The sequence below is a fragment of the Asterias rubens genome, chromosome 9 (genome assembly GCF_902459465.1).
Source record: "Asterias rubens chromosome 9, eAstRub1.3, whole genome shotgun sequence".
Classification (NCBI taxonomy): domain Eukaryota; kingdom Metazoa; phylum Echinodermata; class Asteroidea; order Forcipulatida; family Asteriidae; genus Asterias; species Asterias rubens.
Genome location: NC_047070.1, coordinates 3,911,766 through 4,200,123, shown reverse-complemented (window position 1 = coordinate 4,200,123; position 288,358 = coordinate 3,911,766). Strand labels below are relative to the sequence as shown.

At 39.0% G+C, this 288,358-nt stretch overlaps 18 protein-coding genes and 8 non-coding genes across 37 annotated transcripts in view; 11 read left to right on the top strand and 15 right to left on the bottom strand.

The window, feature by feature from the left end:
* The window catches only part of LOC117294683, an 8,586-nt gene extending 5,211 nt beyond the window's left edge, over positions 1 to 3,375 (top strand). Inside the window, exons 2-5 of the mRNA XM_033777191.1 lie at positions 927 to 1,169; positions 1,990 to 2,160; positions 2,387 to 2,496; positions 2,677 to 3,375. Of these exons, the coding sequence (XP_033633082.1) occupies positions 927 to 1,169; positions 1,990 to 2,160; positions 2,387 to 2,496; positions 2,677 to 3,375 (1,223 nt within the window). The remainder of the gene's footprint in view (positions 1 to 926; positions 1,170 to 1,989; positions 2,161 to 2,386; positions 2,497 to 2,676) is intronic.
* Positions 3,376 to 6,686: 3,311 nt separating this feature from the next.
* Positions 6,687 to 13,701, top strand: LOC117294941. The gene is made up of 9 exons (XM_033777497.1): positions 6,687 to 6,991; positions 7,444 to 7,591; positions 8,263 to 8,406; positions 9,262 to 9,434; positions 9,954 to 10,129; positions 10,624 to 10,713; positions 11,178 to 11,266; positions 11,949 to 12,112; positions 12,532 to 13,701. Exons 2-9 carry the CDS (start codon positions 7,479 to 7,481, stop codon positions 12,657 to 12,659), a joined length of 1,077 nt encoding a protein of 358 aa, XP_033633388.1. The 5' UTR covers positions 6,687 to 6,991; positions 7,444 to 7,478; the 3' UTR covers positions 12,660 to 13,701.
* A 3,044-nt stretch (positions 13,702 to 16,745) lies between these two features.
* LOC117294942 lies at positions 16,746 to 27,627 on the bottom strand. 3 transcript variants are annotated; one of them, XM_033777500.1, is made up of 10 exons: positions 27,527 to 27,627; positions 26,218 to 26,537; positions 25,996 to 26,083; positions 24,732 to 24,772; positions 22,654 to 24,172; positions 21,653 to 21,749; positions 21,239 to 21,360; positions 20,622 to 20,680; positions 19,371 to 19,457; positions 16,746 to 19,064 (listed from the first exon to the last, which is right to left on the bottom strand). In XM_033777500.1, the coding sequence occupies exons 2-10, from the start codon at positions 26,489 to 26,491 to the stop codon at positions 18,937 to 18,939; spliced, it is 2,415 nt and encodes an 804-aa protein (XP_033633391.1). In that variant the 5' UTR covers positions 26,492 to 26,537; positions 27,527 to 27,627; the 3' UTR covers positions 16,746 to 18,936. The 3 variants fall into 3 exon arrangements, with proteins under 3 accessions (XP_033633391.1, XP_033633389.1, XP_033633390.1); XM_033777498.1 differs by having other exon boundaries at positions 21,653 to 21,752; positions 27,527 to 27,626; XM_033777499.1 differs by having other exon boundaries at positions 21,653 to 21,752; positions 26,218 to 26,530; positions 27,527 to 27,626.
* Positions 27,628 to 31,679: 4,052 nt separating this feature from the next.
* On the bottom strand, positions 31,680 to 50,431 carry LOC117294557 (clathrin interactor 1-like). The gene is made up of 11 exons (XM_033777015.1): positions 50,267 to 50,431; positions 48,126 to 48,327; positions 47,608 to 47,746; positions 47,123 to 47,254; positions 46,832 to 46,991; positions 46,166 to 46,373; positions 45,316 to 45,515; positions 41,584 to 42,112; positions 35,813 to 35,953; positions 34,920 to 35,049; positions 31,680 to 33,899 (listed from the first exon to the last, which is right to left on the bottom strand). Exons 1-11 carry the CDS (start codon positions 50,308 to 50,310, stop codon positions 33,658 to 33,660), a joined length of 2,127 nt encoding a protein of 708 aa, XP_033632906.1. The 5' UTR covers positions 50,311 to 50,431; the 3' UTR covers positions 31,680 to 33,657.
* Positions 50,432 to 53,857: 3,426 nt separating this feature from the next.
* On the bottom strand, positions 53,858 to 88,040 carry LOC117294773 (lymphocyte antigen 75-like). Its single transcript, XM_033777291.1, has 24 exons — positions 87,845 to 88,040; positions 85,636 to 85,812; positions 83,883 to 84,053; positions 82,783 to 82,955; positions 81,932 to 82,092; positions 81,089 to 81,267; positions 79,701 to 79,748; positions 79,131 to 79,323; positions 77,852 to 77,976; positions 76,929 to 77,039; positions 75,275 to 75,403; positions 73,236 to 73,393; positions 68,425 to 68,548; positions 66,039 to 66,227; positions 63,376 to 63,618; positions 62,849 to 62,875; positions 61,673 to 61,783; positions 59,506 to 59,622; positions 58,399 to 58,569; positions 57,706 to 57,957; positions 56,908 to 57,081; positions 56,447 to 56,565; positions 55,025 to 55,214; positions 53,858 to 54,219 (listed from the first exon to the last, which is right to left on the bottom strand). The coding sequence occupies exons 1-24, from the start codon at positions 88,038 to 88,040 to the stop codon at positions 53,948 to 53,950; spliced, it is 3,810 nt and encodes a 1,269-aa protein (XP_033633182.1). The 3' UTR covers positions 53,858 to 53,947.
* Positions 88,041 to 98,771: 10,731 nt separating this feature from the next.
* Positions 98,772 to 102,618, top strand: LOC117294380 (histamine H2 receptor-like). Its single transcript, XM_033776756.1, has one exon. The coding sequence runs from the start codon at positions 100,421 to 100,423 to the stop codon at positions 101,510 to 101,512; it is 1,092 nt and encodes a 363-aa protein (XP_033632647.1). The 5' UTR covers positions 98,772 to 100,420; the 3' UTR covers positions 101,513 to 102,618.
* A 14,661-nt stretch (positions 102,619 to 117,279) lies between these two features.
* LOC117294537 (M-phase inducer phosphatase 2-like) lies at positions 117,280 to 147,351 on the bottom strand. Its single transcript, XM_033776989.1, has 13 exons — positions 147,233 to 147,351; positions 145,918 to 146,229; positions 145,472 to 145,572; positions 144,373 to 144,421; positions 142,261 to 142,477; positions 141,744 to 141,854; positions 140,844 to 140,972; positions 140,069 to 140,386; positions 138,295 to 138,414; positions 137,651 to 137,809; positions 136,806 to 137,048; positions 135,829 to 135,970; positions 117,280 to 118,147 (listed from the first exon to the last, which is right to left on the bottom strand). Exons 2-12 carry the CDS (start codon positions 146,094 to 146,096, stop codon positions 135,833 to 135,835), a joined length of 1,764 nt encoding a protein of 587 aa, XP_033632880.1. The 5' UTR covers positions 146,097 to 146,229; positions 147,233 to 147,351; the 3' UTR covers positions 117,280 to 118,147; positions 135,829 to 135,832.
* LOC117294682 (5-hydroxytryptamine receptor 1A-like) lies at positions 121,148 to 122,653 on the bottom strand. Its single transcript, XM_033777190.1, has one exon. The coding sequence runs from the start codon at positions 122,651 to 122,653 to the stop codon at positions 121,409 to 121,411; it is 1,245 nt and encodes a 414-aa protein (XP_033633081.1). The 3' UTR covers positions 121,148 to 121,408.
* Positions 132,389 to 133,316, top strand: LOC117294681 (protein TonB-like). Its single transcript, XM_033777189.1, has 2 exons — positions 132,389 to 132,418; positions 132,915 to 133,316. Exons 1-2 carry the CDS (start codon positions 132,389 to 132,391, stop codon positions 133,314 to 133,316), a joined length of 432 nt encoding a protein of 143 aa, XP_033633080.1.
* A 606-nt stretch (positions 147,352 to 147,957) lies between the features above and the next one.
* Positions 147,958 to 154,533, top strand: LOC117294761 (histone RNA hairpin-binding protein-like). The gene is made up of 6 exons (XM_033777276.1): positions 147,958 to 148,348; positions 149,265 to 149,381; positions 150,034 to 150,219; positions 151,509 to 151,649; positions 152,080 to 152,229; positions 152,699 to 154,533. Exons 1-6 carry the CDS (start codon positions 148,119 to 148,121, stop codon positions 153,309 to 153,311), a joined length of 1,437 nt encoding a protein of 478 aa, XP_033633167.1. The 5' UTR covers positions 147,958 to 148,118; the 3' UTR covers positions 153,312 to 154,533.
* A 3,975-nt stretch (positions 154,534 to 158,508) lies between these two features.
* Positions 158,509 to 169,992, bottom strand: LOC117294454 (palmitoyltransferase ZDHHC16-like). The gene is made up of 9 exons (XM_033776861.1): positions 169,914 to 169,992; positions 168,862 to 169,109; positions 166,558 to 166,752; positions 165,171 to 165,288; positions 164,485 to 164,618; positions 162,098 to 162,163; positions 160,761 to 160,985; positions 159,206 to 159,276; positions 158,509 to 158,787 (listed from the first exon to the last, which is right to left on the bottom strand). The coding sequence occupies exons 2-9, from the start codon at positions 169,093 to 169,095 to the stop codon at positions 158,679 to 158,681; spliced, it is 1,152 nt and encodes a 383-aa protein (XP_033632752.1). The 5' UTR covers positions 169,096 to 169,109; positions 169,914 to 169,992; the 3' UTR covers positions 158,509 to 158,678.
* Positions 169,993 to 170,006: 14 nt separating this feature from the next.
* LOC117294455 (WD repeat-containing protein 54-like) lies at positions 170,007 to 174,943 on the top strand. The gene is made up of 8 exons (XM_033776862.1): positions 170,007 to 170,320; positions 170,919 to 170,981; positions 171,155 to 171,221; positions 171,543 to 171,596; positions 171,874 to 172,081; positions 172,895 to 173,057; positions 173,923 to 173,991; positions 174,420 to 174,943. The coding sequence occupies exons 1-8, from the start codon at positions 170,096 to 170,098 to the stop codon at positions 174,549 to 174,551; spliced, it is 981 nt and encodes a 326-aa protein (XP_033632753.1). The 5' UTR covers positions 170,007 to 170,095; the 3' UTR covers positions 174,552 to 174,943.
* Positions 174,944 to 177,894: 2,951 nt separating this feature from the next.
* Positions 177,895 to 225,493, bottom strand: LOC117294452 (U5 small nuclear ribonucleoprotein 200 kDa helicase-like). Its single transcript, XM_033776858.1, has 41 exons — positions 225,352 to 225,493; positions 223,092 to 223,255; positions 222,581 to 222,752; positions 221,753 to 221,945; positions 218,647 to 218,708; positions 218,236 to 218,337; positions 217,383 to 217,535; positions 216,578 to 216,677; positions 215,104 to 215,324; positions 213,708 to 213,881; positions 212,998 to 213,135; positions 212,046 to 212,201; positions 210,861 to 211,031; positions 209,455 to 209,513; positions 207,902 to 208,160; positions 206,612 to 206,761; positions 205,733 to 205,918; positions 204,837 to 204,998; positions 204,092 to 204,373; positions 203,344 to 203,496; positions 202,990 to 203,070; positions 202,366 to 202,449; positions 201,602 to 201,708; positions 200,552 to 200,843; positions 200,024 to 200,094; positions 198,436 to 198,536; positions 197,273 to 197,446; positions 195,828 to 195,988; positions 194,768 to 194,995; positions 194,104 to 194,295; positions 192,972 to 193,211; positions 192,113 to 192,315; positions 191,509 to 191,582; positions 189,231 to 189,310; positions 188,626 to 188,773; positions 187,350 to 187,636; positions 185,620 to 185,763; positions 184,715 to 184,891; positions 183,341 to 183,501; positions 180,884 to 180,965; positions 177,895 to 179,715 (listed from the first exon to the last, which is right to left on the bottom strand). Exons 1-41 carry the CDS (start codon positions 225,394 to 225,396, stop codon positions 179,452 to 179,454), a joined length of 6,453 nt encoding a protein of 2,150 aa, XP_033632749.1. The 5' UTR covers positions 225,397 to 225,493; the 3' UTR covers positions 177,895 to 179,451.
* LOC117295201 lies at positions 183,967 to 184,102 on the bottom strand. Its single transcript, XR_004519664.1, has one exon. It is a non-coding gene; the product is annotated as a small nucleolar RNA SNORA57 (small nucleolar RNA).
* LOC117295194 lies at positions 186,033 to 186,168 on the bottom strand. The gene has a single exon (XR_004519658.1). It is a non-coding gene; the product is annotated as a small nucleolar RNA SNORA57 (small nucleolar RNA).
* Positions 188,870 to 189,005, bottom strand: LOC117295200. The gene has a single exon (XR_004519663.1). It is a non-coding gene; the product is annotated as a small nucleolar RNA SNORA57 (small nucleolar RNA).
* LOC117295198 lies at positions 192,503 to 192,638 on the bottom strand. Its single transcript, XR_004519661.1, has one exon. It is a non-coding gene; the product is annotated as a small nucleolar RNA SNORA57 (small nucleolar RNA).
* On the bottom strand, positions 193,307 to 193,442 carry LOC117295197. The gene has a single exon (XR_004519660.1). It is a non-coding gene; the product is annotated as a small nucleolar RNA SNORA57 (small nucleolar RNA).
* LOC117295195 lies at positions 209,772 to 209,907 on the bottom strand. The gene has a single exon (XR_004519659.1). It is a non-coding gene; the product is annotated as a small nucleolar RNA SNORA57 (small nucleolar RNA).
* Positions 219,644 to 219,779, bottom strand: LOC117295202. The gene has a single exon (XR_004519665.1). It is a non-coding gene; the product is annotated as a small nucleolar RNA SNORA57 (small nucleolar RNA).
* LOC117295199 lies at positions 222,238 to 222,373 on the bottom strand. Its single transcript, XR_004519662.1, has one exon. It is a non-coding gene; the product is annotated as a small nucleolar RNA SNORA57 (small nucleolar RNA).
* On the top strand, positions 225,493 to 233,667 carry LOC117294453 (glutamine amidotransferase-like class 1 domain-containing protein 3A, mitochondrial). Of its 2 annotated transcripts, none has more exons than XM_033776859.1 (7): positions 225,493 to 225,750; positions 227,257 to 227,309; positions 228,121 to 228,234; positions 228,865 to 228,984; positions 229,871 to 229,963; positions 230,495 to 230,651; positions 232,446 to 233,667. In XM_033776859.1, the coding sequence occupies exons 1-7, from the start codon at positions 225,493 to 225,495 to the stop codon at positions 232,569 to 232,571; spliced, it is 921 nt and encodes a 306-aa protein (XP_033632750.1). In that variant the 3' UTR covers positions 232,572 to 233,667. The 2 variants fall into 2 exon arrangements, with proteins under 2 accessions (XP_033632750.1, XP_033632751.1); XM_033776860.1 differs by lacking the exon at positions 225,493 to 225,750 and adding an exon at positions 226,025 to 226,295.
* A 4,663-nt stretch (positions 233,668 to 238,330) lies between these two features.
* On the top strand, positions 238,331 to 245,488 carry LOC117294850 (ciliary-associated calcium-binding coiled-coil protein 1-like). Its single transcript, XM_033777390.1, has 8 exons — positions 238,331 to 238,447; positions 240,045 to 240,151; positions 241,323 to 241,492; positions 242,094 to 242,238; positions 242,847 to 242,919; positions 243,667 to 243,856; positions 244,181 to 244,293; positions 244,771 to 245,488. The coding sequence occupies exons 1-8, from the start codon at positions 238,337 to 238,339 to the stop codon at positions 244,852 to 244,854; spliced, it is 993 nt and encodes a 330-aa protein (XP_033633281.1). The 5' UTR covers positions 238,331 to 238,336; the 3' UTR covers positions 244,855 to 245,488.
* A 1,756-nt stretch (positions 245,489 to 247,244) lies between these two features.
* LOC117294485 (eukaryotic translation initiation factor 2-alpha kinase 3-like) lies at positions 247,245 to 264,073 on the top strand. Its single transcript, XM_033776912.1, has 16 exons — positions 247,245 to 247,413; positions 249,219 to 249,473; positions 250,114 to 250,243; positions 250,626 to 250,823; positions 251,504 to 251,637; positions 252,288 to 252,531; positions 253,042 to 253,189; positions 253,716 to 253,982; positions 254,804 to 254,960; positions 257,100 to 257,285; positions 259,887 to 260,009; positions 260,544 to 261,486; positions 262,441 to 262,620; positions 262,914 to 263,015; positions 263,289 to 263,351; positions 263,563 to 264,073. Exons 2-16 carry the CDS (start codon positions 249,259 to 249,261, stop codon positions 263,719 to 263,721), a joined length of 3,249 nt encoding a protein of 1,082 aa, XP_033632803.1. The 5' UTR covers positions 247,245 to 247,413; positions 249,219 to 249,258; the 3' UTR covers positions 263,722 to 264,073.
* A 13,806-nt stretch (positions 264,074 to 277,879) lies between these two features.
* On the top strand, positions 277,880 to 278,673 carry LOC117294411. Its single transcript, XM_033776794.1, has 2 exons — positions 277,880 to 277,958; positions 278,291 to 278,673. Exons 1-2 carry the CDS (start codon positions 277,934 to 277,936, stop codon positions 278,575 to 278,577), a joined length of 312 nt encoding a protein of 103 aa, XP_033632685.1. The 5' UTR covers positions 277,880 to 277,933; the 3' UTR covers positions 278,578 to 278,673.
* A 5,049-nt stretch (positions 278,674 to 283,722) lies between these two features.
* LOC117294544 (ubiquitin carboxyl-terminal hydrolase 37-like) overlaps positions 283,723 to 288,358 on the top strand; it is a 12,922-nt gene continuing 8,286 nt past the window's right edge. For 2 of the 9 annotated variants that reach the window (XM_033777000.1, XM_033777001.1), the window contains exons 1-3: positions 283,766 to 283,807; positions 286,120 to 286,246; positions 287,327 to 287,546. In XM_033777000.1, coding sequence (XP_033632891.1) covers positions 283,776 to 283,807; positions 286,120 to 286,246; positions 287,327 to 287,546 — 379 coding nt within the window. In that variant the 5' untranslated portion in view covers positions 283,766 to 283,775. The other 7 variants (XR_004519552.1, XR_004519546.1, XR_004519549.1 and 4 more) reach the window with 6 other exon arrangements.

Here is a 288,358-nt window from a genome sequence, read left to right as displayed (position 1 = left end):
AGTCCGCACTCGAACTTATTAACGCATTGTATTGGTTATTAATTCCATAACAAAACCATTGTTTACAGTGTGGCAACCGATTGGTTGAATTGCAATGGTACAATACAAACCAATTCTTAAAAAACACATATTAACTTAACAACTGACTTGGTAACGAGCATTGGAGAGCTGTTGCTAGTAAAACAAAATAAAAACATTGTGAGAACCGGTTCCCTCTGAGGTAGCATAGATTTTGAGACAGAGGTAAAGTAAAAGACTGCTAGCCAGAAGTTATAAACAAAAAACAAAACAAAAAAACAATCAACCAACACAATACCATACCATAGAGAATGTGACTTAGAAATATTTTATGTGCATCTGGGCACAAGAACAGTACAAGCTCACTACAAGGGAAGTCCAGCGGTCTAGGATAAGAGAGACCGACGGTTGCCGAGCGAATCAGACACAATCTGGCTTTTTTCTACATGCTCTAAATTCAATTTGGCAAATGTACTCACAACTTGGGAATTTATACCGGTATTTGGCAGAGAAAGTACCCCCCCAACCATGTTCCCCCCTATTGTTAAAGTACACGCCCCACCTAAAATCTTCTAAAGAATTCCTGAGGTTCCCAGGACACAATGAGGACACAGTAGGAGGTGAGGGTACACCATGCCACAAATCGAACACCAGATAATGTGAACTTTAAGTGTATTCACTTCTCTAAACTGACATGAGGGCGACTGACTGTTGTGCTGGTTAATGATCATTTTCAACCTGATTTCTCTATTCTCTCGAATGGCTTTTTTTACATAGTGGTTTTTTCTAAGTACTTTTAACAATTTTGATCATTATGTTAATTCATGATTTCGTACTGTTTCATCGAATGTTTAAAATAAACCATTTCCGTAACAAAAAAAATGTTTTTTATGATTTTTGTTTTCAAGACGCCCTCTCCAGCCGAGGTCGGAAGCGCCCTAATGCCGACCGTGTCCGGCGCCCCATGAACGCCTTCATGGTGTGGGCTCGCATCAACCGACCACTACTGGCAAAGAGCTTCCGGGGCAACAACAATGCCGACATCAGCATCCGGTTAGGTCAAGCTTGGAACGCTCTGACGCATGTGCAGAAGGACCCTTTCTACAGAGAAGCCGAGGAGCTGAAGAAACAACACAGGGAGGAACATCCGGGTAAGCCTGATTACGCCCTCTACAAAATTCCATAAATAGTCAAAAGTTTTCCAGATTTTAAAGGAACATTACATAATTTGTTTTTGCCAACAAAATGGTTGCTGCATGTCAGTGATGTAAGCACTTTCTGTAATCACCATACATAAACTGACACATCTGTAGAAGTTTGAGATCGATCGGCCATCTGGGTAACAAGAAAATAGTGAAAAAATAATGATGCATGACATCGATTAAAAAAAAGAGTAAAACGCTCACTGAGCGATAAATTCCAAACGGGTAATTGGTTTCATTTATTTCTCATCAAATATGACATTTTAGACAGAAATATTTCAAGGGCTGGTGTGTACTATCTTCATCATTAGACCGTCTGTGTAAGTTTCGATTGCACATTGCATCGATTTAAAAAAGAATGACTAAAACGCTCACTGAGCGATAAACTCCAAATGGGAAATTAGTTTCATTTATTTCTCGTCAAAATATGACATTTCAGACAGAAATATTTCAAGGGCTGTTGTGTACTATCTTCATCATTAGACCGTCTGTGTGTTGTTTCGATAACCATTTTGCATGGACATCGATTTAAAATAAAATTAATAAAACGCTCACTGAGCGATAAACTCCAAACGGGAAACATTTATTTCTAGGGGTTATTTTCTACTACCATCATCTTTAGACCGTGTAAGTTTTATGTATATATGTGATCTTGACGAATTTGTTTATACCAGTTCTGAACATTAGGCTATTATATACTACAAAAGAACCAAATGAAAGTGAAGTTGCAGTAATACCTCAAAATACTTGTTTGTTTATTCCCTCTTAGGTTGGGTTTATAGTCCTCGACCGCCAAAACAGAAAAACACAGGTTTCAGCATCGTACCCAGTGGTGACCACGCCAATAGTTTGCCCAACTGTAAACTCAATCCGAATTCAACCTCGTACTTCACGTTTTCGTCGAACCCCCGTTACGTCATATCACAGCATGGACCCTTCGGTAAGTTTGACATACACTTAATGTGTTCGATATTTATTTCTTAAAATGTTAAAAAATGTATTAAAAAAAAAATAAAAAAAAAAAAAAAAATTAAGTTAGTTTTATTTTATAAGATGAAACTCATCGTTTAACTGTTCAAAAAACTATTTTTCCTTGAAAGATACACGGAAAACAACTAAAAATAATCCAATGTGGAATGTGAATTATTGGTATTGTACTTTCACAGGTATCCAACCACCAATGACGCACCGTGATAATGCAGCAGGCGCTCAATCGCAGAGGCCGGGTACCAGCGGTGTAAGTGTGAATTCACAACACGCACCTCCCCAGGCTCAGGTAATTCAAGGAAACCTATAAAATGTTACCCAAATCTACGGGCATTTTTTCAAGAAGCTAAATTTACATGTTTATTAGAAAACCATGGTGTGATTTTCGAATTATTACCACAATATGATTATATCTCCAAGCCGGCCAATTTACTTATAATTACGATAAATTATGTACACCTTTTTTCAGCAATACGTGATAGAACCCGTGGGGCCACCTCGCCGACCAGATTCAGCACAAATACTACGTCATGCAGCAGCCGCAGGTCCAACAGCAGTCGGACAGCCTGCCATCCAGCCTGTACAAATCCTCATGAAAAATCCCTCCTCTCAAATTCCACAAAATAAAATGGTCTACCAGCAGGCAAACGGGGGCGCTGTCTTGCATCTCGTCAACGAAGGCCGTGCACAAACAGCAGTGAATTTAACACCAAACCAGAACGCAGTCAACATCCTTAAAGGCATGCAGGCAGCTCATGTTGCTGACTTCGGATATGGGGCGCCACCACAGGCAGAATCAGTCCATGCAACGTTCGGTTCATCCACGGGCGAGGAACGCAAGAATGGGAACTCGTCCAGCCCCGGCTCCAACTCGACGGCTTCGTCATCACGTCATCCGCGTCGGTGCGACGTGGACTTGGATGACGACGAGCGATCTCTGAATCTCCACATCCCTGATGGCGGCGTTGATGCGGCGGCGAGCGAGCTTCGTACGGTTGTCGCTCCCGACGTTCAGCTATTCCAACGATTCCTCTCGGATCTGTCTGGAACCGATCAGCAGACGAGAAGCGGTGAATGGTCGGAGACTGTGCAACCGGAGAAGTCCGAAGAAAAGGGTAATGACATCGCCGCTGATGACGATGACTCTATTATAAATGTAGTGACCTAAATATTAATCTTAAGTTTTCACCCCCAGAAAAACTTCCTCCGAAACTCTTTGCTCAAACTCATAGAGATGGTTTAAAGGTAGGCTGATACATTGGTGTGGCATGAAAAGAAATTGAGTAATTCTCATTCAAAAGCCTACCTGTCACAAATTAATTGTAAGCATCCTGACAACTTATTTTGTCTGAAGTGTTCCCGTTGATTAGACAATAAAAGTATGACATTGGGCTACGGAATTACACGGGAGGCAATGAATGTCATGGCCTCTGTTGCCCCTGTTCTTTGACTTGGTGCCCCTTCTAAAATGTCCCCATATACATTGATATTTTGTAATGGAAGTGCCCTATACAAAAGGAAAATGATCTTGCCCTCCAAAAAGAGGGTATTCTAGGCTTGAAATTGATTCCTGGGGACTTTGTTACAAAACGTGATCCCGTCTTTTAGGGGCAAGCTTAATTTTTGAACTGAAAGTTCACATATTAAAACCATTTTCAGATTAACATAATAATTTGTATTTTATTGACAGAAGAACTTAAAGGAACACGTTGCCTTGGATCGGTCGAGTTAGTCTTTGAAAAGCGTTAATTGTAACCGTTTGTTTTAGAATGCATATGATTAGAAAGATATTTTAAAAGTAAAATATAATGCTCCACACAAGTATCACTCGAAACTGCGTTGTTTTCCTTTTACCTCGTCGACAAACACGGTCGGCCATTTATGGGAGTCAAATTTTTGACTCCCATAAATGGCCGACCATGGTAGTTTGCAAAGTAAAAGGAAAACCACGTAATTTCAAGGCAAATGTGTGTGGATCATTGTATTCTACTTTTTCAACATCTTTCCAACAATATGCATTTTATAACAAACGGTTACAAACGCTTTTCAAAGACCAACTCGACCGATCCTAAGGCAACGTGTTCCTTTAAATTGATTACATTTTGTACATAGGTAAAACCACAATAAATATATTTGGTTAGTTTGTTTTTTTGTTAAATTTAGTTATGATTGTTGTAAATAAATATTTTTTTTTCATCTCGAGCTGATTTAAGCAGAAACAATTCTTAGCAATATGTTGCTAAGTAGAAATTAGCAGGATACCATTTACCAATTGTACATGATTGTGACATGTTGGTTTGGCTTGTAACCTAATTATTCTGGTAAGCATGACTTGTTGTGCTTAACAAGCTCTATAAAAACGCCCTCTAGCATTTGGGAAGAGCAATTAAAATGAAAATGACTGACATTAAAATTGTTTTTAAACAGTGTATTTTTCTTTCTCTTTGAAATTTTCTTAATGCTAAAAGAAATTCAATTTAAAGCTGATTTTATTTCGAAAAAGAAATAAAGATATTGATGCATTCTACACCCTGTCTTTCTATACGCACTGTTAAATTCTATGACTGTTCAATGAGTTTGAGTTAAACACTAACATTCCCTGTAAGACTGCCACTCTTATTACTCAATCATTATGTCAAATTCTACCCAACCGACCAGACAGCTTGACAGAATGTGATCGAGTACAACCAAAATGTTTGAAAATTCTAAGCTTTTTTTTCTCGAGTCAACATGGAGATAGGCCGTCATTTTTCAAGATTCGGAGTGTTCTGAAGCCGAGCAGACCGTTTGAAACGTCGAGACCACACGCGGCACTTTTCTACACTCCCGCCAAAAAAAACCCACATTTTTAAAGGCATTGGACACCTTTCGGTGATTGTGAAAGGGTCCAATTTCATGGCTCTGCTTACCGCCGAATTCTGCGCTTTATACGATCACGATTCCCAATGACGTGCAAGCGCCGAATTTCTGCGCTAGCCGTAAGCGTAGAATGTCTAGTAAACGGGGAGTACGCACGCGCAGAAGCCAAAATTCGCCGCTAACCCGTGAAATACGCTTGCCGTAAGCACATAATTCCATGCTTCCGTAAGCGCCGATTCTGTGCTTACGGTAAGCAGAGCCATGAAATTGGGCCCAGCATTATCACTAAGTGTATCCCAACATTTGCATTAAATGAATATATGTGAAAAGTTGAGCTCAATTTGATCATCGAAGTTATAAGTAAACAATGACCGAGAAAAAAACACTCTTGTTACACAGATTTGGGCACTCTCAGAAGCATAGAAAGGCTCCAGCTGAAGTCTTTTAATATTTAAGTGAAACATTTTCTCTTAGAACGAATACTCAAAACCTACCACCTTTTATACCCTCACAATGTTTTATACTACCAACCAACAGCTCTCCAAATGCTCGTTACCAAGTACGTTTTCATGCTTACAATTTATCTTGAGTATTGTACCAATAGTATCCAGTCCCTTTATACGTTGGATATGCCAGCAATTTTACTAGGAAGCGTAGCTTTTGTTACTTTTGTGTCATTCGTTGATCGTCGTTACTGAATAGGCAAACGTCGAATGGAAAGACGAACAATGTGTCAGAGTGATTTGTGGAATGCTACGTATGCAATGGGCGACGTGGCCACTGCGCGCCAGAGTCTGCATGTTGTTCATCAATGGGAAACCATCCAGCCACCACCTTTTTTTTTTCATTACAAACAAAAAGCAATAAAAATGGATATCTTATTTTTAGTACATTAGATTCACTATTTTTAGTTAACAACGAATGAGAAAACGTGGTGGCAGGATACGGAAACTCATCCAATTAAAGATGTTATTAACAACTGACTAGACATGAATTAACTAGCCTACTCACCATAATTTTCAGCCCTTTCTCCTGGGAGGATACAGTGGATTAATGTTGTTCAATGCAGCAGCTGCAGTTGGGTCGTCCTTTTTTGAGGTCTAACAGTTTGTTACAAATACCTAAATGGGGCGTGTCGGTGGCCTCGCTATAATATAGTATCTAACTGTGAGCTATGTGGATTAACATGTTCAATCCATCGAATTAATTCAATCAATCCATCGAAACAATTCAATCCACACTCAAGATTCTTCAAAGACTTGCCAAAATGGTACTTCTTGACTGTTCGATCAGTGTTTATCGTCTAGAGTACTTCTACCTCCATGTCTAGAGTAGAATGTTCAGTGTTTCTTTGTTGTGTCCCCTCCTATCTCCACGTGCTCCGTAAACGTCTTTACATTCTAAAACCAAACCGGTGGTGGCTGATGAGGAGCAACCCCTCTTGTCGCCAAACGCAAAAACCACGCACACCTCCCTCTACTCCATCCCATCAGAGATGGATGTCAAAAGGCTTAGGTGGTTCTAGTTTGGCTGAGGTGACTTCATTGGCTGCTGCTTACCGCTTCATGCACTGAAGAAGATTGGGACGTGTACGAAATAGCGGCTTTGGCTACACTAATTTATTTATGGCAGGTGATTTATGAAACATTTATTTGAGTGCATGAATAACATTAATGCTTTCATTGAAATAATATTTCAATAATTGTTTACTTTCTCATCCTATTCGATCATCAGTCAGTTATACCATCAAAACAAATTAGCCATCCACAAACTTGTATAAAAGTTCACATGTTTGAAACTCAGAAATAGAAAAGTGTATACTGCCCGCCACGTCCGGTAACGACCAATCAATCTCCAACTTCTGCAGGCTGTGAGTGCGGCGATCAATAACTTGTTGCCCCCAAATCTTAGAGCAGGAAATGAAGGTAAGTTTTATGAAACTTTTGTTCTAGGAGAATCGTGAAGAAGTGAGATCCAAATGAGGCTTCCAGATGCTATGTCACCCCCCCCCCCAACCCTCCCCTCTTCCCCAGCCAGTTAAACTTTCTGTGTAGGCCCACTGGTTTTCCCGAACCAGCAGTAGCCAGTGCTTTCTTTAAACTTGTGGGTGTTCTTTTTCCCCACACTTGAGGATCCTTGTGTATTTGTTTTTCTTTTGTGTAGCCTCTAGTAGCTTGTGATGATAAAGTTTTGTAAAAAAAAAAAAAAAACACCTCAAAACAAAGCTGCATTTTGGCTGATCTTTGATAATTGGGATAATTGATACAGGTGCCTTGGGTGGGGTTTTTTGGTGGGGTTTTGGGCTGGGCCCAAAACAGACATTCAGTTTCATAGGAAGCCATAGTAAAACGTAAACATTCACTGTTTGACCATACAGGCTCAACCTCCATTCTGAAAGATACCGAGGAAACTATGACGGAGACTGAAGATGCTCTGGAGACGATGGTTGAAAGGAGTGAGGACAAGACGTCCATAATGGCGTCATGTTTTCCCAAGATGTCATCGGTGACCTCGGAGGTCTACAGGTATTATATAATCCACCCCCAGATCCCCTTAATACTGAGGTAAATACCTGGAGCCTGGCTTTGTCTTGTGATTCAATATCTCCATCACTTAATAAAATCATCTTCATACTTCTGTTTTTATCTTCCTTTTGGCAATAGCTGGCATCATCTTTATTCTTGGGCTCATCAAGGTGTTCGGCTGCAAAGTCTGCCTCCCAATGGTCTCCAATTTATTTGCAAATCCGTCAATCCAACTGCCACTTTGTCGAAAGTCAACTTTCAAAGCAATAATCTTGAATTTTACTTGTTTTAAAATAATTGTTTTTTTTTAATGAGAGAAAGCCTTACACCACAAGGCCCACCTTCAAGTGACTTCAAGGTGAGGGCTAAATTTGACTGATTTTGGCTAACCAAACCAACTGCCACCAGGAGCACATTGCCACGTACTCCCGGGTTTCCCCCTTCGCACTCCATAAGGATGTAGGCATGGGTATCATCCACTAGGAGCCTGGTTGGTAGAGTAGAGTGCACTACCGTCCCAACTTATTACAAAGCAAATGGCTAAGATGGCATTTTGTTATTTATTAGTTTAATTTAAAAATTCAAACCATTTGACGACCCCTCGATCACCGCTCCAAAGGAATTGGCTAAGATGGCACTTTGTTATTTATTTATTTTTATTTTGAATTCAGATCATTTGACGACCCCTTGATCACTGCTCACCAAACCAATCCATTTCATCACAGCTTGGACGACACAGTTAGCCTTCAGAGCAGCGCCGATTCAAACCTCACTGATCGTCCTCTAAGTATGACATTGGATAGTGGTATTGCAAGGTAAAACAAAAACTCTCCGCAAAATCTCTCAGCAAAATTCAAGGCAGTGGACGCTATTGGTAATTACTCAAAACAGTTATTAGCATAAAAACTTTCTTGGTATAATATTGAATAATGGAGAGCTGTTGATAATATAAAACATTATGAGAAACGGCTTACTCTGAAGTAACATAGTTTTTGAGAAAGAAGTAATTTTCGACAAATTAGATTTTGAGACCTCAGACTTAGATTTTGAGGTCTCAAAATCAAGCATCTGAAAGCACACAACTTCGTTTGACAAGGGTATTTTTTCTTTTATTATTATCTCGCAACTTCGACTACCAATCAAACTCAAATTTTGACAGGTTTGTTATTTTATGAATGTTGAGATACACCAAGTGAGAAGACTTGTCTTTGAGAATTACCATTAGTGTCCAGTGTCTTTAAATCTTTGTCTGTGTTTACAGGGTGTCATATCATAGTCGAGTGGGTTAGAATTCAAGTTCTGGGGGTTAAGTCGTCTGAATGTGGGTTCGAATCCCTTTCATGACACTTGTGTTCTTGAGCAAGATGCTTTACTATAAATAAGCATATTGCTTCTCTTTACCAGGGGTATGTAAATGGGTACCTGTGAGGGTAGAGGTTGATATATTGTGTATGAAAATACCATTCGAGCGCCACCTAGCAGCCCTGGCTGTATTCTTCTTGGGGAGCTGAGAAAGATTACTGGCCCAAAAGACCAGGGCACTACAGTCCTGCTCTTAATCAGATTGATACAGCTATTGTAAAATGTGAAATGTGCAACCGGTATAGAAGAATTAGCTAGTATTACTATTACCTACAACATTCTTCTGATGCCATTTTCATTTAACACAGCCCAGCAACTTTTGGTATCGTTGGCAAAAGCGAGAGATACCGTCCTCTGCCGACGGACGATGCGAATCTTACGAGTGACTTGCTTAAACAGCTTCAACATTTGAAAATGTGCGTTGAGCAGAAGTTACACGATTCCATGGGTGGGATGGCACCTTGCACACTAGATAGCAAAGGTTAGTATTTAAAGACACTGGAAACATTTGGTAATTGTCAAAGACCAGTTTTCTACTTGGTGTATTTCAACATTTGCATAAAATAACAAACCTGTGACATTTTTTACTCAATTGGTCATCGAAGATGCAAGAGAATAATGAAAGAAAAAACACCCTTTTTGCACAAAATTTACAAATCAGATCCATAATAAAATGCTTCCGCTGTACAAAAAGGGACCACACGAGGAGTGGGAGGCTATTGTGTAGAGCACTTGCCTCCCACCACTTTGGCCATGGTTCGATTCCTGGCTTGGGCTGTATGTTAGGACAGGTGTGCATTGGTTCCCCTCTAGATAATTCAAACACCTAAAATCTCTGGCAATAATATTGGTTGATGGAGGTCAAATGCAAATGAGGCCATGTGTCAAAGGTCGAATACAACAGTTCAGTTTTATGGCGAATTCCACATTATTATTTTTCTTATGATGATTACATCGGTGATCATTTTATTATTTTATTTGGGTGATTACTTTTCAACAGCTACTGCACTCTCTGAAGAAATTGTGAAACATATCAACACGGTGGGCGACTACTATAAGGGTTCAGGCCCTGGAGCTAGTCTTCCTACCAGTCACTCTTCAGGGAATCTATCAGCTCAAGACCTATTTGTAGATAAAGCATTATCCAGTAGTCTCCTGGTGTACGAGAATACTAAAGTAAGAATTAGCAACGTCTTTATATTTTTTGAAATGGAATGGGCTTTTTCGAAAACCAACGCTTTGGGTTAGAGGTGTGGCGTGGCGTGGTCGAGCGAACTAGGAGGACCCAAGCTCTGGTGTTGTTAGCAGCAGAGTGTGGGTTCAATACCCGGTCATTACTCTTTTGCCTTTTAGCAAGGCATTCGACCGTAACTGCTTCGTAAAAAGGTTGGACTGTAGTGCATTCTGCTCATACCAGCCAGGTCCCTAGCGGTTGAGCCCACGCCATTATCCTTCTGGGCTGTGAAGGGGCAACCCTATTTCAGCCCCAGGAGTACAACAGTGGCAACGTGCCCCAGTGAAAGTTTATTTGGGTCAAAGGCCCAAAGCACTTACTACTATCTTCTGCGACAATGCATATGTATCCAATACAAGTTGTGTACAAATGTGAACATTCTCACCGCCCCAGATTTCAGCCAATACTAATAATCGATTAACATTTATTTGAACAGCTATCTGCTGAGGTTGCCTACCTACAGAAAAAGGTGGAGGTTCTGGAGCAGATCATTGGAACGCAAGGGTTCACTGCGGATACCCCTAAGGTATGCATTCAATACATCTTTGCCATGAAAAGGAAACTTCAACCATAATTGCTACACTATAGCTAGGAGTACAAATAAATACCTGAGGCTGGTACTACCTCTTAAGGCCGAGTCACACTGCAGCAATAACGAGAATGCATTCTATTGGTTGAATTGCTCCAAATACGCCCACGATTATTCAACCAATCGAGGGCGTGCATTTTTAACGTTCTCGTTATTGATTCTCGTTATCAAGGCCTGTGTGACCGGGCCTTTAGCCATGAAAGTTATACTGTCCAGTGTCCAGTGTTTGCTTGTCAGTTAAAGGTACCAGTGAGTTCTAAAAGGATGATGTAATTTCAGACTTAAAGCTGACTGGATAGTAAGTCGAGATACTTTAGAAGTTGTAGGGATTACGCTTTATGAGGAGTTGTTTGGTCTGGTATAAAACCCTGACTTGTCTCTCTGATTCTTTCCTGATTTAGCCAGCAATGGAAACCATCAGCATAGGGTCTCAGACTGACCTCAGATTCAACCAATCGATGTCAACGTTGGATGAATCTGATTATATGGGGTGAGTAGAGATTACTGGTATCTCAAATTGTCAGATGATCAACATACCTCGTTAATGGACACGTTTGGTACTTGTAAAAGACCAGTTTTCTCACTAAGTGTATCCCAACATTATGCATAAAATAACAAACCTGTAAAAAAGTTGGAAATAAATTTGAGAATAATGAAAGAAAAAACACCCTTGTGCATTACTTGTGTGCTTTCAGATGCATAATAAAAGGCTTCAACTGAAGTTTTTTATTGTTTGAGTGAGAAATTACCTCTTTCTCAAAAACTAAATTACTTCAGAGGAGCCGTTTCTCACAATGTTTTATACTATCAACAGCTCTCCTTTGCTTGTAATCAAGTACATGAAGTTTTTATGCCAACAATTATTTTGAGTAATAACCAAGTGTCCAGTGCCTTTTAAACAAAAACAGACACATGCTATAATTTTCTTAATCCTCTTACTATCTGCATACTCCCAAAAGTGGCTAAGCATAACAAAATTATGCTTAGCAGAATAAGGTAACCAACCGAAACACCACCTAACATGTTCAATCTGTGACTAGCACCAGCGTTTTTTGCTTGGGCGGCGCTTTTAGGGATGGCTGGCATTAAACATGCTTACTATCCGATGTGATTGTTTTTCACTATTTTACTTTAATAAAAGATTATTTTTTTGAATGATTTGATTCTTAAAGTCTTTCAGATGTTTCTGTGACAACACCCAATGAGACCAACTGTCTAATGGGAACCATTGTTGAGAATGAGGATCTCTGCTCACCATCTGGTATGTCAACACCTGGCGGGGTACCAACCAATCAGACACGACGGCGTAAGATCGAGGTACCGAGCCAACTCAAAGGTTAGACAGATAATATTATACATTAAACCATTTTATGATTTTATGATTTTCCGGTGGAGTTTTTTTCACAGAACTAAGGAATCTTTCTCAGCTCCCTGGGAGTGTACGGCCCAAATGGCACTCTACCCTCCATACCTCTACCCTCGTAGGTACCCATATATACCCCTAGGTGAAAAAAAGTGATCAATGTAAAGAATCTTGGCCAAAGAAAAAAAAAAGTATCATGACCAGGATTCGAACCCACAGCCTATTGAATTAACCACCAGAGCTCGAGTACAGTGCAGTCAACCACTTGGCCATGACATGCCACAAATAAGCTGCACATGTGAGCCTCAATTGGGTTTGAAGAAGCAGTCTGCTCTGTGTTTCTTTTTACTAGTTTATTTTCTAGTTTTGTTTTTTTATCTCTCATTGTTCAGCATCAACTTCCTACTTAAGTATCAACCCCTGGGCTGAAATGGACAAGCAGGAGAACGGATCCTCTTCAGGGTGCTGGAGGGGACTGTGTGCATGCTTTGATAGAAGTGCCTCTGCTAGAGTGAACTAGAGCTCCGCCCACCCCTCCCTATACAGCATACCATTAACTCAGCAGACTTTTTGTATGCAAATTAATTCTCAAAGTGTCAACATCAATTTGTACGTTACATTATTTGAAAGAAAGAAATTAAAATTCAGACAGAAAAAAATATATTCCAAAGTTCGAGTTGAACAAAATCAGTCAAGCGACCTATGCAAATATCATAAATAAAAGATTATATTATTTTAAATTGATAGCGAAAGTGGTTCATGTCTTGTCAGTAATTCTGTATATTTTGTAAGAATGTGCAAATCTTTTGATTTTGATCAAGCTGAAAGTAGCCAGAGTTTTATTTAAATGTTAGATTAGATTTTTATTTCATTTATTTATTTATTAATTTATTTAGGAAATGGGGGAGGGGGTTGGTGACAGTAATTCTTTCATTTGAGCTCCTCAATTCGGTTTCCCAAGATGCATAGAAGTATGTTTTTATTACATGCATTGTGATTTCTTCTCCTCACCAACTGTACCATGGCTCTAACGATGCATTTGTACAACATGTTCAAGATTTAATAAATATTGCAGAAATTTCATGCAAACCTTCAGTGTAATAATGTTGAGGAAAAAAATTTAAACAAGTAATAAATAAAAAACTAAAGTGTTATTATTTACTAATGATGTAAATATCGACAAACCAAAAATAAACAATAACAATTTTTGCAAGACATTCTTTACTTGTCATCAATTTAATTGCGTCATCTCTTGTAACTTTGATTAGGTATGGGCTAAGGAAAGAATATTCTGTGTGTAACTGATTCTACATGCAAAAAAAGTTGGAATCGTCAGATTCTCAATAAATTCAAACAATACTATTTGACCTGTTCTCTGTGTTATACAAGTAATCATGAGTTTTGGTTATTAATATCATCGGTAAGATCCAAAAAATAAATGTTCACAAATTCCACTCGACTCGTGGTAAAAAGTGGTATAAGACTTCTCTTTTAAAGCCAGTGGACACTATTGGTAAATGTCAAAGACCACTCTTCTCTCTTGGTGTATCTCAACATATGCATAAAATTAAAATCCTGTGAAAATTTGAGCTTGATTGGTCGTCGAGTTGCGAGATAACTATGAAAGAAAAAAACACCCTTGTCACACGAAGTTGTGTGCTTTCATATGCTTGATTTCGGGACCTCAAATTCTAAACTTGAGGTCTCGAAATCAAATTCGTGGAAAATTACTTCTTTCTCGAAAACTACTCCACTTCAGAGGGAGCTGTTTCTCACAATGTTTTATACTACCAACCTCTCCCCATTACTTGTTACCAAGTAAGGTTTTATGCTAATAATTATTTTTAGTAATTACCAATAATGTCCACTGCCTTTAAACATAATTCCACTTGAAATGCTACACTTGTCGTCTCAAGAAAATAAGTGGAACAATAAATTTTGTTCTTTCGAGTCCAACAACCAGAGGTTTGAAAACAGTGTAAACATACCAAGTTCTTTTAAACCATTTTCCCACAACTTCGTTGGCCAGTTGGTTTGTTACAGTATTTCATGTACAACATCGGGTAACACAAAGTGTGAGCACCTACAGGACCCAATTTCATAGTGCTGCTTAACAGTCTTAGGGCCATGACACCTGAGGCAATTTACGGGCAACCAGTTCCAGGCAATCTCCATGAAGAAAAGGCATTCACATTTCAATGTTCACCTATTTCTCTTGTGGATCGTAAGACAATGTTTAAAAATTGACCCGTGTGCTACCAAAGTGGTCTTGTAGTATGCACTGCAGTTTGTTGCCTCCAAGTTTGCCTGCAAAAGTTGCCTCGTGTGAAAAGGCCCTTAAAGCCATTGGACACTTTCGCTAAACAGTATTGTCCAAGTCCCACACTTCGTGTATCACAATTATATATAAAATAACAATCCTGTGGAAATTTAGGCTCAATCAGACATCGGAGTCGGGAGAAAATAACGGGAAAACCCACTCCTGTTTTCGCGCGTTTCGCCGTGTCATGACATGTGTTTATAACAAATCCGTAATTCTCGCTAACGAGAATTTATATTGTTTTACCGTTTTCTCAAAAAGTAAAGCATTTCATGGACTAATATTTCAAGAGAAGTCTTTCACCATTACCTTCTATAAACCCTGTAAATTATTTGTAAATCTGTGAACTTTTTTTTCTTCTTTCTGTACCGAAAGGGTCCAATGGCTTTAAGGTGCAAGCGTATTTCACAGGTTAGCAAGAAATTAGGCGGCCCGCGGCCATCTTGTGCATTCCCATGGATTTGTACTGTTACATCATTAATTTTTGTGCATCAAGCACTGGAAGGTTAGCATGCCTTTTAGTGTGCTTACAGTTGGCAGCGCATTAAAATGGAAATTATGCAGTAAGCACAAAATCGCCGCTAAGCAGCTTTATGGTTGTTGGCCCTGGTCTTTGACTATAGACCCTTCCTACAAGATATGCTACCACATGCACATGTGTATTATGTACTCTTGGTTGGCAAACGCTACAGAGTTGTGCATCACACATGCGCATCACGTCACTATCAGTCCAACACAAAAAAACGTGTTTCCTCATTTTGTCACAAACGCACAATTTATTTTTACATATTTCATGGAAAGTGGCTATTACCAATGCTGTCTGCACAGAATTTGAAAGTATAAATTTAAAATAAACAAATTCCATTTACTTTTTCTATGGTCAACTGCACCCCTGAAAATAAGCAAACAGATTCGGTCTTTTTCATTTATAGAAATACATGGTCTGATAAATTTATCAAAACAATCAATGCTTTTTGATACATGTACAACACTATTAACAAAATTTCTTCAATTCTAAATAAATGATTTAGTTAATCACCCAACAAAGACAAAATTAAGAAATTTTTGATTTATTCCTTCTTTCATTAGAATGTATGATTACAGTGCACTGTTTTTCAGCCAACCTTTGCGCCATAGATCCTCCTTTTTTTTCAATTCCACCCTAACAGGATTATGGAACAGCCAGAGTTATTTCACTTCATTTCATCTTATTTGTGATGCTGCGTGCCGAACCAGGCACTAGTTACTTGAACCAAAACCTTGATTTGCTTATCATAGACAAGTAGAAGAGCTTATTATGACCTCTAGTTATTGCTGAGGTATAAAGAGAGTCATTGCAGGCATTATGCCAGAAAACTTTGGGGTAAAACCAGGGTTGAGAGTCATTACTAACGAAAAAGTCTGAAACTTGGATACAAATTCAAAGGTATGTTGAAATGTTGGCATTTCTACTGTTTGGTAACCCCTGGGGTTATAGATTCCAAGGAGCTTTTGGAAACAGTATCCAAAGCCCCAGAAAAGTAGACAAATGAGCAGGATTTCTTTTTTTGTGAAAAAAAATATTGTCTGATTTTCTTTACCAGGCCGACATAAAAAGAGTGAATTCAGCCAAAAGACTGAACAATCTCATCCCTGTAAAATGTTGGAACATTTTATAGGGGCTGACCTACATGTATACATGGTGTATGCTTTAATTCAGGCTATTTAATCATAATCTTTCTGATTTTTCCACGTGCAAACTTATTGGAAATCAGACTAAAGTAGGAAGAACATCCAGCCTGTATCTGAGGTGTAGGCCTACATGTACATTGAAATAATAAGGGAATCAATGTGTGGTGAAGAGGTTTCCAACTAGTGGTTTAAACCCGCGCCAAGGCCTAGAATTCATAATTTTACCAAGACGAAGTCGAGGTAAATTATCAAGAACCAGGCCTCGGCGGGTTCAACCCACTAGTTGAAAACCGATTCAACACTTTGATTCCCATTCATAAATACCTTTCGGTCAAAAAACATAAAAACTTTTTGGTCAAAAGGTAAAATAAATGATAAACTATAATTGTTCAATGATTTCTTTCCACATAATACCCCTCCAGCTATGAAATGGTAAGGCCCTCGGGTAAACAACTCCTTATAAGGAGATGCTGTGCGCGATGCATCGCCAGTATCGCGTGATGTTGCACAACTGTTTCAGCCGTTGCTCTTGACCAATAGGAATGAAGACACTGTCTTATACGCACAGGTGCAAGCACGCGTGTCACGCCCATGTTTCAACACTTTGTACTGGTGTTATATCATCCGTTCAAACAACCCCTCGTGATGCCCTCTCGACCAACTATTTGTGTTAAATATATTTTACAGAGCTTTATGAACAGTATCCCTAGACGTCAGCACAAGAAAAGTAGATCAAAGAGCAACATTTCTTAACATCATCTGAAAAAATAATAAGCTACTCTTTCTAACAAGGCAGACAAACACATCTCAGATAATTTTGTTTTTAAATATTTCATATAAAATATGTCAAATTCATATCATGTCTGACGTTTGGGTTCTTTTCAATATTTTTGCTTCAGTTTATTGACCTAAAAGTCAATACAATTATTGCCATTTTACTATTTCTGGGGAGTGTCCAATATTGTAGCAGGGCATTCTTCCACCCTTTTTATATTTTCATTAACAAATTAAAACCAGCCTTCTTTGGCAAAAAGTAAAAAATTTAACACCACTGAAATTGCTTATTCAGTGTCAGAGATCATAATTTTCATTTAGATAATTTCTTAATTTTGAGTACAAAATATTTGTTAAAATCATGCTCCCTGTATACACGGTGACAGAAAAAAATTCATATTCTGGTTATTTAATAAAAAGGGGACCTGAACAGTTTGTCTACCAAGCATTTTTTTTTTTTTTACTCTCAAACAAATAAAAAATTACAAGATCGAGACTAAAATGCTGATGTAAGAGTTGCGACGAACTCAGGCTTTTCGTAAAGCACTGATCCTTATTAAGTAGGATTTAAAAGATTTGTTGACCATGTCATCTTCGTTTACAAAAAGAATGAACTTGCACCTATTCAAGGACCTTGCTGGCAGGCAAGATGCGACACGCGTCATATGTTAAATTTTACAATTTGTGTCAAAATAAGTTCAAGAGTTTAAAAAAATAATAACAACTGAACAAGTTTTAAGATGTGACCCCCTTCTTCATATCGCAAGTTGATGAAAATTAGACAGTGCAATCTCCATAAAATATCGGACTCTTATGTTATCTCCGCTTGAGATGTGTACGAATCGATTCTACAGGAAGCCCATGGTTTGTGGCTCTTTTGAGCAAACATGTGGTGTCAAAGGTCACATTGTTCGTATGTTTCTGAACAAAAAAATGTTTTGGCAATTACAAATATAGTGACACGATTTCGGATAAGCATATTTTGTAAGTTACCTAAATAAACAATGTTGAATAAATAAACAAATGATTAAAGATTTAATTCTAAACAACAAGTGTAACAAAAGTGAAAAATCTGAGTTCGTAATTCTGTAGTTTTTTAAGAATTAAAGGTACATGTAATACACAAGATTGGTTAAGCTGACAAAATAGTAACATAGTGTTCATATTGTGTGTGATCAACCGTACATGAAATGACCAGCCTGTGAAAATTTAGGCTGCATCAGTTATGCCAGTCAGGAGAAAGTAGTGACCATCCATTCACAAATTTCAGCATGTAAACACATCATCCTCAGTTTTGTTTGTGACAACCGAAATCAGCTGTTGCTTTTTTTCAGGTTTTCAAGTATAGTGTTCTCGAAAAAGTTTTCATTTCAGAGGAAAATATTTCACCGAAAAAGGATTCTGGCATGAGCCTAAGCTTTCAGACCAAGATTAAACAATGATATTTGATCCTGTATAATGCCTTATAAGGGATCTTAGTGAGACAAGTAAAGAGACCCCCCTGCTTGTGTTTCCAGTAGATGGGATCTAACTCTGTCTGGTTTATAGTGAAAGCCAGAGGGGTGTTTTTTTTGTTGTTGTGAAAACCCGTTTTGAATTTGAACACCCTGTTTGATCTGTCATTTACATACATATATATTGTAAGTAAACAATTTGCACCACCAGGTTTTAAATTTCAAGCCAATTTGGACACCCTTTTACCCACTCCAGAACCTTGCTTTGGTTTGTAAACAAATGTAACGCGAGGCACTGTGAACCTCTCACATGGTTTCTCCAACACCCATCAAACAAGGTGAAATAACGGCCGGTAAAAAACTTGTCTCGGACGGATCTTATCCGCTGGTTGTCCTGGACTAATTTTCACAAGGTCCCTAAGGTCATGTCTAGAACGGCAACTTCGGCTACACCTCTGGCAAGGTCGCGCACATCTGTCTGTTCTCCAACACTGGCAGACATGCTGTAGCTGTAGCCAAAGTCGCCGCTTGGGACACCACCTAAAATAATACAGTGGTCTTTAAATGGTGGTTTTACATCACCTCTTGGCTTTCCTCATTGCTTCTTGAAGGAGTTTATCAAAATCTGTCTCTGCTTTGCCGCTATTCGACGATGAGGACGGTTTATAGCCGTAGTCGAACGCATCCTCCTCCTGGGCCATTGAGTCTGCATAAAAGATAAAAGTTAAAGTGAAAATACTGCTCAACAATTTTCTGCTAAGCAGACATGAGCAGGATACCAGCCACAAATTGTACAGGTGATGTGGTAATTTGGCTGGTAACTGCATTCCGATAAGCATAATTACTTTAAAGGCACTGGACACATTTGGTCATTGTCAAAGAAGACCAGTAATCTCACTTGGTGTATCCCAACATGTGTCCAGTGCCTTCAAGTGAGCAAAAGGTACCATGGTTAACATCATCAAGAAATTGGGATCAGATGAGGTCAGTGACCTATGACCTAGCCACTTACCAAGGTCTTCATAGTTTGATTTGCAGAACTGTCTCCGCCCACCGAAGCATATATCATAAACAGGTTCATCGGGATCCTTATTCGCACCTGCAGAGAAAACCGCCAAAGTTTCAATATCAAAATCACATTTTATAAATAAATTTATTTACTAAGACAGATCCAATTATTTATAGTTTTTTACATTATTACAACTGCTTATCTCCAAGGGCCCTGTGTACAAACAGTACAATACTACAAATAATAAAAATAGTAAATTTATCAAAATAAAATATATAAATATATTTATTTATTTACTAAGACAAGATAAGATAGTCTTGTCATTATTACAACTGCTTATCTCTAAGGGCCCTGTGTGCAAACAGTAAAATAGTAAAAAATAGTAAAATTATCAAAATAACATTTATACATATATTTATTTATTAAGACAATTTGATTTAGTTTATTAAGACAGGATAGTCTTGTCATCATTACAACTGCTTATCCCCAAGGGCCCTGTGTACATCAGTAAAATACTACAAATAAATAGTAAAAATCATAAAACTACATGTAGTTAAATAGTAAAATACACAGCAAAATCAAAAAAATTTTTTTTACAAAGTCGTAAAAGTTAACAAAAAGTTTTAAAAAGTTAAAAAAAATGTAAAACACATCATAATAGCAGGTCACTTGATACTAAAATATGAACAAAACAATTAAAACCATGCATGCACAAAGGTTAACACCATTGCACTGCAGTTTGGCAACAAAAGAAAAGGCAAATAGCTAAGATAACTTTAAAACAAGATAGAATAAACAGAAGCCAGCAACCGTCGAAACTGCAAGACTCGCTTTTACCAATAATGCATTAAAATTTGAACTTAAACTCTTAAAAGTAGTCTTATTGGAATAAACGAGTAATAAAATAAAATATAATAATGAAGAAATGAAGATGTGTAACGCGCACAAACCCAACCTGCTCGATGTTCAATGAAGACAAAGTTATTTTGAACGCACTTTCGAAAGCACATCATAGGCAAGAGAAGTCCAAGAACACAAAATAGAATGAGGACAATAAGAGAATTGAAACATCAAAATCTTTTCTCTTCCCTTTTCACAAAGTAAATAAGGTAAAAAAAACAAATATAGACAAAAGGCATTTTGAATGCACTTGTTCCACACCTTCTTTTTCAAAAGAACATAAAAGACAAGATATCTTGAAAGAAACAGAATGGAATGAGAAGGACAATAAGAGATTACTCTTTGCGTACTTACCTTCAACAGCAGCATAGGCATCACACTTAAAGTTGTAGGTCACAAAAGCGTAGTTGTCCCTGCGAGAGAAAAGGTACAATGCAAGATTCAAAATATTTGTATAGCATGAAAGGGTCTTCCCTGTGTATATAAGGAGAATAAATACAGATAATGGTAAAAATAACAGCAAAAAACAACCAGTTTTTATATAGCACTTTTCACACCCAAAGGGCGTCTCACAGCGCTTCCAAACTTATCACCCCTGGTCACTGGTCGTTTTAAATCATTCTTTAAACCATCTCAGCTCCCTGGGGAGTATACAGCCTGTGCAACAAATATGCACTACTAAGCTAAATCAGTCACAAGAACCATCTCTGCCATCACAGGTACCCATTTACCCCTTGGTGGAGAGAAGCAATTATAGTGACGTGTCTTGCTCAGGGACAAAAGTGTCACGACCGGGATTCCAACTCACACTCTGCTGAACAGAAACACCAGAGCTTGAGTTCGGTGCTCTTATCCGCTTGGCCACTACACCCTACAGCAATGACAATTCACGAGCCTCAAAGTGTGACACCAGACCGTCGGGCTGTGGTGTTCCCCAACCCACTCAAAAGCAAACAGAACGTTGAACCTACCCTTCATCTCTGAAATGAAGTGTGATCCGCTCTATTTCACCAAACTTCTCAAAGCGCTTCCTGATGACCGTACGCGTTGTCCCGTACGGTATTCTTCCAATGTAAACAACTCGACGATCCTTCTGCATGGGGGAGGGAACGAAAATAGGTAAATAGTTTTGAAAGATCGAAATAAGGAAGAGCAATAAAATTCACTTTTTTAGTGAACCGCACAATCTATAGAAAGAATGAATGGGAAATTTCCTTGGGTTTTTGCCTTAAAGGGTTTTTATAAGTTTTTTTGCCGATGTGCTAGCTATGTACATGTTAGCGTAGAATGCCTATTAGTGTGACATACGCTTGACGTAAGCGCAGAATTCCTTGTTTCCTAAAAATTGTCACTTTTACATCTTAGAAACAGAATCACTTCCTCACCCATTGCTCCAGCTGCTCCTCAATACGCTGCTCTCTTCTTTCTTCAATCTGTTCGATGCTAGCACTTCGTCTGTCTCGTCTGTCTCTTCTGTCAGATCTGCTGTTAATTGGAGAGTGGGGATTAAAATAAATTTTCAATTCAATTCAATAATGGTTTATTAAAACATGTATTGCAGTTAAAAATTGAATTGCACATGCAAACATGTAAAAAAAAAAAAAAAACATCAAATAGACGTTAACAGGGCACCTAAACAATTGCTGTAGGTTATTTCGAGACGTGCATCTACTCTGGAATGGCAAAGATCGTGGGTTTGAATCCCACCTCAATATATCAGGTCTGATACTTCAAGGTGGCAACAAAGACGATTGCCTCCATGCCCCTGGCCAATCTTCCCATCCACATCCGTGCCGCCACTACACTGGACTCATTTAAAACCGCTCTAAAAACACACTTATTTAAATCCATCTAAGCTGTTCAGTTTCTGCTATTTCAACCCACTTTTAATTGTCATTTTTTTGTTATCATTCACTTCTTGTTCAGCGCTTAGAAACCTGGTATTAAGCGCTATATAAATGCATGTTATTATTATTTATTATTGTCTTAGTGCCTTTGAAAAGCTCCAGTAGAAATTTACAATTTCCTCATAGTGGTAACCCTTTACGAAGGAGAACATGCATTGGTGCTCTTGCCATACAAGCATACAGGCCTGGGGTCAATTTCACAAAGCAATAAAATCCATCGTAAGACAAATTGTCAGTATCACCATAGTGATTTGTATTGTGACATCCCACTTTACTAAGCAACTCTGTTTGATTTGCAGTTATGATCAATCTTATCTCTTTGTGAAATCGGCCCCAGGTATATGATTGTGGATTTGTTGTCACCTCACTCAGGGAAAGTACTGAGTATGCAGTGCTTTTACACACATGATGTATGGGTTAAAAACCAAAGTACATTCTTTATCCCTGATGCAAATTTAGCGTCGATTTGTTTTATTTACCTGTGCGTTCTTGGTCGACTCTCTCTGTGACTGGAACGTTGTCTTTGTCTCATTCTGGATTCACCAGAGTGTGACCTTGACCTGGACCTCGAAGGTGACCTTGAAAATGACCTTGAATGCGACCGAGGTCGCCAATGGCGTGACCTTGAGTGTGACCTTGAGCGTGACCTTGACATGGAGCTGGATGAGTGTGAAGCTGACGAGTAAGTAGAGTACCGCCTTCGGCGGCGTATGTAAGAGCGCGACCTCGAACGCGACCTTGATCTAGAATATGACCTCGATCTTGACCTTGAGATGTACGAGCGCCCTCGATGTCTGGACCGTGAGTATCTTGAGTCCAACGAGGAGGATGAATACGATCGGGATCTGACAGATGATCTTGAGCTTGAGCGCGAGTAAGACGAGTAAGAGCGAGAACGAGATCTCGGGAGACGTTCTGAATAACTGCTCCTTCTAGACTTTCTGACGTGCAGTTCCTGAGTCTGTTTATCACCACTTGTCTGTGAAGTTGAGGTCTGTTCTGTTTCATTGTCTAGTGGTTCGCATTTTATTTTGATTCCGTCGATCAGTTCACCACCGTTGCTTATCAATGCATCCCTGTCCTTGATATCAGTGTTTTTAACTTGGCTGTGGGTATGGACTTTGTGATGATGGTGATGATGATGATGATGATGATGTCTTGCTTTATGATGGTGAGGGTTAGAGTCTGGATGTGTAGCGGCGCCCTCATTGTCCTTTGATGGTTCTACGCTGGATTTCTTGTGGAGCGACTCTGTCTCAGCGGGCTTTTCTTTCAACTTGGTCATCTCTTCTTCCAAGGCTTGCTGCTTCTTGGCTTCCTCCTCCGCTTCCTTTACTTTACTGATCTCCTGGTACATATGTTTCCCGATAAAATAGTCTGGGATTTTGTCAAAGAATTCAGGTTTTTTCCCTTTGTGAGGGGCCTCTTTTTCCAGCAGTGGTTGAGGCATCGGCACAACACCTTGCTGTTTCTGTGTCCCCTCAGCATGCTTGACAGTATTGGCGGGCGACACTTCAGGCATTGGGTGTATGTAATCTGGAAGTTTATTTATAAAAGCTGGTTTGTCGATTCCACCGACCAACCCCTCGGCCAGGGAATTCTCGCTGTAGTGACCGCCGACAGTTCTTCCTTTTGTCTTTCCTTTCTTTCTGATTTTGTACTTCTGTTTATACAAAGCTTTCCTTTGCTCGGCGGCCAGCTGACTGGCTTTGTTCACAGGAACTGGCGGGTCCTGATTTGCGAGTTTCGGGTCCTGCACATTGCAATAATCGTGGTCCATTATGAGGTAGTCAAAGCCTTGGTCGGCGCTGCAGATAACCGACAACCCCTGTGGCTCGACGGTCAGTGGGCTTGTGGTTCGGCTGCCTGGTAGACTGACGGTCATTCGCTCTTCTGGGATCTTGTCCCGCAGACGTTTACTGGGCATGGCGATTGGCTCCATTAAAATGGTGGATTTACGCTTCACAGGGGCTATCTTCTTTGTTGGATTCTTTGGTCCTGAAAAGAAAAAATAAATAAATCAACAAATGATAAAAGTTTTGATAGAAAGGGGGAGGGTGTTGCAAACCTCAGACCCTAGCACAGGCCATAAGCAAGCAGGCCTGATACTTCACGGAGGCAACAAAGGCGATTGCCTCTCTTGGTGCCCATGAAATGATTCGATAGACAATTTCAATTTCCTAGTAGGACACCCTTTACCAAGAGGAAAATGCCTTGGTGCTCTTGCCCTTTTAAAAACAAAGCATACAGGCCTGAACAAGACATGAAAGCCTATTACAGAGAACACTACAGACGGCTCCATTTTATCAGATGGTTAGAGCTGGGTAGGTCTGTATGTCTACACAATTTTGTGCAAAAAGTAAACGAGTACAAATATTTGTCAGCCTTTTTTAAAAATACAAAAGTTCCTTCACAACTCTGGGATCTGATCCCTGGTTTTTTGTAATAATCCAGTTAAGGATACCAAGGATGTTGACTCCCGCACTCCTGCACTTTGGACAAAACGGTGAAATAAATAAAATGTGCCACGACTTAAGTTTCCTTTACTGTCACTTACCCGATAATTTCTTTTCGACTGAACTGGTTTGCTGGGGCTCACTATAACAAACATAAAACAAACAAAAATCATAAAGTTTAAAACAAGTTCTCTCTTCAGGTTCTTTTACCGATTTGATCAAACTTTGATGTATTTTAGTTAACGCTACAACAACAAAAATTGAAGTCTGTTTGGGAACTTTTAAAGGGGCATCAAGGTCAATACCAGGGCAACAGAGAACATTGCCTCTATGGCCTTCATGTCACTCCAGGACTTAATTACAGTGGACACTTTTGTAATTGACACAGACCAGTCTTCTCACTTGGTGTATCACAACATGAGGATACAACAACAAACCTGTGAAAATTTGAGCTCAATCGGTCATCGAAGTTGCGAGATAATAATGAAGAAAAAAAACTCACTTGTCAAAGAAAGTAGTGTGCTTTCAGATGCTCGATTTCGAGACCTCAAATTGTAAATCCGAGGTCTCAAAATCAAATTCGTGGAAAATTACTTCTTTCTCAAAAACTATTTCACTTCAGAGGGAGCCGTTTCTCACATAGTTTTATACCATCAACCTCTCCCCATTAATCGTTACCTTATTAAGGTTTTATGCTACTAATTATTTTGAGTAATTACCAATAGTGTCCACTGCCTTAAATACACAAACATTATATCAACAGATATAGGACAACCGATCTAAAATGTAATCAAGGCTGACCCTCAGCAAAACAGTTCACTTCTGAATTCTTTAGGGATAACAATATTTCCTGAACTTCACAAAGATGGTGAAAAGTTGACAAAGGGAATACTAACCGCCAAGGTTGATTTACAAAACACAAAAGTGCACTAAAGGCCTCTCACCCTTCTAACCCGTGGGACAAGCATAATGTTAACCAGAGAGGTGTCTGGGTGTCTTTTGGACACAACCTCTTTTATTTATCTGTCATTTACAAGGGAACAATTTGGACACCCAGTTTTTAAATTTCCAGCGAATTTCGACACCCTTTTACAAAATTCTGGCTAAAAACTTGGGGATTAGGCATCAGTAGCTACAGACTAGAGCCCCGAACCCATGGGTATCTGGGTGTCTTTGGATTGCTAACTTTTCAATAGAAATCTTGGCCACACTCGCCGAGGCCAAACAATGGAAACGTGCACGTTCACACAGCGCACAACTCTCAACCAATTATTTTTCATGGCTTGTGAAATCATAATGCTAGGCACCCTTGTATGCAGAGTTTGCTGAACACGGCATTTCACTCATCATTAGTGGCTATCATACCTGACTTTGATGGGGTCGGTTGTCGTCAGGGCTGCTTCCTTTTGTTCAAACTGCTGCAGCAGACTTCCCAAGTCAGCGGCTTCAATTCCTGGAACAAAGAACAATAACAGAAGAATGATTTTTTTTCCCCTTCATCTTATGCAGAGAATTTTCATGTACTTTTGAAACATTTTGTTTGAGCCTTATTCCTTCAATAGAGGGCGCTGTGCATTAAACCATTACCTAACTCCAGCACGTCTTCTTTTCGATATCTATCATCGTCCACCAGTAGAAACTTGTGCGCGTCGCTGACGTCATCGTAGCCGGACAGATGTTCTATTGTTAGATTCCCCAGATCTCCCATGTCCATGGACGTCGCCGGGCTCGCTGTTGCCGGCTCGTCCATGAGGGCCAGATGCTGTTCCAGTTCGTACTCCCTCTGGCGATGGCATGGCTCACGAGGGGGGAACATTATCTGGTAATTTAGGGAGGTCAGATCCTCTTGGTTGTCCTCCATGTTTTGTTGCTCCTTCTTGTTGTAATCAGCAAAAAAAACCTGTAAACTGAGAAGATTTAAAAGGCCACATAAGAATAAAAAAATGTGCCAAAAAGGTACTTTTTCTTTAGTCGCATGACAAGCATCTTCTTGCAGCAGCAGGTGTGTATTAGAGCACAAAAATTCAAGTTGTGGTGGCTAGTAATATTATTAATAAGGCATCACAATGTACGAGCAAGACTCGCCCAGGCCCCAGTTGCAGTTCAAAGACAAAATCGTATTTAGCGAACACGGGTACAGTCTAGTTGTGACAAGTTTGGGGTAAAAAACAATTTTTTTTTACAGTTAAAATTACAACTGGATAACTTTCCGTATGGCGCCACCACTTTTTCACTCATTTTTACAAAAAGGGATATATCAATCAGGTAAATAAGTTCCTATATTATTTTATATCAAATGAAAAAGTGGTGGCGCCATACGGAAACTTTTCCTTACAACTTTTTTCATTTTCAACAGATTGAAGGTAATAATTAATATTTTTATATTATTATTTAAACAAAAAAATGACTCTTCCACATTAATGATTTGATTATTTCCAAACTTTGTTTTAAAGTGCATTTAATAATTTGTTGTCGTCAGTTGTCGGCTTTTAAATGCGGAAAAGTTTCCGTATGGCGCCACCACTTTTTCATTCGATATGAAACAATATAGTATCTTATTTACCTTAATGAGATATCCCTTTTTGTAAAAATGAGTGAAAAAGTGGTGGCGCCATACGGAAAGTTATCCTTTAAATGCAACCGTGCAACACAACCAACAGTGCTGTGTGTACATGTGTAACTGGTAAGTAACTGTAGTGTAATTGCATAAAAACATGTGCATGACCCTGCTCTGTGTGCAATGAAACTGAATTCGTCCGAACATGGTCGGGACACAATATGGTTCGGGACAATGACAGTCTACATTCCTGCAATCTTAATTTAAAATTGTTTTCTCCTAAATCCTCACTTTCATATGGGTTATCGTTCAACTAAAAAAACAAGATATTCGACTTACATTTTCACACACTACACGAAAACGTGGCGGCGTGGCGGCGGTTCACATGCATTTCTCGATTTCTTGATAACATGTGTACTTTCTTTACTGGACTGGTAACCGGAACCGAGGTTATTGAAATCGTTGATAACACGAGCGGCGGGAACCACTCACATTCCTCACCTTTCTGTAAAAGTAGTCTGGTGCTCCCTCTATACACAAAAGAGCCCTGATTAAGTCTGGGCAACAACAACATGACCCCGTTAGTTGAGGAGGGGGCGGGGCGCTGGGCGTTTCATAAAGTCCTGCCTAAGCACAGGAGAATCTTGCTTAGCAAAAACAGGTTACCAGCCAACACTCCATAAAGTATACACTGTTCATTTTGTGATTAGCAGAGAAAATTGTTGAGCAATATTTTTTGCTTAAAGGCAGTGGACACTATTGGTAATTGTCAAAGACTAGCCTTCACAGTCATGACCATGACAGTTGGTGTATCTCAACATATGCATAACTAACATAGACCTGTGAAAGTTTGAGCTCAATCGGTCATCGAACTTGAGAGATAATAATGAAAGAAAAAAAACACCCTCGTCCGTTGTCACACGAAGTTGTGTGCGTTTAGATGGTTGATTTCGAGACCTCAAGTTCTAAATCTGAGGTCTCGAAATCAAATTCGTGGAAAATTACTTCTTTCTCGAAAACTATGGCACTTCAGAGGGAGCCGTTTCTCACGATGTTTTATACCATCAACCTCTCCCCATTACTCGTTACCAAGTAAGGTTTTATGCTAATAACTATTTTGAGTAATTACCAATAGTAACCACTGCCTTTAACAGCTTTATGAAATTGGGCCATGGTGTACACCCTCAAAAAGAAAGAAATTGTGAAACTGGCCAAGCAACAAAAGGATAAAAGTTCATCTAACTTTATTTGAGAATTTGCAGCTTTCTTCTCCAATTTATAATTGAAAAAAAAAAAATGAAGACATGGAAGTTTCCGTTTCAGTTTAAGCTGTGGGAGGAAAATGCTGGGAAAACCCAAGCAGTTAGGAAGGGATTGTATGGGTGCGTTCGTTTAGCTTCCCTGGGTCGACTCCGGTCTGCCCCCGGAGCGTTCGAATAGCTTTGAAGTCATTCCAGGGGCTCACCCAGGTCAGCCCCCGGTGCCCTGCTTGTGGAGTGGGTCACTTGGGGGCTGGCCCCAGGTGCATGACGTCAATACGAGAGGGGTGAGTGATCGTTCGTTTAGCTCAGGGGCTCACCCGCGTGAGCACCGCGGGGTAGACCCAGGGAAGCTAATCGAACGCACCCAGTATAGGCCCAATCCACATAGTGCCCCCGCAGGGATTCGAACCAGCGAGGAAAAAGCACAAAATTGAATTTGACATTTCCTTTGCTCTTCACCATAAAATAGGGCCAGTACAAATGAACACAATTAAAAACATGATTTTCTTCTTTCAAATTATTGTTTATTAGACCAGGGACAATTAAAACAATCAACTATTTGCAAATGATGTACTTATGGTGGAAATAAACTACATGCAAATGTTGTTACATAACACAAAATAATGTTTTTGTTTTTTTCACATAAGCAGCTTTTAAATAAAACAAAACAAAAATCATTCTATAATCACATTAAAAACATAACTCCAATGATGAAATAATTAAACTGTATTTCTAAAAGTGTTGATAAGTTGGAGGTTGTAAAAAGTTTTTTTTTAAGAAGTCAAGTGGAGGAGGTAACCTTTGAACAAAATCAGCATGAATTGTCAACTATACGATGTCATTATTTCTTATAACCATGAAACCATCAGGCCTCCATTGCCACTTGCCATTGCCTTGGTGCCCTTGAAATGCTCCAGTAGAAATTTACAATTTCCTGATAGGGTGCCCTTTGCCAAAGCGAAACGCCTTGGTGCCCTTGCCCTTTCAAAAACGAAGCATACAGGCCTGAATCATTGTTATTTCGGTTTTGAATGATAGATGCACTTTGCCACCCTGTAATATGTTATCATGTGGTGCATGCATATCCACACAGTACATAGTCAACCATCCCAGGCCTTGAATTGCATCTTAGAGAGGGCAAGGCCATTTTTGATCTGAAAATGGCACTTCCTTGGAGAATATCCAAAAGTCTGTGGGAAACTTTTGAAGGGGTACCAAGGCCCAGGCCTCTGTGTATTTCCAGGCCTGCCCTCCTACTGTCAGACAATTCAATTTCATCCACTGTGGTATTGAATGATAGACGCAATATGCCAGCCTGCAATATGTTATGGAATGCATCTACACAGTAAATAGTCAACCCTCCTACTATCCGACCATTCAATATCATCCACAATGGTTCTGAACAACGACAGGACACACAGCCAGCAATAGTATATTGTGCGATAAATGTGAATAGCATTACCTCAGGGTTACCCCATAACCTTTTAGTGACTAGCCATCATTTCACTAGTCTGTCAGTATTTTCACTAGTCTGTCAGTATTTTCACTAGTCTGTCAGTATTTTCACTAGTCTGTCAGTATTTTCACTAGTCTGTCAGTATTTTCACTAGTCTGTCAGTATTTTCACTAGTCTGTCAGTATTTTCACTAGTCTGTCAGTATTTTCACTAGTCTGTCAGTATTTTCACTAGTCTGTCAGTATTTTCACTAGTCTGTCAGTATTTTCACTAGTCTGTCAGTATTTTCACTAGTCCATACTTCAAATGAAACGGGAATGCTTTTTAACACTGAACTAGACAGCAGGACCACCTAAAGAGAACTTTAACTGGGCACAATTTCATAGTGCTGCCTAACGGTAAGCAAATTTGCGTGGTTACTGTAGCAGAACAATTTGTGTAAGCCTTAGCGTATTTCACAGGTTAGCTGAAAAATTGGGCGGCCTTATTGCATGTTACCGTGGATTTGCTTTTGACGTCATTTACTTTTGTGAGGTAAGCACCGGTAGGTTAGCACGCCTTTTCGTGTGCTTACGTTTAGCAGTGCTGTGAAATAGAAATCGCACAGTAAGCACAAAAACGGTCGTTAAGCAGCGCCATGAAATTGGACCCTGGGCCAAATTTCATAGAGCTGCTAAGCACAAAAATTTGCTTAGCATGAAATTTCTTCCTTGATAACAGGACTACCAACCAAACTTCCACGTGATATTCAGGATAAGCAACCAACAGCTGATTACCAGTATCAAGCAATATGCAACAAATAGACAATTTGTTGGTAATCCTGTTTTTATCAAGGAAATTTCATGCTAAGTAAATTTTCGTGCTTAGCAGCTCTGTGAAATTGGGCCCAGATGTTTTGGCATTTGGCCAGCAGACCACTGATGAGAATGCTACAGTACATAATAAAGTTCTTTGGAATCGCACCGTACACAACCCGTCCCATGCACTTGAATTATCGGACAATTTGCTGCCCCATTTCATAGAGCTGCTTAATGCACGCAAATAAAAGCTACTACACAAAACAAAATCATGCTAACCAGAATAAGGTTACCAATCAGCCATAAGACCATGTCACATGTACACTTTATGACTGGTATCCTGCTCCTTAACAGCAGAACATTCGTAACTAGTTATTCCAGCTTAAACAGCTCTTTGAAAGTGGGCCCTGATGTTTGTGGGACATAACATTTAGTGGGTCTCTTTACACGAATAGATACTTTTGTTTACGTGAAACAGTCAGATTTACAAAATAAAATCAACACAAAGATATAACATATGGGATAACATTGAAATAATATTCTTTTAAAATGAGTAATAAAATAAAATGTTACGTTGTGACTTTCTACCAAGAATTTTTGAATTTGTTGTTTAATACAAGCATTTGTTATCACAGACGGTCCCAATTTCTTGGCGCTGCTTAGCACAGATTTTTGTGCTTCAAGTTAGAGTAAAGAAAAGGAAAAGAGTACTATTGACAGCTTACTTGTTATAAAGATGGTAACAGAAGAAAGCGTCCTGTGAAATTATTGCGTCTGAAGCGCCCTCATTGGTTAGAAATCAACAAAGTCATTTAAATCTGAGAAATGATTCGTGCATGAAGGGTTGAATGGTTGGTGTCCATTTACAAATGCTGCCACCGCTGTCACCTTGCTAAACGTGGATGGATTCCACATTCATGTCAAAATGATTAGTTTTTTTATGTTTTCTCAGCAAGTAGACACTGTTTTCGCATGAAACTTTCACAGGTGACTTCTATTGTATCTTTCTTTATAATTTCGCCTCCAGATCAGCATGACAAAAACCAAAACATGACCCTACCTTATTGCTCAGAAAACAAATCCTAAGAATATAATTATTTCACACAGCAATAAGCGCAGAAAAATATGCTAATTAGCACCAAGAAATAAGGTCCAATGGTCCAAGCTATTTGACAGACTGTCTTGCTTGCTTGTGTTCTTTTCTTCTCTTTTTTTTTAATACAAAAATTGTCACATTATCTGAATATGATCCTATAAAAAGGTTATTTACATCATGGTTCATTTATACTAGTTTTTAATTTGTTTGTTTGGATAAGAACTGTACAAAAATTAATCTTCTATTAAATATATATATATAAATCAGCAAGCTGTACACTGTATGCTATGATAAACAGATGAAATCGCCACTCTCGCCAAATTTTTTTGATTAATTATTTTGTGCAAACAAGACTGGACACAAAGCCCATAAAATGAGCTAAATATGAAGACTGTGCAAGTCTTGTTAAGTACATGGGAACCCATTGAAGGATTCCCAAAGTATTTCAAATGTGCGCAAGACTCGCATGGACTATTCAGTGGACAATTTGGTGGAAAGTAAAGAAGACAGCAAAGCAAGGTGATACACTACAACTTTTCCAGGATAAATTGTGGGAAAGTTTATCCACAAAAGGTATATCATTGCGGACAAGTTGCGGGTAAAAGTTCTGCGCTTTCAATTAACATATAAGACGGGTTAGCAGAGCAGGGAATGTTTGCTTGTGCATGTGCAAACTCCACGTAGCTGGGCATTCTTCGCTTTAACACAGCTAGCGTAGATATTTGGCGCTTGTGCAGTAGGTGGAGTATGGTAAGCACAAATTTGACAGTAAGCAGAGCCATGAAATTTGGCCCTGGTAGTTTTCAGTGGACAAGAATCTCAAGGTCTGTGGTTTAGTCATCTTGCAAACAAATTGCCTGGTCCTCTTGTAAAACTTTCCCCTAAAACTTATTGGACTTCTTAGGGATACCTGTCGGGCTGGAAAATCAACTGTAAAAAAGTCTTCCTGCAAGTTATCCGCGAACAGTTTTGAAAAAAAGGAAAGATACAAGGTTTCTTTTCAGTAGAAATGCATTTCATACATACCGCTAAAAAAAAAAGGAGTTCGACGTTTGTTCACAAATAATGCCTAGATAATTTGAGTGTAAACAAAAAAAATTGCGTACAAAGTGATGGGTCAGAGTGTATACTAACCTCTCAGAGACCATAGCAACCGTGTTGGCTACTGATGGCAAATTTTTTTATGATCTAGTCCTAAAGAAAACTGACTATATCTTATGTTTCCCAAACGGATATGGGACACGTTTTTAAAAAAATTAAATAAATAAAAACAGCAAAACCAGTGAACTACTTGACAATGGGTGAAGACTATACTGAAAAAGCATGGTCTCTAACGGGTTAAAAAATGAAATGATAAAAATTCATGTACACCAGTGATTTGTTTTTCATGTGTAATCCTTTCTATAATCATTGTTTAGACATTTTCTGCAGAATTTTCAGAGGAACACTTCATAGCAGGACACGGAGCAAAATGAAGCAGTCAGCTCCGTGGAAAATTGACAATCCTTTATCATGTTGGAGATTATGCGGCCGTGTACGAAACGGCGACTTCGGCTAGAGCTATGCTAGATCAGCGCCTCTGCCTATACTTCAACACTGGCAGACGCGCTGATCAAGCTGTAGCTGTAGCCGTAGCCAAAGTCGCCGTTTCGGACAGGGCCTAACATTGTAATATTCAACTCTACAAACCCAAATAAAGGCTGGAAAGAAAAAAATAGCCTGGTACCTATAAAAATTACTGACCAATAGACATTTGATGTATATGAGGAACTTGACGAGGCTGCTCACAGAATGATGGAGGTCTGTATTGTTAGCAGAGAGTCTTTTGAAGTTATATAACACAGGCTTACACGAGTCAATCACTTTGCTCCGTAGGCACTATATTGTTGTGTTTGAGGTGTCATGCCCCCCTGAACGCCCATCATGCCCTGCGGTTGCATTCCCATCATGCCCTGGGCCGGCATACCCATCATGCCTTGCGGTTGCTGCTGTTGCATCATGGGACTACCCATCATGCTCTGCTGCGGATGTTGTTGTTGTTGAGCGAGGTTCATTTGGCCCATGCCTACCGCTATATTTCCCATTTGTGGCTGTCCAATACCTGCGGAGGAATAAAAGGAACAGTTTAAGCATGAACAGAATACCATAAAATTGATTCATCATTCTGCAGATTTTGTATTCTTTCTTTCAATCTAAACCTGTCAAGATTTGGAACTCCCCCGACTTACTCAGACGCCATGAAAACATGTGTAAGACAAAGACCACGCCAAAGACCAAAAGTTCTGAAAACAAGGCCCTCAGGTCTGTGACAAAAGCCATGTCCAAGACCTGAAGGTTTGACACAAAAGCCATGTCATGGCCAAGCGGTTAAGGGCACCAAATTTCTGATCAGCAGAGTGTGGGTTCGAGTCGCAGTCGCGACACTTTTGTCCTTGAGCGAGACACTTTACCATGATGCTTTGTCCTTAGGGTGGGACATAGAGCTGTTGGTCCTGTGTGTTGTCCAATGCATGTAAAATAACCCAGTGCACTTATCAAAAAAAGAAGGGGTTACCCCCCGTGTTCCTGGTTTGATTGGCTGCATATTGGTTCGAGACAAAAGACATGTCCAAGACCTAAAAACCTGAGGGTCTGACAGACCTTAAAGGCACTGGACACTATTGGTTGTTACTCAGGGTGTTGATAAGGATGTCCTATAGACGATGTGACCTGTGACATCCCATGTTTACAAAAGAGCCACAGAGCCTGGACTTCCTGCAGGCACGATTTGTACACAGCTCAACGGAAGAAAACATAAAATCTTATATGTTATGGAGATTGCACTGTCTAATTCTTATCAACTTTTTATATGATGAAAGGGGGCACATCTCAAAACTTGTCAAGCTTTTACTTTCATAACTCTTGAGTTTATGTGGAAATTATGACACAAAATGCCAACTTTCCCGTATAAACAGTGTAGTATCTTGCCTGCCGGAATACTCAAAGAATGTACAAGGTCACACTTATTGTAAACAGAGTTCACATGGTCTATACCTCAATGCACGATGACGCGGAAACTAGCAATAGCCCTAGCTGTACCTGCCAATGTGGACACAGCCTAAGAAATGACACTGTTACTCACTTGTGGGTAAGGGTTGCTTGTGTTGTTGGAGTTGATTCATTGAAGGCTGAGCTTGCTTCCTGTACTTATCCCCAGGACTGAGGTTGTCTAACTTGATGTCCACATTCACGTCTGACCATAGCGTTTTCTTCTGTGTAATTCAAGCACAAACACAAAGTCAGATCCTCCACAAAAACGATGACATAGGGCTTGATAGCTCAGTTGGTAGAGTGCCGGCATGTTAATCCAGAGGTCGCATGTCCAAGACTGGCACTGGTCACTCTTTCTTTGTTATACCCAAAATTACTTTGATACTCAACTGTTTCCTTTTCCACTGAAGTCTTGATTGATAAAAAAACACGTCTTGAATGCATCCCACAGTTAGCTCTGTGCACAACTGTTCCACCATGCACAACCCATTTAGTTTACAGTTTCAAAATGGTTGGTTTACTCACTTAGATTTTTAAACAAGACGTAGGAAGGACAAATTGTCCAACTGGAAGTGAACGTTTTTGGAAAAGTGAATTGCTGAATGACTGTTGGTTTTACCCATATACACCGATGTGTGTACTGTTACTGTTAGCACTGTATACTCTTACTCAGTACTTTCCTGAGCTCTGTGAAAAAATATCACACACTACTCGGGTGGGATTCAAGCCCACAACCTTTGCAATTCTAGAGCAGTTGGTAAGACACTGCTCTAGAATTGCAAAGGTCGTGGGTTCGAATCCCACCCAAGTATTATGACTGTGATTTTTTTTTTCCAGAGCTCGGGAAAATACCGAGTATACAGTGCTAACACACATCGGTCCCACATGGTTAACATTCTTTTTCCCCGATGCAAATTTCCATCTGTTAAATATTTGGTTATTGTTTCGGAAGAAAACTGTGTTGTAAATTTAAGAGTGACGTACCTGCGGTGTGGAGGATGTAGATACTGACACTGTTTTACTGGCCAAGACGCCATTCGATTGTTGATTCTGTTGACTGTACATCTGCTGCGACATCATTGGCTGCTGGTTAGGATACTGTTGCGATATGGGTTGACCCATTCCCTATATCAAGGTCAAAGGTTAGATAAGGTCAATGTTTGGATAAAGCTTTGATGACTGCTACATCATCTTATTTAATCAATAAGAAATTGGTTATACGTTGAATTAAACTGAATTTCTGTCAACAATTACCCCTGAAGGAAGTTTCAGGTTAAGATGTAAAAATATTTCCAAGAAAACAAACGCAGTCAGGTGAGGGGAAAACCCAATAACTTCCTACCTCCATCAAGGGAGGTACCACAGACTGCCAGAACATGGATATGCCAAACCTTCCAGGCTAGCATTGGGTGCACAGGTTTCCTGTTTCTACAGCTGGTATTATAGGGCCACTGATTTTCCGCGATCGCGGAAAACGGACGGAATTCGCGGAATCCGCCCTTAGAAACGGAAAACGGGATTTCAGAAAATTTGATTTATTTATTTTTATTTTTTTTCTTGACGCCAAAACAATTGAAATTACATTCTTTATTGATTCTTTTTGTTAAACTAAAAAAGCATCAGAAATAATCAGATCATTAAAAAGTACGAGATCGTAACCGTGGATCATTCTGTTCTACTTCACACCATCCTCCATGTTTACACACATGATGTACGCACGTTGTTAACATAGTTAAGCGAAGGGCATTATTGGCGGCACGTGTTAAACATTTTTTGTTCACCCAAATTGTATTTTCTCCCTCTCTTTTACCAACAATAATACACAAACTAGCTTACCTATGATCTATAAGAACACATACAATGTTTTTTCATCTCGGAAAGGTCTAAAATAAAACCGTAAACTGTCAACATTCTGTCGCCAAAGCGAAAACAAAATGGCTGACATTTTGTTTGTGGATGGAGAACGGTCACGTCCATAGACTTGTTCCCAAGTCTTTGATCATGCTGAAACAGCGCCCTCTTGTGGATTACACTCCTGTCATTAGCCTACAATGTGGCTGATGCAGAGAATCAACTGCAGTTTTAGACTTGGAATCAAGTATATCACATCATGTGCATTGATACTGCAGTCACAGTGCAACCTTTTTACCCTGACTACATGTTTTTGTTTCATCGAACAGCATTATACAAAATAATCCACAATTATAAAAAAAAAAAAAATTAAAGTATTTTTTTGAAATTTGTCAGTTCAAATGAACATTTTACGAAGTCAGCAGTGCAACTTATCTCAAATTGATTTGTATAAGTGTGTCCCTGGGTATTAAACAACCTTTTGTCTAATTAAAAAAACATGAAACGGAATTTTTTATGCCTGAAACGGAATTCATGTTTTTGCCAAACGGAATCTGCACTTTTCTGAAACGGAAAATCAGTGGCCCTAGTATTATGTGGAAACCCAACAGTTTGTGTGGACTTGGTATTCACAGTCTTTTGGTTTTGGGGGCAAAAGAGTGCAGTAATTACATAGGGGGAGGTACCACATGGTACCACTGTGGTGGTACAAAGTGCCAAACCTTCAAGGCTAAAAACATCTGGTGCACAGGTTTCTTCTGTTTGTAACAGCTGTTAATGTGGAAACCCTATGGCTCGAGTACTGCGGCATTTTGTGGAAAGAGCCTGTTGGGCAGGATACAGTATACCGGTTTTTAACAAAACAAAGATTGATTTGTAAACATTACAGCAAATGAGTCAGTTTAAAACTGACCCTGTAAAGAAACCAAAAAACATTTTCTTAGTTCGAACAATTCAAGTGGGACCTACCATCATTGATGCCATATGCGGCTACATTAAGACGAGGAAAATCAAATACATTAAATCTGGACTTAATAACAAATTGGACATTAAACAAGAACCATGAATGAATAAAAAATACCACAAGCAAACCAACAAATGTGCATGCATGGAATGAAATGAATCTGAAGCTTTAATCCCAATCTGTAAACAAAAAAGGCGCCTACTGTATGAACTATCTTACTAATCAACAGAAACAATAACCATCAGTTGAGAGACTGTTCTCATTTATAAGATGATCAGAGCATCGTTAACCACTGGTTTTTTGCAGAACCAACAATACTCAAAAGAGATATTCATGGTGTTATCGCAAACCTCTCTTTAAGAGACTGTTCTCATTTCTAAGACGATAAGAGCATACAGATCAAAAGGTTGAGTCGTTAACCACGGGTTCTGACACTACTCAAATAAGATATTCACATGGTGTTACCGCAAACCTCTCTTACTTAGCTATACTTCCAATATGCAAAGTTTCAAGTCCTATTTGTTCTCATTTCATTTGAAAATGTCAATCTTTTCTTCAAGAATTGTGGAAAAAAACAAGGGGAACAGAAGGGTTTGAAGGGCATCCAAATAAGCTTAAACAATTTTCACAACCACCACCTCTTAAACATGGCATACCATATGATTCAAATAATACCTATCGCAAACATGCAAAACCACTGATCCTTTTAGAGAATTGGCTGTATTGTTTCCGATCAATATATCAAATTGTATTACGTTGTCAGATAAATAATCAAAACCTCCACCAAGTGACGCCTCAAATATTGAAGGCTGTAACCAATGTTCCCACATGCAATTAAGGTAAGGATAATTAAAGACACTGGACACTATTGGTAATTGTCAAAGACCAGTCTTCTCACTTGGTGTATCTCAACATATACAAAAATAACAAACATGTGAAAAATTGAGCCCAATTGGTTGTCAAAGTTGCGAGATAACTATGAAAGAAAAAACACCCTTGTCGAACAAAGTGTGGGCTTTCAGATGTTTGATTTCGAGACCTCAAATTCTAAACTTGAGGTCTTGAAATCAAATTCGTGGAAAATTACTTCTTTCTCGAAAACTACATCACTTCAGAGGGAGCCGCTTCTCATAATGTTTTATACTATCAACCTCTCCCCATTACTCGATACCAAGTAAGGTTTTATGATGATAATTATTTTGAGTAATTACAATGTACCAATAGTGTCCACTGCCTTTAACCTGTAAAACCAACCCATAGGATATTGTCAGCTCAAGACTATATTAGGACATTAGGAGAGTTTGTATGATTCCGGTACAGAGTTTATACCTTATTGATGAAGCGTCGTCTCCAAATTGATTGGCCAAAAAGAAGCATTCCTTTTCGGAAGACAAATTTTTACCTATGGATTTTGATTTAATTCCTCAAATGTATGAACATTTTTCATTTAACCGTTTGATCATTACGAATATGAAATTGCAATGATTGACCTTACAGCACTGAGTCAACAAGATATTGCAGTTTGTTTGAAAAATGCACGGTTGTACTGAAAGAAAATTATAATTTTATAGAAACTGCCCTTCCGCTGACTCTTCCATGAAGGAAACTGCTTTGATGCCCTTGATCCTTGCCGAAGTGCCCCTTTAAAAGTTTTAGTAACAAAGCTGTCCTTTAGGGTGGTGCCCTTTACCAAGAAAAAAACCCTGCATTACCCTTACAAGAACAAAACGATCCAACCTGTCCATCCAATATCTAGTGTCTATTAAGAAGATCAATTGTTGCAACGCTCTCTCTAATCTACATGTAAATCTAAACCACAACTCTTACCCAGACCACAAATAACCCTCAGAACCCAACAACATACCATCATGTACAATGCCATTGGCTCTCCATGATATGTGGTCATGTTATCAGTGTACTCCGCTGGCATAAGCTACAGAAACCAGTCATCAAATATCGTTATTCTTAGGATACAACTCTTAACCCTCCTACTGTCTGACCAATTAATATTGTCACCAACTACATGTATGGTAATGAAAGAAAGATGAGCTATGACAGCCTCCAACGATTGATATATAGCTGGCCAGATTCTATAGCTGGCCAGATGCTTCACAGAGGCAATGCAGGCATTTGCTTCCATTGGACAGTTCCTGCCCAAGGTCATTGCCTTGGTGCCCCTTGAAATGTTCCAGTACAAACCCTTCTTTCCCCCATAGTGGTGCCCTTTGCTTATGAAAAGCTGCCTTGCCCTTGCAAGCACAAAGTATCAAGCCTGACACAGTTGATTGTGTGCACCGTTACGTAACTGTGCAGTTCCATGGTTTAAAATGGCTACACCCCCCACCCCTGGTATAAAAATTACTGACGGTGAAAAATGTTTGCACCTGTTATGGGAGGTTTAAAGTTCTATCAACCTTGCCCTTGTTTTTGAAGCTTTATAGGTCATGTCTGAATTGGCGGCTACAGCTATGGCTGGATCACGGCATCATCATGCATTGAAGTATAGGGCATCCTTAGCAACACCCTTAGCAACAGTCGTAGCCGTAGCCGACAATACAAAGACAGCCTTAATTTTATTATGTAGAAAATATGTAGCAATCAAAAGGTTTTTCTAGACAACAGTACTTAAATCTATTATTCCAAGGCATACAATTCCTACAAAGAAAGGTATGTATGTAAAAACCATTGAAGCAGGAAGTGGGATATCGGATGCGAAATCTAAGCTGTTAAACAACAACAAAAATACCCTTGGGCACTATTTCAGGCCATTAAAGGTATAAAAACAATAATTCTAGTCTGAAAGCTTACTGACTATGAAGTTCATTTCATTGAAATCTGTACAATATTTCCCTCTGAAATGAAGCCATATCCTAGAGAAAATTGGTTGCAAAAACCTTTACATGAGACAAAAATAGGCAAGCTGAAAAGAGGAAGCAAATTTGTTTCTTTTGTTCCAAGTAACAAGAGTGATTTTTCTATTCACTCACTACCTACCATGTTGCCAGTAAAAGACTGAACCGGCAGCTGGAACTACATTTGAGCAGAGACAACCAATTTAGGAGGCAGGAGAAGGAAAGAGAGATTTGAAACAGGAAACCAATAAATGAAAGGACAAAATAAGGACTACCTGGCAGATGGGGGATTGATTCTACGGTGGATTTAGCAAATTATATTCAAGTGTAGAATCTGGGAGACAGAAACTAGACAAGTGGCATGAAGAGTGTGAGACAGTTTAGGGTTAGCTCCTGGAGCACATATTTGTGTTTCTATCAATATCATAAGAACAGGGGCCAATTTCATAGAGCTGCTTAAGCAAAAAATTTGCTTAAGCACGAAAGTAGCTCGCTTATTTTACACATGTTACTGGCCAAAACTCCATGCCATATACATTGCTTGTGACTGGTATTTAGCTGTTGTTTGCTAAGCATAACAATTGAGCAGAGTCTTGGCCGGTAATCTGATTTAACTAAGCAAGGATTTTTTTGCTTAAGCAAAATTTTGTGCTTAACCAGCTCTATGAAATTGGGCCCAGTTCAGTCAAATCCATTCATAATCCTCTATTAGAAGCCTCCACAGAATAGTCATCTCTAACAGGGCCCAAATTCATGGAGCTACTTAAGCAGGCAAAATTGCTTAGCAATTGTCTGCTAAGCAGTAATGAGCACGGTACCAGTCCCAACTACAATTTCATAGAGCAATTTCATATTAAGCAGAAATTCCCTGCTTAGCAATAATGAGCAGGATACCAGTCACAAATTGTACATTTTGGCTGGTAATCTTATTATGGTAAGCATAAATTTGTTATGCTCAACTGTTTTTTTGTGCTTTAACAGCTCTATGAAATTTGGCCCCGGTCATCATGACCCTTTGAAACTGATTAAAATCAGCCAGACGATTTTGAAGTTTTACGGAAGGTTAGGAATATTGTTAAAACACCTACCTGCTGGGCTTGGTATGGGGTTGGCGCCTGCTGTGACTGCATGTGAAGTAGTGACTGCTGGTTGTACTGCATGGCTCCACCCTGGGGCATCATACCCCCACCCTGGGGCACCATACCCCCACCTTGGGGCATCAAACCCCCACCCTGGGGTTGCTGCTGCAGCATCACTCCTGCTCCGCCACCCATGATGGGCTGCTGCAAACCAACCCCACCGAGGGGCTGCTGTGGTGACATACCCATCTGCATTGCTGGTAGAGGCACATTGGGCGATTGCATGACGTTGTTAGTAGGCTGGGACTGCATGAGGTTCATCTGCTGGGGTTGGAGCGAAGCGGGCGCCGGGGCGAGTAGGGAAGCCGCATGGGGTTGGAGTACTGGGGCACTTTGGGGTTGTAGTAAAGGTGCATTGATGGGTTGCATAGGGGATTGAGGACTGGTTGTGTTGGCTTGTACTGATGTAAGAGTGCTGGTTTGCTGGGAAATTGAGGCCGAGAAGCTCTGGAAATCACCGAAGGATGCATCTTGCGCCCTACATAAGAAGACAAGAAAACAGATTGAGCAAGGTATTTTGAACATTAACCCTAATCCTCCAAAATCCTCTTCATTCAAATGGAGGACTAGATATGATCAAGGCGGTTAGACATAACTAACAATTGCTTATCACTAGACCAGGCATACCTATCTTCTTGAAGTCTAAATACTTTGGGTTTGGGCAACATACAGGGTGTCTCAAAAACAACTAAACACTTTTGAAACGGCTGCCGAATAAAAAATGTATGATTCTCGAGAAAGAAGTTTATATCAGGGGTGAGACTCATCACCAACGAAAAAGTCTGAAACTTGGATACAAATTCAAAAGGTATGTTGAAATGATGCCATTTCTACTGTTTGGTAACCCCTGTGGTTATAGATTTCAAGGAGCTTTTGGAAACAGTATCCAAAGCACTAGAGAAGTAGACCAACGAGCAGGATCTCTTTATTTGTGGGGAAAAATATTGTCTGATTTTCTTCACCAGGCTGACACAAAAAGTCTGAATTCAGCCAAAAGTCTGAACAATCTCATCCCTGTTATATGTATGGGTACCTTATGGACTAAACCTTCATTTGACACCGAAAATAGTTCTAGATTGGGTGAGCACTGCACACTTCCGAACGGGTATGAAAATTAGGTTGCACAGTAATTAGCCTTCCAATCTGTGAGAGTAAAATACTTTGGAGCTTACAAAATTCACTCCAAGATTTCGGCTACTTATTCTTCAGTGAGCAGTGCTCACCCAAGCATGAATTATTTTCAGACTTTTTTGTATCATAGTAAAGTTGAATCCATAAGCTATCCATCATGTCCATACATCAAAACCTTTTCCTCCCAAATCGTATATATTTTATTCAGCATTTGAAGAATTGTGGAGAATTATGGCGACCATGCAATTTCTCAAACAGCGTGGATTGTGTTTTCTCTAACCTTCCCTACTATATCAGAAACACTCACTATCTCAACACATTTCAAACTCACATTAAGAAACTTGTTCGCTGCAAGTTTTATTGACATTCATTTTTTTTTTTTTTTTTTTGAGGTATTTATACTTTTTAGTGTCTTTTCTGTAGCGCCTTCGAGTATTATTCTATAAGAAAGTGCGCATTATAAAGTTGTATAATTATTAGTAGTAGTTAAAGGGGTGGTTAATAAAGCCTGGTGTCCAGCCCTTTAAAAAATATTGCTGGTTTCACACATACTTTTGGAGGATCCTTAAGTAAACACACTGTCCTGGCATCCAACTGTGATAATCCCTCTAATCCCTTAAACAAACAACCTGCTCTGGACTGGCCTGACTGGATGATTTCTGGAACTACTTTTAAAAGCTACATGAAATGGCCATTGGCAATAACTGAGCAGTATGTGTTTTTTTAAACGTGTACTTTTTACGTAATTCTGTCAATAATGGGTAAATTAAGCTTATTAACATTGCTTCTAGATTTTGATCAGGCATTATACATTATATACATGTACAAAAGTTGTTTTTTTTGCTTTTCTTTTTTGGCAAAAGATATTGTAAGCAGTTCAAAGCCCAGTATGGAAGCTATAATTGCAGCTTTCTTTGCAAATTGTGACTACTTACAGTATTTAATAATCAAAGGGAAATGGCGCAAAACAACGTTACAAGACCCACGCTCTTGGCCAGCTTTTAAAAGCATTCGTAGTTTACCAGGGAACGATTTCGTCCAGTATTTCTGCGTAGCAAAACTGTTACGCAATTTTTTTTTGTATAGCAAAATCAAAATTTTGCATAGCAGTCCATAAATTTTGTATCTAATAGCAAATTTTTTTAAATTGGTTAAATTGCAGACACATAAATTTGCGAAGTCTTAGGGCAAACATAGTAGAGCCTATAGTAACTTTAGTTGTTTTTTTGCCTTTTTTGTGTGTAAAAATTTAGGCGACAAGGCAATATTCAAAAATTTCAAAGGGCATCAAGGCAATCATAAAAAAGTTGCGAAGGGCCCGACGAAAAAAAAATAAAAAATAGTTCTTCCAATTTGTCTATTTCAATTTTCAATCGATTGCCTCCTAACTATCGTATTTATACCCAACCAAAATAAACAAGATAAAGAACAAATCTTACAATACACAATGAAATAATATTTTTGTTCATACGGCTACTATTGGTCATGCTGGTTGTGTAGTTTATCGTAGAGACCCTAAAATTCCCACGCAACTGCTCCGTTTTGACACGATGTTGACAGAAAGATATATACATGTATCCATGTGCGCGACGACTATGCTGTAGTTGATGTACGTTATGTACATTATAATATGCATGCATCGTGGGGCAGACACGTCAAGTCGTTTTCTCAAGGCGTGTGTGTTTCTAGTTCGCGTAATTGTACCAATAGAGGGCGTTTAATCTCATGCTATCGCATAGTTCTGAAACGCCCTCTAGCGTTCAATGTTTCTTGTATTTTTGTGCCGCACGCAAAGATTAACAACTAGCGGGCTTGAAATCTGCTGTTGTGAGGAAATCTGGTGCTATTTCTATGCGTGTTTGCTGACGTTCGAGGGCCAGTGCAGCGGTTAAAAAGACAAGTTATTTGTCACTCATAGAATTTCTTCCCGATGTTTTATTTTATAAAATTAATTAAACGTTCGCATGCATGTTTGTCATGGACAGGGCCTAGCAGCACTACTTTATCTATAAACAGTATTAGTGCGCAAGCACGACGCAGCCGGCGGAACGAAAGTCGACACAAACATTAACCGTTCTTTGCTATTCATGGATGGATTTTTACCATTCAAAAAAGAAACCCAATTAACTTTTTACAATTTTAATCATTTTAAATATTGTAACAATCAATATCTTAGTCTTCAATTGAAATAAATCCACATGGATTCCTTCAGGCAGGATGGCTTTGTCAAACCTTATCGGATTAGTGGTGATAACAATCTTAATCCCCCCAACTCCCAGCTGATTTTTCTCACTTTAAAAACCTCCAAAAGTATGCGTCCCGACCCGACCAGATACAAGGTTTGGTCGGGTCGGTTTTTAGAGGGCCGGACACGAAATGGCGAATACACAGCAAATGTTGACGTCACATGGGTGTTTTCGCAGTTGAACACAGTTCAACTATTGCGACTTATTGGTTTCAAATTTGTAACATCAAAACTTATATCCCATTCGCTTTCGCTTTCGCAGGAAGTATGAACCGGGCTTACCACTAATCTTTGCTCCGACTTACTTTGGATTCTGTGGGGCACTCTGGAATGTAGCAAAGTCGGTGGAACTATTAGCGACTGGTGAAGTTGTACCCCTTGGATTGAAATCGCTGAAACTGTTATTTGCGGCGGCTGACGTGAAGTCCGCAAAGACGTCTTCGCTGCCGGCAGCCTTCGGGGAGGTATCAATGAGACTGTCAAATGCTGACATTGTAGTTGGAGTCTAATGGATATGAAAACAAAATATAAAAATTTAATTAAAAAAAAAGGATATTTCATTTATTCTGGTTGTGAATCTAAGGACTCTCAGAAAAAGCGAACATAGTCACTGTACTAGCCAAGAACCTCATGTTGAAGAGAGTTTCGGTTTTAGATGTAGGAGGAAAACCATTGAGAATTATTCCTGGGAAAACCCACGCAGTCAGCTAGGGACTGAAAACCAAATCCCCGAAGTGCCCCCCAGCGTGATTCAAACCAGGATCATAGAGGTGGAAGGTAAGGAAAGATACCTCAACACCAACGTGACCAACCATACAGCCCAACAGGAAATATGATTTCTTCATTTGTACAAGATTTCTCAAGGCATGCAAGGAGAAATCCATGATAATGCATGGAGAGTCAAACTCGCCCCGATGCTTCTTGCCTGTGGCTGCTGTATGCGCCGTAGCACCTTGTAAACCCTTAAGGTGCTACAGAATTGGGTCTCTGAAATCACCAGTGCAATAACCTATCTTTCTGAAAATATGTATATACTCAGCGCCTCGAGTACCTTTTTTGGTAGATACATGCGCTATATAAGACTTCAATATTATTATTATTATTAATCCCCATCCCACAAGTTAGCATCAGTACAACCTCTTGTCTCTGACTTACAGTATTAATGCTATTGTTGCTGTCTGATTTGGCGTCGTCTGCGTACGAACCAGCAGCGCCCAGGTCCACTTTCTTGCCCGACCTCTTCTTGATTCGTTTCGTCCGTCTCTCTGTTGTCGTTGTGTGTGTAAATGTTTCCTCATTCTCCTCATCCTTGAACTCAAATCGTTTCGGTTTAGCCTCATCCTCCTCTCCAAAGTCGTCATCCCTGCGTTCAAAAGGTCAACCAAAATTATCTCAGAAACAAATAGCTGTCATTGGTATTTAAAGATACAGGACACGTTTGGTAATTACTCAAAATAATTGTTAGCATAATAACTTACTTGGTAACGAGCAATGGAGAGCTGTTGATGGTATAAAACATTGTTAGAAACGGCTCCCTCTGAAGTAATGTAGTTTTTGAGAAAGAGGTAATTTCTCAGTCAAATAGTACAAGACTTCAGCTGAAGCCCTTTATTATGCATCTGAAAGGACACAAAATTGTGCAACAAGGGTGTTTTTTCTTTCATTATTCTCTTGCAACTTCAATGACCTATTGAGCCCAAATTTTCACAGGTTTGTTAATTTTTCGCATATGTTGAGAATACTTGTGTTCTTCAGCAAAATGGGTTGGGGGAGGGAGGGGGGTTGACAAACCACAGCAATCATTTTGGTTTTGCTACTTACTCTACTAGTTCCTGAGGGGACTCGTCGGAGTCATCTACTTTGTCTTTGGTGATTCTACCGATGTTGAATCTGGACTGTTTGCTCTTGTACGTGTCGATCTCATCATCGTATTCTTTCATCTTGTTCCGTGGCATCCTCGGTTCTGAATCGTAGCGATCACCTACAAGAAAAATATTAGAAAAAGGACATGTGGCTTAAAAGGACATGTGGCCTGAATTTGAACCCTAGCAAAGTCCATCTCCAAAGAAAGAAAAAACTACGAAATAAAAAAATTTTAAAAAAATGACTTACTGTATTTGTTGGGCTGGTTTTCCGAAGACAATCCAATATATTTATCCTTGGCTTTTCTGGCTTTCTTTCGCTCTATTCGTAGGCGTTCATCGTCTTGGATAAAATCAACTACGTCTTTCACTTTCTGTCTCACTGTTGAAAAAACGAAGAAGAATTATCAACTATTGTTTGTTTACCCTTTTTTCCTTTAGATCAAAAAAAAAATAAAAAATCATTTATACATGTAGATTACAACCATTTAGAATGCCCGAGATTTCACAGTAGGGCTTTTAAAACCAAAGATATACACCAAGTAAAAAAGTTCTGATGACTTTTTTCTCAATTCAGCGTACTTTGGCCAAACCTCAACATCTGTTGGTGGTATCCCTAATGTATAGCAGAATCAGTTAACCAACGACAGTCCCTCCCCTCCAACAGAGTCAAACAAAACATGCAGTTGGACTTTGATGGATTGAGGGATGGTTAGGATTAAAAAATAAACTTACCGTTTTGTCCTTGGTCTCTGTTAAACTCATCCATAAAGGAATAATTCTCAAGGGATCTGAGGTCATAAAGGTGCTCCCTAGCGCTGGTGACGACTCGCTCCGATCCGTTCAGTATGAGGTACGCCAAGAGTAATAGCGACTGAAAAAAAAATGTATAACAACTAAATTAGATCAATTGACCTTTTTTCCATGTTTTCGATGAAAGTGTCACAATAATTTTGCCAGCCAGTTTTAAATTTAAACCTTAGAATTACGTCGTTTCTGAAAGAGATGGTTACACTTGTGACCGACTGATTCAGGAATGGTCACCTTTCTTGTTTAATTTGGTTCAAATTAGTTTTTGCCAAGATGCCACTCTAATTCTACAAAACTGCCATGGTGCCCTTTTACACTTACAAAATTGCTACGATGCCCTTCAAATTCTAGAAAAAGCCTGGCAATTATTGCTGTGCCCTTTTGAACATGAAGTTCGAGGCCTGTGGAGGGTTAGAGAAAATATATAATTCTTTGGCACATACCTTATAGACTCTCCTCCAGTTCTTCTTGCTGTCATGCAGCATACGTTTCCATATCATGGCCATCACCTCAGGGAAGTGTTCGTATGTGTACGTCTCTTTGGCAATCTCGGCCATGAGGGAGCCGTGCGGACCCCACGTGTCATCGTTGGTGGCTTCCCGTACCTTTGCCTCTACGTCTGTGTAATTCATCACCATGTTGGTGCTGTGAAGAAAACAGAAAAACAATTGGGATGGGGAGAAACGAAGAAAGTTATGGCATAAACCTTCATCGAAACCTAAAGCCTAATTCATAGTTCCTGCAAATGTGAATGCGATGTGAATTCTGATGTCACAAGTTTGCAATGACAAGTTTTTGAATTTTTTTCCATCAGAACTTTCTCCATGACGTCAGCTTAAGTGTTCAAAATTGATTCATTACAAATTGGATATCAATTCTATGTCCTCAAAATGTGTGTCACGAGCTAGCGAACTGTTGCTCTCAACCACTGAATTGTGTTGTACTTGTCCGAACCATCAAGCTCTGCTGTTTTGAGTTAAAATTGGTCAGACGATCAATACTACAGTAGCCTACTAGTTAGTACTACCCTTCCTTGAGAAGAACAACTTTACTTTGTTACATTAGAGCCGACAGTAAAAACATTTTTTTGAAAGTTTGAATGGTTCTCACTACTCCTAGGACTATGAGGTTTGTTCTGCTATCATCTCCATGAACCGCATCATAAAGGGTGAATCTCAAAACACGAACGTTTCGTTTTGGCATTTCAATTTGCATTCAAACTTTTTTTTTTTTTTTACTTTTCAGTACACTGAAAAGGACAACAACCTTTCAAATTCAATAATGCAAATTTTACATTATTATATTATGACAGGACAGGGGATGTGACAATCCGAGCAACAACCGTCATGATTGTGAAAAATTCATTATTGTAAACAAAATAAAAATTGCCGGTCACACTAAATAGTACCGACAACAATTTTTAAATGCGATTTAACAGAACATTTGAACATGAGTCAACCATTAAATATATGCACAAGAGTCATACGCATCTAAATTACTTTCAAACTGTTGAAAAAATTGTATTTTTAAATGTAAAAAAAATGTGTTTCAATTGAGGGCCGAGTTGTATTTTTTTCTTTTTGAGTTTAGCTGCTTTTTTTTTCTTTCTTCTCTTTTAAGTAACTAAGCCGCCCCTCTGGAATTTGAAGTTACAAGGGGAGATTTAAATATAATATTTAGATGAGAGGCACATTAAATGATAAATAATCATCTTGCATATGATATTGTATCACCCCTGCGGTGTAAGGGAATCGTCGAAGTACATCGAAAGACAACAAAGCTGATATTTTCCGTTTGTTACTAACTAAATTCGGGGTAAAAAAAACCTTTTTTTTACAATTAAAAATACCATTTTTTCAACAGTTCGAAAGTGATTTAGGTGCATACTCTTGGCTTGTGCAAATATTTAACGGTTGACTTATGTTATGTTCAAATGTTTTGTTAAAGTGCATTTAAAAATTGTTGTCGTGAGTTGTCGTGAGTTATCACTGATCAGTATATACTTTTATAGTGCGACCCAAAATTGCAAGTTCAGTTGACGACAGGGAAATGCAGAGTTGAACAGTTGGATGAACATCATCGCATCGGATTTTGGGAAACGAGTTTTTAAATTAAATTAAATCCCCACTGTCAATAGAGCAAGTTTACCCAAGGAGGTAGAAACAGATCTATTTCTACCACCATGATTGACCATAGGGATTAATTCTGCGACGCTGGCCGTATGTGTTTACTTGTTTGTGTGTGTGTAAATGATGAGTAATGATCACAAGCAATAGCCCATGTATCGTTGACCGGGGGCTCATTCAGTGATTCACATTATACTTATAATACTATAGATTCGTTTCTTACGTTATTTTAAATTTAAACATAAATTAGACTGATGACATGGTTGACATTTAAAAACGAATGTTTTTGTTAAATCTACAACGTCCATCTTGGTGTTATTTTACTTCTACAACATGAACATCCCCAAAGCCTGTGTCAAAACAAAAATGAATACAATTTTTTTTTACGCTACGCCCACAGTTTGACCGCAGATTTTTAACCGGGAACTCTCCACGAAACTATGTCTTTATCTACTCACACTTTGTCCTGGATCTCACGAATCTTCCACATAGCCGACTGCATGGTGACTGCTGTTCACTCTCCTCCTTCACTTTCAAAATAAATGTTGTTTGATAGTGGAAATTATTGGATGAAAGGGGATTTAAAACCCGTGAAAAATCTGTCTTCGTTGCGTCAAAATGGCCGATCCGGCTGCGACGTCATCAACAGATGTGACCTATGACCGCTAATTTCTCACGCGCTATAGAAACGTAACTATTTTTAAACGTAGGATGGCAAGAGACCAATGCGTTTTAATATGACGGGATAGGGTGGTGGGCGTGGCAGGGGGGCACTTCATAGAAAGTTTGTAGGTTTACCTACATAAACTGACCCACAGAGGTAATTCGAAATTATTTTGTAATAACAATCATTCATGTTTGCATAGATGTCATTATTGCCATAGAACCATGAGCATGCCATTCAAACTTTCAATTAAGAATTCATGCCTAATAGATGATCACAAACAATTATCACAAACAAAACAGAGAGACAAAATGAGACTTATGTTGTTTTTAATGACATGGAATTTATTTTGGTATCATTATTTATGGCCCTCTGAAAATAATCATTGAAACTGTCACAGCTAGAAACACATAACACCTATTTCTTGTTTTCTATTTCATAAGATCATTCATTTTAATCTTTAAAATTAAGGGGAGCTAAGGTATGCCTTTTGTAATTACTCAAAACTGATTGACCATTGTAAACTTACTTAGTAAGATTCAGCAGCACTGCAGCTGTTGATGTATAACATTTTGAGAAAACCATTCCTTTCTAAGTAGAGAGGGCAAGAGAGAAACGACAGGATGTAAACAAATTAAAATCTGAGAAAAGTTTTATGCATAAACACTTCTCATCAGATTGTAAATTCAAATTACGGTAAACTCCTACATGGACTCCCCGATCCCTTAGCTGCTTAAGATTTTCGTTGATATCTCAAAATTAAATGCTACCACCCTTTTGAAATGAAATTGTCACAGGTTAGTGTTATTTTATATATCTACGCTTATATAAACTAAACCAATCAAATGGTTCCAAAAACAAAAGGTATACTCTGTCATTAATGAAAAGTAACATTTTATTGTTACTAAATAAAATCTGACAGTTATCTAACAAATTTACATCACAATATTGTTTTGCTGTTTTTATGTTTTGTTTTTTGTTTTGTTTTAATCTGCCAGTTGTTACTTTAATCGAAAAGTAGTCAACTTAAAGCCATTGAACACTTTCGGTACAGTATTTTTTTTTTACAGGGTTTACAGAAGGTAATGGTGAAAGACTTCTCTTGAAATATTATTCCATGGAATGCTTTACTTTTTGAGAAAACATTAAAACAATATCAATTCTCGATAGCGAGAATTACGGATTTATTTTAAACACATGCCATGACACGGCGAAACGTGCAGAAACCAAGGGTGGGTTTTCCCGTTATTTTCTCCCGACTCCGATGACCGATTGAGCCTAAATTTTCACAGGTTTGTTATTTTATATATAAGTTGTGATACACGAAGTGTGGGACTTGGACAATTTACTGTTTACCGAAAGTGTCCAATGGCTTTAAGAGACAAAATAGCGTCCAAAGCTATTTTTTAAATGAATTGGCGAAACCAAAATAAATTAATTATAATAAACAAGTCATAACCTCAGTTAAAGGTGGTTTAAAGGCACTGGACACATTTGGTAATTGTCAAAGATCAGTCTTTTCAACTGGTGTATCCCAACATATGCATAAAATAACCAACCTGTGAAAATTGAGCTCAATTGGTCATCCAATTTGCCAAAAATTAAAGAAAAACACACTTTGCATTTACTTTGTGTGCTTTCAGATGCATAATAAAAGGCTTCAGCTGAAGTCTTTTATTATTTGAGTGAAAAATTACCTCTTTCTAAAAAACTATGTAACTTCAGAGGGAGCCGTTTCTCACAATGTTTTATAATACCAACATCTCCACTTCTCGTTACCAAGTCAGTTTTTTATGCTAACAAACATTTTGAGTAATTAACAAGTGTCCAGTGCCTTTAAAAAGATACATTTTTGCAATTAATCATTCGAGACACACAAAAATGAACTTCCAGGGTACTACAAAAAACTTACTTAACTGAAAGTATGTAATTCCCAATTATCCAGTCAAATCGTTTCCCCAGGTGTTAGAACAAAATTCCCTTTTGCATCCTTCTGAAGCGATTGTCGGGCAACCATCTTTTAAAAATTAAAATCCCAAAAAGGTTTGTGATTTGGTAATTGAACAAGTTTTTGTTTACTAGAGTGGGATTTGAATCAACGACTCCTCCAGATTAACATGTGTCATTCTACCAACGAAAGTGATTGTTGGCCAACCATCTTTAAAAAAAAAATTGTAATCCCAAAAAGGTCTGTGATTTGGCATTCAAACAAAACTGTGTTTACTAGAGTGGGATTTGATCCAACGACCTCCAGATTAATGTGGTGCCATTCTACCAACGAAAGTGATTGTTGGCCAACCATCTTTTAATTTTTTTTTAAATCCCAAATAGGTCTGTGATTTGGCATTCAAACAAAACTGTGTTTACTAGAGTGGGATTTGATCCAACGACCTCCAGATTAATGTGGTGCCATTCTACCAACGAAAGTGATTGTTGGCCAACCATCTTTTAATTTTTTTTTAAATCCCAAATAGGCCTGTGATTTGGTAATCGAACAAAAATTGTTTACTAGAGTGGGACTTGAACCAACGACCTCCAGATTAATGTGGTGCCATTCTACCAATGCAAGTGATTGTTGGCCAACCATCTTTCAAAAATTTGCTTTAATCCCAAATAGGTCTGTGATTTGGTAATCAAACAAATTTTTTTTACTAGAGTGGGACTTGAACCAACGACCTCCAGATAAACGTGCCGCCATTCTACCAACTGAGCTATCGAGCCCTATGATGGTGGTCTCCCTATTAAATTTGTCAATATCTTTGTTCAATGGTGCCAGTCAGAAGCCATACATTGTCACCTATTTTGTCACAAAGAGCTGTCCGACTGACACTTGCTCTTGTATTTCTTGGCCGTCATGGACTGACAAATATAAACAGTAGGTTGGTGGAATGATAGTAAATCGAACCACACAAATACACCCTTTCTTGAAAAATTAAACTTAGCAATAATGTAATTTCTCCTCTGAACATTCCACAAAACCAATAACCTAAAAACATCCTTGTTTAATCCAATACTCTAAAATAGATCTATATCTTTTAATCTCACTTTAATATTTACAATTGTATTTAGCCATACAAGAACATTAAGACCCAACACAAAAAAACTCCTCTTTTTTTGCTGTAACCTAGTCTGGACAGAAAAAGAGTTAGTAGATAGGGGAAACCAAATATTTTTTCAACTGCTTTATCAAACTGGGCCTATCTAAGGGTGCGTTCGATTAGCTTCCTCGGGTCGACCCCGATCTGCCCCCAGTACGTTCGACTTTGACATCATTCCAGGGGCTCAACCGGGTCAGCCCCAAGTGGCCTGCTTGTGGAACGGGTCACCTGGGGCTGGCCCGACAGGCATGACGTCACCACGAGAGGGTGAGTGATCGCCGATTAGCTCTTGTCAGGGGCTCACCCGAATGAGCACTGTGGGGTCGACACAGGGAAGCTAATCCAACGCACCAAATGTAGTTCATAAAAATCTGCCTTTAGTAGCCCTCGACCGAAGCGTAGGTGTACTCGCGATCGTCCTCCATATCGCTAGCCATGCTCGTGTGGGTCTCATCGTTGATCTCGCACGTCTTCAGAGCGTCTCGAGACTTGGAATGGAAGTTGACCGACACGCAAGTCTCGAGCGACGTGCAGATGTTTGTGCACTGAGTGAGCGAGGCTATTTGAAATTCGGTCATGGCGTGCTGTCTGAGGCGCTGTCCTTTAATGATGATGTAAACTTTCAGACGGTCGGTATCCGTACGGATAACTGTAAACAAGAGTGAGAGAACAAGGGCTGGTAAAATGGCAGATGTGCAGTCATCCATTCATTCTTCATTTTAAATGTATTACGAAAAGGGAAGGTACAATATTGGTAATTGTCAAAGACTTGTGGCTTTACTTCCCATCCGAAGGACAAGCAATAATGGTTAAAAGGAAGGTACACGTTTGGTAATTACTAAAAACAAATATTAACTTAAAAACTGACTTGGTACTAGCATTTGAGAGCTGTTGATAGTATAAAACATTGTAAGAAACGGCTCCCTCTGAAGTAGCATAGATTTTGAAATAGAGGTAATTTCTCACTAAAATAATATTTTTTTCTAGCTAGAAGTCTTTTATTCCTATCTGAAAGCAAACAAATTTGTACAACAAGGGTGTTTTTTCTTTCATCATTTCTCCTAACTCCGATGACCAATTGAGCCAAAATTTTCACAGGTTTGTTATTTTATGCATGTGTTGAGATCCACCAAGTTAGAACACTGGTCTTTGACAATTACCAATATTGTACCTTCCCTTTAAGTGTCTTGCTTGAGGACACAAGCATCAAGACTCGTACCCACACTGATTAGGAACACCAGAGCTTGAGTTCAGTGCACTTGACCACTCAGCCACGACACACCCACAAAACTAGTAAATGTATGCAAAAAATTGCTTCAAAACTGATCAACAATGTCCAGCGTCTTGAGTGCAAGTCCAAACTGTGGGTACAACTCATTATGTCTAACACAATTTCAATTTAAAGAGCAAATGGCTCGGTGGAAAAAAAAAAGGTATAAAGAAAGTTGCTTAACCTGATGATTTTGTCGTAGCAAGGAGCGGCGGATCTGTAGTGGGCCCTTCTCCTTGGGAGCTGAATGCAGCAATCATGAACTCATACGTTGTACCGGGTGTTAGCGATGACAAGATGTATCGGTAAACGTCAGCGCCAAAATCCATATTGGCAATGGTGTTGTTCATGTCGTTTATCAACCAATAATAAAGCTGAAAGAAATGAAACACAATGAAAAAAGAATTTCATCAACTCAGAAAAATTAAAGATTAAATAAGTTCTTGAAATTTGATTTCACATTTGAGAGCTCAATGGTTTCATTACCCCCCAAAAATACGACAAAAATAACAACAACCGAGAGCTTTGTGACAAAGGGCTGCAATACCAGAAGAAAAACAAATGATTAAAAACAATGATAATCACCGTTTAAATTAATGGCAATAAAAACTTTGGGTCAGAAGCCTACAGCAGCTTTCAAATAGTATAAAGTATACTGGTATATCAAGAATTATTTCACTTCGAAGTAATGTGGTTGTATAAATCATTTTTTATGTCCCCAAACCTTGTATCTGAGAAGCAAAACTGTCAGTAACGCTTCTAAGATTGTTTAGTTTATAGTTTTGTTTATTTCTTTTTACACTCGTGGCCAACAGGCAAATTACAGTAAAAATTACAAAATTGTGTATTCCTTAAAGGAATTATTCTACCAGCATACACATATTCGCTCCAAATTCTTGTTGTTATCTCAAAAATGCGACCACCTTTTGAAATGAAATTTTCACAACTTAGTTTCATTGTTTATATATTGAAATAATAAACAGTCCAAAACATGACAAATTGCGTAGCATTGTGGCTGGTGCCCAGCTGACTAAAGCTTTAGTATACCATTGTGCTAAGACAGCTCTATCAATTTGAAAATGAAATCTTAAACAGAATTTAAGCCCGGTCACACAGGCCCCGATAACAAGAACAAAAAACGAGAATGATAAAAATGCATGCCCTCGATTGGTTGAATTGCTCCAGGCAGATTACGCCCATGCCATTCAACCAATCGAGGGCATGCATTTTTATTGTTCTCGTTTTCGTTCTCGTTATCAGGGCCTGGGTGACCGGGCCTTCAGTGTAGCATATTACGATTATTATCTTCAAGTACGTGCTAATCCTCCAATCAGATTGGCAGAATGGAGTGGTGATAAAAACCTATATTGCACGGCTAATATCACTACCTGCGTCTTGTGTGTTCTATGTCACGCGCCGAGTTTGCTTGAAGATAAATACATTATCACACGCGCGCTCGTGGAAATACAGAAAATATAGCGCGTGTGCGTCCCATATCCAACTCAACCTTTGGCCTCGCTGGATATGGGATGTAGAAGCGCTATACTTTTTCGTATTCCACTCGCGCTTGTGTGATAACTTATATTATATTCATTTGCACACTTACTCTGTATCCAGTCACATCTGTGTCCTGTCCATCAGAAAGAATACTTGGACTCCACACTACCTCAATTTGGCTGGTACTTTTTGTCTCGACTGCAAAGTTTGCTGGAACAGCTACAGGGTCTGTTTCAAAAAGTAATCGTGCAATCAATCATCAAATAATGACGTTACCATTCAAATAGCTGTTCAGCAACAACATGACGTCTGTGAGTGTATGTGTGCGTGTACTGTACCACAGAAACAAAACCAGGAATGCTACGTGTTTCATTGATGTGCGTGCATATACGCCCGGTCCTACTTTACTACTGTTATAGCAAGTAATGGGCTATTTGATACAATCTAAGATAGCTCAGATGGTAGAACACCAGCACATTAATCTAGTAATCTAGAGGTAGTAGGTTCAAGCCCAGCTTCTAGGCAATTTGTCTTTGTTCATCAACCCCCAAAAAAGAAAAATCAACTTACACAAATCGTTTTCGCAAATGTAGTAGAGTCCATCGGTGCATGTTTCATCATTTAGTTCCTGATACTCATTGAACTCCACACAGTCCTCGTTTGAGTCACCATCATCCGGACTACCACTCGCCCACTTCAGCGATGTAGACGAGAATGAGTCCTCGTTTATCCAGAGGAATTCACCTACAGACAAAAAATGATGTCCAATGTATCAACAAACCACTCCTGAGCAACAACATTCTTGCAATGTTTTTGGTTAGAAAGGAATCTGTCCCCTCACCCATCAGATTACATATTTCAACTGTTAAATTTTGTATAAAAAAAATTTGAGGCTAATTTTCACTTTTTAGATGGTCTCCTGTGGCTTGTATTAGGCTTACCTTTTGCTGTTTACGTAGAGTTTTTGGATTTACTGTTTGTATCTGTGAAGCATCTGCAAGCCCTCGCATAAAGGGGCTCTATAAATGTTGTTTTAATACTGCTATTGTTGGTGCGTTTTATCAGTTTTCCTGTGCCGACCCTGCGGTGCACCCCTGAGTGAGCTCCTGACAAGAGCTAATCCAAAGATCACTCACACTCCTGGGGCCAGCCCCCAAGTGACCCACTCCAGAAGCAGGGCACTTGGGGCTGACCCGGGTGAGCCCCTGGAATGACGTCAAAGCTATTTAAACAAACTGGGGGCAGACCGTGTCGAACCAGGGAAGCTAATCGAACGCACCCTATTATTGTTCAGGCCTGACTGAGCCTGCCACTAGCAGCCACTCTCTATAATCCACCTTCAAGAATAAACTTGTCCGTCAAACTCACCTTCGCTCGCCGAGTCGCTAGCTCCGATCCAGAAGCGCTGATTGGAGAAGTGATACCTCCGGTGATTCACCAGAAAGTCCCACTCCCTTCCCTTGGTGATCATGACCAGGTCCGCGTTGGAGGACTGACAAGACGCCCGGGCGTTATCCCAGTTGCTGGTACCCGTGGAGAAGTAGTAACAGCTGTGGTCATCGTGGAACCAGCCGGAGCTACAGAGGGAGTGGGTGGTCGGTGCGGCAATTGCGCTTGCACCTGAAAAAGTTGATAGCATAAAAAGGGATAAACGAATGTAAACATTCCTTCAGAATAGTATATACACCAATCAGGGCGCGCAAATGTTGGGCACAACACCCCACAGCTGTGGTGTACCTTTGCCTAGTTATGTGCACATAGACATGAGGAAATTATGTTCCTTTTCACTCTCTAAGGAAATTAAATGTTTTCCTCAATGCTTTACACAATTACGCCATGTAACTTCCACAAATAAGTCATTTGTCAACCCAGGTAATTTGAACTTTTATCTATACTTTAATACTGTTAAAAACCCCATGCTGATACCTTTGTTCAAAAAGTGTGAAAGTACAAACATCAAGAGACAAGAGATTATAAGACTTAGAAAAAGGGCTTTAAAGGCCATGACACGCCACAGATTGAAGAGTTTCTGTTCAACAGATTTCATAACTGGTCTCTTACCGATGTTCGTCTCACAGAAGAAATTGTACGTTGAATCCACCGTGTAATCCAGCCAGTCAAGGTTATCATACACAGACATGATGGCGCCATTTTCTATGTCGCCACCGTTAGGTTCGCCAGAACGCCATCTATTATAAGTAGCATTCGATTGGTCTACATTTACCCACGTTCCTGCAACAACAAAAAATGAAGGTTTAATATGGCTTAATGTACATATCCACGACATGTTCAGAGACTCCTTCGTTTTAAATGAACATTACAGAATTAGTGAGAAAAAAAACCTGTCTAAGGTCACAGATTTACAAAAAAATTACACGGTCTAATGTCATATTTGATGAGATAAATACAACTAATTTCTCGCTTGGGGTTTATCGCTCGGTGAGCGTTTTATTCATTTTTTTTTGTAAGGGAGACTTTTGGGACGCTTGGTGGCAGCAGACTTACCGGGTAAAATCCATTGTTCTCTGTAATGTGCGCATTAACAATGGACGTTTACCTTGTAAGTCTGCTGCCACCTAGTATCCCAAAGTCTCCCTTGCAAAAGGTGTTATCAGTTTTTCACTATTTCCCCGCTTCGCTTCGGGCATAGCCATGGTTTTGACATCACCGAGGGCCTATAACTTTAACTGTGCTCCTAATATTAAGCAGTCAGTATTTCTTTTATATACCAAATAATAAAGATTCTTTTAATCTAGTTATCTCAGTTTGACATGTACACAAACAAACCTGACCACGGTGAAAGGTCGGCTGTGAAGAATGGTCACAGTACGCACCCTGATACAAAGGACACGTACATACACGAGCGACCTTTTCAGCACGGCCACAGTCGATTGCTGTGCCCCTGGCACAGCTAATTATGACGACATCTTAGATAGAGAAAGGGGGCCCAGCTATTTCAATGACTCCATATTTAACAAATCAGATTAGAGGATTATTACGAGGAATATACGAAGCATCTTACTCAAGGACACGAGTACCATGACTGGGATTCAAACCCACACTCTGATAAATTAACCACCAGAACTTGAATTTGATGCTGTATAATCGCTCGACCACGACCCCTGGCTACAAACTATGAACAAAAATGAAACAATTATGTTGTCTTACCCTCATTTTGGATGTCATTTATTCCAATCCAGAACCATTCATCGGAAGGCATTGCCCAGCGTCCAATCCTAACCAGGAATTCATGTTCAGCTTCATCGTCCACAGTAACCAAGGAACCTTTTTGTAAGTAGTGAAAACAAAAACAATTGTGTTAATTTTTTGTTGTTTTCATGGTTTCAAATTATTTAATACAATGTCAATGTTTATATATAGCAATATATTGGATTTGAGGCATTGCATACACCTCTCTTAGAGACACCAGACACTATTGGTAATTGTCAAAGACCAGTCTTCTCACTTGGTGTATCTCAACGTATGCATAATATTACAAACTTGTAAAAATTTGAGCTCAATTGGTCGTCAAAGTTGCGAGATATTAATGAAAGAAAAAACACCGTTGTCACACGAAGTTGTGTGCTTTCAGATGCTTGATTTCCATACCTCTAAATCTAATTCTGTGGTCTTGAAATCAAATTCGTGGAAAATTACTTTTTTCTCAAAAACTACGTTACTTCAGAGAGAGCTGTTTCTCACAATGTTTTATACTACAGCTCTCCATTACTCGTTACCAAGGAAGTTTTTATGCTAACAATTATTTTGAGTAATTACCAATAGTGTCCACTGTCTTTAATGTTTTACCATTCTAACCCAAAACGAGGCCATTAGCGCAGGTCACGCCACCGCCAGTACCAGTCACTCAATCCTAGTTGCAGTGGCTGCGCCGATGACCTTGTTTTGGCTTACAATGGTGACCTTACTTCTATTATTACAATTATTTATTTGGCGTAAAAACACATAACAAACACAAACATCAACAATACAGAAAGCAAGAGATGTATACCTGGAATTAAACAAGTTTAACAAAAAAATGTAACCCGAAGGTCTTCAACTCCAATATATTCATGGCCGTCTTGAATGCATTTAACATGGATGCATGACGTCATGCATTAAGAGAGGCGTATTGTGAGGTACATGTATCTATGTAAATTGGACAATATATTTGCAGTTTTTTTTGCGCTTAAAGACATTGGAGACTATTGGTAATTGTCAAAGACCAGTTTTCTCACTTGGTGTGTCTCAACATATGCATAAAATAACAAACCTGCGAAAATTTTAGCTCAATAGGTCGTCATGGTTGCGAGAAAATAATTTAAGAAAAACACCCTTGTCCTGTTGTCACACAAAAGTTGTGTGATTTCACATGCTTGATTTCGAGACCTCAAATTCTAAATCTGAGGTCTTGAATCAAATTCCTGGAAAATTACTTCTTTCTCAAAAACTATGTTACTTCAGATGGAGCCGTTTCTCACAATGTTTTATACTATCAACAGCTCCCCGTTACTCGTTACCAAGTGAGGTTTTATGCTAATACATGTAATTAGAGTAGTTACCAATAGTGTCTACTGCCTGTAAGAGAGTAGTATGGTGATGTATCAATATGTATTGGACAATGTTTGCAGGATTTTTAAAGCCATTGGACACATCAAACAGTATTGTCCAAGTCCCACACTTCGTGTATCACAACTCGTCGTGTGCCCGGCAAAAGGGCGTAAGGCCTTACGCCCTTTTGCCGGGAACATAAAGTAGTTCGTCCCAGTAACAAAAGGACGTAAGCAACTAAATGGCTCCTGACATGAAAAATATGTCATTTTTGTTTGTTCGTTTGCTAGAATTACCCTGAAGACATGTTTCCCCATTCCCCATGCAGAATTTAACCTTTCTAGAATGACTTTTGCATGGCAACAAATTTACCAAACTTTCCCGCTCATAATTCTTGAAACACAAATTTTAACATAAATTGCTTACGTCCTTCTGCCGGGAACTTTCCCTTACGTCCTTTTGCCGGGCACACGACGAACTTATATATAAAAATAACAGGCTCAATCGGTCATCGGAGTCGGGAGAAAATAACGTGAAAACCCACTCTTGTTTCCGCTGTGTCATGACATGTGTTTAAAATAAATCCGTAATTCTCGCGAATTGATATTGTTTTAATGTTTTCTCAAAAAGTAAAGCATTTCATGGAACAATATTTCAAGAGAAGTCTTTTACCATTACCTTCTGTAAACCCTGTAAATTATTTGTAAATCTGTGATTTTTTTTTTGTCCGTACCGAAAGTGTTTAATGGCTTTAACAAAAAGGCCAAAAATGATTAATGATTTGTACCTCCTTGTGTTTCACAGTAGAGTTCAGCGTCGTACCAAGATTTCCTCGAAACTCCAGCGAAGTAACATTTTGAATTGTACTCTGCCCAGCCGCTAGCACAGTTGTTGCTCTCTGAACAACGACAAAAATAAATCACAATTCATAAACTCTTCTTTGCAGTTATTGTTTTTATAATTATATAATTTGTTTTGCGGTAGCACCATGTGTATATCTACTTGCCAGGTAGAATTTGCTCTTTAGTGAACTGTCTTGCTATTATATATTCTACTACTGCAGGATTTTTTTTTTATACTTCTCAGTTCTGAAAAGAACTATCCTGCTTTTTAACTACTACCTGGGCGGAAGGTAGAAAATCAGCCGGGCTGACTACTTTAGCTTTAATAGGTTGTTATTGACTACACTACTGCAGACAGTGAGTTCTTAATTAGTCTCTTTTTATTTTTATTAATATTATCACTTGCATGTACATATTGTATTTTTCGTAATTAGTGCTTGTCTTTTTACTGTTTATGTACTTCTACGCCTACGTATCTTTTTAGAATAATTAATTGTTAGTTTTTTTAGCCATTTGCCAGTGGAAATAGAATTTCTATATTTTAAAAAATGTGGACAATAAATTAAATCTTATCTCATCTAATCTAATCTAATCTAATCTGTTGTTATCGTTCATATCTTGAGGCCGAGCTATCCTGAATTTACAAAGAGGTAAAATTATGTAGAAGTTCCTTCAATAATGAATAAAAGAGAAAAGGGATGGGGCTGTCTTTAATTCTTTTGGTTCGGCACAGAGGAATCGCAAATCCCATTCTGCTCAATTTTGTATTGTTCACATACATAAAAATAATTATAATTCTCAAGTTGTTGTTTGTCTTAAAATGAACAGATATTAAATTTTGCATGGGGGTTAAAGAATATTCATTTTTGTTTTACCCATATACCTGTATACATGGTATACACAGATGTGTGTTAGCACTGTATAATTACCCGGTACTTTCCCCAAGTTCTGTGGAAAAAAATCATAGGCATTTGGTACTACCACTCACAACCTTTGCAATTCTAGAGCAGTGTCTTACCAACTAGACCACCGAGATTGCCCGGTAGCTAGAGGCAGTTCAAATCCAATGTTTAAGCAGCAGGTACTGCAAGCATTTAATATGCACATTTATTTAGACTTACCTCTATTGGGATTTTCCTGCCCTGGCACTGTGGTTAAAACAAAAGGGAAATCATTTGGGTGAAGATCAGTTAATTGTCTTTCATAGCCACTGTTTTGAGAAGACATCTCACAAAAACTTATAACTGAGAATTGAAAACAAAACTGCTCACCAAAAATTCTTATAATTGAGATAGAAAAAAAACAGATGCTTTTTAAGCTAAGCAAAACAATCATGTCATATCATGCACAATTTGTATCCTGCTCATTACTGCTAAGCAGGGATTTTTTAAGCAGTATTTTCTGCTTAAGCAGCTTGATGAAACAGTGTAGGTTTGCGGTAACATCATGTAATGAGAATCTCTAAATGAGATCCACATCATTAGTACTTAAGCAGCTTGCAGCACCACAGTCCAGCTTTCTCCAGAAAATGATCAGAGCATACTGAGCGAAACGTTGAATTGAAACCAACGGTTCTTTTCTTTTGCCGTATTTCCACCATGCAAAGTTTCAAAATCATACTCAGCTCTAGATCACAACCAAAACCTACATTTGCGCCTATAGAAAGAGAAATCACTGCTTGAAGACAGCGCCACAGTTTCATCCGTCTCAACACTAAGGTAACAGGTGGAGGAGCTTTTCGAGAAGTCAAACGAGCGACAGGTGTAGGAGGTGCGCCCTGCACATTCTGCCGCGCAATTCTCCACTGTCGTGCTTGATATGGTTTCTTCGTTCAAACCCGATATGTAGCCGTTGTCGGTCATGATGTAATCAGTTCGACCGGTAATGACATCTGGGAAGGGAAAGAGGGAAGTTTTTGTTTTTACAAGGCAACCACAGACTACAACAAAGTACCATACCTTCTAAGCTTGCATTGGGTGCATGAGCTTCTTCTGTTTGTTCAGCTGACATTGGTCATAATTGTACCAAAGACTGCAAAGTACCAAACCTTCTTGGCTTGCATTGGGTGCATGAGCTTCTTCTGTTTGTTCAGCTGACATTGGTCATAATTGTACCAAAGACTGCAAAGTACCAAACCTTCTTGGCTTGCATTGGGTGCATGAGCTTCTTCTGTCATGTCTGTTTGTTCAGCTGACATTGGTCATAATTGTACCAAAGACTGCAAAGTACCAAACCTTCTTGGCTTGCATTGGGTGCATGAGCTTCTTCTGTTTGTTCAGCTGACATTGGTCATAATTGTACCAAAGACTGCAAAGTACCAAACCTTCTTGGCTTGCATTGGGTGCATGAGCTTCTTCTGTTTGTTCAGCTGGCATTGGTCATAATTGTACCAAAGACTGCAAAGTACCAAACCTTCTTGGCTTGCATTGGGTTTGTTAGTTCAGTTAAAATTTGTAGCTAAGTTTATACAAGATCAATATATTTACATACACCATGCAACGGTTCTCAAAGTGCTTTGTATATTGTCTTTGATCAGGAAGAGGGGGTATGATCAGTGCAGTCGACTAAAGTCACCTACAAGTATAGTAAGGGAGCGGCTCAAAAGTCGGAGCGGTAGGAACGTTCATTTTGAATCAAAAGAGTGTCCCTCTAGTATACTTGGACCGGTCCTAAAAGAAAGTTCTGCAGGAGCTGGGCGACGTGTCCCAATTGCGAAAAATGAGCCCATGTTGTGCTGACACTAACTGCCCGCAAAGAGAAGAAAACTTGCAAGCTCGTCGTATTAATATAGTGTTTTAATCATTCTATCTCCATGGTTTACTTCACTATCAACGAAAAATTGTATGACAAATTTCACTTAAGTTTTGGCTGCTTTTCATAGAATTTATGTTTGTACCCAACGTTAACATATTTTTTATAGGTATCCAATAATTGTGCAATATGCGTTGATTTACTCCCTCTTTTTATTTTGATCTTAAAGTTTCCTCACACAAATAAACAAATGGACTGAAAATGAACACAAACAGAAACTAATGTGTTGATCGTGAAACGATCGACAAGCAGCCGGGGAGATAATCTGCTAAACCATGGAGGTAGAAATACCGACCAGCCTCTTTTCTTTGAAACAATAGTTATAATTACACTACTATTAAAATTTGCTAAGACCCCATTCCCCCTTTTGATGCAACTCCAATAAAACAAAAAACGAGTTACCTTTTCTTGTAACTTTCTTGATACTGAAGATATCCAAATGAGATAGCAGTATTTTTTATGGACGTTTCTAATACAACTACATAGCTTGTACCATTCACTAATGACCGACTAGTGTCCATACCACAGGACTGGTCTTTTGGAAAGTTTCGCTAATACTTTGTCCCGCGGAACGATCCCGCAATCTATTGGATCGTGAACTATGCCCACAGGAACGTTCTTTTGCGCTAGAAACGTGCCCGACTTTTAAGACGCTCCTAAGGAAGAGGAGGTATGAGTGTAGTTGACTAAAGTCACCTATGGTAAGAAAGAGGGGGTATGAGTGCAGTTGACTAAAGTCACCTATGGTAAGGAAGAGGGGGTTGAGTGCAGTGGACTAAAGTCACCTATGGTAAGGAAGAGGAGGTATGAGTGTAGTGGACTAAAGTCACCTATGGTAAGGAAGAGGGGGTATGAGTGCAGTGGACTAAAGTCACCCATGGTAAGAAAGAGGGGGTATGAGTGCAGTGGACTAAAGTCACCTATGGTAAGAAAGAGGGGGTATGAGTGCAGTTGACTCAAGTCACCTATGGTAAGGAAGAGGGGGATGAGTGCAGTGGACTAAAGTCACCTATGGTAAGGAAGAGGGGGTATGAGTGCAGTTGACTAAAGTCACCTATGGTAAGGAAGAGGGGGTTGAGTGCAGTGGACTAAAGTCACCTATGGTAAGAAAGAGGGGGTATGAGTGCAGTGGACTAAAGTCACCTATGGTAAGAAAGAGGGGGTATGTGTGCAGTGGACTAAAGTCACCTATGGTAAGAAAGAGGGGGTATGAGTGCAGTGGACTAAAGTCACCTATGGTAAGGAAGAGGGGGTATGAGTGCAGTTGACTAAAGTCACCTATGGTAAGGAAGAGGGGGTATGAGTGCAGTGGACTAAAGTCACCTATGGTAAGGAAGAGGGGGTATGAGTGCAGTTGACTAAAGTCACCTATGGTAAGGAAGAGGGGGGTATGAGTGCAGTGGACTAAAGTCACCTATGGTAAGGAAGAGGGGGTATCGCCTCATGGTAAGGTAATGAGTTAAAAGAGAACACTATTAATTAACTCCTATGCCTACATACATGACTCATCCGACTTGCAGTAGAGCGGGCCGACTGTGTGGTACGCTTGCTCGTCCCCGTTGCCCGTATCACCTATTTTTATTTGTGTAACAGGTAGATCATTCTTATCGCTCAGGTCTCCGACGTCAGAGCGCCAATTGTAGTCATTTACCTGACAATTGCATCGGGAATGCCCATTGTCACAATTACCTGAAAGGAACATTACAGAATTGTAAGAGATAATAACTTTGCATCGGGATAAAGAATATTAATTTAGATTTTTACCCATACACCGATGTGTGTTAGCACTGTATACTCTGTACTTGCTGCCAAAACATAGGATTTTAACTGCCTCTAGCTACCGGGCAATCTCGGTAGTCTAGTTGGTAAGACACTGCTCTAGAATTGCAAGGGTCGTGGGTTCGAATCCCACCCGAGTAACATGCCTGTGATATTTTTTCACCGGACTCGGGAAAGTACCGAGTATATAGTGCTAACACACATCGGTGTATGGGTAAAAATCAAAATTAATATTGCAGAATTGGTAACACAAAAACTCATCTAAGATCACACATAAACTTACATGGTCTAATGATGATGATAGTAGAATACATCCCTTAAAATATTTGTCTAAAATGTCATATTTGATGAGAAACAAATAAAACTAAATTTCCCATTTGGAGTTAATGGCTCAGTGAGCCTTTTATTCATTTGTTTTAATCGATGTCATGCAAAATGTGTAATCACTCCGTTTTTCACTATTTTTTCAAGACCCAGATGGCCGATCGATCTCAAACTTCTACAGGTTTGTCAGATTTGGTATATGGTGGATTACATTAAGTGCTTACACTGCCAGAAACTGTTTTGTTAGCAAAAACCAGTTCTGTAATGTTCCCTTAAAAGGGGAACAACAGAGCTGAGGCGGGTCAACATAACCATGTAGGGGTGGGAAGGACAAAGTTAAAAATCCAGAATATATATTGCTTCATCAGGTAGCAAGTTAATCCAAATTGGTCCCTCCCCAACCCTCTTGCAGCTGTAAATGGACCTCGGCCAGGCACCTAAAAGACATAACACGCATGAGCTAATGACAGCAGCTCTAGACAGGAAGGCTTGGACCACCAGGGGACGGCAGACGCCCCAGCGGACATAAAGGCAATGGACACTCTTGGTAATGACTCAAAATAGTTATTTAAAAACTTACTAGGTAACAAGCAATGGAGAGCTCTTGATAGTTAAAAACATTGTGAGAAACGGCTCCCTCTGAAGTAACATAGTGTTCGAGAAAGAAGTAATTATCACTGAAGTATTTGAATGTGATTTCCAGATCTCGGAATTAGATTTTGAGGTCCCAAAATCAAGCATCTGAAAGCACACAACTTTGTGTGACAAGGGTGTTTTCTTTTTCCATCATTATCTTGAAACTTCGACGACTAATTGAGTTCAAATTTTTGACTGGTTTGTTATTTTGTGCATATGTTGAGATACACCAAGTGAAAAGACTGGTCTTTGACAATTACCGATAGTGTCCAGTGTCTTTAAGAGGGAGTTAATTTCAATTTCAATTCACTTTATTATCCACGATGGGAAATTCATTTCGGCCTTTTATAAAACAAATTTACAAAATATACATAAAATTATTATCCACCATAAAACAGACAAAAAACACTACAAGCCACAAAAGTCTATAAAAATATATATATTACATGAAAAGCTGATTTATAAAAGATTAATTTTACAAAAATATTACAGAAAATCTAATATATAAAAAAATAAAACCCATGACAATCTCTGTATTATTGCACGAAAGAATGAACGTTCCAATTGTTCATTAAAAATCCTGACACCTGAGGGGACAAATGAGTTAGCACGCTTTGTATTAATTCTGAGCTGTAAAAGGCGGTTACTTCTAGTAGTTTGAACTGAACATTCAGGGGGTGGGTTTCATCTAACAGAATTGATTCAACTTTATTTAACAATAGAGATTTATAGAGCCCTTCAACCATTGATCCATCACTACCGGTTATTCTATTGGCTTGCTTAATGACCCTGTCCAACTTACCCCGATCATGTGCCCGCATATTCCCAAAGACACTAAGAGGACAATATGTACCGATACTTTGCAGGGCAGACTTATAAAACATTTGCAAAATGGTTCTGTCCACATGGAATGAATTAAGTTTCCTTAAAAAGAAAAGACGTCGCTGTAACTTATTGTATTTAGATTTAGCACATTTATCAATCTCAATTCCTAGGTACTTAAAATCAGTGACCCTTTCCAGAGATTCTCCTTTGATCACAGTGGCCGGAACGTGTGTTTTGTTCCTTCGAAAATCAAAGACCATATCCTTAGTTTTCTTTGTGTTGATCTCCAAGTGTTTTTTTTTTTTTTTATAGCTGGTCTTACCGTAGTAACCGCATGCGCAAACGCTAGTCGATGAGGGCGCTCCACCCCAGTAGTCAGCCATGTCTCCGTTACGAGTGAACCACGCAGTGTAACCGTACGATCCTGTGGACCCATAACACTCAAACTGCAATGTAAATGAATAAATTAAATTAATAAATGAATAAAAGAATAAATGAATAAATGAACAAATGAATAACTGAACATTTCAGTCTCAAGATAACAAAACGTACAACTTTAACTCTAAGAAAATGTGTGGGAACATCGCTCAATTCAGAAAGGGCAAAACCACTCTCCTTGTGCAAAGGCCACTTTTTAGTTGAAAATCTCAAAAACAGGATGAAACTTTTGAAAAGAAACCGTGGATGCAGTGATGGCACTGTTATTCTAGGCCAGTCATAATTTGCGCAAATCAGAACTTAAACCGGGTTCGAGTTCCGGTTCGTGATACTTGTGTCCCTGTGCAAGACACTTAACTATCATTTTTGCTCTCCAGCCGGGGGTAAAATGGGTACCTGTTAGGGCGGAGATGGCTCTTGTGATTGATTTAGGCGAGTAGCGCATATTTGCAGAACATGCTGTATTGACCCCTTGCACGCGCATCACACGAGGCGACTGGTGCCACGCTCACCATGTTGGTGGGCAAGTTAGGTTTACATGTATTAACGCTGCGTCGTCTAAAATGCGCACTTCACTGCATAACGCACAGCATACTCTATGCATAGAGTTATATATGAAAACGCACAGTGAAATTGCCCACCAGTATGACGCATTCAAGATTTTTCTGATGATGACGTCAGGTGAAATGGGTCAATACTCCCCAGGGAGCTGAAATGGTTCAATGGATGTATTCAATGGCCGAGGGCATGGGTAATGATGTTGGAGTGCTTTGAGAAGCCCTTCGAGTACGACATCACCGGCGGGACGACAGCCAAGAGGGCGGTAACTAAAGAAATTAATTTAATTAAGCAATGTATAGCCGAAGATGACACTGGTGGTATTGACGACGAAATTATCAAACTTAAAGAGTTGTTCAGAAAGTTTAAATCGGCCCACGATGCCTACCATGAGACATTCACTCAAGATGAAGATATAGATGAAAGTGAGGCTTATTTTTATGATGAACAGAAGGAGTATATCTCTTCACTCAATTCATTTAAAGTGTATTGTAAATCCACACAGGTTAAAACTGAAATTACTGCCGATGACTCAGATTTATCTCGTAATGAATTATTGCGTTTGCTTAATCTCCCTAGAGTAGAGTTAGAGAATTTTAGTGGTAATCCATTGCATTTCCATCAGTTCATTAGGGCATTTGATGTTAATGTAGACAAAATATGTCAAGACTCCGACCTTAAGTTGTCCCGGCTCATGCAATACACTTCAGGCCCCGCCACGGAGGCGATTAGAGGTTGCCAGTTAATAGGAGGCGAAACTGGGTATTATCAGGCTCGTTCAATATTAGATAGTCGTTTTGGTAACCCTCATCTGGTTACAGAGCGTCTTGTACGAGATTTGAAATCGGGTAGACCAGTTAGATCCCCCCAAGATATTCAACAACTTGCTGATAATATGAGTAATGCTTTTCTTGTTCTTAATCAGTTGGAGACTTTACAAGAAGTTAACACAGTCATATTAGAAATAATCAGTAGATTCCCGAATTACATTCAGTCGAGGTGGAGAAAGTTGGTGTTCAAATCTAAGCACAACAGTGGTAATTATCCTGTATTTAAAGAGCTTGTTCAATTCATAGACTTGGTTGCCACAGAAGTGAACGACCCAGTGTATGGCATTAGTCAACGCAAGCAGGCAGATAGCGCGAGAAGTCAGTACAAGGCTTCGTCCTCTAACTTTTCCACATCTTTATCTGTGTACAATCCGGGGATGGGTACACAGCCAAGTGACCAAGATGATCAAGTTAAGAATGTTGCTTATGCTAAACCTGAACAGCCATGTGTGTTATGTAGTCAGAGACATCGTTTGTGGAATTGTGGAAAGTTCAAACAGATGAATCCTAGAGATAGACTGCAGGTTGTAATTAATCATAAGTTATGTCATAATTGCCTCCTCCCATTTCACAATACTGATAATTGTGGTAAGCGATCTGTGTGTGGAGTTAGTGGGTGTGGTCAGAAACACACAATGTACATCCATCATGGTTATGACATGCCTAGTAGTACCAGTAATGTAAAGGTATCTAATGCCGGTGTATTTACTGATAAGGCAACTTACATGCCCATAGTTCAGGTTATTGCAGACAGACAGCGTAAAGTATTTGCCTTACTAGATAGTGGATCGAGTAGTACGTTTTGTTCCCGTGCCTTAGTAAGACAGCTAGGAATTACAGGTAAAACTCTGAACGTTGATCTTAGTACTTTAAATAAGTCCGGTATACAGCAGTGTGAGGTTGTTAGTTTGTGGGTTTCCTCAGAGGCAGGCGAGAGTCTAGACTTAGCCGTAGTGTATGTAGTTGATGAAATACCTGTCAGGAACGCAGGCATTGACGTTTCATCGCATGCCCATCTTCATGGGATTGATTTAAAGTCAGCTTATCAGTGCGGTAATGTGTCAGTTGATTTACTTATTGGTCAGGACAACGCAGAGGCGTTTGTTCCGTTAGATGTAAGACGAGGTAGGGCAGGACAGCCTTTCGCTGTGCGCACTTTGTTTGGTTGGTGTTTGAACGGACAGTCTCCAGTTACCTTACCTAGCCGTAAAGTTATTTGTAATTTTGTATCGAGTTCCTCGGTAGATGAGTATGTGTCTGGCCGGTCGAACGGTCCGCAGAAGCTGCATCAGTATAGGAGTGATTTGGGTTCACCCCATAGCAAACCAGCCATCTTGGTAGATACTAATTTAGAAGTGAAGAAAAGTCAATCTGTCACTGTGTGCGAAGCGGTCAGCAGCGAAGCTCCCCCAGTGAAGTCTAGAGATGATGATGTATTAGTTAATCCATTGTGCATTTTAATACAGCAGTACTCAGCATGGTGAAGAATAAAGAGGGTTTTGGCTTGGTGCTTGATGTTTAGTAGAGTCCTTAGAGCTTATAAACCTGCAAGTAGTTTGTCAGTACAAGAAGTCTGCAAAGTTGAGACTAGGCCTATACTTATTCGGAAGAGCCGACAGTTAACTTCTAGTTTAGAGTTGGAGGAGAGAGTAAATCAGGGCAAAGCCGTCAAAGCGTCCAGAATAATTAGAACGCCTAATCCATTTTTGGATCCTCACGGGTTCCTGTGCGTAAGCAGTAGGTTGAAGGAACGTGACGTCATAAGTAAATATCCCTGTATGATTTCTGGTAGTGTAATTGTATGGGTCGTATGGCTCCTGGGCGACATCAGCAAGCATTTCTGGGCAGTAAGGTCGAGTATGAAACACGTCATATTCAGATGTCTCTTTTCCCCTGCTGGTGATTAATTATCTTGTTAATAATCACAGTATTGATCAATCCCGTCTCCGGCTTTTGCTATAAACATTTCTTCTTATTGTTCTAGTTACGATTACTTTGAATTTTGCTATTTGGTTATCTGTTATGGAGTTTACGAGTATGGTATCGTGCCTTTAGCACTAATATTTATGGGTGTATTTGAAGTCGCACAAGCGGTCCTTCGATTATTATTATTTGATATTGATATTTAGAATGTAATTCATTAATTGGGGGGAGTGTTATCTCCGTCGATAAGTGTATTTGTTGTATTGTATTATCATTATTCCTTCATGGTATTATCCTAAGGTATTTCTATTATTGTCCCGCCCGCCTTCCCCTTTATTTTATTTCGGCCACTGCATTTCTGGTATTTACTTTGTATTTGCTTTGGAATGTCTAGTATGCCCCGGGTACCAACGAAGTGGTGTTGGCTGCTTGGTATATATTCTTGCAGCATACACCTTAGGCTCATTTCTGTTCCCGATTCCGTTGTGTTCAGTTCGAGTTTATTTTAGTTCTTCTCAGACATGTAATTTCCCGTAGCCATCTCCCGTAAGTAACCTTATTCTGTTTACAACTGTTATTTCTAGCATTTATTTCCCTTATGTATAAATATCTTTATTTTAACCTTCGCAGTCAACACTTCCCTTATGTAAACATTTTCCTGTTCGGCATATTCAGCAAGTTGCAGTTTTCTCATTTTCCTTATAGTTATTTATCGCCGTTTGAGCCAACTCAATCGGTCCCCCTTTTTACGGCTTATAGTCTCTGGAGTTAATTTGACGTGTAATTCATTTTCTTGCTGCTTATAAGTCCCCCGTTGTTTCCTGTATATTTATTGTCGGTTTATAAAACGTTTATATCAGAATACCTCAGAATGCCCCCGTTGTTTCCTGTATATTTATTGTCGGTTTATAAAACGTTTATATCAGAATACCTCAGAATGCCCCCGTTGTTTCCTGTATATTTATTGTCGGTTTATATAACGTTTATATCAGAATACCTCAGAATGCCCCCGTTGTTTCCTGTATATTTATTGTCGGTTTATAAAACGTTTATATCAGAATACCTCAGAATGCCCCCGTTGTTTCCTGTATATTTATTGTCGGTTTATAAAACGTTTATATCAGAATACCTCAGAATGGCCCCGTTGTTTCCTGTATATTTATTGTCGGTTTATATAACGTTTATATCAGAATACCTCAGAATGGCCCCGTTGTTTCCTGTATATTTATTGTTGGTTCATGTAATATTAACACCAGAATACCAGTGAACGCCCCAGAATACCGCAGAACATTTACCAAGTGCACGGACGTAGTTTCTGAGTTTCTCCCGGCAATGATGTAAGTGTATAAAAACCGTCTATCATTATTGTTATTATTATGCATACCGAAATATATTGAGTGCAGGATCCAGCTATATCTGCTAAAGCGGTTACTTGAGCTGTGGTGACGTCGTTGTATCTCAAGGTCCGTACGTACGATAACGGGCTCTCATAACCTTGCACATGTTGACGCATCTCTTGGTTATGGTTGAACACCGTGATGCCTTGTTAAGGTGGAATGGGGGGGGGGAGAGAAAAGGGTAGACGTTAAACAGAATTTGTTAATTTCATGGAACGTTACAGAAAAAGATAAAAAAACGTGAAGATCACAGTTTTACATAAATCTTACACGGTCTAATGATGATGATGTTAAAAAACATCCCTTAAAATATTTCTGTATGAAATTTCATATTTGATGAGAAATAAATAGTATATTTTCACGTATGGAGTTTATTCACTTTTGTTTCTGCATCAATGTCATGCAAAATGTGTAATCGGTTTTTCGCTACTTTCTCATGACCCACAGATGGCCGATCGATCTCAAACTTCTACAGGTTTGTCAGTTTATGTATATGGTGGACAACGTGTTAGCTAGCGAGCCGTGCACGCCTTGTTAGCACGGCCAGTTGGGCTGAAAACTCGGGCAAAAATTTGATGCACGGCTTGGGTGAAGCCCGTTGCAAATTCACAACGCAAGCGAGACACGCAGACTTCGTTTTAACAGACAGTCGTCGTCATCGGCAGGCAGCATGAACTCCATGCACGGTATGATAGAGGTACGTGGTATGATAGAGGCGAATTCACACGCGTTTGCGTTCAGATTATTTTAGGTACCAATCTCATCTCCACCATCCTACAAACTGTCGCGCTCCGGATTTTTCTACTATGACGTCAGTATCGGTAACTGAGTGATACGCGGTGCAGTACACCTTTTACCGCATACATTCTGCAGTTGCTTTCTGGATTGGTTCCGCAGTTTTTCCCAACTCGACGGCAGCAAACATGACGATCTTTTTTCCTTCTAGAAATTCAAGGGCACATCGTTTGTTCGTTGTAAAGTTTGTTTGAAACATCAAGCCTTTTTGAATTTCAATGTTTGCATCTCTTGGATGTTAATGCAGTTGAAAAAACGATGTTTATTTTCCGCTCGAAAGGTTCAAAAACTGGTTCATGTTTCTTTTCAAAAGTCGGTTTTGCTGTATAGACCTCCCAAATTTATTTTTCAATGCATGGTACGTTTTTTTGCCCAGTGGAACTGATTTGTTTAAAATAAATACAACAACTATTATCAGCTTCTTGACCTTAGGCCTATAGTTCTGAAATCAAATGGACAAGAATGGATAGAAAATTTACATTAGTAAATGATAACTCTTAATTTCTTCAATACATGTACCTCTCCATTTTTTTTTTTAGTCTTTAAGCAAAAATTTGTATCAAGAGTATAAACAAATGCCAAAAAATATTTTGTTGACAGCAAACTTGTACTGCATTATTTGATCGCTTTTGAATCATTTCAGGCTAAATGGGTCCAAGCACAGCTCCATGGTCCAAGTAACTGCTTTGAACTGGCCTAATATTGACCCAGAAACATTTTATAGAGTTTAATAATGTATAGTGGACGTCGATCACCTTTACAATATCTGTGCTTTAAAGCCTCTCATTTTCGAGTTGAAAACAAAACAAAAATTAAATCAAAATAGTTTACTTGTAACAGAAATAGGTACCAGAAATGCATCAGAAACCACCAGAGAGCACCTACAGTATCCAGAGCTTCCAGGGCCCTTAAGAGGGGGGGGGGGGTGAGACAGACTTGGCGCTGCGCGCTCTTGTTGTGTGCTACGCACACATTTCTATTTTTTGTAGTGATTTTAGGTTGCACTCCCACTTTTTCAGTTTGCACTCCCACTTTCCAAATTCCTGGCTACGACACTGATGGTGGATTACATAAATTGCTTACACTGCAAGCAACTGTTTTGTTAGCAAAACCAATTCTATAGTTCCAAAACAATATGGCTATTTCTTTCCTGGTAAAAAAACAAAAATATGGATTTTCATGCTAAGCTAAAAAGTTAAGCTTAAACAACATCATGAAAGCATCGTCTCACCTGTGCTTCCATCGGACGTCATATCACAGTAAATCCGATACGGATCGTTCCCTTGTCCTGGACCGTCGGGGTCGATGACGTAATACCCATTGCTGGTATATCCCTGGCGTTTCCACTCTGCACAAGATACTACAGAAAAATAACACAAACCCAAACTTAGAGACTGCAGGGATTTTTGAAATAAGAACTGTTAATGGTTAAAGACACTGGACGATACTGGTAACTGTCAAAGACCAATCTTCTCATTTTGTTCTACCTCAACATATGCATAAAATAACAAACCTGTGAAAGCTTGAGCTCAGTAAATTGGTCGTCGTAGTTGCAAGATAATAATGAAAAGAAGAAAAAAACCTTGTCACCGAAGTTGTGTGCTTTCAGATGCTTGATTTCGAGACCTCCAAATTCTAATTCTGAGGTCTCGAAATCAAATTCGTGGATAATTACTTCTTTCTCGAAAACTACCAACTATGTTTCTTAGAGGGAGCCGATGTCACAATGTTTTATACTATCAACAGCTCTCCATTGCTTGTTACCAAGTAAGGTTTTATGCTAACAATTATTTTGAGTAATTACCAATAATGTCCAGTGCCTTTAAAAGGGTTTCCACTCTGCACAAGAAACAAATAAATAAATAAAACACAAACCCAAACTTACAGGTAGCAAGGATTTTGGAAACAAGAGCCGTTAACGGGGTTTCCACATTGCACAAGATACTACAGAAAAATATAACACAAACCCAAACTTAGAGTTGGCAAGGATTTTTCAAACAAGAGCTGTTGAAGGGGGTCTAGTCAAAGTTATGTATTTCTATGACTGATGAGAGACACAGTTTTACTCGCTGAAAGGTACACAGTTTCTCGGGTGCACTAAAGACATGCCCCATGCCAATGCACTCTGCTGAGTGCTCAACGGTTTGACTGACTGATTAAATGTAGTATAAACAATCTTGCGGTTTTGGAGCGATCTGCAAGGTTAGGAGGTCAATGTTTTTTTATTAAGATGTGTAGTGTAGCTAGAGGAGTTTGTAAGCCAGGAAGAGACCAGATTGGCTTTTTTTCTAGTGGTCTAATTCTCTGCTGTTTGTGTACAAACGTGACCCGAGGCACTGTGAACTTCTGACATGGTTTCTCCGACGCTCAATTTCTTTGGTGGTGAATTAACGGCGGGTAACAAACTTTGCCCTGTGTCACTTATCCACTGGTTGTTCAGGGCCGAATTTCATGACTCTGCTTACAGTACTTCACCATACTAGGCATTCTACGCTTACACAGCTAGCACAGAAATTCAGCCACTTGCTGTGCAAGCGGAGGATCGTGATCGCAAGCGCATAATTCGTAGGTAAGCAGAGCCATGAATTTTTTTCTGGACTGATTTTTGCAAGGTGCCTCAAGTCTTCCAACAAACCACAGAGGAAACTACTTTTTGCAATAAGAACCACAACATACATGTAAGTTCTAAAGGCCTGGTCCCACTGCAGCGATAACGAGAACAATAACGACGCAAAGAGAACGCATTCCATTTGTTGAATGAGCGTGTGCGTATTCTGTGTGGAGCAATTCAACCAATATGCTGCATTCTCTCTGCGTCGTGATCGTTATCATTTTCTTCGTTATCGCTGCAGTGTGACTCGGCCTTTTCAGACGTCTGTACTTACTGACGTTCAACGGGTATTCACAGATGTAGTATTTGGAGCTGCCACAATCCAGGTCATACCATAAGCCTTCTTCTGAATACATCATCACTCCACAATGCTCTTTACTATTGGCTGCATTGTGAGGAGAATAAGGAACAACTTGTTAGAAATCAAAGGGTCGCCTGTAAACAAGAGTGACTAGCCGCAAAGTGTTGTTTGCTCATTGAATAGACCGTATTGAATAATCCCTTTGTTGCTATGCAAGTCACCATCTTGTAGGGCAAACCGTATGCGCGTCCAAACGCGTACATCAGTAAAGCACGCAGCACGCCGCATTCCTGGTTTGATTTATACGGCACATGCTCGCACACACCCATGCACACGAGCACATCACCATGTTGTATGGCAGATATTTGAATGGTGACGTCATATTCAATACAGTCTATACCATTGATTATCACACTATTAACCCTCCTACTGCCTGAACATTTAATTTCATCCACTGTGGGGTTGAAATGATAGATAAATACTATGCCAGCCTGCAATATACATGTAATATCACGTAGTAAATGAGTTCACAGTCAACCCTCCTACTGTCTGACTATTCCATATCGAATGCTACGGTTTTGAATGAAAGATGATTTTGCCCGCCTGCACTAAGCTGGTGAAAGTGTTTGCACAGTACACAGTCAACCCTCCTACTGTCTGACGATTCAATACTTATTCAGGCTTTAAAAACATCAAAAACACACAGCAACAAAATACTTGAAAAGTACGACAAATATAAAGAAAAAACAGAAGCCTAGGAATTGCCCAAAAAGCGAAACTAATCACTATCCGAAAGAGCAATCCCTTAAAAACGTGATAAGAAATGCAAACAAAACAACCAGCCAAGATAATCTGGCAGGCAAATTGTTGACCGTTATCTGATGGTATTCACTCACCATTGTTTGGTTCTCCGGGGTTCCAGGCAGTGTATGTACTGTAAGTATTATCACTCCATTCCCAGGTTCCCTCCTCGTTATTGTCACTAAAGCCAATCCAATACTCAGCTCCGATGAAAGTCCGCCTTCAAGAAAAATATTTGGGGAAAAAAAAAATATAAAACCAGAATTAGCTTAGGACCATTCTGTGCCTAATATAAGGCCCGGTTCATACCTCTAGTAAATGCAATGCAAGTTCTGATGTCACAGGTCTGTTTTTTGCTGTGAATGTTTTGCAGGACCTCAGTACATCTCATCAGAGAGCAACTTTCAACTCTTCTGAAATGTTCATGGAGAATTTGTGACGTCAAATTTTGAATCGCATTCGCATTCGTAGGAAGTATGAAAATGAAGAAACAAACTGTAGGGAATTAAAATCACATTCTGACCCAAATGAAAGGGATGTCAATCATTCTCCTAATATTTCAAAGAAGATAAAAAAACATTACAGGACAGCTTTGGGTTTGGCCACAAACACACAAAGTATACATCCTTTTCAACAAATTAAAAATACTCATTAAACCTAACGGATGAACAGTTTATCTGCCTGGGGCAATCAGCGGCACCACTGGTTCGAGCATGATCCAATTAAGTCCACTGTTTGGGAAAGGAATTACATGGAGATACCAGGTGTGAGTTGCCAGAAAAAAGGATGTTTTACTCTGGCCTCTCCCTTCAATGTAGCTTTCCTGAGATGGGAACCCTTTGATCCTGTGTGGGAGTGTACTTATCACGAATGCTTAAAGACACTGGACACCTTTGGTAATTGTCAAAGACCAGTCTTCTCACTTGGTGTATCTCAACATATGCATAAAATAACAAAGCAGTGAAAACTTGAACTCAATTGATCGTTGAAGTTGCAAGAGAATACTGGAAGAAAACACACCCTTGTCGCATAAATTGTGTGCTTTCAAATGAATTTGAGACCTCAGCTGAGGTCTCTAATTTAGTTCAAATATTTTAGTGAGAAATTATTTCTTTCTCAAACACTACGTTTCTTCAGAGGGGGAGCCTTTTCCAGAAATGTTTTACACCATTGGTATTGCTTGTTACCAAGTAGGTGCTTATGCTAACACTTATTTTGAGTAATTATAGTGTCAAGTGCCTTTAAAAATACAAGACCTCGTCGCCACTTTTTTTTCCCCCTCATAATATACGATTGTGAATCTTAATTTTTCACTATTTGAGGCAGATGCCCTAATCACTTTTCCAGTTGAAAGTAAATAATCTCTGAACCTACCGAGACACTGCAAGTACGGAGGCATGTTCGTCAGCAGACGCAACGCTAACAAGATCAGCATCGGACCGAAGGCTGCGACACGCGTCCAACGCGTCTGGCCAAGACACTGCAGACTCAACGACCCGGTAACATGACCTCGCGCTGTTACCAAGGTCCCAGCTATCATCACAGATGCCCTGATTGGTGGAAGTGTCTATGCAGAAAAATGAATTATTCATTCGGTTAGAATGATTCGTCCTGATTGGTTTGATGTAAGTAATGAATTATTCATCAGTTATATGCTACACCCTGATTGGTCGATGTGAGTAATGAATCATTCTAAAATCTAGTGTTTTATCCTGATTGGTCGAAACATCTCTAAAGTCAAGATATTAAAATACTGAAGACTTTCAACAAAGAAATAATTTGTACTTTTTTAAATTTACTTTCCTGTAGAGATAACAAAAGCAAAGGTAGAAACAATAAGATGAGTTTTGTCAGTTCAATTTGGTAAGCAAAGTCTTTGTTGGTGAAACAAAAGATTAAAATAATAAAAGGATTAAAATATTGAGAAAATTAAGCATTTCTTACCATAATACTTGTAAAAAATTGCCATGATTTCAGGAAAAGATCTGCTCCCTGGGAACATAAGATAACAGAATGATTTCAAACAATTTTGTGGATTTACACTGATTGGCACCACCAGAAGTTAAACAAATAATGGCTTGAGATGGGTACAATTTTGAGCTGGTCTCCTTTCTTCATATCAAAAATTGATAAACGACACACAGTGCACAAAAAAACAAGTCTGTGTAAATTCGAACTCAATTGGTCGTCGAAGTTGCGAGATAATTGTGGAAGAAAACATACCCTTGTCACACAAAGTTGTGTGCTTTCAGATGCTTGATTAAGGAACCGCAAAATCTAATTCTGAGGTCTCGAAATTAAACTCAAATATTTTAGTGGACAATTACTTCTTTCTTTAAAACTACGTTACTTCAGAGGGAGCCGTTTCTCACAAAGTTTTATACTGTCAACAGCTCTCCATTGCTTGTTACCAAGTAAGTTTTTATGCTAACAACTATTTTGAGTTATAAACAATAGCGTCCAGTGCCTTTAAGGAAGTAAGTCTCAAGACCAGGACTTGAACCCACACTCTGCTGATCAGAACACCAGTGCGCTTGACCGTTAACCCCCTTGACTGATCAGGGCAAGTCTATGTGAACACCCATGAAATAAGGGTGTTGTGGCCAAGCAGATAAGAGCACCGGACTCAAGCTTTAGCTGTTCATTGGGATGTGCGTTCGAATCCCGGTCGTGACACTTGTGTCCGTGAACAAGACACTTAACCTTTGCTTCTCTTCCACCCAGGGATAAAATGGGTACCTGTGAAGGCAGAGATGGTTTATGTGAATGATAAGCACAGCCTCACAGCACAGGCTATATACTCCCAAGAGAGCAGAGATGGTTTAAGGAATGATTTAAAGCCATTACACACTTTCGGAAGAGAAAAACAAATAAAAGTTCACGGATTTACAAATAACTTACAGTGTTTACAGAAGGTAATGGTAAAAGACTTCTCTTTAAATATTATTCCATAAAATGCTTCACTTTTTGTAATAACCTTATAACAATTATCAATTCTTGATAGCGAGAATTACGGATATATAGTAAACACAATGTCATGACACGGCAAAACGTGCGGAAAACAAGGGTGGGTTATTTTCTCCCGACTCTGATGACCGATTGAGCATAAATTTTCACAGGTTTTTTATTTTATATATAAGTTGTGATACACGAAGTGTGGGCCTTGGACAATACTTTTTACAGAAAGTGTCCACTGGCTTTAAGGCCCAGTGACCAGGGCTAATAATGTTGGAAGCACTTATTGACGCCCTTCAGGCTGTGATAAATCCTCATATAAAAATTGATTATTATTATTATTAAATCGCATACTGCAAAATAGAAAGGTGTCTCACCGGATTGGTAGGAAGTGTAAGTGCTAGCTGTACTGTACACAAAGAAGGGCTTGGTGTAGTATCCGTCCCATGAACAGGCCGTGCTGGAGCCAGTGTCTTTCACGCACGCCCAACCAGCATCGATGCTGCAGCCCCCGTAGTATGAGTTAATGAAGAATGCTCGCTGGAGCCCAGTATCCCTGCATAAAGAGAATCAGTTAAAGGCAGTGGACACTATTGGTAATTATTCAAAATATATATTAGCATAAAAACTTACTGGTAACGAGCAACGGAGAGCTGTTGATAGTATAGAACATTGTGAGAAACGACTCCCTCTGAAGTAACGTAGTTTTTGAGAAAGAGATAACTTCTCACTAAAATGATAAAAGATTCTGGCCAGGAAGCCTTTTATTCAAAAGCACACTATTTTTTACAACAAGGGTGTTTTTTCTTTCATCATTTTCTTGCAACTTCATGAGCAAGTTAGTCAAAATTTTCACAGGCTTGTGGTTTTATGCATATGTTTGGAAATACTGGTCTGAGAATACTGGTCTTTGACAATTACCAAACATGTTCAGTGCCTTTAAATGGTATGGGTACTTTTTGTAACACAAAACACATTGCCACAGAATTTACATTACTCACACAGTTTGAAGATAATGAAAGTAGAAAGCTTACCTGAAAATAATACTTGTTGAGGTGCTGTTTTTCTTTTTGAGAAATTAGTAAAACATTTTCACAAAAATATGTTTTACATGCTAAAATAATGTTAGTCTCCTGAAACGAAAAATATTTTCATGACTTGTTTTACCTCAGCAAGTAATATTAGGATTAACTTAGACTAAATCAGGGTCTCCGACTTACCCAGCCAACGAGAAATAGTTTTTGGACGCAGTGTAGATGTCTGTATATGGTGCGTACAGTAACTGACCCGATGAGAACCAACTAGTCTTGTCTGTATTTGCCGCATTAAAGGTCATTGACATGACCTCTGACCCACCGGAAGTATAGAAGGCAAACTTGACCTAAGCAATAGATAAATGATGGAAAGGAATTTTTTAAATGAAAAACAAAATTTGAAAAAACTGTACGAAAGTTGCCCGACTAATAATGACAGAAGACCATTCAAATCAGTGTTGTGGTGGCAAGTTTTCATAAACAATAATTTTCATCTGCTGCTGCAAAGTGTCCCCGAAAGTCAACTTTTTTTTGAGAAGCACAAATTCTTTTTGCCAACTTCAGGCCTGATTTTTCAGAGAGGAAACAAAGGTGAATGCCTCCATGCCCCCTGGTCATTGCCTTGGTGCCCTTGAAATGCTCCAGTAGAAATTTACAAATTCCTCATAGGGTGCCCTTTACTAATTAGACAAAGCCTCCATGCCCCTCGTCATTGCCTTGGTGCCCTTGAAATGCTCCAGTAGAAATTTACAAATTCCTCATAGGGTGCCCATTACTAATAAGACATTGCCTCCATGCCCCCTGGTCATTGCCTTGGTGCCCTTGAAATGCTCCAGTAGAAATTTACAATTTCCTCATAGGGTGCCCTTTACCAATTAGACGAAGCCCCCATGCCCCCTGGTCATTGCCTTGGTGCCCTTGACATGCTCCAGAAGAAGTTTACAATTTTCTCATAGGGTGCCCTGTACCAAGGAGAAAATGCCTCGGTGCCCTTGTCCTTCCAAAAACAAAAACAAAGATACAGGCCTGCGACTTACATATTCGATAGAGTTTGTGTCGTAGTTGTTAGCAGCACTGGACTTATAGTGATCCGCAGTTGACGTGACGATCTGAGCGGAAGCAGACCCATCGTTGTAGGTTCCACTCCCTGACCAAAGATCTACTAAGTTAATTCCAGAAGAGCGGGCGTGCTTAAAGACGAGTGTCCAGTCTGTGTAAAGAAAAGTAAGAACAATAATATTAATAAACTAGACATTTAGTGTTTTTAGAATTACAAACACAGGGGCCTATTTCACAAAGCAATAATATTCGTCGCAAGACACATTTTCAGTATCACCATAGTGGTTTGTATTGTGACATCACACTTTACTTAGCAACTACGACTGATTTGCAGTTACGATCAATCTTAGATCTTTGTGAAATCGGCCCCTGGATATAAAAAACGGCTTATTTCCATCGGGGTCCTTAAAAAACACAAGACATATAAGTAAGTACAACACTAACAATAACGGCACAGGAAATAGTGATCAACGGCAGTCATACAAATTGTTACAAAATAGATTGAGACGAGAGTGGTTGTTTAACTTCACGTTTGAATTGATAGGAATTGTTAGAACACTTGATATTATAAGGAAGTATGCTTCATTGGTGAATTCCAGTATACAAAAATGTCCTGCACTCTGTCCTTTTAAAGGCACTGGACAAATAGGTAATTACTCAAAACAATTGTGAGCATAAAAACTTACTTGTTGATAATATAAAACATTGTGAGAAACGGCTCCCTCTGAAGTAATGTAGTTTTCGGGAAAGTTACTTTTCCACTAAAATATTTCAATTTGAGACCTCATAATTAGATTTTAAGGGGCCAAAATAAAGCATCTGTTTTTTCTTTAATTATTATCTCACAACTTTGATGACTCACAACTTTGATTTTGCGCAGGTTTGTTATTTTGTGCATTTGTTGAGATGTATCACCAAGTGAGAAGAATGGTCTTTGACAATCGCCAAAGGTGTCCAGTGTCTTTAACTATTAGATACAAGTTCATAATTGTATACTTCTGATCAGAAACACCAGAGTTTGGGGTTGGTGGGGTTGGTGAGGTTGACTGCTCAGCAACGACTGAATGTAAACTCTTACCCTCAAGCGGTTCAGCTTCAGTTGTGGTACAGTCGCCGCCGCAGACCACGCATCGATCTGGGTAATCGGCTCCACAATTACATCCTCCGGTGTAGCAGCATGCGCAGTCATTACGCGTAGAGTCCCAGTAACAAGGGCATCCTGTGGTCGTGGCTGTATACTGGATAATTGCTAAAGTTGACCAAAGGTCAAATAAAATAATTATTGAGTTTATTGTTAAATATTAATAATAATTGTGGCTTCTTATATACCGGTAACGCACATTGTCCGTCACTCAGTGACGCTCCTGAGCTGTAACGACAGTATTTCCTGCAAGATGTGGGACTACGTTTTTAAATTATGAGACCAGCCGTCGATTTCATCAAACTCAATCATCCTAACTTAGGATTAATCTTAGGACTAAGGATGAGTTCAGTTCCCTATCTGACGACAGGACGCATTAAACCCATCCTAAGTTTGGACGGGTTACTCGTCCTAACTCGAGATATGATAAATCCTAGTGTTACGTGAAATTGGCCGCTGACCCTTAGATAGCACCGTGTAATGTTTTTGTGGCGCAATTTGCTGTTGATTGGACCAGGAACACCAGGGCGAACCCATTTCTCTTTTCTAATTACATGCGTTACACAACACATGGGACCAACGGCTCAACATCCAATCCGAACGCCGAAGAACGAAGCAATGGTGAAGTGTCTTGCTTAAGGATACAAGTGTCACGGCTGGGGATTCGAACCCCCAGTCTGCGATCAGAAACACCAGAGTTTGAATTCAGTGCTCGGCCACTGCACTTCCACATTCATTCATAGAATTATACTGTTAGTAAAGGAAGCGTTGCCTTGGATCGGATGAGTTGGTCTATAAAAAGCATTTGTAACCGCTTTTTTTTTTAAATGCATACAAAAAAATGGTTGGAAAGATGTTTTAAAAGTAGAATACAATGATCCACACAAGTTTGCCTCAAAATTGCGTGGTTTTCCTTTTACTGTTCGAACTAACACAGTCGGCCATTTATGGGAGTCAAAAATTTGAATCACATAAAAGGCCAACCGTGTTAGTCTACGAGGTAAAAGGAAAACCGTGCAATTTCGAGGCATGTTTGTGTGTGTATTCCACTTTTACATTATCTTTCTACCCAGATGCATTTTATAAAAAACGGTTACAAACGCTTTTCAAAGACCAACTCGACCGATCCAAGGCAACGTGTTCCTTTAAGCACAAGGGCAGGAAAGTGTGGAAAATATACTGCATATTGTGTACCATGTACTGTACCTTGCCAAAATTTCCCACTTGGTAAGGGGCAATTCTATGAGAAACTTGAAACTTTGCAAAAGACACCACAGTACAATAGCTGGAGAAATGCCAACTACTACAAGCTTTGTTCTTCTATCGTCTCCACACAATAGCGGAACAAACCTCATATAGTTCTCGGAGTAGAAAACGTCTTGAAGTGTTAATTTTAATTATTGATTTTTGGGGTTGAACAAAGAATAGACTAGAGTGGGATTCGTACCAACGACCGGTAGTATAAAAACGAAAAATTTGCAGCAGTCACGTCAAATTTGCGTCCCATTCGCATTCGCATGAAGTATGATTATGAACCAGGCTTTACATTTGATACCTACCTCTTCACAAACTCTCTTAAATATCTGATGATGAAACTCCTTGCGAATTTGTGACGTCAACATTCGTATCGCGTTCGCATTCGCAGGAAGTATGAATTGGGCTTAAAACAGGCTTGACATTCGATACCTACCTCTGCACACACTCTTAAATATGTGAGAACATCCGAAGTTATCCCAACCTCCAGAATATAACCCGACACAGTTCCTATTGTAACCTCCAGTTGGTTCACTGCTTCGCCAGTTAATGTACGTGACACTCGCTCCGTCATCCCAGGTGAATGTCCCTTCACTGTCAGCATCCTGGTAGCCTACAAACAAGAAGCGACGAAATATAAACGAAGAACAAAATAACAGTGCCCTGTTTTTTATATCGTCTGAGCTGTCTGAGCTCCACAAACTGACACTTTTTACCTTTCTAACACTAACAGTAACAGTGACATTATCGACGAAAGTTTTGACTGGTGATTCCCCCTCGTTTTTAAGTTGCGCCCTCTCTAGCTCAGTTGGGGTCATTCTAAAGCGCGCCCTCTGTAGTAACTTTGTATCATGGCTGAAGGCCGACACTTCGAGGCTTTATTACACTTTAGGGGTGCACCCCACCAAATAGGAGGAAACAGAGCGTCGAGCTCATTAATATTATTTTTGTAGGCCCATTCTATATTAGACAGATTTGAGAGCCCCCAGAAAGTGTTTCAGTGTAAAAATGTTCCCCAATGACCTGAGGGTTGTTGACTTTCAGTTTGAGGTATTTTGGATGACATAGGCCCTGAAATAAATGGTCTTATAACACCCCTTGCAAGTATTCTGCCTGCTCATTGGTTTAGAGCGCGTCACATGACATGTCTTAGTTTTGCTAGACGACGGCCGTGTGATAGTGCGTCGGTTTGCTTGCCATGCGCTAGTCCGAAGACTAGCACACGGCGCCGTGCGCTAGTCCGACAGACTAGCACACGGCGTGCAGTACCCAGACGTCCGTTGCGTGTACGAGGATGATTAATTAATAGTCTGTAACCATTTCGGACTGCACTACACTACATTGAACACAGTAAGTAAAAGTGTTTGCAATCTGTATTCGCGTCGTCCGTGGATTGTAGCATTCAGGTCTGTAACTTAATAATAATAGTACAGTATTTAGAAATGTTTGGGGTGTTATAATATACACATAATGAATGTTTATGAGTGCAATGGTGCGAATATGTTCTTGAGTTGGAAGATGGAATGTTCTATTCAACGAGGCGGAGCCGAGTTGAATGGAACATTCCAGCTTTCAACGAATGAACATATTCGCACCATTGCACGAATGAAAAACATTCATTATTTGTTTTATATAACATCCAAGTAGAACTTTGTCATTTTGATTGAAAGAAACAACTTTCAAAAAAAACAATTTCAACTGTAGAAGCCGAGTGCTAGTAATTTTACTATGCCTTCTTGCAGTAACACCTGCTGCGTTACCAAAGACACGCGCACGCAGTGATGTTTTTACTCAGCTTTTTCGTTCCATCCGAAAAGTACCATTGCACGCTGGCAGCGTGCCAGCGTGCAATGGTACTTTTCGGATGGAACGAAAAAGCACGGCGAGTGACTCAGCGTGCAATGGTACTTTTATTTGCTATCACGTGACGGACAATCCTCCAATCAAATGGCAAGGATCTGCTTGGGTGTTATATAAAACAAATTATTGACTGCTTTTACTCGTGCAATGGTTAAAAACTATGACTCCCTCGGTGATCCCCGGAGCGTTCTATTTTCCCTCGGCTTCGCCTTGGGAAAATAGAACGCTCCGGGGATCACCTCGGGAGTCATAGTTTTAACCATAGCACTCGAAGCAGTCAATATTTGTATACTATTTGCTGAGAGGAGTAGGGACATTTTTCAAGATTGATGCCCGGACGTTTTGACAAATTAGACCTGTGAAGGGATGTTTTTACTTGGAGGGAGAATAGCTCGACGGGCCCAGGGACTCCCCATACAAAATTGAGCAGAGAATAAAAGTTCAAGAGTCAATCAATAATTATCCCTTTCAAGTTAAAAGCTGTGAGACATTAAAGTATTGTTCGTGTATTTTTGAATATTTAGCATTTTGCACTGTGTGCCATGGGAGATTATTTGGTGGGGTGCACCTTGAGAGAGTGGCCTCCAGCCTGCCTGCGTCATTTTTGACGGTCACGTAGATGTACCGTAGATCTCGCATTCGTTTTGCAGTCAAATTCTACGTCGTTTACATTACAAAACATCATATATGCGGGTAAGGACAGGGGCCCGGTCTAAAATCAACTCTTTTTTTCCCTGAGCCCTTTTTTGAGGGGGGGGGGGGTTGTATTTCAATGAAATTCTTACCAATGTAGTATCTGTCTGAGCTCACCAGCAGTGAGCTCACGTGACTGTTGGTTCCACTGTCGGATATGCTGGCAATATTTGCCCCTCCTCCGAATGACTGACAGTGCGCCTTGGCGTCTCTGTACGACAGTGCATTTGTGTTGACGTAGAAGCACTGATTGCCGTACTGACTCCAATCCTTACGGCATTGAGACATCGCATCTGTAAAGAATACCATCAAAACAGGGATAATTAACAGTGTCTTATTAATATCATAACACAATCCACTTTAAAGGCACTGGACACTATTGGTATCTACTCAAAAAATTGTTAGCATGAAAACTTACTTGGTAATGGAGAGTTGTTGGTAGTATAAAACATTGTGAGAAACGGCTCCCTCTGAAGTATTGTAGTTTTCGAGAAAGAAGTAATTTTCAGCTAAAAAGATTTTAAATAAGTCGATTTCTAGACCTCAGAATTTGATATTGAGGTCTTGAAATCAATCATCTGAAAGCACACAACTTTATGTGACAAGGGTGTTTTTTCTTCCATTATTATCTCGCAACTTCGACCATGAGTTCAAATTTCCACAGGTTTGTTATTATGTGTATTATGTTAAGATACACAAAGTGAGAAGACTGATCTTTGACGTTTACAAAAGGTGTCAAGTACCTCTGGAGGAACATTTCAATGATATGCATGCTTTACTGATCTTTTGAGTGTCATTTGTTTGTTTTGAAAAATATCACCAATTCCCGTCAACTTCTTTTTGACTCGCCCTGTATAGCCTTGAGAAGCCGGTGCAAACGTTATTGTTTTTTGATAGTAAATAAAAACCTAGACTTACTCGTAGTTGAAAACCATCCTAGCAGCTGATAAGCACCTACAACCACAAAAAAGGAGAATGTGTCAATGAAAAAGAAATCTCTATCTACTTTTTTGTTAAGTTGTGGAATCTTAATTGTCTTACAATGCCAAGCTGGTATGATAAAGGGTTTTGTTTCGTCAGATGACAATTATACTTTATTTAATTGTTTTTGTTTTTTCTTTTTTTTAGTCAGCTATCAAACTCTCTAATTGCATAAAATGAAAGTGCACAAACTCCCTAAACGCAAAATAATAGCCACTTGCAGTTTTCTTTGTGTATTTCCTTTTTCCTTTTGAACAATTCTGTTTTCTTCTTTTCTTTCCTTTTCTACTTTTAGTAAATAAAAATCAAATGTGGTTTCAGTGTAACATCTTGTCGCGTAATGTATTTTTTTATTTATTTATTTATTTATAAGCCTACTTGGTCAAAATCAGCGTAGCATGAAAGCTGTTTTCCATCTATGCCCGGTCGAACCGCTGTTTTTTTTAAATCATTATTAGAAACAAAAACGAACATCAACGAGAGGCGAAGAAATTTGGACTTGAGAATTTCTCATAATTAAAGGGGGAAAGGATGCTCATTAGTGAGGGCAAAACACGGTTGCATTTCATCTTCCATACTCAATCAACTTTTATTTCCATATTGGTGGAAAAAAAGAATAACACGTAACAGTTTAAGTACAACTATTAGGTCAAAGACAGTCAAGAACAGGTCAAGAGAATAATTAATGAAATTTAAATTTACAAAATATAATGTAATGGATACGGAGCAAACCATGGGGGCATTTACAGAAGCCAGAAAGGCTTGTTTTGAAATGCCTGCGTTACAAAACGGAAGAATAATATTGACAGCAGAAACAAAAGCACAAAGAATCAAAATATTAACTACAGAGCTGCAATTGCTCATTTGTTTAAAGACCGTGGACACTATTGGTTATTTTCAAAGAGCAGTCTTCTCACTTGGTGCATCTAAATGTATGCATAAAATAACAAACCTGTGAGAATTTGAGCTTAATTGGTCGTCGAAGTTGCGGTAGAAAAACATCCTTGTCACACGAAGTTGTGTGCTTTCAGATGCTTGATTTCGAGAACTCAAATTCTAAACTTGGGGTCTCGAAATCAAATTCATTGAAAATTACTTCTTTCCAGAAAACTATACGGCACTTCAGAGAGAGCCGTTTCTCACGATGTTTTATACTATCAACCTCAGCTCTCCCCATTACTCGTTACCAAGTAAGGTTTTATGATTATTTTGAGATAATTACCAATTGTGTCCACTGCTAATTTGCATAAATGCAAATTAAATGATGTTAATACTGAAATCTATCTACCCTTTGGGCTATACTCGTGAGCATTCGCATCTGTTCATTTCCCACGAGAATGCTATAAAACAATAACTTTCTCGACTAATCAATGAGGGATCTCTGGCGCCAAGGAAGCAAACTGGTCAGAGTATGATAATCAGGAAGAAACCATTAATATATAAGTAGGATTTGAAACTTTACATGGTGGCAATACGATATGGAAAGGTTTGCAGTAACACTACGGTGTAATGACTATCTTTAATGAGTTGGGGCGGTCCTGAAAAATAAAATATAAAGGCCTAATATAAACTTGCGGGTAAACCATGAATCTCTTTTCTGAAACGTATAGATACAGGTTCACAGAGGGGCACACAAGACTTTGCTTTATTCGTAAATTAACAAAAAGAAATTCGGACACATCTAAAACGGAAACATAAGAATAGGATTTGAAACTTTACACGTTGGAACTATGTAATTAGATGAGTTATCGCGGTAACACCATGGTAATGTGGAAATCTCTTTGAGGTGTTTCCAAAAAGAGCGGGTGAAAATTTACATGGGTAGTTTTTGGTTCTGAAGGAACCCGTGGTTGACAACTCATTTCTGTACAGATGAAGGTCAGGACCAACCATACGCAAAGAGATGTTCACTGGTTCTTTTCACAACTAACACTTTATACTCAAGTATATTTTCACATGGTGTTCCCGAAAACCTCACCTAAAAACGGCACAGTTTTGCTATACAAACACACTGGATTCATACTTACCCAAAAGGAACAAAATCAGTCTATTTCCCATGTTACATTCCCACACAAAAATATAACTATCCAAGGCTAGAAAACTCGTCGCTACGGGAGCGAAAAGAACAAAATGGCTACCGAAATAATCTCTGTATATAGACCAACGTAGCGATATTATTGATTCTTACTAGTCGGTTTCTTTAAAAGGTTTGGAAATCAATTAAGCGGTGTCCTGGGTTGTATTTTGGAACTCTACTACGTGTTTATGGCTTTCAAATCGATAAACAAGGAGGTTTAAGGACGACGGGGTTTTGGTACCCTTACCCTATGGGTACCCTTTAGGAGTAAGGGGTCGATACCGTGAGTATGTTCGATGCTGTGGGCAAGGTGGAAATACCTTTTTCTGTCACAACAGGTGTGGCTCGGAGGGAGGGGCGCTTTGAAGGTTGTCGGAGTAGATTGCATCCACATCAGGACCCAATTTCATAAAGCTGTTCACCCAGCATTTCGGTAATGCAGACCAAAACACTAGTATGCATTAGGCGGACCATGCAAACCATGGCTAATTAACACACGTACACTAATGAACTACACAAACGGGGGGATTTAACGCTGCACTTAAAAAATGGACTCTGAGCATCCCCAAGCGAAAATTGAGTGACCGTCCATGCAGTTTCAACAATATAAACTTAATGTAATTTTGGCTGAATAAAATGTCTTTGCTAAGCAAAAATTGAGGTGGACACCATGCAGTCTGAACAATGTAAACTTAATGTAATTTTGGCTGAAAAATACTGCTTGACGAAACGTATTTGCAAGCAAAAATTATTTGTTCGGTGCTTTTTGTGCTACAGGCTTTGTGAAATTAGGCCGTGGTATGGGGAAAAAAAACAGAAATGTGTACAGAAGATGGCAGCCGAGGAGTGCACTTGCAAAGCTATCATCACTTTGGTATAGCACGGGAGTTATAATTTATTTCAAAGGGAAACTGGTTGCAATTTAAATTTATTGGGTATGAACAGAGACTCTCTGTCAATACGATATTAACTGAGCGGGATTCGAACCTCCGGATTAACGTAGGTTGGAGGAGGAGGAATATTCAAAAGAGGGCGCTATATCAGAAGAAGTTTGTAAATAGACCTTTTCGCAAATACTGGGGCGCGCCCGTAAAGCTTGGAATTAGGTGCATTGTGGTCTAGCTGGTATCCAAATTTGATTCATATCTATCCCACAATGCACCTCATTCAACAGTCTGCGCTTGCGCATTGGTATTTGCGATAAGGTCTATGGTTTGTACAATGTACGTAGGCAATGGAGAAAGGGGCAAATCTCACAGGGGACAGAAGAATCTCCTGGTCTTAATTAGTAAAAGTGGAGAATACGTATAGCTTATTGTATGTAAACTGCCTGGTGCCCACGGTCCTTAGGGACATTTTCCTGCCAATGACATCAATCAACATTAGAACCATTTATTAAATTAGTCCATTAGTCGAGATTAGTCTAAATTAATCAGTTGCACAAGTCACTTTGATGTGCCCTTGAGCGCGTTGAGTGGAGGCTATATTCTCATGACGTGTTGCGCAAACTCCCTTGGGCCGTGGCGGCTATGGCTAACGGCTGATGCTAAAGACGTTGCAATGGGCATTCACGATCAAGCCGTAGCCGCAGCCGCAAGTTTGGACACGGCCTTTTCGAAACCACGGCTTTGAATCCGGCTCCAGCTCAACCCTTTGTCTTACGGCTTCTTTCCAAATCAGTTCCGAGGATCTGAGTCTGAGGATCTGACTGGCTGAGAGCACTTCAGAAGCAATGAAATAGACCTTTTCGAAACAACCCATTGCGCACAAGCGCTTACTGTAGAACGAGGTGCATGATAGGACCAGGGCCCAATTTCATAAAGACTGTAAGCACACAAACTTTGCTTAGCATGAATTTTCTTCCTTGATAAAAACAAGATTACCGACCACATTTTAATTTGTTGCATAATTGCTTGTTACTGACATTCAGCTGTTGTTTGCTTATTCTGAAAATCACGTGGAAAATTTGGTTGGTAATCCTGTTTTTTATCATCATGGAAGAAATGTCATGCTAAGCAATTTTTTTGCTTACAGGCTTTATAAGATTGGGCCCCGCATGCATGTCATTCCACGCCTGGCGATTGGAATTTCTGCTGCACCTTCACTCCAGTTTTAATATTCAAGCGGCCCTTTTGTTGAGGCAAAATTTATTACTCATGAGTATTGTACTTTCGAAACGCATTGCATGCTCCTATGTTCTATAGTTTTCAATTTGTAGTTTTAACCTTTAAAACGGTATTATACAGACTTGGTGGGAGTAAGTTAACATTTCATTTAAAATTGTAGTATTTAAGCTTGTACTAATTGTGTGAAGATCTTAGAACTAGGTGAAACGCTCCCTCTGAAATTGAGTCATGTACAAGAAAACCTGTATCTAAAAACCTATAGAAAAACAGTTTATTTAAGATGTTACAACAAATGTGTTTACTTTCTCAAATTAGACTTTGAAACACACCCCACCCCCCCCCCCCCAAAAAAAAAAAAAAAAAAAAAAAAAAAAAACCATTTTCTCCTGCCTCACACCACCATAATTTACACAGGTTTGTTATTTTGTTTATGGATGAAAAATACGAGTATCTGCCTACCAATCAAAACGACCTCTGGTATACAAATGCAAAACAAAAAGCTAATTGCCTGACATTTGTATACATTTCTCTCGAAGGCTTAAAGGAACACGTTGCCATGGAGTTGGTCTTTGAAAAGCGTTTGTAACCGTTTGTTATAAAATGCATTATGAAAAGAAAGATATTTTAAAAGTAGAATATAACCTCCGATTATCTACTCCGCGGCAGTAGAATAAAGCTAGACAGTTTCCTAAGATCTACTCTACCTGGCAAGTAGATACACACGTGTTACCGCAAACCAAATATACATTGATACCTCACCATGCAATGCCTCAAATCCTACATAGAATATAAAGATCCACACAAGTATCACTCAAAATTACGTGGTTTTCCTTTTACCTCGTCGACTAACACGGTCGGCCATACTGGGAGTCAAATTTTGTACTCCCATAAAATGGCCGACCGCGTTAATTCGCAAAGTACAACTAAAACCACGTATTTTCGAGGCATATTTGTGTGGATCATTGTATTCTACTTTTAAAACATCTTTCCAACCATATGCATTTTATAACAAACGATTACAAACGCTTTCAAAGACCAACTCGACCGATCCAAGGCAACGTGTTTCTTTCAAGACAGTGGACACTATTGGTAATTGCCAAAGATTAGTCTTCACAGTTGGTGTATCTCAACATGTGCATAAAATAACAAACATGTGAAAGTTTTAGCTCAATCGTTCGTCGAAGTTGCGAGATAATCATGAAAGAAAAAACACCCTTGTCACACGAAGTTGTGTGCTTTCTGATGCTTGATTTTGAGTCCTCAAATTCTAAACTTGAGGTCTCGAAATCAAATTCGTTGAAAATTACTTCTTTCTCGAAAACTACGTCACTTCAGAGGGAGCTGTTTCTCACAATGTTTTATACTATCAACCTCTCCCCATTACTTGTATCCAAGAAAGGTTTTATGCTAATAATTATTTTGAGTAATTACCAATAGTGCCCACTGCCTTTAACTCCCCTTGCGAAACCTTGCGTTTCTTATCATGGGTCTTATTTCGTTTTAACCTTAACTCATTTTAAAGGAACATTGCAGAATTGGTTTCTGCTAACAAAACAATTGCTGGAAGTGTAAGCACTTTATGTAATCCACTATATACGTATAAACTGTAGAAGTTTGAGATCGATCGGCCATCTGGGTCACGAGAGAATTGTGAAAACCCGATAACAAATTTTGTCCACTGCCTTTAATGTACAAAGCTGACACACAAACACCGACATAACATGATCATGCGTCTGCGACTGTTTTGTCAGCTTTGCAAATCCTGTATTACATTTGAGCTTTGAAAACAGGTTGTGCTTTTAAAATGGCCAATCCTGTTGTAAGATACATACCATATCGAGTTGATTTTGCAGAGATTCTGTTGACTGAGACTTAAAGAGACAGGGTGGATTTCACTAAGAGATAAGACGAGTGACTCATCCTAACTCAGGACTAGTCGTCATACGTTTTTTACATCTGCTATAGGACTGGTCCTACTCTTTGTGAAACTGACCGATGAGTTCTCACATAATCCAATGTTCCTTTCTGATCCACACATGGAATTTCTGAATGTCAAAGTATTGATGTACAACAAAGGTCTCTTAAAGACAGTGGGCACAATTGGTATAGTCGTCAAAGACCAGTCTTCTCATTTGGTGTATCTCAACACATGCATAAAATAACAAACCTCAGTTGAGCTCAATCGGTCGTCGAAGTTGCGAGATAATAAAGAAGAAGAAAAAAACACCCATGTCAAACGAAGTTATGTGCTTTTTTAAGTATAAATTACAAATAGTTTCCACTGCCTTAAGTATCTCCTATCTCAGGCCTAAGTCCCTAAGTTCATAGGACTAGTCTTAAGTCTTTGTGAAATCGACCCCTGAGTTTTCACATAACCCAATGTTCCTTTCTGATCCACACATGGATTTTCTGACTGACAAAGTATTGATGTAAAACGAACGTCTCTTAACAAAGCTGATCTGTCTGAGAATCTTTATTAAATCTTTATTAAAGTAAAACAAAGTTATGTCGAAATGCACACAGAACCAACTTATTTCCCCCGAAACCTTGCGTTTCTTATCACGTGTCTTATTTTGTTTTAACCTTCACTTTAAATCGGGATATCTGTCAAAATGACCCAACAGACGCCAAAAAAACCCATTATATTAACAATCCAATGTTAACCATTAAATTTCGGGTCAGCCAGACCCAGTTCCCAATAATGTTCTCCTTTCTCCTTAAAAACTGTATCAATCCATGATCAATCCAAATTGCGCCCAACACGTACGCGTTAAGCTTTCCATCATGTGTTTGGATTGATCCGAGGTGATGTTTGTCAACTTGCACTTTCGGTCGCCTGCATGCAGCGTAGCGTGCATAATGTTTAAGTGCAAATTATGTAACCCTAGGATTTGATCGCGAATCTCCATGTGAAATGAATGTGAGGTAAATTGTTCTTTTGGCCATGGGATTGACGAAGGCTCAAGGCTGGTCGCTGACGTATTTCACGAGCCTCGAAGTGTGACGTCAGACGTTCAGGCTAAATACAAAGGCGTCAATATTGTCTATCACTGCACTGATGCAAATATTGCATCTAAAAATTATTCCTGGATAACAATGTGGAGCTAAATCTGCATTTCTAATATAACACGCTCCCTTTCCACGAAAAAGGGTATGCTATCGTATTGCTGTTTTCAAACAAGGCAAATTTATTCAATGTTCACTTATTCTAGATTTTTCTATCAACCTTTATAAACGTCAAAAGGAAAATCTTAAATGCCGCGCACATGTTGTTTACGGTCTGAGTAAAGCTGGGGCTGTATGTACTTTTTTACTCAATGCATTTAAATTGGCTTTTATTGTGCAGCTGCTCCTATAGCCGCACTGGATGGACATTGAGCCGCTAGTTTATGACTCTTTATTTTACACCGCCGCATCTCAGATACATCGCTCGTACCTCAGGCAATCATTATTCATAACTTCACTGTGTGTGACATTTTTAGCAGAATATTAAGTCAAGATTTCAATGAAATGCACTTCGGACCCCCATGTAGAAATAGATGGATGTTTGCTTTGCCAAGACACAGGAGTGAATAATAACCAATGGAGCCCAGCTTGGGCGTGCGGACTCTTTGGTGGGGTATGGTTAGGGGGCAGAAAAGTAACCGCTAATATTTGCCCACCATTTTGCGGCATTCTACACTCGGATAAAGGTACTAATTTCTTATACCGGGTAAAGAGGTTGTCTTTGCTATCTCTGCTGATTTGTCTTTCTTATTAATACTGTGCCCTATATCATTTTCCTTTTTAGTTTTGCCCGAATTATTGAGGGTGCAGTTTCCCTTACCCGCCCTTGGGTTTGCTCGGACATGGGATCACGTCAGACGAACAATGCTCAGCTTGAGGGGATTCGGATGGGAGGGAGGTGAGCTTATACGGGCGTGCCCTTGTGGGATCTTTTACACAATGTAAATTTTGTCATTTTTGGTTATCATTATTTCCCACTTCCGTTTTGGGGATATACAATGCCCGATATCTATAACCTGGTGCCCCAATTGTTTCCACATTTTAACACACCCTATTTCCCCTTGTGCGTTCGTCAAATATGCATCCATGTGGAGACATCTTTTGTTCTTTCCATTGTCCCTGTACTAAATAATTTCTCATAGACTTTGTACACAAAATATCACGTGGAGCACCCCAGTCTTTAGAATTTCCCTATGGAGTCGTATTATTTTCCTCTTTTTGTTTTGTCCTTGGTCCCAGAAGGTACCGAATATGAGACCAGAAGTACCCCCCTAAAAAAAAAAACGCTCACGAATTCCGAAGATTTGCAGAGCACAATGAACGACACAATAGGATGAGGTGGTAAGGAATATGCCACACAAACGAGCACCAAAGGTTTTTGAAACAGTATCATACAATTCAAGTTTGCATGGTTTCCAAATATAATATACCATACGCATTTTTCAATTTAACAGCCCATGAATTACCAATTCTTCTCAGCAGACGTCTTCGAAGTCTTGTTATTTATTTATTCAAACACAGCCTATAGGTGGCACAGGAATAATTGGTAGGGCGGGGTAAACAATGCCCATATCGAACACCAAAAGCTTTTTGGAACAGTAATACAATTCCAGTTTGGTTTCCAAACATTATGCCATACGCATTTCAATTTAGCAACCCATGAATTACCAATTCTTCTCAGCAGACGTCTTTGAAGTCCTGTTATTTATTTATTCAATACTTGCAAGGCAAATACAGGTGGCAGGGGAATAATTGGCGCACAGCATGAGAAACAAGATGAACATGGATGACCTACCTCCACAACATGGTTAACATGGTTAACATTGTTAAGTGCGCTAAAACACGATGCGAATGTCACTGTACTAGGCGATATGGTATGATATTCATTTTCCTGAAACGTTTCCTTGGTGCACAAAAGTCTAGACGATTGAATTCACCCTCAAGCGAGGCTGCACAAAATCAATGTGATATTAACTTTGAGATTATACGTGGCTTTTAGGCCAAGTGCAATTTTGAATTAAAGTGTTCGCTGAACAACCGGCAGTTATCAAACCATCGAAGGAAAGTAATAATATGCGAACTAAAAACTGCCTGGTCAGACCATGTCTTTACTCTGTCAGACTTTACCAATATTCCGGTTCTCAAATAATCCTGAACCATTCAGGGGTCAGGCTGTCACGGAACCTGGTCACAAATAAAATGTTGACCCGGTTTTCTTTTTAAAAATCCGGATCGTTTAGTGGCCAGGCCCACCACGGAACCCGGACCCGGGTCAGAATCCGGGTCCTGTTGGGCTTGACCATTGAACCACAGCTCACTCTCCCCCCAACCCCCTTCCCCATAATGGAGGAGAGGGAAAGATCAAAAGAGTGTGCATACAAAGAGTGATACCCAAGACGATACCATTTTGCAAAAGGGTTGTTACGTTCCCTTTCTGACAATCAGCGATCCAAACTATTTTTTGTACTATATTTGTTTTTATTGCATTGAGGAATCATCAACTCCTTTTCTTTATCTGCACCAATTATACTTCTAAATTTACCATAAAGGAGTCACGGGAACGTGTTCACCACTTCAATGGGCGTCAACACCTGATCGTGTCTGACCGTGTGCATTGCAATCATATAGTACAGTGAGACGTTGACGGCGCGTGCTGGAGATACGAGACATAAGCGCATGTGCCATTACAGTACACGGTGATGTGCACGCCAGCCGTAGATAGCAACTTCACTTGATGAACTAGGTGAAATAATACACCGGATATTGGACATCAGTCTTGCAGATTATTATTGCTCTTGCCGTGGAATTAATATTTTTGTATACTTTGACGGCACCAAATGTCAGTCTACTTTTATAAACCATCACTTACATCATTTCTGGATGATGGAGGATTCTGTTCTTTTACGCTGCCAGCCTCTTTAATCGTGTAAGTGATCACTTTATAGTCTTATAACCCACGCAGTTGGTTGGGACTCGATCTCACTGACGCTTTAATGGCTATACATCAGTTTGAATTAAGCAGTATTGTTGAGTTCTTCTGTTGAGACATTTTGCAGAGAGATTTGTTCTTCGCTGGAGAGTTGAATCTACAAAACTTTATTTCAACAATGAAATTCAGGAATTGATTGACCTAGTTTAGTCTGATGTGAATGATGCTAAGCTTCTCCGGGGTTTTGTTTTCGCGTCTCCAATGAGATTGGCGTTTGCGTTATTTTGCACTTGGCTGGATATTCCTGTGACAGCACTCTCGCAACTCAAGAATCCCGTCTGGGAATTAGATGAACTTCTCCACTTAGCCAAGAAGCAAATGAAGTGGGACTTTTAATGCGAGTCAAAAGCCTTGGATACCTAGTGTTTGCTAGTCTTACTCTAAAGAGTTCTATGGACAGATTGCACTGTGAAAACGGTGAGGGAGATTAGGAAAAGTCATTAGCGCTTTTTCTAGACTGTTCAGCTTTTCCCCCCGCGGGGGATGATGCTGATGGTAGTCGGTTGATTCCCGCGGGTTCGAGCAAGACCATCATTATCACCGGTCCTTTAGGAGGAAAGGAGTGAGAGTAAACAACAAGTGGTGACCCCGTCATCTTATACAGTCATCCATCTTCTTAAGAATAGAGCGGATAAAGATTTTTACCAGCAAGTCTTTTTTTTAACCAGCAGATGTTGCAGGATTTATGAATCTGTTGTTCAGAAAATAGTTGAGCGGTTAGTGTTTTGGCGTATCGCTCATGTCACACTCTCGTTTTATGCAATACCCGTAAGATAGTAGTTTGTGACCTCCTTCAAAAACAGCTCTGCTGATGATGACCAGGTATTAAGTGTCACTTGAATAAGAGTCTGCATGCATAATTATTATTAACACCTGGAACCAATGTAGTGAACAAATGAATAGTACATAGTCTCGCGAGTATTCGTTTCTCGTATATCGATACCATACAAGCGGCATGAGACCTCATCAAGGTGTTGAAGTCTCGCGAAATTATTACACGCCTAAGACGAGGCAGGAGGAGACCGTGCTCTCCCAGCAACGCTGATTACAAATAAGACGGGATGCAAAGCCTGATTTTGGCGGGATGTTTTTCTTGCTCTCTGCACTTGTAAAAACAAGTTTTTTGCGTCAAAATTGAAAGGAGGAACCATGCTGTTATGAAGGAATCGCGTCACTGAATCAATATAGAGCATCTGATCCGCCTTGTCAGTGAACTGGAAAATTTCATCTTTTATATTTCAGCACTCGTCGCACTGATTGCGAGGAAAGATTTGTGCTGCTGAAATTAAAACCGACGGGAAAGTGGACTGAACTGGTGATTTCTACTGATTGGCAGCAAGTGTACAGGCCCCCGCGTATTTTGTGATAAGGATGATATAATATACTCTGCTTTATTCAGAACGGGACTACGTAATTCGTGATATGTTGAAGGATGATGAAACTCTGCTTTCAGAATAAAGGGACTACGTTGAATTGAAAAACGGCAGTCATGGATAACTTTACAAACCTGACTTTGGATGGGACTCAACAAAACACTTCATCAACATCCGAAGTTTCGTCCGATGGAACAACAGTTCTTTTACTAGTCGTGTACGGAATCATAGGATCAGTGGGTGTGGTTGGTAACACGGTTGTTATACTAGTTTACACGCGGTCGCCATCGTTCATGCGGAACGTTACCAGCTCTATCGTGTGTAACCAATCAGCAATAGACCTCGCTATGAGCTTGGTCTTCTTAACCATCAACCTCGGTCCCAAGATAAGCATCCCCACCGATGAGTTCGCCGCTAGTCTACTATGTAAACTGTGGATATCAGAGTACGCCATATGGGCCCTGGGAGCGAGTTCAACGTGTAACCTTGTGTACCTTACGATCGAACGGTACATCGCTGTGTTCCATCCGTTTTACTATCGTTCCAAATTCACTTTACGCAAAGCTCGACTTCTATGTGTTCTACCGTGGGTCATAGGTCCAATCCACGAGTTAGGGTGGGGCCTTACTAATCACGTGACCAACGGCACCTGCTCGGCCAAATGGCCATCCGTCGCACTCAACCGTACAGTCGGGTTCGTATCTTTAATTGACCATTACGTCATCCCACTCTGCGTGATGACGTTTGTTTACTCACGCATTATTTACAAACTGCATAAAGCCTCGAGAAGAGCCGACATGGGTCTCGCCAGCAGTCGCACCAGAAAACGCCTGGTTCAACAGGCTTCCCGTAACGTCATCATTACCACATTCCTAGTGTCTTTAACCTATCTCATTTGCTGGGGACCTAATGAGCTCATGTATTTTTATGTTAATATGGGTGGTGACGTCAACATGGGCGGGGTGCTCTTCCGGTCGTCAGTCGTGATGGCGCTAGTGAATATGTGCGTAAACCCTTTCATCTACGCTATGTGTTATAAGGACTTCCGTAGGGGCTTTTGGGTGTGTCTTGGGCGGAAACACGCCATGTACAACGCCCCCTACGGATCCCCGACTCAGTCCCATGAGCATGAGATAATGTCGACGACTGTTCACTGTGGTCACGAAGTACGACGTGTTGTGCATGACACACAGCAGACAGCCTTTTGACAGGAGTTTATTTTAACCTTATTAAAGTTATCTCACATCTATTTTCACTCATATTTAATGTAACAATCATTGCCTCTTTGTATATTGTCTGTGCTCTGCCAAATACCTATTTCAGTAAACAAAACTAACTTGCGGAGAAAATACTCCGATTTGTAAATTCGAACTGCTCCTTTAATTTAGATATGTGATAATTACATAGAGGATAAATAATATAATAATAGGATTCGAACTGCCTCTAGCTACCGGGCAACCTCGGTAGTCTAGTTGGTAAGACACTACTCTAGAATTGCAAGGGTCGTGGGTTCAAATCCCACCCACGTAAAATACTCTGATATTTTATTTATCCCCGATGCAAATTTAACATCTCTTAATATAATTCTGGGTTTTCTTGTCACCATTATGAACGGTGAGCACATTGTGTGCCTTTCTTTTGCTAAGTCACATCCGCAAACTTTGCCAACTTACGGACGGCCTTCACGGCAAAAAAGTAACAAATGTTTATCATGTATCATCAATTTTGCGAACATCACTGAGGAATATGCCACCCAAACAACAACCAGAAAACTGCTTAAATTGATTATTTCAAGTGTTGTGAAAAAGTTAAACACTAACTTTGTAGTTCTCTTCATGTAATTTTGGGGGTTGTTTTATTGTGCAGAGTTAATTTATAAGTTGACCAGAATAAGTATTATCGTCAAGTTACTGAATCAAAATGTATACATTTTGTGCAATTGATAATCAAGGACGCTAACGTTTGTAGGAGAGAGACTTTCTGTTGCCAGCTTGGTGTTTATAAAGTATCCACTTGTGGGAGTTTGCCGAGTTCCCTTGATGGGAATTGATTAAACACTAACTTTGTAGTTCTCTTCATGTAATTTGGGGGTTTTATTGTGCAGAGTTAATTATAAGTTTTGTAACTGCTGTAAACCCGAGCCTGAGTTGGCCCAAACAGCAAAAGAAGGGGGATCTTGTTATTCGTTTTCTAAACTTATACAATTACCACGAGAGATGTTTCCATTCTGCCAGGCACAAAACATAAATAGCTCAGAATCATTTTAAAGGCAGTGGACACTATTGGTCATTACTAAAAATAATTATTAGCATAAAACCTTACTTGGTGACGAGTAATGGGGAGAGGCTGATGGTATAAAACATTGTGCGAAACGGCTCCCTCTTAAGTGCCATAGTTTTCGAGAAAGAAGTAATTTTCCACTAGACCTCAGATTTAGAATTTGAGGTCTCGAAATCAACCATCTAAACGCATACAACTTCGTGTGACAAGGGTGTTTTGTTATTTCATTATTATCTCGCAACTTCGACGACCAATTGAGCTCAAATTTTCACAGATTTGTTATTTTTACCCTATATTGAGATACACCAAGTGAAAAGACTGGTCTTTGACAATTACCAATAGTGTCCACTGCCTTTAACATCTGACTTCGGTTGTTTGAAATAACAGGTGCACATGCACAAACTCCCATGTTCTGGAAAACATGACAGTGTTTGATGGCATTTACACAGCTTTGTTATGTATCAGGCATCACTGATGGGACATTTAGATTGGAAGGAGTTAAAAGCACTGGGCACTTTTGGGAATTACTCAAAACAATTGTTATCATGCATACAAACTTACTTGTTAACGATAGCCCTGGCCTTACACTTTCTTAGTATACTGTGTACAGAGGAAGAGTCCTATTGGTATCGAGCAATGGAGAGCTGTTTACATAAGAATCGGCTCTCTCTGAAGTAACACAGTTAAAGATAGTGGACACTATTGGTAATTGTCAAAGACTAGCCTTCACAGTTGGTGTATCTCAACATATGCATAAAATAACAAACCTGTGAAAATTTGAGCTCAGTCGGTCATCGAACTTGCGAGATAATAATGAAAGAAATACCCACCCTTGTCACACGAAGTTGTGTGTGTTTAGATGGTTGATTTTGAGACCTCAAGTTCTAAACCTGAGGTCTCGAAATCAAATTCGTGGAAAATTACTTCTTTCTCGAAAACTATGGCACTGCAGAGGGAGCCGTTTTTCACAATGTTTTATACCATCAACCTCTCCCCATTACTCGTCACCAAGAAAGGTTTTATGCTAATAAATATTTTGAGTAAATACCAATAGTGTCCACTGCCTTTAAAGAAAGAGGTAATTTCTCACACAAATAATAAACTCTTTAGCTGAAGTCTTCTATTATGCATCTGCTGAAAGCACACACGTTCATTTTTGCAACATGGGTGGCCTTTTTGTTCATTGTGGCCTGACTTGCAACTTCGACAACCAGCCCAAATATTCACAGGTTTGTTATTTTATGCATGTTGGTATACGTGACAATACTCACAGGTCTTTCACAATTACCAGACACATACATACATACAACTAAATATTTATAAAACGCCTTTACTGTATCAAGATCTAACGCTGAAAAGAGCAAAACCAGTGGAACTATATACAACAAATTACATTGAGAGAGCGCCCAGTGCCTTTAAAAAGCTTGTTGGAGAAAGTATGATGGGTTTTCGGGAAAATCTGACAGTTTTTGATAACTTACTACGGCTGTGTTGTGTATCAGGTATCACTAAAAAGGCGCCTTAAGATTGGAAAGAGTTAAAGGGAATGTGCGTTTGGTAATCACTTTTAAAAATAATGGCAATCATGACTTATGGTTAGAAGCAAAAACGGCGGCTTTCTATAAAGAATTTTGAGAAACATTTCACTTTGAAGTACTTGGTTGTTTAAAAGGATATTTATAAGTTTTCATTACCAAAAATAACTCTGATTTTGTATTCCTATTCTTCCTGTTTGGATATAATTTTCGCCCTCTTAGTTTTCAGCTATATTAAATTTTAAAGAAAATTAAAAAGCGATCACTAATATAGGATTTGATATTTAAAGACACTTGATCCTTTTGGTAATTGTCAAAGACTATAGCCTTCACAGTCGGTGTATCTCAACACATGCATAAAATAACAAACCTGTAAAGATTTGATCTCAATCTGTCGTTGAAGTTGCAAGATAATAATGAAAGAAAAACGCTCTTGTCACACGAAGTTGTGTGCTTTCAGATGCTTGAATTTGAGACCTCAAATTCTAAATCTGAGGTCTCAAAATCAAATTCGTGGAAAATTACTTCTTTCTCGCAAAACTACATTACTTCAGAGGGGGCCGTTTCTCACAATGTTTTATACTATCAACCTCTCCCCATTACTCGTTACCAAGAAAGGTTTTGTATTAATAATTATTTTGAGTAAATACCAATAGTGTCCACTGTCTTTAAACAACCGAACTGTACCAAAACCAAAGTTTTAAAGGCCCATTTAATTATACTTGTCCTGTAATACATCCACTATGTACTACATCATTCTCCCCACTCCTTTAAACTGTTCTTTGTAATTGATATTTCTGAGTATCTGTTTGGGATGGAAATAAATGTCTTGAAATGAAATGAAAATGCTGAGTTCCCCGCTCATTTCCAGTGAATTATGCGACTGATTTAATCGTCGCGTTGCTCTATATATGTTCACGCCAATTGAAAGCCCCTAAAAATGGTCGTTCGACCCCACTTTAATATTGTTTGGGCAATAATTGTTCCTTTGTGTCATATGCGATTTAAACAAAACATGGCCTTTCCAGTTAAACAATTCTTTTCAAATTCGAAGCAGCGTTTCACAATAAGCTCTTTTTGCGCCTTTTCTGCTAAAATGAATGTCGATTTCGCATGGCTGGGAAGAACACCTGAACAATTTCAGATTAATTTAAGCTATCAACCAATTTGGAAGCCTCAAAATGAAAATGAATGAATATTCCAATTGGATAAGCAGTTGTTGTTAAAAACAAATAAATATATAACAACGCCAGGGGTCGTTTTTATTGGTTTTTTTTTAGCGGGAAATGGCGGGATAAAACTGAATAATATTTGGCTAATTAAAAGTATTGCTTTCATAGTGCCCCGGGATAGAGCCTCAAGGTGTCTTACACAAGCAAATAAAACAACGAAAGCAATTAGATAGATAAAAAAGGGGGGGGGGGGTCTGATAAACAAATAAATCACCAAAAGCAAAACAAATCACACAATTTGAACCAATCAAATAAATTAATGAAGCGCAAAGAAAGAACCAAATTATGGCAAGAGTTATGTCAGCTTTGACTTCGACACAAAGACATTTTAGGAATGTGTTACTAGTCTGTTGGTTTGCTTCCCGGGGTCTGGAGACAAATTTCCATAATCTATCCATAATCTATGAAATCAGTACGAGCGGGAAAAGGGCAACAACATGAAGTGACTGTCCCTTTCAATTAAGCTTTATAAATATAACTTTCCATCAGTGAGTAGACAAAGCATCATCATACAATATCCATCGCCAATTTCGCAAATTACCTTTCTTACTTATGGCCTATTATAATGATGTTTCCCCCTCAAACATTAATAAGCGTACATGAATGGTTTGGTACAGAGTTTTCGACAGCGAACTTTTGTCGCCAGCCATCTTGAGTGGACCGTCTGATTAAACCGGACATAGTAATGGGTTTTTTAATGCTTGAAACGATTCAGCACACTACAAAACTCTTCTGACGTTTGGAACCTTTTTTCAATGAGCAAGAAGTCTGGAAAAGGTCCCCTCTAACAAAGATGTTTTTGACTTCTTCATTACTGAGTAACAAAAGTCGATGTTTTCAGTTTCATTCTTCTTTGTGATTGAGTTCAATTTTGAAGGCGTCATCGGAACTTAGTTGTGGCATGTCAGCATGGACAGAGAAACACCACGGGGCAATAGCAGTTTGTAATATCAAGCGAAGAGTGTCGTGATTTTGTGCTGACTGTTGTAATAAAATTGAAATGGAACTTTATAAAAGCAAAATAATTTGACCTTTTCCCGAGGAAATAAACAAAATTATCTAGAGGTTAAATTCAGTTTTGTAATGGATTTTATTTTTCAATAGATTGTAATTCTTTATGTAAGTTGGGAACAAAAATAAAGTTTATATCCCTTTAGTCCCTGCACAGCCCGAGTTTGCTGAAATCCAATTTCTCAAGATTCTTGCAGTAAATTACTGGAATCGTAGTTCAAATTTTAAAAGATAGCCATGGCTTAATGTGTATGCACAATTTTTTACCCTTTCGTTAATAATATTTGTATAAAAGTACAAGTTCTCATGGGAACAATAAATGCCTCTCGTTAAACGGCTACGGTAATTTTTATGGCGAATATTTTTGTGCACGGATAAAATGAACACAATAGCTTTTCAAGGCTTTTGTCTGGCTCAATGCTAAAACTGATTAAATGCGAAGGCGTTAATTTTCGACAATATCATCATAAATGATGAACAGTTTCCTGTTTACCAATGAGCGTTTTATTTTTCGTAAGAGCTAAATTATTTCATCATCATTAGCTTCGACAAGTCAACTGTGAAGGGAGAATTAATAACGATCTATAACACTAGATATATTAACAAATGCGTAGACCTACTAATGACTATCGAGTTTTCTTTTGATGTTACTTTTTTTTTCAAACACAAGCTAGCGAGGTTTCCTCGTACCGCATACAGTGTATTGCTATATGCGGCTGGGCGGTACAGTGGCTAAATGGATATACATTACTGGAAAAAGGGAAGGTATATAACGTACATCTACATCTATCTATCTACATCTATTCAGCTACTTGACAAAGCCTATTCAGCATCTGGACAAGGGGTGCGGCTGCCGACGGTGGACGGTTTGTGTGTGGGTGCTGAAATATTACAAAAATAAAGATGTGTGCAAGTAAAAACAGGACTTGATGCCTACTCGCATCTGATGGCCTCCTTGAACTGCTCCAAGGTGGGCAGCTCAATGATGTGTGGAGGAAGCTCATCCCAGTCTTTTTATACGTTTGGTAATCGCTCTTAAAATGAATGGCAATACAAACTTTGGGTTAGAAGCCTACGTCAGGTTTGTTCGATAGTATCAACTATCAAGTATGTTGAGAAACATTTCACTTTGAAGTATAAATGTGGTTATGTAAAAAAAAAAAAAAAAAAAAAAAAGTATCCCCCCAAAATTTGAATCTGAGACATGTTACTGACAGGAACGTTCACTGTTTTACTCCAGCGGATTAATCTTCCTGCGTAGACACAAAACGCTCCGAATATACGGCGATATATCTCAAAAACTCTACCTTTGAAATTAAAATTTCACAGGTTGGTTTATGTAGTATATTTCTAAGATATGTTTTCCTTAGGACTTAATGTAAAACAGCCGTTGTGCTGTTTGTATCCTGTAGAAAGATCATGAAATAAAATAAATAAGTAATAAATTATAGGCAGTGGACACTATTGGTAATTGTCAAAGACCAGTCTTCTGGTCGTTAAAAAAACACCCTTGTCACACGACGGTGTATGCTTTCCGATGCTTGATTTCGTGACGAAATCAAATTCGTGGAAAATTACTTCTTTCTCGAAAACTACGTCACTTCAGAGGGAGCCGTTTCTCACAATGTTTTATTCCATGAACCTCTTACTCGTTACCAAGTAAGGTTTTTGATGCCAATAATTATTTTGAGTAATTACCAATAGTGTCGACTGCCTTTAAATAATCGAATGATTCAAATACCGAAGGTATAGCCTAGGCCTACATTCCATTTAATTCAGTTTGGATGCATTTTACTTTTCACTAGAGTGTAAGTCCTTATGAAAGAGGGGGAAAACGACAAGTTCTGACCTATTCTTTTAAAAGGTTGGAAACGCCATTGCATTTGTGACGCCCTTCAAAATTAACATCATAAAAACTAGCGACTTCACAATTCAAACATGGATCTGTGCACTTTGGGTGTGGAGATTTGTTGTAGTCAGTTCTGCTTGATTTGATGATTTTGGCGAGAAATTCATTTGTAAATGCTGGACCTAATGTACTATTGACATCCATTGATGCATGTTTCTAATTTCACTCTAAAAGAGTATACACTACAGATGCCACTTCACAGCATTAAAGGCACTGGAAACGTTTGGTAATTGTCAAAGGCCAGTATTCTCACTTGGTTTATCCATGTTGTATCCCAACATATTATGCATAAATAAACAAACCTGTGAAAATTGGGCTTAATTGGTCATCGAAGATGCTAGAGAATTATGAAAGAAAGGGGAGAAACACCCTTGTTGCACAAATTTGTGTGCTTTCAGATGCAAAATAAAAGACTTCAGCTGAAGCGTTTTATTACTCATGGAGTGAGAAACTACCTCTTTCTCAAAAACTACGTTTCTTCAGAGGGAGCCGTTTCCCACAATGTTGTATACTACCAACAGCTCTCAATTGCTCGTTACCAAGTAAAAAATATGCTATAACAATTATTTTGAGTAATTACCAATTGTGTCCAGTGGCTTCAACATGTGAATGATAAGGTCTATTAATAAACGTTTATCAAACGTGATGGAGTGTGTTCAAGGATTGGTCAAGGAAAATGTGCCATACCATGGCCGAGCGGGTATGAGCACCGGACTCAAGCTCTGATGTTTCCGATCAGCAGCGTGTGGGTTCAAGTCCCGGCCGTGGCACTTATGTTCTGAATCCTTCAGCAAGATTCTTAACTATAATTTGTCCTTCGGATGGGACATTTAGATGTAGGTCTCGTGTAGGGTTGGTAGTGCACGATACAAAACAAAACAAATACAGTGGAAGTGGTGTGTTGGTTCAAATAGCAAGCACCCTTGATACAGGTTTCATAGGCTTGTCACTGTAGCTCGTGAGCTACTCACCATGAGATATCCTTGTTTCATTATAAAATTATAACATTTTGTACCAAAACGAAATGCTTATGTGGTAGGATTGGTAGTGCATGGTAAAAAAAAAAACGAAACACTGACCAGTGGAAGTGTAACCTGTTTGTTCTTGTTCAAAAGCAAAACACCCTTGATACAGGTTTCCCAAGGCTTCTAAGCTACAGTGGTTTGTTTTAATCGTGAGCTTTAACGCTCACCATGAGGTATCCTTGGTTTCATTATTTAAAAATATATTAATTTTTTTTTCTTTTCCGAACGAATTGCATGCACGTGTGTTACGCACGATTGTGTCCGACGGTGACGATTAAGTCCGACATAATTTTTGAACCATTGTGTCCGCCCCATTGTGTCCGTATAACCATTGTGTCCGCCCCATTGTGTCCGTAGAACCATTGTGTCCGACCCATTATGTCCTACAAACCATTGTGTCCGACCCATTGTGTCCTACAAACCATTGTGTCCGCCCCATTGTGTCCGTAGAACCATTGTGTCCGACCCAATGTGTCCTACAAACCATTGTGTCCGCCCCATTGTGTCCGCCCCATTGTGTCCGTAGAACCATTGTGTCCAACCCAATGTGTCCTACAAACCATTGTGTCCGCCCCATTGTGTCCTACAAACCATTGTGTCCGACCCATTATGTCCTACAAACCATTGTGTCCGACCCATTGTGTCCTACAAACCATTGTGTCCGACCCGTTGTGTCCTACAAACCATTGTGTCCGCCCCATTGTGTCCGCCCCATTGTGTCCGTAGAACCATTGTGTCCAACCCAATGTGTCCTACAAACCATTGTGTCCGCCCCATTGTGTCCTACAAACCATTGTGTCCGACCCATTATGTCCTACAAACCATTGTGTCCGACCCATTGTGTCCTACAAACCATTGTGTCCGACCCATTGTGTCCTACAAACCATTGTGTCCGACCCATTGTGTCCTACAAACCATTGTGTCCGTCCCATTGTGTCCTACAAACCGTTGTGTCCGACCCATTGTGTCCTACAAACCATTGTGTCCGGCCCAATGTGTCCGTAGAACCATTGTGTCCGACCCATTGTGTCCTACAAACTATTGTGTCTGCCCTATTGTGTCCGCCCCTTTGTGTCCTACAAACCATTGTGTCCGCCCCATTATTGGACACTATACTGGTAATTACGAATGTTGGCAAAAAAACTTATTTGGAAATGAGCAATAAGCCATTTTGAGATATGGTGAACACATTCATTTGACACTATTGAGTTTTGGTAAATCTGTCTGTAAACGCCTAAACCAAACAGTTTACTCCATACCTCAAAAGGGCTATTGGAGAGCTGTTGATAGTATAAATCATTGTGAGAAACGGCTCCCTCTGAAGTAACGTATAGGGGTTTTTGAAAGAGGTAAATTCCTCCCTCAAATAATAAAATACTTCAGATCAAGCCTTTTTATTATGCATCTGAAAGCATACAAAGTATATGCAACAATGGTGTTTTCTTTCTTTATTCTCTTGCAATTGCGATGACCTCAATTGAGCCCAAATTTTCACAGGTTTGTTATTTTATGCATATGTTGGAATACACCACGTGATGAGAAGACTGGTCTTTGACAAATACCAAAGGTGTCCATGTGACTATCAAGTAATGCTGTGAGGTGCCATCTAATGTTTACTCCATCAAAACGAAATTTGAAACATGACGTCGGTGGAATCAACAGTACAAAGAGGTCCAGTATCAACAAAGGAATTTTTCGCCAGTCAAAAGATGAAAGGCAAAGCCGTCCCTTGAAAATCGTGCAAACCAAGCAGAACAGACTAAACAAAATCTCCACACCCAAAGTTCACATTGTGACGCGTTGCTCGGTGTTTTATGTTAATTTTGAAGGGCGTCAAATGCAATGGCATTTCCAATGCACCTTTTCATACAAACTTGGTAATTTTTCTTTATAAGGAACTCTGGTCTTTGACAATTATCAAACGTGTCCAATGCCTTTAATTGATTGGTATTCTCTGAGTATAATATTCATACCACGGACCACTGCCCTCGATCACAGGACATCCGGCGAGCGTGGACATCGTGAAAGAAAAACTTATCTTCAATCAATGTAACAAATGAGGCTTGAAGATGGAGCAATAGCCCATAATATTTCTTTTCACAGCTCTTTAGATAAAAATACGCCATCTTTTGTCAGGGGAATTTTGGGTACCGCCAGCAGCTGCTCAGAAAAAAAGTCAAGGCCTTAACACTTTTCAGTCGATAAATTGAAAAAATGCGCTCAACGCGATACAAAATAATAGATAATATAGAATAGTTATAGATAGAATGGTTTATTTAAAAACTGTCCTCGTTTACAACAACTTTGCATGATTAAATTGGAGGTTGGGTAGAACGCTATTAGAGCCACAATTTTACATTTCAAATATTGCAAATTGATAATTAAAAAAATGGGTGGAATAGTTCGATAATAATGTTGAAAATTTCTAGTGCGCCATGTCTGTCAATGATAACACTCCTGGCGCCAAAAAAAAACAAGAACTCTGCTAAATGACACAAGACAACCAAAAGTGTTTAGCGCTTTACACTCTCATAAAATATAATTGTTGTTGCATTTTGGGATGGGGTCTAGGAGAGCTGACCGATTGTACTTTTTATGATATAGGCTAACTCTTAAATAAAAATTGAGTTATGATAATAATAATAATATGAGGAGCTTCGTTCAACCTCTGCGGGAATTTCTTGGTGTAGATACAAGAAGAGAAAGTGGTAAGGATAGGTTGATTTTTAACTACGTTATTTTTTTATTTTATCCCAGAGCGTTTATGTAATAATACAATTATAGGTTCAACTTGATCTCACATTAAAGGCAGTGGACACTTTTGGTAATGTACTCAAACATATTTGTAAGCATAAAAACTAATACTTGGTAGCGAGTAATGGAGAGCTGTTAATGATACCACATTGTGAGAAACGCCTCCCTCTGAAGTTAACGTATAGTTTTTGAGAAAGAGGTAAGCTGTCATTCAAATGATAACAGACAGTATAATTACCAATAGTGTCCACTGCCTTTAACTAATTTTTTTATGTGTCGTTTTGAATTTCCGTGTGAGGTATGGAAATAAATGTGAGTTTGGATTAAAATTGAATCGAATGACTACGGTTTTGAGCAGCTATACTGGTTTGTTTATTAGTACACTGCAACAACTGTGGTGCTAAATTTGACCACATGGCTATTGTCACAAGTGTCACATTACTAGATACACAAGAGAGAATCTAAATTACCATTATAGGGTGTTAAAACAACACCAATGTAATTGTGCTGCCAGAAATTAGTGTTAGATTTACGCATTGTGTAAAATGTTGGGGTTCTTTTCGGTATCTATAATTATGTTACAACGTCTAATGGTGCAAATGTTAACACTCCAGATTGTGCGGTGTATATCCTTTTACTTTGCGAACTAACACGGTCGGCCATTTATGGGAGTCAATTGAAAAACCACGCAATTTCGAGTGATACTTGTGTGGATCATTGTATTCTACTTTTAAAATATCTTTCTAATCAAATGCATTTTATAACAAACGGTTACAAACGCTTTTCAAAGACCAACTCGACCGATCCAAGGCAACGTGTTCCTTTAAAGGCAGTGCACACTATTGGTAATTGTCAAAGACTACCCTTCACAGTTGGTGTATCTCAACAGATGCATAAAATAATAAACCTGTGAAAATTTAAGCTCAATCGGTCATCGAACTTGCGAGATAATAATGAAAGAAAAAACACCCTTGTCACACGAAGTTGTGTGCATTTAAATAGTTGATTTTGAGACCTCAAGTTCTAAACTTGAGGTCTCGAAATCAAATTCGTAGAAAATTACTTCTTTCTCGAAAACTATGGCACTTCAATTGACCTCAATTATGCTAAGCAGATTAAGGTTACCAGCCAAAATGCCATGTCACGTGTACAATTTGTGACTGGTACCCTGCCCATTTCTGCTAAGCAAGGAACTGTGAAGCAAAATAATCTGCTTAAGCAGCTCAGTGAATTTGGGCAATGGACAGTGGCTGATTCCAAATATCAATCTAGGCAAAATAATTCAAAGATTTTCTAGTTCTCTTTATCAAAAAAATAAATAGACCATGTGAACTTTGTTGTCAATAAGTGTGACCTTGTACATTCTTTGAGTATTCTGGCAGGCGAGATACTGCACTAGTCATATGGGCAAGTTGACATTTTGTGACATAATTTCCACATCAATCCAAGAGTTATGAAAGTAAAAGCTGGACAAGTTTTGAGATGTACCCCCTTTGACCATATCAACAGTTAATAGGAATTAGACAGTGAAGTCTCAATAAAACATAAGATTTTTCTGTTTTCTTCCATTAGGCTGTATACAAATCATGCCTGCAGGAAGTCCAGGCTTTGTGGCTCTTTTGTAAACATGTGACGTCACAGGTCACATCGTCTATAGGGAGCAAAATGTTCATGGGCATCCGAGGCCTCTTATGATGAGTCATGTTACAGCAAACAAAAATGTGGATGGCAAAACAAACTATTGCTAAGAGCATTGTTTACCAGACAATGTGCTGCAGTATAGCCAAAAGTATATTGGCTTTGACTGGTCTTTCTAGATAAGCAATTAATTCCTTATGAACATTCACCTGACGTGGTTTAAACGTGTAGTAGTTATAGGGCTAGGATAAGGGTATAGGGTTTAAAGACAGTGGACACTATTGGTAATTACTCAAAAATAATTATTAGCACAAAACCTTATGCTTATAATTTATCATGTTACCAAAAACCTTATGCTAATCATTTTCCACGAATTTGATTTCAAGACCTCAGATTTAGAATTTGAGGTCTCGAAATCAACCATCTAAACGCACCCAACTTCGTGTGACAAGGGTTATTTTTCTTGCATTATTATATCCGCAACTTCGACGACCAATAAATTGAGCTCAAATGTTCACAGGTTTGTTATTTTATGCATATTTTGAGATACACCAAGTGAGGAGACTGGTCTTTGACAATTACCAATAGTGTCCAGTGTCTTTATAGGTTGTCAGAACAAAGGGGTGCCGGAACATTTAGGGGCGTAACCGCCTGAGTGATGCCCGCTTTGTCTTTGCTTAGCAAAGGTTATCTTATTTCTGCTCAACTGTTTCTCAGTGTTCGATTTGATTGAAACTTGACGTGTACATTATTCTAATGTGCCGTTATAGATGACATTTATAGTGACGTCATTGATTGTCCATCCCGTGCTCAGAATATTTCAAACATCCGAAACAGCTTGTGTTTGTGCACACATTTCTAGTTTTCTTGTTCTCTCTTTCTCTCTGAAATACGAGCCGTTACTTTGCCAAAATTCCCTGCCTGGCTACTCACAAATCGACGCTATGAAAATTAACTACGACGCAGCCCGTCTAAAAAATTTCTAATAATTGTTTATGTATTTTTGCTTTGCGTTTGAATCGAAGTCATATAACGCACGTATCTACCAAACAAGGTACTCAAGGCGCTGAGTATATACAAACTTTCAGAAAGATAGGGTTATTGCAGCGATGAATTCTGAGACCCAATTATGTAGCACCTTAAAATGGTATATGAGGTGCTATGGTGCATACAGCAGCCACGTACAGCCTGGAACACCGGGGCCAACACCTTCTCTTTTCGATAAGTGCACTGGGTTCTTTACATGAGTTAATACACAAAACATGGGACCAAAGGCTTTACGTCCCATCCAAAGGACGAAGCAATGGTTAAATATCTTGCTTAAGGACACATGTGTCATGGCTTGGGATTCGAACCCACACTCTGCTGATCAGAAACACCAGAGTTTGAATTCGGTGCTCTTAACCGCTCGGCCACGACACTTCCATTACCAACACTGCCGATGACCACCACTGAAAAGTATGATTTACGTTAATATTGGTTATCACTCTTAAAATTACTGGTAATAAAAACTTTCTTGTTTAGAAGTACAGCAGATTTCGGTGGTAGAAGATATAAGACCTAATCCTTAAACACCATGAAATGGTTTACAAGGTGATGTGGCGCAATATGCTGCCAATCCAGCCAGGAACACCGGGGCGAACCCCTTCTCTTTTCGATAAGTGCACTGGGTTTTTTTCACATGCGTTTACACAACACATGGGACCAACGGCTTTAAGTCCCATCCGAAGGACGAAGTAAGGGTTATGTGTCTTGCTTAAGGACACAAGTGTCACGGCTGGGGATATAATTACTCAAGCTAGAATTCATTTGGTTACCAGCGCTACGTCAGCCAATGAAATCAACGAGCTTGCACACCCGGAGACTTTGATCCCTGTGTGTCTACAGAGTGACGTCATTGCGTAAATTTCTTGTTGTCTACTTCACTGAAAATTGTTAGGGTTGATGTGGTGATCTAGCGAAAGTCAAACAAAATCCACTCAGGTGAATTCTGACCGTTAAAGCCATTATACACTTTCGGCACAGAAAAAAAAAGTTCACAGATTTACAAATAACTTACAGGGTTTACAGAAGGTAATAGTGAAAGACTTCACTTGAAATACTATTCCATGAAATGCTTTACTTTTCGAGAAAACATTAAAACAATTATCAATTCTCGCTGTCGAGAATTACGGAGTTATTTTAAACACATGTCATGACACGGCGAAACGTGCGGAAACAAGGGTGGTTTTTCCCCGTTATTTTCTCCCAACTCCGATGACCGATTGAGCCAAAATTTTCACAGGTTTGTTATTTGATATATATAAGTTGTGATACACGAAGTGTGGGCCTTGGACAATACAGTTTACCGAAAGGGTCCAATGGCTTTAAAGGATTTGGGTAGGGCCTATACCCTTTGTAGGACACAAAACTCAATGTCCACTTTACAGTACCTCAGCAAGTAATACTTTAAGGGAAGCTTTCTACCATCATTATCTTCAAACTGTGTAATAAGTTTAATGTAAATCTGTGGACATTGTGCACAAAGTACCTAGACCCTTTAGATAAACTGCCAGGAATAGGAGACTTTCCAACGCTAGGTGGCAGCAGACATACCGGGTAAATTTCCATTGTTTACGTAGTTCTGAACATGCGCATAATTATGAGAACAATGGATTTACCCGGTAAGTCTGCTGCCCTCTATCGTCCCAGAAAGTCTCCCATTAGACTTGCTTATGATGTTGATAGACGACGTAAAACTCTTTCACTGTTGAATACAAAATGAAAACAATCAAAACTTGCAGAATTTGTTTTCCCGTACTACAAGGGTTCACTAATATGGAAAAGTATTTATTTTGCTTTGCGTGAACAAATGTTTAAGTGCTCCGACCTTTCGGCAATAATACAACGTCTCTGAATGTATTTAAAACGCAATCATGTCCGTATTTTTAGAGGGTGATTGTTGCTGGTGAAATCTCAAGGGAAATTTAACATGGAGGTGAGACATTTGAGTAAGCAACACATGCCCTAAGTCGGTTTACGATCCCATCTGAATTACCCAGGGGCGTGCATGAGACATGTAAGACCAGACCTACACAAAAACCTTTTCAAACCAGGAGTCAGAAAAAGAATACAACGTAAGAACTCGAAAAGTCATTACGATTCGAAAGGTCGCCTATAGTTATCATATAACTGTTTTAATATAGGATCGGTGATGATAAAAATAACATCCTACTTTAGAGGCAGCGGACACTATTGGTAATTACTCAAAATAATTCTCAGCATGAAACCACACTAGGTATAAGGAGTAATGGGGAGAGGTTGATGGGTATAAAACATTGTGAGAAACGGCTCCCTCTCTAACGATAGTTTTCGAGAAAGAAGTAATTTCCACGAATTTGATTTCGAGACCTCAGATTTAGAATTTGAGGTCTCGAAATCAAGCATCTGATAGCACACATCTTCGTGTGACAAGGGTGTTTTTCTGCCATTATTATCTTGCAACTTCAACGACCAGTTGAGCTCAAATTTGCACAGGTTTTTTATTTTATGCATATGTTGAAATACACCAAATGAGAAGACTGGTCTTTGACAATTACCAATAGTGTCCAGCGTCTTTAAAATAAACTTTACAGTCTGAAAGCTTACTGATTATAAACATCTTATCAGCACATTTTTGTATCTGAAGCAGAGACATAGTTTGAGAAAACTGTATCCGAAAAGAGTTAAACCCAAACGCAGAATAGAAAAACTCGAAAAGTCAATACAATTCGACAAAAAGATCACCTGTTTTTAATTTAGGATGGCTGAGAAATAATGGATGGGTTGCTATGGTGATGTGCGGAATTCATTGAGGGCTAATGCCGGATCAGTTATAGCTTCGTGATGTTTTACAGAGGCATCCTGGAAATTATTTATATAAGAAAAACCGCGGTAACCGGGAACGGAAATGAAGAGTGGATGGTATGAAAGAGTAACACGGAAGTTAATCTGGGACAACGCGAAAATCATTCAGCATTGAGTGGAACATGCACTAGACTTGCTGACAAGTCGTTATGTTTGTTGGTGTTCGCGTTCTGGCTCTCTCGGCGATTCTCGTGACACTGGCGTTGTTTTCGCGAGACTGCTGGTCCACGCGAGACAACTGCCACACCTTTTCAAATCCACGGCTTCAGATTCATCTTATGATAGCTTGGCCCCGCGGTTGTTTTGACAATATTTTGTGCGTGCTTTGCGTACACGCTCAGGGCTTCAGACGAGAGGGCAGAGCCTGAAGCCGAATCCAAAGCCGCAGTCGTGGTTTTCGAAAAGGGCTATATATAGATCTAAGTTTCGGAAAGGAGTCAAGGAGCCAGTAGCCTCGCGCGAGAGCAGTCTTCAATCACGATAAGAAATAGCTACTCATTGAACTATCACGGCAGTGACGACTTGTCCATAAGTCCACACGAGCACTGGCGGTGTCATCGGGCAAGTCTGTGTCCTGGAAATAATGGGACATTAACATGGGCTGTTGGGTTCGTGAGTATTATTTAAACGGGGCGCTATCAAAAGAAATAGAAACTTTCAAAGGTTTGTGAGTGTTTTTTTCTTCTCAGATCTGGAGCGGATGTCCCCGCATTAAGAACAATCACTAATACGTTGCCGTCGCAACTTCACAGATTCACATTTTGGGCATACAAACTAATCTCTTTGTACATACAAGTTAAATGTTTCACAAAATGCTTTATACTATCGAAAGCTAGCCTGTGGGCTTGTAACAAAAACAAGTTAGTGCCGATAATTTAAAGATACCAAACCTGTACGTTCCTTTAATACAAATCGGTGTAGACGGTAGAACAAAAACAAATATTTGCCACACTTATTGTTTTCGCTGGGTGACTTATTAGCATTTCTAGTCAACACTTTGTTAGACAAATATCAGTAATGACAGCAAACAGCACGACCGACTGGTTCACGGTTTGTTGTTTGTTTAGATGATGTTCCCATCAAGGGAACTCGGCAAACTCACACAAGGGGATATAATAAAGGCCAATTTGGCAACAGCCAAACCCTCTCATATCATTGGTTTAATCAAGCAATTGCGGTTCAGTAACTCTGACGACAGTATTTGCAGTCAATGTGAAATCAGAGGTTAGCTGGGGGGATTCGAATCAACAACCTCGTGATTGCAAGTCATCTGCAGTCTCGACCATTTGACCACGGTGACCGCGTAAGAGTAGACAAAACAAATATTTGCCACACTTATTGTTTTCGCGGGGTGAGTTATTAGCAGTTTTAGGCCCACACTTTGTTAGACAAATATCAATAATGACAGCAAACAACACGACTGACTGTTCAATTAGCAGTCTCCGGTTCAATTAGACGTTTGAGCAAATCTTATGCTACTGGTATAAGGTTAGTTAAAGACGCCACATGGTTTTAAAGTAATTTTAAAGGAACATTATACATAATATTTGTAAGAAACAAAATCGTGAAGATCACAGATTTACATAAAACTTACACGGTCTAATGATGATGACAGTAGAAAACATCCTTTTGAATATTTCTATCTGAAATGTCATTTTGATGAGAAAAAAAATCCCTGTTGGAGTTCATCGCTCAGTGAGCGTTTAATTGTGCATCGATGTCATGCAAAATGTGTAATCGGGTTTTCACTATTTTCACGTGACCCATTTTCGAATTCAATGCATCAGCATTGTCCCTCTCCCAATAGTGGACTTGACTCACCCCCAATCCCTTGCTTGCATGCCATCGCCAGAAAACCATCTTTTTGATGTTCTGGATTCCCCAACCTGTTCCGCACGCGGGACAGGACCTTCAGGACCACATTATTTGACGGCGAGCGCACGCACTGTATACGCCTCTCTTAATTTTTTATGCATGAGGTACGTCACAATGCTAACTCAAAACGAGGCGATGGGCGCAGCCACTGCAAGTGAGGGGGAAGTGCGCCCATAGCCTCATTTTGGGTAAGAACTACGACGTCATGCATAAGTATTAAGAGAGGCGTATACGGCTTGTTTGCTAGTTGGCGCGATATGCTTAGGGACCTCACACGAGAACGGGACTTGAATCAAGTCTACCGATAGTGTGGCTCTACGAAGCCTGGGGAGACAACGAACAACAATTAAAAACAGGCAAAATAGATGCACATCAAATAGGCCTCTATATTCTTGATCACAAACTTAAAGAAAAAATTAAAGAAAAATACATGATTGAAAAAACAACTGCTCTTCTCCGATTTTAAAGGCTTTGAAATTTGTTACTAAGACAAGACGTACACTTTTGTATTTACGCCGTGAAATATCATACAATATAATTTTCCATTGCTTGTGAAAAACCCGACGATGGTGATCATGTTGGCATCTCCGATCTCGACATAGGAATAACGTAATACCAGTGTTCTCTTTGAGAAAAATTGTGATAGACAATCGACAGGCTCAGGGTTGTCCGTAGAAGAATCATATCTTCATACATCGTCAATAGCCGACCATGTTACTGTCCCGGTGTACCAGGGAAATCGGTCCGCTGAAAATTCTGTCCCCCATATTATGGAAAATTAAAGTGGGCTGAAGGAGGAAGTTTCAAAAGAGGGCGCTATCAGTATAGTTTGTACATAGTTTGCTGTATGTGGGACAGAATGACCAGGGACCGAATCTCCTGCCAAATCGACTTAGTTGAGGCATGGAGGTAGAAATAATGTTGGAAAAATGGCGCCGGAATGAGGGTGCTGATGTTTCGGTTATATATTACTCACAAACACTTCACTATCATTAATCTAATAAGCGAAGAAAAAGAAAAAAAGGGGGAATATAAAATAGTACTAATAATAGGCCTATTATAAAAATAAACAAATTGAAAGTAAAAAGTACGGAAAAAAAGAAGAAACAAATCCGACAAGCCCTTCCCTTCGTGAAAACATTGACGACTTGCTTTTATAACAGGTACACATTTAACGTTAACGAGGTAAAAGGAAAACCACGCAATATTTCGAGTGATACTTGTGTGCATCATTAAATTCTACTTTTAAAATATCTTTCTAATCATATGCATTTTATAACAAACGGTTACAAACGCTTTTCAAAGACCAACTCGACCGATCCAAGGCAACGTGTTCCTTAAGGCTCATAAGTTGGGTGTACTTAATGTGGACTTGACATGCTAATGTTAAAGAAATGCTATAGGGCTGCGTATAGACCATGTGACCTTTGTTTACAATAAGTGTGACCTTGGACATTCTTTAAGTATTCTGGCAGGCACTGTACTACACTGGTCCTATGGGAAAGTTGACATTTTGTGTCATAATTTCCACATAAAACCAAGAGTTATGAAAGTAAAAGCTGGACAAGTTTTGAAATGTGCCCCCTATCATCATATCAAAAGTTGATAAGAATTAGACAGTGCAATCTCCATCAAATATAAGAATTCATATTTTCTTCCATTGAGCTGTGTACAAATCGTGCCTGCAGGAAGTCCAGGCTCTGTGGCTCTTTTGTAAACATGTGATGTCACAGGTCACTATATTATGGCTATGTTAGGTTATTCAAATCCAATGTGAAGATTGCATTTAGCAATGCCACATAACATTTTCGAAATTGTGTATTTGCAAGACCGTAAATAATAGGTTTACAATACATTTTCACGTATATAACGTTTATATGTTATAGTTATATATGTGGCTATATGATGAATTTATATGTTATGGCTCTATAATAAGGTGATATGTTATGGTTATTCAAATCTAACAAATGTGAAGATTGCGTAGCAGTTCCACACAGTCTTTTCGAAACCGTCTATTTGCAAGTCCATAAATAATGGGGTTACAGAAATTGTTCACGTACAAAACAGAAAAAAACTGACTTAGTATATCTACGATTATTGGGCTGGTACTCAACCCATTAAGGCCAGCAATATAGACACAGAGGTAAACACAATATGGCAGCCAGGTCACCATTAACACCACACTGGTAATCAACAACATTCTGGTGGTCTTCCGCTGCAGAGAAGGGGCATCAGTTGTTTTCACACGACGCCCTCTGTTGTCACGGTGCGCTTGATCTGAAACTTTGGACCCACTCGTGCCCATCTGTGACGTAGTGGGGTGGACGTTGTTCTCACTGCTACCCTCTGAGGCCGCCTTGTTAGTTTCGCTTGTCGATGATGATGTTACCAAGGAGGTAGAAATAGATGCTACTGATATCTTCTGAAGTGACATATTGCCCGATTTGTCAGGAACAGTTAGTAAAGCTGGTTCTGGTTTTATTGGTGCAGCAGTTATAGCAGGGTTTGTTTGTTGGTTAGGGTTTGGTTGTTGGTCGATCTTCGGAGGGCTAACATCGGCTTTGGCCATCTTGGACGGCAAACCAATTTTGACATGCTTTCGGATTGTCATGTAGACCCTAGAATAAGAAATGATGATGACCACAAATGCAATTAATAAATAGGCTAGATAAGTTCCCAACGTTACTTGTTCCAATGTGGGAAGGTCAGTGTTCATAAATACCTTGATGAATTTTGGAGTTGTTGAAGATAAAGCGACCAGAAATGAAATGAAAGCTGCCGCCTTTCCTCTTGTCGCATTAAAAAATCGCCGTTGCGGACGGCAGATACAGTCGTAACGATCCAGTGCAATGATTACGGTGAGACCAACAGAAGAACTAATGCAGGTGTCCTCAATCCATCCCATTATCTCAAACATGATGTGCTTATTTATTTGACCAGTTATTTGCGCAACATCGGACAAAAGATCAGAGACCTGACATAAACAGATGGCGAGATCCATCAGAGCCAACGACATGACCAGAATGTGTGTGCTTGTCGTGATCGCCTTTGACCAATACACGCGGAGAATGAGAGAGTTTCCAGGCACTCCGAGCAACAGAATAGTAACGGTGCTCATCACACGGTACACGTAAGTACCCACGTCTATTTGAAAGTCACTCGGCTGTATCTCAGTGGAAGAGTTGCCAACTTGGATGTCATCCATCTTAAACGCAGATAGTTATTTAATTTTGAACTCTCGGTCAAAGATGATGCTCACAACACACCCACAAAAATCGGCAATCAAATTTGACGATAAGTGATGGTTTAGAGTTTCAACTGAAAATGTGTTAGATCTACCTTAAAAAGTTTGACAAAAATTATAGTTTGGTTGCTATTCGAAACGCACACACAAATACACCCAAGAACTGTGAAAGACTCAAATTTCTCTGCGGCTTTTATAGGCACAGTCGGGGGTAAATTTAGATTAAATTATTTCAACGGCCAATCAGTTTTGCCAAAGTCTTTATTCATGGAAGTACAGTGTATGTTATTCCGTATAGCTTGGAGACAGCAACCAAAAGAGATGGATAACAGACATTGAACGTTGTTTACCGAGGTTGCTAAAACATGACAAAGGAAGAAAGCAAATCATCTCCAGAAAGGGATGAGTTGAATTGAATTGAATTGAATTGAATTGAATGGTTTATTCGTCAAGTATATAAAAATACATGAAATTTACAATCCTATTGTACAGCTAAAATGAGTTGTGAGAGTTTGCACACCAGGGAACAGACAGAATTTGACAATGAAGGAATTGTGTCTCCAAGGCTGATTAGCTTTTCCCGCATCTTTTCTTATAATAATAATAATAACAGACATATAGGGGAAGGCCATTTTTGTTTTTCAAAAGGCACTACCATTGGGGAAAAAATATCAAACAATGTTAAAGCAGGGAAACTTCTTAGTAGTGAGGGTACAGCACTATTTTTAAAGAACACACAATAACGTTGTATACTCAAGCCAAACTGTGAAACTCCGACGAAAAAACACTCGACTTGTATTGTGACGCACGTACATTGCCAACTGTATCCACAATCCATTACAAAAACACAATGACGCGCACGTAGCTAAAATCAAACCAACTCAACTCCAAAGACAAAGCACTCTCTCGCAACTTCGACGACCAATTGAGTTTTAATAAACTTTCACAAACAGGTTTGTTATTTTGTGCATATGTTGAGAGACACCAAGTGAGAAGACCGGTCTTTGACACCTACCTAAGGTGTCCGGTGCATTTAAAGGACACACAATGATAAGCACGATAGTTCCAGCCACAATTAGACAGACCAAAACAAACCTACCACATATCGACTTCTGCGATGCACGTCAAAAGTTCAGCTCCAACATACCTCCAGCTACACTTAGTAAACCATCAACCAACTCACCTCCGAATAATTGTGAGCATAAAAAGTTACTTGGTAAACGGCAATGGAGAGCTGATGATGAGTATATACAAAATTTTGAGAAACGGCTCCCTATGAAGTATTAAACGTATAGTTTTTGAGAAAGAGGTAATTTCCCACTCAATTAATAAAAGACTTCAGGCCGAAGCCTTATTTTATGCATCTGAAAGTAAGAAAAATGGTTAAATAATGGTGTTTTTCTTTTATTATTCTCTTGCAACTTCCGATGACCAATGTGAGTTCAAATTTTCACAGGCTTGTTATTTTATGCACTATGTTGGTGGTATACCCCCAAAGGAGAATACTGCTGGTCATTGGCAATGGGAGACTTTCTGGGACAATAGAGGGCAGCAGACTTACCGGGTAAATCCATTGTTCTCAGAATTATGCGCATGTTCAGAACTACGTAAACAATGGAAATTTACCCGGTATGTCTGCTGCCACCTAGCGTTGGAAAGTCTCCTATTACCGAATGTGTCTAGTGCTATGACACCTGCTGCAATCAATGTTCATTGCTCCTAAGTGGCAATAAAAAAAGGAAAATTAATACGGGACCCCCACCGTTTTAACACTAATAACAGGTTTTCGCGAATTCTTTTTTGTGTGTGTTGTGTGCAGAATTGAGCCCGCACAATCAGACATCAATATTACAAATAAATCAAACGATCCATTTTTTACTTCTTCGTACAAAATCTTTATTATCAACTGAAAATAAACATATTATTCCAATCAGGAATCTAAAGAGATCAGCTTGAAACAATATCACGTTTAGATTTCACGCAACGCATTGGTTTAAATGTTGACACATTTCATATTTATTTATCAGTTATTAAAGGAACATTACAGAATTTGGTAAGAAAACAAATCGTCTAAGACAACAGATTGACATAAAACTTACACGGTCTAATGATGATGATTATTAAAAAAAACAGCCATTGAAATTTTCTGTCTGAAATAATATATTTGAAATAAATGAAACTAATTTTCCGTTTGGAGTTTATCGCTCAATGACCGTTTTATTCATTTTTGTTTTTAATCCACGTCATGCAAAATGTATAGGTGGTTTTTCACTCTTTTTTTTCGCAACCCAGATGGCCTATCGGTCTCAAACTGCCACAGGGTTGTCAATTTATGTGTATGTATAGCATAAAGTGCTTACACTGTCAGCAAATTTTCCGTTAGCAAACAAAAAAAAAACAATTCTGTAATGTTCCTTTTGCACTGGACACCTTTGTTAATTGTCAAAGACCAGTCTTCTCACTTGGTGTATCTCAACATGCATAAAATAACAAACCCGTAACAAATTTGGCTCAGTTGGTGGTCGAAGTTGCGAGAGAATAATGAAAAGAAAAAGAAACCTTTATAGCACAAGTTGTGTGCTTTCAGATACCTTTGAATTCGAAAACCTCAGCCGAGGTCTCAATATTCAATTCGATTATTTTAGTGAGCGATTACTTCTTTCTCAAAAACAATGTGCTTCAGAGGGAGCCGTTTCTCACACTGCATGTTTTATACACAATGTTTTATACTATCAAGTTTTTGCTAACAATTACTGTGAGTAATTACCAATAGTGTCCAGTGCCTTTAACATAAATGTATTAGTATTTATTTATCAATTATTAATCTACGAGGTTGAATACCAATTAGTATTTTCTGCTGATGATCATTCCAATCTTATACGTCTCTCAACTAACATGACAAGAATGTATCCCAGGGGATACCGATCATCATAGAGTAAGTCTGTGCTGAGCGTACCTGCATTGCAATAAGGAAAATGCATCAATAATTGAGTTGTATATTCCATTAAAGACAGTGGACACTATTCGTAAATGTCAAAGACTAGCCTTCACATTTGGTGTATCTCAACATATGCATAAAATAACAAACCTGTGAGCCAAATCGGTCATCAAACTTGCGAGATAACAATGAAAGAAAAAACACACCCTTGTTTCGCGAAGTTATGTGCGTTTAGATGGTTGATTTAGAGACCTCAAGTTCTAAATCTGAGGTCTCAAAATCAAATTCTCAAAATCAAATTACTTTTTCTCGAAAACTATGGTACTTCAGAGGGAGCCGTTTCTCACAATGTTTTATACCATCAACCTCTCCCCATTACTCGTCACCATGAAACGTTTTATGCTAATAAACATTTTGAATAATTACCAATAGTGTCCACTGCCTTTAGTTGCTGCAAATTGTTGGTGATGAATAGATAGATAATCCATACTTTAAGAAGATGAAACACAGGTGGTTTTTTTTCCTCAGGGGTCATGCCGACAGCAATGGTGGTTTTTAAAGGGGCATAACATAGTTCGTGTTATTGGATGGGATTTAAGGGGTCACTGCCATCGGAAGCTGATCTATTGACCTCATTTAGGTAGGGCGCCCTCGCTTGAATGTCAAAATGAAGTTTTGTTCATTGGGGCCAATAATTGTTATGTTTGCCGCGCTCGCTTAGAAATCTGTCCGTTTTCATTGGTTTACTTTTATGATGGCGGTTGAATGATATCAATGCTAAAGTTTTAATGTAATTTAGTGCTGAGATGTATTTCAAAAATGCACTAAACTATCACTTACCAGCTACTTTCTGCCCATAGGCGCTTTGTCATTTGCGACCCACTTCTTGTTGACATCGATAGCTGCATCAGCTTCATCTGTAAAAAGGAAGGAAAGAAAAGTATTAAGCTGTTTTCATCCATGGTATATTGAAGCTCCTCAAATTAATGTGTATTTGTTGTATACTTTGGCCCGAAGGATAGGGCCATCGCTTAGTTTACGTCAACGTAATGCTGGTGTAAAGGCACTGGACACTATTGGTAATAATACTCAAAATAATTGTTGCCATAAAAACTTACTTGGTAACGAGTAGTGGAGAGCTGTTGATAGTATAACACATTGTGAGAAACGGCCCTCTCTGAAGTTGCGTAGTTTTTTAGAAAGAAGTAATTTTCCACGAATTTGATTTCAATACCTCAGAATTAGATGTTGAGGTCCCAAAATCAAGCATCTGAAAGCACACAACTTTGTATGACAAGGGTGGTTTTTCTTCCACCTCGCAACTTCGACGACCAATTGAGTTCAAATTTTCACAGGTTTGTTATTTTGTACATGTGATACACCAAGTGGGAAGACTGGTCTTTGACAACTACCAAAGGTGTCCAGTGTCTTTGAATTTATAAAGACACAAAAGTCACATTCTAAATAATAAACGCATGTAGCTATTATTTAGGACTATACTATACTCCCTAAAAAAAATGTGAAAGAGTGTAAAACACCACTCTTTACATTTCGGGTTGTCCCTCAAAATAAATTGCTCTTTAAAACAAAGTGGTGATTATTTCACTATTTTAGAGGGGTATCACTCCAGGACAGAGTGATAAATCACTTCAATTTAAAAGATTGGAAGACCACTGGAAAAAGAGTTGTCCCTCATTATGGCTCTTCAAAGAGTGCCTTTTCACTCTTTTGCATTTAGAGAGTATGTTTCTAAGATAAGTCAATAGTTTTAAACTTGGTAATCTCGGGGAGTTTTGGTCACTTGTAGTACACTGTAAATCAATGTTGTTGTTTTTTAATGTGCCGTTGTATTGTTTCTCAGGTTGGGTCAGGGGTCTGTGTTTCTGCCCTCAACCTCTGTGGACCCCGGTTCGATTCCTGGACCGGAGCCTTGCATGTAGATTGGGTTTTTTCAGTCCCCTTTATAGAGACTGCGTAGGTTTCCCCATAGGTGTTTTCTTCACACGTTTAAAACAAAAGGGCGACTGTCATGGACGTGTACTTTTTTGAATAACTATTAATACAATTCGGAAGAACTATAGTAAGTGGAGTCTTTGTACAAAATAACAATTCGGAAGAACTATAGTAAGTGGAGTCTTTCTTTATTGTCTTCTAAGAAAAGTTGGTGTGATGCTTCCATTCTATGATTCTCTGTCGACTAATATAATTCAGATTCAGAAGGGTGTCCTGAAGGTTTACTCATACCGTTTATCATATTGAGCTTTGCTTCCCTCTTGACCACAAAAGTGCGACGTCTTCGTACAAATCCGGCATTTACCTCTGTAACATATCACAAACCGAAACCATCTGTAAGAATTGAACCAGTTATATCTATCTATCTAATGCGAGTAAGGTGTCCGTTTGTGCAAGAAAAACGCAGTAAATCGTGACGTAGCCGCCTTTTGGGGCAAACAAACATATAGCATACGATACCACAAACGACAGAAAAAGGGCGACTGTCATGGACGTGTACTTTTTTGAATAACTAATACAATTCGGAAGAACTATAGTAAGAAGTGGAGGGCGCTCTCAACGAATGACCACCTCTATCCTACCCTTTAGCAAGGCCATCTCCAATGTACCCTGAAATTTCTTTCTGTACAATATTATCCTGTGTCATTAAACTAGCCTAAACTCGTGTCTATCATAATCACACCACCCGTGTAAATTAAAATTTTTGACCGAGCACTTTATTGTTTATTGATTGTTCTGACTAGGCCATTCTCTTACCAGTGGGAGGAATGATCAGCAGCATCGCCACAATAAGGATACATGCTATTTGCACCTTCATCTTTGTTGGCTATGATATGAAAAAAGAAACAGGTTTAGGCCTATATATAGATTAGATTTTGCAGTCATGAAAAACGTGTACTACGTGTGCTACAAATTACCCGACTGAAGCGGGGGTAGGCTTAGTCATGTGACATTGTTTCATGTGGTGTTAATAAATATAAAGAAACTGTAAGTTGTTATCATTTTGAAGCGATGAATACAGGCAGCCATGTTAATAATATTTTCTTTTGAGAAAATGAGCATAAAATGTGCACGTCTAAAAATGCGCTTATCTCCTAAAGACGCACACTGCACAGGTTCGGTCCGAATTTGCAGATCGGCCTTTCATTGGTAAAACTAACCAATTAGAAAAGCTACATTTTTAGAGAGTTTCAGAGAGTTGTTTTGCCATAAAAACGGGAAGAAAGTGTAAACAAAAAATGTCGAGATAATTGTAATCATTCACATCCATGCATCTACCTATGAAACTTTGAAATGATCTTTGTTAACAACTTGAAACCAATCGAGTTAACACTCAACACCTTTGGTTATATTTTCAAAGACCAGTATTCTCATTTGGTGTAACCCAATAATGCATTAAAGGCAGTGGACACTATTGGTAATTAGTAAAAATAATCATCAGCATAAAACCTCACTTGGTAACGAGTACTGGGGAGAGGTTCATAGTATAAAACAATGTGAGAAACAGCTTCCTCTGAAGTGACGTAGGTTTCGAGTATGAAGTAATTTTCTACGAATTTGATTTCGAGACCTCAAGTTTAGAATTTGAGGTTTCGAAATCAACCATCTAAAGAAGCACACAACTTCGTGTGACATGGGTGTTTTTTTCTTTCATTATCTCACAATTCCGACTAGCAATCGAGCTCAAATTGTTACAGGTTTGTTATTTTATACATGTTGATATACATCAAAATGAGAGGCCTGGTCTTTGACAATTACCAATAGTGCCCACTGTCTTTAACAAATCTGTGAAAATTTGACTCAATTTGTCATCGAAGTTGCAAGAGAATAAATAAACAAAACACCTTTGGCTGTTGGACAATATTGTGTGCTTTCAGATGCCTATAAAAGGCTTCGGGCCTGAAGTGTTTTAGTATTGGAGTGAGAAATTACCTCTTTTTCAACAACCGTGTCACATTCAGAGTAAGCGTTTCTCACAATGTTGTATACTATCATGGAGGAAGATTTATTCCTCCATGATAGTTACTATCACCGGCACTCCGTTGCCCGTTCCCAACAAGTTTGTAAGCTAACAGCTATTCTGAGTATAGTGTCCATCAGTGGCTGTAAACATTGCCCTTTTTTAACAGAAAAACCTACCTTTTGGATATTGTGTTAACTACGCACAGCAGGCTATAATAATCTTGTTTTTTCCTTCTTCAACTGGTTGCAAGTCACGAGCCGGTGAGTGAATGATCCCGAACCGGATGGTGAGAACGTGATTTCGTTGAATACACATACTGTGAGGTCATTTGTATTAACTTCCTCCACCAATGAAACTGTCCTAAATCAACCCGAGTGACACGAATTGAAAAGCAATTCATGCTGAGCAAGTATAAAGCAAGTTTGGTTGTGTGCTTGTTATTTTTTGGGGCGGGGGCTATCAAGTAGTGCGGATCAATAGACACTCGGCTGTCGTTTCACGCTTTGCTGCGAATCGGCGTTGGCGGACTGTGTTGCCAGCTCTCCACAAGGACAAACAAAGTTATGAAACCTTGAACCTATAAATAATTTAGCAAAAAAAAAAACACGAACACGGTTGAGTGGCCTCAAGTACACAATATTATAGCATAGAGTAAGGACTGATTATAGTCAATGGCTTTGTGTGGTATGGCGGACACTACATGAGTGCACTGTTTGGTTATATCGACTAAGAAATGGATTATGCCGGTAGCTGTACATGGAGTTTGAATGCACCATATACTGAAAACAAACTCCCATAGCATACAGTGCAAAGTGCTATTATTCAAAAATACACAAAACATTCAGAAATCTCGGGGGGGGGGGTTCGGTTAAATGGAAATTATTTATTAACTCTTGAACTTGCAATCTTTCTCCAGCTGATGGGTAGTCCCAAGAATCGTCGGTTGCAATTTTCCCTAACGTCCGCAAATATATCTTGAAAATGTTCCTAGATGGTCTAGACCAGACTTCAAAAAAACTTCGAGAGTAATTTTTCAATAAACGTTGGTAACATACCTTCTAGTTTAGCTAATTTGGGGGTGATTATTCCGAAATTAATGATGGATACCAATTGAGGCATATAGGCTGTGGACACTACTGGTAATTACTCAAAATAATTATTAGCATAAAACCTTACTTGGTAACGAGTAATTGGGAGAGGTTGATAGTAGAAAACACTGTGAGAAACGGCTCCCTCTGAAGTAATGCAGTTTTCGAGAAATAAGTAATTTTCCTCGAATTTGATTTCGAGACCTCAGATTTAGAATTTGACGTCTCGGAATCAAGCAGAAAGCAAACAACTTCGTGTGACAAGGGTGTTTTGGCTTTCGTAACTTCGATGACCGATTGAGCTCAAATTTTCACAGGTTTGTTATTTCATGCATATGTTGAGATACAGTAATTGTGAGAAGATTGGTCTTTGACAATCACCGAAATCTTAGCAGATGACAGTACTTCACATTCAAAAATAGTCATAGTTCTGCTGTAGTCACATAACATAGAAGTCATAATTGGTAAGGAAAAAACTCCTATAAGAATAAGATCACAGATTAACACAAACTTATAGACCATGCATTGACATGTGAACTTTGTTTACAATAAGTGTGACCTTGTACCTTTGGAGGGTATGGGAAAAATTTCAATTTGTAAATTGTGTCATAATTTCCACATAAATCCAAGATTTTTGAAAGTAAAAGTTGGACAAGTTTTGATAAGAATTAGACAGTGCAATCTCCATAAAATTTAACATTTTTTTTTTTTTTTCCATTATTAGGCTGTGTACAAATCGTGCCTGCACTCCGCAGGAAGTCCAGGCTCTGTGGCTCTTTTGTAAACATGTGATGTCACAGGTCACATCGTCTATACGGTCTAGTGATGATGATAGTAGAAAACATCTCTTGAAATATTTCTGTCTGAAATGTCATACTTGATGAGAAGTGAATAAAGTTAATTTCCTGTTTGGAGTTATTGCTCAGTGAGCGTTTTATTCATTGTTTGAAATCACTGTCTAACAAAAATGTGTAATCTGTTTTTCACTATTTTCTCGTGACCCAGATGGCCCATCGATCTCAAACTTCTCCAGGTAGTCATGTTATGTACAATGTATATGGTGTCACATAAAGTACTTACACTGCCAGAAACTGTTCTGTATCCCTGTAACCCGTATTGAGTTGAACCCTCTAGAGGTATGGTGGAACATATCCCGCGGTTAAACAACACGATTAAGTCGACGGTAGCACGAGTCTTAGATAGTGAAGAGAAAATGTGGACACATCCGACAAAAAAAGAACGGAGAAACAAAATCCCAAAACATTTTAAATATTTAGTTTTTCACAAAATTGTGTATGAAAGACCAGTAACAACAACACTCATGAGTTAAATTCATCAATATCTTGACATAGATGTTTATTACTTTCCCACAACTTGTTAAAATTAAAATATGGTACAATTTCCCTGAAGTGCACAGTTTGTGTCCCCTATCTGCAGTAGCAATAAGGAATACTGTCTTTATTAAATGCACTGGACACAGTAATTATTCAAAATAAAAACTTACTTGGTAACAAGCAATGGAGAGCTGTTTGTAGTATAACACTTTGTGAGAAACGGCGCCCTCTGATATAATGTAGTTTTTGAGAGAGAGGTAATTTCTCACTCAAATAATAAAAGGCTTCAGGCCTGAAGCCTATTATACATCTGAAAACATACAAGGGATTTTTTTTTTGCATTATTCTCTTGCAACTTCGATGACTAATATTGAGCCAAAATATTCACAGGTATGCATAAACAATTGGCTTACACCAAGTGAGAATACTGGTCTTTGATTTGTACCAAACGTGTCTAGCCGTCGATTTCACCAAACTCTTCCTAACTTAGGATTAATCTTAGGACTTAGGACTAGTAAAGTTCCGTATTCAAATACGTAGGACGCATTGAACCCATCCTAAGTTAGGACGGGTTACTCATCCTAACTCGAGTTAGGATTCATCCTAGCGTTTCGTGAAATCGGCTGCAGTACCTTAAGGAGGGGTCTGACTGACTTTTCCTTCTAGCCTCAATCAGTTTGGTTACATTGATCTGAATTTGTAAAATATAAAAAGTTGTCGCAAAAAAAAGTTTTGGACATTTTCAAAAACCAGTTTCTACATTGTCTCCGGCTTGGAGCGACTTAGTCTGGCTATCTGAACCCAATGCACATGTTTTTAAAGTTTTACGAGCCCAAAAGCGAGTCTCAGTCGCGCCTGAACTGAAAGTCCAAGCCTGAACCCAAAGCTGAGCCTGAGCCCAAGTCAGACCCTGAACCCAAGTGAGAGCCTAAGCCCAAGTAAGACCCTGAGCCAAAGTAAGACCCTGAACCCAAGTGAGAGCCTAAGCCCAAGTAAGACCCTGAGCCAAAGTAAGACCCTGAACCCAAGTGAGAGCCTGAGCCCAAGTAAGACCCTGAGCCAAAGTCAGAGCCTGAGCCCAAAGCCAAGTCTAAACCCAAGTCGGAGCCTCAAGCCTGAACCTAAGCCCAAGTCAGAGCCTGAGCCCAAGTCAGAACCTGAGCCCAAGTCAGAACCTGAGCCCAAGTCAGAACCTGAGCCCAAGTCAGAACCTGAGCCCAAGTCAGAACCTGAGCCCAAGCCTGAGCCCAAGTTAGAACCTGAGCCCAAGTCAGAGCCAAAAGCTTGAGAAGCTGTGCATGAGCCCAAGTGGGAGCTAAGTGCTCATTGGTTTCAAACGGGGCCAATAACAATTTAGCTATAAGCCTATTCGGAGTTCCAGCTGCGCATGTCTGTTACTGCTGACAACGCAATTTGTTGCTCTCCCCTTGACCGTTTGACAATACCAGCGGGTATTGTCAAAAGGTCACTAGAGAGTAACAAATTGCGTTATCAGCAGTAACAGACATGCGCAGCTGTAACTCCGAAAAGGCTTATTAGACACTGACTGTACAAAGTTATGTACATTGTATTCATCTAATATACACATTTGGTATTGCATAATTGATTTGTATTTACAAAATAAAAATATGACCTATTTGGTTTGACATTTTAACATGTATCTAAGCTAATCAGAACAGCTGTTGTATACAAAGTTAGAGTCGAACAACCAATAACCTGGTTATTTACATAATTAAGTTACACAAAAAATGATAAATCTTGAATACAGACACCATTTTTCTCAAAATAATTTGAAAAAAAAAGAAGAAAAAAAAAAAAAAAAAAACTGTTGAGCAAACTTTGAAAAACATCTAAATATAAACGAAAAATAGTAAAAGGAGCAAATGGCATACGTTTATAAATCTGACCCACTATATATTAGTTTGTTCTCTCAATTTAATTTATAAACACTGATCGCTATGAAAACAAACCAACACCCTGTCTAGTTTGACCTCCAATTAAATAAATTTTAAGACCGATCCATTAAGGTTAACGTAAACACGGACGTTTAAAAACCCCATTATCAAAATGTGAATAGGCTTGAACCTTTTGGACTGCTGGGCATGAATAAACCAATCAATTTTTGTTCAACTTTATATGTTCCTAGTGTTTCTGTAGTAAATTTCTCATCCTTTCTCAACAGACAAAATGATAGGACTTGAACAAGGACAATACCGGATCCAATGATATGCATTGTTATCTGGGTGTGCACTTCCAAATCCTACAAAGTTTGGCAACTTTCTAAATAGATATTGTACCATTTAGCACCGATAGGTGTAACAATGGATCAGTCCGTTGAGTGTTAAAGCAGTATTTAACTACGTTATAGGTGTTCCCTTTAATGTTTGTTAACTGTGGAAGGAATCCAATATTAATTTTAACAAGGTAGAAAAAGAAAGGAATTCATATTTCCATGAAATCAACCTTGATTTTGTCTTCAAAGTAAAATGACGTTAACTTAGCTGCACTCTTCACCACAAAAAAATCAGAACCATATAAAAAAAAAAAGATTTTTTATTTAATACTGATGTCGATAGAACACATAATCAGAAGAAAATATATAAATTTTACCCGATTATTTTTATCAAACGTACACCTTACAAACTTTAACTTAACACACAGATTATTAACTCATTATTATTTCAAATATTAAAAAAAATCTTATATTGGATTTCAGCTTAGCTCATATTGTCTGTCTTTTTCTTAAAACATTGTCGCTCTTTATACATTCAAATACTCAGAAATCAGACTAGAGTAGGGACAAAATCATGCTTGTAGGGTGTGCCGACAACCCTATGTTCTGACAACCCATCCTGAAGTTGCTAGGGTCGGGATTAAAAGGGCATAGGAAAATAGGGTCAGAACATAAGAGTTTCGAAACATAGGTGTGTGACCAAGCAGCAACCTTATTATTATTATTATTATTATTACAGAGACTACTTGACTTGGCACTGTTCCCTCAATATGAAGAAATGCCTCCCCCCTACAAAGTATACAGCAGTTTACTGATCAAGAACTCTTGGTGGCAGCACTGCGGTGGTACCTGGGTTGTACTTAGCCTGAACTCTGACGTCACACTTCGAGGCTCGTGAATAACGCCAGAGACCTGCCTCCAGACCGGCATGTACTTTCACCTTTGACCTACATTCATTTCACATACTCTCTTAATGTAAAAGAGTGAAAAGGCACTCTTTGAAGAGCAATATTATGAAGGACAACTCTTTTTCGAGTGGTCTTCCATTCTTTTAGATTGAAGTTTGCATCTTTTTGAGTAATTTTTCACTCTGTCCTGGGGTGAAACCCCCTAAAAGAGTGAAATAACCGCACCACTCTTTTTGAAGAGCCATATGAGGGACAGCTCGAAATGTAATGAGTGGTGTTTTGCACTCTTTTACATTTAGAGAGTACAGACACGCAGTCAAAATCTATTGCGGCCGTGAGAGCAGTGTACTGTTTGGGCATCTATGGAAATCTCATGTCACTGCACGTTTATCAAATGATATCATTGTATCCAATGGAATCACTGGATCTGAGGAGCAGGGACCTGTCTTTATCCTTGCGGATAAAGACAGGGGCCCAGTCTAGGTTGTACTGCACTGCCTAGTGACAGGTTTAAGGGTTGGGCTACACAGCAATCAACTGATCAGTCGTACAGATATTTTCCAGGTAACACCGGAGTGTCTGCTGCCCCCAAGAGTTCAAGATCGTTGAAGGAATGCTGTATACCTGCAATATTTCAATCATTCCTTGCCTAATGGTACCTCATCAGCTGACGCTGGTTTTTCGGTGGCCGAGACGGCTACGTTCCCCCGCCCATGACTTTGACTTGGCCTTGAAGGTTTTGCAATCTTCCCGGTAGTCTTCGTGTTCCATTGGTAAGTACGTCTGCGGCTCACACATTGTCTATGGAACATAAGAGAAAAATGGTTTGTTACATTTTAAACTATTAATGATGTTTTTTCTCCCCATTTTTCCCCCATTTATTTATTAAGAGAGGATTTTTTACATTTCAAACTATTAATGATGGTTTATTTATTTATTTGTTTCACTCGTTTATTTAGAGAGGATGCCCTTATCAGTATCACAACAGCTATCCCTAAGGGTTCTGTGAACAAACAGTAATAGTAAAATAATTAAATACAGAGCAATAAGAAAAGCCATGAATCAAAAACAGAAAACTGAGTGTAAAACAAAAACAAAATTCTTACAAGGTTAGACGAAAAAGTTACAAACATGTTTAATACATCACTAAAGCCGGGCAAATAGTTATTCTAAAACCAAATCAAAATTCAAAATATTAGTTCAACTATTGTTGAATTTCGTATCATATATGGTTATATCACACTTATAACTTTAGAATTACATTCAGCATAATAGAGAAATAGTTTCCACCTTCAGGAAGATTCAAATTTTTTGTTCATCTGAACATGGAAAGATTTTTTTCAGGACACTTTCTGCAGAATCAGGGAGACTTGGGAGCTCTGGTAAAGGGCCTCTATAAGGGGAAAATGTAAATTCAATTGGGACATTTCAAGGGGCACCAAGGCAATTACTCGGGGCATGTTGCCTCAATTGCCTTTATGAAGTATCAGGGCAGGAATATTTCAAGGGCACCAAGGCAATGCCATAGGGCAATGAAGGCGTTTGGCTCCATTGCCTACTGTGAAGTATCATGCCTGGGTTTGGCAAGCTAGAAATATCACAAATATTACTTCTTCAAAAGTTTTTTCTGACGTACCTTGTCGTTTTCGTAGAATGCTTTATACCCGCCGTATAAAATATAGAGTTCTGGATAATAGAGGGTCGGGTAGTGGTCGATGTTGGCGTCCCGATCTTTGTTACGGAGGAAACGGAGCAAGTCCGGCCCTCGCTTGGATGAGAATTCACAGTGGAAGATGATGACACGCCCTTCTTTCTCCTCCATGGGTTTTTCCAAGAAGAAATTTCTGACCAAATCCTTGGTGTAAAGATTCATGGCTCCCTGTAAAAAAAAAAAAACAATAAAAATGTTTAATAAAAAAGACCGAGTGAGACTGTACTATATAAAGTTAAATCCTGAAGGACTGGTGGAAGCAAGCTATTAGCAAATAATGGCTACCCGAATTATGAAAGGATTACATTATAAAAATAATAAAATCTTGATCATAGCAGAACGAGCATTTCTTAAAATGACAACAGACGTTTTAGCTGATGAAGAGTAAAAATGTACACAAACTAGATGCTAAAACTTCAAAATAGCTTACAGTAAAAACATTGTTAGCAAGATATTAAGATGAAAACAAAACAATAGCTACTGCAAAATGCTCACAAAACAAAAGGACCTGTGGTATAAATAGTAAATGTCCCAACGTTTTTCACCTTAGCAGAAGGCCTTCCAGAAAGATTCTGCTAGGGTCGAAACGTCAGGACATCAACGTTTTGAAAGGGCAAGGGCACCAATGCAATTTTCCTTGATAAAGGGCACCCTATGAGGAGACTGTAAATCTCTACTATAGCATTTCAAGGGCACCAAGGCCATGACCATTGCCTGCAGGTCAGTATCAGGCCTGCATTTACTATTTTTGAGGATATTACAAATCTGACCTTGATGTGTCCGCCTTTGTACTCGTAGGGGTATCGACAGTCAAGGATGAAGTGCTCTTTGACCTTTGGGAACTCTGACCTTAAGACTCTACACATCGTCTCTGGTGTGATGCTCTTTAAGTCGCGGTGTTTACCATCACACAGCGGTAAGGCGTCCGGCTGAAAAGAATTATGACTCAACATTATCGTATTGTACCAACAAGATATTTTCTTGGCTCTTCTAAAAAATTAATTGAATACAAGGTCTGACCTACTTGTGCATATTACATATGATGCGATCAAGCAAGATGAGTCAGTTGTCGACCCAGGAAAATTTTATTTTTTTATTGAGCAGAGCAATCTATGTTTTATTACTGCTAAAACCAAACCTTTGTTTCAAAAGTTGTGGAAGTAGAAACAACAAGAAATGCGAGAGAATAAAACTGAGAAAAGGGGTATTAAAGTTGAGTTGTTTATTGAATACAAGAAAAACAGAAGGCACAGGGAGAGATCCTCAAATCAGGAAAAACTCCTCACAAATCACAACAAACCTAAATAAAAGCCTTTTTTTTTCAATCTGAATTCAGATCAAAATCTGAATTTCTCATTGCTAGATTTACCCCCCCCCCTTCTACATTTTACCTCTAACTCCCTTTCTAGCCTACCTTTGTGCGGTCACCAGTGAGCACAGTATGGTCACAATTTAAAGCCATGGCCACTTTCTGATGATAGTCCCGCCCCTCATCCATAGAATGGGATCGCCCAAGACGCCGCGCCCTCGGACTCTGCAAAAAGGAGATGTACCGTCAAGTCAGTATAACAGATCAAAAGAAATATTTCATATATACGTTGTTTACAAAAAAGTAGGCCTACTTTCTACACCCTACGCCTAAAATAATTATGGTTACGGGAATAAGATTACCAGCCTAAAATACCAAGTTACATGTACCCTTTATGGCTGCTCCCCTACTCATTTTAGCTTAGTAGACAATATTTCAGCAAAGTTTCCTGCTTTGAAAAGCAGGTCAACGAAATTAGGAATGGTTCTTGCAAGCAAAAGAATTGAGAAGATTTCCTTTTTTTGTCGTAATAAGCAAATAAATAAAGAATTTAAAAAAAGAATCAGCCGAACAAGTTTTTAGATGTGCCTGCCCCCTTTCTTCGTATCCAAAGCTGATACAAATCATACAGTGCATGCAATAGACATCTAAAAATAATGAACAGTTTCATGATTTCTTTGAGCTGTGTACAAATTCGTTTCAAGGCTCTATGGCCTTTTTTGTAAACATCATCATGTGATCTAGAAAGGTGGTCTATTTTAAAAGTTATAAGCCTACAAAACACCATTTATACCAAATCATTTGCAAACGAAAACCACATTTTTAAACATACGACAACAATAAAATACAAAATGCAAACTATAAACTATGAATTTAGCAGTTACACAGTTAAGAGTAAAATTCAAAATGCATTACATAAAATAGTCCTGGGGAGTTAGCAGGGAAAACAGTAAACAATGAAAAAACTGATGTCGGCAGAGGAAAACAGTACCTTAACAACAACAAAAACCAAAATGCAATACAAAAAATAGTCCTGGAGTAGTCAGCAGGGAGGGGAAAACAGGACACAGTGAAATACAATTTTTGTTTAAACATAAATCAGTTGAATCAGAGCAGATAATGAAGAAGAAGAATAGTTTTCACAGCCAATGGTTTAAAAACAATCACAGGATTATGTAACGTTGAACACGTAACATCATACACAATACATTTATCACAAAGGTAACGCTATAGATCGATTTTTGTCATAATGTGATGCTCAAAGGCAAAACTTTAAAGGCAGTGGACACTATTGGTAATTACTACAACTAATTATCATCATAAAACCTTTCTTGATTACAAGTAATGCGGAGAGGTTGATAGTATAAAACATTGTGAGAAACAGCTCCCTCTGAAGTGACGTAGTTTTCGAGAAAGAAGTAATTTTCCACGAATTTGATTTCGAGATCTCAAGTTTAGAATTTGAGGTCTCGAAATCAAGCATAGAAAGCACACGACATGGTGTGACAAGGGTGTTTTTTCTTGCATAATTATCTCGCAACTTCGACGACCGATTGAGCAGACATTTTCACAGGTTTGTTATTTTATGCATATGTTGAGATACACCAACTGTGAAGACTAATCTTTGACAATTACCAATAGTGTCCACTGCCTTTAAAGAAAGAGAAAACAAAAGTCTCCAAAGGTTTCACCTGAAAACAGTGTCAACTCTTCTTTATTGAAAATTTGAATTTTGAGCAACCAAAATGATTCGTGCATCAATCGTTTCTCCCCCCCCCCCCCCAAAAAAAAAAAAATTAATAATAATAAAAATAAACTAGTTAATATAGATTACAGCACTGCCTCATGTAACCAAGAATATCTCGTGTGATATCCATACCTGATATATCTGTGTATCTAATTCTCTATCAAGTTCAGGCGCGAGGGTATCTGAACTACTCCTGTATCTTTTACTCTGAACTGGGCTTGGGGTGTCCCGCGGTCGATCTGCCCGCTTTAAGAAGGATGACCTTCTCATCACGGGTTGGCTCGGGACTTTGAAGATTGTTCTTCGACATTTGGGACCATTCGGGGTGTCATCTAAAGTGTTGCAGTCGAGGTCACGAAGGGCGTGGTCAGAGGATGGGGTAGGCGGTGAGATGACCATGGGGGCGCTGAGGAGGCTGCACAGACTCCCGGGTACAGCCGATTCTGAGGCCTGTGACAAGAATGTCTAGAATTAGTAATCTGTACAAAATGCAATTCAGAAACTTCACAAATTTTACATGGTCACAAAAAGTATGAAGGTTAAATCCTTTCTGTATTGAATTTTGTGGACATAACAGACACTGGTGATTGCATTTTTGACCATTCAAGGGGGAAACACTTTACACAACTGAAAGCTGTTGTTCAAAGCAGGCCATTACATGGAGGCTAGGCCTCCGTTGCCCCTGGTCTTCGCCTTGGTGCCCCTTCAAAAGTTTCCCACTACCTTCAAGATTTTCCAATTGAAGTGCCCTTTGCAAAATGAAAATGGCAAAATGAAAAGAAGACGCATGATTGGCTTAGCAGATTTGAACCCATGACGATTTCAGAAAAAAAGGATACACTTGATTGGCTTTACAGATTTGAATTCCAAACAGACTTCAGTAAAAGGAGATGTTTGATTGGCTCACCTCATTTGAATCCATGAAGAGTTCAGTAAAACCATCTTCCTCATCTTCGTTGCTGCTGACGAGGCGGCAGTGTTGAAGCTTGACAGGGGAGTTGAGTACGGTCGTCTGTGGTCTCGCTGCCTGCTCAAGCTAACACAGAAAAAGAAAACATCAGGACAAAGTTCAGCATATATAAGTTTGATTCCCACTAAACTTCTTTTTGTTTTTGTTCAAGGGACTTAGCGGGAAAGTCTAGATCATATGATGGAAGGAAACATGTACCAGGCAAGGAGTTGCAAAGAGATGCAGTACGTGGAATAAAGCTGTTGGCTCCTTCTACATCTCAACCACATATGATGGAAGGAAACATGCACCAGACAAGGAGTTGCAAAGAGATGCAGTACGTGGAATAAAGCTGTTGGCTCCTTCTACATCTCAACCACATATGATGGAAGGAAACATGCACCAGACAAGGAGTTGCAAAGAGATGCAGTACGTGAAATAAAGCTGTTGGCTTCTTCTACATCTCAACCACATATGATGGAAGGAAACATGCACCAGACAAGGAGTTGCAAAAAGTTGCAGTACGTGAAACAAAGCTGTTGGCTCCTTCTACATCTCAACCACATATGATGGAAGGAAACATGCACCAGACAAGGAGTTGCAAAGAGATGCAGTACGTGAAATAAAGCTGTTGGCTCCTTCTACATCTCAACAAATCAAGAGTGTATGGGTGAGAAGAAGCAGAAAGTCAAAAATTACTACAATGTAAAAACTGACAACAGTACCGAGTGATCAATCATCTTAGTAACTTACACGTAAGACGTTTCTAGAGTCCAACTATTGATGAGGAACTAAAACTCAATCTGAGTCATGCATTTCTGCCAGACTGTGGGTGAAACATGAAGATGTCAAACTTACCAAGGAAGCAGGAGCAGAGATTGGTCTCTCTTTAGTTGTGGCTTCGAATGTTCCAGCCTCGATGAAAGAAATCTGCCTGGGCCGGCCTGTTTTGAAGGTTTCAATTTTCCGCTGCATTTGGAGGAAAAAGCAAACCACAGATTTTAAACATTGCCAATTTATATGCATGTTTTTTTTTAATGGACTGTATCAAATTTTAAACAGTTGTTTTGGCAATCTTTTTTTCTTTTCAAAATATTCTTCACTATGGCAGGAAACAAAGGGACCACTTTGCATCTGTTACATTAGTGTAGGATAACAACAAATTACAAATAAAAGTGGGATGAAATAGCAGAATCTGAATAGACTAGATGGATTTAAATAAGTGTTTTTAGAGTGGTTTTAAATGAGTAGAGCTTTTAAAACAAATGTGACCTTATTTATTTAGGCCAAACATTCTAATTTTTGGTCAAGAATTCCCGACGTAAAAAAAAAAAAAAAATCTGGGGTAGAAACCCGATATTGATAATGTAACTACCTGAACATCAATATTTTCTTGGTCATTACACGCTTCCCACATGATCGTCTCTGCTCTCTTTCTTTGACACTCCTTTTCATCAACCTCCGTCGCTAAGCAACCATTTGAGCCCTCTTCACTTTTTATTTCTTTGGATAACAAGAAGACTGGGGGATCAGGGGCAGCTTGTGGACTGGGGAGAGAATTGTAGCGCCGGAATGCACTCAGGGAAGAAGATCTGCAAACGAAAAAACAATTCACGTAATTTGGAAGTCTTAAAACTAAGTGAGGAATTTTAGTGTAAAACTTTAAGGTATGCATTAGATTCGGGCCCAATAGACCGATCCAGTAGGCTCAACCCACAACGCAAGTGTGAGCAAGAACACGTGGGGCTCTCCAAAGCCTTTCTGCACAACTCTGCTGCGCGCGTTGCATGTCGGACCTTTGTCGGACCTTTGTTGCGTTGTGATTGGTCAATACGCAATGGGGCGAAGCTTAATGGATCGGTCTATTTCATAAAGCCAATAGGCATTAACAACTTGCTTAGCACAGAAAATCATGCTTAACAGAAACTGGTTACAAGCCAAAATTCTGTAAAGTTTACATTGATGCAACTCGTGCCCCACTCTATGTACAATGTACACTCTTGAGTGTGATATCATCTTTATGTGGTATGAAGCATATTATGGCAAGCCCATGTGTTGAAAATGTGAACAAACCAAACCAACTGGGCCCAGATAATTTGCTTAGCTTAGCAAAGACAAATCTTCCTTAGCAGGAAAATGTTCTTAATCAGATTATGTAAAGTAGGCTTTTTCAAAAAGACCTGCAATCAACACATTATTCACCGAGTTTCCTGTAAATGCTAATTACATGGTTTGATTAATAGGCTATTGCTGAAGTACTGGTAACCCAACAAAAGACCAGCTGGCAGCTGTAAACTTTAAGGGATTTTGGCTGGTAACCAGTTTCTGTTAAGCATGATTTTCTGTGCTTAGAAAATCTTAATTCTTACACAAAGACTTGCAGTCAATGCATGTTCACTCAGTTCCTGTAAATGCAAATTACGTGGTTTGATAAATAGCTTAGGGACTGAAGTAACCCAACATAGGACCAGCTGGCAGCTGCCTGCCTCATTGACTAGAGACCAATGAGCCATTAAAAGGACACATGCAACAGCTTGCCAGGATGGGGGCAAGGGAGGGAGGGGTGTATTTAAATAGTGACTCACTGAGTTGGTTAAAGCCCCCCATTCCTCCATGGTTAAAGCGTGGAGATAGGGTTTAAGCATGGATGAAGAATTTTCTTTCCTCCATGGTTAACGGTTGTGAGGTTGGTTGTTGTTGATGCAATGCTGATTCATGTGCCAAATTATCAATGAAGATACAGCAGAAGTCACATTTGAAAGTTTCATTTGAACTACAGCATCTACCAGTTGAGGAACAGTAAAAAACTGTGATTCATTGGTGTTTTCATCGTTGGGAACACTTCAGATGAAATGACCTTGCAAGAATGCTTACTACTAAGCTTGGGCGATATCACGATATTATCGAATATCGCGATATTAATTTGGAAACGATTTCGATATCGGATGGATTTGGTTTTAATCGAAATATCGATAATCGCGATAATCGCGATATATCGCAATATCGATTAAATATCGCGATGTATTTGCTAGCTGAGACATCTTGCACCCCATAGGTTTGGAGTAAAACCAAAAGAATAGGTCATTAGAACACCTCTCTTAAGCTATGACTGTCTCTCTTCTACAACTTTCACTTGGAGTTTGAAGACTGATGATGTCAAATTTCATTAATCGCGATTATATCGAATATCGCGATATATTGTCGGTGATATATCATGAATAAAATAAACCGATATCGCCCAAGCTTACTTACTACCATAACCATCTTTTATTTATTAGGCTTTCGGATACCTGTAGGCAGAGGGACTGTTTTAAACAGACCTGTGTATTCACTTCTTTGTTCAGCCCAAGTTTCACTTTGCAAATTTTAAAATCTTTAGGAATGACTTTTTGAAGGGACACTGAGGAAATGAATGGGGGGCAACTTAAAACCATGTGATATATCTGAGGTGTAGTTTCAAGGAATGAAAGAATAGAAAACCACTTACTGTTCTGCAAAGGGGGACTCGTCTGCGGTTGGGGAACCTATGTAAAATACTGTACCAAAAAAAGGGGGACAAAATAAACTTTTGTCAGATATTTTCATAAAAAACAACAAAATACAAAACGCAAAGATTTAACACATTCTAACAGGGATTGCTTTAAAATGTTGTAAAATAACACACATTTTTTTTATTCAAAATTTGTTAAAGTTGCATGGCTCAATTTTTGCCGAAAGATATGTTTTCCTTTAAAAAATCTTGTCTGAACGAAATTTGACGGATGACGCATACACAAAAACATTTATAAAAAAAACATACCAAAACTTCCGCAAAATAAATGACATTGCATAATTGTTGGCACATCTTTTAATTAACACATTTTAGGCCTATCGTTGCAGTTTTTTGTTGTGCAATTCCTAAAAAAAAAAGAAGCTTAAAACCAATCTATATGCCTAGGGCCTAGCTTTTTAAATTTGAACCTAGCAACTCCAAAGGCCTCAGTTTTTGAAGCAAAGATTTTTCCCAAAGAAGAGCTACAATGATGAAAAGCCAGACAAAGGATTTGGTGGCTGACTGCTGCCTATATGTACCAGCAATTAAGCTTACCAGCAACATATTCAATCCATCAGCAAAACAGTGTCACAATCATCAATTGTTCACTTATTTCTTGCACATTTGGCGCCCAAAAACAGGTCACAATAGAGTCCTATTTCATATTCTGAAAACTGTGTGGATGTGCAACTTGTTCTTTTTTGTAAAACATCTGTTTTTTGAAGGGATCTAGAACATGTAGAAAGGTCAGTAGAGACCAGTTGATGCATGAAAGACTTTAATAAATCACAAGGAATATTCAAACATTATTAAAGGATTTCTGAAAACCTTTGTTAAAAGAAAAACAAAAAAAGGCAAACAATTGTTCCTGCGCATTCAAGCATTACATACAATGATAAAAACAAGTTTACATATAAAATTCAGAAAAAGCAATACAATGTACTCAGAGAATTATAACATCATCAACAAACATTCAAAACTAATGGAAAAACAACTACAACGAAAACAGTTAAAAATGAAACATGAAAAAAAATGCAGCAAGAGGTCAACTGACCTGGTTGTCCTAGATCTGAACTTTGTGACGACGCTCGAGAGCTCACCGGCGTGTCTCCTGTGCTAGAGAGTGACAAGCGTCGCTTAGGGGTGCTACCCTCGCTGCATTGGAATAAAGTTTCAAACACAATTAAAATCTCAAACAAAGAAGTAGGGCCCACATGAGGTACCTCTTGATGCTGAAATTTGCATAATAAAGACTCTTAACAGACAAAGCTTAGGACATGTATGTACAGTCATGTTTGTCATGTGACGACCCAAAGTTTAAAAGTCTTCTGTGCGAGAGAGCAACAGTCGTCGTTTTGTAGGCTGCTACCCCCGCTGCATCGGAAGAAAGTTTCAAACACAATCAAAAATCACAAAGAAGGGCATGACTCAGGTATGTGTTGATGCTGAAATTGGCATAGACTCTTTAAGCTACAACAAACCATAATTTTCGCTCCTTACCAATTTAACTCCCCCATGAACGCAGACAACGTAGTCATTGGGGATGCCAATGTAGGTCCACCCATCTTTGTAGGGAGCAACGGTGAGAAAGGCATGTCCTCTTTTTGGCCGAACTTTAAGGATAAACTTCTCTTCTTCAAGCCAAGCATGTCTTTACGCTTGGTGTTATTAGACGCCATTCTGGTTCCTGAACAGGATGTCAAGGGTTCAGCAATCTTCTTTTCTCTCGGTTGTTTGCTTTTTGTTTTTAAATATTTTTCCAGGGGAGGATTGATTTCATAAAACCTAAGAGGCAACCGGTAGATTCATTTCCTGCAGAAACAAAATAATATGAAGCGATCAGTCCGATCACACATCAAGTTAAAACTGGGATAATAAATCGGAACTAAAACCCAGTGTTTTTTTTTACAATGTAGTGCAAAAGGAGAACATTTAAAACTAAGCTAAGGCGCCTGCTGCATTACAAAGCTAATTCAAAACACTTGTGTTACTTTACTCAGATACAAAATTTTTTACGCATTCTCGTTGTTCAACAAGGGGCAGATAGTCATTGTTCCTACTACCACATTTTATGATCATGATTCATGATGTTCTTTCTTCTGCAGAGAAGGACAAATTTCACAAACACAAGCTTGTGAAAAAGGCCAAGGCCTTCAAAACAACTGTAAACAAGAGATTGTTTGTTTTAAATTAAATGACTTTTGAAGGATTTAGTATAAGAACATTAAACTAAAATTTAATTTGAATTTTAATAAAATAAATTCAAAATAATTTTCAAATACAACTTTTTAGAGCCCATCGCACCAGTGACCAGTCCATCACATCATGGAATTAAATACATTTTAATTTTTAGGGTCACATTGTATTGTTGTGATTTACATGAAAAGAAATTAAACGGAAAAGTTTCCGTATGGCGCCACCACTTTTTAATTCGAAATAAAATAATATAGTATCTAATTTACCTGATTGATATATATATCCCTTTTTGTAAAAATGAGTGAAAAAGTGGTGGCGCCATATGGAAAGTTATCCAATGAAACTAAACAGAAATAAACCACTATTTTAATTATATTGCTAGTTCGTAGTCGTATGATTTATCCAAAATGTCAAACAATGCAATGCCGTCTCGTGCCGGCCACGGCCCCGCCGGACATCCGTGTCCGCCGTGCCGTGTGCGTAGGGGGAAAGTGAGCCCCTGGAATGTCGAAGCATAAATCCGCGTCATTGCCGACGAAATTCGTACACATTTTGACACACAATATCTCGCAATAAACACAACATATTCATGTATTCTCAAAAATGAATCACAACTTACCTTCTTGGGACACATATAACCATAGTAACTACATCCATTTTGCAGAAAATTTAAGGGGATTTACGGGAATTTTATGGGGGTGATGAGAAGAAATTTGTATTTGCCGCTCTGCAAAACACATACACCCTACCACCACCACACACTCGAGTTTGAACCATAACAAAAAAAGGACGTAGGAAGTGTTCTGTTCCACTAAGTGCAGGGGGATATAATTACAAATGACTTTTGTATTTATATTTCAAATAACAAAATTTAAAAATATTACACCTAAAATTGTATGAACTGGTTTATTTTTATATTAAATTGATTTTTGTATTTTTTATTTATAACTTGTGATATGTTTATATATTTTTTTATATTGAAACATAAAAATAGGTTACCCTTCAAATAAATGGTACGAACTACCTCCAGCTGATTACAGTCTGGCATCAGCCGCTATTTCGTACTGTTTATATGGAGAGTGTCCAGATTATCTTCTTTTATTTGTTCTTTCGATTGTATTGCTTGTACCCCACCTGGATCTGGATGAACGCTAATTAAAAGAACTTCTTAAAAAATGATACAAATAAATGATCGTTCATAGATAATGGAAAATCCAAGTATTATTTATTTCAATACATTCTCGAACCAGTGGTTGACAAAAAGATGAAAAATTACTTCCTTTGTTCGGTACAGAATATAAATATTCATAAGTCCCTGCCCGCCGCCCCTCTTGGTTGCACAGAGTTCATGCGCAGAGGTGTCCTTTTCGTTTTCGCGCGAAATGTAAAAAGAAACATCGTCCCTCTCAAAGTAGTCGTCCGTGTGAAACTGTCTCCACTAGTGCTCTCAATTTTCCTGTTTTATCCACATTTTTGTCCGTCTTTCTCCAAATTATTTAAGCAATATGGCTTCTGTAAGAAGTAGAAATCACCAAGGTGAAAAAGAGGACGACGAATTTCGGAGCTGGAGATCACCACATCACAAAACAAGTGATCATTTTCGCAAGCACGACCGTCATCATCATGAGCAACAAGGGCAAGGCGAGACGCGGGAACGTCGTGACCGTGAGCGGTACAATGATCGCCGGGGTAGTTCGGACAACAATGCCGGTCACAGAACACGCTACAGGGAGAGGTAGATAAAATCACAAGTATTTAAAGTCCATAATAAGTGTGTGTTAAATTTGGTAATTTTAGGTGTTTTAATCAAACTTGTATGGACGCTGTTGCCGTTCATTTCATGGCAAACATTAAACCCCCCAAAAATTGACAAAAGTCCGGGAAAGATTTTCGTATCCTGATTCCCGCCACCACTTTCCCACTCATTTTTACCAAAAAGGAGTGGGTTGTGGAACAACCCTAGGGCATTTGAACAAATTTAGATACTTCACGCAAAAAGTGGTGGCTGGATAGTGCCTACGGGCATTTTTTAAAATCAATTTCAACTTCTTCAGTTTTCAAGTTGGAAAAGTTTCCGTATGGCGCCACCACTTTTTCATTCGAAATAAAATAATATGGAAAAGTTTCCGTATGGCGCCACCACTTTTTCACTCGATATGAAATTATATAGTATCTAATTTACCTCAATGAGATATCCCTTTTTGTAAAAATGAGTGAAAAAGTGGTGGCGCCATACGGAAAGTTATCCAATAATATAGTATCTAATTTACCTGATTGATATATCCCTTTTTGTAAAACTGAGTGAAAAACTGGTGGCGCCATACGGAAAGTTATTAGGAAAATAGCGGGGACTTTGCAAAGGTTGTACCATTTGTTTATGCGCCCTACCGGGACAATAGCAGATCATGTGGGGGATGTACAACAAGTGCCCCTGCTGGCAGTAGCGGGGCATCATATATATGGGCATGGCAGGGACTATCATGACAAGCCATTTTCAATTCCCGAAGCCAAGTCCAGGGTCCCCCAATGCTGGGATTACAATTGATACTATGCTGTAACTTATTCTGTAAATAAAAATCAAGCTACTTTTATGACAAAACAAATAGCAGCTATTAACGGATCAATTTAATTTTCCATTTTTTTTTCCTCAGCAAACCTCATCGATGGACGAGCGATAAAAGAACACCCGATGGCAATAAGAAGATGGACTTAAAAAGTAGCTCAGAGTTTCCTTCCCTTGGAGCTAAGGAAATGAAAACCAGATCCAGGTGCGACAAGACAACAATCAATTCATAAATATTTCTCCTTTTTTTCTTGTGAATAAACGAACATAGGGGTTTGGAAATTTTTCTAGTCAAAACACATTGTCAACAGATTTACTTTAAACTAACACAGTTTGAAGATAAAATAATGGTGGTAGAAAGCTTCCCTTAAACTTTTACTTGCTGAGGCGCTGTAGTTTTTGAGAAATGGGTACAAATAATTTGTTTGTGACATTGTTTTACTCATTTCTCAAAAACTACAGTACCACAGCAAGTAATATTTGAAGGGAAGTTTGCTTAGCAAATACATTTTTAACAGTAATTTTTGCTTAGTGTCAGCTCTATTTAATGGTCCCCTGGGCCCAATATCATAAAGCTGCTTAAGCACAAAATTTTGCTTAAGCAAAAAATCCTTGCTTAGTAAAGTCAGATTACCGGCCAAGACTCCACTCAATTGTTATGCTATTAGTAAACCACAGCTGAATACCAGTCACAAGCAATGTATATGGCATGACATTTTTGCCAGTAACATGTGAAAAATAAGCGAGCTATTTTTTGCTTAAGCAGCTCTATGAAATAGGCCCCTGGTTTTTACTAAGAGACGAAACAAACATAAAACAAAAATGACCAAATTAACTCGACTTTCATTTTTGTGCAGTTTCACACCAGACGTTGTGCGGCCGTCCACCCAGCGAAGCGTCATAACCTCGAGTGCAAGCTGGGCAGATAAAATAGTGCAATTCGAGCAGGACAAACAACGAGCCATGAAGGACATGATGAAGTACAAACGTCGTCTGCTGATGTCCGAGTCCAGCGACGGCAGTAACGAAGATCAAGATCTACAGTAAGTATTGGGTCAACAGTGAACAATTTCCCTTGTATTGCAGGGCAAGATGCTCTGCAAAATGTATCAGTTGCTACCCAAAAAACATCACTTGCTAACTCAAAAGACATCACTTGCTAGCTCAATATTAGCATTCATGTGCACAAAACATCAGCCAAAGTGATTTTCCTATGCAATAGTGCTGCAGGCCTGATTCTTCCACGGAGGCAACGAAATTACTATCTGCTAGATTGAGTTTCATTCTCAGGCCTGATACTTCACGGAGGCAACGAAGGCGATTGCCTCCGTGTCCCCTGGTCATTGCCTTTGTGCCCTTGAAATGCTCCAGTACAAATTTGCAATTTCATCATAGAGTGCCCTTAACCAAGAAGAAAATGCCTTGGTGCCCTTGCCCTTTCAAAAACGAAGCATACAGCCCTGGTGCTGGATGAAATCGTTCCCTGTGTCATCACTCATTAGACAGTGACAGCAAACAAAATTACACATTTACAGGGATTCACAAAAATTCATCAAGATTAAACCATTTATAATGCTCCAGAATGCCGCTATGGAATTTGCAACCAAGATAAACACCAAGTAGAAAACATTCCAAGAAGACCTTGTTTCAATTCATCGTCCTTTGGCCGAACTTTAAAAGATTTTGGTCAAGAATGCGTCACAGTTTAAAAAAAAAAAACCTGGGGAGAACCCTGACAAAACTCTGACATAAACATAGATGTTTGTGGCATTGACAGTGTACTGACTCCCTCTCTGAGTCTCGCGACACTGGTGTTGTTCTTTCGAGACGGCTGCTCCCTGCGAGACTACAGCTCTTAAAATATGACCGCCATATAATGGGGTATTATTTGGAAGCCAGCATAGAGGGCAGTAGTCTCATAAGAGCAGTCTCCCAAGACAGTGTCACAAGAGTTTGTCTAGTGAACTAATAGACCGATCCATTAAGCTCTGCCCCATTGCATATTGACCAATCACTACGCAACGAAGGTCCGACACTAAGGTTCGACATGCGTGCGCGTATACTTGGCGCGCGCGGCAGAGTTGTGCAGAAAGGCATTGGAGAGCCCCACGTGTTCTCGCTCACACGTGCGTCGTGGGCGAAGCCTATTGGATCGGTCTATTTGGCTTGTGGACCACTGTTAAGGGGGGTCGCTGTCCTTGGAACAACCATGTCCAAGCTATGACAATCTGCGCATCTTGATTTTGGATGTTTGGGCTAACTTACAAAAACAATCACAGGAAAATTCTATACAACTACTAAAGTGTTATACTTAAATATTGTCATTTTACAGCAAAGGCCACAAAGTAAACATGAGTGCCGAGCCCAAGAAAGAATACGAAACCGATGAGAATATCATCGTACGCCGACAGAAGCAGATAGAGTACGGAAAGAATACGCTCGGATATGACAACTACCTGCAAGAGGTCCCCAAGTAAGTTCAAAAAGCTTAAGTTATCAGAGCCCAATTGCATGGCTCTCCCCTTTGCTACAGTGAGCACAGAACCGGTGCTTACGGAAACGGGGAATTCTGTGCAGCCATCTTGAAGATCTCCTATTGGTATTAATGTTACCAAACAGAGGCAGGACGAACAAAATAGTCTGGTTCCTATTTGCAAAATGGTTATTAGCATTCATTATTGTTATTTGATACGAGGAACATGATTAAGATGGAGGTAGCATGATAAAGGTCTATTGCTGTCGGTGCTGCGAGTTATTTCGAGGCATGTGCACAAAGTCAAAGAACATCCCCTAATACGCACCACACCAGGGAAAACACATTCTGCAACTTAAGAAAACCAGAGTTGAACCCTGCTTTTGTACGACCGCCTCATCTCTGAATGTTTGCTATAATCTGTACCCAGGAACAAACGAGCAAAAGGAAAGCACATGTCAACGCCAAACAAGTTCCACAAATGCAGCCGTCGAGCTTGGGAAGGTTTGGTCCGCCAGTGGAGAAAGAAACTTCACGAGTATGATCCAGCGGACACCTACAAACCAGATACAGTCGCCAGGTATGGACAGCTTAAATTTGGGTGCTTTTTAAAATAAAATCAAGGTATTCCCCAAGCACAAGATAGCGTTGATAAACAGAACTTGTTAGCTGTTCAAATTTATCTTTGTTCATCTCTAAGTTAAAAAGTTGCCTTTAGTCTGTTTACCTTAATTAATCGTGATAAGAAACTTATGCTCTGGTACTGTTTGGCCTTGAAAATTCTGTCTTGAATTGAAGATAAAAATACTTTCATAAATAGCAAATTTTGAATGGAATTTTATTTGAAAGATATTGCAACCCAGTTTGGAAAGAGAAAAACTTAAAACAAATAATAAATGCAACAAACTGATGAATTTGGTTTTGCACATCTTGAAAAGACACAACCCAACAGTTATCTGATCTTACGAAGGAACTCTCACATTTTATGTGTTGATAATATTAAACATAAACAAAAAATTAAACTCAACATTTGTTTAATGAATTTGCAGAAAGGAACTCCATTTCTCAGATACAACTTCAGAAGCCTCGTCCACCGACACTGACGCCAAGATGGACATCGATCTCAACAACTCTCTGTCTTCCGCCATCAGTGACTACCTCGCAAGTAATGAAAGCAGTCGCCCTCAGACTCCGGAATTGGTGAAAAACAGACCAACAACTCCAACCACTGAACTTAAAGGACTGAGCGTGAATGACCACCTCAACGGGAACCATCCGGAGGTCAAAGTACCGAATCAAAGAGAGAAGGGTGATACGGCGACCCCTGACTCGACACTGACCCCGACGGTAACCCCAGCTGATCACGAGGTCGAAGACAATAACAACTACCAGCCACAGTTCAACCCAGGTGATTTGTTAGCGGCGCTACATCAGGCCTCACAGAATATGCAGCCACCCCCTCAGGTCATGCCTGCGGTGTTTAACCTCAACCTCCAGTGTGCGCGACCTCCACTTGTCCCCTTTGTCGTCCCCAACGTCAATTCGCTACCGTGCCCCAAAGGCGTCAACGCAAACCAACAGATGTCCAAGAAAGCCAAAAAAGGTGACATCTTTGATAATTTCAACTTGGATGATTGTTTCAAAACTGATGATGTGCAGTGAATTAATTTTTATCATATAACATCGGGCGTCTAACACCTTTGCAGGTTGGAGTAATTAGCTCTGAATCTATACCGAATTTTATATTTAAAATGATTCAAAATCTTTGACCCAAATAATTGTTAAAATCTTTTGACAGCATGTTAACAATTAGTACTTTTGCAAATGAACATCAAATCAGAAATTGAGGCGAATCAAAGTTTTTAAAGATGTCTCGTCCTAAAATGAAAAAAAGAGTATGTTAAACATTTTATAGTATCACAAAAAGAGATATTTTGTTTCTTTTATGTATTAACGTTTTACTTATAAACTCATTTATATTGAAACATCTTGTGAGCAAACACTCATCAGCAGTTTTAAGTTTTTAAAGTTTTAAAGATGTGTGTCGTGTAATTTACAAAAAAAACTACCTTTGTTCTGTATTTTATATGGTTGTTATTTGTTTTCCTTTTATAGCATTTTATACACTTAAATAGTTTTTAGGTCAAACAAGTGAAAGACTAGATTAGTATTTAAAACCAATGAACATTGTTTTAACAATAGTTTCAAAGTTAATCAATCACTGAAAATTAGTAGAAGCAATCAACAAAAGTTCTGATACTTTCTTTCAAAAACCAAATGTAAATATTTAACTAAAGTTATACTTTCATCGCTATATTTTTTGGCTATTTTAAGTTCCGTTTCCCCTTTCTAGTTTATAACAAAACTTCTTTGCACATTTTAAAGAGGTTTAAATTTAAACGTGAAATAGCGTTACTTTTTGTTTCTTTTGTTAGTTGTACAGCTGTCCATGTGTACACTTCAAAGGTTTCCATTGTAAAGTGTTAACATTTGATGTATTTTTTATTATAGATCAACTGTAACAAGTGTAACTTTGTTTATTCCAGTTACCTCGCTAACTTTTGGGCAGGATTAAAGGAACACCCACAAACTTCTGCCGATATTTTAATTTGCTTCGTATGTTTTAAACAATTGCCATGCTTTAAAAGTCAGTGTAAAGGTCTTAAACTGCTTTGGGTCCAATCTTCAATATTTACATCTGTGAGTCGTTCAGAAAAAAATTGTTTGTGTACTACAGGGTTCTTTTTCAAAACTGTGGGGCTTTCTTGACCCAAATTTGTAAAGTTGGGCTGAAGCATGCTGAATTAAACAGGCATGAGATTGTTCAGACTTTTGGCTGAACTCAGACTTTCTATGTCGGCCTGGTGAAGAAAATCAGACAATATTTTTTCCACAAATAGAGAAATCGTGCTCATTGGTCTACTTCTCTAGTGCTTTGGATACTGTTTCCAAAAGCTCCTTGGAATCTATAACTCCAGGGGTTATCAAACTGTAGAAATGGCATCATTTCAAGACCTTTAAATTTGTATCCAAGTTTCGGACTTTTTTGTTAGTAATAACTCTCACCCCTGATTGAAACAAGCTCTTTAGAATGGAATTCTCTGACTGTAATGATTGTCTTGGTTTTAAAGCCCTACCAAGCTATCTGGAACACTCTACATGTATGATGAAATTATTATTTTTATATACAAATTTATTGGGGGGTTTTATTTTTTGAAATTCGACTGAAATTTATGCATAATACACGCTAGCTCTTACATTAGGAGAACTCTTTTACCAAGTGTTACCATCAGATCTAAGATTAAGAAGTAAGAACACTTTTGAAAAGTATTGAGGGAAAATAACTGTTGAACAAGATGCAATTAAGAAACCAAGCTTTTTAATCACATTTATTTATTTATTTCAATTGTCAAACCATTTGAAACCAGTCAATTGCATGGGTGATCTTGGTTCCAAGACCATTGGTGTTGCGCGGTCACACACAACCAACGTTCCTATCTATGCACGGCAAAAACTGTACACGAAAGTAGCTGGCTCTCTGTTTCTCTGATTTCTGGATCTCACCAGAGATGGTTTACACTTTTTACACTGAAAACCATCTCTGGTGAAATCCAGAAGTCAGAGAAACAAAGGGCGTGCTACGTTTGTTCATTACAACCGTGTACAGTTTTTGCCGTACATAGATCGGAACGTTGGTTGTGTGTGACTGCGCAAGACCAATTGTCTTGGAACCAAGACTATTGCAGGGGTTGATTAAGGTGGTGGTACAACTGTACATGTGTTCTGTGAAGAAGCATTTCTTGGCACATGTATCATAAGTATTGCTAACTGCTTGGTCAACGTATCTATCATCAAAGCCATGTAGGTGATATTGAGTGGTCAGACAGTAGGAGGGTTGACTGTGTTCTGTGAAAATGTAATCATTCACATGATATTGTATTATATGCTGGCAAAATTGCATTCAAACCACAGTGGATAATGTGGAATGGTTTTACAAAGTAAGAGGTTTACTATGTTCTGTGTAGATCAGGGCCCAATTTCATAAAGCTTATTTAAGCAGAAAATTCTGCTTGACAATTATTGATCAGGGCACCAGTCATAATGAGTACACATTTTCTGTGTTTAGTGTGCTATGTGTTTGCAGGCTTTATGAAATTGGGCCCTGTTGATATCATTTTGTGAATGCAGCGCCCCTGCATGCACAAATGATATCATATGAAAGGTGCAGGCATGAGAATGGAGTTTCAGAAAAAAGAAGGAAAAGTATTTGGTAAAAAAAAAGAGACGAAATTGCGATGGCGAAGCCTGTGAGCGCAAAGCGCGAAGCCCTTACGGCGTGGGGTCCGGGGCCCGCTTTAGGGCCCCGGAAATGTTTTAGGTTGTAGATGCTCTCTGGTGCATTCTAGGCCCTTTAAGAGACATTTTGATTCATTAAATTTATCTGGAATGGTAAAACAAATGCAGTACATCACTATCTGTCCACCTTAGGTGGATGACGTGAATGGTTAGATGGTAAGAGGGTTGATTGTGTACAGTCAAGATCTGTACTTACAACATGATGTCATATTGCAGGGTGGCATAGTTTATCTATATCATACACAACACAGTGGATGGTCAAAGAGGGTAAAATACATTGTATGTATACATAAAGTTAATTATTTCCGCTTCATAAATATTTCAAAATGATTTTTTTTTACACAAATTATTCATCAAAAATTTTAAGACACACTGTACATAGAAAATGTGTTAGAAATACTTAAACATGATTTGAAAAGAACCAAAATAAAAGACAGAACTTAACTTAAAAAAACCGAAAAGATTCCTGTTTTATTTGTAAAAGACCTCTGTTTCGCTACATCATCGTTAGAAAAGTATCAATAGTTTGAGGTTGCACTGCCATTCTCCACAATTATCTACCAACTTCTTACAAATCAAGAAGGGGAACAAAAAATACAAAAAGAGTACTGAGCTATATATAAAAATGGCAGAAAAAATATTAAAGATGCTATGTCAGATTTTTGGCAGATTTGACCAAAATATTTTGATTTAAAATTCAATAGGTATTTTGATGGCGGTCGAGAAAGTTACAAGCTTTCATTTGAGCCATTGCTCTCTAAAAGTCCGCCAATTATTAGTAGCAGTGAAATAAAGTGCTCAAAATTGTTGTCATGGTTCGTTAGAGCGGGTGATACTCTTTGAAATACCATTCACTCAAAAAAATATATTTTTTAATGTTTGGGGCAAAAAATCTGACAGCATCTTTAAAACATAACGGAGGACAAATAATTATAGGCACTGATTGCTACAAGCAACTTATGCTTCAACTCATGTCAACATCATGTTGACCAATTCAGAACTGACCTACTCGCACAAATTTAGTAAACTGGTTTACAAAGAACGTGAGACTGGTCCATTGTCAATTTGTGCTCAATTAATTTATAATGTTTGCTACTAAGCAGCTGTATGATTTGTATGCCTTGGTTCTACAGCATTCGTATTGCACTGCCGAGTCTAATTTACACCACTTTTCATTTTCACTTTAAAGACACTGGACACTATTGGTAAATTGTCAAAGACCAGTGCCCAATTTCATGGCTCTGCTTACCGCCGAATTCTGCGCTTACGATCGAGATTCCCCGCTTACGTGCAAGCTCCGAATTTCTGCGCTAGCCTTGTAAGCGTAGAATGCCTAGTAACGTGAAGTACGCACGCGCAGAAGCCCAAATTTGCCGATAACCCGTGAAATATGCTTGCCGTAAGCGCAGAATTCCCTGCTTCCGTAAGCGCCGATTCTGTGCTTACGGTAAGCAGAGCCACGAAATTGGGCCCAGTCTTCTCACTTGGTGCATCTCAACATATTTTAGCCCAATTGGTCGTCGAAGTTGCAAGATAATAATGAAAGCATAAAACACCCTTGTCACACAAAGTTGTTTGCTTTCAGATGAATGATTTTGAGACCTCAAATTCTAAATCTGAGGTCTCAAAATCATATTCGTGAAAAATTACTTCTTTCTCGAAAACTACTTTACTACAGAGAGAGCCGCCCGTTTCTCACAATGTTTTATACTATCAACCTCTCCCCAATACTTGTTACCAAGTAAGGTTTTATGCTTAAATAATTATTTTGAGTAATTACCAATAGTGTTGCCATGTCACACAAGAGAAACTTTATATTAGCAGGCATCTTGACCCCCAAATCTTGGGTTGAATTTGAGCGGGAACATCCACAAGACCGCATGACTCAAGCTCAGAATTTTTACTAGACCATAAAGCGTAGCAATTAAATAATAATGATAAAACTACAAAGACTAAGTCCCGTTACTTACAAAATAAAATGAATGCCGTTTGTTTATTTAAAGAACTGTTTGTGGTTACTGACCCGTTTTCGCGTAGCTCTCGAAAAAAAATTCAGTTAGTGAACTTTACGTCAGAAATTTTTTTTTCGTCATGGCCGCCAAAACACGCTCCTAGTCGAAGTCAAAGTGTGGTGGGCATTTTTTAAACAGTCCCTCAAATGTATTCGATCGCAAAACACACCTCTACTCTTGGTATAAATATGCGGGGAGAAAAAAACCTCAAGCCACCAGTTATCCTTCGATCGAGACCAAAGAATAATAAATGAACCTAAATTTAACATCTATTGTCTTCGCCATGACTAGAGCAAGCTAGTTGAAACGTTGAGACCAATTCAAGAACTGACTCCGCAGATTCGATCCTATAAGCTAAAGTAGTAGTCCTAGCCAATTTCCTATACCTTCCCACCGGGTAGTAGTTTACAAGCAGGACAGTTCTTTTCAGAACTGAGAAGTCTCCCGAACATCCGATAATCTACTCCGCGGTAGTAGAATAAAGAAAGACAGTTGCAGAACAAACTACACACATGGTGTTACTGCAAACCAAATACACATTGATACCTCACCATGCAATACCTCAAGTACTATATAGGTTTGTCTTATGTTTAACAATATTTTAAGGTTCAAAGCTGCTTCAAAGGCCTGTTGTCAGTTGTCATGGCAATGTTGTTGGTTGTCATGGCAACGACTTCGGTAGAAAACCTGGTGTTATCTGCGCATTCCACTGTGTCCCATCATGCTCTGGACCATGGGAGGATGGTAGGAGAACGTGCCTCCAGAATGTCCTGCCAAAAAACAAAACAAAATTCGGGCCTTACAATTGTTTTTGAGGGCAGAGGCAGTTGTTGGCCATGTAATTCCAAAACTTGATATTTGAAAACAGTGAAAATATGAGAAGGTTTTTCACTATTTTCTTTTACGACTAAAATTACTGATTGAGCTTTCAATGACTTGTCATTTCATCTATGTTGGGTCACATAATGTGCAGACACTTAATACAATGCGCTAAATAAATTAAACATATTGTATTATTATTACTTTTCTTTGACATTTTCTTATGTTTTCTGCAGGCTTCAAGCTCCATCTACTCAAGACATATGACCCTGTCCCTTTCTCCCTACAAGAATTACAAATCTAGAAAAACAAATATGACTTAAGTTCTTCCTAGTTGGAAATAAAATCTGTCATGTTTAAACATATTACCTTCCCCCGTACAGCCCAAACAGTTTACGCCAGTTCTCCAACACCCCAAAATTGTAGGGACTTTTGTACACCTATAAAATAAATATATTATGGTCAAATAGAAATGTTGATAAAAGGCTTGCACAGGGGGCTATCCAGGCATTTTCACTTTCGTAGAGCTGCTTAAGCACAAAGATAATCTTAGCAAAACAAAATTATGCTAACCAAAATAAGGTCACCAGCCAAAATATCATGTCACATGAACAACTTGTGACTGGTGTCCTGCTCATTTTGCTAAGCAGGGATATTTTAAGCAGTATTTTCTGCTTAAGCAGCTCTATGAAATTGGGCCCTGGTAGTATAAACAATAATGTGTATAAGGAAGGCCGCCTGTTCCTCAGGCTCTAAACATTCCAGAAATCATCTCAACTCCTTAGGAATATGCAGCACCGCCAACCAAATGGGCGCATAGGTTGTCAATTGTTCACACCAACAATCCCTACACTACCCGTTTCCTGGATAATGAGGCGCAATTAATTTTTAGTAAAGTGTCTCGCTCAAGTGTGACAACCGTGACTCGAACCCGTACTCCGATGACTCAGCCACCAGAACCCGAGTCCCATGCTAGACCTCTCGACCATGACATGCTGTCATCAGGGATGTGAGAAAAAAAAAGTGAACTATGAGCACAAAACGTGAAAGCTTGCAAGCACAAAACATAAAAAGTGCGAAACCTGTTCACATACATTTATCTTTGGTTTTGATTGCCATACTCTGCTATCTGGGGTGGATTTCACAAAGAGTTAAGACGTTTTGTGTACCTCCTAGGAATAATCATAAGTTAGGAGTAGTCCTAACTTCTTTGTGAAATCGACCCCTGGGGTGTTCCATATGGTTTTATCTGGATTTTCTTATAATTTTGATCTTAGTTATAAAATATGTACCGGTAAACAAAAATTCTTTCCCCAATTTGGGTGCCGGTAGGGGTTTAACAACATTTAGATTTCTGGTTTTAATTTGTGAATTTGAATACCTGCACTATTATAAGGCAGTGGATACTATTGGTAATTACTCATCATAATTATTAGAATAAAACCTTACTTGGTAACAAGTAATGGCGAGCTGTCGGTAGTATAAAACATTGTGAGAAACGGCTCCCTCTGAAGTAACGTAGTTTTCGAGAAAGAAGGAATTTTCCACGAATTTGATTTTGAGACTTCATAATTAGATTTATTTTGAGGTCTCAAAATCAAACATCACACAACTTTGTGTGACAAGTGTGTTTTTTCTTTCAACATTATCTCGCAACTTTGACGACCAATTGAGCTCAAACTTTCACAGGTTTGTTATTTTGTGCATATGTTGAGATACACCAAGTGAGAAGACTGGTCATGATATGTTGAGATACACCAAGTGAGAAGACTGGTCATGATATGTTGAGATACACCAAGTGAGAAGACTGGTCATGATATGTTGAGATACACCAAGTGAGAAGACTGGTCTTTGACAAGTACTAATACAATAGTGTCCAGTGTCTTTAAGTTAAAGAGAATAAGTACATCTGATTGCAACTCACCACATTGACCTTCTTCAAGCGAGCCCTCTCAGAGTCATTGGTGTACTTCTCTATGCTGGTCTCTCCTCGTGATACAAGACGAGCGTGCCAGAAAGTCAGCAGACCTAGAGCTATTAGAACGCTGAAACAGATGATGAACTGAAACACGATGGCTTTATGGTACGTCGACTCTGCGGTTGTCAGGGATGAAACGTACCCCGACTGTAAACTTGTACTATTTTTTAGCTGGAAGAAAATTCAAAAAATGAAATCGATTTTTTTTTTAATGAAAAATAAAAAGATAAAGATACTCAACAATTATCATTATCGTAACATCTATGAGAATATTGTTAATTTCTATTAAAGGGAATGTATATGTTCTGTAATCACTCTTAAAGGCAGTGGACACTATTGGTAATAATCAAAGACTAGCCTTCTCACTTGGTGTATCTTAACAAATGCATAAAATAACAAACCTGTGAAAATTTGAGCTCAATCGGTCATCGAACTTGCGAGATAATAATGAAAGAAAAAACACCCTTGTCACACGAAGTTGTGTGCGTTTAGATGGTTGATTTTGAGACCTCAGGTTCTAAATCTGAGGTCTCGAAATCAAATTCATGGAAAATTACTTCTTTCTCGAAAACTATGGCACTTCAGAGGGAGCCGTTTCTCACAATGTTTTATACCATCAACCTTTCCCATTACTCGTCACCAAGAAAGGTTTTATGCTAATAATTATTTTGAGTAACTACCAATAGTGTCCACTGCCTTTAAAATTAATGGCAATTAAAACTTTTGGTAAGAAGCCTACAGCAACTTTGGATAGTATAAATGCATTTTGAGAAACCCATAATCTCAAAATATGTAAAACAATATGTTTTTATGACCGACAATTTTTATCTGAAAAGCATTACTGTCAGTATAATGTTTCTCAGATTAAAAGCAGTGGACACTATTGGTAATTACTCAAAATAAATATTAGCATAAAACCTTACTTGGTAACGAGTAATGAGGAGCTGTTGATAGTATAAAACATGGTGAGAAATGGCTCCCTCTGAAGTGATGTAGTTTTCGAGAAAGAAGTAATTTTCCACAAATTTGGTTTCGAGACCTCAAATTTTGAATTTGAGGTCTCGAAAGCAAACATCTGAAAGCACACAACTTCGAGTGACAAGGGTGTTTTTTCTTCCATTATTCTCTCGCAAATTCGATGACCAATTGAGTTCAAATTTTTACAGGTTTGTTGTTTTATGCATATGTTGAGATATACCAAGTGAGAAGACTGGTCTTTGACAATTACCAATAGTGTCCAGTGTTTTTAAATTTCTATTAGGGATTTTAATTTGAATACTCACTGATGCTTGATACGAGTGCAGAAATGTCAGGAACAGAGAACCAGCCATTAAACTATCAAATGTCTTCTGTAACAAGAAACAAAATCATTTGTTAAAGGGTGTGAAAAAAATGGTAAATGCCACCCGAGTAATATGCCTACAGTGTTTTTTTTTAAACAGAGCTTAGGTCTTTGTAGGAAAATACCAAGTATACAGTGCTAACACACATCGGTGTACATGTATATGGGTAAAACAACAAACTAATAATTAAAATTTCCATCTATTAAATTACAACTAATTATGAGTATTCACTCAGGGCTGTATGCTTCGTTTTTGAAAGGCCAAGGGCACCAAGGCATTTTCTCTTTGGCAAAGGGCACCCTACGAGGAAATTGTAAATTTCTACTGGAGCATTTCAAGGGCACCAAGGCAATGGCAAGGGGCAACGGAGGCAATCGCCTTCGTTGCCTCCGTGAAGTATCAGGCCTGTTCACTTCTTTACAAATAAATTAACATGGTATAAAAATAGTCATGGTGGAAAACATCCCTGGAAATATATCTGCCTGAAATTCTTTTTTACTATTTTGAGATATGATTGACACATTACTATTGAGTTCTGGGTAAACCTGTCTGCATGCCCCAAACCAAACCTTGCACTACTGCCGTGTCCAACATACCCCCAAAAAGGCTAAGTTGAATTTTAGAAGGAAAAAAATAAATGTTGAACAACAAGTTTTGACTTGTCTAAAACCAAATATTATTAGGCCTATATAGTAATAATAATAACAATAGTAGGTATTTGTAATGCCCCAAATCAATCTTTACAGATGTTCAAGGCGCAAATTATATTTATAGGCGCATTTGTTATTAACCCTTGGAACTCATACCTATTGTATAAAAAATTCAAATAAATTGTGGAAAATAAATAATTAGATATAATTGTAGACAGATCTACATGTATTACAGCTTTATAGTCGTGTTTAATGTTTCGACCGGATAATGATAAATAAACCAGTCTCTTTTACTAAAACAACCCGAGCAAATAAATGCAAACTTTTCAAGAAAGGATTGATAAAAGGGTTAACTGAACATTATTTCCAAATCCAAACACTGCAAAATGAACAATATTTACAGGAAAGAGGCAAATAAAAATACAACATGCTGGGGAAAATAAATCACGACAAAGCATGGAAGTAAAAAAGGGTCCTTGAAGAAACAGTTTGTCTGGTGTGGGCCCCCTCAACTATATTGTTTATTAAATTCAATTTTCTGGTCAAAGCCAACATTTATTTCATACTACTTTTCTCAAAATAACACATACGTACAAAATTTTACATAAATAAGCAAAATAATAAGAATGGATAATTTTTTTTAATTTTTTATGCAAGTCGCCAAACACACAAGGCCTGAAGGCCACTTCAAGGTATGGGCTACAATTATTTTTTGTCCAGAGGCTGTTGCCACCTACTCCTTGGGCTGAAACAGGGTTACCCCTTTTACAGTCCATACGGATGTAGGCTTGGGTATCATCAATTCGAAGCCTAGCCGGTAGAGCAGAAAGCACTACCTCCCCAATTTTATGTAGCAAGTGTCACGACCGGGATTCGAACCCACACTCTGCTGATCAAACACCAGAGCTTGAATCCGGTGCTCTTAACCGCTCGGCCATGACACGCCACATAGTGCAAAGAAAAGAGTTAACCTATGGTGACCAAAATAAAGAGAGCATGGGGCTGTCAGATTAAGTCAAGGCTTGTAGAAGACAGCCTAGAAAAGTAAACTACAAATGTTGAGACAAGACAAATGGAAACAGAAAAGAACAAAAACTTTTCCACTGGAAGTGTCGTGGCCGAGCGGTTAAGAGCACCGAATTCAAACTCTGGTGTTTCTGATCAGCAGAGTGTGGGTTCGAATCCCCAGCCATGACACTTGTGTCCTTAAGCAAGACACTTAACCATTGCTTCGTCCTTCGGATGGGATGTAAAGCCGTTGGTCCCATGTGTTGTGTACCGCATGTTAAAGAACCCAGTGCACTTTTCGAAAAGAGAAGGGGTTCGCCCCGTCGTTCCTGGCTGTGGCTGCTGTATGCGCATTGTAAACCATTATAAGGTGCTAAATAATCGGGTCTCAAAATTCATCACTGCAATTACCTATCTTTCTGAAAGTTTGTATTATACTCAGGGCCTTGAGTACCTTGTTTGGTAGATACATGCGCTATATAAGACTTTGATATTATTATTATTATTATTATTATTATGTAATAGGCTGTGTTTGAATTGGTGGCTACAGCTTCGGCTAAGGCTGGTATCAGCACTATGCAATGAAGTATAGGACGTTCTCAGCAACACCCTTAGTAACAGTCGTAGCAATAGCTGTAGCCGTAAATCCGGACACGGCCGAAATCTCACCTTTGGGTCGAAGAACTCCTGGCGGAACAGCGGCCATGCCGATATGCAAACATAGAGTGTTCCAATCCACATGTAGATGCAGAACAACATGAAATAGCGGTGGTTATAGTGTCCTATGCAATTGTTGACCCATGCTGTGTAGATTAACTTTAAGGAATTTGCTTTTTGATTACAATTGATTTTGCTCATTATGGGAATTAAAACTCCATTAAAGAATTTCCGAGTGTGGCCACAACAGAATCAGAAAGTACAGATCTTTTTCACTGAGGTTTAAGTTGACATTAATTTAATTGGGTTATTAACCTTTATGGCCGGATGAGCAGTTTAATCTGCCTGGGGCAGCGGCCCAACTGGTTTGTGCTTTATCCAATTAAGTCTACTGTTTGGAAAAGGAATTACATGGAGATAACAGGTGTGAGTTGCCAGACGAAAAGGATGTGCCTCTTTCTTTAATGAAACTTTTCCGTACAGAATTCACAATGTGCCCTCTACAGTTTAAGAGAGGCCAACGAAGACCTGTGGTACAGTGAAGATTTTTTGGCAATTCAAACCCTGTGTACGAAAGTCCTACAATCCACATGGCAAAAGAGAAAGGGCTGACCCCAAATTCCTGAGGTTTACTTTGCAGTTGTGTGCATTTTCAGAGATATTTCAAACTATACGACAGTGATATTTTCAAAGGATACGACAGTGATGATCCATCTTCAGAATGCATTTATTACAGATGCTACAGTGGTGGGTTCGGGGTGGCTTGGGAGCAATGCACTTCTTGCATATAGAGGCAACACCAGTTTCCGAAACAATCTGGAAATCAAGAATGTGATGTCAAGATATGTTTAGATGAGCGGGGTATTTCCCATTTGGCTATTTTTCTGGTATTGATACCTTGCAATACCTCAACTGTGGCACTTAAGCCAATGGCCAGGGAGGACAAAACCAGGGGTCAGAGAGGTCAAGACCAGGGGCCAGGACAGCTAGTACCAAGGGTCAGAGAGGCCAAGACAACGCACGAGTGAGTTCAGGGCCCATATAAAAATACTGCTCAGCAAATTTCTATGCTAGCCATAAAAATCGGTGGGGCACCAGTCACAACAATGTTTATGTATGGACTTTTGGCTTCAAGGCCAAGTAATATTTGTCTCTGATCAGCAATTTATTTTGTGCTTACCGGCTTTATGAAATTGGGCCCAGAGCCAGGGAGGCCAAGACCAGGGGCTAGGGAGGCCAAGACCAGGGACCAGTGAGGACAGGACCAGGGACCAGTGAGGACAGGACCAGGGACCAGTGAGGACAGGACCAGGGACCAGTGAGGACAGGACCAGGGACCAGTGAGGACAAGACCAGAGGACAGGAAAGGGGAGGCAAGAGGCCGGAGACACCAAGACCAGGGGCTAGGGAGGCCAAGACCAGGGACCAGTGAGGACAGGACCAGGGACCAGTGAGGACAGGACCAGGGACCAGTGAGGACAGGACCAGGGACCAGTGAGGACAGGACCAGGGACCAGTGAGGACAAGACCAGAGGACAGGAAAGGGGAGGCAAGAGGCCGGAGACACCAAGACAAGGGGCTAGGGAGGCCAAGACCAGGGACCAGTGAGGACAGGACCAGGGACCAGTGTGGACAAGACCAGAGGACAGGAAAAGGGAGGCAAGAGGCCGGAGACACCAAGACCAGGCCAGACAAGACCGGGAGCCAGGGACGCCAAGACCAAAACCATGGGCCATGGAGGCCAAGATCAAGGGTCAGAGAGGGCAAGACAAGGGGCAAAGGAGGCAAAAACCAGGTTCCACAGAGTCCAAAACCAGGTGCTAGGGAGGTCAAGACTAGGACCAGGGAAGCCCAAGACCATTAGTAAGAGAGACCAAAACAAGTGGCCGGAAAGCCAAAGACCTGGGGCCAGGTAGGCAACATGGCAATTTGAGCAAAGCAGGGGCCAAAGGGGCCAAGACCATGGGCAAGAGGAATAAGCATTGGAGGTTTAAAGAGGCCTAGACCATGTAACTCCATGCATGTTTAACAGCTAATCAGAGACAGGGGTACAGAAGAAGGGGGTTAAAGTTTGGGAGGGGTTACCTGAGGTGGGTATCCAGGGGGTGTAGTGACCCCCTTGTAGTAATGGAAGGCAATATTCACAAGCAACCAATGGCCAAAGGTCAGGTGAAATATCGTCTGTACGTGGTCTTCATTCTCAAGGCAGCGAGGTAAGATGCATAGGTAGAAGACACTGATGACGACAGAGGTGAGCAAGATGACAAGGACCACCATCAACTAAAGTGATCAAGGAAATATAATAAAATTAGTCTCATGACGATGACTAGAGCAAGCTAGTCGTTAGGTTGAGACCAATAGGCCTGAAGCCTTTTGTGAGTAAGATTTGAAAAATGTCTGGTACAATGACTTGCTTAGTCAAAATGTACAGCTTACATTTGAATTCCTCAGATTATAGAGACAGTTGCTAGGTCAGGTCAAATGGTTTGGGGCAAGCCTTTGCATACAACCTCCAATGAGTAATTAACCCTGGCACCATTGTGACATAGGGCCTACACCATCCATTCAGAACTGTGTAAGAATGTTCACCGTCTCTTGTGTAACTAGTCAAAAAGCTTGTCCCTAACCATGTGACCTAGCAACTGTCTCGATAGTCTGAGGAATTAAAATTTAGGAGTAACTTGTGATCAAACGCAGCATTGCACCGGGCTGTATTCAAATCTAACCCACAAACGGCTTATCAGGAACTCACTCAGCGATAGTGAAGTTTAAAAGGAGAAGTCCCCTCGATCCACTATAAGGTGGGCCCAATTTCAAAGAGCTGCTAAGCACAAAAATTTGCTTAGCATAACATTTCTTCCTTGATAAAAACAGGAGTACCAACCAAATTTCCACGTGATTTTCAGGATAAGCAAACAACAGCTGAACTAAAATATAAACGGGCAATACACAATCTGCAACGAACAGAAAATTGGTTGATAATCCTGTTTCTATCAAGGAAGAAATTTCATGCTAAGCCAATTTATTGCGTACCAGCTCTATGAAACTGGGCCCTGATTTTCTACCTTCTGCCTAGGTAGTTTAAAAGCAGGACAGTTCTTTTCAGAACTAAAAAGTCAAATCGAAAAAATCTACTCTCTGATAGTAGAATATAAAGCAAGTTCTCAAAAGAACATAATCTATCTCAGGGTAAATACATGTAGATGAAAGTACTTAAATAAAATCATGTCAATAGATCTTACTTTTACAATGTCACAGCCCAAGTTTTTGTCAACTCTAGTTGAAAAACTTCATTGGATGGGAAGCCAATTATAGTTGCAATAATTGCAATCCCCCTACTTCAACCAAGAAAGAGAGTATGACCTTTAAAGGCAGTGGACACTATTGGTAATTACTCAAAATAATTCTTTAGCATAAAAACCTTTCTTTATTACGAGTTATGGGGAGAGGTTGATAGTATAAAACATTGTGAGAAACAGCTCCCTCTGAAGTGACGTACAGACCTACCAAGTCTCACGCATTAGGCATGAGACTCACGCATTTGGGCTCTGTCTCACACTCACACGCACAGCAACCATTTTCTCACGCATTGGGGCCAGACCGGGAAAAAAAATAAAAATTAACGACAATGAATTGCCAAATCGCGCTCGTGTGTACAAAAAACGCAATCTACAATGTTTGCACAAGAAGCGCAAAATTATTATTCCTGATTCGTTTAGCAAATTCGTTAAATGCGCTCCACTAGCGAAGACACAACAGCCAGAAGAAGTGAGCGGAGGATTTTGGACATAATTTTTTGTAATTTTTTTTCATTTTTTTTGGGGGGGGGGAATAATCCGACACAATCAGACCTCCACATTAACCATCAACATCTCCTGTGTACCTCATGTGAGTTTTAATTATTCTGAAGAGGTTTTTGATGCATTTTGGAACACTTTTTTGTTCACAATTAAATTTCTGCATTTTTGTTTATTTTATACAAAAAATAAAAAAAGTTGGGCGGCGATTTTGAAAGGCCTTCTAAAACTGGGAAAAAAAATTCCGAGGGGGGGGGGGTGGTGGTGAGCTTTGGAAAATCTCACGCATAGCTGGCCTAGAAGTAATTTTCCACGAATTTGATTTTGAGACCACAGATTTAGAATTTTAGGTCTCGGAATCAAGCATCTGAAAGCATTCAACTTTGTGTGACCACGGTGCAACAAGGGTGTTTTTTTCTTTCATTAATACGACGACCGATTGAGCTCAAGTTTTCACAGGTTTGTTATTTTATGCATGTGGAGATACACCAACTGTGAAGACTAGTCTTTGACAATTACCAAATCCAATAGTGTCCAGTGTCTTTAAACAACTCATACGATCATATTTAATGGGGCAATAAAAACAACTTACCGGCCCCATATATTTTGAGACTACACCAACGAGCCAGAAAAGCGGTTCCATACAGGTATCAAACGCCATCCAGCGATCGTTGAAGGAATTATACGTCAAACTGCGGAGGCAGAATTTGAAATAGCGCCATTGATCCAACATACGAGAGCAGATGTTACGTCTCTTTCTCTTCTTGTCGTCCATTGCACTTAAAGAATTGAGGCTATAAAGTGAGATTTTGGTGTGTTCTCTCATGGGGCAATCGGCATCTACAAGAAACAGACAAGATAATGATGGTAAGAGACCAAACTAATTGTTTTGCAAGTGAAACTACTATTTCAAATAATCATTTTATTTCTGTACTGAGTAGGGCAAAGACTTCCAAAGCTCCGCCCACTCAGGTTCAAAATCTCAATTTCGTGACCGTTTCGCTCAAGGCTCTGGTAAGTTTTTGTCCTTATTCTTTAAAATGTTTCCTCACTGGTGTTTTGAGTGTTATGAAAGGATTCATTACAAATTGAGGATCAAGTTCGTCATGGAATTGCAATTGGTGTCATGATTTTCAAAAGTGGTAAAAATGGAGCAAATCTGGTGACTATCTGTCAAAATTGTACGTATTCGACCATTTCGCCCTGTTTCGCCCCCGGAATTTAGCTCGTAAGGAGGTAGGCCCTACTTCTAATTGACAATGACATGACCGACAATGTCAAAATTTAGATAAGGAACAGGCCTACAGCGCCCGAGTTACTGGGTCGAGGCTAGGTCCTGTCTAGACAAAACTCTCTAGTCCTATCTATAGAGTGAGAGACAAAACTCAAAACTCATGCAAAATTGAGGAAACAATGATGAGTAAGGCCTAAAATTAAAAATGACTTCACATCTGCTTCCTTCACAGTCACACTGCCTGACTGCCCTGAAAGTCAGGAAGTCAGGCTAGGCTAGTCGTTCCACCTAGCGGGAGATAAAAATCACACTCATAGTTAAAAGCAATATAAAAAACAAGAATAAAGAAACACTGCATTTAAATTACAATTTTATAACCTCAAAACAACAAAACAAAACTATTGACCAACCTTTTTTATCCAGCAGTGACTTGACTACATATTTTGCGCACACAGAGAAAAATAAATCGAGAAATCTAAACGGTGTGCTTGTAATAGCGCCCTCAATAGTCAACGAAGAAATTTTTGCAGACCGGTCTTGCAGAAATATTTTTTTTCCACATACGGCTGCAAATTATTTTTTTGACACCAAAATGTTTCAAAAATCGAAGCCAGTGCACATGAAGGGGAGTGCTTCCCTGCTCTACAACAACCTGACGGTCTTATCGAGTCCGGAGAAGAATATGACGGCCTACGCGGTGGTTCACAAATCGGTAGTTTGTATGGCGAGTTGTGCCAGCGACACGTCGAATGTGAGCCACAAGCAAGTCGCATGTAAAGACCCGTCACCAAATCCGCAAAGCACGGTCATTCTACAGGTGAAAATTCACTGATTTTCCCTTCTTCAATTTTCATTTCTAATTATAATTGCAGAATCTCAATAAATTAAAAATGATTTATGTTGGCTTATTGTGTTTTTTTAGCAGCTGGATGTGATTAATGTTGTTCTAAAACAATGGCAATGTCAAACATTTCGGGAAAAATATTTTAACATTTTCTGACACAATCTCACTGTCTGCCATTTTACGGATGCTGGTAACCATAGCAACCAAATGATGGTTTTTCCAATCAAATGATTGTTTTGTTCAGGATTTTTATTTTGACATGATTGTTTTCACTTGTCATTTGTAAATTTATTTTGGTTAGCTAGCTATGTTTGAAAATTCCCACAAAAATAAAATTAATATGTGGTCCCTTTTTTGTGGGCATGTCAGTTTTTTAGTTTTAATAACAGTCATTCTTTATTTGATGTTTTTTTTGTGTTCTTCTCGAGAAAATAAAAGGAATCAAAGTGGCTCACAAATTACTCTAGTAACTAAGATTTAAAGTTTAGAATGTATTGGACGGTCCCGGGGGGGGGGGGGGTAGTATAATTTTATTGCTTTATTTTTATTTGTTTTAATTTTTCCCTCTCAGGCCAAGTTTTGTCAGCTACCAAACCGGACATTGCTTGTTCTTTGCTACCAAAGAGGAATTCAGGTATGAAGACAATCCCGGTATTTTCTTAACTCCTCATCTGTCGGTTACGTCGGTGAGGAAAATACTGCCTTTAGAATTAAATCTTCCCGACAGAATTTAATAATTTTGGGAATCTGTGTATTACAGAGTTTTTTTTGTAAATGATCAAAATATCCACGTTGGTCTCTTTGCAGATGTTTGAGCCAGATGGTTCAGCCCTGGTGTTCTGGCATGCAATAAGTCACATTGACCCAAGCTCAGGTAAGATAAAATCTCTGAATCACGTCTTAAAAACAAGACTAAACCATGTCTTGACGACACAAGACCGGTTCATACTTCCTTTGAATGCTTTTGTGCAAAGCAAATTTGACGTCACAGCTCTGTTTTGCTGCAAATATTTCCCTAAGAAATAGGCTCTTCCGGATTGTTCGATGCGATTTTGTGATGTCAAAATTTGTTTGGCAGTGCATTATCAGGAAGTATGAACTGGGTTTAACAATAACTGCATTTAAGTTTTAATTGTAACACTGACCTAACAAATATTTCATCCTGGTTTAAACATTTTTTTTCTTATTCCAACAGGCATGGCATTTGCAAGAGGAATTGCGGCATTGCATGAAAACTACATCGCTGTCGGTAAGCTTGTCTACAGACACTAGTCTTGGTTTCGAGACCCTGCAGCATGCAGTTGCGCGTCAAAAAAAACGTGTCACCACTAGAGGGCGTAATATAATTCCTTCAGCCTCTTTTACAGTAACACAATCGTAGTGTCTTTGAACCAAGACTATTCAGACACTAGTGGTGGGGTGTGGCGCTCTTGAGCATCTGCCTAAAGCTCCTAGGGCACATTTCCCCTAAATAATTCTCGAATCTACCACTCTTGATGTGAAACTCTTGGAATTCTCTTCTGCAGGTATATCCTCGGGCCAAATTCTTATCTTCAATATCCCCTCGAGAGGGACAAACGTGATGTTTTCGGAGAGCCTTAGCGGTCATTCTTATCCCATCAGTGCCATTGCCGGTGACGGGTCAATCATGGCTTCAGCCGATGACTCTGGATGCATTATGGTCTGGCAGGCCGGACAAAAAATCAATCGGGTTTGTCGGATCAACGGTGGAGGGTAATTCAGTTCAAAGTTTCATCAGAGCAACTCGTTTTATGTCAGGAAGAAGGGCAGAAGGCTGTACGCCCAGAAGGGCGTAAGGCTCTACGCCCAGAAGGGCGTAAGGCTCTACGCCCAGAAGGGCATAAGGCTCTATCCCAAAAGGGCGTAAGGATCTATGCCCAGAAGGGCGTAAGGCTCTATGCCCAGAAGGGCGTAAGGCTCTATGCCCAGAAGGGCATAAGGCTCTACGCCCAGAAGGGCGTAAGGCTCTATGCCCAGAAGGGCGTAAGGCTCTATGCCCAGAAGGGCGTAAGGCTCTATGCCTTTTTTTCCAGGCTCACAAAGTACTTTTTCCCAGTAACAAAATAAAATGGCTCCTAAAAACAAACTGTCGTTTGACTTACATTTTTGTTGCTAGAATTACCCCAAAAAGATGTTTTCCCATTTCCATATAAAATATAATCAAACATTCACAATAAGTTGTCTTGAAACACAATTTAGCACAATAATTGCCTTCTCCCTTTCTCTGTTATGGCCTTCTTCCATGCACACGACAAACTTTTCGCCGTGACACCTCTGAAACCAAGGATCAAATCCCACTGGGGGCACTATGTGGATTGGGTTTTTAGTCCCTGCCCGACTGCATGGGTTTTCCCTGGTACAATTATCTTGGCTTTCCCTCCCACGTCTAAAATTAAAACTTCCTTCCTTATCTTCTCTCCATTGGTTTCACTTTAAGTTCACTTTCTAAGAGTCCTGGCTTCACAACCAGAATTAATTCATCAATGAAATGAAATGAAATGAAATTTGTGTTCCCTTTCCTTTCAGAGTATCATGTTCGTCAGTCTGTTTATTTGATGGCTTGGTGATTGGTGGTTATGGTAGCGGACACATCAGAGTCTTTGATGCCATGAAAGGAGTGTTAGTCTCTGAGATATGCGCTCACGCTAAGTGGATTCACTCTATTGACATAGCACCTACTGCTGGACTGGTAAGTGATTTTAGTAACCCTTCTTTCGTATTAATGATGTTTATTGAGTGCTTTATCAACAGGCTTCTCATAGCCCTGATTTTTTTTTTAAGGACAAGTTTTAAAGTGTTTTTAATTCTTAGACTTATTTATGTTGCATCATACATGTATAAGGGTTTGCGGCGCACTCGGCAACCATTGCCAGAAACACCTGGGTGAACCTTTCTCTTGGCGATAAGTGTAAAAGAGCTGCCAACTCTCTGATTCTGCAGAAAGTTTCTTAAAATTAATTTAATATTTCCGTGTTCTGGTAATGGAATCTTGTTTTGTTATGTTGAATGTAATTCTAAGTATCTCTATGATTGCAATACATCCCATTCCATCCGACTCTCTGCCAATCAGAAACATCGCCCAGCCACGACACACCAATACTGTCTGACCATTCAATATTTCCTTGAATGATAGATGCACGATGCATAGTCGCACGGTGCGTAAAGTGCTCGCCTCTCAGCAAGGTGACCCCGGTTCGATTCCCGGCCAGGGCCATATGTAGGTTGAGTTGTGCGTTGGTTCTCTGCTGTGCCACAAGTGTTTTCCAGACTACCAGTTTTCCTCCCTCGGGAAAAATCAAACACTTTCGATCTTGGCTGTGCTCCGTGGTCATAATGGGTTGATGTGGCTGGCAGCCAAAGGTGCCCTTGCATGCCTGCTTCTCGATCACATCGTAGCCGCGTCCTTCGCAATTCAGCTCTTAGCGAGTAAGGATGATTAGCCCCCCAAATTATTATTATTATTATTATAATGCCAGCTTGCAATATGATATGTGGAAAACTAAACTGAGCACCTTACTTTCAATTCGCTTGTTTTTTCTTCTTGTCATGTATAGCTGTTGTCGACATCAGAAGATACATTTGTTAGGGTGTGGTCAATTGCAAAAGATGGCGACGTCACACAGGTAAATTCACAAATAATCATAAGTCTGGTTCATACTTCCTTCGAATGCGAACAGCATCACAAAAATGCAGCAAACTGTCCTGTGACGAGTCTTGTGACGTCATATCATGTCCTGTCACACATGATGTTACCGCAAACCCACAAATTATGTTGATACCTCAAATCCCATATACAATAATTATTCTTTGCTCGCATCCAGTACCTTCTGGAGACAACACAAAAAGAGAAAATAACAGGACTCCATCGGGAAATTCTAAAGACCGGGGTGCTCCACACGGAATTTTGAGTACAAAGTCTATGGAAAAATCTTTTACTGGGACAATAGAAAGAACAAAGATGTCTCCACAGGGATGCATACTTGAGAATTTGTGTTCTTGAACCTTCCTGTAAAAAATTTGCTTAATTTTTAAACATTTTTGTTTTTCATAGATTCAGTTGATGTTTGCTGAGACTGTTTCTGATACTCAGCTGACGGGAGCTCAGTTTACAAACAAGAGCGGACGAAATTTCATTCTCTCGGGCTACGACCTGAATGAAGTTGTGTGTTATAACCAAAAGTAGTAATAGGGACCATGGAAAGATGTTCGGGGGACCATGTAAGCTATTGACCAGTTCTTTCAGGTTGTGGGAAAGTTTTTTTTTTCATGTGTTATTCAATTCAAACTCAAACAGGATTGTCAAGTGCTATGTTTTTTCTGTGCTAATGTAGTCCACCGCAGTGTAGTGACTTTAAAGGCAGTAGACACATTTGGTAATTGTCAAAGACCTGCAGCTGATTTCACAAACTCTAGGATTAATCCTATCTCAAGTTAGGACGGGTAACCCGTCCTGATTTAGGATGGGTTCAATGTGTCCTATACAGAACTTCACTCAATCTTAGTCTTAAGATTAATCCTAAGTTAGGAAGAGTTTGGTGAAATTGAGGGCAGTATTCTCACTTGGTGTAACTCAACATATGCATAAAATAAGAAATCTGTGAACATTTTGACTCAGTTGGTCATTGAAGTTGCAAAAGAATGTCAACAAAATAAAAACATCCTTGCTGCACAAACTTGTGTGCTGTCAGATGCCTAAGAACGCTTCAGGTCAGAAGTCTTTTAGTATTCGAGTGACCAAATTAAATACAATTTTGTCAAAAACTATGTTACTTCACGATGTTATACTATCAACAGCCATCTATTGCTTGTTACCAAGTAATTTTATGCTAACAGTTATTTTGAGTAATTAACAATAGTGTCCACTGCCTTTAAAGCCCTCTGTTTATGTTATTTAGCCTAGCATTATGATTAGTGTTTCTGTGGCCCATTCAAACGAGTGGTGGCTAACCTCGCGATCGTTTGTTGCCACAAAGTGACTGGAACAGAGACCAAACGGAATAGCTTCGTAGTAAAAGAAAAGTAAATTCAAACTATTTTCTGGCAGTGCCTTCAATGTTTTCTATCCACAGAGCTAGAACGGTTTCCTTTGAAACGGAACATTTTCACTTAAAGCCATTGGACCCTTTCGGTACAGAAAAAAAAAAAAAGTTCACAGATTTACAAATAATTTACAGGGTTTACAGAAGGTAATGGTGAAAGACTACTCTTGAAATATTAGTCCATGAAATGCTTTACTTTTTGAGAAAACGGTAAAACAATATAAATTCTCGTTAGAGTGGGTTTTCCCGTTATTTTCTCCCGACTCCGATGACCGATTGAGCCTAAATTTTCACATGTTTGTTATTTTACATATAAGTTGTGATACACGAAGACTGGGACAGGGACAATACTGTTTACCGAAAGTGTATAATGGCTTTAAATGAAAGATATTTTGTCATTATGGAAGGTAATAGTAACGTAGATACATTACGTGCAGTCGTGTCCAAGTTTGGAAGTATCAGTGTCAAATTTTAAAACTATATATTTTGTGAAAGGCCAGCAAACTTGAATGTCATTCTAATTATTCCATCGTGAGAAAAAGTATTTTACTATTGCTATTTTATTCTTGTTGTTTAGCCTAACACCGATGTGTGATAAGTACTGTATGAAGGGGTGAAAGTCAATGCTGCATATCTTAGGAGGTACCATAGAATTGTATTTCAGAACTAGAGGGCGCACTGGCCTATTTACACGGCCGGGCATGTGCACATGCGGTCATTTTTTAAGTTGACAAAACAGCATCGCACAACGTGTGTTTGTGCGGCCATTTTTTAAGTTGACAAAACAGCATCGCGTAGCGTTCAATAAACACAAAGTCCAACGTGTACTTCATATCCAACGCGCGTACAGAATGGCGCCTGTGTCTCCATGCGGTCCTGTCGCGTTTGTTCAAGGAGCATCACCAGTGCGCCCTCTAGTTATTAATATAACTTAAGGTACACACATGATGTACATTAAAATGATAGCAATTTAACCTTTAGTAAACCCCTAGAGTTATAGTTTTCAAGGAGCTTCTGTGAACAGTATCCTCAGTACATCTCAGAGCACAACTTTCATTTTATTTATTCTGGCTGTGAAGCCAAGGGCTCTCAGAAAAACAAACTTGATCACTGTACTAGCCAAGAACATCCAATGTAGAGAAGACGATGAAGGAAGTTTCAGTTTTAGATGTGGGAGGAAAACCCCAGAGAATTATTCGACGATGAAAACCACCCACGCAGTTAGGTAGAGACTAGAGACCCAGAAAGGTGAAGAAAGATACCACAACGCCAACCAAACTTTTTTTATTTGGAGATAACAAAATTTTGTTTGCTGGAACTTTAAAAAAACTTATTTCAAATAAGTCAAAAATTTCTCATCCTTGTGTATAGACAATGTGACCTATGTTTACATTCAAACCGCCCTCTGTTGACTAACCACTGTATGCGTCATGTTTCACCGCGCAAAAAGACGCATAGTCATGGTAAGATTGCATACACTTTCTAGCTGGCTGCCAAAACACAAAGGTTTTGCCCGGCGGTATGCGCTCGAATCATATCGTCTATACTCGTTACTTTCCTGGACAAATCGATGTAGGAGTAAAAAAAAATAATAACCTCAATGCAAGCTTTCTAGTTGTCTGAAAGTTAATGTTATTCTGTGAATGTATTCACAAGTACTCAAAGCTATATTTATATTGTAAATATTATTGTATTTGTGACAGTACTTGTTTGACTCTATTGTGTAAGTTAAGTAGGAAACATTGTAGTGTATAAAGAGGGACTTTAAATGTTGTACTAGAAACAAAGAACAGATCAACAAGCAAAACATGTCATTTAAGGTTTCTTTTTTAATGGAAACAAAAATATTTTACAAGAAATTAATCTTTATTTTACTGAAGCATTCACCCTGACCTTGCTTAAAAGTTTAAATTTTTGATGAGGTTGAATCCTTAAAAAAAAGTTGATTCACTTTTTTGTGTAAAAAAAAAGAGATGTGCAATTATTTCAATAAACTCCGTCCAAGTAAGTTGATATTACTAAACTGAAATGTCTTTTCAAAGAAAGGTGAACAAGGGTCAATATAAAGAGGATGCTACTTTAAGAACTTAAAATTTGACAAAAGTGATCTAAAGACAGCAACAAAAGTAATGCAGAGTTGTAAAAGCACCTATAATTTTGTTACTCGTTTCTAAATCGGTATGTGCTTACAGGTGAAAAGTGACCATTTCCATTGTTGCAGTAACTCCTATTGACATGATTGATCTCTCCTCTGATTCAGTGTGAAGCTAATAGCGGGAATTTTGAAAAGCTGTTCTTGTCTATAGGAGTTACTGCAACAATGGAAATTGGCACTTTTCACCTGTAAGCACTTACCGATTATAACAAACGAGGTGTCAAAATCACCATGATTTAATTTTCCGTCTCCTGGTATTTTCGTTTTTAAATACGAGTAACAAGTTTAAAATTATAGGTGCTTTAACAACAGCTGCGTTACCTTTTTTGTTGTCTTTAGTATAATATCCACATATTTCCTGGGGTGGATTTCACACAGAGTTAAGACTTCAGTTTTTAATAACTCCTAAAGAGTCCTAGGACTAGTTCTAAGTAAATAGGACTAGTCCTAAGTTATTAGGACTATCTCGATGAAATCAACCCCTGGGCAGGCAAGCCTCCTGAAATTAATTGACCATCAAAAGAAATAGATACAAATTTTACAACGGCTAATATTCTTCAATCAGATCCGACCATTATTCTCTTAAATAAAAACCACAAGAAAACACTGAAAGCTTGCATCTGAGGACTTTAAGTCCTACTACTGTACTTATCTTTTCTCAAGGCGGCTATTCCAATCCTTCTCGGAATTAGTGTCTTTCTTTTTGTTTTGTTAACTGAAAGTGTTGTAGGAATGTATTCCATATTGTTTACAATAAATGTCATGATAAAGAGTCTTCTGTGAAATGATTCCATCGGTACACTATTTATTAAACGTAAATGTTCTTATTCTACAAAATTGCAAATATTCAGGGAATTTCATCACATGTTTAGTGCCAGTGACGACTAAAAAACACTATACACTAAATTGTGCTCGGCATTTTCCTCTTTTTCAACCCAAGAACAAATTTTCATGTCAGATTTCAAGCATTAGATATACTATGAAACTGTCTGCTGCCACTTTTAGCATTGTTACATCTCCAATGAAATCAACAAAAACTTGGCCTCTTTCTGAAACCAACACACCTTCCCAAGATGGACTCTTTATTTATCTTTATTTACCATGCAACTATGACAAATCTTTCCAATAAAAAGGATGACACTTTAATACTATTTACAGAACTTCACAATCACAGGAATGTCATGAGCTCATTTTACAAGCTTTTATTATAGTCTGTGCCCTTTACTAAAAAGAACCCTGATAATACTTGTCGCCAAGACTGGGTAGCAGACTTCCACTGCAATGTTTTTTTCATGGTAAATTAACCGAGGCACATTGAATTTTTACATCTTGCATTTCCAACTTCACCACCCTGATAGAGCAACAAGAGACTTGCTTTATGCCTCCGACCATTAAAATTACAAGATTGTTGCTGCCTTTCTATTTTAAGGACAGGGTGTTATAACCACACAGAAGGACTTAGGTAAAGTTTATTTACACCGCCGTTTCAAATTCATTCTATTTACAAAGGTCATTCCAAGATAAACAACTATTAGTCACACAAAAAACACTGCAGTTTACACGTATGTTCAAGGTCTGTGTCTAAAACAGCGCCCTCATGTCTCAACAAAAATACCTGCAGCATCTACAGGGCTCATCAACGTATTCAATAGAAGAACTTCCGGTTGATCCAATACTTTCATGCATCCTGTATGCCTATGACAACAGCGCCCTCACAGGACACCACTAAAAACATATGCGCAACGCCTTGTCATCTGAACTCTCTTCGTTGCTGTCCTCACCGCCAGAACTTCTGGTAGTTTTGGATGCATCCTATAAGCGCAAGACAACAGCACTCTCGCTTGACAACAGCGCCCTCGCAGGACACCACAAAACTATACGCGCAGCGCCTATTCCTCATCCGAGCTGTCCTCATCGCTATCTTCGCTGCTAGAGTCTCTTGCTTCTCTGATCTCGATGCTGAACTTGTACTCTTGATCGCATCCCATGTAGGCGTCGCTCATGTAGTAGATGGTGTAGTTGTGAACGCCAGGGGACGGAGCCACAAAGTCCAGCTTGACCTTGGCCTTGTGCTGGAGGGTCAAACGCTTGATGGAGATCAGACTGTTGGTCTTGGTGTCGCCGATGACCACCCACCAACCTTCTTCTCGTTTCTAAAGAAGCGCAACAAAATATTATTAGTTTGAACAAAACAGAGTTGGGAGGAGCGGGGCTCTACCAACTGAGCTACCCAGCCCCAGGTTTATACTAATAAAATGGAGGTCTTCAACAGCACCGAAACTGTTGAAATATTATACTATACACAAAGTTAAAACCAACCTAATAAATTTTTTTTAAAACAAATTTCACATTAAAAAAACACATCTAAAATACACATAAACAAATTTAAAAGCTATTTTTAAATACAAAGCATCACGCTTTGGTTAAAACTTAAACAAACAATTGTAATACAATGCATTTGGCAAAAACATACATTTAAATTTAATGTAATGGGAAAACTGCACATTCAATAAGCGTAAACAAAACAACAATCATGGATAAGTATCAATGATAACCAGTATTTGTTTTTAAAATGCCACTCAAATCAGTTAAATAAAGACAAATATTTCAAGAAATATCAGATACTTTCAGACAGGTTGAATTATTGAGATGAAAAAAAAAAAACTCCTGTACAGAATGAAGAACCAGACATTTGCATCTTGCAGTCAGGGAAATTTTTTCAAATTTATTCATCAAAACATGGAAAGATTTGTTTATTTTCAGGGAACTTTTCGCAGAATCAGGGAGAGCTAACAGCTGTGTAATTGAAATATACTTTTCATGCCATTATTGATGGGTTTTTTTTTTTCTGGCAAGACCACAAAGTCAGAAGATCGGAAAACAATTTCTGGTAAAAATTTATCAACAACCAAGCTTCAGTGGCTTAGCACAATCTGGACTTCAACCAGCGAAACTGTCAGCTGAAACCGAAGGTGTCTTTCAATCCTCTTGCCTTTATGGTCATACCAGAAAGAAAAAAATCATTAATCTATTGTTAAGCCCGGTTCCTGCGAATGCGAATGAGAAGAGAATGTTGACGTACAAAATTTTGCAACGAATTTCGTAGCAGTTCAGCTCTGGTCAACTCACTTGTGAATATCGCTGCGAAAGAATAGTTGAGACGTCAAATTCACATCAAATTGGCTTCGCATTCGCATTAAGTATGAACCGGGCTTTACAGAGCTGATGAAAGTCAACACTGATATTTAATAATCATTTTTTGAGAGAAAACAAGAAAATGAGACTAAAGTAGGAGGAATATCATGATTGTGCTGAACTTACCTGGGGGAAGAACGGAGCTACAACCGGTCCAGTTACTTCATCTTCTCTTTCCAGAATTACGTTGACCACAACGGGAGAGCCACTATATACAAACAAACAAACAAAAACATTCCATTGATACATATTGTATCAAAAATCTATCGACCTAATTCCACAGCGCAAATGTTTTGAAAATTGAAAGGGATTTATCAGACTGAAAGTCAATATTTTAACAAAAGCACAAGACAGCTGGACTTGTCTTGTCCTGAATTTATTGGCTCAATGCTGAAAGACTTGGAATTCACCTGACGTCATCATCAGCAGAAAATACTGCCTGGCAAATTTCATTGAGTGGAGCACCGGTTGCAACACTGATTTTTGTCAATGTCTTATATAGCGCACGTATCTACCAAACAATGTACTCAAGACGCTGAGTACATACAAACTTTCAGAAAAAAAGGTTATTGCAGTGATCGATCTGAGACCCAACTATTTAGCACCTTTTACAAGGTGCACTGGCGCATACAGCAGCCACAGCCAGGTACACCGGGCGAACCCCTTCTCTTTTCGATAAGTGCACTGGGTTCTTTAACATGTGTTACACGACACATGGGAGCAACGGCTTTACGTCCCATCCGAAGGATGAAGCAATGGTTAAGTGTCTTGCTTAAGGACACAAGTGTCACGGCTGGTTAACAAGCACCAAATTCAAACTCTGGTGTTTCTGATCAGCAGAGTGTGGGCTCGAATCCCCAGCCGTGACACTTTTGTCCTTAGCAAGACACTTCACCATTGCTTTGTTCTTCGAATGGGACATAAAGCCGTTGGTCCCATGTGTTGTGTAGCGCATGTAAAAGAACCCAGTGCACCTATCGAAAAGAGAAGGGGTTCGCCCCGGTCTTCCTGGTTGTGGCTGCTGAATGCGCCGTAGCACCTTGTAAACCCTTATGCAGTGCTACATAATTGGGTCTCAGAATGCATCACTGCAACAACCTATCTTTCTGAAAGTTTGCATTATACTCAGCGCCTTGAGTACCTTGTTTGGTAGATACGTGCACAAAATAAGACACTGATCTTATTATTAACACTGTAAACCTTGGTTACTGTCTACTCATGATCTGTCCTATTGGGAGACAAAATGTATGTGCAGATTTCATGAAGCCTGTTAGCACAAAAATTTGCAAAGCACAATCAAATCTTGCTTAACAGAAACTGGTACCCGACCAAAATTCCATAAAGTTTACATTGTTGCAACTGGTGCCCCACAAGAAATTTGGTAAGTGAGTTTAGGAAACTGGGCACTGGCTCCATGCTAAAAATAGATGAATCATTGAAAAAAACACCAAATCAACCAAATCGTACTATGGATTAAGGAGGTTTGGGAATGATCGGATCAGAGATTAAAGATGCTATGTCAGATTTTTGGCCGATTTGACCCCAAAATGTTGATTTAAAATTCAATAGGTATTTTGATGGGGGTCGAGAAAGCTACAACCTTTCATTTGAGCCATTGCTTGAAAAAGCCCGCCAATTATTAGTAGCAGTGAAATAAAGTGCTCAAAATTAGTTTTTGCCAGGATCCCGACTATATATCACGTGACCAATTCTTATGTGTTTTATAAGAAACGTTTTAAATTTTTGTCATGGTTCCTGACCATTATAAGTAAAAGTTCAACTTTTTTTTATTAGAGCGGGTGATACTCATTGAAATACCATTCACTCAAAAAAATGTATTTTTTAATGTTTGGGGCCAAAAATCTGACATAGCACCTTTAAGATTGAACACTTACATATATTTTTTGCAACCAAGGACAATACTAAGTATGGTTGAATTAAAATACAACAATCCAAAAAAATATCCAGGTGCTTACAACAATACAGGAATGCATTCTACTATAAAAAAAAAACATTACTAAATTCTAGTTCTAGCGTTAGAGAAAAGAGAAGAGCCAATAAAACTACATAATAGAAAACATGATCGATAAAAAAACACAACAAGCCACCAAAACGTAAACAATAATGGACTACAACATACATGTGTACAAGCTCAGTTTGTTAAAACAAATTAAAGACAGTGGACACTATTGGTAATTGTCAAAGACCAGTCTTCTCACTTGGTGTATCTCAACATACTACACAAAATAACAAACCTGTGAAAATTTGAGCTCAATCGGTTGTCGAAGTTGCGAGATAATAATGAAAGAAAAAACACCCCTGTCACACGAAGTTGTGTGCTTTCAGATGCTTGATTTCGAGCCCTCAAAATTCTAAATCTGAGGTCTCGAAATCAAATTTGTAGAAAACTACTTCTTTCTCGAAAACAATATTACTTCAGAGGGAGCTATTTCTCACAGTGTTTTATACTATCAACAGCTCCCCATTACTCGTTACCAAATTAGTTTTTATGCTAATAATTATTTTGAGTTACTACCAATAGTGTCCACTGCCTTTAAACAAATACATTTTAAGAAACCATACCTCTCCAGACTGTCTTTATCCTGCACTTCATACGTCAGTTCAATGTTAGGATAGCGATTGCAGAACCGAGCCACGTCTGCCATCTGGGCGTCAGCGAGTTGAAGGAGTGTGTTACGATCGTCATCTTCCATCTCCATGATGTCAAAAATGCTCTCAACACCCTGAAGAAAAGAATAAATATTCCATACAAATTATCTTTTAATCAAAAAATAAAAATAAAATTATGAGCCGAGTTCAGGAAACAAAAGGTCAGTATCTTAGAGTATCAAAAACAGGACAGTGAAAGCGCAGAATTTTGTGGCCAGCGTAAAAACGTGCGCGTGACCTCAGCATTCATGTAGCGTTTCGCATTATGCAAGAGGGAGCCATGATACTGGACCAAGGTTTTAGCCAGATACTGGTAAAGGGGTGTCCAAATTTGTTGCTTATTTAAAACATGGGCGTCTGAATTGTTCTCTTACAATACATTTACATGTAAATTACAAATAAAACAAGGGTGTCCAAATTTACAACAAGGTTTCCAAAAGACACACAGACACCCCTCTGACTACCACTATGTATTGAACCTATGTGAGACCGAGTTGAGATTGACTTTATTATTATCCGATGAGGTCAACCTGTGAGGTAATTGTAATGCTGTTAGAGGATGGCAGTGGGGCAATGATAGGCCCCGGCACCGAAGGCTTTTCAGCATGGATTAATCTTCCTCCAATGATACGTACAAACTGTGTACTGATACACACAGAGACGCCAAGATAGAGGGTGGCTATAGACAGTGATTAACACCCACACACACAGGGTGGGGATTACTCAGAAACAGTTCATTTCTCAGATTCAAATGTTTTGGCGTGACAAATTTATCCAAACTATATTAGTTCAAAGTGAGTACTTCCTCAAAAATAAATAAACTATCAACAACTATGTACAGTGCTTCTAACCAGTTCAAATATTAAAATGTATATAAAAACAATAAACCTTAGGATATTACTCCCAAAATTAGTGAACATAAAACATTTTGAGAAAACAACTATTAGCTGAAAATTTTTGTGGTGACGTTTTGGATACTTAACCACCACCCCACCCCCCCCCCCCAACCTGGACTGATTTTTGTTGTTGTGGGAGGTGAACATAAGGAAACTGTTTACTTTACTATTTTGTGGTTCAAACAATTTTGTTTTACTAGCCCACTTGTAACATTAATGCAAACAAATTCAAAACGTAAAAAAAAAAAAAAAAAAAGTTTTTAGGGGGTAAAAATCAGCAAGGTAGTATTCTGACAAAATCGAAAAAGTTGCATCTCTGTAGCTATTATTTGTACGTAAGCAGCTCTATAAAAATTGGGCCCTGATTAACCCCCTGCCTAATTGTAAATACCTTATCAGTGCAGTTCTTAATGAGATCTGCTGTGAAGTGAGGAAGCTGCTTGAGGTAGGAGTCTTTATTCCACATGGATTGAGTGACCATCTGAGCTAACTCCATCGCTGCCAACGCTGGGGATAACCAGCCGTTACTAGAGAGGACGTCAACGCAAGCTTGAATCAACCTCAGTGCCTGTCAAATACGAAGGGATAATATTGTCATGTCGGATAAACAGGGTCAAATCTCTGAATCACAAAAAGATCATAACCATGGAAATATATGATTACTCCATGCACCAAGGATGCATCTCTGATTCAACAACAATTTGAATCTAGCATATTTGTAAATACACGACTACTCCATGCGCAACGTCGTAACTTAGTTTCACCAAAATTTGTATCTAGCACACTTGCAAATTGTACACAATGTGTCGAATGCAACAATGTTGTATCTCAGTTCCACCAAAAGTTTGCACGTAGCACACTTGATAGCTCATCTTTCTAAACTCATAACAGTAGGAGCGCTCTAAATGGATCAGCAGGCATACATAGACCAGTGCATTGGACAGCCGGAGACTCACAAGTTTAACTGGAAAGTTCAAAATGCCAATGCATAATTCTATATAGCGTAAATCTCTGGTGTAAGAATGTTCCTGTAGTTCGGCATAGTAAAAAAAGGTCCAGCAGAACATTCTGGTGATCCACTGGATTGCAGGCGTATGCCTACGCGCATGTTCTTTCGTTCCTAGGACATCACCGACTTTTTAGACAATCCCTTGAGTAAAGCTACAGTGGTGTTTAAGCGTAGTTGTCAGTTTGTCAGGTTTTGATGAAATGTAACAGCAATTACACAGATATTTAAACTATCAGGAAAAACCTTTAAAGTTTTCAAATCTTAGACATGATATTTTTGGCACTCACCTTGCTGAGGATCTCTTCTGTATCTGACTGGAGCTCGGCTGATAGCTGCATGCGACCAAGGTGAGCCTGGACCAGCAGGTTGGTCTTGACATGAGGGTCGTTGAAGCGAGCATTAGCGAGCTTGTTGGGCACTCTGCTGGCAAGCTGGAAATCAGAAAAGAATACCGTAGTATCTTATTGACATGAGGCAATTTACAGAAAACCAGTTCCAGGCAATCTCCAAGAAAATAATCCATTCACTTTTGATTGTTCAATTATTATTATTGGGGGATCGTGAGATATTGTTTGAAAAATGACTCCAAGTGATCCTGTTGGTTGCCCCCAAGTTGCCTCGAGTGTCAAGGCCCTTAGGAGACAACACGGCTGGCGTGTGGGTTAAAAAATCTGTCAAATTGAAAGGGCCGTACATGTGGCTTTGTAATGCTGTTAGAGGATGGCAGTGGGGCAATGATAGGCCCCGGCACCGAAGGCTTTTCAGCATGGATTAATCTTCCTCCAATAATACGTACAAACTGTGTACTGATACACACAGAGACGCCAAGATAGAGGGTGGCTATAGGTAGTTATACGTACCCACAGGGTTATAAAGACAGTAATACACAAACACACACAGACAGGATGATACAGAGTGTGATACAGACCCACACAGAGAGTGAGGGGATCAGCCCATACATCCACTTTGGACTCATTTACACAGACACACCAAGATAGTAGAAGGGTGAAACAACACACACACAAAGACAAGGTGGGGAAACCAAAACAGACAAGGTTGGGGTACTATACAAACAATGTTCATTATAGCATTTCTTAAAAACAAATTAACAATCAGAAAACACACATTTTGAAAAAATGCAATCAATATCCAAAATTTCCCTCCTGATCTCAAACGATTGCTAATTAAAAGTGCATAAAAAAGAGCTCTTTTCTCCCAGTATTTAGCATAGCTAATTCTCAAAATGTTTCTCAAAAAAAAAAAAAAGTTTTCAATGATAATGATTAATTTGTCATCAGGCAGTGGACACTATTGGTAATTACTCAAAATAAATATTAGCATAAAAGCTTTCTTGGTAACGAGTAATGGGAGAGTATAATAGATGTTAAATTTGCATCGGGGATAAAGAATATTGATTTTGGTTTTTACCCATACACCGATGTGTGTTAGCACTGTATACTGGGGAGAGGTTGATAGTATAAAACATTGTGAGAAACGGCTCCCTCTGAAGTAAAGTAGTTTTTGAGAAGGAAGTAATTTTCCAAGAGTTTGATTTCGAGACCTCAGATTTAGAATTTGAGGTCTCGAAATCAAGCATCTGAAAGCACACAACTTCGTGTGACAAGGGTGGCTTTTCTTTCCTTATTATCTCGCAACTTCAATGACCGATTGAGCTAAAATTTTCACAGGTTTGTGATTTTATGCATATGTTGAGATACACCATCTGTGAAGGCTGGTCTTTGATAGTTACCAATAGTGTCAAAGGTCTTTAAAATTGTCGATCGCCTGTCTTTGTCCAACCTGTCTGTCCGTTTACTCTGGTTTTGTTTGTCCCTGTAAGGCGCTTCACTACAAGCCTTTGATTCTAGAAGATGTCTCAATACTTATTTTCTCTGCTATCTTTCACACTTACTACAATTTGTTACTATTTATATCAAATTCCCGCACTAGCATTGTTCATTTTTTTTCCCTTCAAGAAAGTATGAAAATAAGTGTTTTAATTGAATCTGCTTCATACTTGTTTCATGACGGAGTCCTCATGATGTCTGATCGGGATCTGCTCGTACTCGGCCGCCGAGGAGATAATCTCAATTAATCCCTTAATCTTGGTCTTGTTATTGAGCGACATGCTGAAGAGCTCGATGGTGGTGTAGTTGATGTAGTAGTAAGCGGCGATCATGCCCAGATTGAGCGGGGAGATATCCATCTCGTCCTCGATGCTGACACACTTGGATTGCTGAAGATCCTGAAGGGTGTTCTCCACCAACTCCGAGAGGTGGTCGGAGAGATGACGATGGGTTACTCCTGGGAGGGGGAGGGTGATAAGATTACGATAAGTAAAGGCACTGGACACTATTGGTGTTTACTCAAAATAATTGTTAGTATTCAAACTTATTTGGTAACAAGTAATGGAGAGCTGTTGAAAGTATAAAATATTGTGAGAAATGACCCCTCTGAAGTAACATAGTTTTTGAGAAAGAAGTAATTTCTTACTTAAATATTAAAAGACTTCAGGCCTGCAGTATTTAATTATGCATCTGAAAGCACACAAACGTGTGCAACAAGAGTGTTTTTTTCTTTCATTATTCTCTCGCAACTTTGATGAACAATTGTGTCTAAATTTCATAGATTTGTTATTTTGCATATGTTGGGATACACCACGGGAGAATACTGGTCTTTGACAACTACAAAACATTTGCATACAAATTCTATCAAACCATGAAGAAGACAAATGTTTGACACCAAAATTCTGCCGAGGAGGGACAATTAGCATCAGTGGTTTCTCTCATCAGGATATCAGGATTACGTCCCTGAGAAACATTCAATCATCATGTGCTAAAATCAACACGTCTCAATTTCATCTAGCTATTGAGCAGACTGTCTTACATTGGCACGTTAAAATGGAGGTACATGTAGTTGGTTCAAATCCCGCTCGGGTAATTTTGTCTTTGTTCAACCCAAAACATTATGAAAGGCACATTATGTACCTGGCTGGTTTTCTAGCAAAATATATTTGCTCAGCAGCAATTTTTTGAAGACGAGACAGACTGTTCAAACGTCAAGACAAAACCGGTTCTCTTCAGAGCCAACACTCCCTCAAAAGAGAATTATTACATGGTTGTACCCGTAAGTTTACTATTATTCTAAGTTTATTCTTATCCTTCACACCATGCAAAGCTTCAAACGTCACTTAGTAATTTGTTAAGCAATACTTTCATTTTGAGCAGCTCAGCTGTATGAAATTGGAACCTTGACCTATTATTGCGGGGGGGGGGGGGGGGGTCATACTGTACCTTGCAGGTTGTAGTAGTTTGGATTCTGCGTCTTACGCCTGTAGAGGAACGTCCAGGTCAGATAGTCCACTGCATCCTGTTTGTTTTCTATCGTCTTGGTAACCACCTCAGCGTTGAAATGATCATGAAGACAATGGTCCAGATGAGACTGTTAAAAAAAAGATTTTGAGAACGCTCATCAAAGTTTGAATGAGACCTCCTCTTTAAAGGTTCGGCAATACTTGAAAATACTGTTAGGGTAAGTTCTTGTAATGCTGTTAGAGGATGGCAGTGGAGCAATGATAGGCCCCGGCACCGAAGGCTTTTCAGCATGGATTAATCTTCCTCCAATAATACGTACAAACTGTGTACTGATACACACAGAGACGCCAAGATAGAGGGTGGATAAAGACAGTGATACACACCCACACAGACAGGGTGGGGATCACTCATACATTCACTATGCACTATGACAGTTTTTTGCTGTGTTCTCAGGAAGTAGACACAGTGATTCAGCTAACACTGGCACAGGTGTCTTTTATTGATGACAGTTTTGCCGATAAACTCAGCTCAGCCTTCATATTACAATGGATACAAATGCAGATGAACTCATAAGAAACACTCACCTCGACTGGAAGGGGCTCGTACAGAAACTTCTTGTAGAAGTCTTTCTTAGAACCTTGACACAGGATGACGCACTTGCCAACTGTAAAACCACAAACAACAAAACTATTATAAACCATTATGAATGTGACAACAGTATAACTGAAAATAAATTCCTTGTCTGAACACAGGACTATGATTTTAGCCAAACAGTGAAATTCAAGACTTGAGTGTCCCTCACCCCTCTGTCTAACACCCTACATCCAACTCTTTTATTATTATTATTTATTTGACCTCAACAGTACAAGTACAGAAAATATAAAAACAAGGCAACAATAAAAGGGAAAAAACCCATAACAGAAACGACAACGCTACAAAACATTAAGAGTAAACAAAAAAGACAAATAAGTGAAAAAATAAAGAAATAAGTTAATTAATTAATCAAACAAGCAGTCAATCAAAAAATAATTAAGTGAAAAAATAAACAATAAAACAAGTAAACAAACAGCCAAAAAATAAAATAAATTGAAGTAATTAAATAAATAAATAAATAAATAAACAAATAAACAGAAAAGAAAATAAATAAATAAATAGATAAATAAATAAGGAAATCAAAAAAGGGAGGGGAAAAAAAGAAAAGAAAAAAAAAAAAAAAAAAAAAAAAAACGGACAGCAAAGTATTCTCAATATTTTAACTTCAGTGGTCCAGCCCCAATTGTAACTTCCACAGGTCATTCTATAATGAGGATAACTTACATCAAAACCACACAATGCCACAGAGTATCATACCTTCCATGCCAGCATTGGGTATTGCTAGCAATTGGTATTTAAAGCCATTGGACACTTTCGGTAAACAGTATTGTCCAAGGCCCACACTTCGTGTATCACAACTTATATATAAAATAATAAACCTGTGAAAATTTAGGCTCAATCGGTCATCGGAGTCGGGAGAAAATAACGGGAAAACCCACCCTTGTTTCTCCACGTTTCGCCGTGTCATGACATGTGTTTAAAATAAATTCGTAATTCTCGCTATCGAGAATTGATATTGTTTTAATGTTTTCTTAAAAAGTAAAGCATTTCATGGAATAATATTTCAAGATAAGTCTTTCACCATTACCTTCTGTAAACCCTGTAAATTATTTGTAAATCTGTGAACTTTTTTTTTTTTTTCTGTACCGAAAGTGTATAATGGCTTTAAAGGCAGTGGACACTATTGGTAATTACTCAAAATAATTATAAGCACAAAACATTACTTGGTAATGAGTAATGGGGAGCTGTTGATAGTGTAAAACATTGTGAGAAATGGTTCCCTCTGAAGTAACATAAGTTTTGAGAAAGAAGTAATTTTCCACGAATTTGATTTCGAGACCTCGGATTTAGAATTTGAGGTATCGAAATCAAGCACATGAAAGCACTTAACTTTGTGTGACAAGGGTGTTTTATCTGTCATTATTATCTCGCAACTTCGACGATCAATTGAGCTCAAATTTTCACAGGTTTGTTATTTTATGCATATGTTGAGATACACCAAGTGAGAAGACTGGTCTTCGACAATGACCAATAGTGTCCAGTGTCTTTAAATACCAATACTGGTAAACAAGTTGTACAAGCTAAAATAATTTTCTATTCCTGAGACGAAAATTATTATTGTGACATTGATTTACTCATTTCTCAAAAACTACGGCACCTCATCAAGTAATATTATAAGGGAAACTTTCTACCATCATTATCTTCAAACCGTGTAAGTTGAATGTAAATCTATGGACATTGTGTTTTGTGTCCAACCAAAAGTATCCAAACCCTTTAAACAGCTGATACTATTTGAAAACCCCATGGATTGGAGACTTAGTCTCAGCAGTCCTCTGTGGAATATTGCCGTAACTGTACAATGATAGTAATAGTTAAAGTCAGTCGAAACTATTGGTAATTACTAAAAATAATTGTTATCATAAAACCTTATTTGGTAACGGGGAGCTGTTGTAGTATAAAACATTGTGAGAATCAGCTCCCTCTGAAGTGACGTGGTTTTCGAGACAGAAGTAATTTTCCACGAATTTGATTTCGAGACCTAAGATTTAGACATTGAGGTCTCAAAATCAGGCATGTGAAAGCACACAACTTCGTGTGACAAGTGTGTTTTTTTCTTTCATTATTATCTCGCAACTTTGACGACCAATTGAGCTTAAATTTTCACAGGTTTGTTATTTTATGCATATATGTTGAGATACACTTAGTGAGAAGACTGGTCTTTGACAATAACCAATAGAGTCCAGTGTCTTTAAGAGGTATTTTCATTACCTTCATGTTCAATGTCAGGTCTGTTCGCTCGTCCAACCATCTGTAGGACATCAGTCACAGGGTAATCTACATACCTAAAAATCAATAAACAGACATTCTTTACATCACAGCCATCTTGAGTTTTCCCCAAAAGAACAACCTACAGTCAAAGCGAGGCTTGAAGTTCAAATTGGTTGGGTCCCTTTCACCCTTTAAGTGCTATCATCCAGTGTATAGACTGGGAAATATACAAATACAGACATGGGCCCATTTCACAAAGAGTTAAGATTGATCATAATTGCAAATTAATCGTAGTTGATATTAAGTAAAGTGTGATGTCACAATACAAATCACTATGGTAATACTGACAATTTGTCTTGCGATACATTTTGTTGCTTTGTGAAATCTGGCCCACATACTTCATACTTCATAGAGCAATTGCCTTTGTTCCCCCTGGTCATTGCTTTGGTGCCCCTTAAATGTTCCAACAGAAATTGAAAAGTTTCTCATAAAGGTGCCCTTTACCAAGTGAAAATGCCTCGATGCCCTTGCCCTAGCACAACAAAGCAAATTGAGTTTTCAAGGAATACATTTGTTACTGTGGCCCACCCTCAACAATACTCACGTGTGTATCTTTCCATTGTAGTATTGCGTATCCATGACGACCACCAGGTGGGCGGGGAAGGTCATACCCCAGCACATGTTCCTGGCAGCGACGACGATCTGGATGGCACCAGAGGTGTAGAGTTGCTCCACGACCTTCTTCTCCATGTCCGACAGACCCTCGTGGAGGTAGGCAATGCCGTTTTCCAGCATCTCACAAAGCGTCTGTGGGCAGACAAAGAAAGGCGACGTCAAACACGGACTTCAAGAAGATTTGCAAATCAGTTTTGCAAATGCACTTTGCACATGGACTAAGGAGAAAGCCCAGGAATGGTACTGGAAATTGATCAATGAGTCAACAGGGTTGGCATGTGGTTTAAAAAGTGATATAACGTGGCTATTCTCAACAAGTTCTTGTAATGCTGTTAGAGGATGGCAGTGGGGCAATGATAGGCCCCGGCACCGAAGGCTTTTCAGCATCGATTAATCTTCCTCCAATAATACGTACAAACTGTGTACTGATACACACAGAGACGCCAAGATAGAGGGTGGATATAGACAGTGATTAACACCCACACAAGCACAACAGAATTAGACTTACTAGAATAGGGTTACCAGCCAAAATACCATGTAACATGCACAGCTTGTGACCGGTGTCCTGCTTGTTTTTGCTTAGCAGAAAATGTTTAAGTAATATTTTCTGCCATGGGGCCCACTTTCATAGCGCTGCTTAAGCAAATTGTACAAGTGACATGGTATGTTGGCTGGTAACTGTATTCTGGTTAGCCTTTTTTGTTTTGCTTAGCTTATTTTTGTGCTTAATCAGCTCTATGAAATTGGGTCCAGGTCCCGGGTCAAAGGTGAAGGGTTAAGATACTGACCTCATCGTTGACCTTGCTGAGGTGGCCGGCGAGGTCCTCCTTAGCTACATGTAAGAAGCGACTGTCCTCTGTGTCCTCGGCTGAGGCGTATGTCAGGAGATCGATGGCCGTCAGCTTGGTCTGCTTACGTGATGGCACAAAGACGATGACAGGTTTGTTGGGCGAGTATTTCAGGATGGCGTTGTAGGTCGGTTTGACCATAGCGATGAGACGGGAGGCAGTGTGGGTGATGTTGAAGCCCTGCGGATAGAGGTCATGGTTAATTTCAAATTAGAAATCTCGCAAAGTGACAGGATTGTTAACTTGGTTTTGTTAACAAGTTATCTCTCAACAGTTCTTGTAATGCTGTTAGAGGATGGCAGTGGGGCAGTGATAGGCCCCGGCACCGAAGGCTTTTCAGCATGGATTAATCTTCCTCCAATAATACGTACAAACTGTGTACTGATACACACAGAGACGCCAAGATAGAGGGTGGCTATAGGTAGTGATACACACCCACACACACAGGGTGGGAATCACTCATAAATCCAATGTGTTTTTGGCCATGACATGACTCCTTACTTACTGTGAATGAAGATGTTTGTAGGATAATTTACATGTCAGCTTAATTACAAGTTTTTTGAAAAAAATATCTAACATTTCTGGAGAGTTGCGTAAATCCCTTCTTAATGCTAAAATATTTTTCGTCTCATTGACAAAACAAATATTTTTTGAAATTGTTTTACTCATTTCTCAAAAAACTACAGCACCTCAGCAACTAATATTCTACGGGAAGCTTTCTACTAGCGTTATCCTCAAACCGTGTAACTTCAATAAAATTCTGCGGACATTTGTGTTTTGTGTCGTAACAAAAAGGTACCCAGGCCTGTATGATTCGCTATTGAAAGTTCAAGCAAGTACACCAAGGCATTTTCTCCGTGGTAAAGGGCACTACGTGAGGAATTCGTAAATTTCTACTAGAGCATTTCAAGGGCACCAAGGCAATTACCAGGGGGCATGGAGACAATCGCCATTGTGCCTCCGTGATGTATCAGGCCTGCGTACCCAAACCCTTCAAACTGTTTCAGTAAACGGCTCAACAAATTTCAAGAAAACATAGACAAGGAAGAACGAAAAACATATTCCATTTTACCTGAATGTGCATCTCCAGTGGAACCGGTCTGACGTTAGGATGGAAGTTGAAGGTGTTAGTGGTGCTTGCTCCTAGCCACTGGGCTACGTCCTTAGCGTTGGCCAAGGAGGAGCTGAACGCGAGCAGGCGGATGTTGCGCTCAATCTGGGAGGAGATGTACCGCATCCGGGAGCAGATGACTTCCAGAACCGGCTGGAAGAGACGGAGGAATTAATGACCATTTCAATTCAATTCAACTCAACAATTATTTCATGCTGCTCTTCTCAAGGTATAACATCTCAAAAATATTACACATATAAGCAAAATAGTGAGCACAGAAGAAGATGGAAAGGAGTCTGTCAATGTAGACCAAAATAAAGAAAGTATGAGCCTGTCAGATTAAGCAAAGGCTTGTAGAAGACAACCTATAGACAGGTTAACTACAAACAAGGAGACAAGACAAACAGGTAAAGCAAAACAAAACAAAAAACAGACTGAGTTGCAATGAGAGAAATATTGAAAGAAATATTAAAACCATTACATGGTGCTACATAAATAAATAGGTCTTATATTTCAAAAAGATGAGCGTTTTTTTCGGCACTTTAGGGTGTGATCGAACGCCACAATAAGCACACAGAAATTGGTTTTCAAAGAAAATTACTGGCAACATGAAACTTTGTCTTACCCCATTGTCGCCACCAATAAGATGCAACTCATCCACGATGAACAGATGTACATTCTGAACATTCTTGCGCTGCTTCCATCGTCGTGACAAAACATCCCATTTCTCTGGCGTGCTGATGACGATGTTGCCCTTTGCCAGGAGCTTCAAGTCCGTGCTTGTCTCTCCGGTCAGTAGGACCACCCTCTTGCCTAGCTGCATTTGGAACTTGGCGTGCCATTCAGCGTAAACCTGTTCCAACGACGGATGCAAATCATTAAGGAGTAATGGTTTACAAGGTGCTTCATTTGCAAAATATATTTCAGCAAGGAGAACCTATGCCCAGTTTAGCTGAATGACTGATTCACTGCAATGCATGATTATAAAACTGTAAATAGTAATTATAATAATAAACTGTTTTAAGGGGAATATCAACTCCTACCTTTACCCCTCCCATCCCCCCAAAGTTATTTCCAACTAAATGAGTGTAGCAGAGACAAGGTGAGAAAATGTCAGTCAATGGAGTACAAACACACCATAGAGAAAGATGGGTCTGTTCTTTAATTGATTCTTGATCTACCTCCAAATGGTGTACAGTCTGGCTACAGGTAAAGCCAACCTGTGATAATCATAAGGAGGATGTGGAAACTAGACTGGTTTCCACCTTCATTTATAGAGCATGTATCTCTGGCCAAAATTGTTGTGTTAAAGGCACTGGACACGTTTTGGTCATTGTTAAAGACCAGTATTCTCACTTGGTGTGTCCAAACATAATATGCATAAAATAACAAACATGTGAAAATTTTGGCTCAATTGGTAATTGATATTGTAAGAGATTAATGACAGAAAAAATACATAGGCCTGAAGTCTTTCAATAATTGCATTAGTAAGAAATTACCTCTTTCTCAAAAACTATATTACGTCGGGAGCCGTTTATCACAATGTTTTATGCAATCAACAGCTCTCCATTGCTCGTTACCAAGTATATTTTGAGTGCTAAAAATTATTTTGAGTAATTGCCAATAGTGTCTAGCACCTTTAAAGTTTGGACTTGTGAGGAATGCAATCTGCACTTTAGGCTTACCTGTTCAGCCAAGGCTTCCAGGGGAGTCACAAAGACACATCGACCTTCCGCCGACTGAGACAACATTCTCAAGATGGCAAACTCTGCGATGATCGTCTTGCCACTCCCTGTGGGTGCACCCACAAACACGTTCTCGTCTCCGTTGTATACAGCGTTGAAAACTACAGAAACAAGAAAACAACAAACTTGAGTGTAAAGAGCAGGGGCCCAATTTCATAGAGCTGCTTAAGCAAAAAAATTGGTTAAGCACGAAAATAGCTTGCTTATTTTACACATGTTACTGGCCAAAATTTCATGCCATATACGTTGCTTGTGACTTGTATTTAGCTATTGTTTACTTAGCATAACAATTGAGTGGAGTCTTGGCCGATATTCTGATTTTACTAAGTATGGATTATTTTGCTTAAGCAGAATTTTTTGCTTAAGCAGCTCTATGAAATTGGGCCCTGATTAAAGCACAAAATTGCAGCGAAGCAAAACAGAACTATGCTTACCAGAATAAGGTTACCAGCCAAAGTACAATGTCACAAGTACAATCCGAGACTGGTATTCTGATTATTTTTGCTAACCAGACAATTGTTAAAATATAATTTCCTCACTTCAGCTGACCCCCCCCCCCCCCCCCCCGAGTTGTTTTCAACTGGACTTTTTCTCCGTATGGCCCATAACAAAGAGTTGTTTTTAACCTTGTCTGGGGTGAACTTTGACAACCATAATAGCAGAGACAATGTCAGTCAATGGAGTACAAACACACCATAGAGAAAGATGGGTCTGTTCTTTAATTGATTCTTGATCTACCTCCAAATAGTGTCAGTCTGGCTACAGGTAAAGCCAGACTGTCATTATCATAAAGAGGATGTGGACGACGTACCCGTGGACGAAGTCGCTTGATTTGAATTCAGCCCATATCAAATTTACCAGTTCCCACTTTGGCCCCACTTAAAAGAAAGGTATACGTTTGGTAATCAGTCTTAAAATGTTTGGCAACAAAAACCTACTTGGTTACAGCAGCTTATGATAGTATAAAACATTTTGAGAATTATTTCACTAGAAGTAAAGTGTAAAAAATATATCAAATTTGAATCTGAGAGTAACGGTTCTCAGGCCGTGTCCGAAAACGGCGACTTCGGCTACAGCTACGGCTAGATCGCGCGCGTCTGCCTATTCTTCAACACTGGTAGACACGCTGATCTAGACGTAGCTGTAGCCGAAGTCGTCGTTTCGGACACGGCCTAAGCTTCCAATTACAGATTTATTTTCCTACATGGACATAACGTCTCGAGATTTTTTTCCACTTCTCAAAAATGCGACCACCTTTCGAAATGAAATTTTCACATGTAATTTTTTTCGTATATTTATCTATATTCATCTAAGATTAAAACAATCAAACAGTTCGAAAACCCGAAGTATGCTTTCCAATTAAGAATGCTGTGGCTATGTTTTACCTTGAGTCTGTATGGGGTTGAAGACAGAAAATTTACTGTTGTACAACGTCTCAAAAGCGGTGTTCCTCAGGGCGGAGACGGGAAGGGCTTGAAGGTCAAGAAGCTCCGTTGGTGGAGGGTTCTTCTCGGGGAGGATGAGGTGACGGAAAGAAACTGGCAGCTGTGTCTCGGACGCTGTGGAGAAAATCAAACAAATTTAGAGAAGAACAGAAAACGAGAATTGTTCACCAGACCCAAGCTCTGGTGTTGTCGGAGTGTGGGTTCTAATCCCGATCATGAATTTTTTTTCCCTTGAGCAAGGTACTTAACCATAATTGCTTTGTAAAAAGTTAGGAAGGTAGTGCACTCTGCTCTACCAGCTAGGCTCGTAGTGGACGATGCCGATGCCTACATCCTTATGGACTGTGAAGGGGATAAACCTGTCTCTTTGTGGTGGCTCTTTGTGACACAAAGTGTATCCCTCCCCGTGAAAGGGCCGCCCGTGGCCTTGTGATTTTCAGGTGATCTCTTATTCAAAATATTTTAGGAGTTGACCATTCCTCATCCCTGTAATAGCAAGCAAGCAAGCCAGCCCTGTAATAGCAAACAGTGTGCATTTTTATTGATGTCAGTCAATGGAGTACAAACACACCATAGAGAAAGATGCGTCTGTTCTTTAATTGATTCTTGATCTACCTCCAAATGGTGTACAGTCTGGCTACAGGTGAAACCAACCTGTGATAATCATAAGGAGGATGTGGACACCAGACAGAAACAACCAACAGAAAAGTCATGCATATTTGATAAAGTGTCATGGCCGAGCGGTTTAGAGCATCTGACTCAAGCTCTGGTGGCGGAGTCACCAGGGTGTAGGAGTCACCGGGGTGTAGGTTCCAATCCTGGTCATGACACTTGTGTCCTTGAGCAAGACACTTGACTACAGTTGCCTCTCTTCACCTAGGGGTGTAAATTGGTACCTGTGAGGGTAGAGATGATCTCTTGTGATTGATTTAGCTTAGTGCGCTACAAGTTTTGCAGCACAGGCTGTATACTCCCAGGGGAGATGAGATGGTTAAAGGAACTAATTACAAGGCACAGTGACCAGGGGTACTGACTGAGTGATGTGTTGGAGTGCTATATAAAAAGCCACTACTATTATAAATTCAAATTATTAATTGGCTCACCGATCCATCTATCTGATACGACACGGATAAAATACTGAGGGGGTAGCGGCTCAAAGACAGGAACGAAGAACTTGACGACGTGCTCGTCCTGAGCAAACTTGCTGTAAATTGACAAGAAAAACATACCACAAAATTTATAAAATAATGGACTCAGACGAATTTTATGCTCTACAATTCGATTGAAAAATTTGACACAGAACTAGCAAGCTTTTGTTTTTTATTCAGATACTTTCATAGTAAATGTGCCTTTAGTGTGCCCGACCTAGTTGGTCCTATCAGGGTGTTTGAGTCTGAAACGGTGCTCTCTGCTTGTTACAGACCTTTGAGTGGGTCATGAAAATAAAAAGCGGAAAACCGTTTTCCCGGATTTTGGGCCATCGGGAAACTTGTCCGGATTTGGGGCCAGCACTACGAACATTAAAAGGCTTTAAACGGCAGCGTAGACAAAGCATTCACAGAAACATAAGGCCACAACTCTTACACTATAACAATGTGTTGCGCATCCTCATTTTCAAGATATTTTTCGTAGCATTCCTTAGACAGGTATTCCGCAAGCACGATGCGTCCTCGTCAACTGCCATATTATTTACTTGACGCAAAATATACACACACAACATACGTTCGTCGTGTGATGAGGAAACCATGTGTGCCTAGTTTTGTCTCAAGGTGATGGCTTTTTAATACAGCTTTTAGGTGCAATGGAACAATGACATTGAAGTACATGTATAATGGACATCGTGCTAACAAAAAATAACAACAGCTCGAATGAAAGACCAACACGGAGCATTTTACTGGGTCTAGCCCCCCGACTCTAATGTCAAAATCAAATCGCAATAATAGTACTTCCCGATTCCAGGTACGTGCTGCTTGATGATCTATTTCGGATGTAAGAAATAGAAGACAAAAACGAACGGGAAAAAAGTGGAACCTGCAAGAAATACGCATATGGGAAAATACAAAAAGTGGAAATCCGCTTTAAAGCGGAGATTTCACAGGTTTGTTGTTCTCACCCAGACATTCTTGCTTTGCCGAGGCGCAAAACAGAGAGCCATTATAACAGCTTTATTCCTGCACCTATTACTGCATCTCTTTGGGCCTGGTGCACGTTTCCCCTCAATCCTACAATCTAGACTGTTTTGAGCAACCAACTCCTACCTTCAGCCACCCCTCCCCCTTTCTCCCAAAGTTATTTCCAACTAAATGAGTGTAGCAGAGACAATGTCAGTCAATGGAGTACAAACACACCATAGAGAAAGATGGGTCTGTTCTTTGATTGATTCTTGATCTACCTCCAAATGGTGTACAGTCTGGCTATAGGTAAAGCCAACCTGTGATAATCATAAGGAGGATGTGGAAACTAGACTGGTTTCCATCTTCATTTATGGAGCATGTCTTTCTGGCCAATATTGTTGTGCTTACAACACCGATCATTTGTTCATTTTTGGCGTGTCTCTTTCTGGTATCAACTTTTTGCACCAAATGATTGTTCAACATTATTGGTTTTAGTGAAGTGAAAACTCCAGCCGCCCGAAAACAAAAATAAATATTTTTCAAAGGGTTTAATATTTAGAAAGGCTGTATTGCTTACCCCTTCAATAAGAAGTATTCATGATGTAAGATGATTTCACTGTCCACATCCTCAACCAAGATCCAGAATGCCTGAGGGGTGAATTGCAATAAAATATATGAATACGAGTGAATTTTATTGTTCACCACACTAAAAACTTACAAAGGAAGAGCGAGTACAAACAAAATGGTGGACAGCATCAGTGGTTTCTCTCATCAGGATATCAGGATTACGTCCCTGAGAAACATTCACTCATCATATGCTAGGAAATTGAGACAAAACATTCAAGTAAGGGGGATTTTTTAGACGCTAGGAGGCAGCAGACCTACCAAGTAAAATGATTGTTCAAATTATGTGCGCATGCTCAGAACTTAAAGGGACAAAACACAAAGAATTGTTTTCAAACGCTGATTGGGTCAACATTTACAAAACAAACATTAAAAAATGTTAAATGTTGATAATTCTGAATGGCTTCTGAGAGAACTTTTCACAATGAACAAAGAGGCAGTTTACATAAACAAATTGTCAAAATATCAGCCTCGACTTTACCTCTGAATTGCCATGAACCTTTTCTTCCCACTGGAAGTCTGGTGTGATGGTCAGCTCGACCCTTAGCGTGCTCCTGGTGATCGGTTGAATGTGGGTGGCCAGCTCAAGCTTGGGAAACTGATGGACGTACTTGTGCAGCGTCTTGCCCATCTTGGGCATGCGGATGAGCTCACCGATCTCGTTGGGGCCCAGGTCGTAGAATCGCTCCCAGGGGAAGTTCTTCTTCTCGATCTTTCGTACGACCTCCTCGGGAATCTTGCGGAATTGTCTCAGTGGGTTCATCGACTGCCACCTTGGATAAAAAAGCAGATTAAGGATTACAAACATTTATTGCCATGATAAAAAAACATGAATATTGTCTTCCCTATGTGTAAGGAGATTACATACAAATAAAGGAAACAACACATGTCTTGAACTTTGAAGTCGAAACAAAACAAATCTGTGCCAAGGATCATGGCAGAGCAAATAAGAACACCAGACTCAAGCTCTTGTGTTTCTGATCACAGAGCCCGAGTTCGAGTCCCGGTCATGACACTTACAAGACACTTTACCATTATTGCGGCATCCTTCAGATGGGGTGTAAAGCCATTGGTCCCAAGTGTTGTGTAATGCACGTAAAAGAACCTAGTTGACAATGGTTGAGAACCAATCTCATAGTTTAGCCTCAGCTCACCTCAACTCAACATTGAACTTCTATCCATGTTGAGTGCTAAGTGGCTCTCTGCGCAAGTTTAAAACAAATCGCACAAATGTTTCAAACTTGCACAAACTAAAAATGCAAACATTTATTTGGCTGCGATTGTTTACACACTCGGGGCAAATAGTGGACAGCATCAGTGGTTTCTCTCATCAGGATATCAGGATTACGTCCCTGAGAAACATTCAATCATCATATGCTAGGATCAAACAACCATTATTGGGAAAGAACAAGAATCCAGTACACCTATCGCTAAAAGAAGGGGTTTGCCTCGATGTTTCTGGTATAGTTGGATATTGATTGAGCCGCAGCACCTTGTAAACCCATTTCTCTTTTGGACCTGTCATACTTACATTCGTTTGTCAATCATCTTAGCCAGTGACATGGTTTTGTCTGTCAGTTGTGCCCAACCTCTGTGAAGAACAATCTCAAAGATGGCTCTGATCAGCCTGCCAGCAGACTGAAAAGGACATCAAAGAAAACTACCGTCAAAAACTGTCAGTTCATCAAATGATATTTAATTAAGCTTTGCGAAAAAGTCTGCAACCAAATTTATGTGGTAACATTTGGAATTATGGGAATAACAGAGACGGCGACAAGGTCTTAAACAGGCTTTTTTTATTTATTTGCAGGGGTAGCAGCAATGCAATTAAGTTCACCGAACCTGCAAGGTTTCAAACGACAGTTTAAGACTACGTCATCACTCTTTTAATTGTAACTTTCTGTTAAAAAAATCAAAAAAACCTGGGGGAAAATGTTGAAATTATGTCTAGCATTGGGTAGCTCTTTGTGCAAGTTTCAAACTACTGCACCAATGTTTCAAACTTGCCCGAGCCAAATATGCAAACTTAAGTGATGTTTACGCACTTGGTAGATAGCATCAGTGGTTTCTCTCATCAGGATATCAGGATTACGTCCCTGAGAAACATTCAATCATCATATGCTGGGATAAAACACAAATTTTCAGGACAGACCAACCATCTTGAGTTTCCCTCCTTTTGCCTATATTTAACCAAAGTGAGGCTGGAAGTAAGATATTAGTCTGGTCCCTTCACATGACACATTAATCAACACAATCACCATGATGGTGTATACAGGGAACCTGATCTCTACAAACCTGTGTGATGTAGACCATGTCAGACACCAGAGCGAATCCGTCCAGTTTGAGCTGAGATATGTATGCTTGGAGCAAGACGTTTACCTGAATAGAGTACACAGATTGTGTGAAGTGGCTTACAGTGGAAACATTATTAAATTAATTAATTCATTTATTTATTGGTCACATTGGTTCAAACAACAAGAAATTATTAGTTTGTAGTGTGCAAAATAAAAAGGAACCTTAAAAAATAAAACATAAAAGAGCTACTTACTAAGTATAAGATAAATTAACAAACCTACGTACGTATAAAAACTAACACATCAAGCAATTTCACAAAAGTCATATAAATAACAAACAAGAAGCACAAATATTTGAAAAACACTGGACCAGCTAGTGAAGACCTAAGCAAAAGCTACCATTAGGGCTATCAAACACAGCTTTAAAAAACCAAGCAAAGACCTATTATCTTCTGAACGTAGAATTAAAAAGATGACTGCATTAGGTAAAAAGAATTTAACAGGATTTCAAATATCACATTGTAGATATGATCTGCAAGTTTATAAATATTCATATAACCTCATTAAAATATATACATATTTAAATGAGTGCATAAGTTACTGCATAATTAGGACAAGGGGTTACCTTTGCACTGGGTTCTTCAATACTCTCTTTGATGGGAATTGGAACTCTCTCCAGCAGTTTAGTCAGCTCAAGCTTCTCTTCCTGAAAATAAATTAATTGTTTGTATTAACCATTCAGCAATGAACCTATAGAAGGGGCAACCAGAGTGAGCAGCTCTGGAATTACAGGGAGGCCATGGCCTCTGTTGCCCCTGGTTTTGGCCTTGGTGCCACTTCAGATCTTTCCCGAAGACTTTAAGACATTCCAATGAAAGTGCCTTTGGAATATGAAAATGTAAGAGGAAAACCAAATAATGGTTGAATGAATTAGGTGGGGCAAAGGTTTTTGGGGGGGGGGGGGTGACGACAGTCTTACCTCTCTGACGACCATGTTCCTGAACTCACTAGAGAGAGAGAAGACCCTGAACAAGTCTATCTCACTCAGGGTTGGTTTCAGGAGACTGTTGTAGGTTGAGATGGAGTCGTTGGTGCAGTAGTAGTGGCTGGCAATGCGACCCAACTCGGTCACCTAGAAAACGCAATCAGAACAAATCACAGGCGTCAAACATCACACAAATTCAAACACAAATTATACTAAACTTTTACTGAACTTAAATTGTTGTCAGTCAATGGAGTACAAACACACCATAGAGAAAGATGGGTCTGTTCTTTAATTGATTCTTGATCTACCTCCAAATAGTGTACAGTCTGGCTACAGGTAAAGCCAACCTGTGATAATCATAGGGAGGATGTGGGCACCAGACAGAAACCACCTAAAGAAAAGTCCTATATATTTCATAGGGTGTCATGGTCAAGTGGTTTAGTCATCAGGATGTGGGTTCGAATCCCTGTCATGACAATATTGTGTCCTTGAGCTCTTGTAAGAATTCCTTGTAAAACTACGCAAACAATGGACCTTATCGCAAATACTTGGTACAGGCGCATTAGGAGTGAAATTAGGGGCATGCTGATCCAGCTAGCGATCATGTTTGATCAGTAACTAGACCAGCATGCACCTCATTCAACAGTTAGCGCTTGTGCAATAGGTATTTGCAAAAAGGTCTATGGAAAAGTACTATCCACTGCCAACTAGTGGCAACATGTCACCTGTGGGGAATTCTTACCTGGAAATGTCCGGATTTCCTCTCGTACTTGGCCAGGTTGTTCTTATCCAGTTGGCACGCCGCTGTGTGGATCAGATTAATCCGATGGCTCTCCAGGTACGGATCGGAATCCTTGCCGTCGACCGGTATCCCGTAGAGGGTTGGGTTGCGCATCATGCGGATGTACAGGTAGGTGTAACCGAGCCAGGTGACGGCATCCTTCATCGTCTGGATGTTGCCGAGGACGACTTCGGCGTTGAGGTTGTCGCCGAGCTTGCTCACAAATTGACTCTCAACAGGAAGCTGAAATTATAAAAGGAATCAAGTAATTTTAAAATCTGACAAGTAAAGGTGTGGTATACACTTGATCTTCAACTTTTAAAATTAATGGCATTAAAAACTAATTTGGTTATAAGCCTACAGCATTCTGAGAAACTTTTTGAAGAAACATTTCACATCGAAGCAGCATGGTCATGTACAAAAGGTCATGTAAAAACGAGCCTTCAAAAAGACTGGGTCGAAACGTTATACCATTAACTACTTTTAATATTTTTACCATCGGTCCTTTTGGTTGGCAAGTTATTTGCAACAGCTAATTCTATATTTTTTCTCAAAATAAAAAGATGCCCCCAAACTTGAATCAGAGAAGCCTTACAATCAGTTACCTTTTCCTTGGTAATTTTTCCATCTATTTCTTTTATTTTGTATTTTCCCAACTTCTACTTTTTCGACTTTGATCCATGACGTCTCGCCTCCCAATTCTTACCTGCTGATTCTGGAGAGACAGATAATACTGAAGCTCACTGTGGCCTGTTATTAGAATACCCTCTCCCTTTGTATCGTATTGAGGGCGCCCTGCACGCCCCAACATCTGGAGTACGTCCAATGGACCCAGCTCGATCCAACGCCCCTTCTCTGGATTGTAGATCTGAAGACGGAAGGAAATGTTTTAGTCAATGATCGAGTCATACAGTTGTAAATTTGTTAAAAACTGGTCACTTTAATTCGAATGACTCGCATTCCCCAGAAAGTTATATCTAGCATGAATCTGTAACAGGTGTGTGTAGAGCCAGCATTGCTTACTGTATGTGACATTGTGTTACATTTTACCAGATATCACTTCAATATATCCAGCTTTGTCTGAAAAAATATTTGCACAGCAAGTCTCAGGGCTGTATGCTTCGTTCTTGAAAGGGCCAGGGCCTCAAGGCATTTTCTTCTTGGTAAAGGGCACCCTATAATGAAATTGCAAATTTGTACTGGAGCATTTCAAGGGCATCAAGGCAATTACCAGGGGACACGGAGGCAATCACCTTTGTTGCCTTCGTGAAGTATCAGGCCTGAAGTCTGAAAAAGCCAGGGACCAACTTCTTAATCTATTAAGCAGAAACATTCTAAACACAGAAGTTTATTGCTTAGCAGGTACAGGTTATCAAGTCAAATTCCATTCAGTCTTCAAGACTAGGCCTAGTAACAACCAGGATTCAAACCAACTCTCTGATGAGTCGGCCATCAGAACTTGATTTTGATGCTCTAATCAACTCAGCCAAGATGAGGAAACTTCAATACTCTGCAAAAATACAGTAAGTATGAAATGCAAAATATGTAGAGATTTCTCCCACACGTCCCAACGAGATAACAAAAACCAAAGACAATCCGTACCTGTGTTCCTTTGATGATGACTGTATGCGCCGGCAGGTTAACACCCCAGGCCAGCGTTGCCGTTGAACAAAGCACCTGAATGTGACGATCAGCAAACAGATCCTCCACCAAGGCTCGATCTACACGATTCATACCGGCGTGATGGATGGCAAAACCATACGGCAGGAGGTCTTTCAACTCCAGGTTCTGAAACAACAAACGGGTATCACATTGATTTGTGAATTACATTATAATAATAATAGTAATAATTAGTTGTTATATAGCGCTTTTCACGCGCAAAGGGCTTCCCAAAGCACTTCACATTATTACCCCTGGTCACTGGGCCTTTAATCATTCCTTAAACCATCTCAGCTCACAGGGGACTATACAGTCTGTGCAACAAATGCGCTACTCGGCTAGATCAATCACAAGAACCATCTCTGCCCTCACTGGTACCCATTCACCCCTGGGTTGAGAGAAGCTTATGCTTAAAGTGTCTTGCTCAAGAACACTTCGAACCCACATTCTGCTGATCGAACACCAGAGCTTGAATCCGGAGCTCTTAACTGCTTGGCCATGACACCCCATTGTCAGTGCAAGCAAGTTGTGGGGTTTTTTGTGGTTTTTTTTCTTACGAGAGATCCTTACATCATTGGGTTTCAAATTTACACTGGAACCTAGGCCCGAGGCCAGTGATGTTAGCATTGTTGTCAGTCAATGGAGTACAAACACACCATAGAGAAAGATGGGTCTGTTCTTTAATTGATTCTTGATCTACCTCCAAGTAGTGTACAGTCTGGCTACAGGTAAAGCCAACCTGTGATAACCATATGAAGGATCATAATATTTCTCTGAAATTTCTCATCCCTTATCTTAAAGTTAGAAGAGAAGCTTTTTTACCTCGGCCTGTTCAGCCTCTGTCCGGAGTACTTCGGTGGACGCCGACCCTTCACGTAGAAACTGACCGAGCGTGTCGTGCTCCAAACACATGTCTCGGATAGCTCTAGCCGTCTTCCCCGTCTCCTTACGAGAATGGACGAACACCAAGACCTAAAAAGATATCAACCGCAAAAGTAATGTAATAATAATATTTAATAATATTTAAAATTTATGTTGCGTCCCTTACATACAAAATGATCAGAGGCGCAGAACACTTGTTAAAAAGCACAGAGTGGAAGAAAACGACAAAGAAAAAAGACTGGTCACCAGGCCAGTGCCCAAACAAAAGTATGGTGATACGTCTGTCCCACCAACAGAGAACTGATTAATTACTTATTACATAGACCTATCTCTGCTGGCATCGGTAATGTTTTGACCTTTTCAGGAGACAGACACCTCTAACCCTATCTATGCTAAAATTCTTAACTAACTGGCAAGGTGACCATAGAAGAAGACATTAAAAAGCTAAAACGTGATATTAAAAAGGTATCAAACGAAGTTGTGCGCTTTCAGATGCTTGATTTCGGGACCTCAAATTCTAATTCTGTGGTCTTGAAATCAAATTCGTGGAAAATTACTTTTTTTCTTGAAAACTACGATACTTCAGATGGAGCCGCTTCTCACAATGGTTTATACTACCAACAACTCCCCATTACTCATTACCAAGGAAGGTTTTATGCAAATAACTATTTTGAGTAATTACCAATAGTGTCCACTGCTTTAAAAGAAAAAAATTGCTAAGCTTGGGAACATTTCAAAAAGAGCTTACTCTGCGACATATTTGTCTATAACTGCTATAACTCCAAACCTAGAAAGAGCTCTTTACTTGTACAAATTCTGGAGGAACTTCAAGGCCCTCCAGAATGCCATCAATCGAACACCTACAGGAGACAATTAGCATGTGGTTTCTCTCATCAGGATATCAGGATTACGTCCCTGAGAAACATTCAATCATCATATGCTAGGATCACCACGGCCAGAATAGGTTTGAAATGTTTTTTAAGTAGAGTACATGTATAATGATCCACTGAATTATGTCTTAAAATTGTGTGGTTTTCCTTTTACTTTGCAAACACAATTTTGAAGCATATTTGTGTGGATCATTGTATTCTCCTATTAACACATCTTTCTAACCATTGCATTTAATAAGAAACAGTTACAAACGCTTTTCATAGACCAATTCACCCATCCCAGGCAACATGTCCCTTTAATGTTGACCAAGGCGAGGGTGGATTGAGACCGAAGACCAACCTGATTCTTGCCGGCGTGTTCCATCACCTTCTCATACACAATCTCGTTCATCAACTGAAATCTCTTAATGGCTTTCTTCTCTGTGATACCGATGTACTGCTGTTCCAGCGGCACGGGGCGGAAGCTGTTGTCAAAGAAGAACAGCCCCTTCTCCGGCTTGACACGCAGGAACGTAGCTACGTCTTGGTAGTTGGGGAGCGTGGCGGACAAACCGACGAGGCGTACATCTTCTTGAGATGTTTCAATATTGCGGATTGTTCTGGTGGAAAGAAATAATGCCAAATAATGAAACAGTTAACCCTTTAGTGCACACACATTAAATTGAACTTTTATAAACAGTCATAACTTAAAAACTACACCCCCAAATCTACCGCCCTCATTCGATTGTATACCATGCTCCATATGTAGTAGATGGTGCCCCTTGAAAAATTACTTTAACACACTCTTTTCCTCTTGTACAAAAAGATACTAGGTATGTTATTGGCTAAATGACTAGTGTGATAATGTTTGGTGTGATGTTTAACAGGGGATGCTATTGAACAATTTTGAGAAAAACACTGTTGAACATGTACTTTTTAACTTTTTTTTAAAATTCATCTGTGCACCAAAGGGTTAATTAATAAAAAATAACTAGTTCTCATATAGCACATTTTACAATAAGTGTATAATGCGCTTTACATTATCACGCTGGTCATGAGGCCAATAACCATACGGCTATTTGCATGATAGTGCGTTTGTTCTTTTCTATGTGTCATCGAACCCAAAAATGCAGCAAATGTAAAACGCACAATCTGCTGATGAGCGTTCAAACTGCGAGCGTCTTGAGGCGCGCATATTTTTTTTTAGTACATCAATTAGCACAATCATTAATTAGGCAATCATTAGTTAGGAATGGGCAGTCGCGTCTGTAAAGCGCACGCGCCGCCAAGTAAAAAAATCGCGGCAATGTGTGTTCTCTCAAAGTTAAAATCGTTCCATAGTCACGCACCACCTCAAACATGTCTGCGCCCAGGATGGCTTCAAAACGCAGAGCAAGTTAGTGCTATAGTCAATATATATAGCTCTATGCCAATAACATACCTAGTATCTGTCTGTACAAGAGGGAAAGAGTGTGTTCAAGTATGGTAATTTTTCAAGGGGCACTCTCTACTACATATGGAGCATGGTATACAATCACAACTTCAAACCTACAGAGAGTTCTTTATTTACAATTGGTTTGCAGTAACACCAAGAGCTCTTTACTTGTACAAATTTTGGAGAAAACAAGACGCCCTTCGAAAATAAACAAACATCAACCAGGGACAAATTGGCATCAGTGGTTTCTCTCATCAGGATATCAGGATTACGTCCCTGAGAAACATTCAATCATCATATGCTAAAATCACCACAGCAATAATTGTCAAGTGTCTTGCTTGGGACACAAGTGTCACAACCGGGACTCGAACCCAAACTCTGCTGATCAGAAACACCAGAGCTTGAGTCCGGCTATCTTGAGTTCCGCTCCGCCATGACATGCCACAAAAATTTCAACAATGACGTGTTGACAATTTTACCTTGCTATGACAGCCTCCAGCACTGGACCTCTATCGTCATGCAGAAGATGGATCTCATCCTATGGAAGGAAAACAAATCATTATAGAAACACACTGATTCACCTATAGACCTTTACCATGCCGCCACCATCTTCTGTCATGTACCTTGCATTCAAGTCCATTAACCACTTCTGATTCTCAATATAGGTAAAAAAGCACCAGACTGTTTTATCCTGTTTGGTAATATGAATTTGATTGGAAGAGAAGCCAAGATGGCTGCATCGAGTACCAAGGTCCCTTGCAAACAAGATCTTTGGTTTCAACTCTCGACACTGGATATTTGTAATGCTGTTAGAGGATGGCAGTGGGGCAATGATAGGCCCCGGCACCGAAGGCTTTTCAGCATGGATTAATCTTCCTCCAATAATACGTACAAACTGTGTACTGATACACACAGAGACGCCAAGATAGAGGGTGGATGTAGGTAGAGATACACAGTGCTAGTTAACAACTACATGAATGAGCAATTTACAACTGGGTTGGCGGAAACAAAGATACCGCTTGTACACACGGAGATGCAGCACGCTGGTGTTTTCATCAAGTATCAACACAGCAATTAGATTGTCTTAGCGTTGATCATAGAGCAGTAAGCTACATTTAAAATTATATTAAAACAAATCAACATAAAAGAGAAAGAAACGCTCAGCGATAGCTGCTTCAACTGAGTGAGACCGAGTGGTTTGGCGTTTTTAACCGCGAATTCCAAAATTTAAAGGCGCCCAAAATACACAAAGACAGAGAGGGCAGTGTGTCACACTCATAAAAATTGCTCCTTCCAATTAGGACAATCAAAGTAAGCCTATATTCCACAACACATAAATTTAAATAATTATCGGCTCAATGCACAAGCTTGCTCAGGGAACCATACCCTTACAAGCTTTGCTTCTGTATGGGTCCCCCACAGTTTCACGAATGTCAATGCTTATTATTCATTTAATTAATCTTATCAAACGACTATTTATTTCTTAATTTCCAACTTACATTGCCTATGATTTGATACTGATTGTGATTTTGAAACTGTGGAAAATAAACTGATTGATTGACTGACTGACTGAAATATTTTTTTCACACCAAAAAGTGACCAAAGGTGAAATGTTTAGATTGGTTGAATGGTCCGTTCACTGACAACTAGAAGATTGACTCTTTATGAAATTGACTTACAATAGAATAGAATAGTGTTTTATTGTCACTTGTAAAAAAACAAATATTTGTACAGTGAAATGCGTTTTGGTTTTGCGTGTCTAAAAATATGTTTTATAAAAATAACACTAAATATTTACCATTTATAGAAAAATACATCGAAATAAAATATAAACATCTCTGAAAAGTATTACAATATACAGGCGAAATACGAAAGAAATACTTACAATGATGATGAGCCGCACAAGCTGTGTGTATGTCTTCTCTCCGCCTTTGCGCGTGATGATGTCCCATTTCTCCGGAGTACAAACGATGATCTGTGTACCGTGGATTTGGTCTTTGGACAGCTGGTGGTCACCGGTCAACTCGGAGACAGTGATGCCGTACGAGTCAAGGCGCTGGCAGACAAACAAAACAAAATTTTAACAACAACCGTTTTTTTTCTAATTATGACCCAAGAAGTCCCAGAGTCCTCCAAAATTCATCTCTTGGTTTCATCCGATTGTTGGAGGGAATAATCATGTGGACTGGGGAACACTAACGGACAGAAGGGAAGCACATAAACTAAATTGCTTTTATAAAATGATAAATGGGCATCTTGACCCCAAACCTGACAGATGCATGCGAAGGCACTCAAGCCAACTAGAAATTCCTAATTCCAACTCACAAGATAATGCAAACTCTTTTTTCCCAGAACGATTAAGTCTTGGAAAACAACCTCCAGCTGTCAACCATTACTCAATCCTGTTCAACAACATATAAAGCTGCTGTTCTTAATGAAAAGTCTATTCTTCGTTAGGAACACCCTCCACCACCTCCAGTGAAATCTCTTTCATAGAATGTGTTTGAGAACCAACACCACCAAAACCAAACCCTACATTTTTCCCTGGGTGAGGAGTACTGATCTTAGAAAATATCAAAAAGTTTGGCTGTGTTGAATGACTTAAAGGCAGTGGGCACTATTGGTAATTACTCGACAAAATTATTAGCATAAAACTTCACTTGGTAATGAGTAATGGGGAGAGGTTGAAAGTATAAAACATTGTGAGAAACCGCTCCCTCTGAAGTGACGTAGTTTTCGAGAAAGAAATATTTTTCCACAAATTTGATTTTGAGACCTCAAGTTTAGAAATTGAGGTCTCGAAATCAACCATCTAAACGCACGCAACTTCGTGCGACAAGGGTTTTTTTTCTTTCATTATTATCTCGCAACTTTGACGACCAATTGAGTTCAAATTTTCACAGGTTTGTTTTTTTATGCATATGATGAGCTACACCAAGTGAGAAGACTGGTCTTTATCAATAACCAATAGTGTCCACTGTCTTTAAGACTGGAGGAATAATGAGGACCCTGTGAGAGTCTCTAGCCAAAGACCATATGAGTACGGGTAAAAATGAAGGTGTTTACTGACCTTCTTGAAGTTTCCCACCATCTCCTGTACCAGGGATCTCATGGGAGCAATGTAGATGATCTTGAAGACATCCGTATTGATGGTGCCGTCCAGGTTGATGTTTTTTCCAATCTCTCTCAGGATTGTCAACAGAGCTACGTTGGTCTTACCGGCTCCCTGTACGGCAGTGACAAAAAAAACATTTATATCAATGTACGGACTACAAGGTAACCCTTTGAATTGGTACACATCCTACAAGGCAGCTTTATTAGCAGTCTGTTTCTTAAAGTCACTGGACACTTTTTGGTAGTTAGCACAAAAACTTACTTGGTAACGAGCAATGAAGAGCTGTTGATGGTATAAAACATGTGAGGAAGTATTATAGTGTTTGAGAAAAAGGTAATTTCTCACTCAAATAATAAAATAATTCAGCTGAAGCCTTTATTATGCATCTGAAAGCACACAAAGTTGTGCAACAAGGGTTTTATCTTTCTCTCACAATTGAGCCCAAATTTTCAAAGGTTTGTTATTTTATGCATATGTTGGAATACACCAAGTGAGAATACTGGTCTTTGACAATACTACCAAACGTGTCTAATGCCTTTGTAACTTGCCTATTAAACTTTTAAGGAAAGGCTCCTTTTGATTTTCTCAATTAAGTATAACAAAAAACTCTACTATCACATTTTCTCTCTGAACAAGACAGAATTTGACTCGGAGCTAACCCCCATTTCCTCAGTAATTTTCAGCTCCTACAAGCAGTCAAGGCAAGGCAAAAGATTCAAAATGTCAGTTTCTTGGGTCTTACTTACAGTCGGGGCACATAGCACAAGATTCAATTTGCAAATATGTCAGTCTCTACTGACTGTCGGGGCACAGAGCAAAAGATTTGATTCGCCTATTTCTCTATCTTTTTCACAGTTGAGGCACAGAGCAAAATATTCCAAGTGCACATTTTTTAGTTTCTACTTACCGTTGGGGCACAGAGCAGTAGATTCTCATCACTTTCTAGCGCTGACTTGTACAATCTGCTCTGAATCCTGTTCAAGCTCTTAAAACCTTCAAAGGCCGGCTGAGCGTACTTGGGAAGTCTCTCTATCGGGACTAATGACTGCAAGATGAAAGAAAATGTACAATTATTTTTTCAGCCATCTTGACGAACAATGGTAGGCATTTTTTAAATACACATGTTTGCATTATGCCTGATTATAGACATTCTATCAAATCCTTGAATGATTGGGTTGTCAAACCACTTAGCAAAATAGGACCTTTGACACAGCTCAAAATAAAGTAAGTTTTCTTTATGGCAATGAAGGTCATTTTTGAGCACATCTAAGCATAAAGCATAAATAACGAGGCAAGTTTGATAAATACTCCTTGCAGGATTGCTTGGCGAACCACGCCGCTACATAGAATAATCATAACATTTGCAGAGCTTAAAACCAAAATTCAAATTGCCCATAAAGAAGGCCATATTTAATAATAGTCAATTTTTTCAATGCACATTTGACACAGCTCTAAGCCAAATTCAAAGCTGCCTGTAGAGATCCAGCATAACAGGAACTAATAAGTTTGACAGTGATTTTACAAATCACGTTCTCCTCAAACTAAAAATTCTTCAAAATAATCTGCTATCTAGAATGCCCAATCTTGTTCAGGAACTCAAGAGCTTCAGCAACCTACCTCAGCGTCGTCAAACGGTTTGGGTTTGAGTGCAGGAACGTGGACCTCCTCGTATCCCTTGCGTTGTTTACGGAACGAGCCATCAGGGAGTTGACATCTCTTATTGGCCATGAGATGACCTCCTTGAGCGAAGACAAGGTCGTCTATATCAAGCATCTCTGTTGGCTGTAATACCTGTTACAAACAAAATTGCATGGCACGTTTATCCAGAGGTCGTTGTTGAAATTTTGCTCAAGTCATATTGTTGTTGTTCCTCCCCAATAAATTTACCCAGTCAGTTTTCCTATTGGTTTGTCATTGTTACTTGATATCTGAAATAAAAAGTTGCATCCCCTTATGTGTGATCCCCTGGCTGCCGCTGCCCAGGTTGTAGCGTAAACTTGGGTGTGATCCTGGCTACACGGCAGTTAATGGTTATTCGGCTTCTGACTGGCGTCCCTGACAAATATATTGGCAAACATAGGGCTAGATAGCTCAGTTAGTAGAGTGCAGCTTGTTAATCCACATTGTTGGTTCAAATCCCACTCTAGTAAATTTGTCTTTGTTCAACCCCAGATCTTTACAAATGAACCAAGCCAATTTCCCTTGTGGCTTATTATTTGATACAAAAACAATTGCATAAAACTTGTATTAAATTACGAAGCGAACAAATGTTTGACACCAAACCAGCTTTAGCAGATCTATGAAAATGGGCCCAGAGTTTGGCATAGACAGAGGGACAATTAGCATCAGTGGTTTCTCTCATCAGGATATCAGGATTACGTCCCTGAGAAACATTTAATCATCATATGCTAAAATCATCACCACCCATCAATCTGTTAAGCAGAAAGTACTGCTTAAAGCAATTGCACAACATCGGTAAACAGTATTTTCCAAAGGCCCACACTTCCTGTATCACAACTTTTATATAAAATAACAAATCTGTGAAAATTTAGGCTCAATCAGTCATCGGAGTCGGGAGAAAATAACAGCAAAACCCACCCTTGTTTCCGCACATTTCGCTGTGTCGTGACACGTGTTTAAAATAAATGTTATGTTTTAATGTTTTCTCAAAAAGTAAAGCATTTCATGGAATAATATTTCAAGGGAAGTCTTTCACCATTGCCTTCTGTAAACCCTGTATGTTATTTGTAAATCTGTGAACTTTTAATTTTTGTCTGTTCAGAAAGTGTCCAATGGCTTCGACATTACAAGATCAACAAGAAATTCAATACGTTAACAATGTTACCGTATTATGCTCTAAAAAGAAGTCTTCATGGTAGTAAAGAGTTTGTACAATTGACCTTTGAACACAAGCTTTTTGGGGCAATTTTGGAGCAGTGTCATTTAGCACAATTAACACCAGACAGAGACTAAACGTGGAGCCTAAGCCGATGCCTGAAAAAAAAAAACTTACATTTTCCGGTTCGTCTGTTTCCATGGCATCCAGGTCTGCATCCACCTTGGACTGCCTCGCAGCTGCACGCCTCGCTCTCTCCTCCTTGATGATGTCTTCCTTGTCTGTCTCGGTCAGGGCTTGGAGGATCGGGGCGAGGGTGGGGTCAAACTTCATCTTGTCTTCGATTCGCTGTTTCTCGGTGGCATCTTGGGCGCGGCTCAGTAAGGTGCAATACAGGACTGCAAGAAAAATTAACGACAGAAAGTTGTAATTCTGGGGGTAATCTTGTTAAAAGACAGACTCGGTCTAACTTGCCATGGTACTTCTCAGCCCGTTGTGGTCTCCTGCCCTAAAGTCCCTGCAAGGTCCCCACAGATTCTTTCTTGCCCCATCCACTGGTCTGCCTCAATCCCTGGACTCAAGGGCCCAATACAGCAGCTTAAAGGGTCTATGTAACTTTTGTTGGACAAAAAACAAAATGTCCACAGATTTACACTAAACTTATACAGTTTGAAGATAATGATAGTAGAAAGCTTCCCTGAAAATATTACTTGCTGAGGTGCTGTAGTTTTTGGGAAGTGAGTAAAACAATGTCATGAAAATAATTTTCGTCTCATGAGACGAAAATTATTTTAATAATTTACAAACGTATTTTCATGACATTGTTTTACTCATTTCTCAAAAACTACAGCACCTCAGTAAGTAATATTTGAAGGGAAGCTTTCCACTATCATTATCTTCAAAATCTGTAAGTTTAATGTAAATCTATGGACATTTTGAAAAGGTACCCAAATCCTTTAAGCAGAAAAATTAGCCAAGCACAACAAATGTTCGCTTACCAAACTAGGGTTACCAGCCATTCTACCATGTTACCTGTACAATATGTGACTGTTGTCCTGCTCATCTTTGTATAGCAGAACAATTTTAAGCAACACTTTCAGCTAAAGCAGCTCTATAAAATTGGGCCCAGAGTTTGGCATAGACAGAGGGACAATTAGCATCAGTGGCTTCTCTCATCAGGATATCAGGATTACGTCCCTGAAAAACATTCACTCATCATATGCTACGATCAACATGACCCAATTTCATCTAGTTGTTAAGCAGAGCACATGTTTTACATGCTAAGGAAGAAATAACAAGGAACCGGTCAATGTATATTACACTGTATTTTGGCTAGCAACTCGTTCATGCTGGGCAAACTATTCCATATTTAGCAATTAATTGTTCTAACCAGAGCCTGTTAATTGTGCTTAAAAAGTAGCTAAGCACATCCTACTCATTTTTGCTTAGCAGAACGAAATTGAACTGTCTGCTAAATAGGGATACAGAGAGAGATATATGAAATGTTCTCAAAGTTCAGCGTGAATGCGATAAGATTTTGATGTCACAGGGTCGTTTTCACAGTGTATATCTTTTTTTTTCTTCAAATTTTGTGGCGTCAAAATTTGTATCGCATTCGCAGGAAGTAAGAACCGGGTTTCTCTCGACTTACTCATTTTTCGATGTTGTCTCAGCACCTTGATGAAATCAAACTGGTTCGTGCCGAGTAGCATCACCAGCTGATTCTCAACTTGTCCGTCGTCTGCGGCTTTCTGCAAGCAGGAGAAACAACCATCGTCAAAAAAATTGTCTCCAACAAGCAATGAGGAAAGACCAAGCCACAAAGACTCTCTCCACTGTTATCCTGTATTCAATTCGTCGGTAATTGCAATTTCATATCCTAATGATAATGGTGATCAGCATCAGTGGTTTCTCTCATCAGGATATCAGGATTACGTCCCTGAGAAACATTCAATCATCATATGCTAGGATCAACATGACCCATAAATCTGTGAAGTAGAAAGTACTGAAAAAAGAGTTCCTTGCTTGAGAACACAAGTGCTGACCATTGCCCAATTTCATAGTGATGCTACGCACAAAAATTTGCTTAGTATGAAACTTTTTCCTTGATAAAAACAGGATTACCGACCAAATTTCCAGTTGTTGCATATTGCTTGTTACTGCTGTTTGCTTATCCTGAAAATAACGTTGAAATTTGGTTGGCAATCCTGTTTTTATCAAGGAAGATATTTCATGCTTTGCAAATTTTTGTGCTAAGCAGCTCTTTGAAATTTGGCCCATGACTCAAACCTGCTCAGAAACACCAGAGCTCAAGTCCAGTATGCTTTACCACTTGATAACAACACATCAACGCATAAGGTCTATACTTTCATGATCTCTCCCATTACCACAAACCCCTTTCCCAAATCAAAAGGATTTTGAAATCTTAGAGATAAACACTCCTCACACTTCCTCACCTTCAGTATGTCCAGGACCTCTGAGGAGCGTGCTTGAGACACGTTGGGGTCGTCGTAGAACTTACTGAGTTGTCTCTGGAGCCAGAAGGCGTCAATGTCCCGTGGGTGAAGATCCTTCTTGGACTTACCCATGGCTGCCTCACTGCCACCAAGCTATCGTAGATAAAAATTAACCATATTCAGTTTGTCCCAAACATTAGCCAACCTGTGGCAGACCACAAGCTATTGAAAATCCATTAACAGCGTTCTCTACAAGTGGGTTTTGGGAGGCTCAAAAATTCTGAATCAGTTGATGAAAAAAATCATTTAGTGAGTAGTTATGTCAATTTATCTCTTTATCTCAGTTTTGTTCGAAGTTTGCTCTTTAAAAAAATAATGTTTTAGTTTGCTCTTAAAAAAAGTATCATTTTGATATTTTGAGTGATTTTTCACAACAGGAGGTTGGGCTAATTAGAGCGCTTTTTTTAGCCTGGACTTTCCCTAACCTCAAAAGTGACCATTGTCATACTGACGGCTGATGATGACGTCATACCAACAGGCGCTTATCCGATGACATCATACATGCCTCCCCCTAAAAAAAGTCTGTGGAGAACAATGATCAAATTCCACCACTCTACGAGTGACAAAAGTCAAGAATGACTGGCCATATGCCTGGGATGAGATTTGACAAACTTGAAATTCCTGAGAATGCATGATGAGCCTGGGTTTTCCCTTGTTCTAACTTAAACAAATTATGTACGCGGTTAATTACTTAAATTTATTCATGACAATACAAAAAAATGATTGGACACTTGAAGATACAACTTATATTAAAATAAGCATTTCATAGGCCAAATAATTAACTTGAACTTACACTTGTGGACAAGGTACCACCATAACCGGTGTCCATTCCTCCTTCATCATCATCATCCTCAGACTCTTCATTTTTGACCTCTCCACAGTCGTCGGGGTCATCCTGAAACAGACAAACAAACATAGACTTAATTTCAATTTAAGGTTTTATACAGAATTGGCAAGGATAAAAAACTTCATTGTTTACTTGTCGTCTGAAACCTGGATATAAAGTTCATACTGACCCATTTTTGGGGGCTAAAATAAAGTCATTTTTAGAAAACTGTGCAACACCCATTTCATTAGCAAGTATTATTTTAAGGGAATAAAGAAGGGAAATTATTTTACACAAACTGTGTAAGTTTATTGTAAATCTATGGACATTGTGGTTTTTGTTACAAAAAGTAGCCAAACCCTTTAAAAGTTAACTTACATCATCTTCTGAAGCCTCAAACTGAACGTTAACTCCGAATGTTTCATCGATTCCCTCCTCCTCTATAAAGAGAAAAATTTACATTAAATGGACTCATCACCCTCGGACTGGGCGCTTTGGGGGTAAACAGACAATTTTGTCTTCGAACCAATATGGTTGGTAAGATGCTTTTAAAATGGGACATAATGATTCACAAAAGAAAACCTCAAAATTGAGTAGTTTTCTTTTTACTTCGTGAACTAATGCCATCCGCCATTTTGTGCAACCAAAAATTTGACTCCACAAAATTACGAACATTGTTAGTTCATCAAAACCCAAAATTTTACTACACAAAATAATGAACGTTGTTAGTTCAACAAAAATTTGACTCCACAAAATTACGAACTTCTTTAGTTCAATAAAACCCAAAATTTGACTCCACAAAACTACAAACGCTGTTAGTTTATCAAAACTAAAAATTTGAATCCACAAAATTATGAACATTGTAGTTCAACAAAAGCAAAAATTTGATAACACAAAATTACAAATGTCGCTAGTTCATCAAAACCAAAAAATTTTACTCCACAATTTACAAACATTGTTAGTGCATATAACCAAAAATTTTACTCCACAAAACTACAAACGCTGTTAGTTTATCAAAACTAAAAATTTGAATCCACAAAATTATGAACATTGTAGTTCAACAAAAGCAAAAATTTGATAACACAAAATTACAAATGTCGCTAGTTCATCAAAACCAAAAAATTTTACTCCACAATTTACAAACATTGTTAGTGCATATAACCAAAAATTTTACTCCACAAAATTACGAACGTTGTTAGTTCTTCATGTTAAACCAAACAATTTCAAGAGATATGGGTGTGAATCATTCAATTCTATTTTTAAAGCATCTGTCCAACTGAATTTATTTCAAAACAAATGTTTTTGTCGCAAAATTGTGTCTTCCCTTAACAGAATCAAACAGGAAGTACATGCAGACTCGATATTCTCAACAAGTTCTTGTAATGCTGTTAGAGGATGGCAGTGGGGCAATGATAGGCCCCGGCACCGAAGGCTTTTCAGCATGGATTAATCTTCCTCCAATAATACGTACAAACTGCGTACTAATACACACAGAGACGCCAAGATAGAGGGTGGATGTAGGTAGTGATACACACCCACACAGACAGGGTGATATAGAGAGGGTGATACACGGTAACACAGATGGGGATCACTCATTCATGGTGTACAGATACACACATTACTAATGCAGTTAAACAGCTCAGGATCACTAGGTGGCGAGTTGAGGAAGAATTCCTAAAGGAGACAGTGTGGGCAAAAACTCATACACTCACTATGGACAAATAAACACAAAGACATCAAGATAGAAAGGTGATATCGACAGAGATACAAACCCACACAGAGAGTGTGGGGATCACTCATACACTCACTGTGGACTAATATACACAGAGACGTCAAGATAGAAGGGTGATATAGACAGCGATACAAACCCACACAGAGAGTGTGGGGATCACTCATACACTCACTGTGGACTAATATACACAGAGACGTCAAGATAGAAGGGTGATATAGACGGCGATACAAACCCACACAGACAGTGTGGGGATCACTCAAACACTCACTGTGGACTAATAAACACAGAGACGCCAAGATAGAAGGGTGATATAGACGGCGATACAAACCCACACAGACAGTGTGGGGATCACTCAAACACTCACTGTGGACTAATAAACACAGAGACGCCAAGATAGAAGGGTGATATAGACAGTGATACAAACCCACACAGAGAGTGTGGGGGTCACTCATACACTCACTGTTGACTAATATACACAAAGATCAAGATAGAAAGATGGTATAGACAGTGACACAAAACCACAAACGGGGTAGGGATCCATCTTATGTACACAGTATAACTTTGAAAATTAAAAGTAAGCTGGGGGGGGGTAAGGGTAGTGACCGAAGCCTTTATGACGCAGGTTCCAGGGCATGCCCAAGGGCTTGAACAATAATGATTTACCACTGTTGTGTATAAAGCAGGCGTACAAATGTGTCTGCATCAGGCCACCATCAGACAGGGCTCGAATTTGGGGAAAAAATCCACAAGACCGCAGGGCTTGTTGCTCAGAATTTTTACTGGACCGGAAGATTTTTTACAAGACCAAAATTTTATTAGGAAAAAAAAAGTTAACACGATAGAACAGCAGGCCTTTTTCATCCCTTAGGAGGCTTTTTTTTTGCTGTGAAACCCAATCAATAAAGTTCCATATAGCTACTTCACGTCATTTTCGCCGCCTCAAAAAAAAAAATCCGATTTGACAGGCAAATCACCAACAAAACACTGCAACGTGCAGCATTCATAAAAAAAGATTGACCAAAAATTTGACAGCAGTAGTCAGAAGCTCATCACTGTTGGTAGCCATACTAAGCAAGATGTTTGGCAACAAGGCCTTACTTTTAATCCATGCAACACAGGGATGTGTGGTATTGCAACCAGACCTTCTTAATGCAAATTCAACACTTCTTTGTAAGGTAACAGACTTTACACATGGTCAGTGGTAACCAAACATTGCTGTACTAAGGTGTGCCGCCTCGTCCCCGCTCGCTCACTCCCCGGGTGCATTAACATAAATGGTTTGAGACTAGATGTACAAGGTGTGGGCATGAGTAAACTGAATGGAAAACATGTATGCAACCTGATGCACGTGAAAAAGGACGGATTGACGTTCCGCAAGCGTGCTCAGAACACTGATTTGACGACAAGTAAAACAAAAACTTTTATTCTAAATGAGATTGAAATACATTTTTTAATAAAAGATAATATATTTCATATAATTATTTGTAATAGTAACTATATTAGTATGCATAAAAAAAAACACAAGACCGCCGGGCTTGTTCGGCATAAAGTTTACTGGACCGAAGCTAAAATCACTGGCCTCGGGCCTGCGGTCCAGCGTGAAATTCGAGCCCTGTCAGACCCATACAAAAAGGTGCAACGTTCCCTCATTTTGCCAACCAGTAGTGTAGTTTGCACCAGCAATGTGCAATTTACGTATTCCATAGGAAGGGTTTAATAGGGAAAGGGGGGGGTGTCAGAACCATACTTTACCAATAGCTTTCTTTTCTTTCTCCGATCCATAGTCTGTTATTTTCTTGCCCAGATTGACAAGCAAGGCGAATCTTTCCTCAGCCAAGGATCCCAACAACATTTCCAGTTCCTTCTTCTTGTCCTTGTTCTTGCTGTGCTCATTCTTGAGGGTTGCTAATACCTCGTCAGCTGCTCCGCATAGGATATCTCGTGGCTACAAAGCAAGAAGAATTAAGCAGGGTCGTCAAAGGTTTGTTTAGGTGATCTATCGTCAAGGAAACTCGGCAAACTCCCACAAGGTGAGATAAACACTAAGCTGGCAGCAGCCAATCTCTCCCATACAGACCATTGGTTATGATTTAGAAAAATCAAGAAAATTGTGCTTCAGTAAATTATCTAAAGCAGAAACGTAGCTACATGAACAATGATAACATGGGAAACACTGAACAAAATGTCATTATAGGATATATATGACCTTTCCACTCATCTATAAAAAGGTCTCAAGTTCTTGTAATGCTGTTAGAGGATGGCAGTGGGGCAATGATAGGCCCCGGCACCGAAGGCTTTTCAGCATGGATTAATCTTCCTCCAATAATACGTACAAACTGTGTACAGATACACACAGAGACGCCAAGATAGAGGGTGGGGATAACAGCTAATGAACTTCTTTTTTTTTTCTTTTCTTTTTTTTTCACAAAAGAAAAAACAATACCATCGACTCCAAAAACACAAGACAGGCAGACATGGACAAACAACAAACAAAACGAAAGTACAACTGGAGACTAGAGCCTAATGCTATATAAAGTTTTGTTTACAAACAGTGAACTTTGACCTTTGAGAACTTCTTACCTGATCCCCAATGGCAGCCTGAATGAAACTCAGCAACGCCTCGTATGTATTCCTTGTTTCCTGAGTCTTTGGTCTGTAGTAAATCCCAACCATGTCCTCTATGCCCTGGGACAGTAAAGTTTGACCTTTGAACTTGTTCATGTCGTAGCGGGCATCGTCACGTTTCTGTCGCCTGAAAATACCAAAAATAGACAAGAATGTTCACCGACAGTTTTTCTCAAATTGGATTGTTTTTGAATCCCTCTCTCTAAAACCAAATTCCTTTGATATTGAAGGAAAATATTTCGCAAAATGTTAAACGTTATCAACAGCTGCAGTGCTTCTTACCAAATTTTTATTGTCATAAATTTTCAGAGTAATTACCCAAAAAGGTAAGCCCTCAAGAACTACTGTTAATGATGACACAGAACACGTTGTCAGATTTCCAATTGATCAAATAGGCCTATAAACAAAATAAACAAATTAGGCACTTGCTCAAAAAAAATTACTTTAAAACTGAATCCCGACTTACTTAATCTTTCTCTCTTCCTGCATCGGAGGTTTTGTTCTTTGAGCTCGGTCGCCCATCTTACTTCCCACCAGTTTGCCCACAAGGGACATGACCTCACCTGTGGCTTCATCGCGACCTCGGCGCTCGATCAACGAGCGATCAACTTGAAGTACAAGATTGGAGTTCTGTAAAGCAAACAAAATTTACATTTAACTCACAAGCGCTAAAACAGTCGATTTCAATTAAAGATCAAGAACAAAATCTCCCTGTCGGTGTCATGTCACACTCACTTCATCCATTGACCACTTCGAACCATGGACCCTTTGTACTTTTTGCAAGGTTTGAAGTGACTTTGGACACTTTGTACCCTGGCCAGGTACCTTTTACAAGACCTTGAACCGATTCAGGATGTTTGTCGTCAAAGTCTTGTTAATTAACCTGTTGTGACTAGACTCGTCTCGATTGCATCAGAGCTGTCCTAGATCTCATCGGATTGAGCACCACCAACTAGAGATTTGTTTGCGCCAAGCTGAAGTCGCAAGTTAAATTAATAAAATGTAATAAAAAATATGAAAATTGAAAAATTCAAATGTTTTGTTTTAAAAAACAAAAACTTTGTTGAAGGGTAAAACAAAACTTTAAAGATTTCATTTTTTTAAATAAAAAATATTTTGTTTTGACAACCGCAAATGTTGACAAGGAGAATAAACTTCAATTATATAATTTTTGTTTGTTAAAAAAACCTGTAAATTTAAGTTTTAAAAAATTAACAAAACTAAGTTAAAAAACAATACTTGTATCTTGTATCTTAGAAATTTTACAGCATAACATTAGAGGTAAAGATTTTACTGACAACCAACAGCGGCAAAATGAAGCAGAAGGTACAAGGCCAAGTAAAATAAATAACATGTTGCTCGTCCCCCCCCCCCCCCCCCCCCCGCCTTGATTTTAGCGGCCGCACCAATTTTTGTGTAATTTGTTATTTCAAACAAAAAAAACATATGGCGGCCATCTTAGACATGGTGGACATCTTGAATAAAAAAATTGAAAATAACAAATAACAAGGACCTCCCTCACCAACTTTTTCAAAAAGTCTGGACGAGTAACATGTTATTTATTTTACTTGGCCCAATACAAAGTGACTCAGCTGGCGTTAACGAAGTGACCTGAATTTAGGGAATTTATAAACTATCAAAGGTACAAAGAATTGACTGACAATCCTCCCCGTCTGTATTGCAATATTAAAATTGTATTATTTAAAACAGAATATAAAACAAATCTACACAAACAAAGTGAAGTCTAAATCTGCCATTTTACTAGTTTTAGCTGCTTCTTAAAGCCATTGGACACTTTCAGTAAACAGTAATGTCCAAGGCCCACACTTCGTGTATCACAACTTCTATATAAAATAACAAACCTGAGAAAATTTAGGCTCAATCAGTCACCATCGGGAGAAAAATCGGGAAAACCCACTCTTGTTTCCGCACTTTTCGCCGTGTCATGACATGTGTTTAAAATAACTCCGTAATTCTCGATATCGAGAATTTATACTGTTTTAATGTTTTATCAAAAAGTAAAGCATTTCATGGAACAATATTTCAAGAAAAGTCTTTCACCATTACCTTCTGTAAATGTGTAAGTTATTTGTAAATCTGCGAACTTTTATGTTTGTTTCTGTACCGAAAGGGTCCAATGGCTTTAAGAAACCCAAAATATTGTATTTTTTGCTTCACCAAAATATATTATGCTTTTCTTCTTATGAAAAAGAGTAGTCCGATTTGACATCTTTTTACAGCAAAAGCAACCCAAACAATCCCCCCACCATCTGTCCCAATCCCCGCCCTCCCCTCCCCCCCCCCAAAAAAAAAAAAAAAGTTATAAAATTATTAATTCAAAACTTCAAAAAGGGAAACAAATTTTCGGGGAACAGCAACAGTTGGGTCAGTAAACGGAGTGAACTTACCACTAATAATAGTTTGAGGCTACCCTTTAACCAATAAAAACAAACAATTCTGATAATTTCAGGTTTCCCCCATTCATTCTAAACCTCGGTCGAGTTGACCAAGCGTGGTGCAACAGTGCATGCAATTGCATGCAATGCAAGTATGACGTTTTGGTTGCCGAACTTGCCAAGTTTCTTAACAATTTTAGCACTACCTTTTGTACGTATTTAAAGTTCGTATGAAATTAATAATGACACACGATTACGAGTGACCATTATAGTGTGGAAAAACACTACAACTTTTGCAAAAACCAAGCTAAAAATGTATGAAATACTCACCGCTTTGTACTCGTATTGCAACGAGCGTGCTGTGGCGTCGGCCATTTTGACTCGGAGGTCGATTTACAAAAAAAAACGCATGGCATACGTTTTAACGCTCATGCATTATGCAATTTTGTCTTTCTACGTCATGATGTGTACATGCTGTTCTTATTCCAGGAGGGTTTCTCTCTGGCTCCAAATATCACGGCGGTTTGCGATATTTGGCTGGACTGTGGTGTAGTGCATTACAAAAATTGTTTATTTTATCTGTTTGTTTGCATACATAATTCGATGCTAGCACAGTCATCATTTATTATTGTTCGAGCAGCTCTGTGTCGAGTGGGTGGTGCTTTTTCAACGATTAAAATGTCACAACTCCATACAACTGGGAAGAGCAACTCCAGCAAAGTTGCTGTGGTGAGTGTTTAAAGGGCGCCCTCACTCTTCTTGCCATTATTTTTGGCAAGTTCTGTTTTGACTATTTTTGTTGACATTAATATTTAAAGTGAACGATTCTGTCTGAGAAAATTGTGCTTTTGAGTTTTGCCATCCAGTTGGAGCTTATCAATTTTTTAAAATCAATTGATCAAGATCAAGATGGCCATCCACCACAGGTCTGATGGTCCATGGAGGGGGAGGAGCTCTGCCCCCCTCACCATCATTCCTCTGTGCCTAAGGAAGCGCCTAGCCTGTGGATTGGATGACCATCCATGCATGCACAATCATAATAATGTTATTTATTTAGGACTAAGAGTCCAAAGCAAACAAGTCAAGCTATATAAAGAGAGCTTTGTGCACACCTGGTTTCATCTGCTGACCAGTTGCTTGCACCACAGACAGTGATCATTTTCAGTTCTTAAAAAAACATTTGACTTTGAAGTTTGATTGAGCAGCTTCTCTGTGCTTTTTCAACGTCAAAGAACTCCACAACTCCCAGCAAAGCCGTCATGAAAGTTGCTGTGGTAAGTGTTGAGAGGCACCCACCTCTTCTAACCAATTTATTTAGCAGGCTCAACCTCCATCCAGCCAAGGCTCAACTTTCTTTCATTTTGGTTCGCATTCATTGGTTCGCGTTCATTTTCAGGGGGGTGGAGAGGAGGGGAAGTGGTGGGATGATATTCTGACTTTTTTTTATAAGAATAAACTTCAAAACTATTTAAAAGACTATATATAAAAGAATATAATTTATTAAGTCAAAGTTGTTAGTGTTAGTGAACAGGGGTGTGGGTTTCACAAAAGAGTTAAGAAAGAAGACTAGTCTTGAGCCAAATCGAGCCACTGACTGACTCAACAACGAGCCAATCGCAGCTCATCCTGAGCCAATCTTTTGAACCATTTGTGAACATCAGAGGAGCTGGCATTTTTGGCTCAAAATGAGCCAGGTTTTTACAAGTAAAAATTTAAAAAACCTGGAGCCAAAAATGCTGTCTCTCTTTGACGTTCACAAATGGCTGAACAAATTTGCGCAAGATTAGCCATGATTGGCTCTTCGAGTCAGATGGCTAAATTTGGCTCAATTGTGACTGCATAGGTCACGCGCTGGCACAGGAATTTTGGGGAGCCTCCCCCCCCAATGCCTGTGGACAACCATGCATAGTGTTATTTATTTAAGAATCCAAAGCACACTTGTAAGTCTTAGGGAAGACTTGTGTGCTTTGTGATTAAGGCTTGCCTTGGTAGTCACCTAGGGCCCGCTGTATGCCATAGGGAATGTGCCTTCAAACTGGTTCATGCTGCACAAAAGATGGGTCCCAATGTGTTGCCAAGGGTTCAGAGTTGGCCACAAAAGTGTTGTTTTGGGTTGGGTTTTTTGCCACAAAAAATGACAAAAATGCAACATCCATTAAAACAAAGTCAAATAAATCCCTATGAAAAGTGAAAGTGGCTGCCAGATAAAGAATTTTTTTTTTATTTCATTTTCAGGTTTTGTCTGGTTGTGGTGTTTATGATGGCACAGAAGTCCATGAGGCCGCTGCGTAAGTAAAAATTTTCTTTTAAAGACACTCAAAATTATTGGTTATTGTCAAAGACCAGTCTTCTCACTTGGTGTATCTCAACATATGGACAAAATAACACACCTGTGAAAATTTGAACTCAATTGGTCGTCAAAGTTTCGAGATAATAATGGAAGAAAAAGCACCCTGGTCACACAAAGTTGTGTGCTTTTAGATGCTTGATTTCGAGACCTCAAAATCTAATTCTGAGGTCTCGAAATCAAATTTTTTGAAAATTGTTCTCGAAAACTACGTCTCTTCAGAGGGAGCCGGTTCTCACAATGTTTTATACTAGCAACATCTCCCCATAACTCGAAATCAAATAAGGTTTTATGCTAATATTTATTTTAAGTATTAATTGCCAATAGTGTCCACTGCTTTTAATTCAATAGTAATCCACACTAATGCTAAAATTAGAAGTTCAGTACTCGGATTGCAGACAACAAATAAAAATTCACTAGCCTATATATGCACACAATGTCCAAGTTTTATTTTAACTTGTGTGTACTGACCGTACTTCTGTGCTCTGGCATGCCGATACGGTAATTGTGTGAGGGCTGGTTGTCATGAGATCGGGGTATTTTGAGCAAAATTTACATCGATAGAGGGGGTGTTTTTCTATAAAATTGGTATACACAAAGTTATGTTTGTGCGCTGCAACTTATTGGGGGAATACACTTAGAAAAGTATATAAAAAAGATATTTGGAATTTTTTGTCAACTTTGTTTTCTAAATATAGTATCATTTTTTGTTTCATGTTGTGTTTTTACTTTTCTTCCCTTTTATACACTAGCATCCTGGTCCATCTGAGTCGCGGAGAAGCTGACGTGGATATATTCGCCCCTGATGTGGACCAGATGCATGTGGTTGACCACACCAAGGGGCAGCCAGCTGAGGGCCAGACAAGGTTATTAGTTTTATGAGAGAGTTCTGAAGTTCTGAAACTCGGCCATAACATTTTCCAGCGGGTTGACCAACCATTAAAACCATTCAACTGCACAAGTTGTGTATGGTGGCACATTTGTGCACTGAACCCACTTTGCACTGAGCAGGGCCCAATTTCATAGAGCTGCTAAGCACAAAATTTGCTTAGCATGAAATTTCTTCTTTGATAAAAACAGGATTACCAACCAAATTTCTATTCGTTGCATATTGCTTGTTACTGGTATTCAGCTGTTGTTTGCTTTCCTGAGTATCACATGGAAATTTGGTTGGTAGTCCTGTTTTTATCAAGGAAGAAATTTCACGCGTAGCAAATTTGTGTGCTCAGCAGCTCTATGAACATGGGCCCTTATGTATTTACTGCATTATATCATATTGCATGCTGACATTCAAAACCACAGTGGATGATCATGATATTGTATTCAGACAGTAGGAGGGTTGACTGTGTGCTGTGAAAAAACCTTCACCCCATGTGATATCATAATTATTGCAGGCTGACATGGCACTATTTTTCAAAACCCCAGTGGATGATATTGAATAGTCAGATAGTAGGAGGGTTGACTGAATTATAACTTTTATTGGCTTCTTATTACAGAAATGTTCTGGTGGAGTCGGCCCGTATCGCTCGTGGAAAAATCTCACCTCTGAGCGCGCTCAACGCGTCTACCCATGATGCAGTTCTCTTTCCAGGGGGTTTTGGGGCTGCCAAGAACTTGTAAGTTCAAATTTGTGTTTCATTTGTTATTGGTTTTTTCTCTGTTCATTTTCTCAAGTTAAATGAGATAAGTAACAAAATTACACAACTTTGCTGTTTTCTAAAAATGCTCCTTGTACATTCTGATTAAAGGAACACGTTGCCTTTGATCGGTCGAGTTGGTCTTTGAAAATCGTTCTGTAACCGTTTGTTGTAAAATTGATATGGTTAGAAAGATATTGTAAAAGTAGAATACAATGATCTACACAAATATGCCTCGAAATTGCATGGTTTTCTTTTTACCCTGTCGACTAACACGGTCGGCCATTTATGCGAGTCAAAATTTTGACTCCCATAAATGGCCGACGTGATTGTTCGCGACGTAAAAGGAAAACTGTGCAGTTTCGAGTGATACTTGTGTGGATCATTATATTCTACTTTTAAAACATCTTTCTAACCATATGCATTTCATAACAAACGGTTTCAAACGCTTTTAATAGACCAACTCGTCCGATCCAAGGCAATGTGATCCGTTAAATATCGATGTCATGGTCTGAAAGCATAAAACACTTTCTCGGTAATATGCACCATCTTGTTCAAGGCGCAGATGTGTTTATTTTGAACATCTGTTGACAGTCTGTGATTTGACACTCGAACTTCACTCACACAAACAACTGACGGCATTGAGCTATTAAAAGGATGTCACTCACAGGTAACATTGATTGTTCAAAAGTAACAAGCTTCCCCCTTGAGCAAGACATGGTATGTAACCATTTGTACTTTCAGATGTTTTCTACGGTTTTAATTATGAAAATGCTCTAGCATATTTCCACTAATCTAAATAAAACAAGTGAGTGTGTACTATTTTCAACCCACTTACTAAGGCAAAATAATTCTTTGGCCGCAGATCGACAGTCGCCACTGAGGGTGCAAACTGCACAGTGAACCCTGATGTGGAAAGAGTTATAAAGGATTTCCACAAAGCCAAAAAACCTATTGGGTGAGTAACCATTTTGCCACACCCCCTTTTATCCAATAAAATGACAAACAAAACATTTGGATAATCAGTTACCATTACTTAGTCAATCAATCAGGGGTGATTTTTCGCAGTGGTAACCAGTTACTGGTTCGTTCAATCCCAGTGGTTAAACCCATGGAAACGGGTATTGGTTACAGCCGCGAAAACACACCTCAAGTCGAGGCCAAACAGCATCTCGAGCCTGCCCAGTGATCTTGGTCCAGATGACTGGGTCCAGCATGCAAGCGCTGGCCAAGTCGATGTCCAGTGTCAGTAAGTCCATGAAGGAGAAAGATCTTCTCCCCATGTGAGGCAGTGCCCAATGTGGGTTCACAGAGAATGGTTGGGCTAGCTACAAGCTCAAGATAATGAACACAGGGCCTTGCAATCTTGAGACTGTGATTACAGGGTGTCATGTCAGGGTAATATTATTCACATCATGAGAACCACGCTAATTGGCTAATGATAAAGGTGTTAAATTTGTATTTAATATTTAGTTTTCATCCATGGCAGGTTATGTTGCATTTCACCAACCCTAGCTGCCAAAGTCATCCCTGGATGTGAGGTCACTGTAGGTCATGACAAGGATGACGGAGGGAGGTGGCCGTATGCTGGAACAGCCGGAACCATTGAACAGATGGGGAGTAAGCACATCAACAAGAATGTCTCAATATCCTTTTGCAATTATTCCTAATCACAAAGTCTTGTTTTCAGCTTTTTCATTGTCACTTTTCCTGTAGTATGTATTTGCCAAAAAATTATGTTAGAGGCATAGAGTTGTATATTATAAGAACTAGAGGGCGCACTGGCCTATATATGTGGCCCGGCATGCGTGCACGCGGCTATTTTCTTAGTTGACAAAACAGCATCGCACAGTGTGTGTTTGTGCAGCCATTTTGTAAGTTGACAAAACAGCATGGCGTAGCATTCAACTCCAACGTGTAATGTTCAACGCGCGTACACTATGGCACGCGTGTCCCCTTGCGGTCCCGTCGCGTTTGTGCAAGCACCATCACCAGTGTGCCCTCTAGTTCTATCAGACACTATCACTCAGAAATCTGAGAAACTTTTCTTGCACGGATCGCTTCTCGGATCAAATGTATTTGGGTGAAAAATTTTCCAAATCATTTTACTCTGAAGGGTCTCTATATATTTTATATTATAACACCCCTTACAAATGTTCTGCCTTTTCATTGGTTTAGAGCGCGTCACATGATATGTCTTAGTTTTACGACACGGAGGCCGTGTGATAGTGCATCGTTTGCTGTGTGATAGTGCATCGTTTGCTGTGTGATAGTGCGTCGTTTGCCGTGTGATAGTCCGACGACTATCACACGGCGTGCAGTACCCAGACGTTTTTTTACCCACCACGAACCCAATCAGTTGTGCATCTGTGTATCTGAAACACGCATACGAACGTTACGTGTATGAAGGTGATAAATAGTCTGTTGGGGTATTATAAAACAAACGTTGACTGCTTTAACTCGTGCTATGGTTAAAAACTACGACTCCCTCGGTGATCCAATAGTATACAAATATTGACTGCTTCGAGTGCTATGGTTAAAACTATGACTCCCGAGGTGATCCCCGGAGCATTCTATTTTCCCGAGACGAAGCCGATGGAAAATAGAACGCTACAGGGATCACCGAGGGAGTCATAGTTTTAACCATTGCACGAGTAAAAGCAGTCAATATTTGTTTTATAACACCCCAAACATTTCTAAATACTGTACTATTATTATTAAGTTACAGACCTGAATGCTACAATCCACTAACGACGCGAATACAGATTGCAAGAACTTTTACTGTGCTGCATGTAGTGTCGTGTAATCCGAAATGGTTACAGACTATTAATTTATCATCCTCGTACACGCAACGGACGTCTGGGTACTGAACGCCGTGTGCTAGTCTTCGGACTAGCGCACAGCAAACTGATGCACTATCACACGGCAGTCGTCTAGCAAAACTAAGACATGTCATGTGACGCGCTCTAAACCAATGAGCAGGCAGAATACTTGTAAGGGGTGTTATAAAATGCTCTGGGTATCACCTTGGGAGTCATAGTTTTAACCATAGCACTCGAAGCAGTCATTATTTGTATACTATTGGATCACCGAGGGAGTCGTAGTTTTAACCATAGCACTCGAAGCAGTCAATATTTGTATACTATCAACAGCTGCAGTACTTCTCACCAAGTACGCTTTTATGGTCATTTGTAGGGGTTAGCGGGTTAGGGTTGGTTTAAATACTTCAAAAATTACAATTGTTGAAGTATTTAGCAATCTATGACCCAAGCTTTTTAGTTGGGTTTGTTGTATTTCATGAAACTGCAGAGGAGAGTAGAGTCATTAAAAGAGGACGACCCAGCAGAATAAAAGAGATAGATTTAGGTGAAACCAAAGTCTGTAATTTCACCATTGTCTAGAGCCAAGCTTCAGTACAGTCCTTAATGAATTTTGTCAACGAGATCCATGTAGATGCAGCCAACAAGATTGTGACGACGCCCGCCTTCATGTGCGAAACAAAACTTCATGAGATACATGACGGCATTGGCAAGATGGTGACAGAAGTACTGAGTATGGCCAAGTAAATCTGGGTTGTAACAACACTGGAAGTAATAGCATTATAGGACATTCTAAATACAGAGGGGCTAGTAATTACCACTGGTAATGGAAATGGATTTGGTCTGATGGGTGCCTGTCATGTAAGGGCCCAATTTCATAGAGCTGCTTATGCAGAAATATTTGCTTTACAATTCCTGCTTAGCAGAAATAAGCAGAATACCAGTCACAAATTGAACATGTGACATGGTATTTTGGTAGGTTACTATAATCTGGTAAGTATAATGTAGCTGTGCTTTAGCTACTTTTTTGTGCTTAAGCAGCTCTATGAAACTGGGCCACGGAATTGACAGTGATTCAGGGACCTACAGCAGTGAATGTATTTTTACCCAAACTAAAAGACAGTGTTGTGTATCGCTGCGGGGGAGGGACTCCTGCTCAGAATTCTTAGCCAACCAGGACCCCCATCCCCCCTCCCCCCATCCCATCCCAACACCCCAAAGGCAATCCAGGTAGTTGAAAGAGGATACTGAAAGCAATGTGTGCATTCTGAACGTTTGTTCTTGACATTGTGTGTAGGTTTCATTTATCTGTATTCAAACATTAATTCAAAAAAATGATCTGCTGTCGATTCAACCTGGGGAGGACAAATATTTAGAGCAATGTCACACACAAAACAAAACAAAAATTGTATTTACAGAGGGCCTGTACCAGTGTCTTCAAAAAGATTTATTAATTGGAGGGGCTTCATAAGATTTCTCATATATCAAGGCTTTATAAGTTTTCGTATAGATTATGATAAATTAAATTAGTGCTCAAAGCACATTATATATTCACACTAACACCAACTGAATTTAGCACTGCTAAGAGTGTGCACAAAATTGGTAGTGTTTAATGTAAAATAATGTTCACAAATTTGCTCATAAATTACAGGGTAATGAGTCAGTCATGATGGGAAACTTCACCGGAAATGTTTCTGATTGAAATGCGATAGTTTTTGAGAAATGAGTTACACAACTCAGATTGATCTTGCAAGTCCAGAACTCATTGTTTGAAAAACAGTGAAAACATTTTAAGGATTTTTCCACTTTTTTATTGTGACTCCAATGACCGATTGAGCTCGGACTTCACAGGTTTGTTATTTCATGTATATGTTGGGGCACATATTGGTATTTGACAATTACCAATTATGTTAAACATGCCCTTTAAAGTGAATTACCATTGTGGCATCTTGTGGGAAATTTATTAAAATAAAGGTTGAATCAAATTAAATTGTTGTCCCTTGTTTTTATTCATTGTTTTAAAACTTGCTTTAAACTTAAAGAAGTAAAAAACACATCTTTTAGTGTTGTGAAGTTTTGATATGTTGTAAAAGTTTGATGATGTGCCTGATCTTCATACTAATGCCAGTTCTGAGCTGCTGAAGCAGAAAAGTTAACGAATTCACTAAGAAGCAAAATCACTTCTTGGTTCAAAAAAAGGGTTTTAGCCAAATTGTCATGTCTTTGACTGGCATCCTACTCATGTTTTCCTAGTAGACATCTGTTGAGCACTTCGCTGCATCTCTATGAAAATGACCTCTGATCGCCACCCTATAAACTTACATCCTGCCAAGAGTAATATTAGTCTTTGTTATTAGATGTTAGTCTTGTGTCAAGACACCAATGTTATAGTTCACAACCCAGCACTGAAAGAGGGCGCAATCATCTAATGACGACAACCCGTGTTTTTCACCGATGCAAGATACTTTTTTTTTGCAACATCACTTTTGCCAACCTGTGGGTAGACTTTTGGACAAGTCGTTAATGGTCCCACGCGATGAGATAGTCGGGTTCTGGCGGTGCTCTCGTGCCAACTGCTGATTGCCCGACTTCTACCCTCCAAAGTCGCCAACCAGCAGTTCGCGATCTCCCCATAGCACCGCCACAACTCGACTATTCCTCACCGCGTGTGACCAATAACGACTTGTCCACAAGTCCAATCTGTGGGCGGCTTTCACTGCAAAAAGAAAATAGAAGTATCAGAAGTAGTTTGTACAGTTCGCCGTACGGGGGACAGAATCACATGCCACACCGAGTTATTCATTTTTTAGCTCAAGACATTCCATACAAAATAACTGCCCAATGTTTGTAAACAAAAGAAAGATCCATGTTGATGTTGAAACATTCGCATTCTAGACCCCATGCCGTGCTAGTTTTATCAAATCCCCCACTAATCTCTCTAAACACTGCCACTTAAACTGTCCTTTAATCCCCTCAGATCGATGAAGGAGTTAGCCTCCGTTGTTCACGTTATTGCCCTTTTTTTCACTCCATGCACCTGAGACAATAAAGAAGAACACCTTTGACAAATTCTAGGCGGGAAGGATCTTGGAAACTGCCCAAAACCCAAGATTTGTCCTTGGATGAATGCCTTCTTGCCAAGTTGGATTTAAATGATCCCATAATCAGATCATGAAAGTCGTTGAGATCTAATCTGGCGAAGATGACTGGATTGAATTGTGTGATTTTAAGTAAGTTGATGAAACAAACACTTGAAGCAAATGACTTTTTCTCGTGCTTTGATAAAGTTGGATTTTATTTGGTAAAAAAAAATGTGTTTTGCCTTGTGACGTCCTCGACAACTTTGTTTTGGCAATTTCCTCCTCGGCTCCCCCGGTTATTTAGTTCAGTTAATGCGTTTATCGTTATTAATTTTGTTCGTTATGACTTTTGGTGTAAACTCTAAATCAAAAAGTGGCTTATAGGATTATTTTTGGACGAACTTGCATTCGAGAAGCATGGTTTCGATCAGGAAAAGGCTAGCCGTATGTAGATAGCTCAAGCGGGTCGGCAGTGCATACAAGTAATCGGCGAGTTTGTGTCGAAGCACCGTAGTGTCCTAGCAACCCGTTTGTCTAATTGGGTAATTACCACATAACTTCTTTATGTTAATAAGGGCAAGCACTTGTCATACAAAACGAGAAGTACTTGACAAGTTGTCGTTAAGCTCATAAGTCAACATCGATGCACACATAAGTTTTTTCCCCCATATTAATTGTATGCATGGCATGGAATATTGCCAGCGTGACTTCTGTCTGGATCCAGTGCCTAGAGGTACGATCGATCTCCCCCACTCCATGCACTTCATCCTCCACCCGGCCTGGGCCTCGTCCCTGGAGTTGTTATTTTATCGCAAGGATCAGGACCCATTCATAAAGCATCTGGCACTCGATAAGTCTGGACGGAGTAAAAATGGCAAGCAGGCGAAGACAGCGGAGTTTTGATGACTCCACAGGAGCTCCTAAGGTGACTTTATAAATGTTGATAAATAACTGTTTTGACAATCATTATTTTAAAGTAACTTTACCTATAAAGTGAACATGCGGGTCACTTGTACATCTCTTTTTGGGATACGAGTATTTGCGCTGAAATGAGCCGTTGTGCATGGTCCGAACATTCCTTATAAAAGAAATTACACATTATAGCTATTTCTTTTTTTCCACACCATGCACAACTTTTAAACATAATGGCATATATCACTTAAGTTTTTGTAATGACAAATGATAGAAATGGCTGCTGCAAACTGGACCTTAGAGCCTATAGCCTATAAAACATTGGTGATGGTCTGACGTTTCGACCCTAACACATGCAGAACATGAGCCTCCGCTTCAACACCTGTGTGTCTTAGGCTACATGTTCATGTGTTTTGTTGTCATGCCTGAGAGATAGGTCGAAACGTCAGGCCATTAACTATTTTTGGTTAATGTGTTATGAAGATAACGATATAGGTTATACACCCCATCCACGTTATATGAATGTTAAATGAATAGGACATTTCAAGTTGTTGCACTAAATACATCACTTCAAATTCCTCCCAAATTATTGACACAAGAAGAAGAAGGGTGACAGGACGCTAAACAAAGCATTGTTGGTTTGGCTTTTGTGTTCTATAAAGCGCCCGCAGCCTGAGTGTAGTTACTTTAGTGAAAGTTTACAGAGCAAGACCTGCTTGTTTACTAACTTTCAGCGAATGTTTTTCTCAAAAGGTTGATGCACAACCCAAGGGGAGACGTCGGGCATCTATCGCCGTTGTCCCGTCTGCAAACTCGGCTCGAATGGTGAGTGCCGCGGTGTCACAGGGACTCTCTCAGAATCACCGGGGACGGAAATCCCTGGGACACCGCCCGGGGTGGAGCAAGGCTATAGGAATCCGGCGGGGACGAAAGCTTTTAGGAACGATGACTTTGTGTGGAAGAAGGGGTTCACTTTGACGATATATTATTCCATTTTAAACCATTTTTTAGTATGGCATGCGAGATTCTTTGGCGCATTTTATCCATGGGGCAGTTTGGATGGTCTGAAAACGGAGAAAAGTTCTTTTGCAGTTTTTGGGTTGGGATTTAATTTCGGTGCATAAGAACATCAAAATTGTAACGTCGAGGACGACGATATAGACCTATCTTTACAAAGTTTCAGTTCTAGAGACTTCGTTGCATTTATTTTGTGTAAGTCACAAGCCTTGCTGCGCTTATAGGCCTACAAAATACCCACTGAGTGGGAGAGCCCCGCTAGCAATGATCATTTATACTTGCTCATTATTATTCTCCAAAATTGTATAATTAGGCCATACAATTACATTGAGGTAGACTTTACAACGGGTAAAATTTCATACCTTCAATATTTTATTGTTAGCAAAAAATAAGCGGGATGTCCGTCACATTATCCCCATCACGGTGAAATGTGGTCGTGCTTTTTGCCTATGACGTCACTCGGTTATAACAGGCCTTTGTGAGAGTTCGAAGTGACAGCCTCTTGCTTACCAACGGTCGGTTGGTGCTCAAAGAAGCAATGTTGTCAATCTGTAGGCCTGATCGAGAAGAACAAAAACCCTAGGAATTAACTAACTTTATAACGACACATTTTTACTCTCTAAATGTAAAAGAGTGAAACACCACTCTTTACATTTCGAGTTGTCCCTCACATGGCTCTTTAAAAAGAGTGGTGATAATTTCACTCTTTTAGAGAGGTTTCACTACAGGACAGAGTGAAAAATCACTCAAAAAGATGCAAACTTCAATCTAAAAAGTGTGGAAGACCACTCAAAAGAGTTGTCCCTCATTATGTTCTTCAAAGAGTGCCTTTTCACTCTTTCATAAAACATTATCTAGCCTAATTTGTGTAATTTTCATTTCAGTTGCAAGATATATCAAAGTTCTACAAAAAGGTAGATCCCCTTTTTATTTTTGTTAACTGGTCATTTTTCGTAGGGGAATATGGCCCCAATGGGCTAGAGCCGGATCGGCGGGCAAGTGGGTCTAGTTTATTGCTCCATGGTGGGTCGAAACTGTGTGTAAGATTCCTTTGTGAGAGGGTGGCCGGACCCGGCCCAAGTGAAACATTAGCAAAATTTGTGCAAAATTAATAGCCTAAATATTTCGTTGGAGTAACAAATTAGTAATTTTGTTTGAAAATAATTTGAGAGTGCGGAAACTAAAATCTGAAAAATGCACTGGATTCAACTGCCTGCAAAAAAATGAGCCTAGTCCGTTTTCCGGGCGCACTCTCCCACTCAATCTATTGAGGAACATAACAACAAAATTATGTAGAATTGTGGAATGTGCCACGCTATTTTTCAGGGAAAAAGCATCACTTGAATGTAAGCATTCACAGCAAATCAATCGTGACCTGAGACCATGATAGACCGACTGCCGCAAGTGAGGCGCACTACTACTACTACACACTCGATGGCGATCGCCCCGCCAAAATTTTTTAAAACTCATAAAACAGTCGTTGTGTTCCCACTTAGTTACAAAATGGCGTCCACATCAACCAAGAGGGGAAAGGGGAAAACGTCCCAAATAAGCATCCAAATAACCGGGAAAGGCTCTGATGCATATAAAGACGTAGACTGGAAAACATTGAGTGTAAGATAGTGATTTAATTGATGTTAAAAATACGTTTTGTTGTCGTAATATTCAACACTTTACAGTTACTTGAAAGTCTTGTCGTTCGTGTGACGTCCGGCCTGTCTGTGTGTCCCGTTCGTTGTACACGGCAGGCAGCAGAGATAGAGAGCTTAACGGACGGGTGTGTGTGTGTACGGACAATTAATGACGGACGGGGTGGCTTTTGCTGCTGTGTGCAGTACTGTCGCAGTGTCGGTCTAGAACAACAGTGCATGGAGTGTAGCTTAAAATGTATTGCCTATCCGACCATGCATTTTCATTTTTGGTTGGGGCTTTCAAAAGTTCTTAAAAAAAATATTTCTAAATGAAGAACTGTTTAGTCTTAGAACTTTTTAAAGTAATTACTAACTAACAACAAAACACCAACACAACAATAACATTAACATAACATAACACACAACACAAGTTTGATTAATAACCGTTCTACTGTAGGGGGGGGGAGGGTTGAAGACATAATTTACCCCCTTTTTGGGGGGGGGGGGCTCACCAAATGTATAATGAATTGAACTATAATATCTAATTAATAAACAAAAACATTATTTTATTTTTTATGTGGAGAGGAGGCTTATTCATTAATTTATTTCATTTGAAATTGAACCAACCATTTTGGTGCATTGTTGATCTCATGAATGCTGGTCATCTCGCCACCTGACAAGCTCGGCACCAACAAAGTACTTTATATTCTTTCCGATAGCGATACAATAATTAAGCCATTATATTACCAAAAGAATCCTTAACTATTTTCTGGGGGCGACTTTGCTAGGGGGCGACATTGGCTGGGGGCGACATTGTCAGGGGGCGACTTTGCTAGGGGGCGACATTGTTTGGGGGCGACATTGTCAGGGGGCGACTTTGTAACGACTCGGGGCGAGCCGGTTAGGGGGCGACTTTGTAGGGGGCGACTTTGTTGGTGGCCAGCTTGCTAGGTGGCGAGATGACCAGCCTCCGATCTCATTAGGGTGAACACGAGGGCATGTGTTTGTAAAGGTTTTCCCCAAGATCATTCATGTTTAAAACTTTCCAACAATAGTCAATAAAATATTAAAGACACTTGACACTATTGGTAATTGTCAAAGACCAGTCTTCTCACCAGCTGTATCTCAACATATGCATAAAATAACAAACCTGTTAAAATTTTGAGCTCAATCGGTCATCGAAGTTGAGAGATAATAATGAAAGAGAAAACACCCTTGTCACACGAAGTTGTGTGCTTTCAAATCAGATGCTTGATTTAGAGACCTCAAAATTCGAAATCTGAGGTATCAAATTCAAATTTGTGGAAAGTTACTTCTTTCTCAAAAACTACGTCACTTCAGAGGGAGCCGTTTCTCCCCATTACAAGTAACCAAGTAAGGTTTTATGCTATATTATTTTGAGAAATTACCAATAGTGTCCTCTGCCTTTAAAAGGGCACAACAATTGTTTTTAAAATTAAAGTTTAATGAAGGCATTAACTCGAAAACCAAAAGCTTGCAGCAATCTTAGCACTTTTTTTGTGTACATAAATAATGTCAGAATCTTATTTGTAATCACGTACTTATTTTATACTCTGAAGGACGATGAAGCTAAAGCTATTGAGAAGGGAAAATCATTAGCTTGGAATGTCCTGTCTAACACTCAGACACTGGCGCTTCAAGATCTCTCTGTGGAAGATGTGGAAAGGTAAAAATGACGAAGTTTTAAAAGTTTTATCACAAGTAAAGAATGAATAACTTCTTCTGAGTTTCCCAAACTCCGCAGTCCTTTTTTCCCAGTTTTTACAGACGGTTGTGCACACATGTTAACACCATATTTAAAAAAACATCCCACTCTAAGAATCATTTCAAAGTGAGGTTAACCCATCAACTGCGCAGGTTATAGTTATGATATTTCATGTAATTAAACAAAGGATACCTTCTTAGTGAAGTGAATCACTGTAGCTAGCTCACAAGCCTGAGGAACCAGTAAACAAGGGTGCTTGCTATGCTATGTGAATCACAAACACCAGGTTAACTCCCTACTCTTCCATGATAAGTGTTCTGTGGTGGATTTCACAAAGAGTTTAGACTAGTCTCAGGACAAGAGTTGTCCTACTTAGGACTAGCCTTAAAGCCATTGGACACTTTGGATAAACAGTTTTGTTCAAAGGCCCACACTTCGTGTATCACAACTTATATATCAAATAACAAACCTGTGAAAATTTAGGCTCAGATCAATCCGTCATCAGAGTCGGGAGAAAATGACGGGAAAACCCACCCTTGTTTCCGCATGTTTCGCCGTGTCATGACATGTGTTTAAAAGAATTCCACATTTCTCGATATCGAGAACTGATAATTGTTTTAATGTTTTCTCAAAAAGTAAAGCATTTCATTGAATAATATTTCAAGAGAAGTCTTTCACCATTACCTTCTGTAAACCCTGTAGGTTATTTGTAAATCTGTGAACCATTTTTGTTTCTGTTCCGAAAGTGTATAATGGCTTTAAGTTTTTAATATCTCCTATGACTAAGTTAGGACTAGTCCTAAACTTTTGTGAAATCGACCCCTGGGTTCTTTCACAGGCACTACCAGCTCTAGTACAAGGGACCTGCGGCTTAATGTCCTGTCCTAAGGACATATCAATTCTGGAAAAGTAGCTTGCTCAAGGATACAAGTGCCATGACCGAGACCCAAACCCACACTCTGCTGATCAGAACCAAAAGAGCTTCATCAGTCTAGTGGTCAACTGTTTGCATTGACAAGCCAATGTTGAAGGTGGAGCTCAACTGTACACAGAACTGTCTTTGTATGTACTTTCTAGCTGAAGTACCATCTCTGTCATATATGTTTTGTCTTTATCTCTACCCCCCTTCTAGCAAACTGGCAGACATAATGAAGTTGAATAACTCAGAGATTGACCTGGGCGAGGCGATACTCCTCGACTACTATGTGACTGGATTCTGGTGGGCCAAGGAGCAAGGCTTCACCACACAACAAATATCTGGGTTCTTCTCTATACTCCATCTTCTTCTTGAAAACATCAAAGGTATGCTACTTAGTTGTACACTAAGCTATAGGAAAAAGAAAGAAAACAAATCTGAAAGGATTTAAACATGATGGTTTGAAATACGCTTTTAATAAGGATGCTATTCACACCTCTTGTTGGTTGTGTATTCTGGTTGGCTGAAACATTGTCATGTGAGGTTCAATAGGTTATAAAGTGCAAGAAATTTGTGCCACTGTGAAATTGACGCTATTTCAGCCATCTTGCTGCGCTTGTATTGTAACTTGAATGGAGTTCTCAAACTCTGGGAATATACTTACAATTTGGATTTAATAGTTATAGCACCCTCTCATAATGTTAACAGTGACCAGCCAGTAATGTCTTCATCTTGAAACGTGAGACAGTGGCAGCTTGTTTGATGTGTAGAGGGAGATTGTTCCATAAATGAGGTGCAGCAAAATTTACAACTACATTGACCATTATAGTTTGGTGGCAATATTAGGGATTACAAGGGTGTCTTTGTTAGCTGAACGGAGGTTTCTAGTAGAAGTGTATGGATTGAGTTGATCTACAAAGAGCTTTTCAGAAAGTTGTATTTTTCCCCCAAACCTTTTTTAGATATAAATTGTTTTATTTCTTTCAGATAAACAGTTGTCCTTGTCAGACAATTTGTGCGAGTTTCGTAAACTTCTTGTGGGTATTGGGACTGAGGATGGCAGCCAGAGTGGAGGTCTGGATTTCTTTGATTTGGATCACGCCAAAACAATCACAGATTTCCTGAAGACTACGTAAGTTATCAAGATTTGTACAAAAATAAAACATATTTTTTCTTATGTTTCAATATTCTTCAAGATGTCAGGTCTGATTTTTTTGCCAATTTTGACCCAAAACATTAAGATCATATTTTAAAAAAAACATCAGTTAGTGATATTTCACTAGTTAATTAAAAATGTTGAATAACTTATTGTCAGGATCTCGACACTAAATCACGCCATCAGCCATGTGCACACAACTTTTCATTTACATGTATTTTGTGCATTGTTCGAGATGTGAAAGTATTTATATGTTTGTAATGTTTAAATGGCAGCATCTGTCACAATTTGAGTGAAAATTAATTGTGCAGTTTTAAGAAAAAAATTTAAGTTTGAAAGAAAACAAATCTCTTTTTTAAAGGATGATGTCAAACTTCAAGCTAGCCAGTTTTTCCACACCAAACGGTAAACGATGCACGGAAACAAGATGTAAAAAAAAGCAATTACAAAGCATTTTGTTTGGTTCTACCCATACAACAATGTGTGAGTAAACACTGAGGTATGGTAAAACCAAATAATATTCCTTATCCCGATGCAAATTTAACATCCCTTAGATTAACAAAATATAATATTCTCTTACTCAGGTTCTTCCAACATCATAGAATGTATGAGTTTCTGTTTCATTCAGAAAGAACGGAAGAGATTGTCGGGACAGAGGTAAGTAGATTACAAGTTCAAGAACTAACCCTCCCAAAATATGTTGGCAGATATAACGAGCAGATTAATTGGTATATACAACAAATATTATCCCACTCCAAGGGCAGTTAAAATTGGTCACAGACATACACACAGTCTGGTGACTTTTTACAAAATAGATTAAAAAGGTCTACCGACACATTCTGATGTTTGCATCCCTGTGGAGACATCCTTTGTTGTTTCCTTTGTCCCTGTAGTTAAGAACCTCCTATTGACTTTACACACAAAATTCCTTGTAAAGAAACCCAGTCTTTAGAATTCCCCCTATGTAGACCATAGAGTTATATATAAGAACTAGAGGGCGCACGAGTGATGCTTCGTGCACAAACGCCACGGGACCGCAAGATGACAAGCGCGTCATTCTGCACGCGCGTTGAATATGAAATACACGTTTGATTTTTTTTTTATTGAATGCTCACACGATGTGTTTGTTCAACTTACAAAATGGCCGCACAAACACATGCTGTGAGATAGCTGTTTTGTCAACTTAGAAAATGGCCGCCTGAGCGCATGCCGGGGCGCGTATATAGGCCAGTGCGCGCTCTAGTTCTTATATATAACTCTATGATGTAGACCCTTTGTTTTCACTTTTCTGTTTTGTTCTCGGTCTCCATAAGGTAGTGAATATGAAAACAACATTTTTGGCGGTTAAACTCGTTGAAGTGAATTTTATACAAATACTGTAATGTAAATAATTTTGGTCAACAGCTTTTAGTTGAAGTGCTCCCTCCCGCCGCGATGCCCTACCCGCCACCCCTGGATGAGGGTATTCGAGAGGAGGTGTACTTGAAGCATATTGCACCCGCCCCTCCTACTCCGACCCCTGAACCTCAGGTACAGGACGATGTCGAGGAGACTCAAGAAACTGAGAAGACGCCGAGGGTTGAAGAGGACCTAGGTAAGAGCTGGATATTAGGGTGCCCCAGGGACCTCTATTACCCCCCCCCCCCCCCCCAAACCTCCAGGTGCACTTGATCGACTCGCCATTAAACTGTTGGCCATGATAAAGCTTTTCAATCAATTCAAATATGATGCGATCAAACTAAATAAGTCGTTTGTCAAAAATATCATTGTGGAGAAACAAGCCAAAACAGGTCAACAGGGTTGAACTTTTCATAAATGTGAAAAATCTGTATATTAATTCATCGAGCAGGTCCATTTTATTTTAAAGTAATTCCATAGTAACTTTCATAAATTTACTCCCAACTGCATTCTCTCACAGCCCCAGAGGAAGCTGATGCTGGGAAACAAGAAGATGTTCTCGCCGGTGTATCAGCTGATGAAGTCAAGGCAATGTTTGACGTCGTATCAAAGGAGCTCTTCGCTGGCCTACAGGTAATGGGATTCTTTAAAGCCCAATTTCATGGCTCTGCTTACTGTCAAATTCTGTGATTAATTGAATCACTTTTCCCTTCTTACTGTGCATGTGCAATTTTCTGCGCTACAGACCCATTGCATATGACGTCACATTCTCAAAAAGGAGGCAGATCATTGGACAATAGCTGTTCTCTGTGGGTAAAAACAAGCGGGTGACCTCAGCTTACCTGTAGCGTTTCGCGTTTTGCAAGGGGGAGCTATTATCTATATTGGTTTCTTACACAACACAGAACGCGCCCCCGAACAATGCGCATAATTGTGGGTGTCAACTCTCTTTTGTGCATGTTTGTATACCATTTTGACACCCAGGATAGGCACATGTGAGTACGCTGCGCGTATTGCAAGGGTCTATAGCTGAATAAGTAATGAATGCCTAATAACTGTTTTCTAAATCATTTGTTCATGATTGCTTTTGTTATGTTCTTTTTCTTGCAGAGTGAAATTTCAGATAAATTGGTCGAGAGGGAAGGAGAGATAATTGGAAGAATCAACAAGATTCACAGAGTCATGGAGTCATAGTCTGAAACAACAAAAACATCTGAGAATAACAAGGACCTCAAAATTTAAGACATCCGTTCTGCTTTAGCTAAAATGAACCTTATGGACATGATGTCATTTCAGTAGGGCGCCCTCATCTAAAGGTCAAAAGCAGGTTGTTCATTGGCCAATCCTGTGCGCCGCGCAAATAAATCTATGCATTTGATTGTTTCGTGACTGGATGACAGCAATGTATAAGGTCTATACATGTACTGCGTTAAGTGCATTGTCTATGACTGGTCACCTGAAAAACTTTGCTACTAAATAAGCAAAAGAGAGTGTTTTCTGATGAACTCCAGGATGTGATTGTGGACAGTTTTAGGTTGATTGGAGGGCTGCATACAAGTATCATGCTTTGTTCTTGTAAGGGCAAGGCGGTTTTTCTCATTATGGGCACCTATACGAGCCCGAGCCTATGCCAAGGTTTAGTGGCCTTGCAGGCGATTTCACGAAACGCTAGGATTAATCCTATCTCGTGTTAGGGCGAGTAACCCGTCCTAACTTAGAACGGGTTCAATGGGTCCTAACGTATACGGATATGGAATTGAACTCATCCTAAGTCCTAAGATTAATCCTAAGTTAGGAAGAGTTTGGTGAAATCAATGGCTGGGGTGGATTTTACAAAGATATAAGACTAGTAAGTCTTTATCTCGAGTTGGGACGAGTTACTCATCCTAACTTGGGACAAGCCTTAAGTTTTTAAAACTCCTAAAGAGTCCTACCTAGAGGACTAGTCCTAAGTTAGTTTTTAATAACTCCTAAAGAGTCCCAGGACTAGTCTTAAGTTAGAACTAGCCTTAAGTTTGTGATAACTCCTAAAGAGGCCTAGGACTGGACCTAACTTAGGACTGTCTTTGTGAAACCGACCACTGGCCTCTGACAATTATTAATCCGTCCATCTATATAAACTGTGTTGTATTCTAAAAATGTATTATATTACTTGTATATATTTTTTTGAAGTGAGTTGTAAAATATACTTACTACAATCTGTAAATAAAATATCACTTTCAAAGTTGTGAATTTATTCAGAAAAGTGTTTGGTTATTCATTTATGTAATTATTTAGTGTAGCCACAATCTGGCTGTGACGTGTCTATATTAAAAAGTAGAAAAAAACACATTAAACATAGGGATTGGTGGGCTACTGGGTAGAATTGAACAAAATACAATTGGTGCATGCTTTAGATGGTGTCCAGTATTTGGTAAACCTGAGGATGGCACCCGAAGGTAAAGCTTGGGTGCCATTTGTCCCTCGAGGGTACCAACCTCGTAGACCAACCCCATGGTGATGTGTTCCTTTAAGGCGATGTGTTGTCACCTTCCAACATTATGACAAAGTGGGCACAATTAAAAATCAAGAAAAACTGGGGAACAATAATGGAAGTTTTTGACAAATTAGATCCCATTCATCGTTTTCCACTACAGTATCACAGGAATGAAAATAAGATTACTTGGCTCCAGTACATGTTTTCTACGTCAGCCTCATTTTTGGCCATCTTGTTGTGCAAGGCAGGTAGCAAGGTGGACACTTTCAAGGACACTCATGTTTCCCCCTGCTGAGTTACCCATGCATATTGGAAGTTTACCATACATTGTTCTCGACCAATAAAAATTCACAGTTTAAAATAAAAGCTTGGTCGAAACAAATGTAGGCCTACTGTAACAAAGGGATCAAGCAATACAAAAACCCAAATACAAAACTATGATTTACTCATCGTTTATTAAAAGTTTGTTTGAAGAAACTAGAATTAGCTTTTGCAAACTTAACAAATTGATATTCCTACATGGAACAGCTTAAGACATTTCATTCCCTATTGGTTGATAATCGGCTGGGCATGATTCTGATTGGTTAGAACCTAAAACGTTTGCATTTGATTTTTTTTTTGTGGCATATTTTTGGTGTGAGTGGCGCTAGCTATGATGGCGTGATGTCATCGGCTGTTGATTTTCCAGATGTTTCTAAAAAGTTTACAAGTGAAGAAAGCCCAAATAAGAATATCCTAATCTTGGTGACCATCTACGAATCGGCAAACGCGACCCAACAATAAATATGGAGCGTCAAATCTGATATAAAGATGTCTTTAAATCAATGCTGAAATTTCATATTCATATTATTCGAATAATCTCAATAATTAGCAAAATTATTATTCAAATTATTAAAGAACATTTTTGAACAGTAAAAAATGAATTTGCTATACCCAGACTTACTGATTTTGGTGATTGTTGTTATTTAAAAATGTTTAGATTTATGATGTATACGGCGGCTTATAAAAAAGCAACCAAAAACTATTGCCCATTGCCCGTTCGCGAATTACATACACGGGGACAAACCATAACAAACCATACATTAGTGCACACAACGTACGGCAAGCATATAGGGACACGTCATGTATTGAAACTTTGACCTCCGAATAATTTCAACTTCGCCAACATCATCTTTTGTTGGCTATTCTCTTCTGGATTGTGGTAGTTCTTGCAGAGGAGAGGAGATTTGAGTTGATGAGTCACCAATTGTTACTAGTTGCTGGTGGTAGACAAGTTGGTAGGTCTCATCTCATTTTGTGGAAATATTCTATTCTACTTCTACTACTAGTACTATAAAAGTACTAGTAATAGTACTAGTGCAGTGTGTACTGGACTGCAGTGTACTGCAGTGGTAATCATGGTAATTTCTATGCAGTGTTTACTTTTTTAAACATTGTGCTGCTGTGCTGTTAACCAGTTACAGTATGTCTCGGAAAAGTTTCCGTATGGCGCCACCACTTTTTCATTCGATATGAAATAATATAGTATCTAATTTACCTCAATGAAATATCCCTTTTTGTAAAAAAAGGGGTGAAAAAGTGGTGGCGCCATACGGAAAGTTATCCCTTAAATTTCCCAATGCTGTTTTTTGTACGCATTCATTTTCAAGAGGACAGTGGGGAGTGGATGGAGTCTCCCCTCTCCATCATCTATCTGAAATGATCATGTGACCTTGATTTGAGTAACTCAAAATATGCAAATAAATTTGATTACTCAAATAAATAATGTTAAAAAAACATGTTATTGTTATTGTTAAATTAGCAACTTTTGCAAAGTTTTGTTTACATTTTTTGAACAAAACACCATTCATTAATAATGGAAAAGTTTCCGTATGGCACCACCACTTTTTCATTTGATATGAAATAATATAGTATCTAATTTACCTCAATGAGATATCCCTTTTTGTAAAAAAGGGTGAAAAAGTGGTGGCGCCATACGGCAAGTTATCCAGAACGAACTATTTATAAACAACGTCATCACTGTTGACTGTTGTGTTTAGTTCATGTAGTTGCAATAACGTAACCCTCCTCCGGAGTTCCGGCGTTATTCCAACCATGGAGGTAGAATTCTACCTCCATGTTCCAACTAGTGTTGTGTGTACACTTGTGTTGTCATTTGTTACTGTTAGCCTTTTTCAATTTAAATTCAATTCAATTCATTGCACTTTATTTGTCATGTGGACAACGACAATTAAAACAAAGAACAGTCAGTTTAATTTAGGTCGTAGCATCAATATTTTGGTTAAAACATAAATATTTCCTCTAGTTTTGTAGTCCAAAACTGTTTTGTTAGTTTCTAAATGAATTTAATTTTAAATAAAAATGGAATCTGAACTACAATTATTTCTTACAAAAATATCCAAGTCAAATAAAAATACACCCTTTCAAATATAATATGTGTGCTGTGTTGCATATTGGTTAAATCGAACAAACACTTACACATTCGGAACTTTAAGCGCGCTTTGACCTCACAGGTTATTATTATATGCATTTAAAAGTTGCGGGGTTCGAAATACATGTAAACAACGCACCACGATGCAAAGGGCAGATTCAACATGGCTCATATTGTTTCTACTCTGAAAGGGTCTATTTAACACTCTGGAACAACATTTTTTGTTGAGAAAACAAATTTAACCCAAATGTAGACAAGAAAAAAAAATTGTACCGCCATGGTTTCTTTTAAAGACAGTGGACACTATTGGTAAATGTCAAACACTAGTCTTCACAGTTGGTATATCTCAACATATGCATAAAATAACAAACCTGTGAAAATTTGAGCTCAATCGGTCATCGAACTTGTGAGAGAATAATGAAAGAAAAAAACACCATTGTCACACGAAGTTGGGTACGTTTAGATGGTTGATTTCGAGACCTCAAGTTGAAAACTATGGCACTTCAGAGGGAGCCGTTTCTCACAATGTTTTATACCATCAACCTCTCCCCTTTACTCATCACCAAGAAAGGTTTTATGCTAATAATTATTTTGAGTAATTACCAATAGTGTCCACTGCCTTTAACAACAATGATGATATTTTCCCCTCAGAATGACAAGACATCACGCTCGTCTGCCTGAACCGTAGACGATGTTTGGTCGAATAACAATCAGCAAGACTCTCCTTGTAACAGCTATCTCGTTATCGCTGGCCCTCAGTGAGGCTGGGAGCACTTCACAAGAAACAAAGCCACGGCAACCTCCAGCTGACGATGTTGGATCCAGGCCCCCTCTCTACAAAGAAGGGGCGCGAGTTGCAACTTATAACACTTGCAGTGAGAAAACGGCATCCAATCATAAACACAGGTAAGAATGTATCGAATGACATGACGACAACCTACATTTTGGAATGGGAGTGGCTGGCACTCTGAGTTCGGTCGGTCGCCGGTCTGCAAGGGCTTAGCTCATCAATGAGAGTTAGAAGCATTTTTGCTTGCATGTGGCCTTTTTCCCACATCCTATGAACTTCCCTTGAAATGTTACAGTTTTCGAGAAGTAAGTAGAAATATGTCCGACCAAATCTCAAAGTTTGAAAACAGTGAATTTAACAGATGTTTAAACTTAAATGACCGACTGAGTTTAAGCTTTCAGGAAAAATAACTAGGGTAAATAGGGTTTACATGCTAAAATAGTGTTTGTCTCCTGAGACAAACATTCTTTTTGTGACGTTGTTTTACTCATTACTTAAGAACTTTAAAGTTTAATGTAAATCTGTGGCCATTGTGTTTTGTGTCCTACAAAAAGTAGCCAAACTCTTCTTTGTGTATTTAAGTTCTGTTATTTATGTTTATATTTCTGTTGTAATTGTAATTTGTTGTATTGTAAAGCGCATAGAGATGTTAATTCATATTATGCGCTATATAAATGTAATTTATTATTATTATTATTTGTTTAAGTTTAGATATTTCAGTTAAATTATTTATTTAATTGATTATTAACATCTTAGAGATCTGATGATCGTGAGTACCCTGGATGGCAAAGTGTCTGCTCTTGATCTTCACAATGCCGGGTCAGTCCAGTGGACGTTGGATACAGACATCGGTCCTCTTATGGACTCCTCCATTAGTAATTTAGAGGTAAGCATCACAACAAGTCCCTATCCACATGGGAGAAAAATAACAATTGTACTGTGTCACATTCACATGCATAACATAAAAAAAAGAAAGAAATGGATACCGAACCCGTAGTCCGTGTATTTGCTAATAAGCATAAATTTGCAGAGAACCAGCCGCAAATAGTGTTCATTTCATTGTGTTCTGGTGGGTTACCGTTTTCTGCTGAGCAAGATTTTGTTTTATGCTTAGTACTGTTTGATCAGTTGGTATAAAGTTGCAATTTTAATACCTTTGAGAAAGGCTTGAAACTACAGGCCATTAACTATTTTTTGCATTTATACCATAGGCTCTTTTGGTTGGTAATTCAGCTTATTCTATTTTCTCTTTTTTATACTCTTGTAAGATCGTCGGTACTGACGGCAGCTACAAGGTGATTCCATCCCTGGATGGGGGTTTATATCGCTGGGATGGGCACAACGTTGAGCCAGTACCCATCAATGCTGACACGCTTATGAGCTCCTCGTTCAAGCTAAGCAGCGATGCTATGATGGTTGGAGGGAAAGAGACGAGTACTTATGGTATCAATGCTGGCACAGGGCAGGTAAGCTGAATAAGCGTCTCAAGAAAATAATTACCCAACCTTTGAATTTATGTTCTGCCAAAATAGCCTACTTCAGAAGTAGACAATCCCGCACAATTGTACATTACATCAAGTTTCAATTTCTTTTTCTATTCATTACTAGATTTACAATTAGCCTTTTTGAGGTATGGTGGACACTATAGGAGTGCACTATTTGATTTGGGTGTATACAGACAAATTTTCCCAAACCTAATAATGTCATAGTATCGTGTTCACCATTTTTTTTAAATGGCTTATTCCTTGCTCTATTCATTACTAGAGTTTCAATTCGTTGACCAAGGCAATTATTTAGAGTTTCAATTCCTTGGTCTATGCATTTCTTAGAGTTTCAATTCCTTGGTCTATGCATTTCTTAGAGTTTCAATTCCTTGGTCTATGCATTTCTTAGAGTTTCAATTCCTTGGTCTATGCATTTCTTAGAGTTTCAATTCCTTGGTCTATGCATTTCTTAGAGTTTCAATTCCTTGGTCTATGCATTTCTTAGAGTTTCAATTCCTTGGTCTATGCATTTCTTAGAGTTTCAATTCCTTGGTCTATGCATTTCTTAGAGATTCAATTCCTTGGTCTATGCATTTCTTAGAGTTTCAATTCCTTGCTCTACGCATTACTTACAGCTCCAATTCCTTTCCCTGTATTGTTAGATTTTGTATATTTGCGGCGAGAGCGGTTGTCACATGTTCGAAGAGAACCAAAGTACAGATGAAGATGACATCATCGTTATTCAGCGAGTTCAGAGAATATGCCGAGCCGTTGAGCAACGCACTGGAGCAGAAAAGTAAGAAACAGTTCTCAGTTCTGGCAGGGGTTTTTCTTTTGTACTTTCTCACAATCTATGCACGAATTTCATAAAGCTCAAGAATTTTCTGCTCAGCAAAAATGAGCAGGATACCAGTCACAAATTGTACATGTGACATAGCGGTTTGGCTGGTAACCTTATTCTGGTAAGCACAGTTTTGTTATGCTCAGTTTCTTTTTCTACTAAGGCTCTATGATGGGCTCTGTTCATCCCTATGAGGCTGCAGTTACAACTTATGCCACTGAGTTCTGTCTTGTACCTTGGCTTGCTACGCCAAAAACTCTTGCAGTTCTTACCTAAGATTTGGGTTGGAATCCCGGTAGTTACACTTGTGTCCTTGAGCAAGACTATAGTTTCATCACTCCGGTATAAATGTGAGGGCACAAATTATTGTTGGTTTTGATTTAGCTTGGTGTGCTACATATTTGGCAGCACAGGCTGTAAACTCCCAAGGGAGCTGAAATGGTTTAGATGAAATAAATGGCCCAGTTACCAGTGGTGATAATGTTGGAATGCTGTGAGCATCACTAAGTGATGGATTGGAGTGTTATATAAGAAGCCACCATTGTTGTTATTAACAATAATTACATATTTTTAACAATTAACATATTTGATTTCTTTCTACAAAGATGGAACTTCAGTGTCGGTCAACACGAGATATCCTACCTCCCCGGTTCCCATGACAACGATGATGCTCACCACGACGACGATTACGATGATGACTACCAGGGATCAGTCTGCATAGAAGAATCGGACGAGGAACGGGCGGACTCCAGAGACTTATTGCATCCTGACTATAAGGTCTTCATCTCTCCTGGAACGGTGCTAGCCTTCAGTGAGAATGATCCTACCAGGTTGCTGTGGAAAAAAGAGGTTTGTGATTTTCCAGTTTGCCGCGAGAAATACTTCATGAGCTACTTTGTGGGGTGTCAGTAATTTTGATTGGTTTATAAAAAACATTCAAACTTTGCAGCCAAATTTAATTTAAAATACAGAGTTTTATAAGAATAGATTTGTTTAAAATTACAGAAAAAAACATAAGGAAATAAAAAAAAAATTTTTTTACATTTAAAAGTAAATTGGCTTGTGCCATTGACTAAAATATGAACAAAAATTGCTCGGTTAAGCAAGCACATAAAAAGAACAGGGATAATGGCAGAGTAGGTTAGAGCATCGTTTTCAAGTTCTGGTGGTTAAGTCACTGGAGTGTGGGTTCAGGTCCAGTTCGTCACACTTGTGTCCATGAGCCAGATACTTTACTATAACTGGTTCTCTTCACCCAGGAGTATAAATGGGTACCTGCGCTTTTTGTTCAAGGGATGTTTGAATCATTGTTAATGATTTGTTGCTGTTTCAACCTTTGATATTCCACCTTTTCTTCAGTTTTCAACTGCCATTGCTGCCGTGTGGACCATAAAGGAGGGCCAGCTTAAGCCCCTTGATCTCTTCGATGTGAAAAACATTCCTCTGTTGGGAGCTGATGGCAAAGTGCCCCCATCCTCAGAATTCGTTCATCCTGTTCTCTACATGGGTACGTTTAAAGGGAAATTACGTCATTCATATTTGTGTTTATATGGATTTGTCGGTTAGGTTATAACATGGAAACTCATTCCACTGACCTGTTTACATTCACTTGTCCGTGACTGCCAAGAAAAATGAGAGCAAATGGTGAAAAGTTTAAAGCCGTCACACAGATCATGCTCTATTGAAACTCACACATTCAAATGATGGTTGGTCAACAAACGCTTCAAAATTTTACAAAATGAATATTACTCTGAAAGAGAACGGCAACTGGTGAAACAATTTCACTGGATGCTTGGCAGGTCTGGAATTACACGAAGGTCACAGAGGTCATGGCCCGTGTTGCCCCTAGATTTGGTCTTGGTGCCCCTTCAAGATTTTCCAATGGAAGTGACCTTTGCAAATTGAAATTAGCCTAGCCTTCTCAAAGATAAAATTCCAGGCCAGGCTTAATTGGGAATAATATGTACTTTCATTCAAGAAACTCTGAATGCCAATTTTAAATTTATAATGTGACGCTATCATATCTTTTGTAGGTGAATACAACAAGCAAGCTTATGTGCACCCATCCAAAACGCTGCAGCAGAGCGTCAACGAGGCAGCAACAGTAGCAGCAGCTGCAGCAGCTGCAGCAGGTCAAAGTTCATCTGCTCCAGGAAGCAGCAACGCTCTTGCCTTACCCAGAGTTCAGTGGCGACCCTACATATCAACGCCCTCTAGAACGCCGATTGTTTCCAACTCGAAGCGACCACCATGGGCTGTGGATGCTGGGTCCATCACAGTGTGGTCTCAATATCCATTTGGTATGAAACCTCTTGATTTGTTTTTACCCTTTTGATATCTTTCCCCCCTCAAAACACAAAGTTTGCCACAATTCCTTGGCGTGTTATGGCCTAGCAGTTAAAAGCACCGGATTCAAGCTCTAGGGTTTGTGATTAGCAGAGTGTGGGTTCAAATCCCTGTCGTGACCCATGTCCTTAAGCCCTTAAGAAACTTAACCATGATTGATTAGTAAAGTAGGAAAAGTAGTGCTTTCTGCTCTACCAGTCAGGCATCTGATGGATGATACCTGAATCTACATTTGTATTGACTGTAAAGCGGGTAACACTGTTTCTGCCCCAGGAGTAGGTGGCAACGGCCTCCTTGGACAATAGTTGATTTGTAGCCCACACCTTGAAGTGGCTTTAGGCCTTATTTGTCTGGCGACCTATTAATAATAAGCTTAAGCCGTGTCCGAATTCACATCAATCTTGTCCCCTGTGACATGAGGTTGCCTTGGTGAGATGACCGACTAGAAGGATTGTTTTGAAATTGACGCTACGAAGCGTCATATAACTATCTATATAGGACTCCTATATTGAATTTTGGAGTATCATGGCAGTTTATACATGGCAAGAATAACATGTGATGCATGTTCCACCAATCATTGAAAAGGATCTTTGCTTGAACCAGTTTTGTTTGAAACTGTTTGTTGCGTTTTGACACCTAATCATATTTATGAATTATTGTGTATGTTAACTTTTTCAGTCAAAGAGTTTTGATCAGGAAAATTTACAAAAGTACAGGTTTTTATTTTTATTATTTTTTTATTATCCGTTTTTGTGTCCGTTTGTCTTTGTTACAGATTTAGGTTATTACTCGTTGGATCAGCAGAGCCTTTTAAAATTTCATGTGATTGGTCCAAACAAGAAGCCGGCTTTTGTTGATTCTAACGATAGCGGTTCCCCTGACGACCCTGATGGACTTGAAATATTGCTGACAGTCTCTGCTGCATTTTGGTGGTAAGTAGCTGGAAAGATTTTTTTGTAAAATGTAGAATTCATCTTTGCCTTTGAAGTCTGCTTTTAATTTCCTGTAAGTAAAACAAAACTTTCAAAAACGAACTGAGGATTGCGAATGTTTTAAGGAACATTAAGAAATTGGTTAGAAAACAAATCGTCTAAGATCACAGATTTACGTAAAACTTACACGGTCTAATGATGATGATAGTAGAAAACATTCCTTGAAATATTTCTGTCTGAAATGTTATGTTTGATGACAAATAAATCAAACTATTTTTCCATTTGGAGTGAATCGCTCAGTGAGCGTTTAATTAAAAAAAAATTGATGGCATGAAAAATGTAGAGTGTAATCGGTTTTTCACTATTCTTTCGTGACCCAGATGGCCAATCTATCTCAAACTTCTACAGGGTTGTCAGTTTATGTATATGGTGGATTACATAAGCGCTCACACTGCCAGCAACTGTTTTATTAGCAAAATCCAATTCTGTAATGTTGCATTGTTCCAGCACTTGACAGGGTTAACCACTTCACTTTTCCTAACTGGCTCCTGGCTAACAGTTATAATAATAATAATAATAATAAGACATTTGTAAAGCGCCTAATGCAAAAGCCTCTAAGTGCATTAAAGAAACAACAAAATAAACAATTAGAGAAAGATACAAGATACAAATAGGCAAATTACAAAAAAGAAGCTTTAAACAAATGAGTTTTCAACAAGGACTTAAAACATTGTAAAGTATTAGCTTGGCGAATATGCACAGGAAGACTATTCCAAAGAAACGGTGCGTCGTAAGAAAAAGATCTGTGGCCATAAAAAATGGAAGAAGCTCTAGTAGCAGAAAGCAATGACTGTTGAGATGATCGTAAAGTCCAAGTAGGGGAATAATGATGAACAAGTTCAGATAAATAAGCAGGAGATTGACATGTTTGAGCCTTGAAAGTTAACAGAAGAATTTTGTAAACTGTTCGAAACTTAACTGGGAGCCAATGCAATTGCATTAGTACAGGTGTAATATGGTGAGAACGAGGCAGACAAGAAACGAGGCGAGCAGCAGTGTTCTGTACACGTTGAATTTTAGCAAGATCTTTATCGGGGAGTCCATACAGAAGTGAATTGCAGGAATCAAGTCTAGTAGTGACGAAGGCATGAACAAGACGAAGAGTAGTTGCTTCATCCAGGTAGCGGCGAATTTGTGATTTTTTCCTAATAGCCATGAGAGCTCCTTTGCAAACATTATCACAATGTCTACTCATGCACAATGATGAATCCATAATAACACCGAGGTTACGGGCAAACTCAGATGGTTCAATGACAGACTGGGCAATTTGTATTGTTGGCGGCGAAATCTTTTTTGCGAAACGAGATCTCAAAAATAAAATCTCAGTTTTTGAGTCATTCAAAGCAAGTTTATTTGACAACGCCCAAGATTTGACATCTTGAATGCACACTTCAACTTTTGCAATGGCAGAAGCGCTATCAGCTGGATCAAATGTAATGTAAAGCTGGGTGTCGTCAGCGTAAGCAACACTAGAAATACCATGGGCAGCAATGAGGTCTTGCAAGGGTGCACTGAACAATATAAATTCAAGTGGCCCAGCTACAGAACCTTGTGGAACACCACACCAGAGATGATGGTGATCTGATTTAACATTATTGATGAGAACATGCTGGGTTCTGTTGTTCAGATAAGAAGAGAACCAGTTAAGGGCAGTTCCAGTTATTCCATAGCGTGAAGATAAACGTTGGATGAGATGCTCATGGTTGATAGTGTCAAATGCAGCTGAAAAATCTAACAGCACGAGGATTGCTTCCTTATGGTTGTCCAGTGCACGTAAGATTTCGTCCTGCACACGAACAAGAGCAGTCTCAGTACTGTGGAAAGGACGATAAGCAGACTGCATTTTAGCATGGAGGTTATTTTCATGGAGATAGTCATGAAGTTGACTAACAACAGCACGCTCAATCAATTTGGAGATGAATCTCAAGTTAGAGATAGGACGATAATTTGACAAACACTCTGGGTCCAAATGTTGCTTTTTCAGAAGTATAAATACAAGGAACAACTTATTTTCAGTGGCCGGTTTTATTTCGGAATTCTACACCATTTTAAGAAATTATCTTTTTACATTTTGTACAGGAAAGAAATCCTGGCAATAAGTCTGGTTCTGGCCCTTGGTATGCAGTTCTTGTGTCATATGCTGAGGCGAGGTGCCAGACTAGAGAGAGTGGATAGTTTAAGCTTTGGCAGAGTCAGCACACAAGAGTCAGTGTTTGAGGACACCAGTGGAGGTGCAGAGAACCAGCCAAAAGAGTATAAATCGAGGTAAGAATATTATCGGGCTTTGCGAAGCCATGGTTTTGGGTTTGGGCTCTGTCTTAGACTCTGTCAGTTGTTTTGAAAACGTGTGGTTTTGATACAGGGCTTCAAAGAGGTAGAAGGAGCCTAAACTCGGGGTCCAAGCCTAATCGATTGTTTTCGAAAATTGAGTAATACCATTCACCTTGGCATGAAGTTGTTAGGCCGTTTCTGAATTGGCATAAGTAACATGCATTGTGGCTACAGCTAGATTTTCGTGTCAGCCGTGTGTTAGCCGTAGCTGTATCCGCCACTTCAGATACGGCTAAGGCTGTGGATAAAAAGGCAGGTCCCTCAATAATATTGTTTATCAATGCACTGATTGTACTAATCAAATAGGGAATCAGACAAAATGTCCTCACTCTGAATTTGTAGATTTGCTCCACATGCTTCTTCATTTTGCATGAATAATTATTTACATTCCTTGATTATGAAAGGTCAAATGAAATTTTCCCCAGGATTTTTTAAACTCTGGCATTTTGGCCCAAATTTTGGAGGTTTTGCCAAAAACACACTTAGCTGAAACGAGGACCTTTAGAATGTTTTCTACTTTTATCTTGGTTTTAAGCAAAGTGCAATTTTCTTCAAATCGTCAGTCTTTTAATTATGCCTTTTAACCCTCTAGTCACTAAACCGCCCGAGTTTCTGAAAACCAATTTTTCAAGATTCTTGCAGTAAACAACTGGAATCGTAGTTCAATTTTTAACAGATAGCTTAATATTTATGCACAATTTTTTACCCTTTCGGTAATGTTTGTATAAAAGTACAAGCTCCCATTGGGAACAATAATCGGCTCTCTAAATTTTTTTGTAAGGATAAAATGGACACAATAGCTTTTCAAGGCTTTTATCTGACTCTATATAACAAATATTAGAGAGTTCAATTTTTAACAGATAGCTTAATATTTATGCACAATTTTTTACCCTTTCGGTAATGTTTGTATAAAAGTACAAGCTCCCATTGGGAACAATAATGTTTTTTTGTAAGGATAAAATGGACACAATAGCTTTTCAAGGCCTTTATCTGACTCTCTAATATTTGTTATATAGAGTCAGATAAAAGCCTTGAAAAGCTATTGTGTCCATTTTATCCTTACAAAAAAATATTAGAGAGCCGATTATTGTTCCCAATGGGAGCTTGTACTTTTATACAAACATTACCGAAAGGGTAAAAAATTGTGCATAAATATTAAGCTATCTGTTAAAAATTGAACTACGATTCCAGTTGTTTACTGCAAGAATCTTGAAAAATTGGTTTTCAGAAACTCGGGCGGTGCAGTGACTAGAGGGTTAATATAATTCTGTGTGTATTTTCTTGTGCCCTCTGGTTTTTCCCATGGATTTTTGACAATGTTTGTACTATTAATATCTTGTTTATTTTCAAATTGTAAATTTTTTATTTTGTGTAATTTTTAACATATTTGATATTTTTCACTGCGATGAATGTCTTTATAAATCGTTTTTGAAAAAAAAAAAAAAAAAAAAATGCCCTTGTGCAATCTTGAGTGTTCTGTATGGTTTTTATCTTGATGAGTGTTGTGAATTCAAAGAAAGAAACTAAAATGAAACTGATGAATTATAAACTGCAATTTGCACATTTCTTTTGTGGTCCACCCTTGTCATGGTCTGCTTCCAATTCACTTGTCCAAAATTGTATTTAATTTTGTATGTATTCGATTGTTTGTGTTTTGTGTTTATTTGTGTTCTTATTTTTTTTAAATTCTTACTAGTATAGTTTATAGTTTAGCCACTGTATGCTTATTAAATATTTGCTATTGCTTAGTTACCTGCATTTTATTAGGCCTACTTTGTTTACAATAATAATTACATATCTATATTTATATTTCTGTGTAGCCCAGGTTTGGGGCAACAATTTAACGAATCATAGTATGTATTCCTTTTGCTGTCCCTTGCCTATCTCTAGTTTATTGTCTTGTGTTTTGTCATAAATACAGTTTTTACGGTAAACAAAAGATCCTCAATAGTAATAATAGTATCGGCTTATATATAAGTTATATCAGTTATATAATGAATAGGGTAGATGGCCTTAGCTTTCGATCCAATCCGGACCTTCTTCAGAGGCATAAAACAAGTACAAACAAATACATATCCATTTATAGAAAAAGAGAGGGGGAAAGGGATTAAGGAAAGGATCCAGAAAGAAGCGGGAAAATAACAGCCAATCAAAGTTTCTATTTCAGAAACAATATTGGTGGCTATGAACCAATAGGAGTGAAGTGGCGAGGACAAAGGATGTGTAGAATGAAAGGAAGGGTTACTGGACCATAAAAGTGGTGAATGTATTGTTCGACAACAATGCAGGGAGACATGAAAGGGTAGGATTAGAGAGCAAGTTGACATGAATATCAGTTATATATAATAACACTGATTCATTATTTGGCTTTAGAATTTTTAGATACTATTTTTAGTTTGGGATATAATCTTTAATTATGAAATAAACCCATGGCTACTTCTGCTCAGTTTTTTCAACACTTTTTACAATTTATGTTTGTTTATGTACCTTAAGTTTTCGTCTTTTTGAAACCTTTTTACCTTTTCTTTCCTCTAGGTACCTGACAGACTTTGAACATCAGCAGTGTCTTGGTAAGGGTGGATTCGGCATTGTTTTTGAAGCCAAGAATGTTGTCGATGAAAACAGCTATGCAGTCAAGAGAATTTGCCTTCCAAACAGGTAAAGAGAGTTCTGAAAATTCTATGCAAAATATTCAAGCATTCACATGAGAGGTTTTTAAAGGGTCTATGTACTTTTTGTAGGGCAAAAAACACAATGTCTACAGATTTACACTAAACTTACACAATTTGAAGATAATGGTAGTTTTTGAGAAATGAGTAAAACAATGTCATGAAAATAATTTTTGTCTCGGTGATCATGAGACCAAAATAATGTAGCATGTAAAAATGTATTTTCATGACATTATTTTACTCATTTCTCAAAAACTACAGCACCTCAGTAAGTAATATTTTAAGGTACGCTTTCTACTATCATTATCTTCAAACGGTGTAAGTTTAATGTTAATCTGTGGACATTGTGTTTTGTGTTACAAAAAGTACCCAAAGAGACTTTTTTAATATTGAAGTTTTATAGTGAAGAGGTAGCCAATACCAGCGATGTAGTGCTGCAATAAAACATGATCACTTTCTCCCCTGATGAGAGTTTGCTTCTTGATTAACTCCGTTTAACCAAATTGTTGTTTGTTATCCACAGAACCCAAGCGCGTAAGAAAGTTCTTCGCGAGGCTCGGATATTGGCTCGATTGGATCACAGCGGTATCGTTCGTTACTTCAACTCGTGGTTAGAGGAGCCCCCGGCGGGTTGGCAGAAACAGCAAGATGATCACCTACTCGGAGACAGCCTTGTCAATTCCAGCCATGCCACGCTTCTATCCCATTCCACAACGGCCAATTTTAACAAGGACAGTCTGTTAATGCGAGACAAAGAACAGTTCCTGAATCAAACGGGTTCACATATTCCAACCCCAGGCGGGGACAGAGATGCGGAGAGCGACCTCTTCATACCGACCGTCGACATTGAGGACCTTTCGAGGCGAGTCGGAACGTACCTCTCAAATTTACCGGATGAGAGCGGTTCATTTAGTATCGAATTCCGTGATGAAGATGACGGCGAAGCAGGGATGAACTTAACACCAAAGATCGACGAATCGGATTACGGCAAAAGTGGCGACTCCGATTTAAAAACACCAGTGAATGGTCCACTGTACCTTCCCTTCAAGAATTATTCCACAGTTCCAAACAATCACAGACAACCCGACTGTGAGACCTCGGACTCACTCCAAGTGGTGTTCGAAACGAACAGTACTGCTTCAAAAAGCAACCGCACAAACACGAGGAACAATAACACGAATAACTGTGGTTCGGAGAGCTCCACGTCCGATTTCAGTCATGAGCTGTCGAGGGTTTCTGATGGACACTCGAGGGAAGGCGAAGCCGAGGAGCCCAAACCATGTCAGGGTGTCCCTAAGGTGTATCTTTACATCCAGATGCAGCTTTGCCAGAAAGAAACACTGAAGGATTGGTTGGGTGCGAACACTCTGAGTAGGGACCGGGTGAAGCTTCTGCACATCTTCCAGCAGATCTTGGGAGCGGTGGAGTATGTTCATACGTGTGGGATGATCCATAGAGACCTCAAGGTTAGTCTTGAAGTCAAGACGGTAATTGTTAAGCGCGGTGTAGTTATAGCGCGATGTAGCTACGGGGACGGTACGCTCATCCTCGATCCCAGTATGGGTGTGCGAGTCAGTGGCAATTATCACGCAATTAGAGCTGCCACGCGCTACCCTGCGACCGTTGCATGTGTATAATTGCACTGTGACTGTTGCATGAATGGCAGAATGTGTGTTAGTAACAAATAGGCAGCGCCTAACGACCTGTCATCAAGTCTACCTCAAGGTAGGATTAGGGAGTAGGATAAGTTGGCAATTAAAGGCACTGGACACTGTTGTTAATTTCTCAAAACAATTGTTAGCATAACACCTCACTTGGTAACGAGCAATGGAGAGCCGTTGATAGTATCAAACATTGTGAGAAATGGCTCTCCCTGAGGTAGGCCTACTTTAGTTTTTTGAGAAAGAAGTAATTTGTCACTAAAATATTTGAATTGAATTCTAGACCTCAGCTAAGGTCTTAGGTCTTGAATTCAAATCTAAAAACACACAATTTGTGCAACAAGGGTGTTTTTTCTTCCATTATTCTCTCGCAACTACGACAACCAATTGAGTTCAAATTTTCACAGGTTTGTTATTTTATGCATATATGTAGAGATACACCAGGTGAGAAGACTGGTCTTTGACAATTACTAAAGGTGTCCAGTGCCTTTAACAGAGCAAGTTCGTTTGAAATGTAGGAGTGTTACTTTTTTGTTGCTGTGATGACATATTTGAAACATAACTCGGGTTTCCTTGTGGGTTTTACTTGAAGTATTAAGTTAAATAGTGTTTAAAAAAATCAAAATAATAATGAATGGCCTGACGTTTGGACCCTAGCAGAGTCTTTCTCAAAGGCTAAACATAGTAAAATATAGTCCTGAGCCAATGACCTCATGCATTTATTTAATTCACAATTTGCCGTCTTTCTTTCCCATCCAGCCTTCCAACATTTTCTTCTCGGCAGAGGGTACGGTCAAAGTGGGTGACTTTGGTCTGGTAACTGCAGTCGACACACAGATTGAGACATTGGACACACTGGATGATGACCAGACTAGCGTTGACTCTAATAAGAAACACACCAGTCAAGTTGGTACCCAGCTCTATATGAGTCCAGAACAGGTAATGATGCTATCAACTTTGTTAACTTGGAACCTTGTAGTTGGATTTTTTTTAAATATCATTTAAAGGCACTGGGCACTGTTGGTAATTACTCAAAGTATTTATTAGCATAAAACTTACTTGGTAAGGAGTAATGGAGAGCTGTAATATAAAACATTGTGAGAAACCGCTCCCCTGAATCATGTGGAAAGCCTGCCAATAGAGGGCGCCATCTATGTTTTCACTTGAGACCTTTCACACCCACCATGCAAAGTTTCAAATTCTAATCGTTATTTGTGATTTGTTTTTTCCAGCTGAGTGGCAAGAGTTACGACCACAAAGTGGACATCTACTCCTTAGGTCTCATTTTCTTTGAACTGTTACATCCTTTTAGCACACAGATGGAAAGAATCATGGTAGGTGTTATTTTTGACAGTCTTGAAGATATTTGAGGTTTTTAAGTTTCAGTAGAGGGTGTCTTGGCCTAGCGGTCAATCGCACTGGACTTGAATTGGTGTTTCTGATTAGCAGAGTGTGGGTTTGGGTCCCTACCTTGTGATCTTTATGAGCTCCGTCAGCATTTATTTTAATCTTCCGATTCAAGCCTAGTTTATATGTAAGATTGTAAGGAAATACATTTATGTCTAACATCTCCTCAATGTTTGTTTTTATTTATTTATTTTTGGTAGGTAATGACAGGATCCCGGCAACAGAGTTTTCCAGATAGATTTCAAAAAGAACTCCCAAAAGAGGTAGGATTTTTTTTATTTATGTCTTTAGTTGTTTTCTACGAATGGTTGACTTGTGTATGTGGAGTGCTTTTCCCAAGTTCTGAGTGTACAGACCAGTGTATGGGATAGACACAAATAATTTGTTTATTATTTCTTTGCTTGTAATTCTGAGAAAGAGAAACAAAAATGGCAGATCAAAATGTTTATTGGTGACTTTTTACTATTTTTTCAGACCGAGCTTATTAAGTGGCTACTGTCGAACTGTCCAATGGCGAGGCCCGACACCATTGACATCACAGAAAGCACCACCTTCAAACGCCTGTACAGAGACTTTGTCCCGCCAAATCCATTGGCCAATAGAGGGCGGTATGCTTCAAACTCCAGCAACTGAACACTGTTACTAGCGAGTTCCACTGTGTGTAAATTTCTTTTAGTGGAGTGATTTCATGTTCTCTACCTTGTGAAGAACGAGAACAAAATAGTTAAGGGAACATAAGAGTGTCTCCGTAAGGGAATTCTGAAGACTGTGGCGGCCCAAAAGTGTATGAAGTCTATACAATTGTGTACCAGGGCAAAGGAATGAACAAAAGATGTCTCCACAGGGATGCACAAAACTTAACTTGAGTTGGCTCTGACTTTGTGTAAACTTCACATGGGTGGCAGGCCTATATGCTTCGTTTTTGTGCAAGACATTTTCTCCTTGGTAAAGGGCACCCTATGAGGAAACTGTACATTTCTACTGGAGCATTTCAAGGGCACCAAGGCAATGATCAGGGGGGTTTGGAGGCAATCGCCTTCGCTGCCTCCGTGAAGTACCGGGCCTGGGGTTGAGTGTTTGTTTTTAGAAGAACCGTTGTGGTCTCGACTTTCCAAATAGTTTGCGTCTTCAGGAGAAAGGAATGTCCAAATGCCTTTTTGTTCTCCATTGCTTGGACATGACAACACTTGTGTAGCATTGCTTGCAAGCTTGTTCCTGTTCATGCTGTCACTTTGTGTAGTTCCGTAAACATTGTTTGAAGATGCCTGTGTGATGCATGAGAAATGGGTCACTGGGCACCATGATTATTGCTCACTTAGTGATGGCAGCTCATCAAAGTCGCTTTAAGTCTTCTTTACTGGTTCTACAAGTTGAACTTGTTCTCAGGTTATGGCGTTGTAGTTATTCATTGAGGTCCAAGTATGAGCAGGGCCCAATTTCATGGAGCTGCTTTTAAAAAGCAGGAAGAGTGGCTAAGCACAACTAAATTATGCTTACCCGTGTAAGGTTACCACCCCAAAAAGCATGTAGCATCTGTGACTGGTATCCTTCTCATATTTCCAGCTTTTAAAAGCAGCTCCCAGAAAATATACTCTGGGATCTATTTCATAAAGCACTAAGATTCGTCTTATGATGTGTTGTCATTATGATCATAGCAGTTTGCATTGTGACATCACACTTTGCTTAGCCGTTGAAATGGATTTGCACTTGGGTAGGGTCATAGATTGGTCTTTGTCAACAGAATGCTTATTTATAGGCAAAGTTGTTAAGAAAGAAAGAGAAAATGAAAGTTACATGAACAACTTTCAGGTGGTACTTGCTTTGAAAACTGCTTTTTAACAAGAATGTCAAATCCATCCAGGTTTTAGTGAGGTGGCAGTGGGTACCGACTGAATCTATGGCCACATCACTCGTGAGGGAACACCACCCCTCAGAAGTCCTTAGATCTGATGTTTATGATGAAAAATTATCTGACAGGGAATTCTCTCTCAAAATAGTTTTGCATTGCTTCTTGCAAAGTAAGTTTTTATGGTCACAATATCTACCAATATATGACCCTACCTTTAAGAAAAATTTTAGCTCTTTGTGATACAGTCCCCAGGACCAAAACATTGCCAAAGCTATAACGTATCTTAAAATAATTCACTTGACTTCTTGATTGTCTTTTAAGATCTCTTCTTCAAACACTAAAGTAGAAGTCGGACAAATATTTATGAACTGCTGTCATTTATTTGATACAGGCAAAATCAGGTTTCTAATATGCAACATCTAACACAAACAAAATTATTTCATAATACTTAAATTTAAATATCTTTTTTTCTAACTTTATACAATTAATCAACAGATTTATATTGAAAAATTAAGACTCTAAAAATATTTGAGGTTTTCTCATCATCAAAAATGTAATTCGTTCATTAAAAACAGATGTTAGTAATATTATTTGTTTGCTTTTCATGGTGTTGACAAATATGAATAATCTAGTAATCTTGCAGGTACAACCTTTTGGAAATCTCTTTTGGAAGGGGTGTTGGCTCTGAAAAGAGCTGATTTGGTATCGTCTTCCTTCTGAAGAAAAGCGGGGGGAACTGTTTTAAACATTGAGACCACAGCGGCTCTTTTCAGAGCCAACACTCCTCTCAAAGTTGATTTAAACATGATTGTACCCACAAGGTTTCTAAATTATAGTTACGTCTTAAAACAGGTGTTTGAAATTGGAAATTTTTTAACAAACTAAACTCCTTCTTTCTACTAAAACTTATAATACAGTTTTACTGTTTCTGAAATTTTAAACAGGATTATTGTCTGCTCTGGTAACTTTTTTGAGATGATGTTTGTTTTTGTGAATTTGTGACTGTCAAGTTGATTGCAGCTGAAGTTTGACAAACTCTTGCATCACTCAAAAATAAATATCTCACTTTTTTGCTTTATAATTATTGTTTTCTTTCTGTCAACAACATGCTCATCATCTCTTTTGTTATTGAATTTTGAAATATGTTGCTGTGCAGTTTTTTTAGGTTTTTTTTAGAGTGAATTGACACTTGAACAATTTACATTGATATGTTTCAATGTATCTTCTTTGCCAATGTTGATTCAGTGTTTTAGTTTTTTTCATGGAAGCCCGTTTGTAGAGTGTGCTATTTAAATAGTGGGTGTCTTTTCCTTGCGGCAGAATAGCGACGTTTGTATTGACAAGGTTAAATTTACTCAACAAAAATAAAAATATCTGTTCTTCAGATCAAATCAAACAAGGACAAGAGGGAGACAAGGGTCGATTAAGTACATATCCCTGTGTGGGAAGCTTACCAATTTCCCTTGTTATTTTAGGCAGGGTATCTTAAATTAAAACTGAAAAAAAAACTAACATTTTTAGCAGAGATTTTTCTTGCATCACAATACAGTTTTAGGTTTTTTGACTTTCTGTATACTCATTTTGTTTTACCCATACACACCAATGTGTGTTAGCACAGTATACTCAGTACTTATTTAGTATGTGACAGTGCTAACACACATCGGTGTTCATGAGTGAAATTCTTTATTTTGTTGCAAATTTAACATAATGCCTGTATATTGTTTTCTTGTATGAATGGCCAAATTAATAATAATTATTAATAATAAAGAGTTTGTTTTACTGATCGAATCATGTGAATTTGGTTCACACACCCACTTACACGGTGAAAAACACTATTAAAGTTTGCAGTTATTCATAAAGGTTTGGTTTATCACCAGTGATGTACAATGCATATTTGTTGCCTTGTATAAAAGTCACACTATGTGTGAGTAATTATTAAGTACAGTGTATATAGATATATTTTAAATTATACTTTGCAACTTCCATGTTTTTAAGTTTATTTTGTTATTGAGATATTTTTGAAAGTAAGATGGTTCCATATGGATTAAAAACTTGGTTTATTTGGGAACATAAACTTAACTTGTACTTGTTTTATTTTGTTAATGACCTTGCAAGTCCTGAGTTTATTTGTTACCACTTTGGTCCCAAGTAGACGGCTTTAACGTGTGGTCGAGCGGTTAAAGGAACACGTTGCCTTGGATCGGTTGAGTTGGTCTTTGAAAAGCATTTGAAACTGGTTGTTATGAAATGCAAATGGTTAGATAGATAATATTTTAAAAAGTAGAATATAATGTTCCACACAAACATGCCTCGAAATTGCACGGTTTTCCTTTTACGTCGCGAAGAAACACGGTCGGCCATTTTGTGGTGTCAAAATTTTGACTCCGACGGTGTTACTTCGCGACTAAAAGGAAAACCGTGCAATTTCGAGTGATACTTGTGTGGATCAGTATATTTTACTTATAAAAATATCTTTCTAACCATGCATTTCATTACAAACGGTTTCAAACACTTTTCATAGACCAACTCGTCCGATCGAAGGCAACGTATTCCTTTAAGAGTAGCGGACACTTGTAAGCTTTGGTGTTTCTGATCACCAGAGTCGTATCCTTCAGCATGATACTCTACCATAATTGCTTTGTCCTTTGGATCACACACTAAGCCGTAGGTCCTGTGTACTAGGAATTGGTATTGCACATAAAAAAAAAATAAAACCCAACTTCTAGTGGAAGAGGGGTTAACCCTGGTGTTTCTGGTTCACATAGCAAGCACCCTTGTTTACAGGTTTCCTCGGGCCTGTGAGCTAGAGTGTTTAAGTTCACTTATGAGGCATCCTTGGTTTCATTACAAGAAAATAATAATAATAACAAGTCGTGCTTTTTAACAGGTCTCAATTAATGTGTGAATATGCCTGAGATTTTCGCAGTCTATCATTAGACTCCTGACAACTCTTAAACTTTTGAAATAACAAAAATTAAATGTATGTTAAACTGTGTCGGGACTCGTGAAGCTTTTTTCTTTTTGATTTTTGTCTTTTACAAACATTTCTTGTCCAGTAAATCTTCTGCAGGCCTGATACTTCACAGAGGCAACGAAGGCGATTTCCTCCATGCCCCTTGGTCATTGCTTTGGTGCCCTTGAAATGCTCCAGTAGAAATGTACAATTTAGTGCCCTTTGCTAAGGACAAAATGCCTTGGTGCCCTTGCCCTTTCAAAAACGAAGCATACAGTCATGTTTTGAACTACAAGCCCTGCAGTATTGTTTTTATATTTTTGCCCCCAACTTTGAGCCCTGTTTTTTCACATCCTTGTCTTTATCTTTGCAGAAATTATGCCAGCCATCACATAACAATGCTGTTGATTTGTAGCTGGTACTAGTGGTTCTTGCCATCCAGTGTTGCCTGGCACTGCTCGCAAATATCCTGGGTAGATTTGATGGTCGCCACAGTAAACGGGTTGAACTGGGTTGCTAAGTCAACCTGGAGGAGGTGTGCTTTCACTACGAAATAAAACGAAATAGTTAGACATTAGAAAGATATGCCTGGGATGGAAATTAATAAGACAATTTTGTTTTTTGATGACACAAGTTTGTATGTTTTCACTTATTTTCAAACATGATTGTTTTACTCATTTCTTAAAGACAAAGTGCACCTTGGGTTTTGAAACAGTTTAGTGAAACTGTGGTAATTTCATTTCAAAAGGTGGTAGTTTTTTTTTTCGTCAGATATTGCCAAAATCTTGAGTGGTTACATTGTACATTTGAGCTTTAAAAAAAACCTTTGTGTCATGTTGAACTCTCGGACGGGGAAGATCATAAATGTTTTACAACCGGGGTGCTGCAAAAGGACACCGGTGTAGAATCAACAGACGAATGGGCCACCCTCATGCAAGACCAATATACTTGGGAAAAGCCATACTTGAGCCCGCCTGTGGGCGACCGAGTGAGTGAGTGAGTAAGTGAGTGAGTAATGTTGAATTTGAATGACTTACAGCTCATGATGCTCAATTGTTCCTTGGTGTTTTTGAGTTGCTTGTTTAGAGCTTCCAAATCTTCTCTTTCCTTCTGATACTGTTGCTCCTGCATCCCAAAGTCCCCTGCTGACCTTTGGAGTTCTTTCTTTTAACACAAATCAAACAGAGAAGGCTTACCCTTTGAATCAGTTACTTATCAAGTAGGCTATTTAACTAAACATACTGACATAGATTAGTACAACCACAACAAAGGAAAATGGCCCATGTTGACACATTTTAAAAACAAATAGTAAAAATGTTCAATAAATAAAGTTATCTGAACTGCAATACCCGTAACTTGGAAGCTTAAAAGTAAATGCTTTCCCCTTCTTCCTTCCTTCCTGTGAAGTGCAGCCTCGCATATGTGAGGATAAATGCACTGCGTGTTTGCGCATGCGTCCAAGAAAAATAAGTAGGACATGCCGTCAAGTGCGGAAATAATTTATGTAAACAAGTGCAAGTAAAATCTTTAAATAATTTCATCTTGGCAGATTGTCTATGAAACAATTATTATTAATATTATGGCACATGGAAATTTCCTGATAAAACACCAACCCAAATTAGTGAAAACAACAACAAGCAACCAACAATTTCAGACTCAGCCAGCTCAGACGCAAATACATTTTTGCTAGCTAGGGGATTTCTTTACATTTTTAGGAAACAGCATAACAAAATATTTTGAAACACAATAACAGAGAAGTAAAGTTACATGTACATTTAAAAATAAGACTAAGATAATCTTACATGAGCAAGTGACAATTTAAAGTTAAAACTGAATGAATGTTCAATATCAAAGTTCTTTATTCACAACTCAACTCAAGTCACTCGCAATCAATCAGTCACTGCTCAGCCTCAGCAGTTAAAAAAAAACTGTTTTTGTGTGTGTGAAAACCCACATATGTATCAAACAAAACTTACTTGCATTTTGCCCTAGCAGACTACCTTTCGCTAGTCTGTAACTGTTTTTCCACCAAAATTGTTCTATAATATTTGCGGAATCACTCTCTAAAACTTCGACTTCCTCAAAATGGAAAGAAAACTTTTCGGGAGGAATTGTGGGAAATCACAGTTTTATCGCGAACTACAAGTTACAAATCTTTTCATCTCTGTGCGAAAGTGCAACCTCGTTCTCGGAGAGGTGATCGATCTTGAGCTTTGGCCAACGAGCGTTTGCGAGCGTCCGGTTGAACCGTAGACTTGATTCAAGTCACATTCTCATATCGCGTGATAGACAATCATGTGCAGGAGGAATAACCGCGATTTCCGACTTGAAATCAAGTCTAAACAGTAACCGACTCATTTGACCAATCACAGCAATGATTGTGGTCGGACAAACTCGGTCTTACGACGTGCGCGTATATTTGGCACGCGCGGCAGAATCGTGCAGAATGCATAGATATAGAATTAAATAACTAGATCGGCCGCGCGTACATACGCGCCATTGCCTGTGTAGAACAAAAATGTTGTTCGCCATGGACGCGGTAAAAAATTCACGTTCGAAAGGCGACGCGCGAAAATGAACACGGGAGATAGGCCTTGACGCGCTAAATGTCACGTGCTGACGGCAACAAGTCACGTGCTGACGGCAACGCACAGAAAATGTACACGGGAGATAGGCAATGGCAGCCCCCATCCAGAACCCGCGTATGTACGCGCGGCCGATCTAGTTATTCTATTTTATATCTATGGCAGAATGTCATTGGGAGTGTTCGTACACGGAGCGTAGTGGAAAGCCAGTGTGGCGGTTTCAACTTTCCGCTGTGTTCAGTTTTCCGAATGACCAAATACGGTAGCATTACGGCATGCGATGCCTGCGCACAGCAAGCGAAAGTAGTCCATTTTTAGTGCCGTATTGAGTCATCCATTACCCTCCGGTAGCTGTCATGGCGGCGTCCACGAGTCGAGTACAACTAGCGGCAAACGCGTGGATCGTATGAGTTGTTTTTTATGCAAGCAGAGTGTGACCTGCCTAAAGTTGTACCCATGAATACATGTAAAGATGGGGCAAGAGATTATGTGACTACACAGAAAAGAATCGTAATATAAACAATTTGGGGGTCACTGCTGAGAGAACTACAGTACTTGCCAGGGTACTCGCGGCGGTATCTGACAGGTCACCCGGAAAACTGCACACGCCGGAAAGCTAAAACCGTTCGAACAACGTGTTGATATCTCCGACTACGTCACCCGGAAAACTGAACACGGCGGATAACTGAAACCGCCACACCGGAACGGTCCATTGTTTCGGTCGGTGAACTTTACGTCAGAAAATTGACCGCCAAAACGCATCCTTTGCAGCGATATTTTTTAAAGATCAATGGCGACGACACAATTAATTTAATAATTTTGCACTTTGCACAGAGCCACTCATTATTATTTTTTTCTTTCTTTCCACTTGCTGCCTTACTGTGTTATAAACGATACATCTGTGTTGAATTGATAGTTTGTACAAACTCTCGTTAAATTAAAATTGTCCCCGCCATCTTGTTATTACGCATGCAGCCGAAAATTACGTCATACACCCTCTCTTGCTCCCATAGTGTCTGTCACGTACGCAACAAGTGAATGTAATATAATTTTATAGGTTAAGTTGTAGAACGTCCCCATGAGCACAGAACCACATAATACGGAAATATTAAATGAGCAGCCAATTTAACTAGCCAATAATATTGCTCAAATTGGCTGCTCAATGGTTGCTGAAATTGACCGAGAATTGTTAACCGTGTTTTTATCAAGGGCCTTTCCCCGCATCGCTCAATCTAGGCCTTTATATCAACAGTGTTTTATCGAAATCTGTACGTATGATTGTTGCCATGATCGGTAGGAAACACTTCATTGTGTAGCCAAGTTGCCAAGGGTAACAATTAAACCACTTAATAAATAGGTTTTCTCGGTCAATTTCTGCAAATTAATAGCAGCCAATTTAATTTTCATGCGTTCGAATTAAAGCTATATAATTTTGCCTTCTCCGGTGGTTAGGCCCCGACTGCGTTTCAAATTCAGAATTCGGCCATTCAATTTCAGTTAAAGGCAGTGGACACCATTGGTAATTACTCAAAATAATTATCAGCACAAAACCTTTCTTGGTGACGAGTAGTGTGGAGAGGTTGATGGTATAAAACATTGTGAGAAACGGCTCCCTCTGAAGTGCCATAGTTTTTGAGAAAGAAGTAATTTTCCACGAATTTGATTTCGAGACCTCAAATTTAGAACTTGAGGTCTCGAAATCAACCATGTGACAAGGGTAATTTTTCTTTCATTATTATCTCGCAACTTCGATGACCGATTGGGCTCAATGTTCACAGGTTAGTTATTTTATGCATATGTTGAGATACACCAACTGTGAAGGCTAGTCTTTACAATTACCAATAGTGTCCACTGTCTTTAAGCCTATGGTCATTTTTTTCATGACACACTATCATTAGCAAAGCTGGCTTGGCTGGAGTTTTTGCTGATTTAATTATTTTCACTTTTCGCAAAGAGGCAATCAATTCGCTAAATGATTAAAATAGGTAAAATTAAAATAGGTACGACTAAAGAAATACCAACAAACAGATAAACTGTAATGAATATTGTGTTCAAAACAAATGATGCAAAAACAGTACTTTTTTTGACTAGTCCTGAAACGAAATCGAATGAACCTTTCCGTATATGCATTCGATTTCGCGAGAAAAAGAATAGCGTTGTGGTTAAATTGGCTGCTCATTTGCTCAATTGACCGAGAAAACATAACGTTTATGCCCAACAACATATTTGGGCATAGGAATGCTGGAGAAAACATGCATCGAATTATAATATTACATAAACGATATTTATACTTTTTAAAGGGAGAAACCCCCCCCTCCCCCCCGAATTTCAAGACACAAAGATGCAAAAATCACAAGGAATAAAACAAACAAATTGTGATCATCACAATCATTATAATGTCACTCAACTTCAGAAATTGAAATCAGAAACGTAAGGTTATTTCAATAAACAAGGACCACTACCGTTTTTGAATACTAAACCATGTTTCTGTACACAGTTATGGTTAAACCAAACAAAAGGTCAAAGTGATTACCACCAGTGCTGATCAATATCAGATTATCCTGTGAGCCTCACTTTATATTTTAAAGGAACATTACAGAATTGGTTTTTGCTAACAAATCAGTTGCTGGCAGTGTAAGCACTTTATGTAATCCACCATACATACTGACCAACCTGTAGAAGTTTGAGATCGATCAGCCATCTGGGTCACGAGAGAATAGTGAAAAACCGATTACAAATTTTGCATTGCATCGATGCCAAAATAAAAAATGAATAAAACGCTCACTGAGCGATAAACTCAAAACGCGAAGTAAGATTATTTATTTCTCATCCAATATGACATTTCAGATACAAATATTTTAAGGGACGTTTTCAACTATCATCATCGTGAGACCGTGTAAGTTTTATGTGAATCTGAGATCTTCACGATTTTTGTTTCTTACCAATTCGGTAACGTTCCTTTAAGTTGAAAAAATAACATCAAACTACCTGTCCTTTTCACATCATGCATCATTTAACTTTTTTTTTAGACCGAATAATTATAATTATTAACAACCTTTCCCAATGTGTATCTTACACATGTTAGGAAAGCCTAGTTAGTTATATTTATGAACAATGTAGACACCCCCGTATTGTATCATAAACAAAATTCTGGTTATAATCGTTTAAATTTCTCATGACTATTAATTTTCTGCTTTTGTTTTGCTTAATTTGTTGATATATTTCTCTTTATATTTGGTGCTGTTGCCCTGGTTTACTATATAGTCATTACTTAACTAGGGCACCAGCACCAGTGGCAGTGGACACTATTGGTAAATACTCAAAATAATCATTAGCATTAAACCTTTCTTGGTGACGAGTAATGGGGAGAGGTTGATGGTAAAAAACATTGTGAGAAACGGCTCCCTCAGAAGTGCCATAGTTTTCGAGAAAGAAGTAATTTTCCTCGAATTTGATTTCGAGACCTCAGAATTAGAACTTGAGGTCTCGAAATCAACCATCTAAACGCACACAACTTCGAGTGACAAGGGTGTTTTTTCTTTCATTATTATCTCGCAAGTTCGATGGCCGATTGAGCTCAAATTTTCACAGGTTTGTTATTTTATGCATATGTTGAGATACTCCAACTGTGAAGGCTAGTCTTTGACACTTACCAGTAGTGTCCACTGCCTTTAAGCGTGGTACAAATTTATATTATCATTATTTATAATCCCAAACCCGTGGTATTGTTGTCGAAGGTTGTGTTCAAGTATCGTGTTACGAGTTCAGCACTTATCGACTTTATCCTTAAAGGCACAAGGCACTATTGGTAATTACTCGAAATAGTTGTTAGCCTAAAAACTTACTTGGTAACGAGCAATGGTGAGCTGTTGGTAAACATTGGGAAACGGCCCTCTCTGAAGTAACGAAGTTTTTGAGAAAGAAGTAATTTCTAAATAGAAAGAAGTAAATAATATTTGAATTGAATAATCGAGGCTTCAGCTGAGGTCTCGAATTCAAGCATCTGAAAGCACGCAACTTGTGCGACAAGGGTGTTTTTTTTTTCTTCCACTAAATTACTCTCTCGCAACTTCGACGACCAAACTGAGCTCTAAATTGCACAGGTTTGTTATTTTATGCATGCTGAGGTACACCTCAAGGTAGAAGACTGGTCTTTGACAATTACCAAATTGTCCATTGCCTTTAATTTCCTTATGGCTTGGAGGCCTTCCTACTTCCCGCGGGCGCCTTAATTTCCTGCGGGTGCCTTAAATTTAATGATTTTAAATGTGTTTAGACAGTTATTACACTCCCCCATCGCAACCTTCCCATTCAAATTTTGTTTTCAAAATTATTGAATCCTCTGATAATTTTGAAGAAAAACAAAAGTTTGAGTGGGAAAATGGTGCGATCAACTATAATATTAATTTCTTGTAACACTCTAAAATAACTAAGTCTCTATTTCGAGTGATAAATTCAGCACCTCAATAGATTTAATAAGAGTAGGCTAACAACACAACCATAATCGCTTGTTTCCAGTCGAAAGCAAGACAAACATTTTAACAAAACTCAACCCAGACCGTACAGATATTTTGATTCGGAGGAGACAAACCTAGCCTTAGCGGCCTTACACTTTCGTATTGTACTACAGTGACTGTATCTGTGTACAGAAAAAGAGTCCTATGTGTAGGGCCGGCTAGGGACAAACCGTATCAGTGACGGTACTATGTTGCGTTTTTACTTGATTTTATCGAATGTTTTCGACCCTCAAATGGTCTTATAGATTGGTTTTTGTCCATTATTAAGAATACGATACAACGAAAGTCACGTGTGAGTGTTTAGCCGAGCAAAAAATCCAAATCGAAAAGGGCTTATGACCCTATGGGCGAGCTACCCCAGTAAGCACGTGACCCACTAGTCCGGCGCCTATTGGTTGACGGAGTCGAAGCCTCCTCGCAGCTTGCATGAAACCCGACGCGTTCTCCTCACAGTCTATTTAAAGCGAAGAGATACCAGTAAAGTGATACCAGTAAAGTGAGGTGCCGCGATGGCTTACTGCGAGGGAATTTTGCTGGAGAAAAAAATGTTGATATTTCTCTTTGGAATTCTCGTGTGGTTTTGCCCGCTATCCTGCCAGTGCCTCGATCTCACACGTAAGTAAATAACGGGAAACTTATTACTTTTTTGAAAAACACCACTCTTTACATTTCGAGTTTTCCCTCAATGGCTCTTGACTGGTGGTTATTTCACTCTTTTAGAGGAGTTTCACTCCAGGACAGAGTGAAAAATCACTCAAAAAAGATGCAAACTTCAATAAAGAGGTGTCCCTCATAACAATTATGGCTCTTCAAATAGTGCTTTTTCACTCTTTTGCATTTAGAGAGTATACGCAGACCCAACATTACTTAAAACAAATAATTCGGTAAACTAATGCACAAAATAATGGTTGCTTTTATAACGAATATCTTTTTGTTGTTGAAATGTTGTCATGCTTATTTATTTTCAGGATTGGATCATTGGTTAATGCAAGCCAGCCAGGTCTCAGACTACGATGGTAACTCAGCTCGACGAGCTATTGACGGACGCTACTCAGATACACGCTTGGCCTCAGGGCAGTGCGCCCACACCGGTAAGTTTGATATCTAAACATAAATCATTTGGATTTTACCCGATTGTACACCGATGTGTGTTAGCACTGTTTACTCAGTACTTACCCAAGTTCTGTGAAAAAAAATCACAGGCATATTACTCGGGAGGGATTCAAACACACGACCTTTGCAACTCTAGAGCAGTGTCTTACCAACTAGACCACCGAGATTGCCCGGTTGCTTGAGGCAGTTCGAATCCATGTTTTAGAAGCGAGTATACTGCTATTAATATCTAAACATGTTTTCAAGATAAATACATTGGTGTTAAAAAGAGGGGGCAAGTCGGGGAAAAGAACAGGCTTGTATTTTTACTTTTAAATGAGTTTGATATTATAATCTACAAGTATATCATTGGTCGCATAACAAAAATTAATTGGGGTTGAACCCACACAAAAATTACAACAGCTATCCAGTCACTTTCCCTTCTGGTTCATTACATTATTAGGGAGGTTTAGCTGCACGTTCAGTGAAATTGAACTTGAACGTCAGAAAATTGTGCCGTTAAAATCTCACAGTTTTACCGGACGCAGACTTACCAGGTAAAATCCATTGTTTTCGGTAATGTGCGCATGCTCAGAACTACGTAAACAATGGAAAATTTACCTGGTAAGTCTGCTGCCACCTAGCGCCTCAAAGTCTCCCATTGTAGTTAGCCATTGTCTGTTTTTTTATGCTTTTAATGTGTCATATTTTAACTGCATGTATGCGAGCATTTGAAATACCCTTTTTGGGACCTAATGAAGATTATTGTATTGTATTGTAACCTTGCTATTTTGTCCACATGATTCATAATATAATCCAAACCTCTCGTTTTTAGCCATTGATTCCCATCCCTGGTGGAAGGTTGACCTGAGAACCAACCATTGCCTCGGTCGTATCACTCTCGTCAACAGAGGAGATTGTTGTAATAGTAAGTTCAAAACGTTGATACTTTAGAACATAAAGGGTCTTTGGAGAGTTATTAACCTGTGCCCAATTTCATTAAACCTGTAAGCATAAGAATTTGCTTAGCATGAAATTTCTTCCTTGATAAAACAACATTACCAACCAAATTTTAATTTGTTGCATTGCTTGTTACTGACATTCAGCTGTTCTTTGCTTATCCTGAAAATCACGTGGAAATTTGGTTGGTAATCCTGTTTTTATTAATTAAGAAATTTCATGCTAAGCAAACTTTTGTGCTTACAGGCTTTATGAAATTGTGCCCTGGGCCTAAGCGCTGATGAGCGGCAGATTTATGGTTACTGCGCGGTTTCCATTTCATATCGATCATGCTAACCGTAAGCACTCGAAAAGGCGTGCTAACCTTCCGGTGCTTAACTGCACAAAAATGAATGACGTCACAAGGCAAATCTATGGCGTACATTTTGCCGCCTAATATTCTCACTAAAACCTTTGATAAACACTTACAACAAGTTCTGCTGCATGTAAAAAAAATGTGCTTAAACTTTAAACAGCACTAAAGGGCATTTGAGGTGTTTGTAAAATATTGTACTGGCAACCATCCATTGTAATGGTTGTAAATAAGTGTTTTAGAAATTGACGTACTGTACTTATACTTATATACACTGTTAAATTTTCATTGACAGGCGATCGATTGATTGGTGCCGTCGTAAGGGCAGGCATAGAGAGTGACATTTTCCGCAATGCAGCGTGTGGGGTACCAGTGACATCAGACCAAGCGTCGATCCTAGGGGGACACATACAGATTGTGTGCGACCCGCCCGTGATTGCCAGGTACGTCAGTGTGGACGACGATGAACATGTGTATCAACAAGACAACCATCACAATGTCTTAACACTGTGCGAGGTGATAGTTGAAGAGTACCCCATGGAAGCCTGCCTTCAAATGACCAGTAAGAAATAAATGAACGGAATTTGTGACAAAGAAAAGTATTTAAGAGAACCATGTTGAATGCTGCAAAAGACGAACACAGAATGTTTAATTCATCACATCCTTGCTTGGTAAACTAACTATTATTCATAATATTGCTAATCAAGGTCATTGCATCTATACAATATTGATAGGCACTCAATGAGGGATCAATCAACACATTTTGTGTTCTTATTTTTTAAGGGGATTACTACAACAATTACTGTGATCTCGAAGAAGAGCTCTTTTTTCGCAAACGACCAAAACATTCTCGCTACTATACTATGGTTTTTCTGTTTTTTTTTTACTCCTCAGCCATTGGTATGTCTACAGCTGCAATGATCGTGGACCCTTCGTTCTCCATCACCTCCATGTCCACATTGATGTTCGTGGGAAAACATATAACCACTCCACGCCCTCTGTCGCTCGTTCACATCGAGTCACCCATGCAATGTTTCATGCGTTGTAAGATGAATAACGGGTGTTGGTATTTCGACTACGTCATGACTTCCGGTCAGTGCAGGCTCTACGATGTAAAGGCTGGAGACTTGACGGCAGAGGATCAGCCTGGCTGCTTGGTGTACGCAGTTGTCCGTGGCTAGACCAGAACTGCAATATTATTCGCGCTCGATGTATTGCAAACTCACTTTTTGTTCTATTAAAAATCTTTAAATCTATTACCCAAGCAGAGTTCCTTTAGGGACATAATTTTATTAGTAATATTATTATGAAAACAATAATTTATGTTTTAAATAGATGTTAAATTTGCATCGGGATTCGAACTGCCTCTAGCTACCGGGCAATCTCGGTGGTCTAGTTGGTATGACTTTGCTCTAGAATTGCAAGGGTCGTGGGTTCGAATCCCACCCAAGTAAAATGCCTGTGATTTTTTTTCACAGGACTCGGGGAAAGTACTGAGTATACAGTGCTACACACATCGGTGTATATGGGCAAAAATTAATAATGTATGTGTCAAGAAATTAGTCGAATTCTTCAGAAATAATTTGAGTTCTTTATTTAATTATTACGCTCGAAATAATGTCGTACACCGTGTCATTTCATGCGCATGGAATAATCAGTTCCGTGTGTGTGCAAAATGATTTTGTTTCGATGGCACAAAAAAAGAGAACTAAACTTTTTCTTGGAAGGTGAGCTTTGTTTTCATCTTTTGTTGTCTCTTCAGATATAGTTAAATTTGGATCGGCTTGTGCTCTTTTGAGATAACTATCTCCTCGGGTTAACCACATCTAAGATTGGTCAAGTGCTCCTGGCCAAAGGTTAAAGGGATATAAAAAAAATCACGTCGGACCTCCGTTTTTTTGAAAACAATGCTCGAAAACGGCAAAATTTGATTCCTATGGAACCGTTATTCTTCATTCCCGGAAGACCTATCTAGCCAAACGAAGCTGGTGTGTTCCTTTAACCCACAAAAGGGCATCTTGGGGCAATACTGGCTTTCCGGGCATTCAAAGATCAGAAAAACTTCAACTTTACTAAAAGGTAGGCTGTAGACTTTCAGATGACAATGATACAGTGATATGAGAAGAGACTGTCTTATCAAATTGAAAATATTGAGAGAGAGAAAAAATTTATACTGGGTGATTTGTGGCTAGTGGCTGTTTATGCAGATTTATTATAGTATGACTGTTGCTATATTATTGATGTTTAGTTAACATCTTTAGCTTTAGCAGTTTTACTATGCTTATTAAAGGATGTTTATTTCAAAAATATTTACTCAAAATGCCACATAAGGTCATCACCTGTCCGGAAATCCATGTTTGTGATTTTTTCCCGGATCGGCAATTTGTTCTTATGGACCCTTTTCCTTTTTCAAAGTAAGACATAGGGTTGATTTTGGCCGAATAAGAAACTTCAATCAATCAAGATTCAAACATTAATGTTTTGATATTGACTATTCACAAGATGTATGCAGACCATTTGAATGGTGGAGCTCCAGCCTATAACAAAATCTAGTTTTCCTTTTTCCAGCTTCATAGGAACTCCCCGAAATATGTTAATTCCTAACATTTATATTATTAATAATCTTTCAGTTAATATTTTTCAGAAAATTGTAAAAGAATGGCATCCGCGTAGAAACGTAACGTCAGAAACACCCTTAGCAACACAGTCGTAGCCTATAGCCGGATACGGTCATGTCAAGATTCCGTACTCGAAGTAAAACAAAAAATGGTCTATCAAAATAAAGAACGTTTTTAGGGGGGAGGGTTGGGGTCTGAAAAATCTCACGCCTAGCTGTGAACTTGGCATTTCGTTCTGTGTGTAATGTTGAGTTCCAATGTCGATTGGAACGGAAAGACCGCCCAATAGAGCAGAATAACAAAACAGAGGAAGGTTTTATGATGACGTTCGCCCAGCCCACATGCATGTTTAGTGTAACTCTATGGTTAGACGGCTCACTGGCCACTGGTGTTTACAGTGCACTAAGTTATGTTTAAGTTACGTATTGAGTTCAGTATAAGATCCATCATTCAACATTGACTCGTGGTCTGTTTCCTTCGGGTGCGCCACCGAGTCGACAGTGTGTTTTGGTTTACTGTTCATCAAGTGTATTTTCTAATTTGAGTTATATTATATTTATTGACCAAACCAACAGCGGACGAGCCGCCAATTACAGGAAAGGATACAAAAAAAAAAAACAATAAGAAATATTCATATAGCCTATATAAAAACAATCTGATATGTACAAAGTTAACAATTAAAATAGAATCATCTTAGGAAAGAAAATTAAAGCATACATTGAAGATTAAGTAAAATAAAATAGGGAACAGAAACAGACCACCATGAACGACTGTGAAAATATATTTAAAATAAATTATAAACAGAATAAACGATAAAAAAGACAAGGGAAAAAAAAAAAATAAAATAAATGGATGTAAACAATACCAAATAAAATAAAACAAAACACAAAAACAAAACACTGTTGTGTTTAAATGAAACAACTGTTAGTGTGGCAACGTTCAATAAGAAAAACGTCTAAAAATTGTATTTTATTATTTGAGTTTCGACCCCTTGGGCGGGATGGCTGAGAAGCTGTGGCAATGTGCTTTTGTTTTGTATTGATGGCTTTCCATAGTTTTTCAACCTCGTTTGGCAAAAACTCGTGCTGTGACGTTGCGATAGAAATGTCTTAAAGACACTGGACACTATTGGTAATTGTCAAAGACCAGTCTTCTCACTTTGTGTTACATCTCAACATATGCATAAAATAACAAACCTGTGAAAATTTGAGCTCAATCGGTCGTCGAAGTTGCGAGATAATAATGGAAGAAAAAAACAACCTTGTCACACGAAGTTGTGTGCTTCCAGATGCTTGATTTCGAGACCTTAAATTCTAAATCTGAGGTCTCAAAATCAAATTTGTGGAAAAAACTTCTATCTCGAAAACTACGTTACTTCAGAGGGAGCCGTTTCTCACATTGTTTTATACTATCAACAGCTCTCCATTACTCGTTACCAAGTAAGCTTTTATGCTAATAATTATTTTGAGTAATTACCAATAGTGTCCACTGCCTTTAACGCTTAAGTGACGATCCATTCAAAGGTTTTCTAACTTTCAAAAAATTTCTCACATTGACTTGCCTGCTTTATTGTCTTCCTGAAACCTACCACTATGCCATTTTATGGCCAAGTATAGAAAACGTGTATCGAATAATATACACATAATGAATGTTCCGCCTCGTTGAATGGAACATTCCATCTTTCAACTCATCAACATATTCCCACCATTGCACTCATAAACATTCATTATGTGTATATTATATAACACCCAAGCAGATCCTTGCCATTTGATTGGAAGATTGTCCGTCACGTGTTTGCAAATAAAAGTACCATTGCACGCTGAGTCACTCACCGTGCTTTTTCGTTCCATCCGAAAAGTACCATTGCACGCTGGCAGCGTGCAATGGTACTTTTCGGATGGAACGAAAAAGCTGAGTAAAAACATCACTTGGTGCGCGTGTCTTTGGTAACGCAGCTGTTACTGCAAGGCATTAGTAAAAATTACTAGCATTCGGCTTCTACAATTAAAAAATGTAGGCCTACGCTTTGTTTGTTTTGAAAGTTGTATCTTTCAATGAAAATGACAAAGATCTACTTGGATGTTATATAAACGGATAATGAATGTTTTTCATTCGTGCAATGGTGCGAATATGTTCATTCGTTGAAAGCTGGAATGTTCCATTCAACTCGGCTTCGCCTCGTTGAATGGAACATTCCATCTTTCAACTCATGAACATATTCGCACCATTGCACTCATAAACATTCATTATGTGTATATTATATCGAATATTATATAACACCCAAGCAGATCCTTGCCATTTGATTGGAGGATTGTCCGTCACGTGATAGCAAATAAAAGTACCAATACACGCTGAGTCACTCACCGTGCTTTTTCGTTCCATCCGAAAAGTACCATAGACCTTATTGCAGATATAGCAAAAATCCGACGTCCCGCAAAGGATTGTGGGAAATATTTTGCACCTCCAGTTATACGGTCGTCACGTAACGTGTTCTACAAAGTTTTTTTGTAAACAATAAGTTTGTAAACATTGACATTGTTTGTGGTGGACGGTCATGCTTCTGTGGCGGAAGACAGTTTCACCCACGAATGGGTGTACCTCCATGCTTTAATTAGCCAAGTCAGATGTGTAATATTAATATAAAAAACTACGACAATAATGCCATCGGACCAGTGTGTGCTTTGCGACTCAACGGAAGAACGAGGGACTGTACATGTATGTACATACGTAGGTAGGTCCATGCATGTTCTTTTGACTTTGATTGAACACAAAATATCAATAAAGCTTGTTTATGATTTAATCATGACCGGGTCATGATTAAATCATCAAGCATGTCAAACCCAACAAGCTGTAGGCTACAATTTGAGTATTGTATAGGCTAGATTTATGTGTGATTTGTGGTAGAAACTAAAAAAGAAACATACATAGGCCTATTCAATTATATATTCCTCAACATTTTTTAGAGATGACAGATATTGATATTATATTCAGAATATAATATCAATATTCTGATAATGATACTGCTCATTAATTAGCTCATAGTCATATTAGTCATGACTGACTTTCAGGGCAGAGTGTTTGGTTATGATTTACAAGGCAAAAGATCATTCATAAATGCCTCAATCAGTTTCGCTATCTGCATTCCTGTTGTGGTGGAGAGCGCTTCACGTGGGGTCAGGGTGTTTAAAGTTAACGAGTGATAAAGACCAGCTGGAGCTGTTTATAACCGGTTGTTTTGGATATGTTTAGATGCATAATATGTGCTGGTCTTGGTGCTAGATGTTTCACCGATACGGGTGATGTTTGTGAGTTGGCCGCGCTGGGTGTGAAAGCAAAACGAGAAACGTCTTGCACCAAGACTAACTACGCACACACCACACAATGCATCCGAAAACTGTCTCAGTCATTAAAATGCAACACATGTCAGGTCATCAAATAAGATACGTAAAAGAGGAAACAAGGGCTGAACGACCACGACCCTGCCTGTTTTAAACGCCTTTTTAAGAACTTGTAACCACTCATTTATTCCCTTAGTTTTTGTCTGCTTTATCTTTCAGATAATTACTTGTGCATCGACATGCTTCGTGACAGGACTCATATTGGAAGCAGTTATTCTCCCAGTTCTGTGTTCACTCCAAAGATGTGATCTGTACTGTTGTTTTGTGGACTCGACCAACCACATCCTACTTCTTTTGCTGCAGGAGAGCTCATTGACCATCTTCTGAATTGACTAAAGGCTGTGTGTGTGTATGTGTGTCTTCATGCTCTTGAGGCCATTTTTGACTGATGACACGTAAATTGGCGATGAAAAGATAAATGTTAATTGCAGAGTGAACTGTCACATCCGAGGCTCTAACCCACTCTCTGACAATGAACACCAGAGCTCGAGTTCGGTGCACTATACTGCTCAGCCATGATATTTCTAAATCAATGTTAAAAGTGGTCGCAATTTCATAAAGCTGTTAAGCAGAAAATACTGCTTAGCAAGTTTCTTTGATGAGCAAAAATTGAGTGGGGCGTCAGTTGCAACAATCCTAACTTGATTGAATTTTGGCTGGTACCCAATTTCTGCTGAGCAAGATTGGTCTGTGCTAAGCATATTTTTGTGCTAACAGGCTTTATGAAATGTTGCCCAGGTCTTATTGGTTCCATTTGGACACCCTGATGTTTATTAGTTAGCACATTTCCGCCGTGTCCCCCTCCCCCTCCCACTAGATGGTATTGTTCTGCTAAATATGGGACATACAAGACAACAAATCAAATAATAATGCTGCATTTGCCAGCGTTCAACCATGGAGCAATTGCTCCATGGTTCAACGCAGGTCCGTTGGCCAAATGCCAGTAGAAATCGCGGCGGACCAGCTGAAACACCTTGCCAACTGGTCCGGCTGACCAGTCAAAAATGTCGGCAGCGGTACTACAGAACTATGTTTATTTTTTTTACTATTTTCAGGCTCGAATAAAACGTAAAAACATTCACTCAAGGAGTCAAGGTTTGGGTAAAACGTAATAAAAATTACTTGAAGTGCCGCTGAACGCTGGCAGACTTCCGACGATCACGCATATACACAGCGCAAAATCCCATCATGCAACGCAAAGGCTTGTAGTCTTTGCATTAGTTCACGTGTGGCAGAAAGTGTAAGAATACTGAACGCTAGAGGGCGTTTCCGTGTGGCAGAAAGTGTAAGAAATACTGAACGCTAGAGGGCGTTTCAGAATATTCGATAGCGTGGGAATAGACGCCCTCTATTGGTGAAAGTACGCGATAGCTTACAAAACTAGCTTCAATCGCCTTGACAGAAGACCACAAAGCAAAACACATTCTGTCAGCAGCATGGTCGTCAGATTTGCGTGTGGGGGAATAAAAGAGTCTAGCGCAGCGTGTTTACGAAAAACGAGCGAGACGGTGAGGCTTCATTCAACAAAAATTACCAAGTTAGGATACTCTGGATGAGCAAAAAGGAGTATTTAATTGTGTTTAGTAAAGTTCTTCCGTCCTGATTTTGGGTAATTTTGTTGGGCGATCTTGTTTATTGTTCCAATCCATTGGTTTTTTTTTGGTCACATATAATGCGCGGTTGTTTGGGTTTTTTTGCGGGTTGATTTCAAGAAAGACCTGGGTTCTAGAATGCAATCATGTGTTAAACAAAGGCGCAGCTGTTTTTGCTGCTTTTAAAAATGTTTTTTAAATGAACATTTTGTTCACAAAACAGACGCCGGCACCGACCATTCCATACACATAATTGAAAAAAAATACTGTCTAACTAGTATGCTTCATCATGGATGTTGCAACTTTTTTGATGTTTACTTTTTGTTGGGGGTTTTTCTGGACGAAAGTGGGAAGATTTTGGGAACTTCGGTACGATGTATTATGTTTATGAATACTTATTAAAACTACAATAATAGGCAATGTTTATACATGATAAAATAACTCGAGCGATCGCACGTAACCCTCCCCCACAGTAGATTTGAAGGCAGTACATAAAAAGTTAATGATATTTTAACAGTCGGTTTTAAATTGTTTTATAGTAAAAACACTATTTTTTTTTCTTCATAAAAAATGTCTTCTTACTTAGGAATACTTTTATGTCGAGTGCTTACAATAAACTGTGGACTAAAAAAAACTACTTAAATAAAGACATTTTAAATTTTGCTCTGACAAATAATTTGACCTGTTTTTAAATTAATTTGAATAACATTGTTATGACATTTTTAAGGATAAAATACATTAATGAGCCCTCTTACGAACACAATAACTTGGTACACATAAATAAAGTATGGCTTCCAGTGCAGTTAAGTTTACGTTGCAATTCATGTTGAATTTTGAAATAGCGACGATCGGAAATCGAGCAGTTGGTATACAACAGTATACTATTAGTTAACAAAAAAATAACATAAAAAAATTGGCGGACCAGTGAAAAATCAAGCCAACTGGTCCTGCTGGCCAGTTGAAAAAAAAGTTGAGGGCAACCCCTGTTTGCTCTGCAAAGCAGTTAACACGGACAGTTTGGTGAAAAGTTTTGTGACTGTTATGAATCTCCCTGTTTTTTGTTTTAGGTGTTGTGATCTTGCTCATAAGTATTGATATATCGATTACTGTTACAGGGCCTTAGCTCAATTGCTATGCGCCAAGCAGAGCAATCACTCAGCGGAGAGCATTGGGGTGTATCTACGCAAAGTGAAGCAAGCTATCTCCACAACGGCAGCTCGATTCTCTGGATTTATGCAACACGTAAGTTATCAAATCTGCATTATGTTAATGGTGCTGCTTCAGAGAAAATCAAGCTGACCTGGGTTATTGTACAATCAATCAATCAATCAATCAATCAGCCAATCATTCAATCAATCAATCAGTCAATCAATCAATCAAGCTCTATCAGGTTCCACCTACTTTGTATAATCCAGATTAGCCGGCAAGGTTATTGAAGAGCAGATATAGTCCAACCTTGTCCATTTTTTATTAATAAGGTAAATGAATTCCACTCCCACTTGTATTGTTTTTTTGTAAAGGTTGCTTATGAAAGGCTAATATTAAAGAGCCATTAATATTGCTGAGTATTACATTGTTTCTTGCTAGAGTGTTGTTAATATCTCAGAGTTCATTTGGTTGCCGGAGTGTCGATACGAATATCAGAGTAAAACACCTTTTCGCAAATACTGGGGTGCGTGCGTAAAGCTTGGAATTAGGTGCATAGTGGTCTAGCTGGTGATCAAATTTTATCCATATCTATCCCACAATGCACCTCATTCAACAGTCTGCGCTTGCGCAGTGGTATTTGCGAAATGCATCTTGCCATATTGTTGTTAAATGAGCAGTGGTGCCATACTTAACTGCCTCAAAACTTCTGCGTGACAATAGAAATATTGTCAAAAGGAAATGCACTACAACAAAGTAATCCAACTAACTCTTAAAGGCAGTGGACACTATTGGTAATTACTCCAAATAATTATCAGCATATAACCTCACTTGCTAAAGAGTAATGGGGAGCGGTTGATAGTATAAAACATTGTGAGGAACGGCTCCCTTTGAAGTGACGTAGTTTTCGAGGAAAGAAGTAATTTTCCACGAATTTGATTTCGAGACCTCAAGTTTAGAATTTGAGGTCTTGAAATCAAGCATCTGAAAGCACACAACTACGTATGGCAGGGGTGTTTTGTTCTTTCATAGTTATCTCGCAACTCCGACGACCAATCAAGCTCAAATTTTCGCAGGTTTGTTATTTTATCCATATGTTGAGATACACCAAGTGAGAAGACTGGTCTTTGACAATTACCAATAGTGTCCATTGTCTTTAAACCTCTGCATTTCTAGGATGCGCAAGAGTTTCTCTGTCAGTGCCTGGATCAACTCAAAGACGACACCGAAAGGGCCAACAAGAGGGCGCTAAACTCCCCCTTGGACGAGACCCCAGGGACGGATGATGATAAAATTAAACTGAGGTTTCGCTATCCGCACGACTGCCCGATTGTCAAGAACTTTGAATTTGAAGTCATGCACTCTACGATCTCTCGCTGGACATGCCCAGAAGGAGGTTTGGCAATTATTTTTTCTCTCTTGAGAATACTCTTTTTTTTTTTTTACTTTCGGCTCTGGCTCAACAAAGTTCTAAAATATTGTTTCCGTTTTGTATTCCTCCCCGTTTTGTGGCCACATAACATTCAGTTGGGAGGGTTCTGATTTTATGCTATGATATTATTCTAGAACTCTTGTATATAAGATACTCTCGTATCTTGTATATAAACCTTTATTTTATTCCTGAGACGATGTGATTTGTTGGGCTGCTTCTAGTGCGGGTGTTGTGCTGACATTTGTTTCCTTTAGTCTTTAAGTGACTGTTTTATTGTGTCCTGTATTGTGCATTGTATTTTTATAATTGTGTGCTATGTTACTGGAGTGTTAAAAACAGTACAGGAGATCTTGTTAATGTCATAATGTATTCCCTAATTTTGAACGATATATTGGGTATTTTGAATATCTTTTTAAGCACGAGATCCAAGGCAATATCTATTGTAATCTGTACATGTATTGAGAATGTTCTCCTTTTTGGATTACTTTCGGCTCTTCCTCAAAGTTCTCAAATGTCAGAATTTTTTTCCCCACATACAAGGTAGACTGGACTTCACTCAGACTCGACTGCACCTCAATAATTCTGTGTTAGCGAATGCATTTATATATCTTATCTATCACTTTTTCTATAATTTTTAATTGTTAATGACTAATGTTTTATCTTTAAATTATTCTAATATACATCATAAACTCTTGATGTCACTTTTTGTAAACTTAATAATTGTTACCGGACTTGTTGTTTGGTATTTTTTAATAAAACCAAAAAGAAACAAAAAT

Bases quoted from the DNA above. Each gene is read 5' to 3' on its own strand.
- LOC117294941 (XM_033777497.1), top strand. From the start codon at position 7,479: ATGACGGAGACTGAAGATGCTCTGGAGACGATGGTTGAAAGGAGTGAG. The intron at 10,130-10,623 runs GTAAGAATTAGC...TTATTTGAACAG, and splicing joins TGGTGTACGAGAATACTAAA to CTATCTGCTGAGGTTGCCTA. The intron at 10,714-11,177 runs GTATGCATTCAA...TTCCTGATTTAG, and splicing joins TCACTGCGGATACCCCTAAG to CCAGCAATGGAAACCATCAG.
- LOC117294942 (XM_033777498.1), bottom strand. From the start codon at position 26,491: ATGGAGGACAACCAAGAGGATCTGACCTCCCTAAATTACCAGATAATG. The intron at 21,361-21,652 runs GTGAGGAAGTGA...TCCCCCATGCAG, and splicing joins AGGAGCAGCTGGAGCAATGG to AAGGATCGTCGAGTTGTTTA. The intron at 20,681-21,238 runs GTAGGTTCAACG...TTTCTCTCGCAG, and splicing joins CTTCATTTCAGAGATGAAGG to GGACAACTACGCTTTTGTGA.
- LOC117294557 (XM_033777015.1), bottom strand. From the start codon at position 50,310: ATGCAGTCGGCTATGTGGAAGATTCGTGAGATCCAGGACAAAGT. The intron at 48,328-50,266 runs GTGAGTAGATAA...TTTTCTTCACAG, and splicing joins CGTGAGATCCAGGACAAAGT to CACCAACATGGTGATGAATT. The intron at 47,255-47,607 runs GTAAGTTTATTT...TTTTTTCAACAG, and splicing joins CAGAGACCAAGGACAAAACG to TGAGACAGAAAGTGAAAGAC.
- LOC117294773 (XM_033777291.1), bottom strand. From the start codon at position 88,040: ATGTCTCAATGCCGTAAGGATTGGAGTCAGTACGGCAATCAGTGCTTC. The intron at 79,749-81,088 runs GTGAGACACCTT...TTATGTTCCCAG, and splicing joins TTACACTTCCTACCAATCCG to GGAGCAGATCTTTTCCTGAA. The intron at 59,623-61,672 runs GTACAAATCATT...ACTTACAAAAAG, and splicing joins CTACTGTGAAACACAAGGAG to GTTCCTTGGTTACTGTGGAC.
- LOC117294380 (XM_033776756.1), top strand. From the start codon at position 100,421: ATGGATAACTTTACAAACCTGACTTTGGATGGGACTCAACAAAACACT.
- LOC117294682 (XM_033777190.1), bottom strand. From the start codon at position 122,653: ATGGATGACATCCAAGTTGGCAACTCTTCCACTGAGATACAGCCGAGT.
- LOC117294681 (XM_033777189.1), top strand. From the start codon at position 132,389: ATGACTAATATTGAGCCAAAATATTCACAG. The intron at 132,419-132,914 runs GTATGCATAAAC...CTGAACCCAAAG, and splicing joins TTGAGCCAAAATATTCACAG to CTGAGCCTGAGCCCAAGTCA.
- LOC117294537 (XM_033776989.1), bottom strand. From the start codon at position 146,096: ATGGCGTCTAATAACACCAAGCGTAAAGACATGCTTGGCTTGAAGAAG. The intron at 140,973-141,743 runs GTAAGTTTGACA...TTTCTGTGTTAG, and splicing joins TCTCTGCTCCTGCTTCCTTG to CTTGAGCAGGCAGCGAGACC. The intron at 138,415-140,068 runs GTATGGATATCA...TCCTTTTTGCAG, and splicing joins TAGATACACAGATATATCAG to AGTCCGAGGGCGCGGCGTCT.
- LOC117294761 (XM_033777276.1), top strand. From the start codon at position 148,119: ATGGCTTCTGTAAGAAGTAGAAATCACCAAGGTGAAAAAGAGGACGAC. The intron at 148,349-149,264 runs GTAGATAAAATC...TTTTTTCCTCAG, and splicing joins AGAACACGCTACAGGGAGAG to CAAACCTCATCGATGGACGA. The intron at 150,220-151,508 runs GTAAGTATTGGG...GTCATTTTACAG, and splicing joins AACGAAGATCAAGATCTACA to CAAAGGCCACAAAGTAAACA.
- LOC117294454 (XM_033776861.1), bottom strand. From the start codon at position 169,095: ATGAGAGAACACACCAAAATCTCACTTTATAGCCTCAATTCTTTAAGT. The intron at 164,619-165,170 runs GTATCCTTTGAA...TAATCTACACAG, and splicing joins GAAGATGGATCATCACTGTC to CATGGGTCAACAATTGCATA. The intron at 160,986-162,097 runs GTGAGTATTCAA...ATTTTCTTCCAG, and splicing joins TGCACTCGTATCAAGCATCA to CTAAAAAATAGTACAAGTTT.
- LOC117294455 (XM_033776862.1), top strand. From the start codon at position 170,096: ATGTTTCAAAAATCGAAGCCAGTGCACATGAAGGGGAGTGCTTCCCTG. The intron at 170,321-170,918 runs GTGAAAATTCAC...TTTCCCTCTCAG, and splicing joins AAAGCACGGTCATTCTACAG to GCCAAGTTTTGTCAGCTACC. The intron at 173,058-173,922 runs GTAAGTGATTTT...TGTCATGTATAG, and splicing joins TAGCACCTACTGCTGGACTG to CTGTTGTCGACATCAGAAGA.
- LOC117294452 (XM_033776858.1), bottom strand. From the start codon at position 225,396: ATGGCCGACGCCACAGCACGCTCGTTGCAATACGAGTACAAAGCG. The intron at 213,136-213,707 runs GTAGGTTGCTGA...TTCATCTTGCAG, and splicing joins AACCGTTTGACGACGCTGAG to TCATTAGTCCCGATAGAGAG. The intron at 212,202-212,997 runs GTAAGTAGAAAC...ACTGCCGTACAG, and splicing joins TACTGCTCTGTGCCCCAACG to GGAGCCGGTAAGACCAACGT.
- LOC117294453 (XM_033776859.1), top strand. From the start codon at position 225,493: ATGCTGTTCTTATTCCAGGAGGGTTTCTCTCTGGCTCCAAATATCACG. The intron at 227,310-228,120 runs GTAAGTAAAAAT...TTTATACACTAG, and splicing joins GAAGTCCATGAGGCCGCTGC to CATCCTGGTCCATCTGAGTC. The intron at 229,964-230,494 runs GTGAGTAACCAT...CATCCATGGCAG, and splicing joins AAAGCCAAAAAACCTATTGG to GTTATGTTGCATTTCACCAA.
- LOC117294850 (XM_033777390.1), top strand. From the start codon at position 238,337: ATGGCGTCCACATCAACCAAGAGGGGAAAGGGGAAAACGTCCCAAATA. The intron at 241,493-242,093 runs GTATGCTACTTA...TATTTCTTTCAG, and splicing joins TCTTCTTGAAAACATCAAAG to ATAAACAGTTGTCCTTGTCA. The intron at 242,239-242,846 runs GTAAGTTATCAA...TCTCTTACTCAG, and splicing joins ACAGATTTCCTGAAGACTAC to GTTCTTCCAACATCATAGAA.
- LOC117294485 (XM_033776912.1), top strand. From the start codon at position 249,259: ATGTTTGGTCGAATAACAATCAGCAAGACTCTCCTTGTAACAGCTATC. The intron at 253,983-254,803 runs GTATGAAACCTC...TCTTTGTTACAG, and splicing joins GTGGTCTCAATATCCATTTG to ATTTAGGTTATTACTCGTTG. The intron at 260,010-260,543 runs GTAAAGAGAGTT...TGTTATCCACAG, and splicing joins AGAATTTGCCTTCCAAACAG to AACCCAAGCGCGTAAGAAAG.
- LOC117294411 (XM_033776794.1), top strand. From the start codon at position 277,934: ATGGAAGCCTGCCTTCAAATGACCA. The intron at 277,959-278,290 runs GTAAGAAATAAA...TTTACTCCTCAG, and splicing joins AGCCTGCCTTCAAATGACCA to CCATTGGTATGTCTACAGCT.